Source organism: Ochotona princeps, chromosome 27 (genome assembly GCF_030435755.1).
Source record: "Ochotona princeps isolate mOchPri1 chromosome 27, mOchPri1.hap1, whole genome shotgun sequence".
NCBI lineage: Eukaryota > Metazoa > Chordata > Mammalia > Lagomorpha > Ochotonidae > Ochotona > Ochotona princeps.
In genome coordinates, this window is record NC_080858.1 from 7334308 (window position 1) to 7621917 (window position 287610).

Consider the following 287610-nt stretch of genomic DNA (forward strand, 5'->3'; position numbering starts at 1 on the left):
TAATCTCCAAACACATAGACTCATGGAAGGCTTTATGGTCCCTGCAATAGCACGTACAAAAATGGTGTTGTCAGAAATTGGACTGAAAGCTTTAAGATGGTTCTGTGTGATAGCATGGCTTTCTGGCCCAGAACATTTCACAGAATCTCCCTGCTGCATCTCTTCTTGCTGGGAAGATGGTCCAGGACAATGCCAATTTGGGGGCCTTCCATGATGGGCATGAGGTTGTTGTTCTGTCTTCTCCTCAGTCCCCAGGAGCTCACTTTGAAGTGATGACTCACAGAGAATATTTTGTCAGGCCAACTGGGCCATAAAAATATTAAGTGTGGTTTTAAGCCATAAAGGTTTTTTATTATCTTGCTCACTTCCTGTCATGAAGCATTGCATTAAATTGTATTTGAAAGAGACTAATAACCTGCCTGCCGTTTCACAAGAAATCCATTGTTATAAAGCTTTTAGAAACACTGATCTGAAGGCTGTGCCGAGTGAAACCTTGGAGGTGTTCATGAAACAGTCACTGCACCGAGTGACAGCACGCCAAACACAAGTGCCTCCTGGTGCAGGGTGGGACCTCTGTCCCAGGGGTTTGTATCCAGGAGTTGTCAGACTTCAACCAAACAGCACGGAATTGTTAAGAATGGAACAAATTGCTTGCTTTGGTCTCAGGCCTCTGTAGGACAAGTGACTGTTTTAGCTGGTTGTAACCTAAGGTCGCTAGCCCCTCTCTTCAAGGCCTCTTTGAAAACAAGCGCCTTCTATCTCTTGCAAAGGTACAAGACATACCATCTGCTCATTACTAACTTGGCCAACGTACTTGTTCTTCCCAGAATTCCAGTCATCGCCTTCAGGCTCCCATTATCTGAAAGTAATTTCTAGTCTTCAAAGCAGGGCCGAGGCCCGCACTGTCAGATCCCCTGGAAACAATGAAGTCGAGTCATTTTAGCGACTGCCTCATTCTGTCTTTCCTCAAGATCCAATGTTTCACACTCCCTCCCTCACTTGGCATTCTCTTCTGGAAAATAAGGGAGGATGAGACGATACAGCCTGCATGCCCTAAGACACAGGATGTGCCGTTTGGATTCACTGAATGTCGAGCCTTCCAGATACACTGAAAATGGCCTGCAGCTATTACAATCCCCAGCCCTTAGCTTTGGCAGCCTTTCCTATGTGCTATTTCTATTTGTGCAACAACTACAATGGACTGAAGCAGGCACATTTCATAGACAGGCTTCAGAAATGGGCCTGCTAATGTGTGTATACATTCCCCTCACATTAGGACACCCCCAACTCCTCCAAAAAAAAAAAGTAGTGAAAAGGCCCTCTAGAAGCAGGCAATGCTTCTGAGGTTAATTTTGCTAATAAATTTTCCACACACTAAAACTTCACACTGACTCCACATTATTTACTCAGAAGCACTCTCACACAGACAGCCTGAGAACCAACGGCTTTAGGAAAACATTGAATCTGTACCGATTCCCCTTACAAATATTACTGTAATTTTCCTTTTTCTGGAGAAATCTGACCCGGTCCTATCTGCTTGACATCAGTCTTCTTTGGGGCATGAGAGTTCTGGGAAACATTTGTGCGCCATGCCAGCATCTTGGTTGAGTTGCGCTGACGACTCACAACACTTGGAGACTGGTTGGCCACTGGAGACTGAAGCATGGATGTTATTGTGGATGGGCACATGGCTACAAGGATTACCATTTCATATGCAAAGAGAAGCACTTGGGGAATCACACCCACTGGCTCTTCATTTCAACACTTGATGGCTGACCGCTGAAGCTGTAGACCATGAATCTCTATGCCGTCCTGCCCCACAAATCTGAGATGCTTATCCTGAACCCCTCAAGCAGCTGGAGAAAAAAGAACTAAACTTTTGTCATCCACCGAAAAATGTGTGATTGTCTCAAAAAATTCTTCCCAGAAAGAAGCTAACTGAACTTAAGTAGCGGGTAAAAAGGGGACTTTCTTCCCAGATACAAGTCCTAACTCCAATGGAAAGACTCCAAGCCCAAAACACCCCTATAGAAGCCATTTCAAGCCAGTCCTGCCTAAGATTTCCCAGTGGCAGGTACACCGCCTTCCTCCAGTGTGTACAGCCTGCTCCAGCCAGGCACATTGTAATAAAAAGGGACCTGCCAGGAGCATTGGCTTACCCCAGGGAGAATTCTCCTGAAATACCTAACAAAAAAAAAAAGGGCAACACCAGCCTCTGTTAACCTCTCCAACCCTATAAAATTATCACCTGGGTGGACATCTATTTATTTGTTGGCTCTGCTTGACTTGCCAACATCCCTTCCCCTTTCTTTTGGCTAAGAATGCTCAAGTAACAGACGTGTGATCCCAGTTTGGACAATTGGATTTTCTCTTTGGAAACTGGCTCTTTCGAGAAATGACCAAAGAATAGGAATGAGTTGGGAAGGGATCCTTTCAAAACAGCCCAACGAAGAAACTGCCCATTAGGTTCCTTGGAACTGCTCTGGTGGCTGCCCTTGCTAAGACCTGGATACTTGGTTTATCCTTGGATTTTGTGAGCTTAATTAATTTAACCACAGTTGATTTTGTGTGTGTGTTACAGCAAGGAGTTCTGACCGAATCCACTTCTGAATGCTTCTCTGAATCCCTGGGGTGAAAGGTCACTTGGATCATCACATCATAGATTGCTGGCCAGAAGGCAGAACCGAAGCCTTCGAAAACAGTCTTGAAAACACATCCAGTTCTGAGCTGGAAGAGCCAAGATATTTCCAATTCCTTCTCAAAAGCCATCTCAAACCAAGGAAAATAAGAAGCAGAAACAATACAACCTACACCTAAAGACCATAAAATCACCTATGGCCCTGGATCAAAATAAAGTGAAGGTGGGGATAGGTGGTATGGTGCAACAGATTGGGCCCCAATCACTACATCCTGTATCAGAATGCCAGTTCAAGTCCCTGTTACTTTACTTCTGACCCAGCTTCCTATGAATGTACCCTGGCCAGCAGCAAATGATGGCCAAGGATTTGAGAATCTGTTACCCACAGGGCAGACCTAGCTGGAACTCTGGGCTCCTGGTTTATACATGGCCCAGTCCGGGCTGTCGCTGGAATATGGGATGATAATCTCAGTGTGACTGATTGTTCCTAACTGTGTTAAATAAAACAATCATTTTTAAATGGTAGCAATGAATGAGAGAATTATAAATGACTTTGCTGAGGAGGAAAGCAAACCCCAGACCAGAATGGAGAGGTGCAGAAAGTGGGAGGGGAACAATGTCTTTGAGAAGCCAACCTAAGAAAATTCCAGAGTTTAAGACATTTGTTGGAGTGAAATAAGTCAAACCCAAAAGGACGAATACTACATGTTCTGATATAAGGCAGCCATCACACAAATCATAAGATCAATAATCCTTTTCATACTGTTTTTGCTGCATCCCATGCTTTTGTTGTTTTTGTTTTCATTTTCATTTCTTCCAAATAGTTTCTTTTCCCTTGTCGAATTCATTGCTGGCTCATGGATTGCACAGTGGCATCATTTTACCCAAGAGGCTTTTGTGTTTTCATTTCTTCACCCACGTGTTGATTATTCAATGGCGCATTTTTTGACTCCATGATGCTGTAAATTTTTTGTTTTATCTTCATACTTGTTGACTTTGTTTCACAGCTTCTCATTTAAGGGTGTGCATAGCGATGGCATAATAGAGACTGTAGTATTCAGATGTGAAGATACAATGCAGTATGCATCTCTACTTCCCTATCAAAGATGGACTCCCAATGAAATCATTGAACACATATAGACAATGGGATGCTGGACTGTCGGACATTGTCTGTACCAGCAATGTCACGGCACAAGTAAATAACAGAATGATGGACTTATGACTGCTTATGAAAGACTATACCGTTGTAATAATATGGGGAAAATCAGTCAGGGGGTAGGAATTTGGCAGGGGTGGGGGAATCCCAGACCCTCTGGAATTATACCATAAAATTCAAAATTTAAAAAAGACATCTGTTGGGGATGAGGCCGGTCCTATTCCTCTGCCCGCCAACCTCTTCCATCACCCCATACTTTTCCAGGCTCCAACCAAGTCCCGTCTTTCCTCTCCAGGGAGACACCGGCCGGCCGTGCCACACTGAGAGGCAGGGTGTCTTTCTCAGGGCCCACAGGCAATGCATCCCAGCTCCACCTTCCCCAAAGGTGGGGTACAGGTCGTAGAAGTCAAATACCAATGACTTTGACCATGCAGGCATTTGAAAAGCTTTTCACAAATCCTTTGAAAGATATGGAAAGTCGAAAAACTTAGAAAACTTTACAAATGTGGAAATGCACTCACTGTAACAGCATTTCCAGGAAAAAGAAAAACTTGTACAACAGGAAGCAGGCCACAGTCCAGAGGGAAGCTACTTAATAACTAGTCTCAACTACGGAAGGACCAACTCATTAGCACAGAAACTGAACACTGTATAAGAGCAAGTCACTATAGCACTGACAAATCAAAGGATTGAAACAAAGGTCAATACCAAAAGCCACAGAAGCCAAGCCCATTGCTTCTAAGGACCAAGAGAATGGTACAGATGGGAAACAAGTAAGGCCTGTTATCTCTAACAAATCACTGAGCTTTTTGTTTTTAGCTTATTATCTATTTATAGATAATACATTGATGAAAATAATGAACCATTTTCAATCCACTGGGATTAGCTGAAAGATTAATAACGTGAAACATTGATGAAATTTTATGAGCTAGCAACTGTAAATGGTTAGTCTCCACTGTACCCCAGAGTTCTCTGTTCCCATATTTATAACATTGGAATTGTTAAAAATCTTTGACCATGTTGGACTGATAGGTAGTTTTCTAAACTTTGAATTTTAAGAATTGGGGTTGTGAGTTCTGTGGGAAATAACTATGGCGTTCAAAGCCCTCTTAAAAATTACCATCAGTATTTTTCCAACATAAGCGGGAAGCTATTGATTGTACTGACAAAACAACAATATATCTTGACTTTTGGCTTAACACTAGAGTTTTCACCTTAAATCGCCAGTTCAAATAAAATGTCAGTTCAAATAAAACTGAAATATATCCTAAGGCAAAATCCGTAAAATAAAGCAAGTCCTATAAAATTCATTTTTATATATGTAAAGCGCAAATGTACAATGTCATTTAAAGTAAAATTCTAGGATATTCATAAAAACGAATTCAAGTTTAATTAATACAAGGTTCACATCCTGGCTGCTCCATTTCCCATCCAGCTCTCTGCTTCTGGCCTGAGAAGACAGTAGAGGACTGCCCAAAGCCTTGGGACCCTGCACCTGCTTGGGACATCCAGAAGAAGCTTCTGGCTTCTGGCTTCGGACTGGCTCAACTTCAGCCGCTGTGGCTACTTAGCGAGTAAGCCAATGGATAGAAGATCTTTCTCTCTGTAAATCCGACTTCCCAATACAAAAATAATCATAAATCAATCAATCAGTTTTTTTCAAAATGACGTTTTCAGTCTCCCATTCTTTCTAAGCTCTGCTTCTCAATTTTCCATGTATTTAAATGGTGGAAAATGTGTCCACTAAAGTGTCCACCTGTATCACACTGAAACACCAAATGCAAGCTCTGAGTAGGCTAGCCTAGGAGCAAACAATGTGGACAACGCTCTATTTCAGGGCCACTGTAGGCATCTACTCTCCATCTCTCCTCCTCTCTGCATATCTGCCTTTCCAATAAAAATGAATAAATCTAGAAAAAACAGAAAGGAATCAGTATGCTCCAGGAGTCCCGAGTTTCTGGAGTCAAGCATTGCCACCTACCCTGATGGGCCCCCCAAGAAAGAAGCTGTGTTTGCCTACCATTACCTTGTGGTTGACTTGGCTTTCTGTGATGCTCAGATGGGCATATGAGAGCATGGGGCAGGAGCTCAGAGCTGCGTTTGCTATGAGACAAGCACGGCAGAGGAGAGAAAAAAGGTGATGATAATTTTTGTGAAACAAAACAAAACAAAAAACAAACAAACAAAAAAATCCTTTCCTAGGGCCAGTGCAATTGCTCAATTGGTTAATCCTCTGCTTACAAGTGTCAGCATCCTATAGAGGCACTGGTTCCATGTCCCAGCTGCTCCCTTTGCTGTAATAGCTATGTGGGGAGTGAACCAGTGGCTCAAAGATCTTTCTATCTCTCCTTCTCTGTAAATCTACAGCTCCAATAAAAACAACTCAATCTTTAAAAAGAAAAAAAAAAAAAAAAACCCTTCTCTCCCAGCTAGCTCATGGGTTCTTTCCCTAAGCCCAACATCTTCTCTCTTTTTCATTCTCTTTCTACTTTGTAACTCAACCCATTTCTACTGAGTTAACCTCCACCCCACCTCACACTGGGAAAATTAAACGGTTCACCTTTCACGCGGAGCTGACACAACCCCAAAACTCAGGAGGTCGCCCCCACATGTCCAAACCGGCAACAGAAGTTGCCTTGAACACCAAACCCAACCACACTGAGCAGGAAAGAAAACGAATGCAGAGCAAATGTGTGCCAGGATGAGGAATTAACGGCCTGGCACTCCACCCCTGGAGTCTGGGAGGTTACAAAAGCTGCTCGTGGAGGTGCCCAGCTGCCAGACCGTCTCCGGGCTTTCTTCTTTTATGCACTTAGGCTTTGGCACACAGTGGCAGTGGATTTCTCTTCAAGGAGGGCTGGAAAGCAGGAAATATTTTCTGTGGAGGCTCGGCAGACTAAATACCCAGGACAGCCTAATGAGCCACTTTGCCACACAGAGAGTACTTCTGTGTACCAGCCAGCACAGCAAGTCTCAAAACTGGTCCTGACTTCCACAAGGCCAAAAGTGCTGGCAACAATATTTAGAAATGTCATTCCGGTTTGAACAGCCAATTGTGCACAACAGGCAAGTCCGTGGGGAAGCACACCTCGAGCTGCCTCGGGTTCTGTGTGGCACTAGGCACTCAGCTCCACGGGACCATCATGCGTCACTTGTTCCATACGCACGGTCACATGGCTTGAGTGTGAAACGCTGACATAGCCCAGTGTCGAGTTGGGTCTTAGCTGATGTCACAGTGAGTTCTTATTCTGGAAGTCAACAGAGCATTTTACTAGCTTCTTCCTCGGGGAATAGCTGAGTCCACAGCAATAGGAACAAACTGGACAAGAGAAATCAGAATTGGGGAAGGATGGCAGCCGGCTTGTCCTCACCTGGTGCCGAGCTATCCTATCAGAGCAGAGAAAACCCACAGAAATTTCTTTGTATCAGTTTTCTGGGAAGAAGAAGAAATCCAACATAAACAACTGGGCAGGCGTTCGGTAGCACAGCAGGTGGCCCAGTTCCTTCCATGTCCCCAAGGGTACCAATGGACCCAGAACCCTGGCAAAGAGAGGACATAGGGGTGACCGCAGGATGACCTGGCATCCCACCAGTCAACGGTGGGGCACAGATCCTTTCTCATGGGCTTCTCGGCACGTGACCTATCAACAATGTAACTCACACACCTGAACTTTTCCTAATGCCAGCAAGCCAGCTTCGCCCCATAGCCATTCCACTTCCCACCAGTCCCTTTTTATTTAACTGGGTCCACCACTTTAAAAGAGAAATCAAAGCAAAAGGAAAACTGAGGGGTCCTAAGACCTCAAATTCCTCATTCCTCATCCTCACCAGGTGTTCATGGGAAACTTTTCAGGCTGCACCCCCAAGGTTGCATTTCATTAAGGGGTCTTTCCAGACTACGATTGACACCCCAGGTAGATGTGCCTATGCACCCGGGGATTTGGAGGACACCAGGCTCAGCCAAATGGCCACAGCTGTCCTCCAGCCCACGGTCCAGTGGCCCACCTTGGAGACTGAGCTGTGGCTCCGAGACATAGCCTCCCAAACTCCCCGCTCAGTATCCACACATCACGGCCACCTCGGGCCAGCCACCCAGCGACCTATTCTTGTCCCGGCTCGCGTGCTGTCATGGAGGATCCGCTCCACGACGTGGCAGGTCTGGTGGGGCAGCCAGCAGCCTCGGAGCCTGGAGCCCGGAGCCCAGAGCCGGCCAGCCCTGCACCAGCAACTCCAAGTGCTTTCTCAAGGGGCCTCTGCCAGGCCCGGGAGCCCTTCTTAACCAAGTTTGGCTCCTGCTAGCAACCAGGCTTGTTCAGGGGCACATTAAAAATCAAAATACACACACCGTTTGGAAAGCATAGAAAGTTCCACTCTCACATCTGATGTATTAGAACATTGTTCCATAAAAGTGACCGCAGGGCTCCAAATTCATACTTTCCTACCTCGGGAGATCCGTTGCCACCAGGAATAAACCCGTGAGAGTGTGAGGCCGGCTAGGGTAGTGGGGGGAGGGGGAAAGGGTTGGGTATGAGGAGCCACATTGCAGGCCCCTGGGGCAAGATCAAGGGCCTGGCCTTGGAGCAGCCCGAGCTGAAGCCCAGTGGGCGACTGGCTGCTGTCATCTCCCTACCAGGCTGGGAGCAGACACCAGCCTCGAGTCGGGTGGGACCCACGGTCTCTTCCGAGGGCCCCTTTCATCTGCTTCGTAAACCCCCAGAACGAGCTGGCACAGCTTGTAGCTTTTAATGAAGCGTGGGCTCCTGGCTGGAGCCAAGGGGGCATGGTAGGCCGAGAATAAGCCTCTTTCATAGCCGCAGTGATGGGGAGATGCAAGGCCAGCCTTCTACGGCAAGCCGCCGCCAAAGAACCCAGCGCCTGTTCTGCAATTCCTTTCCTGTTTCCTGTCAGCTCCTTGTGACATGCAGTCTGGCTCGCATCCTCCTTTGTTTACAAACAGATCTGGTGCGGGGGACCTAGAGCAATTTGTGGAGCCCACCCAAGAACGGAGCTGGAGGACATGTGCCCTGGGCACTGGCTGGGTGTTGGCATTTTTGCAAAGCTCACAGCAAACCCAGGGCCTGCCATGCTTTGCATCCATTGCCTCATTTGGTCATGGCTGTGGGAGCAGCCTCCCATTTCACCCTTCACACACGAGGAAGCTCCAGGTCAGAGAATTTGAAGTCCCATCCTGCCCCTTCTCCCATGTCCCCAGGTCAGTGAACAAGAAACTACATGTTTTTCAAAGGAGGAGATGAACTAGCTTGGGCCTGGTAGGAATCCTGACTCGAACACCTCTATGGTCCTGTAACACCTCCATCTCTTTGTCGATCATGCACCATCCAACACCACGGCACGCAGTGTAAACAGTACCATCTAAGTCTGTGTGGCTTAATGTCCCCGTAGAGATGTCAGCGGATGTAGGCTGCTAGGAATCCCTGGCAGCCATCTGAAGTGTCAGCATTGGCAACATCTGGGGAGGAGGCACCTCGGAGAGGGGCATCCTTCTCGGGGTTTCCAGGTCCCTCCCATACTCCAGCCAAGTGACCTCACTAACTCTCTGCATCTCCATTTCCCAGAGGACAATCAAGTGAAAAGCAGATGCTCATTTGGAAAAATGATCTTTCAGATTCTGGTCCTTGCAAGTGGAGGGTATCGTAAGAAAAGACTACAACATGGTTATTGCTCTGAAACAAAGCACTGGAAACTGGAAAGGCACCAGGGGACTCTGAGCAGCGTGCTAGGGAAACATTGCAGGGCCCTGAAGACACTGCTCAGACGGTTCCAGACTTGGGCTGTTTGTGAATACTAAGAAACCATTGGGAAAACAGAAAAAGGAGGAAAAAAAAAAAGAGACCATTAGGGGAAATTTTACCGGAAATCAGAAGGTCATCACAGGAACTTGCAGCCATATGGAGAGAATGTACCCCACAAACTGTGTGATCCTGCTGAGGATATTTCCAGCAGCTGGTAAGGCATCACCTGACTTCTTCTTGTATTATCTAAGACTTCTATGAGTGAGTCAGAAGAATCTAAAATAGTGCGCATGATGGCCTTCAATTCTCAGCCCTTTCAACTGACAAAAAGACTTTTTTTTTTTTCAAGATTTTATTTGTTTACATAGAGGTTAACACCTTCTACCCACTGGTTCATCCAACAAATGGCTATGATGAATGGGCTGGGCCACAAGTCACAAACGATCTGACCTCCCACACAGGTGGCCGTGGCCCAAGCATGTGGGGCATCATCTGCTGCTTCAGCAGCCTAGCAGGAAAGTGGACAGGAAGCAGAGCCATCAGGAAGATAGCATACTAACACAGGATGTTGGTGATCCTTGGATGAATATAAAATTTTGTTCTCAGATGCCAGATTTTAGAGAGGGTTTTTAACTAAATTTCAGAACCAGCACCTTGTAGGAAGGTTATTATGTCTTGGATGAAGGACGTCTGAAGATTTTTTTTTGCCTTTTTTTTTAAGATTTATTTATTTTCATTGGAAAGGCAGATCTACAGAGGAGAGAGAGAGAGAACAAGATCCTCTTTCCACTGGTTACCTTCCCAAGCAGTCACAAAGGTCAGTGTTGAGCCAATCCGAAGCCAGGAGCCAACAGCTTCTTCCAGGTCTCCCACACAGGTGCAGGGTCCCAAGACTTTGGGCCGTCCTCCACTGCTTTCCCAGGTCACAAGCAGGGAGCTGGATGGGAAGTGGGGCCTCTGGGATGTGAACCGGCACCCATATGGGATCCTGGTGAGTGCAAGGTGAGAATTTTAGCCAATAGGCTACCACACTGGGCCCCTGAAGATGTTTTTTTAAATGCTTCTTCCCATTTTTCTTTTCTTGAAAAGCAGACAATCAGAGACTGAGATCAAGGGGGAAAAAACTGAGACCAGGAGCCTAAGAAGTCTATCTGGGTCTCCCACGTGGGTGTGGGACCCAAGTACTTGAGGCGTCAGCTGCTGCCTCCTGGTGAATCCTAAGCAGAGATTAGCCTGGAATTGGGCATACATGTCCCCAAATGGTGTGCCCATTGCGGAGCCAAAAGATGTTCAGGGTTTAAGCCACAGTTTTTTCCAATTAAACAATGAGATTTTCAATTTTAAAGACATTATCCCTCAACAGAAGCCTATAGTTTAAAACAGAGCACTTCTTTCACAGAGTTTTATGCCTTTTTTTTTCTTTTTGGCCTAATGGGATGAACACCGGCAAGATTCACAGAAGACCTCTTACATTTCTTAAAAATACAGAAAGAAACGATTCAAAGGTATTGGGTTCCAAAAATCCTATAGATAAGAAGCAGGTTGGAGACGTTACTCAGCTCTACATACTTGCAAATCACCCTGGACAAAGGGCAACTCCGGGTACAGAATCAAGGTCCTGAAAGCTGAGCCAAGCGTGCTCCTGGGCCTTGCAGCATGCTTCTGGCTTTTGAACAGAAAGATCTGAAGGAGTAGCCCATGTCTGTTCGAGTAGGGACAGGGGAGAAGATAACCTCATGGAGGAGTCTTTAGAGAAACTCTAAACAGCTCAGTGTGTTCAGTGTGTTGAATGTAGCTCATCAGGCCCCAAGGACGGTCGCCTAGGACCCACAGCCATGCACAGGAATGGCACAGTGTACCCAGCAGAAGCTGGCAGAAGTGACGGTCTCTCACTGAGAATTTGTTTTTTAAAATCACTGTGTTTTCTGTCTTGTTCACTCTTGAATCACTTGTTCTGGGGACAACCAACCACCATATGGTGAGCAGCCCCGGGAAAGGGCCCACGTGGTAGAAAGCTGAAGCTTCCAGCAGCCACGCGAAGGAGCTTGAACTCCGCCTCTCTAGCTCAAGTTTTAAAAACAAACAGAAAAACCTGCAGTCCCAAGCAACATCTCGACTAAACACACAAGAGATTTTTGAGTCAAAATCATTCAGCAATGTTGTTCTTGGAACTACTCATCCAAAAGTATGTAAATAATAAACATTTTCTGATTAAACTAGTACTGGTAAATTTTGGGATATTTCATGATGTAGTGATAGATAACAAGTGCAGAAAGCTAATACAAAAAGCTTCTTGAAAGTATTGCATTAAGGTCCAGCATGATAGCCTAGTGGCTAAATCCTCACCTTGTATGTGCTGGGATCCCATATGGGCACTAATTCGTGTCCTGGCTGCTCCACTTACCTTCCAGCTCCCTGCCTGTGGCCTGAGAAAGCAGCCAAGGATGACCCAAGGCCTTGGGACCCTGCACCTGCATGGGAAACCCAAAAGAAGCTGTTGTCTCTTGGCTTCAGACAAGCTCAGCTCTGACCATTGTGGCCTCTTGGAGAGTAAACCAGCAGATGGAAGATCATTGTCTCTCCTTCTATTAATCTGCCTTTCCAATTAAAAAAAAAATTAACAAACAAAAGGGAAAGTGTTGCATTAATGTGGCTTAAATAGCCAAAGCCTGTGTGGTCAGAAATGCATTCCCTACTCCCATGCATCGCATGACAGCATGAGTCTAAAAAATACGTCATCAGGTGATGTCATCATTACAGGAGCATCATGGAGTGAGCTTCCACTAACGAAGGTGGTTAAAACATTACCAGGTGACAATATCTTACAAGATTACTATTACACAGCTCACCGTGGATATAGGAAGCAGTCCATCATCGATCAAAATACCATTATGCCACATATCACGCTATTATCCTAAAATCATTTCCAGTAAGACAAGGAGATTGAGTATTAAGCCCTATTTACTAAAGATTAACCTATGTATATAAACAAACATTTCCCAGAGTTAACTATTGGGGTTTGGGGGACAGGCAGACCTTTGGCCCCCAGGTAAGCTTCCAGCTGGGATTCCTGAACCCCAAATCAGCTTTGGTTTGTTCCCCAACTTCATTTCCTGGTCCCAGCATTCTGCTCATGGACACCTGGCACGCACCAGCTGACAACTCGAGTGGTTGGCTTCCTGCCACCCAAGGGAGAGACCTGGATTACGTTTCCAGATCTCAGCTTTGGCCTGGCCAGGCCCTAGTGGTTGCAGTTATTTGAAGAGAGAACTAGTGATGGTAGATCTCTCTCTCTCCCCACCCCCTTACTGTCTTTCAAATAAATAGTTAAGTTGCCATCTCTGGAGAACAGAGCAGAGACTTAGACCTTAGTCTTCAGGGAGGTAAAAATCACCCATTTTCAATGACGTTCTCAGAATGTTCTCTGAATAAACTCCTACTGATAAACATTTGGTGCCTGTAACTTGGGGCGGGGGGACAGGCAGAGAGCTAGTGTTTATTATTTTGCAAGCTCTCCACCCAGGAGTGGAGGGAGCAACTGGATTTCAACCCACTTGAAATAACCCAAGAAGACACAGGAGTGAGTCAAGAGAGGGGCTGGGCCTTGGGGTTCCCGGAGCCCAAGTGCTGGATCCTGGAGCTCAGGGAAGGGTTTTCAAAGCCCGCACGACAGACAGGGTGGAGGCGGCGACAGGAGACTAGACTGAAAGAGGTCCTGTGAAGACGAATTTCCAGCTTCTGAGGATAAGAGAGGCATCTCCCGGGCGGCGGCGTCTGACTGTGACAAAACAAGCCGGAGCCCACGGCAGCTAAATAAAGCAACAGGAAAGGGAGGCCACCCTTGTCAACAGCCCTCCATCGCAGCAGCTGCTCGGGCAGCACGGTGTGAGCAGCCCTCGGCCCAGAGAAGCGACGAGAACCCGTTGCCGCAGTCCAAACACGTCTCCTTGGGGGTCTAGTGTTTCTGACACCTCCACCCACTCCTCCTTCTTCCGACTGCCCGAGAACCGGCCATCCCCAAACACCAGCGTGTTTCTGAGCCTGTCCACACAGCCACGTAGAAGTCTCTTTCTTCATTCCAGTCCTCCTCGCTGTCTTTTCGTGTGAGCCGAGTGCCAGCATTGGGAGCCAGATGGAAACTAAAGCCCTCTGTTTGTGAGTGAACAGGTACACCACAGGCAGCAAAGTACATGTTCCGCCGCTACCTCCCACACACCCAGACAGTCCCAAACCCACCTGGAAGAAGCTAGCCGGGGGATGATGGCTTCGTTTCTAGGCGGTCCGAGCTTGGTAATATTTACTTAAGGACAACCTTTGCAAAGAGGTCCCATTTCCATATTTAGTGGGGGGACGCTGGTTATTATACAGGAGGTTAACAAACTATTCCATACCTTTGCTAAGTGAAACTAAGCAGGCCAGTCACCATCATATTAATAAGCACTTCCCAGCATGGATTATGCATTGGGGCTTGTGCTGGGTGCATGAGGTCCGAGTAGATGAGCTTATGAGGTGAGGAACTGTGGAAGGCAGTGCTAAGAGCACAAATAACCACCCAGGCAGCAGATGATCCCCGGGCAGGGGGCACGAGGGAGGTGCAGGGAAAGCATCTCACAGCCTTTTATGGACTTAAGATATTTTTCCTACCATATGCATATGTGATTTTGATAATCCGGTAAGATGTGACAAGAAAGTTATTGCATATCAGAAGAAAATAACCAGGGCCAATATTGCGGCATGGTGGTTTAAACAGCTGTCTGATGCTAGCAATTCATATGAGCACCAGTTCAACCCCCAGTGGCTCCACTTCCAACGCAGCTCCCTGCTGGTGTGCACACCTGGACCTCAGCCACCCTTGTTGGAGAGCAGATGGAGTTTCACACCTCGGGCTTCAGCCTGACCCAGGCTCAGCCACTGGGCCATGGGGGATGAAACAGATTAGAGGTGTGTGTGTGTGTCACTCACTGTGACTCTACCTCTTAAATAAATCATTTTCTAAAACAAATCCACTTAATGTCAGGGCTGGCAAGTTGGAAGTATCAGGTTAATCTTCTGCTTGCAGTGTCAGCATCCCATATGGGTGCCAGTTCATGCTCCACCTTCTCTGCTTCTAGCCCAGCTCCGTATTAATGGCCTGAGAAAGCAGCAGAGGATGGCTCAAGTCGTTGGGCCCCTGCACCCTCATGGAAGCCAAAATCAGCTTCCTGCTCCTGGCTTCAGATCAGCTCAGCTTGGGCCACTGCAACCATTTGGGGAGTGAACAAATAGATAGAATCTCTCTAATTCCACCTTTCCAATAAAAATAAATAAATGGGGCCCGGCAGCGTGGCCTAGCGACTAAAATCCTCACCTTGCACGTGCCGGGATCCCATTTGGACGCTGGTTCTAATCCTGGCAGCTCCACTTCCCATCCAGCTCCCTGCTGGTGGCCTGGGAAAGCAGTTGAGGACAGCCCAATGCTTTGGGATCCTGCACTCATGTGGGAGACCTGGAGGAATTTCCTGGCTCCTGGCTCTGGATCGGCACAGCACCGGTCATTGCGTTCACTTAGGGAGTGAACCATCAGACAGAAGATCTTCCTCTCTGTCTCTCCTCCTCTCTGTATATCTGACTTTGTAATGAAAATAAATAAACCTAAAAAATTTTTAAAAATTAAAAAATAAATATTGTTTCATGCTTCCCTGGCAGCTCCTCGCCATTCCCACTAAGGCTATCATTGGAAAAGGGGCTCTGCAGCCACTGACAGGGCACACAGCAGTGACCTGTGACAGCAGCCAAGGGAATGCTATAGGAGGAGGGAACACAGAAGCTGTCGTGCAAACTGGGACACTGCTGAGAATGACGCTGCGCTGGGACGGTGGACGAGGACTCTGCTGACAGGACTAGGATGCGTGATTCAATCGTGCACAACCATGTTCCTTATACTCTGCAGAGACCCCTTCACAGTCACGGCTCCACAAGCCGGCTCCACCCAGAACCGACAATATTTAGAAAAAGAAATGCCGTGTGTGGACTGACCACATAAGACATTCATGCTTATTATTGCCCCCAAACAAAACAGTAACTGTTTACACTCACATCACATTAGGTGTTAGCTCTACAGGTCTAAAGTCTATTAGAGCATACACACTGACTATACACAAATACTTTCTTTTTAACAACATTATTTTTTTAAAGATTTCTTTTTAGTGTAAAGTCAGATATACAGAGAGGAGGAGAAGCAGAGGAAGATCTTCCATCCACTGATTCACTCCCCAAGTGGCCACAATGGCCAGAGCTGAGCCAATCCAAAGCCAGGAGTCAGGAGCTCTTCCAGGTCTCCCACACGGGTGCAGGGTCCCAAGGCTTTGGGCTGTCCTCCACTGCTTTCCCAGACCACAAGCAGGGAGCTGGATAGGAAACGGGGCTACCAGGATTACAACCAGCGTCCATATGGGATCCCCACACATACAAGGCCCGACTCTAGGTGCTAGCCCACCACACTGGGCCCAACAATGTTATTTTTAATTATTACTTGAAAGACACACTTACAGAGATGACAGAGATAGAGACAAGGAGAGAGATCGCCCTTCTACACAATGACCATGGTTGGGCCAGGTTGAATTCAGGACCTTCCTTGGGTCTCCCATGTGGCTGGCAGTGCCCAAGCACTTCTGGCCATCTTCTGCTGCCTTCCCGGGCGGTTTCATCAGGGAGATGGATGGAAGTAGATCAGCTGGGTCTCAAAGCAGCATGTACATGAGACACCAGCATGGCAGGTCACCACTGAACCCCCACTGTGTCCTCATGCCAGTGCCAACACCACTACACAGAACGAAGTGAGTGCCCACATATTAGTGTGGCCTCCTGGAAGCACACACCGCAGAAACTGAGGGAACCTGTGTCAATAAGTAGAGGGACAACCCTGTGCCCACCACTTAAAAGGAACCCTTAGTTCTCTTGTACCTAGTCATTTACATTATCAAAACGCATTTCATTTTCCATCAGTCACAGAGGCAGCCAAAGATGTGCAGTCATTCTTTAAAATGCTCATGTGTAATAAAAGGAGTTTTAAAATCATGCTAGGAGTGCCATGGCCTTGGCCTTGGTCACACAGGTGGCAAACCAGTGGTTCTGCACCCTCCCTGGAGGTTGCCCTGAAGTTAGTCAGCTGCCTCTCCACCTACTGCGATTTCCACTGTTCCCCAAGCGGAGGACCCAATCCAGGGCCCGGCAGCTATTCCTAACTTTCCCCAAGGAAATGCAACTCAGAAGAATGTACATGTTACCTTGGTCACACTGTGAACCCATACACAAACACCACCTCCATCCAAACGAGACTATCAGCAAATAACTGAACTTGACTCAAAACAGAACAAGGCCATTTCTCATCAGGGCAGCCTTGTCTGCCCTGCTCCCGATGACTAAGGGGCCTCAGGAAGTGGCACCATGAATCAGAGAGCCCTGCTTTCCTCTGACTCAAGGTGAAGCTGGGGAATACCGCGCTCCTGCTGGGGCAACACTGGTGGTCAACATGCAGGAACCAGGGAAAAACTTACACCCTCTGCCTCAGCTGTCACCCAGGTCCGTGGTCGCACTCCATGGGCTGCTTTCCATGTATTATTTCCACTCCTTGTAGGAAGTGCTCCAAACTAGCCCATCTTCATGATGAAGAGAGGTGGGTGTTTGGCCTCTTGAGTTAAGACAGCTGTGTCCCATAGTGAGCGCCTAGATTCAATTCATGGTTCCCAGTTCCAACTGCTTCCTGCTGGAGCAGATTCCAGGAGCAAGGTAACAGCGATGGGTCAAGTGAATGGTTGGGTCCCTAAACCCAAAGAGACCCGGATTGAGGTCCCCGGCATTTGCAGGCACTGGGTGGAGTGATGTGAACCATGGATAGGAGCCCTTCATGTATTTGTGTCTTTCTGTCAAATTTAAAATCATTTGGAAGTAAAGATGAAGACACAAAGGCTCAGAGAGCTGGTTAATGTCCCACAGTCAAGTCTGCACCTCTCCAGCCTCTGCCCTGCCCTGGGACCCAGCAAGGAAACATTTAAATGCTTCCCAACACTTGGCAAGCCTCTTAGTCTTCACCGGTACTATGGCTTTTGTCACTTCAATTTAGATAAACCTAGCAGAGATTTTTAGTATTTGTTTTCTTTTCTGCATTCTATTCACAGACTGGGAATGGCGTCTGCAGAGTCACTTCTGAGTACAGCTGTGTCCATGAGAGTAGAGGCTAACTTTCTCCCCTGTACAAACAGGTCTATCATGGACTAATGTCCCTAATCCAGCCTCAAAGCACATGAGGCCCCTATGTTTCTTGGGGCTCCCTGGGCCCCCCGTGGGAATGACAGCCTTTATGACTCACCTGGCCCTGTGCCTACACAGGCTTGGGTTTACCCAGCCCTCTCCACACAAGTGCTTAAGAGCCGCTTTGCTTAGATGCAGCGCTGGCAATTTGGTTTTTTACCACTAGGTGGATGATGCTAGCACTTTGCAAGAGGGTCTTTATAAAGGCTTATGGAAAATGGAATTCAAAGTTGATTTTGGTGCAAAGAAAGAAAAAAGAAAACCTTAAGTCTGTGCATGTAAGAAGTCTTCAAAAGTTCAGGTAAAATATATATTATGAAAGGCTATGCCTGGATTTCACATGTTTTCTGCCAATGTGTACTCCCTTTTTAATTGCAGTTTTCCATGAACTGTCTCAAATCCCTGTGTGTATTAATGTTTTGATAAACAAAGCTCATACAGTTAGCTTTATCAGCTTTAACTGCGGACATGACTCCACTGAAAACTAGGACTTCACTTAAACAGAGTGAAAGAGAAAAAACATGTGGCTAAAATTCATTTACAATACAAAATCCCAGCACACTGTGCTTTTGGTAAAATAGCCTCTTTCTTTAAAGAATAAAAGATAAACTTTTCTAATTTAGAACAAATAAAAGATCAATTCTCCTGACTTAGAACAAAGAGAAACCTTTCCAGGGGCTCTGTGCCTCGCTTCCTGCTATCACTGGGTCTCGGCAGTTTTGCTCTCATTCTTTCCTGACTTCTGAAGCGTCCCGAGCTGCACTGGGGTTGGAAAAGCAACTCCCGCTCCCTGGCTGCAAGAAACCCATGGCCCGTACACTCTGGGACACCCTCACTCCCCAGGTCCTCCTCCTCCACCTGGCAGGCCTGCGTGATGTAAGCTGAGAAGAGGCGGCTCTCGTATTTGCCCCACTCTGTTGGACTAACCCCGCAACCGTCCTCTGCTGATGATAAGTGATTTCTTTCCAAGAAACACCTTCCCATCCAAATCCTGGAACTCTGACTGCCAGAGCCAGCATGAAAGTACAAAGTCAAGGAACACGGTGCTTGAGTAGTACCAGGTATTAAACAGACCAAGAATTTTACATGCGTCGCCTCATTTAAGCTCCAATAGCAAACATTAAAGTTTCTCCACCAAACATCCATAAATAGCTCCAAGTATCTCTGTAAATTGATGACTTCTTCGAGGATTAATTTTATTGATTTGAAAGACTAAGTTACAGAGAGAAAATGTTCCATCTGGTGGTTCACTCCCCCAAATAGCCACAATGGCTGGGGCTGGGCCAGGGCAAAACCCAAGTGCCAGGAGCTTCCTTCAGGTCTCCCCTGTGGGCATAAGGGTCGAAACACTCAAAAACATTCAGCTGCTTTCCCAAGCTCATTGCAAGGACTTGAACCATATGGGATGCTGCCATTACAGGCAGCACATCTACTTGCTACACCACAACCATCAACCCCTGAGTGGTGACTTTGGAAATACAGAAAGTATGACTGGTGCCATAGCATGTAAGGTTAAGCCTCCACCTGCGATGCCATTATTTCATATTGTCACCCATTTGAGTCCTGACTTCTCCACTTCTGACCCAGCTTTCTAAGAGCCTGGGAAAGCAGCCAAGGATGGCTCGAGTTCTTGGGGCCCCTTCACCTACATGAGAAACCAGGCAGAAGCTCCTGGTTTTGGAATGGCCTAGGTCTGCTCATTACAACCATTTGGGGAATGAACCAATAGAGAGAAAATCTGTCGTTCCTCTGTCTGTAACTCTGCATTTCCAATAAAAAGCTAAATAATTCTTTTAAAACATTGTTTTAAAACATGGAGATAGTTCACACAGCTACACGGATCTCACACATACGTCATCAACCACAGTACCTCTTCCCGCTGCTTCCGGCCGCACGCGATGTCTTCTGAGCACCCCTCGGCCAGCCTGAAAAGTCACCTTCCCTCTAGCCTGTCTCTCATTCATTGTGCCACCACCACTGCCAACGTCTCAGGAGTATGGCTCTCCGACCGGCAGCAGGAGCACCAAGGCAGAGTTCTCTGGAAAAGCAAGCCCTCCCCACCTACCAGATCAGAATCTACCTTTTAATGAGACGCAGCTGAAACCTCCACACGTGTGGTTTGAGGCGCCTGCCCTTCCCCACAAAGCTCCTTAAGACGCCGCCACCACGCCTGAGAGCTGCAAGTCAGAAGGGACTTGGCAGGCAGGCAGGGCCAACTTAGCGTTGCCTGGGACATGTCTGGCCGGAGGAAGAGGAGTCCTTGTCTGCAGTGAGCGGTATTCATGGAAATCTATGGGCGGTCATGCTTCTATATGGATCACCTACAACGGGTTCAACATACCAAACCAATATAAAATGCAATCACAATCAATTAGCGTTTATTAGCTGCAGGAGGTCCCCTAGCCAGTTAGTCAAGGGCTGGGCTGGTTGATGAGGCTGTAGCCAATTGAGTTGTCGCCAAAGCCTTGCCTGTATGTTTCTGTTGGTTGGAGTTCACCGAATGTAGTCTGGTGCTAAGAGCCGCTTGATTCAAAAATTGTTTTAATTTTGCTTCATTCCAATAGACTCTGCCCAATGTCATTGCTCTAAGGAATTGTACTTTGAGCCGAATAGTCAAGACAGAGCCATTCCATTGTTCTCAGGAGTAAGTCAATCTCCTTGCCTGTGGCAAAGGAAACCCAGACAGCAAAAACAGAAAAGAAGAAGAAAATATCACCCACTCAGGAACCCACCCCTTCTCAAAGACGCCTTACAAAGTTAGCCAAAGCCTGACATCAGGCTAACTCGTCACTACAGGAAGAAAATGGTGACAATAGGGAGGCCATTGCGTGGCCTTAGTTCCGTGGCATTTGATGCTTTGGTTTGGAAACATGGCAGGTGAGGTGGGCATCACAGACTTGCTCCCCCATCCCGGTTCTGGCTCCTCAACATGCTGCTGGAATATTTGAGAACATTCATGAGGACCGAGGGGGCCCGAAACGCGTTCTTTACATGCCACGAGGCAGCAGGCGTTTTGAGTAGCTGATGAGCTGTGCATTTGTGAAACCCAGACTTGGGAGGAGGAGCTGACTCACAAGAGGAAACAGCTGCTGCCCTGTGACTCCTGCAGAGTGGGGGCAGCAGCCTAGTGCGGGGAGGAGGGCGGGGCTCCAGGGCCTGGAGAGGGTGAGAGGAGGAGTGGCCATCAGGCAGCCATTTCCGGCTCTCCATCCAGGGACAGCCACTCCTGGCCTTGAACACCTCTTTCCAGTAACGTAGCTCTGAAATCCTGATGTTCTATCTTGTAATTTAAAAAAGAGCAAGAATAAAAAGAGATCATGATAGCAATGAGAGTACGTTTTTTGATGTCCTCAAACTTTGTTCATGGAAAGACAAAAATCATAAGATGAGGGACACGCACAACAGGCCTTGGGCTTGCAATATGCCAATCTGTGTGCAAGGTTGGATGCCAAATCAGGTGCTTGAGGTCTCTGCCCAAGAAGTCTTTTGAGAAAGCAAGCTACCTTCCAAATTAGGATTCTCTGTCCATTCCTTCCTGGCTAGACCAGTTTGCCTATCCAGCTGCCTCAAGTGCCTCAAGTGCCCCAAGCACGGTATGTGGTGTCTCATGTGCACGCTGCTTTGAGACCCAGCTGATCTACTTCCATCCATCTCCCTGATGAAACCGCCCGGGAAGGCAGCAGAAGATGGCCAGAAGTGCTTGAGCACTGCCAGCCACATGGGAAACCCAAGGAAGGTCCTGAATTCAACCTGGCCCAACCACGGTCATTGTGTAGAAGGGAGATCTCTCTCCTTGTCTCTATCTCTGTCATCTCTGTAAGTGTGTCTTTCGAGTAATAATTAAAAATAACATTGTTGGGCCCAGTGTGGTGGGCTAGCAGCTGGAGTCGGGCCTTGCATGTGCGGGTATCACATATGGACGCTGGTTGTAATCCTGGTAGCCCCGTTTCCTATCCAGCTCCCTGCTTGTGGTCTGGAAAAGCAGTGGAGGACAGCCCAAAGCCTTGGGACCCTGCACCCGTGTGGGAGACCTGGAAGAGCTCCTGACTCCTGGCTTTGGATTGGCTCAGCTCTGGCCATTGTGGCCACTTGGGGAGTGAATCAGCGGATGGAAGATCTTCCTGTCTCTCTTCCTCTCTATATATCTGACTTTGGAATAAAAATAAATAAATATTAACCAAAAAAGAAAGAAAGGAAATGTCTACCCTCCTTACCCTTTGCCTCTATCCTACACTGCCCTAGTCTAGGTCCTTTCACCTTCGGGAAAACCACTGCCAAGCACACATCTCTGAATAGCAGCCCTTTCCTCAACTGCTTCACGTGACTGTCCATGTAGGGGTCATCGGAGGTCGCCGTCATTCTTGTCTTCCTCCATTTTCCCCTACAGCTCCTCTGTGCAAATCCCCATCAACCCTACCACAGGCCTGCATCCACTCCTGCTCCTGGGTTGGCCCAGGAAGGCTGGCCTCAGTTCTAGTCCCAGGAGTAGAGCACAGAACACAGTAAAGCAACCAGCCGCTACCTCACTCTCCTGGACCCCAACACAGGGTCAGACCAGCGCTCCTGGAGTCACTGCATCTAGGACGAGCCTTGGAAACGCACACAGGTTTCCACAGTGGAGATCTCTTCCCCAGGGGAGGTGAGAGAGGAGCCACGGAGCCCTGAGAGAATTGGCAGCATCCTGAAACCACAACCAGAGCCTACGAAAGCACCAGCAGGGATGTGATCCCAGGATCCCAAGGAGCCTGGCCTTGCCGAGGTCTTGGTGTTGAATGTGCCGCACAGAGAACTGGGCAAGAATCAATTCTGTCGCCAGTCTTGCAGTCTGTGGCATTATGTGGCAAAAGCCCTAAGAAACTCCTAAGCCAACACTAATAAACCAATAGAAGCAACTTCAACAGAAATGACTTTCCCAGCTGACTTTGAAGAAACTGGCTCTACAGTGACCTCTGGGGCCCTGTGTGCTTTGTCCTGCTCCCTGTGCCCGTTTATTAATACGGAGCCACATTTCTAGCCTTCCCTTATCCTCCGACACCACCAAGATCCTGCCTTCCTCCCAGCCCTCACCATGCACCTCCAGCCATGAGCTAACAAGTCTCTCCTGGCGGCCACTACTACTTGTCTCACTTTGGGTCTTAGCTTCCACATCTCCTCCTAGCAAGATTCGTTTACCTATTAGTAACCTCCAGGACATACTCTTCTTTTACTCTATAGGATCCACCTCAATTTACCCTGGATTTCTACAGCAACAGTGTCATAGCTGGCAGCCAACCTTCCGTTCTCCCATCCTTCCAAGCAAAGCTCTTGGAGCTCACCATCGGGCCCCTTCAGGTCTGCTGAGGACAAGGTGTGGGGAAGTACCCGAGAGGCCATCAGACAGATGTGAGCAGCGGAGCTGCCTGCTAGAAAGGTCTGAGGGTGCAGAAGGCGAGAGCCTGGGACAGCAGGAGGGGCTCAGAAGAGGATGGAAAGGGGGCCAGCACTGCAGCACAGCTGCTCTCCAGCTGCCCAGTTTCCGATCCAGCTCCCCGCCACCAAACCTGGGGAAAGCAGCAAAGGATGGGGCAAGCTTGTGGGCCTGCCACTCCAACTGGAAACCTGGGTGGAGTTCCAGGTTCCTGGCTTCAGCCACTGTGACCATCTGGGGAGCAAAGCAGTGGATGGAAGATTCCCCCGCCCTCCCTTTCTTTCTCTGTCATTCTTCCCTTCAAATAAATAAACGAATCCTAAAGAAGAGGAGGAGGCCAGAGAGGTGTGGTCACAATGCATGTGGGGCCACCGGGGTGGACGACAAGGGGCAAGGGTCCCCGAGTGCTGATCTGCATTCCTGCCGCCCCCACCCAACCTCCCAGAATCTCTGCATGAGAGTCCATCGTCAGTGTCCTTCACCGAGGATTTCAGAATGGGAACTGAGGTTCTTTGAGAAAGGAGACTGTGCCACAGAGGTCCTCACCTGCTGCCGATGCATTCCCTTCGGCAGGACAGCACGTTCGCAGCCTCTGGGTCATGTGCCAGGCTGAGTGGCTGCCCTGGTCTCACTGACAGCGAGGGATCCCAGTTGCAGAACATGACCATGACCCAAGTCCCAACTCGACCTCCATCTGACGTCTGGTGCTGTCACTGAACACCAGAATGGGTCCCTTGCAGAGTACACAGGTGCACTGGGGTCATGGTGTGGAGCCCTTACCTACAGCACAGCCCAGCAAGGGCCTTCTTGCTATAGAACAGCATGAGGGAAGGCATTGCGGGGTGAGACAGAGCGAGGGTATGGCAGCTCGGGCCTTGTGTCCTTGTCTTAGGGAGCCCATCATGAAACCCCCCAACTCTCTAATCCAGGCACACACCTCCACCACCACCAAAGCCCCACCTCCAGAGAGCAGCAGCAGCACAGAAATTTGAGCAGTAAGTTTCAAAATGGACACTGGAGGCGACATTCCAAGCATGGTAACATTCTAAGCATGGCAGGCTACTTAGTGACACGTGTACTTGGGGGTCACCATAATGGGAACAGGCACAGGGCGCTGTACGTCACAGGAGGAAAGCCTGCTTGTGGCTCCTCGTGCCTGCTGAGACACCCTCAACAGCTCCAGCCTAAGCCCTGTCTTTCTGCCCTGTGGCATTTGGAGAGCTAAAAGCCCACAGAAACTTGGTGGCCTTCAGGGAGTAGGTCATCATCCACTGCCACCCAGGCACATGAACAGGGAGCTTGCCGGGAGATAGAGGTGGGATTCTATTTCAGGCATGCCGATATGGGATGCTGACCTCCCATATAGCAGTTTAACCCACTGTACCACTACACCCGCCCCTTTAATTTCCACCTTAAGGTGACAGCCCGGAACTTAAAACTGTTTACAGAGTCTATTTGTCTCCATGAGGGAGCCTGAGGAGATTGTTTTGGGGTTCCTAATTTCCAGAGTTGACACAGGAAACTTTTAATTATTACCAATACGTATCATCTTTTAAAGTTATTTTTTTAAATCAACAGTTACAGTCAATGTCTGTTGCTTTAAAAAAAAAAAAGTCCTACTGATGGGTACCTTCCAGGTACTCAGGGGTGACAGAAATGAGCCCAGGTGGGGCACTGAGTGGTCACAGCCTTGGATGCCTGAGCACCAGGTACTGACATGCGCACCTGCTACCAGCAGCACTTACCTTGTCTTTAAGTGTCAAATCACAAAGCTAGCAGTGCAGGACTCACTTACCCTGTCATTGTAGACGTCAGTTATTGAAAGAAAACTCCCTGCAGAGGAGGAGGCTCCGTATCATTTACTGTTCCCCTTTGCAATGGCTGGCTTGGGCAGAAAATGGCACACCTGAAAGGTTATTGGAAGAAGGCTTGGTACCTGCTATGGGTTACAATGTGTCCCCACTCTAAAGCTATATGGGAATTTTCCACACATGGCCTTATATGGGAGCAGAGTTGTGGCACAAGTACATAGGTAACATATCTGGTCATGCTCCAAGCAGGGAGCTGGAACCACACGCCATCAATCCAGCATGACTGTTGTCCTTGAGTGATGGCAGAGGGAAGAGGAGAAACTCAAGCAGAGCACCCTATGGCCGCAAAGCCACAGATCCATGCACTGCAAGCCAATCGCCAGCAAGCCCCCAGATGCTGAGAGGAGCCAAGGGAGGTTCTCCTACGTGTCCCGGGACCACAGCCCTGTCAGCCCCCAGGGCCTCAAGACAGTCTGTCTTTATTGTTGGCAGTATTTTGTGTTGGCAGCCCTTGGCTTTCAAAACAACAACACTTCCATTGCAGAAATGTGTGAAAAACAAAATCAGCAAATACATGCATGCACAGCAGGCTTTTAGAGGAAAACCACCTCCAGCCACACACCAGGTGTAAGACACTGCCTCTTCCTAGATCTCGGGCGTCTGTTCCTGTGCTGACACATGGCACCACCACAAACCCATGTCCCCCAAACTCCTGCTCAGGGATCAGAGTGGTGTGAGCGAAGATGTCTCTACTTTCTAAAGAGGCCAAAGAGACGGGACCACAACCGGTCGTTGGTCACGGACCCAGCACACCTCCAGGCAACAAGAGCCCCTATCTGTCACACCTCTTCCCCTCTAACACCCAAACTCAGGAGTGGGCGTTTGGCAGAGTGGTCTAGAAACTGCTTGGATATCTACATGCCATATCAGAGCAGCTAGGGTCGAGTCCCAGCGCCACTCTGAATTCTGCCTTTCTGTAGAAGTCTGTCTGGGACACAGTGGCTCAAGTACTTGAGACAGCTCTCTTTCTGCCTCTCAAATACCATGAAAATACGTTTTTAAAAATAGGGGTGAGGACGGCTGTGTGGAGCAGCTAATGAACCTTACCTTGGGGAGACCGCATTGCATGTCAGAATGCCTGGCTTTAAGGCCCAGCTACAATTCCGACAGCAGGTGATAGCTCAGGAACTTGGGTCCCTGACACTAACCTGGCAGACTCAGATTGATTTTCCGGCTCCTCCCTTCAACCTGGCTCGGCTTGCTGCTGTGTGAGCATCTGGGGAAGAAACCAGCAGATGGAAGATCTCAATCTCATCTCATCTCTCTCCCCGTCTCTGCTTTTCAAATATGTGAAAATTAATTTTGAAACATCCGCCCCGACACAGGTGGTAAAACAATGAATAAAAACATCTGACCTATCATAGAAGAGAACCACTGTCTCGAACAGGAATGAGCCTAGCTCCACAGAAACATTCCATTGAACAAATACAGTGGGCTTGGGAGAACAGAACTGTCCTAGCCAGGAAGAAACATTCCATGGGAATAGACTCCATAACACTGTGAACTGACCAAGTAGCTGGTACTCACATGATCAGCCTGCTCACCAGCCCTGGCTTTGGGATCCTCCCTACATGGGGCCCACTAAGTCGTTGTATCATCAACCCTGCCTGTTGCAAGAGCTGCCTTAAAGCCACCCCAACCTAGACCCAAACGCCTGCTGTTTGTCCCTCTTCAGTGACAACACCAAGACTGTCCAGATGGTGTGTCCTACACTGCAGGGCACTCAGCCAGCTTGGCTCTGCTTCAGGCCCAGGCTGTTGGCTAACCTTCCAGAACTTCCAGAATCCTTATCCCCGGTGCCTGGGAAGCAGGAGTCCTGTCATCAGAGATGCAATCATTCAGCACGGCTGAGTGGGAGCTACCCCTCTGGCCTCTGGCCCCCACCATGACGGTCCCTCTGAGCTTGGACACTTGCCCAGGGCTGGCTCCATCAGGAAGCCAGAACTTCCTGAAGGGCTAGGTACTTAGGCTGGGCTAAATAGCCAAAGCTGAATGTTAAAGCAGACACATCAAGGTGACAGATGAGACAGGGAGTGTTGTTCTGCGCCGTGCTCATACAAGAAGCAAAGCCACACGCTCACACCATGCTGTGTTTTGGGATTTGGACTACGTCTTTATGAGTGGAAATGGTCCAGCACCTTAGAATTTGCCTGCCACCTTTTTTTTTTTCCACACCTGCAGGCTTTCTATGTTGTAGCCACAACTGGGACCTGGGGGCCTCTGCATGGACACATGGGTATGGATCTTCACCAGAGAGTCCGTGAATTCCTGGTAGGGAGATTTGGTGAACACACTCTCTTTCCAGAAGTTGAGGGTCAAGTAGCTGTGCAGGACTTGGAGATGGCATCGAAGGTGGCCTTGGTTAAGTTGCCCAGGGTGGCGCTGCACTCTTGAGCCCAAAGTGTAGCAGTTGTCAATGGCTTCTTGGGGGACAGGGACTGAGATGCTGCCAGTGCCGCTGGATGCAGGTTTGAGGTGCACCAGCACTGAGCCGCAGCACCCAGTCACCTTTCACGGCACCATTTGGAGCTTACCAATCTTGTTCCCCAGGAGCCTCTACGCACAGACACAATGGTGGCTTCAGCAAGGTATTTTAAGAAAGGCAGATGCGGCAGGGACCTGCCCCAGCAGTTAAGGCACCACTTGGCACACTGTGGCCGCTATCACCGTGCCTGGATTTCCTCCTGGTATTAGCTTCTTGTCAACATAGACCCTGGAAGGCAGCAGGTGATGCTTTAAACACGGGAGTCTCTGCTACCCACATGAAGGACTCCAACTGCATTCTAGTCTCTTGACTTTGGTCTGACCCAGCCCTGGCTGTTGTGGTCCTTTGGGAAATAACCCAGAGAGGAGAAAACCACTCTGTGTGCCAATCTGTCTCATTCCTTGAAATAACAAAATACACAGGCAGGGCAGCTAGGGGGCGCTGCAGGTAGGTCACTGCCTGGCTGCTTGTATCCTGTACCAGCGTGCCTGTCAAATCCCAGCTCAGCTGCTATTGAGCCAGCTTCCTGCTAACACATGGGGGAGGCAGCTGCTGAGGGCTCAAGTACTTGGCTCCCTGCCAGCCACGTGGGAGACTGAGATGGACTTCCAGGCTTTCAGCTTGGACCTGATCCAGCCCTGCCTTGTGTGAGCAGTTGAGAAATAAGCCAGTGCACGGAAGATTTTTCTCTATCTCCTTTCAAATAAATAAAATAAGCAAATAAGCCTTTAAAAAAAAAAAAGAAATAAAAACTGTACACACTTGGAGGTATAAGCTTCCAGCCAGGCTGGTCCACGTGAAGGCCTCCAGCTTTGGTATAGCTAACGTTGGCTGCGCACTGACAGTATCAGGGTACCACTCAGGGTACTTCCCACGATTCTCTCACACTGGGCTTACAACAACAACGTAGAGGGGATGCTATTCTTACATCTCTTTCACAGGTACAGCAATGCATGCCCAGGGAGGTTGCTTAGTTTGACCATGGCTATGCAAGTAGGTATCTCCCCCTCTGGCTTCAGCAGGAAGATTGCAGACGGGGCCTGTGTGTACCTGCTTTGCAGAGCCACAACCTGAGGCTTTCACTCTTCCAACTCCGCCCATCTGCTCCTGCTGCAGAGGGCATCACAGGCACTCCTGTGGTTCCCACAGAGGGAAGGGCCATGCTCAGCGTGCAGGGCGGAGGCAGATGTGGCAGGCCGGGTGACCTCAGGGAGGTGGGCACCGAGCCCCAGAACCCGGGCTTCACCGAGCCTGTGTCTGAAGTGCACGCAGCTACCCAAGCTCGCGCCTGCGCATCACAGGGGTTGTACTGCCGCGGCAACACTGACAGCCTGCAAAACCCAGCCTGGGATGCTTGGGTGCCCTCAAGATATTTTCAGGCTTCCTCACGGAAACTTGGGGAAAGTCAGCAAGCATAGGGAGGCAAGAGACACGGTGGTGGGATCAGACCTCACTCAGATTTAGCAGGACTCCAACACAGCACAGTGCTAACGCAGGCAGCAGGGGTGCACGCGCAGCCCCACCCCTGCAAGGGGCTCTCAGGCCCTGTGCTGCCTTGTTGAATGCCGTGTGGCTTGCCACCCTGTCTCCCTCCCCGGTTCATAAGTGTTGGGGGGCCAGCGCGCCCTGGGGTCACCGCTCCTCACTTCCAGGGGTGTCCCCGAGTTCTCCAGCTATGGCAGAGCACCCAGGCACACAGCTGGTGGCAGAGAACTTTCCAAACGATGACGAGAACCGGTTTAGAACTACTTTATTTGAAGAAGTTTTCTTCGATAGTCCTAGAGCTACACACAGAGTGAACGCTGTTACAGGGAGTGCTTCCTCAGCAGTGAGCGCTCAGGTGAATGTCTACATGTCTCATTTACATGTCGGAGCTGCACTCCAAGACTCAATGCGAAACGTAACTGTATTCATTCTATAGGTTACTCTTGTTTCCCCTACAGTGACTACTTGGTATGAACACAACGGAGATTTGGTTATAAAGTGCCCTACTCTGAAGTCTCCCCAACCCCCCAGGAAAAAAAAGTGCAGCCATTCAAATCACATTATCTTTTTCTCTACCGGTAATAAACCTATGTCAACCATCTGAGAACCCATCAACCAACCCTACAAAAGTCATTTCAGCACCCTACTTGCCCTACAAAATGGCCTGTCTTTCCCATTTACTACTTCCAAAAGGAATGGATAGAAAAAGCTTAGGTCAAGCACGAAGGAGGCTGGTACATTTAGGTGGGTGTGTACTTCACGTTGAGGTCCTACATCAACACAAGAAAATGCAAACAAATGCTCTTCCGAGAAAACTGTCTTGACCATTGTCACACAGGCAAAACCAACCCACGCGGAGTCCATCCTAGCCTGCGCGTGTTCCTGGTCCACGCGGTTCACAGAGGTGTTCTGCCAGCATACCTGCGTCACCCCAGCATCCCGCCCTGGGCCCCTGCTGCAATGGCTGTGCTGCTGGGTACTTCTCAATACATATGGGTGGAGCACACACGACACTACGAAAAGGAGCCAGAAAATCAAAATCCCACAGCGAAACACTGGAATCAGCATGGGACGGCCATATGTGCCGAAACACTGGTTCGCGGCAACCGATGGGAATTCTCGAAGCAAGGCCAGATTGGTTCAGGAGAGGGGGGAAAAAAGGCCACCAGACTGACAGCCGCACCTGTGCCTGACGACAGGAGGTGGCTGGGACACAAGCCCGTGAGCCCTTTGAAGGCGAGAGCTGTGGCTGAGGCACAACCGTCCTGTGTGGGACAGAACCCTGGGGAGTGCTTCTGGCCGCCAGGAAAGGAAACTCAGACAGCTCTCACAGCCACTGTGAGCATCCTTCCCTGCCATCTCCAAGGAGCCACAGCAGACAGGCTCCACAGTGATGCTAGTGAGAGACACTTGTGAGCCTGAGCTGACCTGGATTCTGGGCCCAAATCCTGGCACAGGGAAAAGGGATGCCACCTTCCTTCTGGATGCCATCAGCAAGGTAGGTGGGGCAGGTGTCACCCAGACCCTGTCTGCTCCCAGCTTGCTGCGTGCCTGGTTCACCAGGAAAACCAAGGCTTTTCCACCCAACTGGCCTCTTGGGCCAAATGGGGAAAGTTACACTTCTAAGAGAAAACCTGAAAATGCTGCATCCATAATGCAACTGCTTACTAAGGAGACCAAGCACTTCCTTGATCACTCTCAGACAGAACACAGACCATCTTAGTACAGTTTGATGTGGTACCTAAGGCAATTAAAATAACTTGGGGGTCTTGGCTTTAAAAATAGCAGTTCAGTTCTCTTTGGTTTACGTTCATCTTAAGCTTTCTGTTTGTTTTTTACTACTGTGCATGAGCTTGTCAGTTCTTCACTGTTCCTGTGTAAATAATCAACTCTTGCACATTCATCAGAAACCATTTCAAAGGATGTTTACAGGAGAGGCCTTGGAAAGGAGTGGTACTACCCCCCAGCCAGCCTCCACAGAATAGGAGACTCCAACCGGGGTGGGGGGTTGGGGGCTCCTAGTTGACAAGACAGAACACTCACAGCAGGCAAAGGGGCAGAAAACAGATATGGCCAAAATGTGAAGCATCACCCTGGGGCCAAGAGGAACTGTTCAATGACACATCCCTTTCTGCCACAGGTAGCGTGGTCAGCCAGATGCTGGCAACAACAAAAGAACAGAGCTAGGTTAAAACAGCTTCAAGATGTCAGTGGGGTTGATGTGCACAGCAGGAAAGATGCCATCCTAAAACCCAAGGGCCAGCTTGCACTGCACAACCCACCTGGCCCTAGCACCATTAGGGGCCCAGACTCAATTCCTTGGTGAAGTCTTGTATCCGGCAGAGAGCTATAGTATGCACCCACTGACGCGTGTGTACACACATATTAAATCTCATTTCTGAAAGAGCTTGTGGCTCGGCATAGGCCTTCACTTGGTCCAAGAATCTAGTTGCTGGCATTAACGGACCCAAAGAATGTAATCAGGAAAAGGACTGACTGGTTGACAGAAAAATCGTGTTGCATACAACCTGGTCGTGCGCAAGCTGATTTCCAACTGTCTGCCCAGTACTAACACAACTGGCTAAGGTATTCTGAATATAGACCGTATTAAGCCTTGAGGAGGTTCAGCTCGGGGTAGGTATTTGGCAGGTAAGCTGACACCCACACGCCATGTCCGAGTGCCAGGGTTAGAGACCTAGCTCCGGCTCCCAGCTTCTTGCAAACACGCACCCTGGGAGACAATGGTGAGGGCTCACGCAGCTGGGGTTTCTGCCACCCAGGTCAGAGTCCTACCTAGAGTTCCTGCCTCCTGGCTTTAGCCCAATCCAGTCCCAGCAATTGTGGACACCTGCAGGACGAAGCAGAGATCGGATATACACGTTCACCTATGCGTTCTGTCTCTCCCCTTCTTCTCTGCCTCTAGAAGGAAAAAAAAAAAAAACACTCTACAACAAAAGTTAGAACTACCTAAAATAAATTAGATTTTAATTAACGTATGTAATGAAATAGGTGAGTGGAGATTCAATTCTATTTATAAATTAAAATAAACCTATTGGTTTATACCCAGGAAAATTTCAGTTCATATTTTTTTTAAAGGCTTAGTGTTCGAGCATAAATGGATATGGCTTAGAAACCCTTACCCAGGGATCAGCGTAGACTGCCAAGCAAACTGTATGGTGAAAAGATATGTAGACCTGTATCCTCATCTAAGTTAAAGGTCGGCCTCACTTCTGAATAGAAGTGTTCCTGAAAAGTTGTGCAAATGGCAGTTCTACAACTAGACCCCTGTTTTAGACTGACTGAGGCCACAGCATACAGAAACTTTGGGGCCACCCCTCCCAGGGACAGGGAAAAGAGCTCCCCACCCACCTGTGTGGTGCCGACATCCTGGAGCTGCTGAACACAGGATCCCACTGTGATGGCTTCCTGGCGTCCACTTTCCTAAGGGACCTCCTAGAGCAAGCCTCCCCATGGTCAAAGGACATCCACCTGCTGCTCGTGCGGAAACAGGGTCACCAGCTCCCAGGTTCCCTGATTCCGCTAAAAAGTCTCAGCGAGTGACCGAGGGTATTTTTCATTCACAATATAATCCTCTCCATGTTCCTTAGCAATATGCCAAGGAATGCTGCTCTAGGCCTGGCAGAAGCCTTTACCCACTGCTATGTACAGGCCGAGCTCCGCAAGCACTTAATCCAGTTCAGAAATATCCTCAGCAGCCGTGCCATTCTGTCCAAGACACAGCCTGCCTCTCTGGAAGAAACGTCTTATGCCATTCTCACCTCAGCGCACGAGGGCAAAACACAAATGACAAAGCTCCAATCAATGCAGCCGGATGCAGAGACGAAAGTGTTGTGTTTGGGGTATTAAAAACTAAGCTTGATACATTCCACGTAACGTAATTTTTACAGGTAAAAAAAAATACTGCTTTTCTTACTTGGTGTTGCCATCCCACTGAAACTTTAGACCTGGAGTTTGAGATGGCCACAGAGTGTCAGCCCTTCACACAGCTCCCCCTTGGAACAACACGGAATGCCTGGTGGCCATGACTACGTCTGTTGCCCACTCACCTCTGGGTGGAGCATTCACAATCATAAAAAAAAAAAAAAAAAAAAAACACTGGCAAGCCAGCAGAGGATGGTCCCCCCTGAGTTCTGGGGAGGATTCCAAAGAGGTTCTTGGGCCTATGTGTCTTGAACGGTCGCAGGCAGGTCAACTATCCAAACACGGAACCCTGTTGTAAACACACTAGAAGCACGAGTGGGTGTGAGTGGGGCACAGGGGAGAGGAGGGAGGATGGCAGTGCAATGGGAGGCCCCTCAAGTAAACTGACCAATAGAGAGACCTCTCACTGAAGGGACCGAAGAGATCTCGAGCGAACACAGTGACAGTTTTCAAGTCACCTGCCCACTCACAGCCCTCTCCCTGCCTTTGGTCCTCTAGCCAGCAGACTTGGGGGTCCCACCCTTGAACGACGGGCCCCAGGGGATCGTGTCTGCATGAACGTGTCCTGGTGGACTTGCTCCCATCATTTCAGAATCAATCCTTTAAAAACTCATTGTTTTGGTCTCCATCCCTCATCCCCTCCCGACCCTCCCGCCTATGTGTTTTCAAGTAATTAGTTCAAGGAAGCTTATTTACAGCCGGTACTGAACACGTGTGACCCACACCTCCCCTTTCCAATCAACCTTCCCGGGAGATGGCACCCTGTCACCACCACAACACAATGTCAGCCCTGGTCACGCTTCTGCCTTGTTGGGCAGGTACAGCGAGGAGACCAGCAGGTTGTGGCCAAAGGCTGGGAAGCGCCGGAAGGCTTCCCAGCTGTCGGAGAAGATGTTGTACTTGAGGAAAACCCGGTGTTCCAGGCTGGTGGACAGGGTCACGTCCCTGCTCATGATGTAGATGCCGTCGTTGTGCAGCGCACACGTCAGGTTGAGCCCCGACTTGGACGTGTTCTCCTTGAGGTAGAACCACTGCCGCGTGACGGTGTTGTAGGACTGCACGGTGAGCATGTCCTCGCTCTGGCTGCCCCTGCGGTTGGGGTCCAGCTCGTGCAGGCAGCCCCCCACGATGTAGATGGTCTCCTCCACCGACACCATCTGCTGCTTGCGGATGTGCACGTCGCATGTCTCGAACAGCGTCCAGATGTCGGCCGATGGGCAGTACTGCAGGATGTTCATGTTGCGGTCTGCAATACAGGAGAGAAGCCAGGTGTGTGACACAGGCCCCTGGGCACAGCACTTTAAGCCTCAGCAGGCGCAGCGTGGCCACCAGGCAACGAAGCGATTTCAGAGAACTGGAGGCTGTGGGGTTTGGAGGACACCTGTCAGCGTTCAGCCTCTCCTACCTGCTCCTGGAGTGCATCCCTCCTAGAGATGGTCCTGGCCTAGTGAGGGGGCATGAGTGGCTGGCAACAGATGCAGCCCCATGCCACTGGCAGCTGCATGCCCTGCAGCCATGGGATCAGTGTAAAGACAGTGCCCTCATCAACAGCTGCACAGCCAGTGCCAGTCCAACACGCTCGACCAGCACCAGGGCCCCACATTTAGGGAGGCTGGAGGAAACAACGCTGACACACGTCAGGGGAAATGCGCTCTCACAGCCGCCTAGTCCCAAGCCTGGAGTTCCCATAGAAACTCCAGAGTTCTTCCTTCTGTCCTCCCTGTGGCTTGAGTGGTGGATGGCTCCTGCATGGATAAAAACCAAATGCTACAGGGAGGATGCTCTGATCGGATTTTTAATTACCAGTTGTCTTCTTTAGGCAAAAACACTTGTGGTGCTGGTTCAGGTCTGGGCTGCTCCACTTGCCACCCAGTTCCCTGCTAATGCGCCTGAGAAGCAGCAGAGGAGAGCCCAGAAGCTTGGGTCCCGTAGACCCAGATGGAGTTCCAGGCTCCTGCCTTCCTTCTGGCCCAGTCCCTGTGGTTGCGGTCAGCTGGGGAGTGGATCAGCAGATGGAAGATTGGCTCTCTGTTACTCTGCCTTTCAAACAAATAAATGAAATCTTTTTTAAAAGAGAAAAATGCTTGTAAATTTTGTAATATTTAGTTTTGTTTTTCATATTTGAATTTATTCTCTTTCCTTTCCTCCATGAAAGAATAAATGGGATATTTTAGCTTCAGTGGACAGGAAAAAAAATGCACAGAGTAACAGAAAAAGCATGCTTCTGCTCTGTTGTGGTTTAAATGAACAACCCCACAAATTAGAGGAGGCTGGCTCAGCTTGGAACCGGCACGAGAGCTGCCGGGCGACCACGACGACTCCTCTCTGGCTTCATTCTTCCCCAGCTCTTCCTCCTGCGACAGAAGGAACACACACAGCGGGCAGTGCCCAGAGAGCTGGTCACAACCGGAGTACCTCCTAGGAGGGTACAGGCAGAGCCCATGTCCTGCATGTGCCCCTGGCCGCACACCCGCACCTGTTTCGCAGGCTTCTACCCAAAGCACATCTCTGTAATTTCTCGGGATTCCACGGCTATGGTCATGCTCACACCAGCAGTCAGCCCCGGGGGAATCTGGGTAGCCAGTCCATCACAGCGCCCTTTGCAACCAAGGTAGTAAAGGAGTCGTTCCAGGGAAGCTTCCCCAGATGCAACATCCGGCTTTGTGGGTCTTAATGGTGTCTTCTCTGCTTGTTCATGAGGGCTCAGACAGTGGTTTGAGCCATGGGAACAGTCTTGCAGGGTTTGACACTCACAGCCAGTTCTGATGTTTAACCAACTCACCTTTCTTCCCTTTAGTTACTACAGTCTGCCACTGTGTATAAGTTCACTACTTTAGTGCTGGCAGAGTATCCAATTGGTTCAATAGCTTCCATAGAAATCATAAGCTATGATTTCCCAATTATAAAACTCTCGGGCCCGGCGGCGTGGCCTAGCGGCTAAAGTCCTCACCTTGAAAGCCCCGGGATCCCATATGGGCGCCGGTTCTAATCCCGGCAGCTCCACTTCCCATCCAGCTCCCTGCTTGTGGCCTGGGAAAGCAGTTGAGGACGGCCCAATGCATTGGGACACTGCACCCGCGTGGGAGACCCGGAAGAGGTTCCAGGTTCCCGGCTTCGGATCGGCGTGCATCGGCCCATTGCGGCTCACTTGGGGAGTGAATCATCGGACGGAAGATCTTCCTCTCTGTCTCTCCTCTGTATATATCTGGCTGTAATAAAAATGAATAAATCTTTAAAAAAAAAAAAAAAACTCTCGCCAGCGTAGGAACGCAGGAAGCCAAGGGCACACTGGGAATGAGTATAACGACTTCTTTCTAGAACAAATAAACTAGGGTATGTAGGAAGAACTGAAGCAGAGAGTTCTAGCGCACAAGCCACTGCCCCTGAATCCCTAAAAGGGAGCCCTCAGCCCACAGACACACAGCCCTGCGCCCAGGCCACAGTCATCCCTGCCTGGGATTTGGCACAGGGAATCAACGGAGAAATGACAGTGGGTGGCCCAAGAGAGAATGAGATACCAGGGTGCGGGGTCTCCCCTACAGATTCCTTTAGTACCCCGTTGCCGGAGGGAATGAGCCTGCTGCCCGCCACCCAGCCTCCTGGCCCACAAGAGAAGACAGACGGACAGGGGTTCTGTCTAAGCAGTTCTGATTTATTGGGGAAATTCAGATTCTTCTATAGGGTAAGGGATAGCCTCAGGCCGGGAATTTCGGGAATTCCAGGAGGGGAGAAACTAGGAGCCAATTACTAGGGGCATGACTGCGGAAGCCACTTCCCATAGGCCAGGGTAGGCGAGCGAGATGGCCCTGGTTCATGCCCAGGGCTCTGTCCTTGGCCACCATCTTGCCCGCCAGTGACCTGGACTGTTAGTCTCCATCTTATTGACTTAGTTACCTCTTTGCCCCTGAGCCCCACACCAGGGGAGGCTTGTGAAGCTACATAATACACAAGAAAGGCTTTCCAGGTCACATTTAAGAACATGTGCTCAGCCAGGGTCAAGGAAAAACTAGGAAATCTACCAGCACATATCCTTCAAGTTAAAGAGAGACTTCAACAGGGCCGGGGGAAGTCACAGATGGTGTGATAAAGTCAAAACTCAGCAGAACAGGAAGTCAGGGATGGTGTGATGATGTCAGCACTCAGCAGGATAGGGAGTGAGACAGGATGGTGTGATGACATCAGCACTCAGGACAGGAAGTCAGGGATGGTGTGATGATGTCAGCACTCAGCAGGGACAGGAAGTCAAGGACAATGTGATGACTACAGCACTCAGCAGGACAGGAAGTCGGGGACGTTGTGATGATGTCAGCACTCAGCAGGATAGGAAGTGAGAGACAGGATGGTGTAATGATGTCAGCTCTCAGGACAGGAAGTCAGGGATGGCGTGATGACATCAGCACTCGGGACAGGAAGTCAGGGATGGTGTGATGACGTCAGCACTCAGCAGGGACAAGGGACTTTCAGGTCAACATGATGACTCAGTCACAGGATGCAGCAGATGTCACCCAGTCATCTGGATTCGGGGGTCCATGGGTGAGTGTGCTCTCCTGAGAAAATCCAGAGAGAGAGCCAGCAGGAGCAGGAACCACAGAGGTGTGCAAACAGGCTTGTTACAGCTTGGTCTGAGCACTGTCCCTGTCACCAGAGGCCCAGTGTGAATGCAGAGGGAATGACTGCCACATGTCTTTTCTTCTTTTTTTTTTTTTAAGTGGACATGAACTCAGATGGGGCTCTGAGAATACCCCACGATGATGACAACATGGAGTGACAGAAAGCAGATAGAGGTGGGCACTGGTCTGGGGGTTAAGATGCTGAGATGCCAGTGCCCCCCCCCAGAGAAGCCCCTGCTTCCTACCAGTGCCACCCACGTGGCCAACCTGGACTGAACCCCAGCTCTCAGCTTGGGCCTGGCCCACCCCAATGGCTGTGGGCCACTGGGACATGAAACCAGCAGGTGGGATGCTCTTTCTCTCTCCAGCACAATACTTCCAACACATTCCTCTCTCTCTGGACACATTCCAATTTCAGGGGGATGAAGGGTAGTCCCCCAGATTTCCCCTCCTCTTCTCTGGAACCTGTGACTGGAACCAGGGTTGGAAACAGGGTCTCTACAAACACAAGTTCAAGCTCTTGAGATGAGCTCCCCCCAGTGTTGAGCCCAGGAGACAAAGGAGGACAGACGTGTGCATTGGAGGAGGCCACATGAAGACTGAGGCCAGACCGGCTTTGTCATGCTGGCTGAGGCCAGACAGGGTCCTCCCCTGAGCATCCCCAAGCTGCATGGCCTAGCTGACACCTTGTTTTCTAACTGTGAGTCACCAAAACTGAGTCAACGCATTCTTGTGTTCGTAGGCCATCAAGTTCCTGTTAAGTGTGTGGCAGTCCCAGGAAGGAAGGTAGTGCACAGCCCACCTTCCCTTCCTCCTGTCCCCCCAGGATTCTGTCAAAATTCTCTGCTGGGGCACAGAGTTGTGGCATATGAGGTAAAGACACCAACATCCCGTAAGTTTGTGTTCTAGGGGCTGCACTTCCGATCCACTGCCCTGCTACTGGTCTAGAAAAAGCAGCAGACGATGGACCTGGCAGCATGGCCTAATGGCTAAGGTCCTCGCCTTGAACGCCCCGGGATCCCATACGGGCGCCGGTTCTAATCCCAGCAGCTCCACTTCCCATCCAGCTCCCTGCTTGTGGCCTGGGAAAGCAGTCGAGGACGGCCCAATGCTTTGGGACTCTGCACCTGTTTGGGAGACCTGGAAGAGGTTCCTGGTTCCTGGTTCCTGGCTTCGGATTGGCGCATCAGCCGTTGCGCTCACTTGGGGAGTGAATCATCGACGGAAGATCTTCCTCTCTCTCTGTATCTCCTTCTCTCTGTATATCTGACTTTCCAATAAAAAAAAAAAGATTTATAAAAAAAAGAAATGTAGACATGATTAAAAAAAAAAAAAGCAGTAGACAATGGTCAGAGTGTTTTGGCTTCTTCCATCCATGATAGAAGCTCCTGGTTCCTCTGACTTCAGTCTGGCCCTGGACATTGTGGCCATCTGGGGAATAAATCAGTGGCTGGAAGATCTTTCTTCTGTCTCTCCTTCAATGTATATAACTCTTTTAAATAATAAATAAATCTTTGAAAAAAAATCTTCTGGAGCCAGTGTTATGTCATGACAGGTAAGGCCGCTCCCTGTAATGTCAGCATCCCAGTGCTAGCCTATTGAAGTCTTGGCTGCCCCACTTCATATCCAGCTCCCTTCTCAAGTCCCTGACTCCTGACTTCAGCCTAGTCCAGCCCTGGCCATTGCAGCCATTTGAGGAGTGAACCAGTGAATCGAAAATTCTCTTTCTCTTCTCCTTCTCTCTCTCTGTAACTCTGCCTTTCAAAGACAATAAATAAATCTTTTTTAAAAAATGCTGTCATATACACTGAATAAATCAACCACTCACACAAAGTCTCCGCCACACTGGCTATCAGTAGCACAGAACTATTTGGTGTTTGCTGCATCGACTCACAGCCCTGCGCACTGGGAAGTTCCACCTGTAGCCTCCACCTGGCCACCCATGTGAATGCATCAGCGGACACATGCTGGGCCCTTCACATACCTCGGGTGGTGTAGCCTCCAATGACATAAATCTTGCCCTTACACTCGCACGCAGAGAACTCGGCCAGAGGATTGGGTAAGGGTGCCACAAAATTCCAGGTGTCCTGCTCGGGATTGTAACACTCCACATTAGACACGGCCTGGCCACCCACGGCGTACAGCTTGGAATTCACGGCCACAAGCTTGAAGTTGGACCTGGAAGACAGACACGGACAGCCTGCTCAGCCCTCTGACCCCTGAGAAATGGGATGGCAGCATGAGGGCCAAGAGGGGAGCACTCTGTCAGCCAGACCTATGGAGACGATTAACTGGTCTTTCTCTGAAGCCGTGGACCATTCAGCCAGAGGACAGAAGAACAATGGGGTGATTCTTAAAATGTCACCCTTGTCCCAGGGAGTCCCCAGAAACAGCTCACTCTCTGAAGGTTAGCAGTACAGCAAGCACTAATCGTACACAGCCATAGGCCAAGAAACTAAGAGACATTGCATACACTGAATCCAATTAACACACTGACCATGTATTTACAGACCTATTTTTTGCCATAATTCCCTAAACAATAGAGTAAAACAATTTACACAGTGCTGAGGTTTTTTTTTTAAAGATTTATTTATTTTTATTACAAAGTCAGATATACAGAGAGGAGAGACAGAGAGGAAGATCTTCCGTCTGATGATTTACTCCCCAAATGAGCGCAACGGCCGATGCAGCACCAATCCAAAGCCAGGAGCAAGGAGCCTCTTCCAGGTCTCCCACGCAGGTGCAAGTTCCCAAAGCTTTGGGCCATCCTCAACAGCATTCCCAGGCCACAAGCAGGGAGCTGGATGGGAAGTGGAGCTGCCGGGATTAGAACCGGTGCCCATATGGGATCCCGGGGCGTTCAAGGCGAGGACCTTAGCCACTACGCCATGCCACCAGGTCCAGTGCTGAGTTTTGAAAGTAATGTGTGTTTAAGCAGCTGATTGGCATGCCTGCATACTGTAGCAGAGTGCAGAAAATGGAGTCCCAGCTCTGCTTCCAGTTCAGCTTCCTGCTAATGAGTCTGGGAGGCAATGGAGGATGATCCAAAGGCTTGTGGAAGACCCACATGGAATCCCTGGCTCCTAACTTCCACCTGGCCCAACTCTGGCTGCTGTGAACATCTGGAAAGTGAATCAGTGGATAGAAGATACTGCTCTTCTTCTGTCACTTTGCCATTCAAATGAATAAATATACAGTTTTTAAAAGTAACTTTAGGGCCCAGCAGGCACACAGCCTAGTGCCTCGCCTTGCGTGCACCTGAATCCCATATGGGCATGGGTTCATGTCCCAGCTGCTCCATTTCTCATCCAGCTCCCTGCCTGTGACCTAGGAAAACAGTAGAGCATGGCCCAAAGCCTTGGGATCCTGCACCTGCGTGGGAGACCCAGAAGAAGCTCCTGGCTCAGGGGCAGCTCAGTACCTGCCATTGCAATTACTTGGGAGTGAACCAGCAGATGAAAAATCTTTGTCTCTCCTTCTCTCTGTAAATCTGCCTTTCCAGTAAAAACAAAAAAATCTTAAAAAGAAAAAGTAACCTACAGATAATTACAATTATACAGGAGGATGTACATAAATCATATGCAAATCATGTGCAAATATTATCTCATTGTATAAGGGACTTGAATACCCATGTAATCATGGAGGCTCTGGAACCCATCCCCCAGATACTAACTTTGAGCCCTGTGTCCAGCAAAACATGAAACACTACCCAGAGGCTCTGGACACTTGTCAGGTATACTGAGCAATTGGTTTGCTTCTTTGTGGCACACAGGAACCGACAGGCCTTCTGGGAGCCAGAAAGGGTTGCACTGGAGATGGCGTAGACAGTCGGCTATGCTACAGGCCTCAGCCACAGTTCCCACAGCACTTGAGGCAGTGGGGTGCAGCCACATGAGGAGCCCCAGTCCCAGCCCCAGCTCTGTGGCAAGCAGCCATCGGCCTCACTCCAGCCACGTCACCTCCTCACCTCCACAATGGGGACCACATCCTTGGCAAGGTGACTGGGCACTTAAAACAAACAGTGCACGAGCAGCCATGCAGGGCGGGCTAGGGAGACACCCTAATACACCTCCTCCTTGGCTGTCTAGTGTGGTAAGTACACTAAAGCAGGCCTCCACAGGCCTGGATCTCAAGTCTGAATCTGCCATTCAATTATTTTTGTGACCACTTAACCAGGCTGAGCATCAAATTCCTGAAGAAAAGAAAAAAACACAATGCATCTGAGATCGATGGTGGGTCACACACATAATACAAGTACTGTTGCAACTTCTCAGCATTTTTTAACTGCAAAACAAAGATGTTAGATGCAGTAATTCTAGGGCCGTATCTAATTCCAACACAAGGACAACTTCAAAAATAACAATATTCTAGGAAGAATGGGAGAAGACGCCACAAACAAGAATGCATGTATATAAGGGGGAGATGAAGAAGTGCCAGCAGGCTGGCATTATGGCACAGTGCATTCAGTCATTACCCACAATGCTGGCATCCCATATAAGAGCACAGTTTGAGTCCTGGCTGCTCTATTTCTGATTCAGCGCCCTGCTAGGGCACCTGGGAAGGCAGAAGATGGCCTTCTTTGGCACTTGATGCCCACATGGAAGTCTCAGACAAAGCTCCTGTCTGGCCCAGCAGAGGGAGTGACACAACAAATGGATGATTTCTTTATCACTCTGCCTTTCAGATATAAAATAAATCTTTGAAATGTGGCAGTGAACAAGACACCCATCCTTGACCTAAGAGGTGTTCAGCACACACAGAAATGCATATAAAGCAGGAACTGTATCAGGGCTCTGGTCCCATGTGAGCAGCTCTGGGGACAGACAACCAGGGTTGGGTCAGGTCCATGACACTGAGCCCCAGTTCGCCCCCACGCCCAGCACTGGAGCTAGTATCTTCCTTCCTTATCTTTCTTCTTTCTTTTTCTTCTCCGAGAGTGACTACATAAGAGGAGGCATAGAGAGACCCAAGGTAGCGCACCTGCTCTGTGTCACCCACGACATTACATCACATAACAGAACAACAAGGAGGTCCTCAACGGTCACTGAACAGATGCTGGCACCTTGCCCTTGGACCTCTGGTCCCCGGAACCACAAACCAAATAAACCGGTGCCCTTTACAAATGAGCCAGTGTGTGGTCTTCAGTTACAGCAGCAGCAAACAGCCTGAGACAAGGGGTAACTAACAGTCACCCACTCAAGAGTCAAGACTTTGAGACGTGTTGACAATGTTTGCACCTAAGCCCATTTTTGTTTAGCTTTGTTCTATTTTTCAAGTCACACAGTCTTCACCTAGAGCCCCATACTGTCCTTGACACCCGGGTGGCCATGTAGTTTCCATGCCCACAGACCTCCCTGGTGGCAGTGCCTGGGCTGGGTTGGGCTGTTCAACCCTCCCTGCAGTCAATGGGCCTTAAAATCCAACCATGACGCTCTCTCCATGTGTGCAAATTTGAGGAGCCAGAGGAAATAATGCTGGGGTGTGAGCACCAAACCTCAGCATCCCACAGTTTGTGTTTGCTCCCCAAGGTACACAGATAGTAAATTTCATGAAATCAAAACAATTGCTAGTATTCATCCAGTGTAATCACCAGTCCTGAGCAAACATGGAGGTCCATGAACAGGCAGTCAAAAATAAACAATTCCTGTTTCTCCAGACCCCAACACGCTCAAATTCACTTGAAGGGAAGACAAAAACTGTTGGTCGCTGAATTTAAGTAACTGCTGCTCAAACACTAAAGAGGCCCACACTGTCCCCGGCCATGAGTCCTGGCATGTGCAGGGCAACCGCGGCCCCACCATTTGAGAGCTGGGGGAATCCAGGTGATTATGTACTCTCGGCGTATCTCTGCCTCAGTTTCCCCACCTAGAAGGTGGCGATCAGAGCACGAGGGCTGATGTCATGACTCCTGGGTTAAGTGACAATCTGCAGTGCCGCCATTCCCTGTTAGGAACGCTGGTTCAAGTCCCCAGCTATTCTGCTCCTGAGCCCAGCTCCCTGCTAATGTGCCTAACAGGAAGACAAACCCCTGCCATGCGGGAGACCTGGATGAAGGTCCAAGGTCCTGGCTGTCGTGGTCATCTGGGGAGTGAACTGGTGGCTGAAAGAACTCTCCGACTTTCCCTCTCTGCAACTCTGCCTTTTAAATACACAAGTAAATCTCAAAACAGAAAAGGAGGATAGGGTAGGGGAGCACAGTGACAGCAGGAAAGGAGGACCCTTGGGAAGCAGGTGCTCCCGTGTGCCACAGCCCATGCTCTGCAGCTCATGGAGGCCAGCTTATCATTTGGCAGGGCAGCAGCAGCTGGCCATGGGGTGCTCCACAGCTCCAGCCACAACGTCCCCTCTCATCCAGAAATTCTCACCACCCAGAGCCTCTTTCCAAGCTTCCAAAAACAACTCCTCTGCACTTCCCCTCCTAAACGGTGAATCCCAGCCCCCATTGCTTCCGAAAAATAGCACCTCCACTTGGTTTTCTTGATCTCCATCCCCTAGATCTTGTGTTCAGCAGGTAAAACAGATTTAAAACTTGTCGTGGCTTGATTTACTCCCAGTCAGCAGGGATGCAGACGAAAACTCAGTGCGGCAGTGACTGATCTAACTCACTGGTAAGGAACAGAATGCCCTCTGGGACAGGCGCTGTGGTGCACAGAGCAAGCACCCTAGGGACGCCGCACCCCACACTGCTCAGCTGGGATGGAGTTTCACTCCACTTCTGATCCCACTTCCTGCTAATGCCAAGGGCGGCAGTCTGATGGCTCAAAGACCCAAGTTTCTCCACCCATGTGTGAGACCCAAATGGAGTTCCTGGCTGGCGACTTCAGCCTGGCCCAGCCCGGACAGTCACAGCCATGGGGGGAGTGAACCACCAGATGGAAGATCTTTCTGTCTTCCTCTCTCTCTAGCTCTCTGCCTTTCAAATAAAAATTTTTAAACATAATTAAAAATAATCTCTCTATATTCTTAAGGCTAAGTAACGGGATACGCGCTCCACATCAGGGGGCAGCGAGCAGTTACTACCAGTAGCTCTCTCAGCCATGGGGCGCTCCAACAGGTGACTCAGCTCAACCCTATGAATATGTGGGAAGGGGCTGAGCATCCAATACCTCGGCTTCCCCTTTGGGAAATGGCATCCATCACAGAGAGGTTGTGAGGGGGAAACAGGAAGTGACAACTTAAAGGGGCACAGAGCATGAACTCACTGAGGTGCGACTCAGTGGTTCTCGAGACAGCTCATGTACAATGCCAAGACCCCTTCTTAGCTGTCCAAAGCATTCTGTGTTATCTGCGGACCACCCAGTCAATGGGCCCCCTTTTCCCCCTTGCCTGCCTTCTGCCACTACCCTAGGTACTAACCACCCCCCATTACGACTCCCAACCACCATCACTAGCCTGGAGCTAGAAGGGCAGGGAAAAATGATAGAAAAACAAGTTCTCCAGGACAGTTTTGTGGCACGGCATATTAAGCTACCACCTGCAATGCCAGCAGCCCATATGGGTGCTGGGTCGAGTACCAGCTGTTCCACTTTCAATCCAGCTCTCTGTTAGTGTGTCTGGAAAGGCAGTGGAAAATGACCCAGGTACTTAGGCTGCCTAACCCACATGGAGACACAGATGCAGCTGCAAGCTCCTGTCCTTGGCCTGGCCCAGCCCCAACAGTTGTAGTCATTTGTGGAGTAAACCACAGAGACAGAGGACTCAGCAGCCAGGTCCTTCCAGGGTCACTGGCAACAGTGCTGCAGAAAAGCCAGTAACCTCGCAGACATGGGAGCAGTGTTTGCAGGTTAAAGCCCAGTCACGTTTGCCCCACAGGGCAGTGCTGCAAACCTGGACTGTGTGCCACTTCCTGCCATTTCCAGGCACACATGTGTGACACCAGACGTCTCCTTCCTACTCACTGCCCAGCACCACTTTCTCAAGAAAGCAAAGGGCTTCATGGAACCCTCCAGTCTCACCTGCTGCGGGGAGCGGCCGACCCACACGGATTAGGGGCTTCAAGATGGCGGCTGGGCGAGTGCCAGGAGGCGGGACTTGTTCCCGCCAGTTGGGCAGGCAGGAAGTCACAAGGATAGGCTAATTCTCCCTCGCTGCGATTGCTGGCCTATCAGATAGCGCCCCGTGGACCACGTGCAGAAGTGATTGGTGGAAGAACTATATTTAAGCAGCTCGCTTTCGGCAATAAAGGTCTTTTTGGTTTGTGACATTCTGGTGGCTCTTACGTGGGGAATGGGGGAATACAGAAACGGGAAGAATTGGGAAGAAGGGTGGTGGAAAACGGGAGGAAGGGTGGTGAAGAAGCGGGTAGGAAAGCTTAGACGGGGACAGGAGCAGCGGAGAAGGGGTTTTAAAACGCAGACGCTTTTGCCAGTTTTTCCCGGACCTCCAAGAATATTCCTCGTCATTTTAGTGTCGCTGCAGGGCGGTGACAACCTACTGTGGACGACACCTGCCCACTGCACTGCCCCCACCCATCTTCCAAGTGACAGACAGTCCCCATCTGATCTGGATCGAGGGACTTGCCACATGTTGTGGTATAGCCAAAACCAGCCTATATTAGCCAACGTGCCAAGTTTCTCCTAGCACAGTACCTGTCCCAGGAGCGTCATCTGGAAGCACTCCCGCACTAGTTTCCCCATCAATCTGAATCAGCATCTACATTCTGTGCCCAGGGGGCAGGAGCCACAGAGGGCGGGTGGTGAGGTGTGGGGGAGCCTCAAGAAGCTCAGAGAACACATTACTGTGAAAAAACAAGCCCTGCGTTCCACAACTGGTTGCACCAAATCACCTCAGATTTCAATTCCATTTCCGCACACATCCCTATGTATTTCTGTTTACCTGATAATAACCCACAAGACACTGGGGGCTGCAGGGGTGGGGTGCAGTTAAGGCAGCCCAGTCCAGGAGGAATTCATGCACCTGTTCTGGAGAGAAAAAAAAATTTTTTTTAAGAAGAAAAGGAATCTGCATGAAGACGGCCTGCCTACAAGCCAAAACTTACGGACCCTGTAGATGTCAGTGGGCATCTGCGTTTCACGAGCGCACTGCCCACACACGTTGCGGAGCATGGCACCATGCCTCCATTTGCTGCCTCTGTCTCAGCGGAACCCACCTCCCGGAGCACTGGTGAGGAAGAGGGAATGGGCATCGGGCACAGCGACTTCCCTGGTGCAGAGGAGGGATCTGGTGAAACAACACCCACTGCTGCTTGCCAGCTGCTCTAGCTCGATACAAGCACGCCTCCCAATTGAGTACGTTCATCGAAATGCTAGGCTTTAAAAGCGGAACGGTGCAATCCCACGTTCACTTGGATGACAATCTAAAAATAAATTCTACAATTGTCAAAGCACCCCCACACACACATAATCTAGGTGCCCACTGGTCATGTGGCACACATCATGTTATAAGGGGGGACACGAGAGAGCACTGAACGAGTTCAAGTCCTAAATGGGGAAGGACGTGTTGCGTACTACCTGCCTGCTCCCTCCCGGCTGAGCCACAGCTCCATTAGATTCTGACTAATGGAACTTCCTTCTGCCTAAGTATTGGCATGACAACTAGAACGTCAATCCAAAAAAACGCATGAGTTATAAAGTGATGATGAGTTATAAATAGGGAGGAGCAACCTACCAAACCTCCCAAAGAACCCCAAAATGTTTATTCCAAGCTTCTAGATGGACTTTGAGATGTGCATTTACTGTAAGCAGATCAAAATACCTGGAAGAAAATGACCAATATCATTTGCACCTTTGTATATATTTGCTGCTTGATGCAATAAAACTCATTTTCATTGATGACAACAGGCGAGATTGGGCACAGTCAGGGTGGTATGGCCGTAGACCATTGATGACAACAACAACAAAGGAATTCTGCAAAACACAGGAGAACTCCCTGCACAGGCCAGGCAAGCACCCAAGGCGCTGTGGGAACAGAGTGGGAGCAGGCAGCCCAGCTGAGGGGCAGGAGGGACCACAGACAAGAGAGTTACAGAATTCATTCCCATCTGGGACAGAAAGCTGACTAGCAGTTAAGGCACGAGATTTAGGGGGAGTATGATGGTACTGCAGGTTTAAGCTTCCGCTTGGAACACTAGCGTCCCATACAGGTGCTGTTTCCAGTCCTGGCTGCTACCTCTGATCTAGCTCCCAGCTAATGCACCTACAAAAGCAACAGAAGATGGCCCAAGCTTTGGGTCCCTGCTCCCATGTGGGAGACCCAGAAAAAGTTCTGGACTCCTGGTTTTTGGCCTGTCCCAGAACTGGCCATTGCAACCATTTGAGGAGTAAACCAGCAGATGGAAGACTCGAGATATTCTCTCTCTCTCCTACATTCTCTGTAACCCTCTCCAATAAATTAAAGATCTTTTTTTAAAAAGACAGTAAAGGAGCCGGAGCCATGGCATAGCATGTTAAGCCTCTTCCTGTGGTGCTAGCATCCCACATGGGAGCCAGCTGGGAATCCTAGCTGTTCCACTTTTGATCCAGCTCCCTGTTAATATGTCAAAGTGCCTGTTAATATGTCTGGAAAAGCAGCAAAAGATGGCCCAAGTCCTAGGGTCTCAAGTGGGAGACCCGGAGGAAGCTCTAGGTTCCTGGCTTCAGATCAGTCCAGCTCCGTCCATTGTGACCATCTGGGGAATGAACCAGCAGACAGAAGATCTGTCTCTCCTCTCTGTAAATCAGCATTTCCAAGAAAAATAAAGCTTTAAAAAAAGGATATTAGATGCTCCAACATCAAAGTGCCTGGGTCCCAAATCCAGTTCCGGTGCCCGATTCCAGCTTCTTGGCAATGCAGACCAGAAAGACTGTAGGCCACAGCCCCAAAAACTGGGTTCCTGCCACCCTCGAGGAGTACCTGCCACCCCTGAGGAATACCAGCTTGTGTTCCCAGCTCCAAGACTGCTGCACCTAAGGAACTCTCCTCAAACAGCCATCTCTTCATCTCTTGTGCCTTTCTCTGCCACTCAAATGATTTTTAATGACCAATTAAAATGTATCATAAAAAACATGTTGAAAAAAAAAATCTCTAACTGCAAAATACCTAAATACCTAAGATTAACCCTAACAAAAAACTTAGCAAAATGATATGGAGACAAGGACCACAGTGTGAGCCCTATAACTGAAACGTGGATCGGTGGGTGGGGAGACACTGCATCATAACACCAAGACCCCTTCTCTATATTAGCCTACAAATATCACGTCCTCTCAGCCGAAGTTCCAATGGAACAGGACAAACCGACTGTAAAGCGAACCTAAAGCAGAAAACGTGCACCCCCCGCACCCAACAAAATAGCCAAGAGAATAAAAGCAGAGCCAAGTCGGACAACCAAGCACCTTACAAGACCGCCACAACATAAAAACGTGTCACGATGCAACAACAGGAAGTCCACTAGCTAGGAAACAGGAGAGCGAGTCTGTGAGGACTGAGTCTGCGAATCGCCATGAGAAAGACAGGGACTGGGGAGATATCTGTAAAACGCTGTGACCTCCCATCGTGCATCATGGGACGGTCACTGCTGGATGGAGAAAGCAGCGGCAGAACCTGATACCCAGTAGTTTTATATGCCCAGCTTGCAGGCGCCTTTCTTACGCATGACATAAAACCTGCAAGACAAACAAAACCTGACTACAAACAAAACCAAGCTTCCTCCTCCTCCTCCAGGAACACACGGCACACCTAGAAGAATGTAAGCCTGGTTCTTGCTGTTGCTGGTTGGCGTGTGTTTTTGAAAAGCAGAGAGGCACTTGGCTGCTATCTGCCGGTTCACTGCCCCAAACGCCTGCTGTAGCCAGGACTAGATGGGAAAGCCAGGCTGAAGTCGAAGTTGCAAGCCAAGAGTTCAACCCAGGATTTCCACGTGGGCATCAGGGACCTACCAACTGGCCCTCAGGGAACGGGCTGGGATCCAAAGCACAGCTGGGACTCAAACCCTGCCATTCTCATGTGAGACACAGCCACTCTAACTGGCAGCTTATCTACTAAGCCAAAAACCTCCCCTTTTCACTCAGAGTAAGCTGCCAATATCTTCAAATTAGGGTATTTAGGGGCTGGCATGGTGGTACGGTATGTCAAGCCACTGCTTGAGATGCTGGTAACCCACATCAGAGCACCAGTTCGAGTCCTGATTACTCCACTATTGAGCCAGCTCCCCACAAACGGGCCTGAGAGTAAATCACTGGATGGAAGATCTCTGTTTCTCCTCTCTTTCAAACAAGTAAAAATAAATAAATCATTTTTAAAAATCAGTATCCCTGGGGGGGGGGGGTGGACTGCCAAAGATTTGTGTGCAGAAAAAAAATGTTGTGAAGCAGGCACTGTGGCAGGTGCTCTGAGCTGCCGTTTTGGGTACCCACATCCCACACTGAAGTGCCTGGGTGCCCTGTGTCTGATTCAGTTTTCTGCTAATGCACACCCTGGGAGGCGGCAGAGGATGGCTCCCTGCACCCACACAGAAGGCCAGCAAGGACTTTCTGGTTTCTGGCTCAACAAGCTCTGGCTGTGAATGGTGTCTGGAGACTCTGCCTTTCAAATAAACCATAAATATAAAAAGAAAAAGAGGGTGTTAGAGGAAAACACATCACCCTGCAGTCAAGGAGGGAGTGGGAACACGCCTCTCCACTCCTACGGCCCTTCCCTTTTCTCGGGTTTCTGAGGAGGATGAAGTGTTATTTTGTATCCTCAGGAAAACTGCAGACTTTCCCAAAGAATACCATGTAGTGTGGAGGAAGTCAAGCCAGTGTGGCCCAGACAGTGCTGTGTGGGGAGCGCACAGAGCCCAGCACCTGGGTGCCAAGGACGCCACACACGGCGAGGCCTGCCCTGCAACTCCACATGGCAGGCATGAGAAAGGTGGGGCTGGAAGGCCATGACTCCACCCCTCGACCCTCACTTGTCGATTCCACCCCGGCTCCTTTCTCTGCTTCCCTACCCACCACCACACTCCTCCTGTTTCTCTCTTCAAGTCACCCACGCTCACGGCGGTGGGCATTTAGGGCAGGGAAGGGAGACGGCCGAGGTGACAGAAACACAGTGGTCCCCGTCAGCTCTGTGGAGCCAAAAGAGGGTAAAAAAGATCCAAATCAAACCTCACAGGTGTGTGTGAATATACACAGACTTTTTCTCTTGTCATTATTTCCTACAAAAAATAAAGTATTGTAATAATTTACACCACATTTCCACGGGGCTAGGAATTGCAGGTGAGATAAAGTATTGTTGGGGGCGCCTAGGGTAATGGGACGACACTGTGGGTCACACAGAAGGCTTTTATAAGGGGTTGTAGCTGGTGCAGAATTTGGTATCCGACCCCAGTATCTGGTATCCCGTGGACTGCATGGACTGCATGGAGGCTGGGCTTCAGTTTCACAGGTGACCACTGCTAGGTCCGCTTGGATCGATGGCAACGGGGAAGTGAGAGGCAGAAAAGAATGAGAAACAGACAGTGAACTTTAGTAACTGTCCAGTGACTGTGTTGCCGAGCAGTGCCCCAGTGTGGAAAGCTTCAAAGTCACTAACAATGAAAACAAAACAAGCACCCCAAGTCAGTGCCACTGGCTACTGTCCCACATGTCTTTAGAATCACCATCAGAACCTGAAAACTAAAAAAAGGAAAAATAAAAATCTGTAAAATAAAACTTAAAGAGCAAGAATACAAAAAAAGTTACCCTTCTAGGAAGACACATTTTTTTTTCCACCAGGAGTCAAAATCCTTGCTCAAGAACACCACACCTGCCCTGTGGGCCACCCAGGTTGGCTGGCGGACCTCATGCTGAGGCCTCGCTCTGCCAGAGCCAGGGTCAGCCAGGCCCCCCGAGGGTGCCAACCCTCCCCCACTCCCAGTACACCCCGAGCCAGCAGGAAGGAAGGCGTGGGCCAGGCGCCTACCTCTTCTGGTTCATGGAGGCCACTTGGAGCCACTCGTTGGTGCTGGGGTTGTAGGAATGCGCGGCGGAGATCTCCTGGCTGGTGATCCTATAGCCACCCACGATGAACAGGTAGTTGTCCAGGATGGCCGAGCCGTAGCCCCTGACGTTGACCAGGTCGGGTGGCAGGTTGTTGGCCAGCGGGAACCAACGCTCGGTCATCTCCTCATACCTGAGCATGGACGGAGGCTCCCCCTGGTAGGGGTGCGGTGCCAGGGGCCCGCCCAGGAAGTCCCCCAGGGCCACGAGGACCGGAGTCCCCGTCATGCGGGCCTCCCTTAGCCTCTGCTTGAGGCTGACGTCGCCCGGGGGCGGGGGAGGCGATGCCAGGAGGTGGAACTGGGGCTTGCAGAGCACCTCGTGGAAATGTACGGCCATAAAGCGCAGGCAGGCGTCCTGCAGGTCGGGCAGCCCGTACACCTGTGCCAGGCGGTACAGCTCCAGGCAGTTGGTGAGCCGCACCTGGGACAGCAGCAGCTGCAGGAGGGACGTGACCTGCAGGAAGGAGGCCGCCTCCACCAGCGCGGCCAGTAGGCTCGCCTCGTCCAGGTCCTCCTCGCCATCGCCCGGGCTGCCCTTGTCGCCTCGCGGGCCCAGCTGCCAACCCTCGCGGGCGCCGCCGGCGTTGATGAAGTCGAGCACGAGCCGCAGGCCCGGCGCGCTCAGGCCGCGCAGCTGCTGCACCTCGGGGCCGCCGGCCTCGGGGCGCAGGGCCTCGCGCATGCCGGAGCGGTAGAGCGCGCGGAAGTAGTCGCTCTGCTCGATGAGCTTCCTCTTGCTTACCGGGTAATAGCGGTCCTCCAGGCGGATCTGCACGACCTCCTCGGCCGACATGGCCGGGCCGCCGCCGCCGCCGCCGCCGCCACCGCACGCCGGGTCGCTCCCCGCCAGCTCTGCTCGCTCGCCGGGGCCGCGCGGGGCGCGCCGCGGGAACACGGCCGCGGCGGCGCCCGGCCTCCCCGGGCGGCCCCTCCTCCGGGGCGGCGGCTGCGACGACGGCGACTCGGTCCAGGCTCCCCCCGCCGTGGGGGCGGCCCTGCTTGCGGGGCTCCCTCAGCACCAAAAAAGGCCGGGTCGCCGCGCTCGGGCTCCCCCGGCCGCCGCCGCGTCAGGCGGGGAGGGAATCCCGGCCCGCAGCCCGCAGCCTCCACCCCCGCCTCCCTCGCACTTCCGCCCGCCGGACCCCGCCACGGGCCGCGCTGCCGCGGGTGGACCCGGCGCGTGAGGCGGCCGGGCAGGTGCGGGCCCGGGGCTGCGGCGCCCCGCGGACACGGGGGGAGCCCGGAACGGGCCGCTTTCACCTCAGCGCTGCTCGCCAGGGGCGGGAGAAGCGAGCGTAGCAGGGAAGGACTGACAGAGTTCCGGGATGGGAAAGCCAAAAAGACGCCCAACTAGGGGGTCTCCCCGCCAGGCCCGGGCCGGCGTCGTGTGGCAGAGGCGGCTCCGGCCCTGCCCGCGGCGCCCTGGTGGGCGTGGTCGTCGGGCAGCAGCCATCTTGCCCGGGAAAGGCCTGGCGGGTGGCCCAGGTGGTGCAGGGTGCACTGCTACTGGGTGCACAGCGGCCACCTTTGGGGGCCATCACCCCCTCTCTTAAGGGACCACTCGTGTCAGTGGAGTTGGCCCGCATGCCCCGTGTTTTAGGGTCGGGCTTTCTGACAGCTGTCACCTGCCTGCTTAGATTTGGGTTCCTGGGTCACTGCCAAGGGCTTCAGCAGGCCGAAGATGTGGCCACTTTGGCCCCAAGAGGTGACTCTTCCTACCGCTTCCTTTCTTTTTGCGTCTCCTCTCAGCTGTTGACAGAACCACATAAATTAAGGCCAAATCAAGAAGTATAGGGGGATAGCCATGGCAGTGGAGGCTCCGCCCACCCTAGTGGAAGCAAAAGCGTTGAGAGGAGGGGATGTTTGCTTAACCGCCAAAACGAGAATCCCAGGAGATACTGAGACATGGGAATCTTTGTCCACAGTGCCAACCAGGAAGTAGGCTCTGGACCCTAGGGAGGTACTGTGTAGGACTGCAGGGGGCCAGTGCAGCAGGCCAAGCCCTCTCCTGTGGTGGCTTCTGTCCAACCCTGGGGGCTCAGAACCTAAGCTCTCAGCCTCATTTATCCTTTTTTTTAGAGTTGACAGCAAAGAGGAGGAGCAAGATCTTTGGATCATTAGCTCAATTCTCCAATGCTGGGAAGTTGCCCTGCTGGGGCTGGGAACTTCATCTGGGTATGCTATGGCAAGGGTCCAAGTACCTGAGTCATCACCCTCTTCCTCCACGGGTGTGTACTAGCAGGCAGCTGGACTGGAAGTGGCAATGAGATTGAACCCCATGCCCTCCAGCATGGGATGTAGGCACGTTATGTAGCACCCACTCCCCAGTTGAGGTGTTTAAATTTGTTCTAATGTTGTCCTTTGACGTGGCGAAGGATATGGGACCAGGATTCAGAGGCACAGAAATTTTGTTGACTCTTTTAACAACAAAACTTGCAAACTTTTCCAAGCCAAGATTTGTGAACTGTGTAATACTAACACATTATTATTATATATGTATATATGTATATGTATACACATAATGCTTACAGTTAGCAGAAAATACATATCTGGATTTTTGTTTTTCATCTTCAGATTGGAGTTTTCTTCTTGAATGGCAATTTGTCAGCCCCCCTTCAAACCAAAGACGTCTGGCACGATGCTGGTGATTTACTGTTAGGAAGAGAGGAAGGTTCGGCTCTAGAGAAGAAAGTCATCAGTGAAAGAAGAAATTTGACCTCTGATTACATTTTTGCTTCTTACTTTGTAATTTTAACTGTTTCATAGTAAAGTGCTGGCATTTTCCATTTGCTTTATAATATACCAGGAACAAGGAACTAACATGTAAGAAACACAGAAATAATTCCAGTAGTTTCTTGCCTCCCTGGACACAAGTTAGGACAGCAAGCTGCATCTGTGCTGTGTCCTGCTCAGTTCTTTTCTGGGATCCTGTGTCACCTGACATCCTGACAGAATCCCATGCCACACACACACCTGTCACACCTCCACCCCTTCGGGCAGGGTGCAGGGGGGTAGGTGAGTGAACTGCCTCTTAGGGAAGGGCAGGTGCCAGACACTGCCCTGGGGAGGCTTGTGTTGTGAGGCAGCCCTGCCTTCTAGATGCTTGGGCGTGTGAGTGTGCTGTGCCCAGTGAGCAGCCAGGCCAGATCCTGCGGTCAGCCACGAACACAGGCCCTTAGTCTGCCCTCTTCCTCCAAAGGATTCTTTTGTTTCCCAGCTGTCACAGATAGGCTTCAGAGCGGTGTTTTCTTACCTTTTTAAAACAGAGCAAAGAATCACACTCAGTGAATGATGTGCGTTAGAAGGGCAATTTGAGGGCAGTCACATTGTTGGAGCAAGATCCCCCAAGGGATGGGGAATCTAGGGTGTCTGGCTCTGATCCCGCCAGCCGCCTGGCTCCCAGCGGTGACAGCAAGCTCAGGACCAGGAGTGTCCTAAAGGATAAAGTGTTTCCATAAGTCACACGGTAAGTTTTCTGTTAAACTGGAAATGTAAAAGCAATGGAAACTCCTTACCTAAAATACTATCTCTAGGCTTCAAGAAAATATTGCTTCCACTATCAAAACCACTTGAACCAGACCCTCGGAGCATGCCCCACATTAGGGACCTGGGGTGGGTGGGAGACTCGGTGGGGCTTCTCCCTTAATATTCCCCTTTACCTCAGATACGTGAAGGAAACAATATGGAAATAATAGTCTTACCCACTTTCCTGTAGCCCTTGAACCTTTTTACCTTAATTAACTATGTAAAGATTGTCAAAAATATAATTTAAAAAATGGAAAAAGTTTTTAAAAAAGTTACTAAAAACATATTGCTTCCTATAGTTGGAAAAATAATCAAAGCATATGGGGGTGGGGCAAAAGTCACAGCATAACAAGTAAAGCCACCTCCTATGACAAGCAGCATTCCAAAAGGGCACTGGTTTGAGTCCTGGCTGCTCCACTTCCTATGCAGTTAACGTGCCTGGGAAAGCAGTGAAGATGGCCCAAGTGCTTGGGCTGCTGTACCTACATGGGAGAACCGGAAGGAGCTGCTGCTTTCCAAATGGCGCAGCTACTGCCTCTGCAGCCATTTGGGGGAGCAAAGAGAAAATCTCAATCTTTTCCTCCCACCGCCACCCCAGAACCTCTGTAAACTCTGCTTAAAAAAAAAAAAAAAAAAGAGGAAAAACACATGGGGTGTTTCACGGTGTTTAACAGTTATTTTAATAACTGTTCAATTCAAGCTGAGAATCCTCACACAGACAAAACCTCCACAGAATTTCTGCCACCTGGCTCAGTGTTTTCCAAATAAAGTAAAAGTTCTGGTCTCCAGAATCACCAGAATAAGAGGTTTTTAAGATATGAATCTCATTTCTTTAAAAGCAATTTTAAGGTTTATATGAAAAGGAAGAGGAGAGGTGAGGAAGAGACAGGAGGGGAGATAGATTGAAGAGAGGCAGAGGAGTGATGGGAACCATTCTCTGGTTCACTCCCCAAAGAGCAACCATGGTTATCCCCTGTGTGGTGGCAGGGCACCTGGGCCACCTTCTGCCGCTTCCACAAGTGCACTGGGGCCGGGGGTGAGGGGAGGAGAGTATTAGCAAAGTCTTAGGCTAACAGCACAGTGCTGAATCTCACTTGTTAACTCTCAAGAGCACATCACTGGAAGGAAAGACAGTGTTACCACCCTGTCCCAATGCAAGGGTTCTGTGAATTTGAGCTTTGTAAGTAAATTCCTCCTCCAAGGGCAAGTTGCGAAGCTGTGGCTGATGTCTCCCTCCCCTCTGCTTCCACCTGTCCTTTTCAAAAAAACTTGGACCCAAGAAGTTACCTACTTCCAAACTGAATGCTTACGTCATCACAGCATGAGGTTTGTTGAAAGATGTTTAAGTGTACTTTTATACTGGAACTTGTTAATTCTCTAAAATGAAGTTTTGGGGTGATTCTTTGGCCTAGAGTTTAAGACCTCAATCAGAAAACCACGTGGAGCCCTAGGCTCACTTCCAGCTCCAGCTTCTACCTCCAGCGTCCTGCTAATGTGCACCCTGGGCTGCTCCAGCTGATGACTTCAGTAGGTCTCTGGCCATGAGTTCCTGCCACTCAGGTAGCCGACCTGACTTAATTATGGGCATTTGGGAGGGAACCTGCTTGCCAGGGTAGATGGAGGGGCTGTCAGCTTACCCTCTCTCCCCCCATCAAACAGAGTAAAATATGTAAGACCTTCTTTAGAAATGCACTAAAATAACACTTTGGCATTCATTTGAATATCCTGCGCCAGCAAAGTAGTTAAACAATTGTGGATTGTTTCACTACCCGCGCAGGGCACATGAAAGCTACGAGGAATCGAGTGTCACAGCAGAGAAAGGACAAGCGATGTGACCAGGAGGTCACAGGGTTAGAATGTGGTCTCTCCAGTTTATGCGCCCAGGGCTTGTCCTAACAGGAACAGCAGGAACCCTCGTCACTTTCCATCACTCCTCCACCCTTGACTTTGCCACCAGAACACCCTGCCTCTCGGAGCACACGGGACAATCAAATGAGACTGCTGGCAGGTGAGCCACTGAAATCCGCTTTTTCTAAGAACCTTGCTAGAGTTCGGCTTTATGTTCAGGCTATGCAGGTACTTATGCAAAGGCTAGGAATTAGTATTCAATTTTTGCCCAGAAAAGTAAAAAGTTTAAAGTTATTCAGCCTCAGGTGTCTTCCTCTTCAGTATGATTATTAGTGTTTTATGTTTCTAAAAGTCAAGATATGCAATAAGTAGGCTGCCTGTTGCTAGGAAACAGACCAAGAGATCAAGGTTCAAAGAATACGCACAGTCCGGGTTTCATGAGGTTAACGCAGAAGGCAGGCGAGGAACGGGCCACAGGGGAGATGCTGCCCTGCCTCTGCACCTGACCTGCACAGCTTCAGCTCTCTCACTTGTTTCAAAGTACAGCTCTTGATGCCAAAGTTATCATGAATGCATCAGATACAAAAAAAAAGACATCAGTGTCATTTCATGGGATGCAGAGCCAACGAGCTTCAGAAAAGCAAGAGGCCGCTTTCCCTGCCTGTGCTAACATTCCAGCATCACAAGGGCAGCGATTCCATTGGTAACTGGGAGCTCTGAAGCGTGCCCATGTCTCAGCAACTCCTTGCATTCCAGTCGGATGCTGTGTCTGTCTTCACTCACTTCTCGGGGCTGTCTCCTTTGCAACCTGCAACCCGGATATCAGAAAATGGATTATTCAGCTAACCCTACATGGAGCCGCTTCAGAATTCTCTCCCTTCAAGCAGGCTTCTTGTTCTTGGCTGGCTGACGCACACACTGGTCATTGTGGTGCCTCTGTCTATATTTTGAGCACAGTCCTGTGGCTGGATCTTTAATCTCCTATTAATGAAAACTTGTGACTGTCCCCCAAGAAGTGACCAGGGCCTGTAATAAACGTTTTTGCAATTATTGCCAGCTTAAAATTTCACTTTCCCTTTTTATTGACTTCTTCAGATTTTTATTTAAAAAGAAAATTTGGAAAGAAATCCTAAGGCAGGATAGAAAGTGATTATGAAGGGAGCATGCATACCGGGACTTGAAGCAGAGACGGCTCTGGAGGCCTGCAGTGTCCAGCAAGCTCCTTCAGGAACCAGCCTGGCTTCTGCAGGCCCTTATCTGAGCTCTCTGGCTCTGGGATTGTCTTCCTCAGAAAGACTCCGACTAGGATTTCCAGTCTTTGTGCTGGCTCTGAGGAGGTGCCTGTGACTTCAGTGTCACAGGAACAAGAAAGGCAGAGGATCTGTGCCTGGGAGGTGTCCAGGAACTGGGCCGCGTGGGGCCTTAACCAGGGGGCAGCTGGTGGCCTGGGAGCAGGCTCTCGGGGTGAGCCCCCCTCCCGTGCATGCCCGCCCTTGTCTAGAGCCCCTTCTTTCTCGCTGTCCCCGGCCATCCCCAAGAGATGCACGTGGCCACGGTGGCCGCAGCAGGGCTCCTGCTCCTGGCCGCTGGCGGGGCATGGGGCGCCCTCTGCTCACCCACTGTCTTCTACCGGGACTGCTGGATCCGACGCTTCCCGGGGCTCCTCATCGACCTGGAGGAGTCTCAGAAGCTGGGAGCCCAGTTGCTGCGGTACTACTCCGAGACCACGGGCCAGCGCTGCAGCAGGAGCTGCTGTCTCCACAAAGACGGTGAGTGCACACACGTGCTTGCTCAGGCAGGCTCGTAAGCCTGGCGCACAGAGAGGCCAGGGATGCCGCCGCTGGGAAGGAAGGGGGGACCAGGGAGCCTCTGGGGAATCCTGAGGGGCTGGCAGCAGCAGCCGCGACCCCATGACCCCTTGGTTTTGCTGGATGGCTGGGTGGAAGCTTAACTCAGGATGCATTTGTGATCTCAAGTCCAGGAAGAACCTTACAGTTTGCTTCCTTCCTTCTCCAAGCACCAGGGTTGCAGGTCAGATGTTGAAAATGACCAAGTTTAGGCTCTAGTGAAAGGAATCCAGGTCTACTCGTATTACTGCAGGCAGTTGGGACAAAACATGCCAAAAACCACACACACAAAAGTAAACGTATTTCCAAAGTTTCTCAAAAGCTGACAAGTTTTTTGTCCAAAAGGGTGTGGGTGTAAACATTCTCTATAACTTGGTCAGGATGTACAATTAGGAAAACAGCTCTAAGTTGCAACTGACTAAAGATTTTTTTTTTTTTTACATTTTATTTTCCTCATTTTCCCCTCAAGCTTTTAAAGCTACTTGGAAAGGAACAAAAGGAAGACAGCCCTTAAGTAATTCCCTGGGTTGCTTGATCCATGCTTTGTTTCTGTGGTTGGATAATTGCTCCCGAGCTGCCAAGTCCTCAGTGCCTTCTTGCGGACGGGATTTCCAAGGGGGAAGCTGGAGGGGCAGCTAGGAGACAGCAAACTCTGTGCCAGGAACCTCCACCTCAGCATGGGAAACGCAGGGCCACGGCACGCCTTCAAGGCTTCCGCAGGCACCGACAGGGCAAGGAAGCGAATAAAGGGAACCCCTATGGGTAATAATGGAACTTCTTGTTGCTTCTGATTCCCTGGGGATGCAGAGGCCAGACTGTCCTGGAATTTTCCCAGGGCATCAGGGGCCCAGCCTCTCCAAGCTGTGGCCCCAGCACCTGCAGTGTCCTGTACCTTGCCACGGTCTAGCGGCCCTACAGCTACTGAGTGGGCCACATGCTTCCTGCAGAGGGGCAGGAAGTCCCTCTGGGAGCCAGGGCGGAAACGCACTCAGGAACCCAAGACTCCTTTCAGTCATTCACCTGTGACGGCAGCAACTCCTTCCTCCTGAGAAACCGTCCCCGCTGCACAGGCGACTTTTTGTGGTATTTCATGTCCTTTCCACCTTACAGAAAAGCCCACAGGGAACGTGTGTGTGGGGGAAGCAGTGTTGCGCACTGTCATCCTGGACTTTGTCCTGCTGGGAGAAGACGGGATGCAGAAACAGGAGGATGTCCACAAGTCAGGGGCAGCTGCACCGAGCCACACGTCCCCCACCCCCGGAAGTCCCATGGGGACTGCCTGCCAGCGGCAAGTCTGCAGTAGCTGCAGCACCAGGCGCTGGGGCCTGGCAATCACACAATCGCCCTGTAATCCCACTTTATTAAAAAAAGTTGATGCCTTTGACCAAAGGGCATCTCATATTCCATGATTCCTGTCACACGGCATGCCTCACAGAGGATACTGGGGACTGGCACTGGGCAGATCAGACTCAGGTTGTATTGAAATAACACAAGGAGCCCCATTGCTTAGCAAATGGGAGATAGGGCCTGTTGTGATAGCCTAGCGGCTAAATCCTCACCTTGTACTCCTAGGATCCTATATGCTGGGACTGGTTCATGTCCTGACAGCTCCACTTCCCATCCAGTTTCCTGTTTGCAGCCTGGGAAAGCAGTCAAGGATGGCTCAAAACCCTGGGCCCATGAATCTACAGGAGAGATCTAGAAGCAGCTCCGGGTTTCAGATCAGCTCAGCAACGCCACAGCAGCAGCTTGAGAAGTGAACCAGCAGATGCAAGATCTTTCTGTCTCTCCTTTTCTCTATAAATCTGACTTTCCAATAAGATAAATAAATAATCTTACAAAAAAAAAAGTGGGGAGTGAGTGACATGCCCCCAGCCACTGGACTCCACAGGCTGACCTCCTGGCCTTGTCCTCTCCCTGCCTCCATTTATGGTCCCGTTGGACTTCCTGCAGTTTTTTTGCACATGGGCTGCAGCACACCACAGCTGGGGCCAAGGTCAAATTTAGGCGGCCTCTCTGGTGAACAGTCACGACTCACTACTCGTGACATCCTTCCCAATACTCCCAATTCCTCTGCAATAGCACCTGTTGTTTTTCCCTGGTGATTCCCATGGCATTCCAGGAGGGCACTACTCCTGGAGGAAGGGCCCACGTGGAATGGAAAGAGCCAACGATTACTACAGAAAACCAAGGGGTGCATTCTGGGTCAAGGCACTGTCCACATTCCTAGCAGCAGTACCCGTGGTCTGGACTGTTCCGCGGAAGTCTAAGAATAGCCCAGTGCCCCTGAGGGAAATGCAAGTTACCCAGAGCTCAGCCTACTGCTGGAATCAAGACCACACACAGGGGGCTTGCATGGTGGCGTGGCAAGTGAAGGCGCCAGCCACAGCAGCAGCATTCCGCAGGGGCATCGGTTTGAGTCCCAGCTGTTCCACTTCTAATCTAGCTCCCTGGTGATGGTCTGGGAAAGCAGCAGATGGCCCAAATGCTTGAGTTGTGGCATGCATGTGGGAGCCCAGCAGGAAGCTCCTAGATCCTGGCTTTGGACTGACCCAGGTCCACTGAGGTCATTTAGGGAGTGAACCAGCAGATGGAAGATCTCTATGTCTCTCCTTCTCTTACTCTTTCAAATAATAAACTCAAAAGACCACTTGCCTGCGTCCCTTTCACAGTCTCCTGCAACGTGGCTGTCTTCCACCATGACCCGGTTCATGACAGCGTCAACTGCCTCCACGTCCACTGCCCCACGCTGGAGAGCTGCGTCCTGCAGCCTGCACCTGGTGCCATCCTGTACAACATCACAGGCGGTAAGGCTGACCTACTTCCGGACTGTGGAGAGGGCTGGGTGACTCAAGCATAGACAATGGTGGAGCCTAGAATCTGGCTGGCAACAGCCATGTGTAAGGCCTAGATGTGTCATTTTCCAGGGAACTCAGTCTGGGAAGTTTTGGATACCAGGATCAGAAAGTCTAGGGAAATTCCCGTAAGCTGGGCATGTTCCTCAGGGAAGAGTTCATTCCAGCTGTGAACAAACTGCTGGTGACTGCGCTGAGGTTCGTCTATCCCGGGAACCTTCATAAGCAGACCATGTGGGGGATTTCTACCACAGTGGCTGAGGGTGCCACTGGGAACCCAAGAAAGCAGCTGCTTTGTGATTCATGGAGTCTGCATGCGAGGGCTCTATACAATGATTGGGAACAGGGAGTGGGAGCAGGGAGGGTGCAGCAGCTAACTGCCACCTGGGATGCCCACACCCTGTGAGGGTGCTCCCAAGCCCAGCTTCTGGCCAACACACACCCTGGGAGGCGGCAGTGGTCAGGACCCAGGAGCCACTCACAGGGGAGGGCTGGGCAGAGTTCCCAGCTGCTCCCCTTCCCAGCCAGCTCCGTGCTAATGTGCCTGGGAAAGCAGCAGGAGGCAGCCCAAGCAAGAGTTCCAGACCACTGCAGCCATTTGGGGACTAAGTCAAAGAATGTAAGATTGCTCTCACTTCTCTGTCTCTTGCCCCTCTCTGTAACTCTGCCTGTCACATCAATAAAATGCCTTATCTCAGATGTGCCTAACACGGGCCATAACTGTGTGAAAGTCCTGATGGACACAAAGCCCTCTGTTGCTATGGCTGCACTTGTTTCTAACAGAAAGTATCCTGGAGAGTCAGAATAGACTACAGTAAAGCCAATATGCTTCAGAGCCTTTTGGAAGGACAAGATGCTAGACCCTAAACTTCACTTCGCTAAGGCACAGAGGCAATATCCAAACTGTGCCAAAAGGCTTTCTCTTGGCAACGAAAAACGAAACAGGGCTACACATGCAGCCCAGTGGTTAAGAGGCTCCCATTCCTATTGAATACTTATGCTTGATTCCTCCCACTTTCTGCCAAGGCAGAGCCAGGAAGGCAGAGGTGATGGCTCAAGGACTGGGGTTTCTCCCACCCACGTGCGAGACAAGGCTGGAGTACCTGGCTCCCGGCTTCAGCCTGGCCCTGCCTGGCTGGCTGCTGTGAGCATTCGGCGACTAAACTATTGGAGGAGAGCTCTCTAGGTATCTATCTCTTTCTGTCTCTGCTTCACAAATAAATAAATTCCTTAAAATAAAATACTAAATGGAATGTCGTCTTGTTTCTCTTTCAGCTATCGACCCAGATTTGCTAGTTTTTGGCCAGTCACCACCTACATACCTGCACACGCGATCTTCCCCTAACAGCTGGGACCGACTAAGGATCCTCAAAGCCATGAACGCAGACCAACAGGAGCCCCCCAGGGCCAAGCAGATGACACTGGCAACTGAGACTCCACCATCAACCACACCTTGGGATCTGGCTGTAAACACAAGCAGTACTACTTATTCCAAGGAATTAGCCACAGATTCATGGACACAGTTCACTTCTGTTAGCACCAAGGTCAGCGGGGGGCCACCCAGCAGACAAGATATCGACAACAAGACCATCCCTCCCTCCTTTGGGCCTCCACACACAGCCCCTTCTCACACACCTGTCCCACTCCGCCTCAACAGCAGCAAACAGTCACCGAACAAGACCAAGGGGTCCAACAGCGGGAACCACACGCCCGGCAACGGAGAGGAGACGCCGCAGTGGGGTGCTGTGACTGTCACAACGTGGCGGGTCCCCGTGGCCCTGGGTAGTTCTGCCCTCTTGCTTTGCTGTTGTGCAATCTTCCTGGCATGTGGGTGCTGTCGTAGGCAGCAGGGCCGGTACAGTCCAGGCCAGAGAAAGCCAGGACTCAGGCAAAGTGAAACACATATACACTGAGGGGGAACTCCAAGGTTCCGGCACAAGTGGAGACTCGCAAGGGCATCCAGTTTAGTTTTCTGTAAGACGTGGAGGTTTGGTTAAAAAGTAAATAATCACACGGGATGCCGCCCTCTGCCAATCTCTAAGAACGGCAGATGTTTTATGAACTGGCTGCTTCTCTGTCCTTTTCGACTGCTTTCAGGGTAGTCTGCCTCCACTCGTGTTCTGAGACTCTGCTCCATGACTGTTAGCGGAGCCAGGCTGAGAGCTGCAGCTGTCACCGCTGACGATCCTAACGCCTCCTGGTGAGGTCCACTGTCACTAACCATTATACACATACAGACAGCTCATTACACTGACGGGGAGCAGGAGGCAAAAAAAGGCTCAGGATCTTGTCTAAGTCACAGTTATTCAGTAGTGAACCCAGAACTTAATTCAATGCAAGCACTCTAGTTCAAAGGTCTGTTGTCGGAATCTTCCAAGATTAAGGACCTCTGGTTTGTAATGAGCATGAAAAGAAATAAATACTTAGACAATGCAATATATCATCAGATGTATCTCCTGGTGACGAACATCACTACTATGGCTCTAAGCTTTCTTTCTGAAAGCTAAACTTTCTGATTTATTAAGCTTTCTGCTTAATAACCTTTCTCAACTTCAGTCTACTTCCTTTTCAGAAGCTGCCATGCCCTTCGGTGATGTTGTTCTCTGAGTCTGCTGGAGCTACTGGAGAATAAAGCTCAAGAAATCTGAGCTGACATCCCTCACTCATGCCCTAAGTCTTCCCAGGTATACATGAGCTGTGCCCAGACCTAATCCATTCAAATAGTTTTAAGGCTCAGCGCCTCAAAATGCAGAAAACTCATACTCTAATGATCCCATAATGCAGTCACTTCATCTCATTCCTGAGCTGTGTTAATGTGAGAGCAGACAGTCAAACACAGCTGGTAAGCATGGAGAATAGATGCGGGGAAATCTCACATACATGCGTAGTCCCACTGCTTTAGATGGTCACTTGTCCGGCTGCTTAAGAGACGCTTCTTTTTCTTTCCCCAGGATGGATAATAGCTGCAAAAAGAGATCAACTGTTTCCTCCAATATAAAAGAAACATACAGGATCTATGTTGGTGGAATATTAGCAACAAGTCAAAATCCAATCTAAAAATGTTCCCGGTAGTTACAGTGCCGCTGGAGGCACCACCATTAGGTTCCGCAGGGCCTGGTCTGACTCCTGGCTCTGCTCCTGACGCCAGCCTCTTGTGCATCCCTGTGACGCAGCAGGTGATGGCTGTTACTGTGACCCCGCCACCCGCGTGGGAGACATGGGTTGAGTTCCCAGCTTCTGGACTGGAATAGCCCTTGCTGGCTGTTGTGGGCATTTGTGGAGTCAATCAGCAAATGGAAGATCTGTCCCTTTGCCTTTCAAATAAATAAAACAAACAAACAAAAATGTTAAAGCTTATGTCAGTTTAAGTTACTGACTCATAATAGCAGATATCACAATTTTATCAATATCTATTCTGAACCATTGCGGGGGAGAACCCATGCTGGGTAGGGTTATATTAAGGTTTACATCATCCTAAAATCACATTTACATAAATAAATCAGTAAATCGTCTTTCCAAGTTTTTCCTTATTGCGATTTCTCAGAATTTTACCTTAAGGTTAACAGTTTCAGAGAAATGACCATAATTTCAGGAACACACCTAATTACCTTTGTGGAAAACACTTACTTCTCTTCTTCCTTACCTATTTTAAAAACATATTTTCATGTTTAAAAAGCAAATTTTTATGTCATTGAAAGGCAAAGACAAAGAGATCTCCCATCCACTAGTTCGCTCCCCAAATACACCAACAGCTAGAGCTGGGCCAGCAGTCAGGAACTAGGGTTCCATCCAGGGGCTCCCACATGGGTGGCAGAAACCCAAGCATCACCTGCTATCTCATAGGGTGAACAATCCTGGGAATCTGGAGTCAGATGGGGTAACATGGACTTGAACTCCGGGCATCTCAACTGCCAGACACCAGCCCCACACACCCCTTCAGTCTATCAGACAGACTGAACAGGCGTGGACTGCACCAGCGGCCCATGCCAGAGCCAGGCAAAAAGAAAACAACTGGGACAAGAAACGACCTTCTTACGGAAAGCCAGAGGGACCAAAGAAATTCCGAGTGGAATTCCTAATTTTATTAAGAAGCAATCACTTGGCCAGTAGTCAGGAAACCTTTTCAACATTGTAACTGGACAGATTACTGTGAAATACTAAGCTAGCAAGGAAATATATAAACAAAGAACTAGCGTGTTCCACAGTGAGGAGACGAGACGATCTAGTTTTTCAGTTCTCTGTGTGTCCCAGCAACTTCTGAGTTGCAGATTAATTTTGAAGTCAGAGAAAACTGTTGTTGAAGCAACAGTGTACCCTCGCAGCTTCATTCCAAGGACAAGCACGGCAGCATTCACCGAGTACACACTGGACTGGCAAACAGGTTATACATGGGCCTAGGCAATGACACATGTGCTCCCTGGTCACTAACTACAGCAGCCACGTTACCTGGTGCAGCAGTTGTGTGTTAATCTTATTGCTCTAAGTGTTTGCCATTTGGTGTCGTGTTGGACTTAGCCAACCTGCAAAAGGACATACCCCTCCATAGGACTGCCCACACTCCTTTGGTAAAATGTGGGTGTATTCCCCCAAATCACCTCCCAGGTCGACTCCTGGGAACTCAATGAAAGCTGTTAAGACCAACAACCATGAGTTATTACAGGAAATGATACAGATTAAAATCACCCAACGTAAGCAGCACACAGGTTTGAGGCCAGGAAGGTTCTAGATCCTTGGCTTCTGGTGTCGTCTGCCCGAGGCAGGACCTGCTGCTCCCACAGCGCCTGTGGATCAGTGTGCAGAGTGCTGCCAGCCAAAGAAAAGGCCTAAGCCTCAGCATTCAGATGACTGGGGCTCCACTAAACAGGGACAGGTGAATGACTGGTAACCCAAAGTCCCTATCCTAAATCATCTTAGCTGCCTTTTTGGCATGCCTGGCCCTATTGTCAGCTATTTCAGGGGCTGCCCCGCACACCTACAAACTAAGGCAATCCTCCTGGCATGACATGTTACCTCCCAGAGGCCAGTGCAAAGGCAAGGCCCTCTTTGGGCAACGTCAAACTTTATTACACATTCATATTGGCTCTGCTTTCACTATACCCAGTAATCACACGGGACAGATGACTCTTCAGAGGTTCCTAGGTGATCAATTCTTATCCACACTTCCTTCTTAAGCCTGTTTCCATAACAGTTTTCCTTAACTCTGCAAGTCTCTAACTGTACTGATATTTTAAATGTCTTCAAGTATGCTCTAAACATGATCAGGAAACCAGCTGGGTAGTATTTGGTATAGTAATTAAAGCATGGTTTTGGGGCCCAGTGCATGCGCCAGGATCCCATATGGGTGCCGGTTCTAATCCCGGTGGCCCCACTTCCCACCCAGCTCCCTACTTATGGCCTGGGAAAACAGTCAAGGATGGCCCAAAGCCTTGGGACCCTGCACCCACGTGGCAGACCTGGATGAAGCTCCAAGCTCCTGGCTTCGGACTGGCTCAGCTCCGGCCGTTGCAACTGCTTGGGACTGAAGCAACAGATGGAAGATCTTCCTCTCTGTCTCTCTTCTTCTGTATACCTGACTTTGTAATAAAAATAAATCTTTACAAAAAAATTGCACTTTTATCTATTTTCATTCACTATTCTGTGCTTCTGAAATACAATATAACGCTTCCTCCTTTCTGAACTTAGGCCATACTGGTGTTCTTTATAACCTATTTCCTAGATGGTACCAAGCCACAAATTTGTTTTATACTAATGTCCTAGGCAACTAGAAAAAAAAAAGGGGGGAGAACCAGGTTTCATTTGCATTTTCTAGTTCAGGCAAAACAAACTCCCAATATTTAAAAAAAAATTTTAGGGCAAAAATGACAGAGATCAACAGCCTAAGCTCTTTCACCAGCTGCCTGCTGGGCTGGGCCAGGATGGAGTCCAGAGCCAGGAACTGCATGCAGGACATCCCCTGCTTCCTCAGGAATGTACACGAGGGGGAACTGGATAGGAGGCAGAGCAGCCATGGCCTGACCCGGCACCCAATGTGGATGTGGCATCCCAAGTGGCAAGTGTGCCACAAACTCACCTCTACATCGATTTTAAAGTAATCACCAACAACACCCTTGGAAGTGTCCAAAAATGACTTATAGCTATACGGAATGGCCTTGACCACATCAGAGGTCCTCCTTTCGGCTCGCTGGCCACGATGGGCGGCTCCGCGACACCCAGAGGGATGACTCCGTGACACCCAGAGGGATGACTCCGCGACACCCAGAGGGATGACTCCGTGACACCCAGAGGGATGACTCCGTGACACCCAGAGGGATGACTCCACGACACCCAGAGGGATGACTCCACGACACCCAGAGGGATGACTCCAGGTCATGTGCACTCCTCTGCAAGTTTCAGCACAGCAAGCCAAGCCCTGGAACAGTGGAGCAGCATGCTACACAGAACTCAGTCAACTTCAAATACTCCCAAAACAGAGAAACGGAACAAGCTTTGTGTGAAAACATTCCTGGGCACTTGTTTCCAACCAGAATCGGAGCTTGTAGATGGAAAGGACAGACAGCAGTCCCACGGACAGCAACGATCTGCAAGTCAGGGGACCACGTCCTGGGCCTTGCCCCCAAGCGACCACTAAATGCCACTTGTGGAGAAGCAAATGTGGCTGGCAACAAACCAGTGGTTCCATACTTACACAGGGGCCAGTGTTATGGCACAGAGGTTCAGGTCCCACCTGCGACACGGGTATCCCATGCTAGCACTGCTACAACTTCCCCCTCCCCACTTCTCATCCAGCTCCCTGCTAATGCAGCTGGGGAAGCAGCAGCAGACGGCCCACGTGCTTCAGCCCCTGCCACTCAGGTGGAAAACCTGGATGGGGTTCTGGCTCCTGGCTTCAGGCTGGCCCAGCCCCAGCTGCCGCAGCCACTTGGGGAGTGACACAGTGAACAAAAGATCTCTGTTGCTTCCTCCCTCTCTGTAACGCTGCCTTTCAATAAATACATCTTTAGACCTTCTGATTAGTCTAAACATGCTAGCATATAAATAAGAAAACTTTGGAATAACCATCACATTGTGTATTAGCAAGGAAGGAATAATTTTAACCCTGATGTAAAACAACAGTCTTCTAATATCTTCAATTTTTTATCAAATCACACATTGATGACATGTGCTGTAAAATGAACACATCAAGCAGATTCTTCCACTTGACAATTCACGTCAGGTTTAAGAGTCTCTTCACGGACTCTTTGTACCGGGAAAGGGCCTGCTCACTGTCCCCCTCGTTCTTCAGGCTGGCCACGGAGCGTGCATACGCCTGCACGTCCTCAGTGGCCAGCAGCTCCTCTCCGACGCCCGCACTGCCCTCGGCGGCTCTCATCTGCAAAAGCGTTGCCAGGATATTTTTCTCTGAGGAGCTATTTTTCCATATATACTCTTCCATGTCTGCCTCAGTTTTCTGTTTTTCCCATTCTTCAGTTTTCTGAAAGAAAAGAAAAATGAGTTCTGAATTCTGGGGAGAAAAAAAAACATCCAAAGAGAAAGTTTGTTTGAGAGAAGTATGCAAGGTGGACATTTGGCACAATGATGAAGTGGCAGCCCATGACGCCCACATCCCGCGACACTGAACCTGATGAGCATCCCAGCCACTCCTGCCTCCAGAACAGCTTCCTGCTCAGGCCCCTCCTGGGGAACAGCAGGGGCGACCTTTCTGCCTGGCAGACAGAGTTCTAAGTTCCTGGCTTTGGACTTAACTAGCTGTGGTTGCTGCAGACATTTGGGGAGTGCAACTGATCAATAGGTAGAAGAGTTCTCTCTCTTTGTCTCTGATTTTCAAAGAAAATGAACACAACAGGGGTGGAATGCAGTAGCACAGTGGCTAAAGTCCTCACCTTGCATGCACTGGGATCCTATATGGACATCGGCTCTAATCCCAGCAGTCCTGCTTCCCATCCAACTCCCTGCTCTAGATTTTGTACATCAGCAATATCCTTCTACTGAGATCCAGATAGAAATTTTCTGAGTTTCAGTGCTATGTGCTCCACATAACCACAATTACTTTCTTCTCGATGCTACTGAGCAGTAACTTCCAACCATGTGTTACAGGGCCAAGAGCAGCACACCGTTGGACATTGAGTGCTAGAAGCCAGTACTGGACTAGACCAGGAGGTAACATCCATGTCAAGTAGGAATTCCATACTGGTGAAGGAAAAAAGACAATTTCAATTCAGTAACAACTCTGCTGCAGTAGCTCTGTAAATTCCCAAGGCTCATCTGCATTTACTGTTTTGAGCATCCTCACCAATGATTTTGTTTAAAAGGTACCAAGAGCCTTTGAAAACAGGCATTCTTCAATTCTACCTACTTAGGACAGCAAGGATGTCTTATCCTGGCATCAAAGTAACTAGTACTGAAAAAACCAAAGCTCCATGCACAAATCCAGATTACAGCTTGCCTGGATTTATGTCATGGAAGCATGGACAGAATCCAGTAAGTCAACTTTCACTGAATTTATTTATCGCTGTCAATCTCCTTCAGGGCAAATTCATTTTATAGGCTGCTGGCAAAACAAGAACCTCAAAACGAGTTGGCTTTTATTGTTCGTTATTAGCTCTTTATGCAGCAGCCCCAGAGATGTAGTTAATTCAGTCATGCTGCTGATTCAAAAAGGAACTTAATTAGCTTAAGCCAAAGGCATGGCTACAATAAATAGACTGGAAACACATTAACAGCTACTAGGAGGTTGCTCCTGAAGCCAGGAACTAGAAATTCCAGATGAATTATGACAATGACAACAACTCAAAAGAGCTAATAGGTGCTTTCACTCTTTATACTGAGCTTGAAATAAAGTCATGTTTCCCCTTCACCTATCTCTTGTCTTAAAACTGTTTTAATTGCTAATACAATGAAAATCCTGTGGGGGGCTATTTTCATAGCACATCAGGTTAAGCTGCTGCTTTTGACACTGTCATCCCGTACTGCAGTGCTGGGCCCAGTCCTGGATTTTTGCCTCCCTGCTGACGCACCTGGGAAGGCAGAAGACGGCCCTTGGGTTCCTGTCACCTGCGTGGGAGATGTGGATACAGCCCCAGGCTCTTGGCCTCACCCATTCAAACTTAGCTGCTGTAGCCACTTGGAGAGTGAGCAAGTGGATGAAGAGCAGAGGATGAGGGCGAGGCAGGGAGGGGAATGGAGAAGATGAGGGAAACGCTACCAACAGGGTGGACAACTGCTGTATGAGCACACAGAATCGCGGTGTCCTGAAGCTGGAAGGATGGTCCAAAGGCAAGAGCTGTCACTGTCACTCCACAGACAGGCTGCTACGCCTGTCTCCACACTCAGTGGAAGGGATGACACGCTGTCTCACAGCCAGTCAGCCACCACGCCTCAGCTGAGAGAGGTCGCACCACCTCTTCACCTCAGTGTGCTCTAAGGCACAGAAAAGCAATCTGTCCTTCAAACATTTTCAGTAATCTTTGTGTGTTCAAATACCCAAGACAAAATGCTATATGGAGATGCCTTGGCTGGGCACAACCTACAAAAATGTAATTTGAATGCATACTGGAAAATTTTTTGAAAAACATTTAAAATTTTGAGTTACCTAAGCATAGGTCACAATGCTAATGCTCCTGTACAGCACAGAGCGACAGAGCACATACTCAGGAAGCCAGGCCATGCCTGCTTGCCACAGCACAGAACTAACCACTACAACTGACCTGAACCATACCAGTCAAATGTTCACACAAAAGGCTATGTGTTAATTAAAATTTTAATAAGCATTTAATAAGCATTCCTACAAACATTTAGAACTTTGTTCTGTGGTTTATTTACAAATCAGAAATTCTCAAGTCACACATATAATGATTTTATTCTTCCTAAGCAGAAAAAAATGAAGTCAAACAAATTAAAAAAGGCAAAAAACCAAACCAAAACAAAAGCAACTAAGCTCCAAAGTTTCCAGCCAATATGAAAAGCTATGAATTTTAAGGTATGCTGGACATGTAAGTCCAGAGATGAACCGAGTAACCTATTTTAAATCTTCACCTTTCACCTCTGTATTCAAGCCCTTACTTCCCTTACTTAGTGCTGTTCCCAAATCATTCAACTTAGAACTTTACACACAGATATTTTGGAAGGTTAACATGATCTAAACCACAATGACGAAACCATTAAACATGCACCTGCCCTTACTTACCCAAGACTCATGGTATAGAACCGTCAGTAGATACATCGCATAGTCATAATTCTGTCTCTTCAAAGGACACCTTTGAAGAGAATAGAGAAATTAAAATTCTAAAAACTCAGTATACAGAATTTGCAAAATTACATAGACACGTTTCTCAATTATTTTTCTGCTTTTGAAAAATTCTCTTAGAAAAAGAACAATTCAGATGTTTCATTACTCAGTATTTTTACGTTACTTTTCTTTATTAAAGTATTTCTTTGCTTTTATCAATAATCTGTATATTACAACAACTTTATGCTATTTTTAATGACTATCCATCTAAATTCTCTTCACCATAGTAGTGCTAAGAACCTATTTGACAATAAGAATATACCCTCTGTGTCTGTGCGGGGACCTAACGAGTTTAGATGGGGGCCTACATGTCAGCACTGTTTCTCGCCTGGGCTGAGTTCTTGAACACTGAGCTAATCCACACAGTGCTGTACTGCTGCTGGTGTACTGAAGATGGAATAACCTAATTCAAACATCTACACACCTATGAGATGGCATGTTAATCTTTTAGAGCAATAAAACAGAGATGACAACAGAGTGGTTACCAACACACACACACACACACACACACACACACTACCTGGGAGAAAACGACATTAACAGATATTTAAAAAGCTTCAAAGGATAACATATATTCTAACACTGATTTTTCAGCTGCACAAACTAAAACCTCAACATGGAACATACATTTTCTAGTAACAGGGAAGGATTAAGACAGTACATTGGAATTCCATGCTGGGAAAGCCTGGTTCCTAAGCTGCCCCACGCCTACCCTGCAGACTCCCTTGTGTGCCACGTTCCTCTTCCCACAGATGGTATCTTGAAGTAAGACTCAGTTAATGCCCAGATTTGCAAATGCTCTGACACTGGAAAAGGCAGGCTGACGGGACACCTGAACACTCATTTTTCTCAAGTTGTTTTTTCCCCTTTAAAAAAAGTCTTGGGCCCGGCGGCGTGGCCTAGTGGCTAAAGTCCTCGCCTTGAACACCCCGGGATCTCATATGGGCGCCGGTTCTAATCCCGGCAGCTCCACTTCCCATCCAGCTCCCTGCTTGTGGCCTGGGAAAGCAGTCGAGGATGGCCCAATGCTTTGGGACCCTGTACCCACGTGGGAGACCTGGAAAAAGTTCCTGTTTCCTGACTTCGAATTGGCGTGCACCAGCCGTTGCGCTCACTTGGGGAGCAAATCATCGGAGGGAAGATCTTCCTCTCTGTCTCTCTTCCTCTGTGTATATCTGACTTTGTAATAAAATAATCTTTTAAAAAAAAAGTCTTGTGTGTTGACACAACTCAGAAACAACCACAGTGTAATTCTAGAGGAAAAATAACCATCTAGTGAAAATGTATCAGTAACTTTTCTTGGCATCAAATGAAAATAATTCATCAATTCATCTATAATAATTTAAAAACTGATTTTAGAATCATCTACTTAGGTTCTGAAATTCTGTTTACAAAAGAATCCTAACAAATTGCCCCATATATAACCTAACGATTTCATTTTGAACTTGGAAGATTTTTTACATGCTTCGACTCTATAGAAGCTGAGTTAAAGGCAGACTAAGTCTATGTTATAGAATGAGATGGTTTTCCATGCCAGTAGTGCACCCGCAAACGTGAGCAGCTCTCACACTCACTAGGCCTTCCCTAAGCACAACCCCAAAGGGTGACACGCAACAGGAGGACGAAGACCCTGTGTGTGTGTCATGACAGGCGGCAGAGTGGATGAACGGCAAAGATTAACCTGATTTTGGGGGAAAAGGCTAACACTACAAAGAAAACTGTGCTGAGCCTCGCGCGTGCGTGCGGAGCCCAACTGCAGATCCAAGCAAAGGCTGGCTCTTAAGGAATGCACGCATTCTGAACTGGAAGGAGGAGAGCAGAAAAGGCCACATGACTAATTTTAAGCTTCATTTCCTGTCTTGTTATGAAGACAATCAAATCTTAAGGTTACTGTTCACACTAAAAAACCACTAAAGTCATCAGCAAAACTTCTGTGGGGGAAATTTCAAGGTTCTTTTCTTTTTCTGCTGGGTGTTGCCCATTCCCGACTGACTGTGGCTGAGCTCACATTAAACATGGGACTATTTAATGTGGCACTTGACTCAGGACTGCACTGGGTCCCTTCTGATGCTGCTTAAGTTACTGTTTATCTTGTGACACAAGCAAAGAGGTTAGTTTCAGGCTCCTAGCGGGCAGTCAGCAACACACCCATAATCACTATCATCTAACAGACCTTCAGGGGTACTCCCGTCACTCAGTGTGGAACTGTGACTGTTCTGTAAGCACAGTGTATCCTAATATGTATTGTAATTTCTGGTATATTAAACTGAAGGGCTGGGGGACAGAACAAAATGTTGCTGTGATTTCAAATCACAAAGCCAATCAAGAGAACGAAGCATAGGCCAGGGCAGTGGCTGAGCAGCTAATCCTGTACCTGCTGTGCCAATATCCCATATGGACACTGGCACATGTCCCAACTGCTCCAATTCCAATCCAGCTCTGTTTGTGGCCTGGAAAAGCAGCAGACGATGGCCCAAGTCCCTGAGACCCTGCACCCACGGGAGAGACCTGGATAAAACTCCTGGCTCGAAGCTGTGGATCACTTCAGCTTTGGCCATGTGGGAGCGTGAACTAGCGGACAGAAGATCTCTCTGTAAATCTACCTTTCAAATAAAAACAAATCCTCTCTATATGCATAAAGAACACAACAAATGCTGGCTGCTCCAAGGATAGTAAAAACACAAACCTGACAAGCTCTAACACAGCAGGTTGGCACAGAACAGGTAACTTCTTTGAAGAAGCCACCAGCAGACTAGAAGACAGTAAAGCTGCTCGCTCTGTACCTGTCTGTCCTGATGGTGAGCACATCGGTGGTCGGGCAGTACCGTTCTCCCACAAGTTTAATCAATTTCTTCTTTGCATGGTCATCTAAATTCAAACTGGAGAGCTTAACCTTAAATAACAACATTTGGGGAAAAAAAATTACTTCATGTAATTTAATGAAATAAAACAGCTGTGTTATTTACATGAACTATAAACCCGCTAGAAAGCAAGCTTTCCTAGCTCTGTTCTGTAGTTAGTGGCTGGCACGCACGCTGATCTTACTCATGGGCAAACAGCGGAGGGAAGAGACGGAGCTCTGAAGGTGGAGCACTGGCAGCTTCCCTGAAGCCGGAAGGACAGGTCTGTGCACAGAGTGAAATCGGGGTGCTGAGGAGTAGCACGAACAGAATTCCACCCCGTTTGTGTCCCGGCTGCTCCACTTCCCTTCCAGCTCCCTGTTTATGAAATGGGAAGGCAGCCTGGGAACTTTGAACCCACATGGGAGACTCGCAAGAAGCTCCTGGCTCCTGGCTTTGGATCGGCTCAGCTCCAGCTGTTGTGGCCACTGGGGGAGTGAACCAGCTGATGGTTCTCTGCAAAATCTCAAAATTTCATATGCCTTTCCAATAAAAATAAATAAATCTTAAAAAAAAGACACTGACTATAAATAAATAAAATGAGCCGATAATGTTTATTTATTCATAGAAAAATTATGGACAATTTCATAATTTTAAGCTTTTGTTATCTTCCAAATTTTCTATGATAAACACATGTTTTTTAAGCACAAATATACCATGTATTTCTACACAATGTTTTGTAGTATTTCTTAATTTTAAAAATTTCTGAGGGCAGGCATTCACCATAGCACTTAACGCTGCTGCTTGGGTCTCCCTCACCCCATACTGCAGTGGGTGCTTTGAGCTTCAGCCACCCCGCTTCCCATGCAGCTTCCTGCCGCCGTGCTGTGTATCCTGGCGCCAGTGGATGATGACACATTTTGGGGTCCCTGCCACCCACATGCAAGACAGACTGAGCTCCTGGCTCCTGGCTTAACCCTGGCTACTGCAGGCATTTGGGGGAAGGAACCAGAGGATAAAATTACTGTCTTTTTCTAAGCACATGAAAAACTAGATTAAAAAGAAAAAAGAAAATCGCCTCTTACCCTCAAGGTTACTGTGCGTGCCTTGGGGTTGCGAATGGACGGTCCTGATGAGACATACGTAGCTGTGTCTACTTCGATTGGAAAATGCTTCTCACACTTCTCATCAGTGTCGAGTGCAGTTGGCCACTCGGTGCAGAACTCTGATTTTTTAAAAAAAAATCTCAATTATGGTTTCACAAATAAACTGAATTGTAACCCATGCACCAGATAACACCAAATGACTGAGCTCTCACAGGACACACGCATCAAAGGGAAGAGCAGGTTCTGCCCCAGAGCTTGTATGAGCATCCTTCAATCCTTTTCTCAAATAGGTGCTCCTATCTATGGAATCCAATTAGGGGGATGCTTTGGGTATTTCCGGGGTGGTGGGAAGCATGGCTTTCAGTGGAAAGAGAATGTGACAGGCACAGTGCAGCTTTGCACACACCCAGTTCCTTTCCAGCCAAGGCGAGCAGTTCACAGTGCCCCGACACTAACGCACTCCCAGATGAAGGTTTCTAAACAGCAGCTGAGAGGAGCTGAAAGCATCTCTGGAAAAGCTATTTGCAGAAAACTGAAATGTGGTTAACTATGCTTCAGAACCCGAGCTGAACAGAGCTGTAATTCATCTTTTAATATGCTTTTATTTTTTAAATTAACTTTATTTTTTATAAAGATTACACAGTTGATCAGGATGGGAGGGAACAAGGTTTAAGGAAAACTGGGAACTCATTATTTCCAGTTTTGCTATTTCTTCTTCTTGTTTCTGGGGGAAGGGGAAAGACAAAGGCGGAAGCCACACATGACTTTCCAAACGTCCCAGTACCCAGAGATGATGAAAATATTTTTAAGTCACTGACATGTTTGTGCTCAAGTTCATTAATCAACCAAGTTACTCATGTTATTTTCATTGCTCTCTTTAATGTACTACTTACATCAATTATAATCCTGTACTTCCATCTCAAATTTACAGCTAATATCAGACCTTTGGGTAAATGTTTTCTGAAATGTTATTTAATAGCTTTCATTTGATATTGCTACTGAGAGTAGCAAATATGATAAATCCCATGGCCACTGCCTCGTTACTTGCACTGCCAGTAAAAACTCTCCTGTGATACTGCTCTCTAGCTTAATCTATCAAAGATTTAGATATAAAATTGAACATCCCCTTGGATGTTCTTATTTTTCATTGGAAAGACAGAATTACAGAGAAGGGGAGACAGAGAAAGATCTTCTATCCACTGGTTCACCACCCAAGTGGCTGCAATGGCCAGAGCTGAGGCAATCCAAAGCCAGGAGCCAGGAGCTTCTTCCAGGTGTCCTACACAGCTGCTGGGTTCTAAGGTTTTACGCTGTCCTCTACTGTTTTCTCAGGCCACAAGCAGGGATTTAAAAGGGAAGTGGAGCAGCTGGGACACGAACTGACATCCATATGGGATTCTGGCACTTGCAAGACGAAGATTTAGCTATTCACCCATCGCGCCTGATCCCAGGGCCGCCTGGATTAGAACCGTTGTCCCCATGGGATCCCGGCGCATGCAAGGAGAGGACTTAAACCACTACGCTATCATGCCGAGCCCCCAGAGCCTTAATTCTAACAGGTACACAAGGTAAGACCCCTCTACCCTTAGGAGGATTCTCATAGTAACTACTTTAGTGACTTTCTTCTTTTCTTTCTTTTTCTTTTAAAGTATTTATCTGAAAGAAAGAGTTACACAGAGAGAGGAACAGTTTGATTGTCCATCCTCTGATTCATTCTGCAAGTGGTCACAATGACTAGAGCTGGGCCAGGTCAAACTGAGGAGCCAGGAGCTTCATCCTGTTTCCCATGGGGTAGCACGAACCCAAACACTTGGGCCATCTCCTGCTGTTTTCCCAGGTACATAAGCAGGGGCCAGACTGGAGGCAGAACAGCCAAGCCTTGAACTGGCACCCACGTGGTATGCTGTCAGGGCAGGCGGCAGACTTACCTATTATGCCACACTGCCAACCCCTCTGTGTGACCTCTATATGCCAATGGGGCTAACAGGCAGGAGGAATGGCCACAGCCTACCATTCGGACACAAGACAGCTTCCTGAGGAGGTGGGTCAATCTCTGAGACCTCAGTCAAAGCCCAAGTTCCCACCACCACGAAGATGGTTCTTTGCGTATTTCCACAGCATACAGGATTGTGTTCAGCCCCTACTGAAGCGAGAAAAAAACCTTAAAGGACAAGCACTAATGCCCTGTCCCCACAGGTCTAAGCAGCTGAGCTCCAGCAAGTCAATGCAGATGGATTCCAGCATGGGATCAAACAGGCCCACCAGGCTGCCCACCATGGCAACCTCACACTTGAGTCAGCAGCACAGAACAGCTCAAAGCATGGGTCTCCAAGGGTTAAACCCGCTAGGCCACAGGGATCCAGGCTTCCTCCAGAGACACAGGCCACAGGAGAGCCTGGCTGCAGCTCAAGCTCGTATAGGAGCAGTCCAGGCTGACAATCTAAAGGAGAGCGCAAGCCGCTTTGCCAAAACCCTCCCCCAGATGGACAACTTCCCTGTGCTGGGGGGCTACATCGCTCGAAGCTGCAAAGACTCCCTGATACCTAGGACTAAATAAATACACGTGTGCAAATGAAGAACAACCCATACCACTCCCTACACACCCTGGTTAAAAGCCCAATCCTAAATTACTTCGAAGGAATAAGAACACTGTGTAAATAAAAAAATTTTAGCATTAAAAGAAGAAAGTAACTGAGTGGAAATTTATTCCCAGAGTGATTTCTACAGAAGAGGATCAGACCAGGCACCTTGTAAGACAGACTCGCTCGGGGAGTCATATGGGCTCTTGGGTTTGCACTCCATTTTTCAACCGTGAATAAGTCATTTCAATCACCAGATAATAATTACAGTTCTTAAATTAAATTACCTAAATTACATGTCTAAAAAACTCAGCTGGCGGGAAAATGCATAATAGACTCCTATTACCTTTACTTATCTGATAGGTGAGGCAAAGACTAGACTTTAAGAGACCTTGGTTTTTATTTCACTTCTGACACTGATTATTAAAGTTTTGGTAAATTACCTAACTTTCCTGCATTTCAGTTTTTCCATTTGCAAGTGAGATAAAATGTCTGAGCTGACCTACTTTGGAAGAAAACTGAGAAGAGACATTTGAAAAGCCTTTGAGTTACGTGGAAGATGCAACCTAAACCCAGAGCTTGGCAGACTGTAAAGGCCTAACTAAGGAAAGACTCAACAGTCCCTGTAAGCACTGGAGAGCACAGCTCTGCCCTCCTGGTGGGCTGTGCAAGGGCCTTGCATCGGGAACCAGGATGTCACGTAGAAATGCCTCATTAAAATGGTCAGTTTCATGATTATGAACACACACAGAAGGTGAATCTAAACACATGTTTCACATGAAAAATATTTCCAAAGGAGAGAAACTGACAAGAGCGTACAAACACATTTATTTGCTAGTTTTCTAAATGATCAAAAGGTGACCCATCGTTTGTGTAAAATGGGGCACAAATCTGGAATGATGATCAATTTCAGTTCAATTCTAGGCCCCGATAAACACAGAAACACAATCTTTAGGATCAGGAAAGTATTCTCATCTGTCAACACAGGGCTACATATATGAAATTAATTCTTCTCCCTCGTTTCAAATGAGATAATTACTCCCAAGTTTCAGATCTTTTTATATCCTCTTCACCTTTTTGAGTGGAAAGGACTCCCAAAAGCTCAGGTGTAAAGATTACGTCACAGTGCTGTCTGTCCTGCAACATAACAGGACCGGACTACCTGTGGAGTGTTTCCAGGCTTCTTTCTTTCTTCCTTTTCATTTTTATTTTTTCCTCTTAACAACTATTAAGCAGAAAGAATTAGAGAGAGAAGGGGAGGGAGGGAGGAAAGCAGAAAGAGACAGAGTGAGCAAGCCATCTACTCCCTGGTGTCCCCACCAGGCCAGGCTGCATCTCCTCTGCGGGTGACAGAGACCCAAGTATTCACGTCTCCACCTGCTGTTTCCCAGAGTGCACCAGGAGCACAGCGAGATCCCACTCAGGAACTCTCTATTGTGGAACACAGGTGACTCAAAAGGCAGTGAAACCAATGTGCCAAAAACAATAGAAAAACCGACGTAACTAACTCACACTTTCCCCTACATCTTCATTCATGTGATCTCTTCTATTTGAAAGGCAGGGCTACAGGAGAAACAGAGATCCATCACGGCTAGAGGAGCCGATCCAAGACCAGAGCCAGGAGCTTCCTCCGTGCCTCCCATGTGGGTACAGGAGCCCAAAGACTTAGGTCAGCCTCAGCTGCTTTTCCAGATGATAAGCAAGGAGCTGGATCAGAAGCAGAGCAGCAGAGATGGATCAGCACCTATCTGGAATGCTGGCGCTACAGGCGGAGGATTTGCATGCAATGCCACCACGCTAGCCCTTTCATTACGTGCCTTCTATAGTTCAACAGCAGCTGCGAGCGAGGACTGCGATTTCTACTTTCATAGTGACAATTGCTTCTAAAGGAGTCTCACACACACAGATGCGACAGCTAACAAGTCACTGAAAAAACTTTGAAATGTCTTCTTTAAAAAAAAAAAAACAAAACTAAAGTGGGCACCGTGGTGCAGGAGGTTAGGCCCACGTGGCACACTGTGTCCACACGGGAGGATTCAGGATCAGCTCAGCCTCCTGCTAACAGGCACCATGGCGGAAGCAGCTGCCAGCTTAGCGCCTGGCATCCTGTCACCCCCTCAAAGCCCCAGGCCCAGTGCCTGGAGCCTTGTTTAGTTTGGCCCAGCTGTTACAGACACTTTTTGGTGAATCAAAGGATACAGAATCTGTCACACTGCCCTTCAAATAAAAATGATCGACTTTGTTACAAGAGAAAAAAGCTAACGGTTACTCAGAATGTAAGGCTGTGTATCAGACTTCATATTCTTATGTTGAAAGGCAATACAAAGTTCATGTAAGAAAACAGTCACATACCTTTAAGAACTTCACAGTGCTTTTTAATCGCTACAGGAGTCAAATGCAGAAAATTGGGGATCTAGAACAGAAAAATGTACCGGGTGAATTAAATATCAAGAAAAAAAAAGAATAAAATTCGACATTTTTTTTTAAACCAAACTTTCTGTCACAGATGTGATCAACCCCAGGTACTATCCTGCTTAAAATCCAGATTCAGTGCCAAACACTAAGTGAGGATGACACCCCAACCCGTCTTCAGACGGCCTAAGTCCATCACCTTACAAGGATCTCACAAGGACAATCACGGTGAAAACACCCTTCCCGTGGCCAGTCTACAGATGTCCAAACGAACATTCCCAGTAAAACCGCTTGCGAGACGCGGGCACTGCTCTAAGCTCTCGTGCGTAGACCAGTGCTCAGCTTATTCACCAACACTGGCGGCAGATGGCATGCATGAACCAAACACATTTGCATGTGTGTTAAAACTGACACGATCGCCAGCACTATTACAAATCCACTGGCCTTAGTCCAACACCATCGTTTCAGATTAAGTTCCATTTCATTTGAAGAAATGTGTTTTCCTCCATGTTTGCTTCTTCCATCTTTTGAAATGCTCTCATTTCCAAATGTCATCTACCTGTCTCCAGCAGCAGAGTATACTTCATTGTTTCTGTTTTTAAACTTAATCTTTCAGCAAATTTTTATTTTTGAAAATGTATTCATCCTTATTTTACTTAAAATGCAGAGAGAGAGAGAGAGAAAGGAAACAAAGTTTGAGAGTGACAAAGAGATGGATCTTGCATCTGCTGGCTCAATCCCCATGTGCTCACAACTGCAGCAGCTGCGTCGGGTCAAAGCCAGGAGCCAGGGACTCCATCCAGGTTTCCCCACGGGCAGTGGGACTCGGAGAAGTGGAGCGCTCACCCGCTGCCTTCCAGGCTGTGCATCAGCAGGAATGCCCTCTCCGGTCCGGAGAGCCAGGATACACAGCACACACCCCGTGTGGGAGATGCACGTGCCAGCAACACTACTGAGAAACTGCCACTCTGCTTCTCAAGAACTCTTACCTAGCAAAAAACCAACTTCCCACTGTATGATAATTTCCATTACACATAAAAGGAAACCATATAAGATATGCAGTTCCAGATTAAACATCTATATTTTCTTTAAAAAGCCTACAGGTCATAAAGTCATTGTAGATGCTATTAAATGAAGCATTCATTATGACCTATTCTGCTTTTAGAAACAAATAAGTTCGGGCTTGGCAGCGTGGCCTCGTGGCTAAGGTCCTCGCCTTGATCCCATATGGCCGCTGGTTCTAATCCCGGCAGCTGCACTTCCTCTCTATCTCTCCTCCTCTCAGTATATCTGACTTTGTAATAAAAATAAAATAAATCTTTAAAAAAAAAAAAAAAAAGAAACAAATAAGTTCAAGTCAGTGGACCATACCTAGGATAGTAAACAATGGTTTACCTTTCTAAAAAAGAAGCTTCACAATTCATTTACAGTTTACACCTCTCAGTTCTCAATGTAAGGTTATTTCCCCTGGAAAAACTTAACATAAAAAAGATACAACAGAAAAGGCCAGGAGGTAAGTCAAAGGATTGCTAATTACATTTCTTCCGCAGGTTCTTTAACAGGGAGCTGGACTGGAAGTAGAGCAGCCGGGACATGAACTGGTCGGGATGCCAACACTGCAGGTGGTGGCTAACCTCAGGGCACCCCAACATTGCCCCTTAACCCTGAGGATGAACTCTTTCTTGTTTGTTGGTTGGTTCTCACCATGGTTAATCAAGATACAACTCGCATTATCCCCTGGAAAAAATTTTGGATTACAATAAGACTGCTCGTGACACTCAGGGAAAAGGCGGGTGTGGGCAGGGCTCCCACAGGCACTCACTGAGGTCTGGGTCTGGGCCAGCACCCTGCTTACCTTGAGCAGTTCCAGATTTCCCTCCTTTGCCATGGGCACACCCTTTTTCACAGGGTAACCCATCCGAACAGGAAGAGGGACCACGGATGGTTTAAAAGGTGCTGCAACTGGGTAAACACTGGGCCAGTCCTGGTCAACTGCCATTTTCTCGGTCCTAGGAGGCAGCGCCTAAGAAACACACAACCGTTTAAATATAAACATATTCTTTAATTTCAAAAGAAAAAGTTGCAGTTATGAGAAACAAAAGTAGAATTGTAATTTCCGTGAAGTATACCTCCCACAAAGCTGCTGCAGTTGCAGCACACCAGCCTACCCAAGTATCTGCACAGTTCCCCAAAACTCTGGCACCATCACATCCTCTCACTACAATGTCTCTGCTTAATCAGACTTTCGGCAACATTTTTTTTTTTTACATTTTGTTGGTGCACAGATGAGTTAATAGCATGCTTTAGAACTATTTAAAATTTCTTTGGTGAAAAATGGTACATGATCGAGGATTTAAAAACTTAAAAATAAGGAATAAGCAAAATAAAAAATCAAGATCATAGAAATAAGTAAATTCAGGCTGCAGACTCAGTAAACACAAAAGCAGAACTAGTATCTGCTAAGCCCACAGAAAACTCAGACAATTACGTCGGCATACCTATTATACTGCATCATATGAAGTAGAAGACGGCTAAGGTGGAAAAATCTAGCAATGTCCTTCTAAGCAATATCAAATGCATAGTACTTAAAGGTAAGCAGGTAGTATTTCTGTGAAAATCACCTCTAAATGACCGTAACTTGGTCGCATTCAATGGCCAACTAGCATGTCCTTGTTACCACTCCACGCTCATCAGCTGATCTTACGATCTGCATTCCTCTATAAACACGCCCATAAGGCACCTTGAGATGAATGTAACACCACAGACTGCATGACTGTAACAGACATCATCAAGAACAGCTCCGTCAGGTTTAAACACCTGTCTCCTGGAAGTATGCAAGTAAGCCTCTTCAAGAGGTTCTACGCAGTCAACATAACCTGAGGAGTCTCCCAGGACACCCCTGACGCCCACTAAGGAAGATCCAGCTCACGTTACAACTTCTGAATCCTCACAGACTTTCTTTACCTTTCTTCTGTGAGCCCTCTCACTTCTGGGTGTTCTTTCTGTTGTTCCTGAAAAAAAACAGTAACAGAATTTCATTAACACAGACTTTCAACACCAATCAGGATCCCATAATTCAAATGCATTTCGTGAGCATGAAACAATAACACTTTCTGTACATTGAGACACAAAAAATCTGCACAAAGTCAAAAATAGTTAAAAGGTTGGTACTACAGCCCAGTCAGTTAAGCCACCGCTTGTAATACCAACACCCCTGCAGAGCCGGCTGCAGTCCTAGTGGAACCCAGCTCCCTGCTAAAGCACCTGTGAAAGCAGCAAGGGACGACCCAGGTGTGTGGGCCCCAGCACCCACATGGGCGACCTGGATGGAGTGCCCAGCTCCTGGCTTTGGCCTGGGCCAGATCTGACTGTCGCTGCCATCTGGGGGTAGACTTGTGGATGGAAGATGCCATACCCTTCTCTATTCCTGTTCTCAAATGGAAAAAAAATAAAGTTCAGAAAATTCCATACCTAAACACATAGTTTACTATATTTGCTGCTACAGCAAACTCATCATCTAAGAAAAATTTTCATACAATATTATCTTATTTGAGGGCCCAGCATGGTGGCCTAATGGCTAAAGTCCTTGCCTTGAACATGCCAGGATCCCATATGGGCGCCGGTTCTAATCCCAGCAACCCCGCTTCCCATTCAGCTCCCTGCTTGTGGCCTGGGAAAGCAGTCAAGGACGGCCCAAAGTCTTGGGATCTTGCACCTGCGTGGGACACCCATCCAGGTTCCCGGCTCCGGATGGGCTCAGCTCCAGCCATTGCAGTCACTTGGGGAGTAAATCATCAGACAGAACATCTTGCCTGTCTCTCCTCCTCTTTATATATATTTGACTTTGCAATGAAAATAAATTTTTAAAAAATCCATCTTATTTGAAAGGCAGAGATACATAGAGAAGGAGAGAAACAGAAAGAGAAGAGATCTTCCATCTGCTAGTACACTCCTCAAACAGCCATAATGGCTGGAGCTTAGCCAATCTGAAGCAAAGCAGCCTGGAGCTGCTTTTGGGTCTTCCATATGGATGCAGGGCCCAAGGACCTGAACCATCTTCCATTGCTTTCCCAGGCCATGAGTAGGGAACTGGAGCAGAAGTGGAGCAGCCAGGACTCTAACCAGCACCCACATGGGATGCCAGTGCCACAGGCGGAAGCTTAGAGTACTATGCTATGGTGCAGGCCCGTAAAGAAATTTTCTGAAAAATCTCATTTATTTATTTGAAAAGCAGAGTGATTGACCTTCCTCTTGTCAACTCTCCAAATGACAACTGATGGGGCTGAGTCAGATTAAAGCGAGAAGCCTGGACCTCGACCTGGGGCTCCAACACGGATGGCATGGGCCTCCACCGGGGTCATCTACCACTGCTTTTCCAGGCACATCAACAGGGAGCTAGACAGGAAGTAGAGCAGTTTGGACTTGAACCTGCACTAATATGCAATACCGGCATTGCAGGCAGCTGTTGAACCTGCTATGCCTTGATGCCACCCTGTAAAGAAATATTTTCAATAGAATGTTAAAGTTCAGGAGAAGGCACAGTGGCACAATGGGTTAAACTGCTGCTTGCAGCATATGCATACCTTATGGGAATACCTGGTTCCAACCTTGACTACTCCATTTCCAATCCAGCTTCCTGCTAATACACTTGATAGCACACAGTGGCTCAAGTACCTGGGCTCATGCTACCCACAGGGAGACTGAATGAAGTTTCTGGATCCTGAATTTGGCCTGGCCCAGCCCCAGCTATTGTGGGTATTCAGAGAATTTAACAAAGGACAAAAGAGATGTTTCTCTCGCCTTTCCAAATAAATAAAGCTAAGGTTCATAACAAAATAGACTCATTTTTCTCAAGTTAAAATATCTAGTTAGATATATATTTTGAATTTTTAAAGATAATTGGTTGTGAAATGTTTTAATTATAAATACATCTGTTCTTATAGGAATTATTCTTTCTTCCTCCCCTGAAAAAAAACCTCTTCTGTTTTTCCTTCTCTGGTGTACATTAGAACTGCCGGTGTTTGCACCAATAAGAAAAATCACAGCTACTTCTAACAAGTCACATGACTAATGAAAAGTGTACATACCTTTTAAAATATTACCTCATGCCTTTCCCAATACTTTTAAATACTAAAATAACAACTATAAGGATGGAGCACTTTCACATACAAAAACTGTATTAAATACATCTCATCTCATATTTTAAAAAGAAATTTGAAATTCAGGGTATCACAGAGACAGACACACCTTTCCACCCACTGGTACTTCCCAGAAGGCCCCAAGAGTCAGCACTCACCAGGTGAAAGCCATGAGCTTCTTCCTGGGTGGCAGGGACTCAAAGGCTTGAGCCATTTTACACTGCTGTCCAGGCCACCGCAGGGAGCTGGAGGGGGGAGTGGAGCAGCTAGGGTTGCCAAGCTACACTGCAACACCAGCGCTTCGGCATCTCCTTTTAATTTTAGTCACTGAAACAAATATATTAGCCTTACTTGGAGGGCACTTTCTGTCAGGAAACTAGGGAGGAGCAAGGGGCTAAGCCGACGTCAGACTTGGTGTCCTGTCCAGTCCTGCCACCGTTTCCAAGGAAGGCTCCACAGCTGGCGAGCTTGCCCAGACCCGGCCTGCAGCCTTCTCAGGACTTGCTATGCTCTCTGCCTGGAATATACTCCCCATGCCATCTGCCTCGCTCCTGTCTCTCCTTCCATTCCTTCCTCTGACAAGTCCCTGTGCACACCACAGAGCTCATTCATCTACAATGAGCGATGCTGAATGTGGGAGACCAGGACCCAGTCGATCCTTGCTCTCCCACAATGCAGCCTGTCGCACAAGACATCCTTCTGACAGGTCACTTCCACCAACAACGGAACACGGAGAGCAGGGAAATGAACCTAGCCTGTGTGCTGGTGTGTAACGGTGCACTTCAAGTGTCAACTTGCCTCCACTACGGGATGCCCAAAGAGTTGGGAACATGTCTGGGTGCTGTGGGAGGTGTCTCCAGAGAAGACTGGCAAGGGAGAGGATGGACAAGCCGGATGGGCACCATCCCCGAGGTCTGGGACCGTGACAAAACACAAAGCCGGAGGACAGGGGATGGGCGCTCTTTGCCCTGGCGCTGGGGCCCCCTCTCCCGCCTTGGACGTCAGAACTCTGGCTTCTGCAGCCCCTGGACCCAGCACTGTGCCTCGAGCTTGCAGATGGCCCACCTGATGAGGCTGACTCTAACAGAGGGAAATCCTCCAGGGGAGAGAAAATAAACCTCAAGTTTACTCACACCTGCAGGGAGAGCAAAGAGGGGAGCCGCAGAGATGGGGAGGGGAGAAAAGCTTCGAGTGCAAGAGAACACAGAAAATCAGAGGAAATAAACAGATTCAACACGGCTGAAATTTAACAGTAGAAGAAACAACTGGGGGGGAGGGGGAGGCAATTAACAAACTTGTCAGCCACCGTGCGAGCCCGGCAGAGCGCAGGCTGTGTTTTCGTCCAGTCCGCCTGACCCCTGTGAATGGAAGTACGCCGCATCCAGTTGTGCGGGACAAAAACCCAAAGCGGAGGCCTGAGACTTGTGCTCGGCCCCCGTCAAATCCACGGGCCAGCCCCGTCAGGTGCACCTCAAAGCACGCCCTTATCCAACCACACTGCCTAGACCTCCTTATCCCACCGGATCCCTACAACAGCCTCGACATGGGTCCCTGGCTTCCAGCTCCCTCACAATGGATGACCTTCCTGCTCAAAGCCTCCCGGGCGAGTCTAAACCCACAGAACAGAACGAATGCAGACCCTTGGGGACCCCGTGCCGCCACTTTCCCTTCTCCTCACTCCCCCGTCCCTCCGTCCACGCGGGCACCGCACGCCATACATCCGCCACCCTGGCCGGCCACCTTAGCCCCCCGTCCGCTGCGTGGGAGTCTCCCCACGGGCGGCCGCACGCCTCTCTTTCGTGTTCAGGAAAAGAAAAAAAAAAAAAAAACCTGGCCGAAGAGAGAGACCCGCGGGAGCGCAGGGCACCGGGCAGGGGAGCGCCGAGGTCACCCCGCACGCGCGCTTCTCCCGCTCGCCGGGTCAGCCCCAAAGCCCCGGACGCGGCGCGGCAGGCACTCACGCGGACTAGGTTCCGCAGCAGGAGCGGTCGGCGACACGGCTGTGGAGAAGGCGCGCAGAACCTGGGCCCGCAGGTGCAGGCTGGCCCGCCACGCTAGCGCGGCGGCCGCCATGGCTGCGAGGACGGCACGCCGCAAGGGACACACGCCGCCCGGCGTGAGGGCGCGGGCCCGGGCCGCACTGCGCGTGCGCGCGCCCCTGGCCCCGCCCCTTAGGGTGGAGCGACAGGAAGCGCTCGGGCGTGGGAGCCGGAAGGAGCCCAGATGTTTGGGGTTAGCTATCAGGTCTCCGAAGACGTTGTGTAAAGAGAGCGACGACAACATGAACTTAGCCAGTGCAAAACAGATCGGCGCTAAGGGGCGAGAGGCGGTACCCGTGACGATTAGAAAGACGCTCAAGTTTTAAAACCTCCGCGTTTTAGGGGCTGTATGGAGACTGGTGTGTGTTTGGTACAGGACTGAGATGCACACGTACTGGCAACAGTCGCCGTCCGTTGGTTCTGCTGGCGGCACAAACATCCCGTTATTCCTACAAAATAGAACACAGTAAAACACTACCCAGTCACGTTGCTCTCAAGCACCGCCCCTTTCCCGGGACCTCCCTTCGGCATCCTTTACCCTCTAACCTCTAGCTCACGCCTTTCCTTAATGGCGCCCTTAATGTATGTAGCATTGATGATCCCCCTTTCCCCCCCCCATCATCATTACCGGTCAGAGAAAGAATACTCTGAGGCAGTACTTCACTTACATGTTCATGAAGGTGGGACAGCAGAAGCTGAGGGCCAGGAACCCTCCAGGTCTGTTGTGTGCGCTACAGGGTCCCGAGTATTGGTGCATCACCACTGCCTCTCAGGGGTGTATTAATTAGTAGGCTGCTGGAGTCAGAGTTGCGAACTGAACCCGGAAACTCAGCGTGGGACACGGCGGCATCCTTACCAGTGTCTTGGCTGCCAGGCCAGATACCTGCTACCTACCTTCATGTGCTCTAAATACACATTTTAATGTACGCATAGAATGTTCATCTGCCACCATTAACATAGCATGAATTGACATTTACACTTTTTAAAAAAAGATTTATTTGAAAGAGTTCTTCCATCCAATGATTAACGACCCAAGTAACTGAAAAGGCTAGGGCTGGGCCAGATATAAGCCATGAGCCAGGAGCTTCTTCCAAGTCTCCCACATGGGTGCGGGGACCCAAGTACTTGGGACACCTGCTGCTCTCAAACCGCTGCCTGTGTGAGATGCTGGCACTGCAGGCAGCAGCTCAACTTGTTAGGACACAGTATGGAGCTGGCATTTGCACCTTGAAGCCTTGAATTCACCCAGATCGCAGAAGCTGAGCTTGAGTGGTGCTGTCAGAGACCTTGCCAGCAGGGAGAAGCAACGGGCTTCTCAACCAACAGGTCGTTTTTACAGTGTGCTTCTGATGCACAGATAAGCATCGTATACGAATCCCCCATTTTCTTAACTGCAGTGCAGTGGGAAGTGGGGATCACAGCAGCCCTCTTTCTCCCCTTCCCCCAGGACTGCTATGTTTTGGAGACTGGGCTAGACATCCCTTAAGGGACCATGTGTGAAAGGCTTGGTCCCCAGGGTGGCAGTACTGGGAGGCACTAGAACTGTTGGGGGATGGGGGCCTGGTGAGAGGTGCTTGGATCTCTGGGTATGCTGTCAGAGAGAGTGCTCATGGGAAGGTGGGTACAGAAGCTGAAGAGGGCTCTCTGCAATTACACACGCGCCTCTCGGATCCTGTGAATCCTGTGAGGTAGCCCAGAATGCACTGGGATTACTGTACGTCTTCATGTCATGTGACAGACAGCAGGCCTGCACGGTAGCCCTTGTCATCTCCTGTTTCCAGAAACTCAGGACACAGGAAGGTTCTGGAAGAAATCAAATGCTGCCCTCAGAAAAGCTTAGTGCATGAGCATGGGCACCTACCAAGGCCAGCTTTGAGGGGCTCACAGAGGCTGGCACACAACCATCAAGCTGATGGAGTCAGGGGAGGACCAGACGGGCAGAAGCCATCCAGGTGAAGATGGTGCAATGGGGAGAGAGCAGGGTGCTAATTCCTGACCCCTCCCTCTGATCTGGTCCTCTCCATGGGGTGTTCTGACTGCAAGCCAGGTGGCAGGGGAGCAGGAATAAGTAGAGAAGGGAGCAGGGTGTGGGGCGGAGGGTGAGGGAGCGGTGAAGGAGGGAGGGTGAGGGAGGGCTTGAAGGGACAAGGTGATGTGAGGCTCACTCAGGAGCCCTGACTTGGGAGTGGAATCCCAAGTGGAGTGAAACCTGTCCTGTAACCCCGCCACCCCATCACTGAACCCTACTCACCTCCCTCCACCAGCAGGGACAACACAGCTCACACTTCAGAGTTCGCCCTCTCACCATTTCCAAGAAGGACACCGTGTTCGTTTGTTTTTCCCCCAAAATCAGACTCTAAACATGACTTTATTATTCTCTCTTTCCACTTTATTACTGAGTAACTGAATGAAGGGTTAAATTAGAAATCTCCTAAAACACAGCCAGTGCCTTTCTCCCCATTAACCGTGACATGAATAAATTTTGGCCCAGATAATCATGGTCAATCATTAGAAAAAAAAAAACTCATACCAGAACTGCACCCACCAATGAGCTTGCTTATTGAAATACAATGTCTGCTTTTTAAAAAGTTATTTATTCTTATTGGAAAAGCAGATTTACAGAGAAGAGACAGAGAAAGATCTTCCATCCTCTGGTTCATTCCTCAAATGTCTGTAATGGCTGCAGCTGAGCTAATCTGGAGCCAGGAACTTCTTCTGGATCTCCCACACAGCTGCTGGGTTCCAAGGTTTGGGGCTGTCCTCTACTGCTTTCCCAGGCCACAAGCAGGGAGGAGGGAGCTGGATGGAGTGTGGAGCAGGTGAGACAAGAACCTGCACCCATGTGAGATGCTGGTGCTTGAAGGTAGAGGATTAGCCAATTGAGCCATCTCACTGGCCCCAGCGTTAGTTTCTTTCCCTTTGCCAGGCCACACTCACGCAGTTCATAGGATGCTAATGTAAGCCTGGCCTACCTCCCTCAGCCCGTTGTTCTTACTCAGACAGTTCCCAAGCAGCTCTCTGATGGAGACACGCTTTTCTGTGTCAAGGACAAATCGGGCCACTGCCTCCTGTCCTGGCAGATGGCTCCTGGCCATATCACTTGTGACGCTGTCCAGGATGACCCCTCTGATGTCTCGTGGCTTCCCGGGCACACCGAAGATAATGAAGAGACCCAGACAATCCTCCCCTATCAATCTGCAGAACTCGTCCAGCTTCTCTAACCGACTTCTCTTCCCGGAGGGTTCCTCCAGCCTTGGCCCTGGGCTGGGGAGGTCGTGGAGTGTGGGTTCCACGAGAGGAAGAGCAGCCATCTGCAGTGTCTGCACGGCCAGCTGAAGCTTCACCTGCTTATCGGAGCCCCAGAAGGTCCAGACCCAGTCGGCCCCGAACAGCAAGGCCTGGTGCTTGGTCATCTTGGTGGTGGTTAGCCACTCCTCCACTCCGTTCTCCTGGCAGAAGGTGATGAAGTGGATTAAGAAGATCTCATTGAGGGTCTCGGCAGCTGGGCGGAGTTTACTCACGGGATATTCAAAGCCCAGGTACTCCTCCAGTTTCCGGGCTGCGTGGACCATGGCTCCGCTGACCACCTCACACACACGGACAGCCTCCTTGCCGTCCTTCAAGGCCAGCTGTTGTGAGGTTTTCTGCCCCATTCTGTCTGCACCTGATCGATATGACCAGGTTTTACATGGAAGTCACATTGTTAATATGCTCTCAGTCTGCTAACTCTACAGCTGACTCAGTGCAGTTAAGCTTATATATATATCTGACTCCACAAACACACACGGCCGCCCTGTTTGCCCACTGGGTGTGTCGCAGTCTCACATTTTCCTCCTTGTCTACTGAGATGGAGATAACAACTTGGAGCACAAAACACCTGTTCCTGCCCAGGTTATAGTCACTTGACTCATCTTCCAAAAGATACTTCCTCTTTCCAAAGTTAGTTAAAGTTACAACCAGGAGAACCATCTACCTCTTCCTACAAATAGTCTGCTTAAGAACTTCTTTGTGTGGACACATTCTGAACCTCACTCAAGCCTACAGGCATTCAAACTTTCAGACAGATTTGCTTATTGTTTTCCATATCAGAAACAAAAGTTCATTTGTCATCCTGGACCGAAGATGGAATAACAACAGCAAAAAATACAAGGCAATTATCAGCTGACTTTATTTCCTTTCACATGGCAACATCATCAGTGTGTAATATTTTGTAAATAAAATATATCATCAAAAATCTTTTGAACTTACTACACATCATCAGTTATGTTGTATTGTCCTGAACAATGAATATTTGGCATTTGTAACAGTCTCCTGGTATTTTCAGCCAGGTTCTGATAAAAAGGGAGCTTTTTAAACAGTGACATATATTCACAGCCAAGAAAAACCCAAAAGACAACAAGGGTCTAATATTAATACATTGGAATGGCAGAACTCAAAGGAGACGACTGAGTATCTGGTCATTCTGGTTATGTATAAATACAGTCAGTATTACAGGTTCCCTGCCCAACAGCTTGGTTACTTGCTGACAGTTTATAAGACCACAGCTCATCAACATAATTACTAAGCAAAGTCCCTTGGCATACACCAGACTGCTCACCTCCACTCCATTTGCTGGAATCCTGCCTTTCCTGGGCTTGGCTGCCAATCAGTAATTGTGTAGCACTGAGTGAAAAACAGAAGATTCTTCTGAATACTCCTAAAAATACAAAAGAAATGGAGTCATAGTGTTCGCGCAGCTTTCACACGTCCATGTGTCTTGGTGTCACGGAAGAACACCAACTACATCTTATCTGCACCAGACAGCCAACAGAGAACCATCCTGGCTGCCTCAAGAGTTCTGGAACTCTGATCCAAACAAGCTGACAAAGAGCTAGCTTGTTCAAAAATCCCCATTTGCTGATCACCCAGGAAATGTACAAGCAACGTGTGTAGGCTGATGCCAGTACTGTGATGCGCTGAACAAAGAAGGGAAATTAAAAGCTTAACACTGTCAAAGTTTTTGCTTTGCTTTTGGTTTGTTTAAAAATTATGTCTACAAACCTTGCCTGGCAGGGGGAAGAGTGACCCTGAAGGCATCCCAGCTAATAGGACATCAAATCCCATGACCATCCTCATCAGGAGCTAAGGGGATCCCAGGTCCAGCATGATGACCTTCAGCTGTCCCATGCCATCCTGCTGAGCCAACGGAGGGCTATTTTACATACACGCATTTAGGTATACAAAATACTTTTTATACATGCATCTCTATAAAAATATGCTATATACAAGCATTTAACCTGATGAATCAATTTGGTTAAAATCCAGTCATCGAAGAAGATGGAGTACTGGGATGCTTCTGGAACCAGCTGGAATATGAACATTTTGATGACTAATTTTTTGTTTTTTAAAAATGTGATCTTACTACCCATCTTCCTTATGTCACAAAATAAAACTTCTATCTATGTACTGTATATATATATATATATATTATACACACATATATTTAGAAAAATATATAAAAACAAGTAGGATGACAAGAGGCAAGTGGAGCTGTGGCTGGCATCTGGGGAGGCACACCGACTGCTTCGAGACAATCTACAGAGGAGACTGAAAGCGTGGCGGCGTGCCATTCACACATGTGACCGCATCGAGGCCTGATGTGACCTCAGCAATCCCATGCTAGTCACTGCCTCATGGCTCCTCCATCCCAGGCATGTGAACGGATGCAGACATCATGGCAAAATATGCAGTGTAAATCCAACGCCTTAAATAGAACATATCACAGGTTTTTACATTAAATAGACAAAAAACAATCCGAGCCTCATTCACCAGCGTCCCCTTGTGCAGTAACGTCATGACAACTGCGGGGCCTCTGCTTTTCATTTCTGCTCTCTGAGGGGCCAAAGTTGGACTGAATGGACACACGCAATCCACTGCCAGTTGTGCATGCCAAGGGTGCTGGAGGAATGCGGAGGGAGAAGGACCAAGGGCTCCTAATGTACAGCCCTGCGCCCGGGTCAGACATTGGAGTCTTCGTCCGTGATGCTGGTGCTGGGGGAGCAGGTGGCGAAGTCTTTAAACATGTCGTCTTCCTTGAGCATGTGCTGTAAAACACGCAGACGGGGAATCACCGAGAAGGGCCAGCAGCTCAGAGCTGCACATCCCACCCCACGCCCCAGGTGCACAGGCAGTCCTGTGGCCTTATCTGAATGACCCTGGCCGTTCACCTCACAGACTTACTGTCAGGTTGTTGATGCCCTCGGAGAACACGCCTATTTGCCTCACCGTCCCTTCTGAATCTTCCATCTGGAAGGGAAGTACGGGGAAATGAACTCACGTCTAAGAGGAAACAAGGGCCAATGGCGTTGATGCGGTAGCCGCAGCAGAGCACATGCACCAACAGCCCTTTCTCGGTGACCACAAAGCGAAGGGGACACCAAGGCGAAAGGGGTGTACCGGCACAGCTGGCCTCAGGACTCATGGTGGTATCAAAGGGTTACGGAGTATGGATGGCCATCTGTCCAGGCCTGAACTTTTCAAAAATTTTATTCATCTGAGAGGCAGAGAGAGAGGGACAGACAGAGACTAAGAGAGAACTCATTTGCTGGTTCACTCCCCAGCAGCCACCACTGGCGCAGGGACTGGGCCAGACTGAATCAGTCTGAGAGTCAGAAAGGCCGTGTCTCCCACCCAGGTGACAGGAACCCGATGAAGCTGACGACTTAGGCCATGCCTACTGCTCTCCTGAGTCTGTATGTATGGGGAGATGGAATCAAGAGGTTGAATGTGGGGACTAGGATGTGGGACATGAGTGTCTCAACGGGCGTCTTTAACCTGTAGGCCAAACACTTGCCCAGATGTTTTGCTTTAATGTTTACATTTCCTTGACACAGAGCAGGGACATCATGGGCTACTGACTTGAACAGCACAGGCTTGGAGCCAGCCTGACGGGTAAGAGGCCATAGGCAAGTTACCTATCCTCACACCTGGCCGGCTTATCTTTAAAATGAGGATAACACCACCAGTGCCATGAGGACTCACTCGACGGTTGCCGGAATGCGGTAAGCAGTCTCAGTGTTGGTTACTGCTATTGCATTCTCTTGACTTTTAGACGTCCTGCATCAGCGCATGTGCTACGTGGCGGACTGTGCAGCACCAGGAGCCAGGAGGCGTTCGTACACCGTGCCCAGGGCTAGCTCACCTGCTCTAACCGGTCCAGGTCATCCTCGTCATACAGGCGCATGTCCAGACCAGGCTTGAATCCTTTCTTAGATGTACTCCCCGACACCTGTCCCAGCTCCATGGGACAAACATACTCTTCCCCTTCTTCCTGTTTCTTCTTTCTCAGATTCCCAAAATTGCTGAAGGTCAATTTCTTTGGCTTTAAAAGAAAATCAAACAAAAACAAAAATCTGGATATTTGAGAGAACTCGCAGGACAAAATACCAATGACGATGAGTTGTTGATACAAGAAAAGTGATGTGAGAAGAAGACAGGCAGAGGGGGTACAGCACAAACAGAAAAAAAGCTGGCACATGCATGGGGTCTTTAAAAAGTTCGCAGAACATATGAAGTATGAGAAAGATACAGATTTCAAACGTTTTCTGCACTTGGATAATTTCATTTTTCTAGGGGGCTTTCTGAAGTCCCCTGCTGTTTCTCGTTAAAGCGACTTTGTGGCACCTGCAGGAGGGCTGACGTCAGCAGCATTTAAAAGAAGAAGTAGCCCTCTGAGTTGGAGGTGACCCACAAGTCCAGATGCATGAGAAACAGCCCTTCCTGGCTGTTCTATCTGGAGTCATCTCTACAGGTTCTACTCCTGACACTTGAGGCTGGTCAGAAACGAGCCAGCGCTGCTGCACCTGCCCAGAGAGGCACCATAGTGCCTTAGTTTGCTCATGTAAAAAAACAAAAAACCAGGATGATTGGGAACCAAGCCCTGGGCTCGCTACATTGGAAACATGTCAATGGCAGAAGCCAGCATCAAGCTCCTTTGCTGTTGCTAACGCCAGTCAAGCCAACCTCTTGAGCAGAAACCCTCCCAGATGAATTCTCTTACCGATGCCTAGACCTTTAACCCTCACACCACAGAACACAGAATCCCCCAGGCTAACAGTCACAACCAAAGCCTCTACTTCGGGCAGCCATGGAACAGGACAAACCAGAACCACCTTCACTTTGGCCGTGGCTGTGAGGAGGACATAATCAGGCAGCTCCATGGCATCTCGCTTCTGGCGCTGGGCCTCGGCGCCAATCAGGAGGTTGAAGTGAGTGGCCAGATGCCTCCGCAGCAAAGTCTTGTTCGGTGGGATGTTCAGTAACTGAGCCATTGTCTCCACATTGAAACGCGGCTCCAGCACCTGCAGGAGGAGTCAGACGCGATGGAGCCACACGTGCACTGTGCTCTGTCGTTCACCAAGCTCTGTCACCAAGGTTCTCTCCAATGACTACCCCTCTCCCCAAACCCCTACACCCCGACAGACAGATGGGACGTGACGTTGATTCATGTGAGTGAGCAAGCAAGTGACAGGGCTCGTTTGGAAATGCAAACTGCTGCCCATAACACATCAGGGGAGCTCTCTCTCTGGAGCTCCTTAGGCAGTACCAGCATGCACAGTCTATACCTGTCTGGGGGTTTTGCAATGTGATCACAAGACGCACTGTGGCTAGACAGTGTTCAATACCAAAGAGAAGTGGGTTTGAAGCCCATCTCGAGTGATGGCTAGACCGGAAGTACTCTGAAAGATTCACTCGAAACAACACAGCAGAGTTGGGTTAAATGATGCTAGAGTTGTGACAAACACACAGCATTTCTCTGAAATACACTTGGGACCAGAAGGGTTTCAGATTTCGGATGATTTTAAACTTCGGAATATTTGCAAATACATAATGAGCTGTTTGGATGTGGGTCCCAAGGCTAAGCATGAAATTCGATGCTTCACAGACACCTCCTACACCTTACATGAAGGTGCAGTATTTCTCATGCCATCCATGTTTGGACTGTGACCTGTCCCGTGAAGGTCAGGCATGGAATGTTCCCCTGACACTGTCACATCAGCTCTTACAGAGCTGCGCATTCTGCAGCATTCTGACTTTCAGATCAGGGACCCGGAATACCCTACTCCTGACACTAAGGAAACGAGGGGTCAGCAGTAAAGCATAAACAGGGTTTTACCATGAGCCCGCCGTGGACGCCGCTGCCTCTGAGATTGGGGGCATACTCGGCCAAGTCCACAGAGCGCAGCCACTCCATCACTCGATGGTTGGTCCACTGCTGAACCTCGGAGGGAGTGATGCTGCTCTGTGGGGACAAAGAGCCACCAGCTTCAGCCACCTGTAGGAGTCTCACTAGGAAACCTGCAAGCTCTACAACACCTGCCCCCGAGAGCAGTTACTCGACATCCCGCTGAATGTGCCAAGAAGGGAACAAGTGCTTGCCAATCCAAACTCTCAGTCTTTTACATTGATTACTCTCTCTCACACACAAACACACACCCCTTGGAGAAAGTCCCATCTACTGATTTGCTCTCTGCAACAGCGGGAGCTGACACCCTGACACCAGGTGCCAGTAACTCGATCTGGTACTCCCTCGTGGGCAGCAGGGATCTAAGGACTTAAGCTGCTGTTTACTGCTGTGTCGCAGGGTGCACACTGGCAGGGAGCTGGAGGCAGGTCTCCACCCCAGGTACTCTGACACGTGTGCAGGACTCTCGACACCCGTATCTCAACCACCAGGCCAAGCGCCTGCTCCCTACTTTTCTTTTAAGGAGTTTGTGCCAGAGTTCCTAGCTTCCTTATGCACTAAGGAAATGTTGCTTTAAGAGAGGGAGTCTTCATGGTGATGGTCTCGTGGTGTGGATTAAGGAGGCAGGGAAACACCACACACACACACACACACACCAGGGAAACACCACACACAAACACACACACACACACCAGGAAAACATTGCATACAGACACACACACACACCAGGGAAACTTCGCACACAGATACACACACACACACACACACACACACACACACACACACACACCAGGGAAACACCACACAGATACAAAAGAAGGAAGCAAAACTGAAAAACTACTTGGGTTTCAGGGCCATAGTGGTGGCCATCAAGGGCTCAGGAGTGAATGAGCTGGATCTGAGTCCCCCAGAACCCCTCGGCCTGCATTCAGTCTTGCCCACACAGCCGGACACAGGCCCATGTGCAAAGCGCATGCTCAGACACCTCCCTGTGGTGAGGGGCTGGGAGAGACGCTACCTCATCAGAGGGCCGCCTCCGCAGGCAGTTGGGCTCAAAGTTGTTGAGGCGCAGGACCTGGATGGCCCTTTTGATGCTGAGGTGGTGGAGCACGCTCACGACCTTCAGCGACAGCAAGTCGTCCTGTGGGAAAGAGCAAAGTGAGGCGCTGACTGTGCCCTCCAGCAGTGGGAGCCCCGCCAACCCCAGAACCACCCTTCCTGCTCTGAACCAACAGCTTCCCGGGGCTCAGATCAATTCCTGTTTCCATCATGCTGCATTGCGCTGGGGCATTGCTCAGGTTCACTTGTTACGTTTGTCTCCTCAAGTGTGAGAACTGTCTGCAGACAAAGCAGGCACTGGAGCACAATTCAAGGCACGGCCCCAAGTCCCTTTCACAGCACATGGCTCAGAGCCAACCGAGTTCCTCCAAGATCAGAGTGTGGCTTTGCTAAGGCAGCCCAATGGAGATGGAGGGTAACTCAGAATGCTTTTGCTATACTGTGCTCTGGCCTGACAACTGCTCTAGCCCCAGATGATCCCGCGTCTCGGCTACCCAATGTCAACCAGCACGAAGGTTTTGGTGAAAGTGAGAGTGACAAGTCACAAGTTATCAACTTTTCACACTGATCAACCCTTGCGAGGAAACTCTCCTAGGTGCCGACAGACCAAACCAATGAATTCAGAGGCAGGTCGGGGGGGCGGGGGGCAGGGGAAAGATAAGCGTCCTTGTCTACTTCCAAACACACCCAGAACATCAACAAGAAAGACGCACACCTCAGGCATGCCTTGTTGATAACACGCTTCTTAATCTACTATAGAAATGTTTGTTCAATCTGATAAATCTTCAAGGCTATTAGTTAAATAAAAATCATTGCCTGGTAATTTTCTAGGTTAATTTCTTAAAAGTAATACCTTATAAGAAGTTTAAAAATACATGTAACCGGGGCCTGGCGGCATGGCCTAGCGGCTAAAGTCCTCACCTTCAACGCCCCGGGATCCCATATGGGCGCCAGTTCTAATCCCGGCAGCTCCACTTCCCATCCAGCTCCCTGCTTGTGGCCTGGGAAAGCAGTCGAGGACGGCCCAATGCATTGGGACCCTGCACCCGCGTGGGAGACCCAGACGAGGTTCCTGGTTCCCGGCATCGGATCGGCGCGCACCGGCCCGTTGTGGCTCACTTGGGGAGTGAAACATCGGATGGAAGATCTTCCTCTCTGTCTCTCCTCCTCTGTATATCCAGCTTTCCAATAAATAAATAAATAAATAAATGTAACCATTTCAGAAATCTATTCCAAACACTTCACTGCATCTTTTTATCTATGAGGTGGTGGTTCTTGTTTTTAAGAAACCTGAGTGTATAATGATTGCAATGTAAACAGAATGCTAACCTTTGGGGAAATCTTTATATTTTGAAGATTTTTTTAAAAGGAGGGATTCTTTTACCATAGACTTAAGTCAAAACAACCTTTGTTTCGAAGCTTTTAAGCTTTCAGATTCTTAAAAAAATTGCTTTAAAAAGTGTTAGGTGTGTGGAAAAGATGCCAAAATAATACACTGTCCTAAGTATACCTTTTGCCCAACTTCTATATCTTAAATAGCCATGGTGCACTCATCAAAACCAAGCAATCTGTGTAGATAATAACGCAATTAACTAAAGTACAGACTTCATCATTAATTCTTCCACTAAAGTCCTTTGTCTGTCCCAGGATCAAATCTTCGAAGCCACAGTAAAAATAGATTTTTTTTTTCCCTTGGAATGTCTAGGGTCAATTTTCCCAAGGTAAGTTATTCCCTTTTTTGATCATATAAACTGTCTGTGTGCTTCCTGTAATGTTAAGCCTGAATTTGCTCACACTTGGAGGGAAACACACTCCCAGTTAGATAAGCAGGCAAATATTTACTGAATGTGTTCCATACGGAACAGTGAGCTATTATAAGCATTCCAACACTCTCTCTTATAAGCATTCTGAAAATAGCTTGGGTTCAAAACACTCTTCGTTTCTGCTACTTTCTAACTGTGGAAACATGGTTATCTAATCTTTCAATTCCTTTGTTTCCTTGTCTACAAATGGAGAACTGACTGACAAGGGTAAGAGTTGAGTATTAACATGAGGAGAATGCTCAAAGGCACACCGGGCACAATGTCATCTACCACATGTCCTGGGATCATCCACACAGGCTTATAGCATGTGCCCACCAAGAGAGGGACCCTGGTCCAATGCCAAGAGAAGCAAACAAACCTCAGAGCTGAGTTTCAGAGTTCTCCCTCCTCTTGTGAAGCTCATGTCAATGTATTTAATTTAACTTGCTTATTTGAGAGACAGATAGAGAAAGGGAGAGTCCCCATTTGCTGGTTCACTCTTCAAAGGCCCATAGTGCTTGGGGAGGGGGGAAGGGTGAACCCAGTAGCCAGGAGCCAGGAGCCTCATCCAGGACTCTTAAGCAGGCAGTAGCAAACCAGTCACTTGAACCACTATCATTGCTTTCCAGGATCTGAATGTACAGAAAGCTGGAATCGGGAACTGAAGCTGGGGATCGAATTCACGCACTCTGAGACGAGGCTATATCAGCCGTAAGTTCAAATGTCCGCACTTCCCAATTTCTCTGATGTTGAGAAATGCCTACATAACTTAGATGGTCCAAACTTTCCACATATTTCAAGGAGATACCCATGGTGGTTTGGTGCTTAGCCTAGCTCACAAGAGGCTTTTTAAACAAAAGTATCTTAAGGGGAGAAGAATGTATAACAAGGTTGTTCTGAGATCCATCACTCTCACTGCTGTTGAGCAGGGAACAGCCCTTCTAGCCATTGGCTGTGAAGTCAGAGGGAGAATTCTGCTGAACGGTCCTTGCATATGAGAATGCATAACCCACAGCTGCCAGGGCTTCCAAGCCCCACCTTCCACTTTAAAATATGTTTATTGAGCTGTCATTCACACTTAAAATTCACCCAGGGTGGACACTCCAATGTTTACATTTCTGAATAAACAGGACATCCACTTTCTGGCTAGCTCAGTGTAAATAAGCCTACCCGGGCACTTGAGAGCATCCCAAGGCTGTTGCAAACCCTGGCAACTTCAACTTCACAGGAAGTGCACCTGTCACCTCCTCAAAGGCGACTTCCACTAGAAGTCACGGTGAAAACATTCTAGTTAGCTTACTCCCCTAAACCCCAGAGCAAATCACTTACAATGGTCATATAATGTAGCATCCGGCCATCCACCAGCCCTTCATCAAACTGGGTCTTGTACTGGGGCAGGCCAATATCGTCCAGCCATCCTGAAGGAGAGTAAGCAGTGTTCACAAGGCCAAGGAATGAACACCTGTTCTGGTGGGCAGAGAGAAAGCAGCAGGACTTATGTTTTTTAACAGTGTAAACCTCTCTTACTCGTGACCCAGATGAAGTCCAGCTTGCCATGATTGGTCTCTTCCTCAGATCCCAGAGCTTGCAAGGCCAGCTGTAGTTTCTTTCGGTGAAGGGAATGCTTGATTCCGAGTTCCTGGGACAACAAACAGAAGAACCGACTTTACAGTTCCATCCTCACAGGTTGGATACCACCATCAAAGGATTCTGATTCCAGCATCAGAGACCCAATTCTACATGAAGTTAGAAGAGTGATTTGTTGCAATGTTGCTGAACAAATGGCCCCTAGGAAGCCAAGACCACCACTAACAGTTCAGGGATGTGGGAGACATTCCCTGGTGATTCATTTTCTTTGTGAGGCAGATATTGAGGCACCCCAGTGATGATTTCACTCTTAACTTTGTGCAAAGTGCTAACTGGGAAAAATGTGTTACATGTGAACATAAAATGTAGGACCCATCTTTTTATCTCTTTGCACAGAAGAACTGCACATGGAGAAGATAAAGCCACAGAATGATTTTAAAGAGATACAAGTTTAAGGTTATTGGGACTGAATCATTCTTTTTCATTTTAATGCCCCACAGCTTAAGGGCCCCCTAAGGAAGCATCAAGGCCAGGTCCTTCTTTGGAAGCTCGCAGGATGAAACAAGCAGGAAGCAGTCAGAAACACAGACTTTCTCAAAAGCTCTTGCTGGCTCCACCCACACCACTTTCTGTAATACAGAACAACCCTATGTTCACATTTGCTTCCCCAGCTTGTCTGTAAACAACACAGGGAAGTGATCACCTTTTCTAGATCTTGTTGAGAGGCTTGCAAAAGTGTTTGGCCAGAGGCGATCCAGTGCTTGCCAGAATTCAGGTAGGACCCCAGGCCCTGTTCCACGAGCCAGTTGCAAACTTGCTCCTTGGTCCATTTGGCAAACGGCATATCCAAGTCGCTGCAGGAAAGCAAACAGCCACACAAAGAGAGATTGAAAGCCAAGCCGTGGCTTATCATCAGTTTCGAACAAGTGCACGCTTGGTCAGTACATAAGGAAATTCCCTGGCGACACAGCTTCCTGGTTAATGCCTACTCGGGCGGCAGAAAGTGACACGGGAGTTGAAAAGTACCCTAAGACCACTTGCTTTGTGTCTCATGAAGCCACAGAACATTCGACATGCTTTCACAAGAACGTGCTCCACAGACCACGCAGCTCAACCAGCATGAGCCACTGCACCAGTTTCAGGCAGTGCTGTCAGAAGGCTGGGTACCCACCCGGAAACTGTTCACACTAAAAGAAGTGTAATCCTAACTTTAGCGGAAGTACGGTTTCTTTCCGGATGGCAAGAGAGCAGACAAGGAGATGTCACCACTGAGCACAAGGAAAAAAAAAAAAAAAAAGAAGACACCCAGGCAGAATTTCTGTCTTATTCTGTTGATACACAAAATAGTGCTGCTGTTTGGAAACAAATGTAAAGATATAGATGACTCTAAAAATGGCAAAACAAAGTCCTTCCCTGTGTACAAAGAAGACAGATGGCAAACGATACTACTGGTACCTAAGAGTTTGCTCCTGAGCCTTGACCAAAACAGCATTCTGCCCATGTGGGAGGGACTATGTTTAAAAGCCTTCCAGTCCAACCTACAAGATTCAGCACCAACGCCCTGGACCCTGCCTGTTCACCCTGGCCTTTTCTGTTTGCACATTGGCGCAGAAGTTTCAGATCTCTCCAAACCCTAATAATGAGTGTGGCAAATTTTTAGAGCACTAACAGACCAAATGTTACATCCCCTTGATAAACCCAAGAATCCCTATAGGACTTGTCTTTATGCGCCTTCAGTAGTTCTTATTATTGCCAGTAGTTCTTAATGCACATAAATTGATTTAATCCACCCTACCACCTTTTCGGATGGGTACTAATTATTATTACTTTTTTTAACATTTATTTTATTTTCCACTGGAAAGTCAGATATACAGTGAGGAGGAAGACAGAAAGGAAGATCCTCCACCCGTTGATTCACTCCCCAAGCAGCTGCAACGGCCAGAGCTGAGCCGACCGAAGCCAGGAGCCTCTTCTAGGTCTCTCACGCAGGTGCAGGGTCCCAAGGCCTTCAGCTGTCCTCGACTGCCTTTCCAGGCCATAAGCAGGGAGCTGGATGGGAAGCAGGGCTTCAGGGATTAGAACCTATCCCCATATGGGATTCCGATGCATGCAAGGCGAGGACTTTAGCAGCTAGGCTATTACGCCAGGCCCATTTGGATGGATACTAATTATGTGCATGGTGATGATGATTCTGATGATAAAAAAACCAACGCAGGGAACACGGAAGTCAGTGCTTGCGGTCACCCAGCTGGTGGAGAGTAGTAAGGCCAGAAATTAAGTCCAAGGAGTTTGATTCTAGAAGCTACTCTTAATCACTATGGAAACCCATCTTTCAAGGTTCTGCTGTCTTGGACATTTAATATAATGACTACCTCCCAAGAAACTGTTCAACCAATCTGGACAATAAGTAGCTGGACTCTATGCTTGGTATATGTTTGCAATGAAAGAATCTTGATTGAATTTGAACTGTAATACTGCATCAAGGTGGAGGAATCCACCGGGGGGAGGGGAGGGGGAGGAAGGGGGGGATACCCAGAGCCTATGAAACTGTCACATAATGCAAAATAATTAACAATAAAAAAAATATATATATAATGACTACGTAAAATTCAAGTTCCCAAAGCATTGCTGACTTATTTATTTATTTATTTATTTATTTTTATCGGAAAGGCAAATTTACAGAGAAAGGAGAGACAGAAAGACCTTTTAGTCTGCTGTTTTCACTCTCCAAGTAGCTGCAGTGGGCAGAGCTAAGTTGATCCAAAGCCAGGAGCCTCTTCTGGATCTCTCACATGGGTGCAGGATCCCAAGGTTTTGGGCCACCCTCGAATGCTTTCCCAGGCCACAAGCAGGGAGCCGGATGGGAAGTGGAGCAACTGGGACACAAATCAGCACCTATATATGATATCCCAGCAGTTGCAAGGCAAGGATTTAACCACTAGGCCACCACACCCGGGATGTAGCTGACATTTCTGCCTTGACTCCTTACTTGGCACACACAGCCCACACCTTCTGTGTATGTCTTGGTTCAAAAATTGGCTAGTTTTATCACTCTAGCAAATAATAGACCTTTCCATTAGACACAGAAACAAGCAATGCTTTTGATTGTGCAACCCAGGGACAGTGCAGCTGAGCATTCCTTATTCTAAATTTTTGCGTGCACATAATGAGATGCCTTGGGGCTGAATCCTAGGTGTAGGTATGCCATCTAGTTCTGTTTCATACACACTTTTGACAGGAAGTCTTAACAATATTTTTAGTGTTCCTGCATTTAGACTTCAACCTGTCACATGAGCTCAGGTGTGAGATTTTGTTTTCTCTTCCATTTGTAGTTTCATAATGATGGGTAAAAGTTTTTAGATTTTTAAACTAGGGCTTCTAGCGCTTTTCCCAGCATGGCAGATATTCACAAGGATTCAACACAAAATCACTTCACGGCCTTTGGCTAAGTTCAGGTGTGTGAGCATGCAACACAAGAGCCCGTTCATTTGGCTTCTTACCTGTTAGACTGTCCCAAATCTCGAGACCAACCCAGTCGGGGCCCTGCTGTTGCCCTGGTTCCCCCTCTTTTGAATTCAGGCTCGCACATGTCATCTGGGTTGAATGTAGTGGACTGACTTCTTCTAAGTCTGAAGAAGACACAACAAACGTTGCTGCGTATTAGACACAAGGGGGCCTTGGACTTGTTAATGGCAGCATTGTTAATTGGCACACACATCTTAGAAGTCTAAGTAGATATCTAGGATATGTCTTGATGGAAACGGTGACAGAAGGCAAACAGTGAATGAACCCAAACAACAATCTTGCTCCCATGAGAGAGACAGCAGAGCCCTACAATTTTGCACTCACACTCAGCCAGTGCGCCACCCATGCCTACCAGGAGCAATATGTAAGACAAGGCACACCCCACCCTCTCACTTGTACTTACTTGCCAAAGAGCTTCATGATACCTCTGGATTTCTTTTTGGAATCTGGAGACGGGGGAGACAGCTGGAAGGGACCCTGGGAATCTTTTGGCCGAGAAGCCATCCCAGCCAGATCCAGGTGCTCCGCTGCCTCTTTCTCTGTTTCAGCTATTCCAAGAACAGAATAAAGACTTGATGAATCGTGAAGTAGGGAAGAAACATGACTAGACGTCAACCTTCTCAGTTTTCACCACTTAATCTTCTGCTGCTGCTGGTCTATAAGCAGGTGTGCTAGAAAGAGCTACCTGTACACGTTAAAACAGGGAACACACATGTGTTCCACTCTACAGTCAACACCATTGAGTGCAAAGCTAATTAACTCAAAAGTGGAATCCTTTGGAGACTAAACACATGTGGCGGTGCTGCCATGTTCTTTCCTTGAGCAATGTGAATTCATAATGAAGTTAGTCTCCATCCTGCCGTAGTAGCCTGTCTCAAGCTTCAAAATCACCACCTTTGCACATCTTGCCTGTCACTGTGCCTGCCCCTCTTGCCTGGGGCAGGCTTGCTTCTCCTCCTCTACTCTACAATCCTGCTCCAGGTTCCAGGGAAGGATCTCCTGCCAGCGCAGCCAGAGATAGCTTTGCTCATTTCTAAGTAGCTGCCACCTAAGCCTCTGGATAAACTCTCTCTCTCTCTCTCTCTCTCTCTCTCTCTCTCTCTCTCTCTCCCTGTTCCTCCACCCCACCATCCAGCTTCAATGTCTTCCAGTACCCACTGCCAATTGAGCACATCCAGAGCCTCTTGGATTCCACAAATCCACTCAACTTTCCTCAGTCTTCTCTGCCTCACTTTTTCTATTTGATATTCAATTAATTTTTAACCAAATTATCTGTCACCCAAGTTCAAACCCTATGTCATTTTCTTCCTATTCCTTCCTCTCCTGTGACATTTATAACAAATCAGTCACCTAATTCTAGCAAGCCTTCAACTAAGGAAGTCCTTCCAACTTACTGTGGCCTTAGTACTGAGAGAACACTGCATTGGGTGGGCCTACGTTTTTGTGAACTACGTTCTTTTAGCCCTCCCAGCTGTCCCTCTGTGGAGCAGGACGGCCGCTGTTCTCCTGCATGTGAGGTTTTAGACTGTCTATCAAGGAGAGTCCAAGTTGCACAGACATCACAGAACAGTGCTGCGGCAGGACACACATGTGGCAGGGGCTGCCTTTCACTACAAAGCAGAGCTGTGGCTGATCAGAGGTTATGGTAAGCAGCGCAGGCCTCCTGACACTGGCAACACACTTCTGAGAAAGTGACAGGAAGAATCTGGTTCAGTGGCCCGGACAGATCAGTGCATCCGTGTAGCCAGTGCTCGGTCTAGATGCTTGCTACTAATAAAGAGAGTAGCTGCCCTTGTTGGGCCATGTGGGCAGCTCTGTTGGCATCTGTATGAGGAAGCAGCACCTGTTGCGAAGAACCTAATAGGATCTTTCCATCTCACACCACCACCAGGATGGGCACAGCTGTTCCTGAGAGTCAGGCTTCGTCGTCCTCATTCGGAAAGCGCTGTATGTTTTTCTCTTTCAATTTTGAGGGTTTTTCTCCCCCTTATTGTATCTTTCCTTACAAAGAGGAAAACTGAGCTGTCTCCTGTCTCACGCAGACCTCTGTCCTTCCTGGGGGTGACTGCTACCTCTAAAGCAGTGACAGATCAGGAAAGTGCTCCCCTAACAGAATGTCTGAAAAAATTATCATTTTCGGAGCCAGCACCATGGCTCAACTGGCCACTCCTCTGGCTGCAAGAACTGGTACTCCATAGGTGCTGGTTCAAGTTCTGGCTGCTTCACTTCTTATCCAGCTCCCTTCTTATGGCCTGGGAAAGCAGCAGGGTGGATGGGCCAAGTCCTTAGGCCCCTGCACCCATGTGGGAGATTTGAAAGAAGCTCCTGGCTTCAGATAGGCTTAGCTGTGCTGTTTGGCCATTTGGGGAGTGAATCAGTGGATATAAGATCTTTCTCTCTGTCTCTTCTTCTCTCTGTAAATCCGCCTTTCCAACAAAAATAAATACATCTTTTTTTTAAAAAAAATGATCATCTTCCGTGTCTCCTGACAGCCTCTCTGTTTTGGCAGAAAACACTTCTTTCTGGAGCTAAGGGGAGTGCTGGGCAGCCAGTGGGTGATGCTGTGCATGCCCTGTGGGTGTCTCAGCACATTCCTGCAGCATCCATGCACTCCTGCCCTGTGCCCCGAGGGATGCTGTTGCTCCCAGGGCCGCTCCCAGACATGGCTGTGGATCATTAGCACTGGGTACAGTAGCATTCAGGCCTAGAAGTACAGGCTCTTTGGCCTCCCTGGTAGCAGCAGGTATAAGCATTGCTCTGGGACAAAGAGCTTTGTGGGTTGTTTTTTGTTTTTGTGATTGCTGCTGGCTGGCTCACTTGTCTAAGAGATTGCAGATGGCAAGAGCAATGGTTAGAATGTTCTGACAGCACAGCGCTGGCGAAGGCTGGCATGCAGGGGTACGATACCTAAGGTGGGTGCACTGGCACTTCGTTTACGATCTTCAGATATCCCAACAACGCACACAATCACACGGAGCCCCAGGGAGAGAACACAGGGGTGACAGAAGGGATACCAGTCAGACTCCCAGCAAGGACGCACAGGGCAGGAAGAGCAGGGTGGCACCTGCCCCTGAGGTTCCACACAGATTCCATTGGAACTGCCCCACGCAGTTACCTACCCACCACTGAAGGACCTGCAGGGATGCCAGGGAGCAGTATGGTTTTGAGGCTTTCCGTCAATTTCAGAGAGCGAGAGAGAGAGAAGGTTGTGGGCCTGAGAATCTTCATATCAATAAATCCCATCTAAGGACCTTTTCTGCTCACCCCGCCCTCCTACAGCCTTGACCTTTTCAGCAGAGAAAGTAATGGAAACCGGCAGGGGAGGGGGGAGGACAGCCTCATCTCTCCTTGCAGAAGCAAAGGTGCTGCGACCACACTTACCCAAGTTGGGCGCGCTTGCTGTCCTCTTGCTGCTTTTGATCTTGAAGAATCCCCGGCCGAAGGACGCCCTGGCTTTGCGGGTCCCAAAGGGGTTATCGTCTGTGGGGGCCTCGGGGCGCGGAGCCTTGGGTGGCAGGCTCCCCAGCGTGTTGCTCTGTCCTGGAAGCTTGTCCTGAGAAAAGGGGCGACAAGGGCAGAAGCTGGCATGGCGGTGTGGTGACGGGGGTGTGGGCGGAATCAGGACAGGCTAAGCTGCCTTCTACGGGCTCAGTCAGTCATGAATTTACTTAACATAAAGACTACACTGACACACTGACCACCGACACCAGATGAGGGTCCAGTTCAAAAGGGCAGTCTGCCAGTTATGTCAGAAACAACAGCAATGAGAACAACCTGCTCCCCATCCATTTGAAGTCTGTGTGCTTTAGGCTGTCAATATTTAAGACAAGTGAAAGTCTTGGGTTTAAACCGTATTTGCCGTGTGCTGCCAAGGACAGGTATCACGTGACGATAACACACTGCTCACTTTCTAATCCTCACGTCACAGCTCTGGCAACAAGAGTTTATACTCAAATAACTACATCACACAGACGCTGATACAATCGATGCAGGCCCAAGCTTCCACAGGAGCAATACAGCGAGATCTGATGCAAGCTATATTCTCTTTAGAGGATGACAGAGTGACACGATCAGGCCTGAACCATTTTTGAGCTGTTTAGCTAACTGAACTGGCAACGGCAGCACCTGAGCTGTTGTGTAGTTGTTTGTTCGTTTACTAAGAGGCTTCTCTAATTTCTCTTGCCCTTTCTGGTTCGTTCTGAAGTGGAGAGAAAGGAGAGGAGATACAGGTGCACAAGCTGGTTATCTTATTCTACTTCTCTATGATTTTTGTAACTAAATTTTCATATGGCACAACCTAGTGGTATCACAACGTATGCCACAGTCCTGGTGACAGAGCCTTCACCATTTACGGACTGACAACACAACAAAAGGACGTTGACAGCCGCTGTCACTGCTGGCTGCGCCTCTCCTGTTCCAGCCACACAGGACTGAGGCACAAAGGGTCAGGATCATGAGACTACCTGCAAGAGCAACCCGTCCACCCTGACTGGCGCCACTGCAAGGTCATGCTGGACAACCAGCTAATGCCTTTAGAACATGTAACATTTTGCTTTAGGTGCATCAATCCACAGCCGGTGGGCTCAGAGGGCTTCCCTGTGCAGCCTCAGCAAGCCCAGCTAAGGCCACCGAGAACCTCAAGCAGTTATGACTGTGAGCTCCCGGTTGGTTTCGTGCTGCAGAAACTTGTTGGGGTCAGCTCCACACAACACGGAACTTCCTCCCTTGCCCTGAGCCATTGGCATTTCAGCACAGTCACCGTGCTGTGCCACCACGGTCCCCTTGGAGCACCTCAACATTTCCAGCACCGTCAGGGAAAACCCCTTCCACTGCAGCGGTTCCTCCCCATTCTCCTCCCACCACTGGCAGCCAGAAGTTTCCCTCTGCATACTCCTAGCCATGGAACTGCCTCCCAGGCCAGCTTGGTATCTGGCATCTTTCATTCAGCATGATACTTTTGAGGTTCTGACAGCTTTAGTCTACTGGAGACATTTAGGTAGTTTACAGGTCATGGATGTTGCACGCATTTTTACGTTGTTATTGGGTTACCTCTGAAGGCTTCGAAAGTGACTCTTTTTCCTGTAAGAAACAATACACAAGGTTATTACATATTCAGAATTTGTCATATACCCTTCAAGAAATTAAAAATTATATACCTATTTTGAAGCTATTCAACTTTAGTTTCACTTATGCCTTAGACATTTTTATTAAAGCCCCTGTTTGGGGTTTCATGATCGGCTTTTTACCCTTCACATTGAGACTTCTTGGTACTCATCCCTGTGCTGTCTAATAGTTTTCTGTGAAAGCAATCATAAAAGTCTTCAGAAGAGTTTTAGGTGCAAAATAGGCAAAGATGAAACTATCCCAAAATATTTTCTTCTCAGAGTAGAAGAAAAGCAGTGATCTAAAACAAAAACAAAACAAAACAAAACAAAACAGTAACAACAACAAAAACCACCCAAACCTACCCCATCCATCATCTCTTTCTTCAGATTGCCCAGGCTGCTGGATTTTTGCAGACTTGAAATTCTAAAAATAACAATAAAGAATACTTAGGATTAATCGAAAGTGGCTCCAGTGCCGCCGCTCCCCAGGGGACCATCTTGGAAAAAAAGCTACAACTGCGTGTGGACTGAATCCGCGTAATAAAAGGGAATCTGGAGTGGGGCAGTCACTTATGTGCTTAACTAAATTATAACACTGAGTTCTTTGAAAAGCAGTGGTGGTTAAGTGTCCTGCCAAGAATGCTAAATGTCAGAAACGCTGGAAAAACACTTAGCACCATCCTTGTGATGTTAATATTTGAAAATACACCAGGCTTTTCCCTGGACTGCGGCGTATCCTCCACGTGTACACCCACACGTGGGGACGCTGAGGAGCCAGGTACTGTGTATCGCTAGCTCCTCCCATAAAAATAAAGATAATGCAAGTTTTACTTTACAGTTCACAGAAGCTGCTTTGCGACAGTTTCTGCTGTTTGGCAAAGCATTTCGTCATAAATATGGAGCAAAGGAAAATAGAGCGAGTGCAGTTGCTGTTCACAATCTCACAGGGATGGCAGAGAGTGCCATAAACATTGGGGCACTTCCTCTTTCACACCATTAGTGTTCCATGATATAAAGCTGTTCTTGCTCAAAAAGTGAAGGCAGGGATGTGTGATCAGGTTAATGAAAGAGAAAGGGACAAGAGACACAAAGCGCCAAGTTTGCTCTAAGAACTGGAATAATATACAAACAAGCTTTCCTGTATATATATAGTCCCAGAGGTGTAGACCTAATAAAGTCAAAGGTGAACAGTGCGAAAAAATTCATCTTTAAGTACTGTTCTGAAAACAGACTGTTTAAATCTAATCCAGGTTATGGCTTGCATAAACATAGATATTAGGTCAGTATACTAAATTTAAAAGTGAAAAAAAAAATCATTTCTGCTTTTTCCCCCCTCCACCCCAATGTGTGTCTGCTATTCTTTTTCTGCTGGACTCACAGAAGTGAGTCAGTGTGAAAATGAATTAGAAGCACAGTACCTCAGAGGGAAACAGAGCTGCAAGCTCCCAGCCTCAGCTAAAGGCACAGGGTATTTCTGTCCGAACACCCAGTCCTTAAGCTATGTCTGTGTAACCCAGTGACCTCACGGCTCCCATGACCCTGGGGCTTTGTGTGTTTGTGTGTCACTGTGCCTCTTCTTCCTCAAGTTTCAATCAGGCTCAGTACAACAGAACTTACAAAAGACCGTCACACAGCTGAGTGTCCACAGCGTGGCCGGAGATTATCTTCCCATCACTGGCAGGCAGAAAAAAAGACATTAACCTTGTGAATGAAAGATTGTTATCTATTCTAAGGGAACAGAAGTGACAAAAGACAAAGTTTGTGCAAAGGAGACTATTTCTGATTTCTGGTTTATTCTCTCATGTTTGATTTGGCCCAGGGAAGATTAATTTGGGAAAATGGTCACCAGAATCTCTTAGTGAATGGAGAAACCACTGTAACCCTCTCCAAACTCCTCCTAGCCATCCCCGTAGAGCTTTAGGGCCCACGGCGACCATCAGCTGGCCCACCTACGACCTCGCACAGGAGATCCAGGGTTCTGAGAATCTCCAACGTGATGCCCTCCCACCAGTCCAACCCATAACTGATGTACTTCTCTTCAAAGGAAGCTTCTAGCTGGGAAGGCAGCTTGCTCTTCTCAGAAGTCTCCAAGCCCATGGGTGCTGGCAATGATGGGACTGCAACTTGCAAGGTGCTGATGTGAAACTGTAACATAATTAAGAAAACACAAAAAAACACAAATATAATTAAGAAAATCACAAATCAATGAATCCAACCACAGAGATGCATGACATGAATAAGATGATCAAATGAGCTCTTGACCAAAATCTCATATACCTTGTTTAGAATAATATTCTTTGTTAATAAAATTGCTTCAGAATATAAACACCTACATAAAAGAAACACAAATTGTAGAAAACAAGAAGATAGGGAGATAGCTGTTAAAGAAGACACTGAGGGCCTGGTACAGTATTCTAGTGGCTAAAGTCCTTGCTTTGCACATGCTAAGATTCCATACGGGGGCCAGTTCATACCCCAGCTGCCCCGCTTCCCATCCAGCTCCCTGCTTGTGGTCTGGGAAAGCAGTTAAGGATGGCCCAAAGCCTTGGGATCCTGCACCTGCGTGGGAGACCTGGAAGAAACTCCTGACTCCTCGCGCCTGGGGAGTGAATCATCGGACAGAAGATTTTCCTCTCTGCCTCTCCTCCTTCGCTCTCTATATCTGACTTTCCAGTTAAAAAAAAAAAAAAAAGAGAGACACTGAATATATTAAGTAAATTAATAATAATAAATTTTAACGACTCAAAGCCCTGGCTGGAATCTCGGCTCTCACACACGGCTTGGCAACCTTCACCTGAGCTACCTCCCCAGACACCTGCTTTTGCCTCAGTGAAACATGCAGTGTGCAGTTTCCAAGGCTGCGATGATTTGGCTCGAGACAAGGGTCACGTGCTCTTCACTTTACCTCCCACATTAGCATCAAAGGGAGCACTGGTCAAGCCTGTTCATCCCTAATGGTTAATTATATGTGAACTAGTCCAAAGGCTCTGAAGAATGCAACTGATCAAGGAGTAAATAAAACTGACTACAATTTTGCTTAATAACAATTCTACCAGCAAAATAGGAAGCATGTTTTTCCAAAGAAATGTTTTGTGTATCTAAAGGATGGAATCTGTGGACAAATTTTTTTAAAGATGTGATTTTATGTATTTATTCTTTTTAAAATTATTATTACATGAGTGGTAGAGAGAGATCAGGAGAGTGAGAAAGTTCCTACTCACTGGTTTGTTTCCTGGATGTCCTATAATACCCAGCACTGGATCATGAGGGAGCTGGGAGCCTGAAACCCAATCAAGACCTCTCACGTGGTTAGCAGCACCCCAAGGACTTGAGCCACCCCCAGGCACCTCCCAGAATCTGCGTGAGCAGGAAGCTGGAATTGGGAGGGGAGCTGGGACTGGAATCCAGGCAGCTCCAACAAGCAATATGGCTTTTTCACTCCCTGTAAGTCCATTCTAAGTTTGTGAAAGAATTTTAATAGGCTGGTTTTCAATCATTTCTGAGAACTATAAACTGTGGATCAAATAATGAACTGACAAAAACATTTTAAAATATTAACCTTAAAATATCCAGTAAGGGAACGAACAACACTGGCCTTTAAGGACTCTGCATGTCAAATCAGCGATGGTTCCTTACTTCTCTAAGTTGGCCAGGGAACACCAGTGCACACAGCTGGCTCTGAAAAGCCCCCAGGCTTCCTAAATCCTCCCACTGCCCCCACCCCCTGGCAGATGATCGGCTCCGAGAGAAATGTGCTGTACGCAGCACAGCTCAGCTGCTTAAGTAAGCAGTAAACTCCACTCCATGATGTCTGTTCAGTTACTGAGTACTGGGCTCAGCCTCTGACCCTATGAAAGGTTGCAAATGTTCATATTTTTATAAAATGGAAGATTATTGAAACTGTAAAGTATTTTTTTGTAATTTGGATCTTGATGCTTAATCCTGGGAAAGTTATTTAGCCATCATCCCAGTTTCCTAAAGTTCAAATATCTGCTCGAATTCCTAATCGTGGAGAAAAAACAACTACACCAACAGACTGAACCATTTTCTTGACTTCTTTCTTAAATTTTAAAGCTTTAACTACAACCTCAAATAATCCTCCTGGCTATTCTTAGAAAGGGTGGCCGAACATCCTTAATCTTCATCAGACCATTTTTGTTCCAAATTAAAACCCTGACATTAAACTACAGTTAAGGACTGGGCATTGTGCCTAGCCATTACAGTGTTGGTTAGGATGCCCATGTCTACACTGGAGTACCTGAGTCTGACTCCCACCCCTGGCCCTGGTCCCTGGCTCCTGGCCGCTGGCTCCCGGCTCCAATGCAGACCCTGGAAAGCAGCAGTGATGGCTTAAAAAGTGGGGTTCTTCCCACCCAGGTAGGAAATCTGGAATGGGTGGCCATCTCCCACCTTTAGTCCTGGCTTGGCCCCAACTACTGGGAGTGAACCAGCACTTGGGTGCTCTCAAAAACAACACTGCTGAAATGCACATTACAATGACATGTTTAAGGGTTTTGTGGTGAGCTGGGTGGGATATGCAACGATAGCACCCTGTCTATAAACTCAACACTTCATGAGCTGCCAAATGTAGTGTTCCTTTCCAGTATTCATTCAACATTTGGGGGAAGGGGCGGGGGTGGGGGCAGGAGTTCGGTGTGGTGGCTCAACAAGTTAACCCTTGGCCTTGCAATGCCGACATCCCATATAGGCACTGGTTCGTGTCCCAGCTGCTCTACTTCCCATCCAGATCCTTACTTATGGCTTGGGGAAGCAGTGGAGCATGACCCAAACCCTTATGACCCTGCACCCACATGGCAGACCTGGAAGAAGCTCCTGGTTCTGGATCTGCTCAGCTCCAGCTACTGTGGCCACTGGGGAGTGAACCAGTGGATGGAAGATTTTGTCTTTCCTTCTCTCTGTAAACTTGCCTTTCAAATAAAAATAAATAAATGTTTTTTAAAAACTGAACACTTAGGGGACTTCTCCCTTGAAAATAAGTCTTGCTTCTTAAGTAATTCCTCGATGTGTAACAAAGTTTCGCCTTCTCCTACTCTCAAGTGAGACATGTTAATTGCTTTCTACTTTAGTTCATCTTCATTCAACTGAAATTTCATTTTCTCCCATAATGATTAGCAACAGACGGGAAAAGTGAAACTGCTGCTGGGTTTCTGCTCACCACCTAGGATAAAATATGATCCAGGAAGTGGTTGAAGGAGGCCACGTTTCCAAACAGAAAGGACCTAAGCTATTGGATAGAACTACTTCCCACTCCAAGCCTCTCCAGACAGTAGATGATGCTCAGCTGCAGACATGGGTCCAGGACAAGGACTCAGTACTAGGGGGTGTCAAGCAAACAGACATAGGTGAGCCTGAGGGATCCTCTAGCGGGACCTCAGCCAGAGTGCACGTCAGGTAAAACAAGGGATGTAAGAGCACCTGGCTCCCCAACCCCACACACTCATTTAAGCCTCCAACATTCAGTGAGCAGATGAATCATGACGAAGGCTTCGTCCATGCTGACAGACCGGGTGGGGCTGGGGGAGGCCTCAGAAGTGATCACTCTGGGTTACATGGTGAGGGTGGGGGTGTAAATCAGGACAGCTTTGTCAGGAGGAACCTCAGCCAGGGCACAGGTGCAGCATGTTCCCTCACCTCTCTCTGCTTCCTTGTTCCACAGGAAGCCCCTTCCCATACCCTCCATCATCACCAGCCTAACAGGACCACTTGATCCTAAACTGAGAATCTCCCACCTGTGAGCCGCAAGAGGCCTTTTCCTTTCCAACAGGCTCCTCTGAGGCCTCGAGGACAAGCATGAGGAGCTGGCTGATTCAATCGGGACGTCCTGTCCTGTAGTGGCCTCAAAAGTAAGGAAAAGCTCACCATGAAGATAGCTGTGGACATGTATGGATCTAACAGAGTGGGTTCCCAGTGGATTCGGAGGACATCCCAAATGATGAAAATGTTAGAAAACGAGTAAGACTCTAAGAGTCACATAGGCAGTAGAGAACGGCTTTGGATTTCCATGGGGAGCAGAGGTGACTTGGAAGGGAAATCCAGGAGGCCGAGGGGGCCAAATGCCACGTGCCTGCTGGATTGGGGAATCATTATGGATCAGGGACAGCCGCATGCCTCCCAACATCCTCCTGGGAGTGAGTGTCTACAAAGCTGTATTACATCTGTCCCACCAATGCTGAAGGCTGGGTGTAGGGGCAGGTAAGCTCCTGGTTCTTGAGCTCTAACAGATGCGACTAAAGAAACCACAGCAGAGGAATGGACCCTGAGGGGTTCTCCTCTATGTCCATCGGATCTGAATGATGAGACTCTGGGTGGAGGCCCAGTGGAATCAGCCTCCGGAGAAGGGTTACTAGCTCTATCCAGGCCTCCCACATAAGCGGCAGGGGCCTAAGATTTTAAGCCATCTTCTGCTGCTTTTCGAGGTGCATTAGCATGAAGCTGGATTGGAAACAGCAGCTGGGATTCAAACTGGTGCTCTGATATGGGACGCCTGTGTTGCAAGTGTTGGCTTAGCCTGCTGTGCCACAATGACAGCCCTGGATATCAGGTGTTGTAGCCAGAGTGGCTTCAAACATGTCTACAGAAATTCATTCCACCCAGGGGTTCCTGCACTATTGTCACCTGTCCCAGGCTCCATGTTGCCTCTTCATAAATCTGGGTGACCTATAACTACATAGGCAAAGGGATGCTTGGTGACTTCAAGGTCAGGTCATAAAAGTTGGTGGTGCTGATTTGCGGGGTTCTCTTGGGACAGTCACCCTTAGGACCCAGGCAGTCTACTGCGAGGAAATCAAGCAGTCACATGTTCTAGGCATGGCTTATGTTCAGGTCTTGGCAAACATGAATGTGCGTGCATAGCCTTCAGATGACTCATGCCCCCCGCAGCCTCCATACGATTCCAACTGACACCAAGTGGAGCAAAGAGGAGCCGTTCCTGCGGAGCCATGCTCAAGCTGCAGATTCATCAGGAAGATTTACACGCTATCATTCAAGCCACAAAGCTTAAGGATAGTGGATCCTGGTGCCTCTGTGATGCAAAGTTAAAGACTATTCCTTTCCAGTTGCTTTTTCTAAGGCTAAGAAAGTTTTATTCATTTGTCTTTCAGTGTCACCAGCAGAGGCAACTGAAGTCCATTTATTTATATAATCTCACTTCATCCCTGCTTTATTTACTCCCTACTTACCCTTAAATAAGTAGATTTCAATCTCACATTAAAGATGATCTCTGTCTCTTAGGGATTAAATGTTTCTCCAGAATTTTAAAAGCAATTTTGACAACTACCCAAGGTACTTATAAAAGAGAGGGGTTGGAAACCCACACATTAAAAAAAGAGAAAGAAAGAAAACGATAAAGACCAATAGGACACAGGAATGTCCATAGCAACCCAAGTTGGCAACAAACCAAGAAAAGGAGCCTGTGTCCTTTTGGCTTTAGCTTTCAATGACATCAACGTGAAGAAAGCATTAAGAGTCCATAATTACCTCGTCTGGGACACTTGTGTTAAACAGCTCGCGACTGGGAGAGCCCACTGCAGGGGTAGGCGATGAGCTTTTTTCCACATCATTGAAGCCCTGAGCGTCCAGCAGTGTGGAGATGGAGCTGGAGTGGAGCAGGTCGTCGTAGTCAGTGTCTTTGACTGGAAGACAGAGCCAAAGGAGGAGCAGGATCCCATTTATACTAAACACTGACAAGTATCCAGTCCCCAAGACCCTCTGGCATCGCCTAAACACAGCAGTCCCGGGGCTTGGGAAGCAGCAGCTGGAGTGTGGAAGGCCCAAGGTTTGTTGGGACCTGCTAAGCACCCAACCAGGGCACTTGCAGAGCAAGCTGTATTCGATTCAAGCATGGCCTTGTCAGAGGGCAAGGAGGGGACTTTAGCTTATTCCATTGCCCTCCCTTGGATTTGCGTTAGAATTTTGGGTTTTATGAATTTTAGCCTGAAAGTAATTGCGTTGAGGAATGGCTGCCACAAAAAATTCATCCAGAATAGCAACACAATCATCATTGAAATATCACAGCTATGCTCTGGAAAAATCACAGGGAGGAATACATATATAACAGGCGACTTCTGATATCTCTAGATAACCCTTTTATTTACTTCTTAAGTTTTATTTAATTATCTGAGAGTAACAGCAAAAGAGAGAAGAAAAGGTAAGAGAGTGCCACTCTTACCTGCTGATTCACTCCCCAAAATCCCATGGCACTCAGGGGTGGACCAGGTGGGAGCTGGGAGCCAGGAATACCATCTGGGCTCCCCCCCTGGGTGGCAGGGACCAGATACCTGAGCCATCATCTGCCATTTCCCGGGGCTCACCTTAGCAGCAAGTGGGAGCAAGTGCCAGAAGAGCAGAGACTCGGCCCCATACAGAAATCCTAAGCAGCATTCCAGCTGTTAGGCCAAATGCCCACCTCATCTCCTGCTATTTTAAAGCAGAAAGGACAACCTGAGAGGAAAAAGCAACCAGACCCCCAGGGAGTAGCACCCTGAGAATGTCTGTACACCTCTAGATATAAAAAGGAGTAACTGGCAGGCCGCCCAAGGCTGGGTACCTATTTGTTTATTTTAAATAGTCCTCTAAATGATGCACTAAACAACAGTGCATCTCAGGACTAAATGCCAAGTCACATATTGTTTAATGAGCTTAGTCAGACCACAGCTTCATAATTTCTGTTTTGGTCAAGTTTCATTAGAATTTAAATGCCACGGGGACTGGTGCTGTGGCATAGTGGGTGAAGCCATCAACTCCCCACAGCTGCTCCACTTGTGGTCCAGCTTCCTGCTGCAGGCCTGGGAAAGCAGCAGCAGATGACCCACACACTCCTGCACGGTCGAGCTCCTGGCCCTGTCATTCCAGACACCTGAGGAATGAACCGGCGGAGGGAAGATCTATGTGTCTATCTCCCCATCTTTCTCTTTAACTCTACCTTTCAAATAAGTAACTAGATCTTAAAGGAAACGCTGTCAGGCAAAGGTGACTGAATGTATTGATTTTGTGTAACTATAAAAATTAACCACCCCACAGTGTGCAACAGTCTTTCAAAGGCAAACTCTGGTTGGCATGAGAAATGCCGGGTGATAAGAACTGCCAAGTCAGCGCGCTGATGAGCAGAGGTTCACTGGCATACTCTGGTACTCCAACATTTAATAACACACCCGACTCTGTGCACAAACGGATGCAGAGTTTTCCACCCAAAGCCTGCTTTCCCTTCTGTGTGAACTCATCAAAATTATAATTACAGAATCTGAGTGTTGAATGAGTGCCCTGGAAAACACTTGTTTATTCCTACAGGTTATCGTCGGAGCAAACTATGCTCCGGGAACAAATAGAGCCCTTTTCAAAGCTTTGGTGTTTCTGCAGGCTCTTCGAGTTTTTTTGTTTTGTTTTTTTTTTTTTTTCACATTTGCACATGGCCAGTAGGTAAACCTGCAGATAAAATAACACTAAACACAACCAAATGCACTGCTCACTTTCCTGAGGTTAACCTTACAGGGCTTACTGCTCAAAACCAAACCTCTCACCACCCCACTATTCCTGGTGGCAAATGGAAACAGCATCTGCCTCTTCTTGGTCTGATCCTCGACACGCTGGTACGGCAGCTGAATTCCCAACTGGCTTCTCTGCAGCAGTGTGGGAGCAGCTGGTGCTATTTCCTGTGGGCCCTACACCCACTCTCTGGACCATTCTCTGCCCCCATGGTCCGTTTGTTACCCAGAGCTTCAGAACAGCATTCTGTTGATGAACAAGCTTCCTAATCTGGGAAAATGGATGCGATCCCTGGAATAAACTACTGTCAAAACCCAAGCCACTGAAAAATCAACTGAAGTTGAGAAACCTTGACAGCTACACCCTACCTTGCTTACCTTGGGCCAGTCCCACCGGGTCCTGCATTTTCTTGTACCTGTTCAGGCACTGCCGCAGGTCTTCTATTTTCCGATCCTAGGAATGAAATAAGTGACCATCTTTAGTCTCATGATTGTAAGGCAGCAAAGGCAACTGTAACACAAAGAATGAGCAGACACGAATTATTTACATTACTCAAAGAATACTTCTAAACTTTAGTAACACGGGTAGAATCTAGAGTGTTTTTCCTACGTAACATCAGACATGGAAACAAGTACCTCTACACTTAGAGCTCCTAGCCATCAGCTGCCATCTTTAAAAAAAAAAAAAAAAAAAAACAAGGTAATAAGATACAAATTAAAAAAAAAAAAAAGCAGAAAAGTCAGCTTTCATTACTCTCAGGTCCGGCTGATGCTGTGTCTAGCAGGCCCTGCACCTGCTGTCTTCATCAGCTACTACTCATCCCTGCTTGGTTTTTGCCTTCCTAGAACACTGCATCGAACTGTCTGGATGGCTCATGGGCAATCTCCTCCTCAGCTCTGCGGTACTCGGCTCACCCTGGCTTTCCCTCTACTTCTATTTGTGTCCACCTTTCCCTTCTGTTTGGATTTCGTCTGATATTCGATTTCCATGATGCCTGTTCTTCCAGCCTGCCTGGCACCTATCTCATCTTCGACCCTCTTCTCTTTCTGCATTCCCTCCACGTGCCACATGAAGGTAGCCTCCTGACCGTCTCCCCGCCCCTCAACTCCTACACCAAGCCTGGGCATGGTGGCAAGACTTGGGTTGACTTTGGAGAGATGAATGTGTGCTGATCTATGAGAAACAAGCAGTGTGGTCTCAGAGTAAGGTGTGGTTTGTCACAGAAAATGGTTAGCTCACCAACTTCAGCTTAGTCCCCACCCACCTACAACCCCCTACTCCTAAAGCTCATAGGGTACTCCTCATTCAGATCTGGAATTAATTCTACATCAATCCTAACATTTAGATACACAGCCCAATGACCAGGAAGAAATCTTTCATACATGAAAGAAGGTCCACATGACTGAAGAGGTCTAAAATTACAGTCACTATTTCCAATGCTGTATAAAGTGGTGACTTAATCACGTCCTTGTCCAAAACCCATGGACTGAGGACCCCCTAGATCGTGACCCTGGCATGCAAGGTCACCTACCACCTTGACCCAGCTCTGCATCAGTCTTGTTCACCTTCCCCCACCTGCCTCTCACGCTTCACCACGTTCCCAGCATGCACTGAGCTGTTTTGAGACTGGCTGTTGTGATATACTTTGGTCATGGGTGCTGCCCGTCTAGCCTTCATTTGCAATGACGCACCACCTCTTGCTCTGCCTAGAATGTTCTTAGATAAGTTCTCTCAGGTGCCTTGGGGAGCCTCCAAGGAACTTAGGTTGTTCTTGGCACTCCAGCAGCCATGTGAGCAGCTGGGGCGCTCTCACTCACCATCCGGGAGTTACGTTAGTTGTTGCTGTTTTTCAGGGGAGAGAAATTAAAATGAATTTCAGTGATTAAAATCATTAAAACTGTTTAGCAGGCTTCCTTATTTCTTTATGTTCAAAAACGAGAAAGGAAGGCAGAAAGAGGTTTCTTTCTGGTGGGTGTGAGGCTAAGGCAAGGAGCTGATTTCCCCGAAATAACACAGATGAAAGGCAAAACCACAGCAGGAGCCGGAGGAGCCTGCAGGGAGGCAGGAGAGAAACTGAGAGAGAAAAGCAGAAAGCCACACTCTGTGGCTTAACTTCTTCACAATCGCTCTTGTCCTGGGAGGAGTTTCCTTTATCTCTTCGCTAAGACACATGCAGGGGCAGCAGTTCTGAGTCCAAGAGTCCCTCACTACTGGACACATGGGAGGTCGGAGAAGCCAAGGAAAGCGCACCCCTGGGCAGGGGAAGCTTTGGGGTATGAGAAGGGCATCCACAGGGCAGAGAGAACCCCTGGAGTCCACAGCCTCAGGCCAAGGGAGCTACATCAGCCTGGGCCGATGCGTCATTTCCTGGTGCCTACACCCACTGTCTGCCATGTGAGGACAGCAGCAGAGGTCATGAGCACACCACAGGCCTAAGACACAGAACCGACCTGCTGGTCTCAGATTTTCTAAATTGAGAGACGGGACGATATTCTTAATGGAGCCATGGCTGCTGGTTCCCCTCCCTGTGCACCTGGTCTTTGGGGACAATGTCACGGCTGAGGATGGCACTGCCAGGATGGAGAGAGGGCGTTTGCCAATCAGTGCCAGTGATACCGGGGGCATGATCTTTCAAAGCGAGGCAGCTTAAGAAATTGCTTGGTTGTGATGAAAATGGGGCAGCAACCACATTAGATCATCAAATGCCATTTATATACCTTCTCTTCGTTCGCGGCCATCAGGGACTCCATAGCCTTCTTCATTTTCTGAACTTCGATATCTAGAAACCACACAACATCACATTAGCACGTAACCACCTCCATGGTTACCACGGACAATGACCAGAAGGTATGCGCTCTTCTCATGGAGATGCTTTCATGTAAAGATGCTAATGCACATCTGATACCCAGACTCAGTTTTGGGGGGCAATGTAGAAGACATACATCTGTTATTCTAGAAAGGAAGGTATGTGGGTGCCCACACCTCTCCCTCCCAAGCACAGCAGCATTGAAAAGAGGATGCTGGAGACGAACTCTGAGTGTCGTCATCACGCAACCACGGAGTTTCCAGGAAGAGAAGCCTTGGAAGCAGTGGGTGAAGGTGACGGACGGTTGACGTTATGACAAAAGCGGGGAAATGATGCTCAGCCATGGCCGAGGGAGGCAGCAATGTACGAGCCTGGAGCGCGTGACGTTTATGTAACTCATGCTAGGCAGTGGGCATGGGTGCCATTCAGGGGCTCGTGAGGGCTTTGCTTCATCCATAAACTTCATTTCCAACACGATCAGAAAGCAGGCCTCAAGCTACCAACGCCACGCTGGCTGACTCTCATTTCCCTCAACACTTGATATTCAATTGCAAAAGGATGTTATTTTAATTAAAAAAATAAAATATTTTAAAGAGGAAAAAAAATGACTCCAAAGCAAAGTCATAAATTCCAAATACTAAAACACAACTTAGCATGATTTTTATGATTCCTAGAGCTTTATGGCATAACTGCTACATTTTTAATGAAGATATATTCTATAGGAGTGGCCTTCTTTTTGGAAGACAAACTTACTGGACTTAGTCATTTATTATCAGGAGGAAAAGAGCCCAAGAAGGATTTATCTTTCCGTTGCAAGGAACGATCAGGCTCCAATCAGCAGTCTGGTTACCAGCCGTGGCAACACCAAGGGGCTGTGTTAGCAGCACTTCTACAGAAGGTCTCATCAACGCAAGGGCGCCGTGAGATACTGGCAAGCAAACTTGGAAACCATCTCTCAACTCTGGCGAAATCTTAAAAACAGCAGCGTTCCACGAGATGACAAGAATCATTTTTCTCCTCCGGGGTCCTAGCACTCTGATCACAGGGAGAACATCTTTGGAACTCTACTACCCCACGTACCCTCTTGTATCTCGCAGGGAAAAGAGGACTGGGTCAGGCAAAAATGTGCCCCCAAAACAACAAAACAAAACAAACAAATTTCCACTCCCTTGCCGACTCCTGGTTTTTCACCCGCTGAGGAAATGGAGGGCTTACTGATGAAGCAACTTTGTGCCACTGGCCAGAGAATGGTTTAAAACACATGCAAAGAATAGTCCGGGTGGGACTTGAGGGGATGGAAAGACTGATGGGAATACACTAAAAACCTTACTTTTTTCCTTGAGCTTCTTTTTAAAATTTTCATCTGTGCAGGAAAACCCATCGAATGGGAAGTTAGCAAACATACAATCGCAAATGTTATTGTAAAAGCACTATCATTTCACTTCCTTGTATCAAAAAAAAAAAAAAAAAAAGGATCCTAATTTGTAAAAACTGAATCCTAAGCATTACTTAGTGTCTTCCAGAACAAGACTCCTATGGGTAGTAGAGAAGGCAGCACAGAAAGCCCCAACCTGAGTCATCACCTCTTTCACTCATCCTGCCTGAACCCTAGGTTTTTGCATTATTAAAATTATGCTGATGGAGTGCCAGTGTTTTGCACATTGTACCCAAAAAAGCTAATTTTGCTCTGTCACAGTCAACACACAAAATGTGGCCAGAACACCTGGACTCACATCCAACTCATCGCTCAAGTTCAGCAGTGCTGCCCCGGTCTATCCTGTCAGGTGAGATGCCCCCCCCCGGAGATGCAGTCAGTTCCTGCTATGCCAATGTCAGATTGTCACAAAGGTTCGGAATACTGGCTCTCACTTCTTGCATTTGTGTGGTTGTGCCCTGACAATAAGCAGTTCACAGACAAGTTCCCATCCTCACATCAAAAAAGTTAGACCTATTTCTGAATGTCCTTTAGTGACACATGATTCTACATATGCTGACGGGTTTAGGGGAGGCTTCATTCTGTTTCTAAACCCCTTTGTGCTCTCTCATCTCCAGCTCAAAGGAGAGCCATGCTGAGACACAGGTGGACAGTGTCCTTCGATCCTTTGGCACCTCCTTGTATTGCAACTGGACAGACACACTTCCAAGATGCAGCCCAGACCCGGTGCAGTGCCTGGAGAGTTCCGTGGGGCCCTGGCCTACCTGGCCTGCTTGATGCTACCATTGTCCAGCCCCATCCATTTCCTCCTTGAGTGTGGGAGATTTTCCCAAGACAAGGTGACGGATGCCAGCTACGTTCTTACCTCTGTCTAGAATCTCAACTCCTTCTCCTTTCATCTTGCAAACCAATTTTTCTTGTAGCCTTTTGACTTCGGACTCCTTCTCCTCCAGTTGTTCTTGTAAAGACGCCAGCTCCTCCTACAAACAACAACGTCATTTAAAAGTAGATTAAGATCAAAAGGCAATGCTAGGCACGGGGAAGAATATGTTAGCTCTTTAAATCAATATTGAAATTGAAACAAACGAAACAGAAATCTACAAGAATTTAGACACCAACACCAGAAATTCGACAGTGGCAATGGTAAGCAGGAAGGCAGATTGTGAATTATGTCCAACTGAGAATAATTGTGCTATAATTCCAAGATTCTCTGTGAGTAGATTAAAAAACATTCTATACTACCATTAGGGCTGGGATGACCCTAACGTTCCAAGTTTAAAAATGCATCCAGGTCAATCAACAAAGACAATCGAATTAAAGACTTGGTGTCATAAAAGCAAAATAAAATACAAACTGAACAAGACATTGGAGAAATTTTCTTGGCATCTTGGAGGGCACACCTGATCCACAGATAAGCACAGAGCTTAAGCAGACATCAAGGCAGCCAGTCACAGCCGACTCGTGTGGCCAAGGGACTCACCCTTTGACTAAGTAAAAGCACGGGGTCGCCTACAACAATGGGGGAAACCCACTGAGAAGTGCAGAAAGCCACTTTTCATTAACAACAGGGCTGCGAACGATTCCATGTCCATGGTCCTACTCACTGATATTTTCATTTCTAGGTTTGGTTTGGTAAGAATTCCTGCTAGCCAATTTCGGATTGGCAGGTGGCACTGCACACAGACAGTGCCCATGCAGTTCACTGGGGTACCTCTAAGCTGGAGGTAATACCTTCAGGATCTCTAAAGCTGTGACATTTAGACCTAGGGGAGAACGGAGATCGCCAATGAGCCAAAGTTAGCCTTGGAGTTCTGACTTGGGGCAGCAGTGGATGCCCCACCCAAGGAATTTCCAAAAGGGCTGTCCTCCACTACGTGGTGGCTCCTAAGCAGCAGGTTCTATTCCTCCCATCCCAGGCTAACTGATGCACCTGACGGAGGAAAATGGCCCCTCTTGCTGACATGCAGCAAAACTGCTTCAGAGGTGAACCTGCCCGATCACCAGTGGTCTTCCAAAAGTTCACAGAACACACTGGTTAGAAAACTAGGCCTGAGTTTCCAAAAGGAAAATGCCTTTGCTCTCAAACTTAGGTGATTCTCCTTTCCACAAACTTTTGAAAAATCCTCCTAATGTTACCAGGTTTGGGCTTTAGAGAGTATGAGATTTTGACTCATTTCAATTATGATTTTTTTTCACTCATTGTTTCATGCGTGTCTGAAAACAATACTGGGGAATCACACGGCTTCTTCCGCCAGCAGCAGATGGCTTTGCAGTAAACGGGTGGGACACACACACACACACACACAGGATGAATACACACACCACAAGCACACCACCACGGCAAGACGACACAAGCCACGAGGCGACAGGCCACGGCGCCCAGCCCCGGGGGTACCACACCTTCAGGGACTCCCAGTTTTGCTCCATCCGCTGCTTTTCATACTGCATCTGACCCATTCTGATTTTCATGCTAGAAAGTTTGGCCATTAAAGACTGGTAGAGAGACAGAGGAGTGAAAGAAAACTAGAGGCAGAAAAAGACAAGCTAAGTAACCGAGAACACAGCATCAGTTTCAAAAGGAGGTGAGCTAACTGAGTGAAGCGACAGGTTCTGTCTGGACCTTGGTTTGGATTCACAAGGGGGAGTGCTTAATTTCAACCAGGTTTCCAGCTTGGGGGAAACCTTCATGCATGCACCTGCAAAATCACTTCTTTACCATATCTGATGTAGAAGGGGCATGTCTATGGCCGGTCCCAGATAAACGGCAGAGCCACCGGGGCACTAGGTTTTTACTGGTGAAACACTTACTTTGGTACACTTGAGCTTCTTTTCATACTGAAGTCTTTCATTGTCCATTTCACTGATTTTTAACCTCAAATCGTTGATTTCCTGCACTAGCCCCTGTTTGGAAGGGAACAAGAAAATACATTAGGGAAGTGTACACACAGTTATTTACCCCAAATGAGGGGCCTGGGCGCCAACAGAAAAGCAGAGCGGGTTAAGGGGCCTGTTTGCAAGGCTGGATCCCATATGGAGAACCTGCCACGCCTCCCAGACGGCTCCCTGCTAACGCACCTGCTGGCCTTTGTGCTACAGCCCCAGCCGCTCACGGGCAAAATTAGGATGACGCCCTGGCTGTTGTGGCCACCCATGAAATGAGCCAGAAGACGGAAGAGATTCCTTTCTGTGTGTGTGTGTGTGTGTGTGTGTGTGTGTGTGAGTGTGTGTTTCTCCACCTCTGTCACTCTGCCTTTTAAATAATACATATATTTTTACATGTGTGTGTAAAGAGCAGCTTAGAAACTTCAGAATTCCACAGCCCTAGGATTACAGTTACATTTATCAGAGCAGACAAATGAAAATAAATTAACAAAAGGGGCTGCAAAATTCCACGGAACATGGAATTAAAAGTTTACTTGGTGGCAAACAAAACAAAACAAAACAAACAGAAAAAAAAACCTTGAAATCTATGCACACTTTTCCTATCATCTGGACTTCAATGAACTCTTAAGAAGTCTTCTCATAAATCTTTAGGAACCAAACCATTTCATTAAGGATTGCTGTAAATTCACAATCTCTCCACCGTAGCAAGATGAAGCTATATAACTGAAATATGAGAATGTTGATGAAGAAGAATAGCTAACTCCTTCCTACCATTTTTCAGGTATTTCTAGACTCAGTATGACAATATGGAATCCATTTTACAAACACAATATACAAGTTTCCTCCAGCAAAACCGTTCGCCTTGAGGTACTTTTCCACTGATTTGTGGCTATTTGCAAACTTATATTTTCTTTCTTCCTTTTCTAACAAGAACAAAAAAAAAAGTCAAGATTGATCATCAACTCAACCTGGCAGAATGGAATAAAATCTTTAAACCTTTTAAACCAAGGGTCTCCAACTGGAACCCAGATACGGGCCCTGGCAAGACACTTGTGACAACAACAAGTCACAAATTTAAACTCCACAGAGCGGAATCAGAGGGAAAGACACGACAACGCTACCGGAAATAAAACTTTGTGAACATGGGTAGCTCAAAACTCCAGAGCGTAAAGATTCAAGTTGCAGAGGCTCGCAAAAGGAAAGCTGCAGTGAAACGCACTTCCCAGAGAAGCCCACGGGCATTTAAATCACCATCTCTTGAAAGACAGGAGATACAGCTATCTGCCATGGTTGCATAATTTTTAATATTCCTATAAAGCTTTAGTGCAAGGAGATGCTTTCTCCTCTACTGAATGAGACCAACAACAACTTGACGATCTAAAAACCCTTGCTTGGCGAGTTCAGAGTCCAAGTTCAAACGAGAGCTGCCCCTCGCACTTCTCTGAGTTAACCGTGTTTCCGAGTCCCTGGTGGTCTTCCTGTATCAGCACGTACTTTCCTGTTTCTCACTGTTATCAGTTGCGCAGTGTTTTACCTCTTGTTTTGGAAACACTGTTGACTTGCAAAGGGGAAGAGATATTTAGAGAAAAATGCAATTTTCATAAACTGGGTTGGTTTTCCTATTTAAGAAAACTACCCCAAATCTCTTCTGTCACAATGTTTTTTAACCAGGGATTTCCAACCTGGATGAAGTCAAATATTCCCATGAGAGCTCATGTTGGAAATTTTGGAAGTAGTGCCTTAACGAGAAGAAAATTTAATGGAATTTAATTTCTTATCAGAAGCTCAGTCTCTTTGAAAAGGAAAAATTCCTCTTCCAGGCAACCACCAGCAACTTCGGCGCTGGTATCTGTGTCCGTACCGGAAGGGGGCACTGTGGGACAGTACTAACCACCTCCTGTCCGTGGACCCTACTGAACGGACCTTCCAAGCTTTCCTCCTCATTCCTTCCCATCCCAGCAAGTCCTCAGAAATCAGCTTCCCCCAAAAATCTGAAGTTCTAGGACAAAGTTAAATGATGTTAAATGCAAGCAAGCAGTCAGGAAAACATTTTCTTGTTTATTTTTGGATGGGTGCCAAACTATTGTTCTGTATTTTTTTACTTAATATTCTATTTATTCACTTTTATTAATATTTTTAATTTACATTAAAGTACCTCAGGGCTCTATTTCACAAAGAATTCAGAAATAGGGGCCAGCACCCACATGGGAGACCCTGGGAGAAGCTCCAGGCTCCTGACTTTGGACCAATCCAGCCCACCATTACAGCCAGTCAGAGGAGAAACCAGCAGATGAAAGCTCCTGCTCAAAAGAGTTCAGCAAATAAAAAGACCACAGAAACTAGGCAAGAACTGCAAACAATAATCAAATCAGAAGCTCTTTAACTTCACTTGCATACAAGTAAATTTGAAGTCATAAAAATCAGGGCCTGGCACAGTAGCCTAGCACAGGCAAGGATCTCATATGGGTGCTGGTTCTAACCCCGGTGGCCCTGTTTCCCATCCAGCTCCCTGCTTGTGGCCTGGGAAAGCAGTCGAGGATGGCCCAAAGCCTTGGGACCCTGCACCCGCGTGGGAGACCCGGAAGAGGTTCCTGGTCCCGGCATCGGATTGGCACGTACCAGCCCGTTGCGGCTCACTTGGGGAGTGAAACATCGGATGGAAGATCTTCCTCTCTGTCTCTCCTCCTCTCTGCATATTTGACTTTCCAATAAAAATAAAAATAAATCTTTAAAAAGAAGTTATAAAATCATTAAAACAATTTTATATAGTTCTAGTCACGTTGCTTCACAAACATTTAAAGCACAGTTTGAAGAAAAAAAAAAAAACACTGTTCTTACAGTTAAAATGAAATAGCCAGGACAAAATTTAATTCTATTAAACAAACAACAACAACAACAATAGGGAACATGATCCTATTCAGTTTTAATTCTAAGAAGATTTTAATTATCGTCGTATGTCACAAAGTTCCCATTCTCTCAGACCACAGGCCTATCGCACTCTACTGATGGGGCTGAACGGTTATGACACAATCAGCAGGCCTGGGGGGCACTGCTGGCTTGATGCCCAGCTCACTTGGCCTAGGATGGCATGAGCGACACAGGTGAATATTAAAGAAAAAAGTCTGAGACGAAATGCTGGCATGCTCCAGGATGTTCCCCCTGCCCCCACATCACCACGCATCTACTTGAACAGCTTCAAATGTTTGGTGAGCACCTGCAGCCCTGCAGCTGTGCAGGGAAGATGGGCTCTACACGGAGTCAAGCGCAGGCAGTGTCCTCGTGGTCCCTGCCCTGTGGTCCACGGGTGGACTGAGCTCTGTCAGGGTCCCCAGAGGAGGGACAGAAAGAGAGAAATCATGAAACTATGGGGCTGGGCTTCTACAGAAAAAACAAAAGCGAGAATTTCAAAGACACCTCGGTAGCTTTCTGAGTCCTGTTTTAAGAGCCCTGGTGTCAGATTAAAAACATGTCTCTTCAGGTGACAGATAAAGCGCAGGCAGGTGTGCAATAGCGGAGCGGGGTGTGGGTGTTTGCCACTGCGGGTAAGAGCCTGCTTGGGAGGACTGAATCCCGTGTCATAGAGCCTGGGTTCAAGGCCCAACTCTGAGAATGTGTGTGTGTGTGTGTGTGTGTGAGAGAGAGAGAGAGAGAGAGAGAGAGAGAGAGAGAGAGAGAGAGAGAGACGGCGCCACTTACTTCTGTGTCTCTGAACCTGTCTTCATAATCCAGCCTGTCCTTCTCCACCGCCGTGAGTTTCAGCTTCAGGTTAGAAATCTCTGCCATCAGGTCCAGCTTCTGGGTTTCGAGAGCAGTCCTGCTCAGGAGCTCCTGTGAGGGCGGAGGGGCGTCGGACATGCGTCACCAGCAGCAGCTCGTGTGTGGCTGCAGTCACAACACAGCGACCCTCACGCAGAGGACGCAGTGAAGAACAGCCTCCAGGACACGCACTTCAACAGGACTAGGAGCAGGACTGTCAGCCCGTGAGCAGAAGGAACGCCTGCGCACACATCACGCACACGCTCACGGACACGCTCCCGGCACACTTTGGGAGCCAGGCAAGCACCAGGAAAAAAACCAAAACGAGCTTCAGGGCACACGCAACACTAGAACTTGTGTATGTGTGAGCAGATCCTGCAACCTTAGGTCTGTGCTGCCTGCGGTGCCAGCTTACGGGAGTCACAAAGCCGACTGCTGCGTCGGAGTGAACGCTGGGCCAGGGACGCCTGCGGGGCGGCCTCCGGACCCACCTGCTGCAGCATCTCCTCGGTGGCGTTCAGCTTCTCTCTGTGCTCCTCCAGGCAGAACTCCAAGTCTCGAATCTTCTCGCCCTGAGCCTCCACCTGGTCTGTTAACACACTCACCTGCACGCAGAGTGAGAGAAGGCAGTGAGAGGATGTCTCCCCGCCCCAGACCGGCTGTGCACATCCTGGTTGTGCCCCAGGCCTCATCACTCCCCCACTGGGCACCCTTGGCACTTATTCTATTACTGGCTGGCTGCCATGGTAGGGTAGTCTGTGAGTACAACCCGGAGAAATGGGATGTCTAAAGATCACTTGCCTGAAGAACGAGAGACTCTTTATCGTTTTCCAAGCGTGTCAGCCTTTCCTGATACACGTCTCCATTGCCAGGGAGGTGTCCATTGGTCTGAAAGAGCAAACGAGCTGGGTGAGGCGGACCCGCTGCAGAACCAGTGTAAGTCAAGCTGCATCCGTCTTTAATCCAAGAACCTGAATGCATTGCAGTGTCGCTGTCATTCCCGGAAAGCACAGGAGCACAGCCTGGCTCCCATCAGCTCCGAAGAGGTGGTGAGCCAGGCACACCCAGCAGCTGGTCAGGCTTTCGCTAAGCTCACCTCCGTCTTCGCTGTGCGGATCTCAGGACCCAAAAGGAACAGTGCCTAGTGATGGTCCTTGTTCACAGCCAACACATTGCGCACAGGAAGCTTCAGCGTGTGGCATCGGGGCCAACATCAGTCTCCAGTGCCACAAGGCTGGTGGCAGATGGTGGCCATGACCTCTGATGCATTCCCATTCCCATCACCTCCCCTGCCAAGTTTCACATTGAGGACCACAAATGCCCAACATTGGGTGGGAAGCAGCATGAGTCCCTTTTAGCCTATGCTTCCTTCTGCCCACTCAAGCCTCCAAGGTACTGATCAATCTTGAGAGCTTGGACTCTCTGAAATCTCTCTTTCCTCCAAAGCTTAAACACTTAGTCCTTAGGGACTCCTCCTGGGAGCACTGCCCAGCCATGCTTATCACCGCCTGTCTTGAACTCACCCGTGCCTTGTTCTGTTTGTGCAGTGTTCTCTTCCGCCCCCTGGGCACAACCGTAGACTAGCATTACCCTGGAACCCCACTGCACACATGGCATGGCAGCTCCCTCTTTGCCATCCACCTCCCGCCTCCCTTGTATAAGTCATAGAAACATACACGCACAGGACAAATACCCAGGGAAGGACACACTGAGAAAGGAAGTAGCTCCCCCCTCTCCCCGCTCAGCTACCATATAGGCAACCATGAAAGCATGTCGGAGAGGACTCGGAGGGCCAAGTGTTCAGTGTAGCCGTAACAAGGCCCATGTCCTCTCTTCGGCCAGATTGAAGTCCTGGCTCTGCTTCTCATCCAGCTTCCTGCTGATGCACACCCAGGGACACTGGAGGTGGTGGCTCCACTGCTTGTGCCCCAGCTACCCGCTTGGGAAACCCACATGGAGTTTCCTGTTCTTGATTTTTTTGCCCAACTCTTACTGTTGCAAGTGTCTGGGAAGTAAATATGTGGATGAAGCATCTGTTTTCTGTCTCTCTCCATCATTTCCTTCTCTTTCTTTCTCTCTCCCTCGTTTCAAATAAAATGAAAATAAATTTTAAAATATTAAAAGAAAGGCAGGCGTTGTGGCTTAGAGGGTAAAAGTGCCGCCTGCAATGTTGGCATCCCATATGGACAGAAATTCCCATTCTGCGTGTTCCACCTCGTCTCCCCTGCCAATGGCATGGGGCAAGCAGTACAAGATGAGAAGATGGCCCAGTCGTTTGGGCCCATGCCAACCACGTGAGAGACCTGGATGAAGCTCATCCCAGAAGTGAGCTAGCAGATGGACGATCTCTCTCTCTCCCTCATCTCTCTCTCTCTTCCTTTACGCTTCATTCTCTATATATAACGGTTTGCAATAAACGAACAAATTTTTCTTAAAAAGAAAAAAAGTTAAAAAAATGTAGAGAAAGCAGAAAACAAAACAATGTCATTTTGTAACACAGTAATATATGTGATATGTTTCTCAAGATCCCATTTAAATAGTTCAGAACAACATACGATGCGATCAGAAAGGAATTTCCTGATTCTGCACTCAAAGACAACAGAAGTAAGAGTCAGCTGGAATCCACAATGGCTTAATAGGCTGGCCGAGGTTCAACTGGAAAGAGCAGACACCACCTTCAGGCTGGAAGCCAGAGACAGGGCCGCCTCATCCTTCCTGCCAGGGACCCCACCTGGTGCGATACCTGCTGCTTTCCCAGGATTGACTGGAATCCCTGGTCTAACTTCCCACTCACTTCAGTTTCCCTGGTCATTTCTGAGATTTACAAATATCACAAGCTGGGCAGGAAAAACAACAGCAATCAAAAAAAACAACAAAACACAGGGCTTCAATGCAAAGGGAAATCTGAAGGTGCCTTTCCTAAAAGCTCAGATACACCTGATATAGTTCCCAAGGGGCTCAGAAGTTATACCAGTAAACATGCAATGCACCTTTCAAGTGGGAAAATGGCTGGCATGGGCTGTCAGGCACACCGGCACAATACCTACAGCAACATTCTTGCACAAGGATGTTTGGCTGTACAATGTGCTAATAAGCTCCCCGGGAGCAAAAAGCTTTCATTTCTCTCCCAGGTCCAAACACAGACCTGAATTCCATCATTACAGTTCCACTGATATTTGTAAATAAGTATATTAACGTGGAGTATCCTTTCACATTTGTGACACTCCCCAGAATGCACGTGTTCACCATCTATTGAGACTAGGCCTTTCACTGGGGTGCCCACAGAAAGGGCAGCTCTGCCTTTTCATTCAGTTTGGAGAAGGACCTGCAAAGAGGCCACCTGGCCAGTGAACTTGAGATCGGAAGCTACGCCTTAGCTCCAACACCAGAATGGAAATGATTGCCATTCGCCACTAGGTGGCGCCTCACACCAACCATGCCAGCAATCTAGACAGTTCCCTACCCACACATGCTAAAAGATCATCCTGCCTGGGGTCCTCTCATTTCTGAAGAAACTTTTACAACATGCAAGGTTCTGCCCCTTACAGGGCCACCCGTTAGGCTGTCGGTCACTGTAGGTCGTTTGGGCACAATCTGGGGCCAGACCAACTGAGCGGGCAGGGTTGGGAGACCTACCCATACTCACAGTCAGATAAGGACAACACCTTCCCAAACAGCGCCCCTATGGCCTGCCAGGCTTCCTGAAGCAGCTCAGCCCGGGAGGGTCAACACGCATGTTCTCTCTCATCTGTGAAAGCTGAGGCAGGAACAGAGGTCTCCAACAGTGGGGAAGAGTGGGGAGAGGGAAGGCGCAGAGAGACAGCGGGAAACGGGCACCATAGCCAGGAGGGACCAGTTGTAGAGTTCGACAGCATAGACGGATAAAGAAAATCAGCAGCAATGTAGCCAGGTGTTCTTTCCAATTAGCCAGATGAGCCCCAGCACACGGAAAGACAAATGTCTGAAATGCTGCTTCAATCATGATACATTTTGTCATTTATCAAACTGGCACCCAGAAGCACCCACAAATGTTATGTGCCCATTTTTTAAAAAATTATCTTTAAGTCAAAAGGGGGCAAACCTGTTGCCCCATCATTTCCCGTCCCCTCACTGGTTCTAATCAGCCATTCCCAGGATCCAGAGGTTGGAATAAGCAGTAGCCGGTCCTCAGCCTGGCGGGCATGACAGCCGGACACCCACCAAGTGGCTCTGCAGCCAGTCGATGAGTGTCTCCGCAGTGGAGTCTGGGATCTGGCACCGCAGGCCCTCCTTCTCCTCCGTCTCCATCACCTCCAACAAGCCGCGCAGGTCCTCCACCAGGTGCAGCGCTCGCAAGCTCCCCATGAATGGGGACGTGGGGGACTGACAGTCAAAGAGACCATTGGAATACTCCAGAGCCTTCGAACCTGGGGCGGGAAGACGGGGTGAGATCTAGTTGCTTTAAGGTCTTATTTTTATTTCTTTGCAATTCAGCGTTACAGAGGGAAAGAAACAGACAGTGAGGTCTTCCACCTGCTGGTGCACTCCCCAGATGGTCACAATGACTAGAGTTGGGCCAGGTTGAAGCCAGGAGCCAGAGGGCTTCTTCTGGCTCTCCCATGAGGGTGCAAGGTTCCAAGGACTTAAACAAGAAGCTGGATTGAAAGTGCAGCAGCCGGGGCAAGAATCGGCACCATATGGGATGCTGGTGCTGCCAATGGCAGGTTTGCCCATGGTGTCACACTGCCAACCCCTGAGCAAGAGGATGTATGGTAAAAAAAAAAAAAAAAAAAGTATCCCAGAGGTTGTAAACTGATGCAGCCATGGCGAGAACAATCAGGACAAAGAAGGGAGAACACTACCGATGGCCCAGCTCCCACAGAGAGGTCAGGGCCGCGGTAAAGGTAAATGGTGACAGCCTTTGGCGTGTGGTTGGTCTGGCAGTTGGCAGGAGAGTTCAGGTTCAGAGACCACACGTCACCGAAGTCCCCGAAAAGGAGTTACGTGCTGAGCTGGAAATGGCACAGCACGGGCTCGTTCACTCAGCAGAGCTGACGCCATAACGTTTACCACATGGCACATGCCGCGGTCCCTCAGAGTCTAGGCCACAAACCATGACATCGGAATTGTTGGAGATGCAGGATTGAGTTTTGTTTTAATCCTTGGCTAAAAACACCTAGGATGGAACTGGAAGTTTTCAGATTTTTTTTTTTTAAAAATGAAGTTTGAGAATAAATCTGGCGGGGAAGAACAACAGAGAAAAAGGCATCTGAACCCACAGAGAGCCTAAAGGCACCACAGGGAGAGTGGATGGAAGGAAGAAAGCGGACAGCCAGGGAGTGCCGCAGTGGACCCCGCCCCCACCCCACCTCAGAGGGCACCTCGGAGGGCACGGGGTACCTGCTATGATGCCATCCATTTGCTCCAGGGCCGCGGCCAACATGTCGCTGGCGTCACTCATCATCTTCCTGGGTGTCGAGGGCAAACCGCAGCCAAGATCTGAAACGAAAAACAGATGGCGGTGTCCTTACATCTTGTCAGTGATGCAAGGTGCTGAGAGGGTTTGCTAATTCGGCCGCAAACTGTAACTCTTCAACACAGAGGATGTCACACGTGCTGGAGCTGCTGGAATGGGATCTTCCGCAAGCTGAAGCATACCGCATGTTGGATCGGAACTAACAAAATCAGGCTCAGCTCTAGGTGTTTAGAATTCAGGAAAATGTTTTCTAAGCTATACTTTATTTTTTAAAGGTATTTAAGGGCCTGGCGCAATAGCCTAGAGCTAAGGTCCTCGAAGGCCTTGCACACACACACGCCAGGATCCCATATGGGCACTGGTTCTAATCTCGGCAGTCCCACTTCCCATCCAGCTCCCTGCTTGTGGCCTGGGAAGGCAGTTGAGGACGGCCCAAAGCCTTGGAACCCTGCACCTGCATGGGAGACCTGGAGGAGGCGCCTGGCTCCTGGCTTTGAATGGGTTCAACTCCGGCCGTTGTGGCAGCTTGGGGAGTAAACCAACAGATGGAAGATCTTCCTTTCTGTCTCTCCTCCTCTCTGTATATCCAACTTTCCAATAAAAATAAAATAAATCTTTTTTTTAAAGGTATTTAATTGAGACAGAGAGAAAGAAATCTCCCAGCAGCTGACTCACCCCTCAAATGCCAGCCACAGGGCTGGGCCAGAACCAAAGCCAGGATCTGGGAGCTCCTGCCGGGTCTCCCAGGTACATAGCAGGGATCTAAGTACTCAAGCTATCTCTGTTACATCCAGGAGCTTCATCAGCAGGAAGCTGGAGTCGGGAGCAGGACCAGGCACAGGGACTCAGGAGCAGGACCAGGCACGCGGACTCAGGGGCAGGACCAGGCACGCGGACTCAGGGGCAGGACAGACACGCGGACTCAGGGGCAGGACCAGGCACATGGACTCAGGGGCAGGACAGACACACGGACTCCGGGGCAGGACCAGGCACGAGGACTCAGGGGCAGGACAGACACGCAGACTCAGGGGCAGGACCAGGCACGAGGACTCAGGGGCAGGACCAAGCACGAGGACTCGGGGGCAGAACCAGGCACGAGGACTCAGGGGCAGGACCAGGCATGTGGAGTCAGGAACAGGACCAGGCATGCAGATATGGGACAGATTATCTGTATCATTTCTGACTTCCATCATCCGGAGCTTCAGCCTCAAGGAAGGCTGGGGAAGCCTGCTGAGGGCCACGGAGGGTGCTGGGTGGCCAACACCTTCTCCCAGTTCAGCCCCACCCAATCTCTGATCTCTTAAATTTGCTTTTCTGGCCCCCTCTCTCTCTCTGAGGGCTCACTAACATATACTTGAGTCAGGTTTCAGAATCAACCCTCATGTAACATTAACTGGATAGTCAGTCCTCTTTATAAAGAGGCATGGTACTTGCACATAAACTGTGCAATCTTCCTGCACACTTTAAATCCTCTCTAGATTACCACGATACTCAACTCCAAGTACTTGCTACATAAATGGTTCTTACAGGGGACATCATGGCGGTGCAGCCCATTCAGCGGCAGCGGCAACACTGGCACTCCACCTCACAGTGCCAGTTCTAGTCTCAGCTGCATCGTGTCTGACCCGACTTCCTGCTAATGTGCCTGGGAAACCAGAAGATGACTCAGGTGCTTGGTCACCTGCCACCCACATGAGATACCAAATGGGATTCTGAGCTCCTGGCTGCAGCCTGGCCCAGCCACAGCTGTCGTGGAAGTCTGGGGAGTGACCCAGCAGAGGGAAGCTCTCTCCCTGCCACTCCGCCTTCCAAAAGAATGAATCGAGTTCTTACGTTCTGTTGTTTAGGAGAACAGTGTACCTTCTCTATGGACACAACTCTCTCCTTGTGTCTCTCACCTGCGCTTTGTTCAGTTTGCCTTGTGCAAACATACAAGCATGTGCGCACACACACACTCACCTACTGCTCTTCCACACTGCAGCAACAGCATCACAGAGAGAACTACCAGGAAGCAGTCCTGGCAGATGTACATCAGTTACCCATAAGCCCTAATCATGATGACGATAACCCTAATAAAATGAATCAGCTCAATTTCATTTTATAAATAAGGATAAAAGATGTCTGATAGTTGCTTGGACACACAGCAAGTAAATACAGCAAACACCCGTTTTCTTTTTTTTTTTTTTTTAACTCAGGTCTACCTGACCTCCTCTCTAAGAGTGAATTTCTGTGTATCAAAACTATGCCTGCAAGAAAAATGGGCTATGTGGTGGTACAGTGCGTTAATCCTCCACACGGTGGCACTGGTGTCCCTACGGGCATGGAATCATGCCCTGGTTGCTCCACTTTCGACCCAGCTCTTTGCTTATGGGTGGGAAAGCAGCAAGGACAGCCCACGTGCTAGGACCCCTGCACTCACACGGGAGATCTGGAAGAGGTTCCTGGTTCCCAGCTCTGGCCGTTGTGGCCATCTGGGGAGTAAACCAGCAGATGGAAGAAGTTCTCTTATTTTCTCTCTCCTCTCTCGGTAAAATCTGCCTTTCAAATAAAACCAAAAAAAAGTAAAAATTGGTTCTGAACAGGGAGACGTCGAGATGATGTGATTTTTCAACAGTAATGCATAGATGTTTCAGGCAGACCTTCCCGGCAGGCCTGGACGAGGCGTCATCCCACATAGCCGACCCTGTGATGGGGCAAACACCTGGTGCCAACGGCAGCTGTCGCACAGGAACCTTTGCTCCCCGTTTCCAAGCAGCCAGTATGTGCACCCCGTTTTATTTCCGCCAATCCACTTAGAGCCCTGGCAGTGGCTTCCTGGACAACTTTTCTGCTATGCGTTCATCCTGGTAAGTGCCACAGAGAGGGCTGCAAGGAGCTACGAGGGAAAACACTTCAAAACACAGGAGGGCCACACTCGGGTTTCGCAGTTTGGCTAAAAAGACTTTAGAACTTTATTCACGTTGGAAGATACAACGTACCGCTACCATTTCATGTGGAAACTCTACTGTGCAGAAATATTCCAGACATGTCTTCACCATCACACTAAAACTGAGGAGTGACCAAGCTAAGTCATCGACCTAAAAAGTTTCCTCTCCACTCAGTGCATGGTTCAGAGAGCTGGGGCACATATTTCACAATCACACCTCAATTTGGAAAACTCAAAATGAGAAAACTGAGGACACAGGGGGTTAAGCGGAAAAGTGTGCAGGCCCCAAATGTCATGATCAAGTGGATGGCATTCTCTTTGGTCTCAAAAGCATGAAAGATCGGCCACAGTGGCTCAGCAGGCTAATGCTCCACCTTCAAGCGCCAGCATCCCATGTGGGTGCCAGCTAAACTTCCCATTCTGCTCCCTGCTTGTGGCCTGGGAAAGCAGCATAGGATGGCTCAAGTCCTCGGGATCCTGTACCCGCATGGCAGACCTGGAAGAAAGCTTCAGATCAGTTCAGCTCTTGTCTCTGTAGCTATGTGGGGAGTGAACCAGCAGATGAAGGTCATTCTGTTCTCCTTTTCTCAACGTTTTCCATGCACCATTCCAATCCACTTTCTACCAACTCTCTGAAATCCTCTCCCACACGTTCTTATACATGGTAAGCACGGGACATGGTGATAATAACACACACAAACAGCTTCAAATCAAGATATGCTACTAGAAAGAGGAATGCCTGATCATGAAAACAGTTAATAGGGAACACCAGCAAACAGAAATGTCTCTGCAAACAGCAACTCATCCTCAGAATCTACGAGGTAAAACCTAATGAATCTATTCTGATCAGGATTGGAACTGGATCAGTGTGATCAGTTGACAGGACTGGATATAAGCCTACTGTCCTCCCCTTTTCGCTCCGCGTGGCCACGCCACCATTTCTCCTTTTCAGACAGGTAAGGAAGATCCCAGTAACGCACAAGACATCAGCAACACTATCAACCATCCTGACATAATTGAATTTACACAGCAAAACACACAACAGCAAGATACACATTACTTTATAATGTCCATATGTTACATTTACCAGGACAAGTCATGGATGTGAAGCCACAAAATAAGTCTCAATAAACTTCAGGTGGATTTTTAAAGAAATACACGTGAGAGTAAGAACTACAAACAGAAGTGGTGGGGTACTAAGAAGAGAAGGTCCATATTTATTAACATTTTGCCTTGTCCCTGGCTTGAGCTATTTTAGATGCAGCTTAATTTAGACAGCATGTGCGTTGATAAAGCTAAGTTAATTTTCAGGGTGTGGTTGAAGTATTTTTAAAAAATGGAAAGGCTAAATATAAAGGCTTTAGGAAATTCATGCTGTCAAACATTTTCTTACAGACCCTCAATGTACTTCCCAAGAGGAAGACTTCCTGGGGTCCCTGACACAGCTAATGAATAGAAATGGGGGACTGTTCTAACACAATGGATTACTGTTTCACCAAATGACACATGCAGCATTATGGCAAGCAGCAGCAGCCACAAACAGGGGATCGGTTACTGTTTGGGTCTCTTGCACACGACACTGAAGAAGAAGCAACCAAGAAACGACTGATGGGGACCCTGGGGACTCCGCTCAGTATCTTGCCTGTGGTACTGGCCACGGCAGTATGTGCTTTTGTCGAAATCCATCAGACTAACTGATCGCCTTCCAAACTTGAGAAGCACTGAAATGCCGACGTCAATCCCATGTAAGCTCTTTAACTAGGAAAAAGCTATTAGTGTCTGGCTACATGTTCAAAGCATAACATTTACCCAAAAACTGCTTAATCGTAAATTACTGGCAAACATATGTATGGAAAAAGATAAGTTTAGAGGCCAGCACTGTGGTGTAGTGGGTTAAGCCACCAAAGTGCCAGCATCCAATATGTGTGGCAGTGCAAGTCCTGGTAGCTCCAATTCTGACTCGGCTCCCTGAAAACATGCCTGGGGAAGTAGGAAGACAGCCCAGGGGTTTGGATCCTGGCACCCATGTAAGAGACCCAGAAGGAGCTTTGAGCTCTTGGCTTCAACTTGACTTGCAGTCAGCCATTTGGGGAGTGAACCAGGAGAAGGAAGACCTTTCTCTCTGTCTCTCCCTCTCTCCGCAACTTTGCCTTTCAAATAAATAAAATGATTTTTTTAGAAAGCTTTTTTTGGGGCACAGAATCATTTGAAATCTATGTGTATTTTTGCATAACATGCATTTTCCATTAATTTTTAAAAATCTTTTATGAATGGCTTTCAATTTCATGCACAAAAATAGGCCACCTCTTAATTCCACTTCCCGCGAACGTCTGAAGTAGCCATGTATTGCAAACTTGCTTGGGACCTATTTAAAGCAGTTCTGAAGGAAGGGAAATATCATGGAAAGTTCCAGCAATGGGTGTGGTGGCTCAAGGTCTGGCAGCAAATCACTGCTTTTTGCAGAGCTGCTGATGAGTGGAGGTTTTAGGTCAGGCAAGCCACCGGTCTTTGAGCGAAGAAGAAAAGAAAGTCTTGAAGGAGATCAGCAAGTATGTTTTAAACCTGAGTTAAAAATAGCATTGGTCATCTCTGGATTTGAAAATGAACTTCAGACATCTCACCCAAGACAGAATCAACACACTGAGATTAAGGAAGATACTTGAAAGACGGATTTCCCTAGAGGCAAGGGAGAATGCTCACGCACAGTCCACTGGGCTGCCGGGGATGCTCCGTTACCCGTGGTCATTACAAGAGACAGAATGTATTTGCAGACTTGTCACCAGGTTAACAAATCAGCTCAGTGCTTTCCAATGTGTACGCCAATGCAATCTTAGAACAGATACATAACTGTCCTAAAGACATGCCCAGCGTGGGGACCAGGACGGTCAGGGAGGGGTGGGGGTCCACACTGGCTGGGAGGTGTAGGGACAGCAGCTACATCCAGGGGAGCTGGTTAGCAATGCCATCCCTGGGACCACACCCCAGATCCATGGGATGCCAAACCCCAGGGGCAGGGGCCAGTGAGCTGTGCTTTTGCAAATCCTCCAGGGGATTACAAGAGGCCCTCAAACACTGTGCTAACATAATTCTAAGGTTAGAAACAGTCATTGCCTATTTGAGACAAAGACACACATGTAGGGGGAGCTCCCACCCCGCAATTCCTCTCCCAAATACGTGCAATGGCTACAGCTGGGCCAGGCCAAAGCCAGGAGCTGGGAACCACAATCCCAAAGCCCCACGTGGGAGACAGACTCAACCACCTAGCCTGGCACTTCTGCGTATCAGCAGGAAGGTGGAAAGAGGCGTCAGAGCCAAGAACAAGAGCCAGGACCTCCGGTGCGAGATGGGGCATCCCAAATGACAATTTCGCCTGTTTGCCTCCATGGTACAAAAAGAATTTTCGGATCCTCTGCAAAGCTGTTTCCTAACACACATTTTCTCAGGAACGTTGTAAAGAATCCTCACATGCCTGATTACAAAATATATACACATACTTTTGCACAAAAAAAATAATTTCGGCTGTTGTTCCAGAGATTTTTTTTTTTTTTTTTTTTGGCACAGTTCCTGCAAGAGAACAGCCTTTTCTCCTTGGGACAACATGTCTGGTCCAGATGAGGCAGAAATGGCTTCCAAGGAAAATAAAGGCAGCATTCCACTCCCTACGCCTCCGTCTCTTACCTGCGATCCAAAAACAGGCCCGAGGCACAACGCAGGTTTTCACTTGAGAAATCTCTCCCTCTGAAGCTCAAGCACTAGGCCCCTAGGTCAGCAGACGCCTGCAGAGGCCGATGCCCAGCTCGTCTCCCTTGCTGGCTGGCTGCACTGCCCTGGCCATAGCTCCCCGCTCCACAAGCTCAGACTCTGCACCTCCAAACGCTCTTACGTCCCCCAGAAAATTCACAATCTCTTGAGAAGGGCAAAATCGTCAGAAATGAAGATTGGAGACAGGGCAAATATTCAAAACAGAAAAGACTAGAAATGTGAGAAATTTTTTTTAATGTTATAAGGTTTTTCATTGGTCAAAATGGGACGTCAAGTCTAATATGGATGATACCATTGGAAATAAGAGCACACAGTCATGGATGGGTCATTGTGGGATTGTTTTAGCACTTAGAGATTTATTTACGCATTGATTTGAGAGGGCGAGGAAAGGAAGGATAGAGCTTCCCAATCCATAATTCGAGATCCAGAGGCCCACAATGGCTGCACCCAGAGCTGGGAGCGCAATCCAGGGCTGCGAAGTGGCTGGCAGGGACCCAGTTTCTCAAGTCATCACCATTACTGACCAGGGTCTCCACTGACTCTCTTACATACACACATATATACATACATGCATAGTTGTTTATTTATTTAGAAATATATTGACTGAAAGCCTGCCACGATGCGCTGGCAATCTGGAGTTAATTTTTTGTTGAATTCTACAAGGAGAATCAATCCAGGATGGAGAAAGGAGAACCAAGAGGCAAATGATCCCTTTGCCGGAGATGGTTCAGGCAGCTGTGGTCCACAGCACACACTAGACAGGCATGCTGGGAGCAGGTGCAGACACCAAGGAGACTGGAAACCGCAGCCACGGCTGAGGGCAGCAGAGAGGCAACTCAGTGGGAAGGAAATCCCGCCAACTGGGAAGTGAGGCCCTGGTCCGCTCTCTCCAAGCACTATAAAAGGATCAAAATAGTTCAGTAGCCAAAGGGGGAGGCTGTTAGCACTGATGACCACGATGTCCAGCTGAGAACCAGTGACAGAAGATCCATCCCTGGTGGCATACAGTGAATGTCAGTTGCATATTCGTGTCAACTGCTTGCATGCCCTACACCACATCACAGCAACAAAAGGGGAGTTCTGATCTACTGTGACACAGCTAGAGTAACAAAACCTATTCATCCTGTGTTAGAATGGATGCCACTGCGAGGGCAAGACACACTCTCCACCTTGTTAACTATGGAGATTAGAAAAGGCTCATGGTGGGTCCAGCACAGTAGCCTAGAAGCTAAAGTCCTCGCCTTGCATGTGCCAGAATCCCATACAGGTGCCTGTTCCAATACTGGCAGCCCCACTTCCCACCCAGCTCCCTGCTTGTGGCCTGGGAAAGCAGTCAAGGACAGCCCAGAGCCTTGGGACCCTGCACCCGTGTGGGAGACCCAGAAGAGCTTCTGGCTCCTGGCTTTGGATGGGCTCAGCTCCAGCTGTTGCAGCCACTTAGGGAGTGAATCAATGGATGGAAGATCTTCCTCTCTGTCTCTCTTCCTCTCTGTATATCTGACTTCCCAATAAAATATATATATATATATATATTTTTTAAAGGCTCATGGAAACACTGTGCGGTTAGAGAGGAGGGAATCACTCAGCAGGGACACAGCACGATTTGAGTCGCTCACGTTTCACAGGTGAATGCGCTCGTTGCAACGCTGGAGAAGGAGTTTCACGGAAGGAGCACACGGCAGACAGCCCAGGCCACAAGTGGGCAAACCAGCCTCCGGCCCCCACTTGCTCCTGAGGAATTCCACTGCAATGAGAGCGGGTGTCTTTCTCACTCATGGGCCAGTCAAAGCCAGGACTGGAGCTGGGCGGATGTGCTCACATCCCCTGGCTCCTTGTAAAACAGCTTTCCAGTCCTGGCCTCGAGCCAATCCCAAGACCGTCCCAGTGATCACACTCCCTGCTCTAGCTCACGCAATGATTGAATCTTTCTTTACTGAGGATCTGATTTATACCAAGCATTACTTTCAGAGACGAGCGTACGGCAAAAAAGAAAAATGCACAAGTATCTGAGGAAAAGAAAAAAATAATAGAAGTGGTTTCTCTAATAAGACATACATTCTAATGGCAAAAGACTCTGTAACAACAACACACGATAGTTGAGAAATGTTTGAGACAGTTGGGAACCCAACTGGAGAGGCTGTGTGTTCAATTCCAGCTTCCTGCTGATGTGGGAGGCAGCAGGTGCCGGCCCAGGTGCTCGGGTCCCACCCAGGGGACCCAAACGGAATCCCTCACTCTTAGCTTCAGCTTGGCCCAGCACTGGCTGCTGCATGTCACTGGCAGGTGAGAGAGCCAGGAGGGAAAGTGCTCACTTCAAAAACAAGGCAAGGATTAAGGCACTCAGGGTTGATGTTCTGTTCAGCCAACCAGACAGAACGTCTCAGCACCATTCCTGCCTTCCATCGGTGTCTCTGCGTGGACTGTCACAGGGTGAAAAGCTTCCTTCCCCCCAACAAGCCGCTCAGCTAGCCCTTAATGTCACTGGGCCAAGCTGAGCTGTGCTGGTCTCACTGGAAACGCCCACTGCCTACCATTACCCAAGAACGCTTCCTTTCGTCATGAGGCCCCTCCCTGCTGCCTTTCCCCTGTTCTTTAGAGACGCCTGGGAAATATTCCCCTTCCTGCTCCTGGCCACTCCTAACCTCAACAGCCTGCTGCAGATGGTACCTCCCCCAGAACTTCAAAGCCCATCCTGCAGACCCCTCCCTCCTCCAGCTTGGCTCCCAAGGCACACTCAGCTGCCTGTGTTGTTCACTTACTTGTTCACTGCCCCAAATGACTGTCAGTGGCCATGACGGACCAGCTAAAGCTACGAGGAGTCAAGAACTCAATCCCATGTAGGCAGCAAGAACCCAACGATCTGAACCATCACCACTGCTTCCCAGGGTCTGAGTTAACGGGAAGCAGAAGGCCAGAGATGGAACCCAGGCACTCTGACATGGAATATGGGGCTCTTCACAAGATGAGCCAAACACCTGCCTCACCGCTCTGATTCTTGTGTGCAACCCAACCTTTCAATTACCTTCCTATTTCTGCAGCATTATTCAAACCTCTGCCTCCTTCCGGCCAACCAGGAACAATGTTAGAAAACCCACAGACCTAAGAGTTCTGGCCAAAACCAAAAACCTCCCAAACATTCCCTGCCACCCTTAAGTTACATATCTAGTTTATTCACAACTAAACCTTCAAAATGAATAGCTCCCACCTCTTCCTGCTCCATAGCCCACTCTGATCTAGAGCTGTTAATAATAATAATAATAATAATAATAATAATAATAATAATGATGATGATGTCACCGTCATCACCTGAAGGAGTCACAAGACCCAAAAATGTAGCAGAGAAGGAGTTTGAACAAAAACAGAGGAACAAACTCAATATTCATCTAAGTGCTTGTGACACTGAAATTCCGAACATCTGGGTGGAAAAAAAGCACAGAAAAAAATACCACATAAAAAAAAATATCTTCCCTTGGGAGCGAGGTTCAAATACCAGCAGTTCCACTTCCACTGCAGCTCCCCACTTATGCACTTGGGGAAGTATCAGCAGATGGCCCACGTACTTGGGCCCCTGACATCTATGTGGGAGACCAGGAGGGAGCTCCGGGAGCCTGGTCTCAGCCTGGCCAACCCAAGATGCTGTGACCTTCTCAGGGAAGATCCAGCAGGTGGGAGATCTTGCTTTTGTTCTCTCTGATTCTGCCTTCCAAATAAATAAATCTTTAAAAAAATGACCTGTTCACTGGGGAATGAACCAAATCAAGATGGGCTTCTCAGACAGTTAACTTACACAGAATGAGTAGAAATGAGGAATTGGTTAACTTGTAGTGAATACCGCTAATACCATTTATTCTTCCTTTGAGTTTGGATGGAATTTTCCAATTTATTCAAGTTTAATAAGTAAGCAGCAACTGTCACTGTGGAGTTGTTAAAAAATAATTCAAAAAATACTTATTTCAAAGGGATCTTGGGGAATCTGATTATATAACCATTCTCTTTTGAAGTGAAACCAGTTATAGCTCAGTTAAAAAAAAATACAATAGAATCCCTCCCTGCCAACAAGGGAAAGGTGGATCGCATCCCAGGTTGTGTGTTTGGCTCCCTACACTGTTGAAATGTGCACCTGCCAGAGAATGAGCATTACATTCCATAGACACCCCTGCTCTTTGCATCCATACAAGCAGATGACTGTCCCGTCCCATCAGTGGCCTATGTGTCTGGCAGCAAAATAAGAATGTGGCTCTCTCGAAGTGAAGTGGAACCGGGTATAAACCCCAGGAAGGCCATGTGCGCAGAAGAGCTGAGGCTGTACCTGGCTGTTCAGGAGCATTCCAGGGTTTGTTTTTTGTTTGTTTGTTGTTTGTTTTTTAGCTTTCAGAAAGTCCCCATATGCAGCCAGCACAGAGAATGTTCCAAGGGCAGACAAACTGACTTCGGAAGAGCAAAGCATTCATTCATTCTATCTGATGTGCTTGAGGAGGAGCGGCATAACACAGGTCGCACCTCAGTGCGCAGGTGCCTAGGACAGTATCTCCCATTACATCAACAAACGGCAGTCTTGGGGCAAGTCTCAAAGTAGAAAAGGGACATGCAACTACGACAGAAGCCAAGAAGCAGCAGAGAGGCAGGGGTCTGGGTAGATGCTCTCCTACCAGTGGGGGAGGGCCCAGGGAAAAATAAGAAAAATAAGAAGGCCTGAGGCCCAGTATCACTGCAGGCAGCCTTGCTTAGCATCCCGCCGAGCTGCCGCACAAGGCAGCTGCAGGCTGTTGGGATAAACCTGCACGGTGGATCACGGTGCTCAGGGACACTGTGGACGAGATGAGGATGGTGGCACCCAGACCGGGGTCCCGTGAGCAGCACTGCAGACAGCAGGCCGCATCTCATGTCCTCGGAACGCAGGAGGTGTTACACAGGGCTCGGCCTGCTGATCTCCTGCTGGTTCTCTCTCACCTAACACTTCTGGCTTTGTGACTCAGCAACCCAGCATGGCCAACATTGCAACGCTGATGGGTCCGGTATTGGGGGGACTTCAGCCCACGTACAGGGTGCCCCCCACTGCAATAACTGAGAAAAGATTCCCAATCACATGAGAGCTCCAGCACAGCTAGAGTTCTAAGACTAATGGGTACCCAGGCTCACCCGGGGGTCATCTGGACGGCTGCACCAAATTCGCAGGGTGACATCCTCAGGGCCCACGCCTTATCATGTGATCCCTGTAGGACAGGGGGCCTTGACAGAAAATCATGTTCAGTGGAGGCCACAGACGTGAACCCTAACCCAGCACCATTGGTGTCCTTGTACAGGGAAAGTCAGAGCAGAAGCGCACACAGAAGAAAGATGACATAGACAGAAGAGAAAGAGGGCCACCGGCAAGCCAAGGGGTGGAGCCTGGACCAATGGAACCCTGCCAACACTTCAAGCATCCAGACCTTTCCACAGTGCAACTGGCCTAAAACACCCAGTTGATGCTCTAGATAGACAACCACCCATCTGCTGGCCGTGATATATTTCTGATGACATTCAAACAACTTGTTTGGCCCAGGGACAAACATGAACACTAACTCAGATACAGCATCTAACAGACATTCACAAAGCAGCCACCTGCTCCCTGGTTCAAGTTCTGCCCCTTAGAGATCAGGCATTGTGTATTCGAGTTTAGAACTACGGAGGTGCTGGCTGTGGGTGGCTGCTCTTCCTATTCTACTACCCAACCCCCCAACCCCTCACAAAATATAAGTACCTGTGTACACATAGAAAAAAAAACCCAACCATCCAACACAGAGCTTAAAAACAAGGCAACTAAGACACCTGCATCCATCTCCAGCTGCCTGCTAATGTGGACCCTGACAGGCAATGGTGCTGGCTCTAGTTACTAGGTTCATGCCACCCACGTGGGAGAGCTGGCCTGAGCTCCCAGCGTTGGCCTGGTCCACTGCCATTCAAGCTCCATCACGGGCTTTTGAAGAGCAAACCTACAGGCAGGGGCTCTGCCTCTCTCCACGTCTCCACCTCTCCATCAATCAGTCCATAATCTTTATTAAGCTAAAGCAGCTCCCAAATCAAAGAGAAGATCAAAAGCGAGCTCTTGGTCCCGTTTCTTCAGGCAGGGCTATACCCTAGGATCCTGGCACAGGGCATGTAGAAAGGCGCTGCACACATCAAAGCCGCCTACTGACGGGTGAAAGCTTCTGTGCCAACAGCGAAACTGCTTAATCAAATGTGCGACTTGCATTTTCACAGACTGACTCATGTCTGCTAAGAACTAGGTCTCCTCCTACCTCTTCAGCTGCTGCCAGGTCGCAGACACTTCCAGCCATTTCCACAAGAGCCAGCATGTCAGAGGAAGGAATGCTGTGCCTCTTGGACAAGTCAGAGGCCCTCTTCCCCAGGGACAAAAACCACAGCAGTAGGATGCCCTGAGCGCTTGTTCCAAACCCAGGCCAGCAGCACAAGACATCCTGGATGGCAAACCACATGTCACCTTCAGCCCCTGAGCAAGCGGACACTACCACGCAGGCTGCTAAGACCCACCGCCAACGACACCTATGTCATGCCGAACCACTGGGCCTCCGGGGAGTTTCATAAGTCACCACTGCTTTTTTGTAAATGACCAAATGATCCAGGTCACCATTCGGGCTGTGTAGGTTACAGTCTGCACTGTTGCTGGCCCTAGGTGAGGAGACATGAGAACAAACCCTTGCTGAGCGCCAAAACCTCAAACCAGTGTGGGATTTGAAGAGACTCTCAATGGACGGGAGCTGTTCTTTCTCAGTACCTGCTTTCCAAACAGCAACCAAGGGGGCCATCTGTCAGCTATCACATCATCTGAATGTGTCACAGCCTGGGGACACTGCCCCTCAGATATGGGTCTAGGAAAGACCTCAGTGGAAGGCAGTGGTGTAAACTGTTTGTTCAGACAGTGAGACAGTCAATGGGAGGGGTGGCTCCCACTGAGGCTGCAGCTGGGTCACCTAGGGCTCTCAAAGGCCATTTGGGTAATCCTGCAAGCAGGGATGTGGTCCTCAGGGCAGAGACCTCCACAAAGCAGGGCTGAGATGCTTTCTAGAACATGTTGATACTACAGTTTAACATGCCCAAGGCAGCATCATGGTGCAGCAGGTTAAACAAGCACCTGTGACGTTGGTGTCCTGTCGGAGTGTCTGTTCGAGTTCCAACTGTTCCACTGCCGATCCAGCTGCCTAGTACATCTGAGAAGACAGGGAAAGATGGGAGTCTGCCAAAGCCCAGCAAGAGCATAGCGGCCATTTGGGGGACAAACCAGTGGGTGGAAGATTCCCTTTCTGTTTATGTCACTCCACCTTTCAAAGAAACAAAATAAATCTTAAGAAAAACAAAAAGTGCTTTATTTTTTTAAAAAGTAAAGCTTGGGGAGGAGCACAATGGCTCAACTGGCTAATCATCCGATTGCAAGCGCCCACATCCCATATGGGAATTGGTTTGTGCCCCAGCTGCTCCACTTGTGACCCAGGTTCCTGCTTAGAGCATGGGAAAGCAGTGGAGATGGCCCAAGCCTTTGGGACTCTGCACCCAGTCCTGGCTTTGGATCGACTCAGCTCCATCTGTTGCAGTCATTTTACGAGTGAACCAGGAGATGGAAGATCTTTGTTTCTCCTTCTTTCTGCAAATCTGCCTTTCCAATAAAAGTAAATGAAACAAACAAACAAAAAAAGTCAAGATGTGCAGTTCTGACCAAGGATTTAGAAGCACGGTGGCTACACGTTGCAGATGATACTTGGCGGTCTCATGTTATCGTCCATGGCCACATTCCTGTCCGCGGCCCCCCACATTAAACATGGAATTTTAGACGAAAAAAGAAACCATCATAACAGCACTTACAGGGAAAACAACGTGATGTGTAATGAGTTCCTAGAAACTTTTCTAGCTTTAGTTCTGAGAATGATGGTTACTCCTCCCCAAAACCCTCTCCTACCAACTGGACAATGATCACCACCCCTCTCTACACGCCAAAGATGCCCTCAAACAGGGTCATTGTCAAAAGAGCTACTACCAAACACTCGCTGTGAGGCAGAAGGGAACCGACCAACAAATGATTTTTCAATCCTGCTCCAAGGGAAGTAGCCACAAACAAAAGGGAAAATGACAAGCTCCTTCCCCAAATTAGCACCAAGGCTTTGTCCAAACAATCCGTGCTGATCTTTATCTTGGCAAACACAAGCACAGCCTTTTTTGAAAATTGCAATGATTAAATTTTCATGAGTCCTTTCTAAACTAAGATGTATTACAGAAACACACAGAAGTGCATGCATGAGTGCACACACATACCCTTGAGCACTCCCACATACACACTCACACACTCCCACATATACTCACACACAGCATTCTTACCCACCCACACCCCCACACACACTCACCCACTCCAACATACACTCACAGTCAACCCCCTCTCCTCCCCCACACACTCCCACAATCCACTCCCACACATACATTCACACTCACATAACACTCTCTCACCCACCCACACCCACATGCCCACATGCACCCTGAAGCCCAGGAAAATTACCAGCCTTGGGTGGTTCAATTGCAAGCTCTTAATTTTTATTGCTGGAATTTGATGATGGAATTACTAAATTCCATTCCTGAGATTCACTTTCTCTTTTTATAAAACATCTATTTGAAAGGCAGAGAGAGACAAGCACACAGAGGCTATCTCGTACCTACTGATTCATTCCCCCAAATGCCTACAACAGCTGGGGCAGAGCCATGTCAGAGCCGGGAGACGGGAACTCGTTTTTGGTTTCCCAAATGGATGGTAGGGACCCAAGAACTTGGGCAGTTATTTTTCACTCTATAAGGTCTTTCAAATTCCTGCCTACATTTTTATTTTCTAGTATTTTCCTTAACTGGGTCCTGAGTGGGGAGGCCACCACAAATGCATTCTGGGTAACTCACTGTCTTCCAAGAAATGAGAGGAGAGGCTCCCAGTTGAATGGTGACTATTGTACACACACACACAAACACACACACACACACACACACACACACACACAGCACCACCCACTGATCATTTGGGATCCTCCTCTGGCCTTCTGGTCCTTATCCTCAGGCAGGTGCAGAGGAAGCTTTATGGGTGCTAAGAATAACTAGACAGAGATAGAAAGCAGCACATTGGTAAATCGCTTCAAGGTGGGGGCAGGGAGGACAGGGGCAGGTCTTGGCCTTCAGGGCTGCCACTGGGACTCGGGGTAGATGATGTGGCTAGGGATACGGAGACTCTCGTCTTGCACCAGCCCAGGTACTACTCTTTCTCCTCAGTTCCCTTTGCATGAAACCAAATTCTTGACATCCCCCCTCTTTCTATGCACATTTGATTTCTTCTGAATGCTTGTTTGTTTTCATTCACTGGAAATACAGAGAAGAAGCTGAGATGAGATCTTCCATAGGTGGATTCACTCTCTCAATGTCTGGAAACGGCCGGACCGGGACAGGCCAAGCCCAGGATCTCAGCTCCCATGTGTGTGGCATGGATTCCAGGAGCTGAGTCATCACCTGACACCTCCCAGGTGCACGAACAAGCAGCTAGGTGCAAAAGCGGCAGCAGACCTCAATCCCAGGCCTTCCACTGTGGACAGCAGACATCCCTGAGGGCGGCTTACCCTGTTACACACCCATCCCTCAGGTCCACTCTTCACTCACTCTTGGTACAGTGCACATACCTTTCTGATTTTCCACAATGCAGGAAAAATTTTTCAGGTCACCCTTCCTCTTTTCCCTGTTGAGGCTGGTTTGGGAGCTTGATGCTGGTCTGCCTGCTTCTGAGACCCTGGGGTCCCAGGCGCTGGGTCCAGAGCATCAGCCCTATCACTTCCTGCCTCGGCGCCTTTCCTGGACAGTCCACCGGAGGACCGGAACAAAGCTCTCCTTGAGGCAGTACACTTCCCTTGGGTTCATGGCTCTGTGTTTCCTCAAAAGTCTGCATCATGTCCCCTCAGACATCTTTCCAGCAGGGCCACAGTCTCCCCAGTGCACAATGGTGCCAATGACAGGATAGCTTTGGCCTCACGCGACTCTTACCAACAGCTCTAGCGAGACTTCCAGTAAGCGGAAGCTCAGCTCCTCAAGCCTCTGCTGAGCCCCAGGAGGATCCTGTTCTGGCATCCCCACACAGCAGGGTGCACACCCTGGATGCGGGGTGCATACCCTGACTGCAGGACGCACACCCCAATTGCAGCATGCACACCCCAACTGCAGAATGCATACTCCCAACTGCAGGGTGCACACCTCCGACTGTAGGGTGCACACCCCCAACTGCAGGAGGTATACCCCTAATGCAGGGTGCACTGCAAGGGGAAAAGTTTGCTGGCCACCAAACACATTAGGACAGGATGCCTGACCACCAGGCACAACTACCCAACAGTGGGTGGGGTTGGCAGATTACACACTGTGCTGGCACATGTAGACATCACAGAGAATAAGGCAGTCCACCTTGGGATGGTGCTGGCTCTGCACAAGTATGATGATCACATAAGTATGATCATTAAATGCACATATACTACACACACACATTTTTTTGGCCTATAATCATGGTTGGAAAAAGTCCACATCTGTGGGACATGGTGCTGATTCAACTGGCTAATTCTCTACCTCCAAGTGCTGGGATCCTATATGGGCACTGCTTCATGCCCCCTGGTTGCTCCGCTTCCCATCCAGCTCCCTGCTTATGGCATGGGAAAGCAGTAGAGCACGGTCCAAGTCCTTGGGACCATATACCCGCACGGGAAACCCAGAAGAAGCTCCTGGCTGCTGGTTTTGGATCAGCTCGCCTCCAGCTATTACAATCATTTTGGAATGAACCAGAGGATAGAAGATCTTTCTCTGTCTCTCCTTGCCTCTGTAAATCTGACTTTCTGATAAAAATAAATAAATCTTAAAAAAAAAAACTATGTCGTTGACTGGATATGAGCTGTACTACTGTAACAATATGTAGGAATTCAATATGGTGGGAGGGCTTTTTGGAGGAGTTGAGGGAATCCCAGAGCCTATGAAACTGTCATAAAACAACAACAACAACAAAAAAGTCTATGTCTGAAAATTTTAGAATCAGATAAAAACATCATCCCCTTAGGAGTACTGCCACTGATAGACAAAGCAAGGAATTGGCCTCCTCAATTACAGAAAAAAACCTAAGTCGTTGACCAAGCATCCTGTAGCGATTATCTCCAACTCTGTGAGCTCTGTATTTCACAGATCTGAAGTCAAGGCAGGCTAAAAACAAATCCATAGGAATGGGCATACAACCTGCTGGTTAGCACATCAAAATTCTGCATCAGGGTCCTGGGGTAGGAACCCATGTGGGAGACCCAGGCTGGCTGGCTGGCTGGTTCCCAGCTTCAGCCCAGCCCAGCTCTGGCTGCTGTAGGCTTCTCGGTGTGAACTGGAGGACAGGGGCTCTCTGTTTCTGCCTTCCCTTCCTCCTCTCATGTAAATCAACAGACAATACAAACCACTGGATTTATGACTGCCTAGAAGCAGTAGGCTGCAGGGCATGGACCTTGGTAAACATTCAAGTGGTAGGCATAAGGTTGTTAGACTAATTTTTTTTAAAAGATTTATGTATTTTAAAGGCAGAGTTGCAGAGATAGAGGAGAGAGAGCGAGAGAGAGAGAGAGAGCGCTTCATCTGTTGGATCATTATTCAAGGGTTGTAGAAGGCAGGGTTGTGCAAGATTAAAGCCAGGAGCCTAGAACCCCACTCAGTTCTCCCACCTGGCATACTTTCCTTACCAGCTGCATTACCCAGAAGCTGGAGGGGGTTGGCAAGGTAGCCAGGACTCAAAATGGTGCTTGTGTGGACTATCAGCATCTCAGGCAGCATTTTAATGTGCTGTGCCACAATACCAGCTGCCGAACTAAAAACACCAACTCAAGATGGGTCAAAGATTCGAACTTTAAGACCTGAGAGTATGACGCTGCTGGAAGAAAAAGTAGAGGAAACACTCCAAGACAGTGGTGTTGGAATGACTTCTTAGGGAAGATCCTGGCAGTCCCACTGCTCCCATCCCAACTCCTCTCATTCACTTCTCAACCCTGTGCAGTTTGGCTCCCTGTCCTACGAATCTACTGAGTCCTTTCTCATTCAACACAACTAATCATGTTCATGCTGTCCAGACAACGTAAATTTTGTTCAAAAACTGTCAAGTATTTGCCAGGAAGATACGGGAATACCAACCACCATGCATAGGCTGAGAAACACCAAGCACCTTAACAGTGGACTGCACTCATTCATTCATTGCCTTACTGACCTCAGAGACATCATTGCACAATTCCCCTCTTCTGCACCATCTTCCCCAAAACGTACCTCTTTTCACCTAGCTAACTCCTAGTCATCCATCAACACTCAGGTTGGAAGGCATTTCCCCTAGGTCTTTCCTGGTACCTCACCCGCACCCCAGCCCTGGAGGCAAAGTATCTTTCGTTCTCCCATGCATTAGCTCTGTTGCACCAACCAGTATGTCCGACTTTTGTCCATCTCATCAAACAGGCTCCATGTTTCCCATTGACAGAAACATCTGAGCTACCTACTTTAACAGGCTGAAGTACCCACTCCCACATTCACCCTGTTCTCAAGAGGGATCCTCTTGAGCCCTGCATGTGTGGCTACAGAACATTCAGGAAAGAAAGGGATGGATCTTTTGGTTTTCTAGCCTTTTCCTTCTCTTACCATATGGCGTAACTTGGGTCCTTGCATTGCCATGGTAACCAACAGTCTTGGAACACAGGCTTATGGCAGTTGGACATCTAGCCACTGAACTGCAGCAGAAGGACCTGTGGTCTGCTTCAGGAGTGGGCAACGCTTCCTCTACGTGGGCAGCCATCAGAGCAGGGCGCGACAGTCTTTGTGTACAGACGTGTGCTGTACCTGTGCGTGTTGTACACGCGTGCATGGTGTGTGTTCTTCCATCCTCACTGGCTTCTGGGGCATCCCAGGAAAAGCTGCGCTAAAGAATGCCAGCAGGTAACTGGAAGATGGGGATGGGAATGGCTACAACCTTTCTGGAGAGCAACGCGGTGCCAGCTGCCATGAGATTTTAATATACTGTGATCTTTGGTTTTTTTAATCCCAACTACAGGAAAATAACCAGAGACACGGCCAGAGATCTAAGCACGGGAGCTTTACTGCACATTCACACCCACAGATCATTAATAAGCATCAGTGATCTTAACCATATAATGGTCACTGATAGGTAACCATCAAGGAGTCATGGATAAGAGAGAAAATTCATAAATTTCATAATGAGGAAAATGTTTCATATGAGAAAGTAAGTTTAAACTTACACAGTAGCCATACATATGTTTATTGCACGCTATGGTATAAAAATTTAATAATCAGAGTTTCCACTGATGTGACATCTATGTATGGAAGGGTGTGGGAACATACCTAGATACATACTTCATGTATAAAGTAAGAAAAGGGACTGTACGGAAATCCATCCATCTCCCTGAGGGCTCTCACTTCCACTGGGCGGTGGAATCACGGGCAAGCCCTTCCATCAAGCCACTTCTCTGCATTTTCCTAATTTTGAACACATTCAGCCTTTTCTTCTGCAGCACACGCTCCTCCAACTGTAGTAACACCAATAAAGGGAAGAATCGGGTGGAGATGCCCAGGACAGAGGGTTCTTCTACAAGGAAGTGATTTTTTTTTTTAAGATTTGTTGTTGTTGGAAAGTCAGATTTACAGAGGAGAGACACAGAGAAAGATCTTCTGTCCACAGCTGAGCTGATCCAAAGCCAGAAGCCCGGAACTTCTTCCAGGTCTCCCACGTGGGTGCAGGGTCCCGAGGCTTTGGGCCGTCCTCGACTGCTTTCCAAGGCCACAAACGGGGAACTGGTTAGGAAGTGGAGCAACAGGGATATGAACCAGCGCCCACATGGGATCCCAATGCATGCAAGGCCACTAGGCTACCACATCGGGCTCAGGAAGTAAATTTTTAAAGACAGAGGAATACTTTTTTCTGCTCTTCATCAAAGACAGTAAAAACAGGATGAAATTCAATGTGGGGAACGCCGAATAGAAAATAGAGTGTATGGTGACAGTGATTAAGTGCCGTGCCTCTCCACCCCCGTACCCATTTTTTTGATTTGTTTCTCTGAAGCTTTCTGAGTCAAGGGAATCCTGTGACTTCAGTCCTTGAACTCCATGGCGTACTCCCAGCCCATCAGTGACTACAGTGACGCAGAAGACGACGTCTCAGAATCCAAGTCCAACATGAGCCTCTCTACAGGGTACTTCCCTTGTGAGGACGACTGCTACTCAGGGAGCACCTCCTGCACGGACACGTCTTCCGTGGGTTCTTCCGTGCACCTGCTGCCTCCCATTCAGGGGACGTGGCAGACGGAAAGCACCAGGAGACGCATGCTGAGACGAGACCAAGTCCCCGACAACCCTGAGCAGTTCTGCAAGCTGAGCATTGCTACGGCCTGGGACATGGATGTGGACTCTGACCCTGAAGACAAAACAGACTGGGTTCTAAGTGGTGAGCAGCAGTGGACAGACCAGTGTCCAGTAGAGAGTACAAAACGGACTCTCAGCAAACTGGGGGATCTCATGCAAAAGCTGGAGAAGCTCCTGGAAAATAGTAAAGACGATGAAGATAAGGACTCGGTATTCCCCGCGCCTACTGAGGAGGAAGATTCCCAGGGGTCCAGCGCCTCCCCACACCTGGCTCGAGTCAGTCCTCAGGAACACAACTCCAGCCAAGACTGGCCCAGACTCAAAGGATCAGAAGAGAAAGATGCCACTCGATCCCCAGAGAGTTCTCTAAGGCTTAAGGAAGATGAACTTGCTCAGGTGAGAATGGAGATGTCCCCTCAGGGAGATTAAGGGACAGGTATAGCATGGAACAGGTGCACTGTGTGCAGCCTTCTTATTGGTGGTGGGGAAAGGATGGGCCCCTTGGGTGCCTGACATAACAAGAGGGTGTGTTAAGAGCAAACCAAGGATTCAGGGTGCAGCTGGAGAGACAATACTGAGGATTACAGAGTGACAGAGGAGGGAGAAGGACAGGACCAGACGAAAGGGCTAACAAATCATACCAAAACAGAATTCTGTGTTCAAGCGTTGATGAGTATTATCACCATTCATTTGCAGTGAGTTGTTCTGGGAAAAGGATTTGAGTTTCATACATGACTAAGTCCTGACGCCACTGCTGTCACAAGTGTGCCTAACCGATTCATCTTTTGCCTCCCAAGCAGAGGGAGGCCCAGGTGACCGACAGCCGAAGGACAAGCCTCTCACTGGAGCAGCCAGAGATGGAGGGCACGCCCCGCGGTGCCCACACCTTCTTCTGCCTGCACTTCGGGAGGATCTTCCACTGGCTGAGGCAGCAGCTCTTCACCCCTCTGCTGAGGCGAGACCAGCCCGCCAAGGTCGCTGGGAGCCCCCAGCAGAAGGCACCGAGGAAAAGACACTGCTGTAGAAGCAAGCGAATCCAACCTCAAGACTTCCTCGAAGAAGGCCCCTGCGCACCCCTCGACGTTCTGTCAGCTCCTGTTGTACAAGCTCCATAGGTCCGCTTGCCCCGGTAAGCAGAAGGGATGCTCCTGTTCTCACATCTCTCAGAACCGCTCCGTCCTGGCTCCAGCTCAAGGGGTGTGCACTGTCCAGAGGGCTAACAAGTACTCTTGAGTAATTACAGGTAGCATTACGCTTCTTCAGCTGGAGATATTCAAAAATTCTCTCTCCCCTCCCCTCTTCTTCCCATATTTCACCCAAGTTTATCTCCTTTCACTGTTCTCTTTTATCCCCTTTTCAGAATGCAGTGCATTTTGTCCGATTCCCATGATGGTGTGATTTTAGTTGAACTTCCTCAGAACGCAGCAAGTAGGAGTAGGCATTGAGAGGCTAAGTAAGCTCATTTCCACGGCTGGTGTTTCGGGAATTTCCCGTCAACAGCTCCGATGGTCCTAGGGGACCACACTGGTGCTAGCACACATTGGCTGGTTCTAGCATGCTCTGGCACATTGGCTGCAATGAGTGGCCCACTTAGGAGGAATGAGAGGGTTGGGGATGCTACTTAAGCACTCGAAGCCTCATTCATAAACTGCGACAATCACCCCACCCCTGGGGCCGCTGTGAGAAATGAACAGTCCAGATCGCTGCCCTTGCTATCAGCCATTCTCCTGAGGTTTGCGCCCACGAGACTCGACTCCCAGGACGTCCACAAGGGAGAATCTGAGTCAGTTTGCAATGAAACAGTTTTCTCAGCAGAAGCAATGCATTCAGCACAAAGTAAGGTTTTGGGCTGATGTTGACCTAACCAGGTGCCTTTCCCAACCCATTCCACTGTGTTCTCGGAATTCCTCCAGAACTGTCATCAGCTTTTCCCATGTTCGCCTTGACATTCCCTACGATGGACAGCAACCTGCTCCCTCCCCCTCCCCCGCACCACTGTCACCTCCACCTACAGGCTGATTCACCGCCCTCCTCCCCTCCCCCAGCTTTCACTACCATCCAAGTTCACAGGGAAAAGCATGTGCTTCCATAGTCTCCAATTCCTTCCATAGTCTCCAATTCCTTCCTTCCCTCAATTTCCATGTGCTTATTAACCCCTTCATCTCTTCCTAGCCACCTTCCACAAATACTTAGCACAGAGGAGCACAAGATAACTTCTTAGCTTCCCCCCCAAAAGAATAATCTTTGAACTCAAGTGGTTTCTTATTGAAGAGCAAAAACTATATGAACACACAGTTATAAAGGGTCTTGTGCAATAAGAGTTTGTCAAAGGTAGACAATGGAGTTAAAAGAACAAGCGGGTTGGGAAGCTGGGGTTGTGGCATAGAGGGTTAAGCTGCCACCTGACATGCCTGCATCCCATGTGGGTACCAGTTCAAGAACTGCCTGTTACACTTCCAATGTAGCTCCCTACTAATGTGCCTAGGAAAGCCACCGAAGACAGCATACATCTTTGGGCCCCGCTACCCATGTGGAAAACCCAGAAGCTGCTCCTGGCTTCCTAGCTTTGGACTGGCCATTTACAGCCATTTCAAGAGTGAAACATTTTTCTCTCTCTCTGCTCCCCTCTCTCCTTCCCTATCACTCTCCTGTGTAATCTTGCCTTTCAAACAAATCTTAAAAATTAATAACAAATAAGCAAAGAGCAGGCACTCGGCATAGTGGCGCAGATGCTGGTTAACATGCACACATCCTATAACGGAGTGGCTGGGTTCTCTTTCCAGCACCAGCTTCTGACCTCAGCTTCCTGCTAAGGAAGACCCTGGGAGGAAGTCCGTGATGACTCCTGTCATCATGCTGCTGCCACCCACATGGGAGACCTTCACTGAGTCCCTGGCTTCCAGCTTCAGCCTGTCCTGCACTGGACATTCTGCACACCTGGGGAGCATGCTTTCTCCCTCTGCCTATCAGTGGCGCTGCTCTGAAGCTATTCGCTGCTTGTTAAACTACAATCGGGTTCTAGGGTGGGCAGAATAGGCTAAGCCACAGCCTTGACACTGCCTGCCATCCAGTATGAGCACTGGGTCCTGTTCTGGCTATATCAATCCAGCTGTCTGCTAGCCTATCTAGGTAAAGCAGCAGACAATGGCCAATGCCACTCATGTGGGAAACCCCAACGGAGCTTCAAGGAAAACAGGTCCTCTGCTATCAGAGGTGGGGCTTCAGGAGACTCACTGAGGGCCAACCAAAAGTACTCACTTAAATAGCAGCTTTCGTGTAACCTCTCATACAACTGCTGTAACTGCCAGACACACATCCAGCTCATTAAGCATCAAATGTTGGGATATATTGTGTCATTTCCCAGTGAGTTCTTCAACCACAAGGTCCATCAAGCCCAGCTGCTTGAACTTGCTAGAGATCAACTGAATGATCCATATTCTAGGAGCCAAACCAAGATTGTAATAGACGCCGAAACACGGTGTGAGAACTTATCAGGTAAATGCAGCGGTACTCACAGCTGCCTCCACACACTGAACAGGAGGCCGCTGTAGTAAATGCATTCTAGACCATTTGTGCCATGCCAACTTCTTGTTCAGCAGAACCCCAATGAGAGAAGAGAAAAAGTGTGTAATTGCACCATGCGAACCAGAGGCTAAATCTTTTTGCTCAGGCTTAAAGAACAGATTGTAAATGCAGGACTCAGGATGGATTAGCCAAGTCTAGCTAATACAGTGTTGAAAACACCCATATCGAACAATGCAAAGAGTCAGGAGGCAAGTGATGATGAACTCTCAGAGCGGTGAGATTCTTGCTTCAATATTAAAAAAGAGCTCTGTTTACTTAGAAAGGACAGTTAATAGCTTCAAATACAGAAGTCTTCTCTTTCTGAGATGTGAGGGAGAGGACCTAGCATGCAGGATGATCGCTAATTTCAAGATGGGTGAGTGGGTGTCATGTTGCACTGGCTGGACTCAATCTTTCCCCTAACATCTACTCCCTAATATCCCAACAAACAGAACAATGCTCTGCTTTCAGCCTTGAAATAAGATCCTCATCAGATAATACTCACTGAGTGAACCACTCACCAGTAGAGTGGGTACAAAGCCTTCAGATGAATTCCCCAAATGATTATTAGCCTAGATCACAAATTCTCCCTCCTACTAAACAATTTCCACTTCATCCCACCTTTCAAAGGAGTCCCTTGGCTTTAACACCCATTTGTTTTCAATATAGTATGCTTTATAAAGCACTACTTCCCTAGCATTTTCAAATGGAAGGATCAACATATCTGTGTAGATTGTGCTGTTGAAAGGAACTTTATCTCAAGACTAGAGAATTCTTTCAGTCCAGAAGAAAATCAGAGCGGCTAAATAACTTAGTTTTTTTTTTTCCTCACCTGTGTTAATAAAGAGTTAGCATTTTAAGCGCAAATTTCTAAAATAAAGAGCTTTCTTTCTTACTCACTTGCTCGTTCTCAAAGAACCTGCCAGCAAATCCACTTACAAAATGAGAAGCAAATTCTTCATACATCTTTCGGGCTAACATATATTTGGATGGTTGTGTTCCCTTTTCACTTTCATTGCTCCTCCTCTCATTTGTCTTTGGGGCTGAAATTTTTCTCCAAGCATGGGATGGGATGAAAGAAGAGTATTTCTTCAGTGAAACAACTTCAGAAATTCAGTTAGCACCACCTTGCTAACCACCACCATCATAGTTGATCCACAGAACGCTGGAAAAGGGATGTCCAACTACTGATTGCCAGGGCCCAAGGCACGTACACAATTTCCAAGAATCACCCCACCTGCTAGCTCTCCAGAGGATTCAGTACCGTCACCACAACAAGGTGTGCGAACAACTTCTTAGGCAAGTGACTAAATTCGGCCTGGCTAACATCACCCACTTCGGCAGAGAGTGGTTAGTTCCTATACTTGCTGGTGACATTTAATCTAAACTGACTCACATGAGAGCCAATGCCATGATGAGTCTAGGATGTAGGACGCCGCCCCCTAATAGACTGCCTTAGACTTTACACAGGTTAAAGTCAGGAAAACAAAAAAGGCAGGGAGATGGCGTGGTTCATAAGGGAGACTTAAGAACCATGTGGATGACAGTTGTTCAAGGTTTTTGACAAAATCCTTCATCTCATCCACGAAGCAAAACAAACTACAGTAAAAGGACGCTGTTGTAGCAGATGCAGAAGGTCCTAAGTCTGAATATTGGCGGAATATACAAGGATACTTTATAAATGCTGTGGGAATGGAATTAAAAGATGCTTATTTTGATGGAAGAAAAGTCAATATCCTCAATAGTTCTATATATTCATTTTTGTGAATTTTTAAAGACCTCTCCTATGCAAAGATTTCAATTGGTTTTGCATGTTGATAAATTTACTTTTTAAACTTATTTTCCACAAACTTAGATATGGTTATGGGTAAGAATGTTCTTAGCTAGCAGGGAATTTAAGGTAAAATATTTAAAAGGAAAGTATTATGATATCTGCAACTTCCAGATGGACTGGTAAGACAAAGAGGATCAAAAGTAAAATCAGGAAAATTATTTGGAGAAGCTCCAATAATGGGGGAATCCGCATCATATTTGTTACACTATGTGCCTCTAATATCCAAGACCCATATTTAAAATAGAACATCTACTCTAAACAAAGCTTTGATAGTAACTTTACTTTCATCCATAGCTACTCACGCAACCAAGAGCCAGGCTTTGGATTCCTAATCAACTGCAAAAAAATGTTCAATCCATGAGTTAGTAAATATTCCCCTTCAAGTTCTAAGTTTTAAAATGCAAATTGGACCTGCTGAAAACAGACTATCAGAGGCACTGCTCCACAATGTGTAAGATTTCTAGTATCTGGCTTCTGTTGATACTAAAAAAATCTCCTTCCCTTCCCAAATGGGAGCCAGGTCCCCTGCCTGCTCCCAAGGCCACTGTCACAAGCACAGGCCTGAATATTTCATATGCACCTGCTGAATAATTGTACATTTTTTTGTTTTCATAACTCAGAGACTAATAATTCCTGTAAATTCATTTCTTATTCCTAAAGAGTTATCTCTTTACTTGACATAGAAAGAGGGAGACGAAAGAGATCTTTCATCTGCTGGTTCACTCCCCAAATGGCCTCAACAGGTAGGGCTGGGCCAGGTGGGAGTCAGGTGCCAGGATATCAAGCCAAGCCTCTCACATGAAAGGAGGGGATCTAACTACTGCATACTCCTCTGCCTTGCAGGGTTTGCACTAGCAGGAAGCCAGAATCGGAAGAAGAGCTGGGACTGCAATCTAGGTACTCCATGTAGGATGTGTGTATCCCACACAGCATCTTAATCACCACATCACATGCTCTCCCAACACAGTTCTTAAATAAGACTTCCTGGTTTAAAATCCCAGGCCTGCACTTCCTGGAGAAGCCACTTAGCCTCTCTGGACTTTGTGTTTTTCATCTACCCATCGCACCCACCCCAGAGAGTAAGAGTGAGGAGTGAGTAGCGGCACCGGTTCGTAGCACAGACCTCTCTGCTGGTGGCGGCTCTCACACAATCCCTGCATTTTTAGCACAGAATATAGCTCAAGGAGACCCCACAACAGGATCCCGATATCTGACATTACCCCACCCTCACTCCTCTCACCTAGACCACTGAGGGTCCTGCTCCAAGGGTTCCTGCCCCCAGGCTCTTGCTAATCCTGTGCCTTCCCCTCGGAGCAGTCCTAACCTTGCTTCTGTCTGCTCTGTTCCACACCACATTCTAACGCACCCTCCAAAGCACGGGTGCAAAGCAAGCTCCTTTGCAGAAAGGGTCTCGTGCTCGTTTGTGCCCATCCAGCACTACATCCCCTCACGTGCAGAGAGCATACGTTTTATCCCCAGGTGTGTCATAAACGTGCACTGCTGGGGTTTCCTGCCATACTCACTGGGATTACTTTGCATATTTCACACTTTGTAGCTGGGAAGCTGCCCACCTGCCTGGAATCCCCTCATTGCTCCTGAGGTTGGCATTCTCTGTCCTGCTAACATCACTGGCAGTTCTGCAAAGATGAACTTGCTCTGTTGGCTCCCAAGAGAAAGGAGGGGATGGGATCATGAGGCTAAGAGGTGCCCAGGCAGAGGCTGTGGGACTTCCTGCAGGGGTTGCCCCTGGCCTCAGTGACGGTGTTTCCCACAAGGCACTTGCACTCCTATTCTTCCCTGCTTGATGGCTATGTTTTAACTGTCCCAAACCCTTGGGACATCCGACCTGGGTGAAAGGCCTCAAAAGCATACCAACACAGGTCTTGAAGAACTCAGAATACCACTTTTCTAAGGAAAGTACACATTCTGTTCGATCATTACTTGAGCAAGACTTCCAAGGTTTTAGGAGAACACCTTGGAATCACATTTTGTCAGCCCCTGCAAGAAGGAGGTCACTTCTGGAGGGTGGTATTCTGGAAGCTTCTCCGCTCCAGGAGAACGAGCAGTGGGAATGCAGAACCCCGTCCTGCACCTTCTGATGCCCCTGAAGGTGGAGAGGACACTTCTATGTGGAACCAAACAGTCATGCGGGGCTGCTGAAAAGCTCCCCAGCAAGCTAAGGGGCCAAGGCCATGAGGGAGAACCAAGTGCATCAGAAACCAAAGGTCTGGAAGCTTAGATCCAAATAAAAATAGCACGAAATGCCTGGAACAGCCCAGAAAGACATTGGATGACCTTTCCCTCAAGCATCTCGTTACATCACAGTATCAAATGGCCTAGCATCCAAAAGCCAGGCACATTGTGAGAACTACTAAGGTAAAGCAATAAAGCAAATCACACAACTCACCCAAGCCGAGCTGATGGCGCAAGTGAAAGGACAAAAGAAAAAAAAGATGGTTACTGTCCTTGGGGGACTGCGCTGGGCAGGCACAGAAACCAGGGCTGCTTGAATCGGAAAGCAGCTACGGTTTCTTAGACGCAGCTCATAATAGGGTGGGTCTGGGGACTGTGTGGGTAAATCTTGCATGGGCAAGAGGCTACAAATCCTCATCTGCCTAGCTGACATCTCCCCGTGGCAAAAAGCCTCTGAGGGCTGGCTACAACAGACTGGGCGGCCTCAGTGCACAGCCTTGGGGCCCAGCCTCATCTCTGCAATTCTGATGTACGCAGCCTTGATCTTCTGCTAAGGACATCCTGACATTATGCCCCCCACTTCTCCACGCCCAGCAGGGAGCTTCCCATCACAGGAAAACGCAGATGCACAAAGGACAGTCAAAATTCCCTTAGATTCGCATCTCATTTCTTAAAAAAAAAAAAAAAAATTGTTGGAATTAAACACCTGTGAGCCATCTTAGTTGCTAAGGCCTCCTCGTTAAATTTATAAATACCTGGTGGTGAGGGGAAAGCTCACTCGTCCAGTGACAGCACCAGCTCCGACAAGCAAGCACGCACACACATACACAGATGACAGATTCAGTTACCGGCTCAATGTGTACAACCCTTCTCCCCTAATCCAGTCATGCTCCAGCAACCGGTCTCTTACAGAAAACAAGAAAGTCAGAGTCGCTGATTGACTGCCAGCTTAGTGAGAGGTGAGAAGACACAAAAGCGACTGAGATTTAAAAGACGACCGTGGCTTTGGCAAGGTATTCTGAGCAAGTAGCTGGCAACAGAGCCTCTGTCTTCACCCACATCCACACACACATAGAAGCTGCCAGAAGGAAGTGCCCAGACGACCTAACCCAAGCTCTACTGGATTACTAAAGATAAACCTTGACATTTGGTAACAGCGGGAGAGGGAAACAAAACCCAAAGGAAAAATGTGGCGAGTGACAGATAGAAATGAAGTCATTTACATCTTAACTCGATTTACAAGCCAATTAGGCACACAATTAACACATGTGACACATAGTCAGGTAAGTCAGCCACGCCCAGGCAGTACTGTCAGGCTTTTATAGGATCGACTGCCTAAAATAAACAGTAACATGCACTGGCACTTAACAGTATTGAAGTGATACAGACGGCGAGGAGGATGGGAAGAGAGGAGGCGACCTACGGCTTGCTTGCAAACTACTACACTGCAGGGCGCAGTGAGCACACCATTAATTGCGTAACCCCACAGGCTTGCTGGCCCTAATGAAGTTGAGGCAGAGGCGAAAGCAGACATGAGCCCCACCTCATCCTTGGGCCTGCGTCCAGTCAGCCTACAAAGAGGGCTAACCAGCCAGCTTGTGCCACAGTCCCCGGGGGACTGAACAACACGGGAGGAGGGAGGGCGGGGAGGGCGGTGTCTGTACTCTCTGCAAGTGAGCAGTCACTTAGTCTTCCCAGGGCTGAAAACAGACTCAGTTTGCACAATTCAGTTTCTTTTAATTTCTTCCTGTAGGACTGATCCTGCTAACATAGCATGGGTACTCCCGGGAATGAGGACACAGGTCAGTATTGAAAAGGAATTATTAAAGGATGACACGGTTGGGCCCGGCAGTGTGGCCTAGCGGCTAAAAGTTCTCGCCTTGAAAGCCCCGGGATCCCATATGGGCGCCGGTTTTAATCCCGGCAGCTCCACTTCCCATCCAGCTCCCTGCTTGTGGCCTGGGAAAGCAGTCGAGGACGGCCCAGTGCATTGGGACACTGCACCCGCGTGGGAGACCTGGAAGAGGTTCCTGGTTCCCGGCTTCGGATCGGCACGCATCGGCCCGTTGCGGCTCACTTGGGGAGTGAATCATCGGACGGAAGATCTTCCTCTCTGTCTCTCCTCCTCTGCGTATATCTGGCTGTAATAAAATGAATAAATCTTTAAAAAAAAAAAGATGACACTGTTGAACACTTAGTTATTTTCATTTCATTTGAGGGGTGGAAGGAGAGAGGAGAGAGACTTACCTGTGCAGGTTCACTCGCCCACTGCCAGCAGCAGCTAGGGATGGGCCAGGCGGAAGCCCCGGAGCCAGGAATTCCATCAAGGTTTTCCCCATGGGTAAGCAGGGACTGACACTGAGTCACAGAGATACAGCATCAGCCAGAAATGGTGGAGCCAGGATTTGAACTAGGCACATCCCAAATAAAGACTGCAGGTCCCAAACACCTGCAGCCACTACTTACTTATTTTATTTATGCTAATTCAAACACTAATTTTTTTCTTGTGCAGATACTTTCCAGTTCAATGTACGCCACCACAAAAAACTGAAAGTGCAGGGGTTTTTTCCCCTTCACATTCTTTTTAAAAATTATTTTTACTTCTGAAAATTTTTACATAGTTGATCAGGGTGACTAGGGTCAAGGGCTACAGGAAGGTGGGTGAGATCGGCATTCCCACATTCTCTTTTTTTCCTACCTGTATCTGGAGAAGGGGGAGACAGGCAGAGAAGCCACACCCAGCCTCAGCACCCTGGGATGGACGGCAGCCACAGCCACCTGAGACCACCCCAAAGGCCCTGATGTGGGGCATGATCTGAGGGTCCTGCTCATGAGGTTTCCAGATCCTTTCAAATTCTAATGCAAACCAAAAGAACACCAGCAAGTCCTTCAAGGTTTCTCTGTGGGTCCATTTAGTGCTGCTTTTTTAAAAAGATTTATTTTTTTTAAGATTTATTTATTTTTATTGGAAAGTCAGTTATTCAGACAGAAGGAGACAGAGAGGAAGATCTTTCATCCGATGGTCCACTCCCCAAGTGGCCACAACGGTTGGAGCTGAGCCAATCCGAAGCCAGAAGCCAGGAGCTTCTTTCGGTTTCCCACGCCGGTGCAGGGTCCCAAAGCTTTGGGCCATCCTCAAATGCTTTCCCAGGCCACAAGCAGGGAGCTAGATGGGAAGCGGGGTCGCCGGGATTAAAACCAGCACCTATATGGGATCCCGGCACGTTCAAAGCGAGGACTTTAGGTGCCAGGCTGCAGCGCCAGGCTCACATTTAATGTTACCTTTTAAAGACTGGGTTTTTAAAGGACATTTTTTTAAAATGACAGTTACAGAGACAGAAATCTTCCATCCACTGGTTCACACTCCTAACGCAAAAGCTGAGACTGGGCCAGGCTAAAGTCAGGAGCCTGGAACTCCATTCAGGTCTCCACTTGGGTGGCAGAGACCCGAGCAGTTGATCCCTTTTCTACTGCTGTCCCAGGCGCATTAGCAGGCAGCTGCGTTGGAACTGGAGCAGTTGGGACTAGAATGGAGATTCCTGTGGGATGATGGCAATCCCAAATTGTATTTGAGATATTCCCCACTGGGCTTATAATGTGGAGAATGTAAACAAAAATCTAAAGCCCCGTGAAGCTTCCACAACCCAACAACTCTGTAGACTTCTGCACAATGTCTTCAATATCTATTCGCACAACTTAGAAGCATACACACACAGTAATGAACACTTCAATGTGCAGTAGTGCCAAGTAAAAATCGCATGAAAGTGAATCTATATGTACCCAACACTGTATTCATTCAGTCACAACACTCTACTCATTTGGAACTTTATCTGCTATGAGCAGTGACAGTTTTGTGAACATACGTCGCATTCTTTGACCACTTCTTGGGCAGGCATTTGGCCTGAGAACTAAGACACCTGCATCTCAGAGCAGAGTGCATGGGTTCGAGCCCTAGCTCTGTTGCCAGCTGCAGCTTCCTGCTAATGTGCATCCTGGGAATCAGCAGGTGATGCTGTGAGAGCTCCTAGCTCCCAACTTTGGTTACTCCAAGCCCTGGGAACCAACAAATGGGAGTGGTCTGTCTCTCCATCTCAAGCAAATAAACACAACTAAACACACAATTCTTCCAATGATTGCTTTTCAGATTACTAGACGACCCTTTGCATACATTGCATCTCAATGATGGGGAAAATCAAGGCTCGTGTGCACCAGAAGCCCCCAGAGCTGGTCCAGAGCACCAACAGGTGGAGAGGGATCACGGATTACAGCCACTGGAACACACCCTACAAGGGTGGCCGTGACTTTCTGAGCCTCTCTCAGGACACCTGAATAAACTAGGACACTTGTTTGCAGAATGCCTGGCCAGAGTTCAGAACATTATGTAGAAGATGACTGCTTTCTGTTGTGCAAAGTGATACGACTTTCCCACTAAGCTCAGCAACTCTGGTCACAAACAAATCACATCCACCAGCTCTGCCAACCACAAGCGGCATCCCTGACTCACCCTGCCAAGGGATATGCCAAGGACTTATGAACAAATGTTTCCCTTCTTCCCTCCTCTGAGTTTCAATGTAAGGTGAGGCAAATAGAAAAATATTTTTGTTAGTGTTCACCACACTTGAGAAAACACAAACATTAAGCCACTAAGCCTCATGGTTTTAAAACATAATGACTCTCACGATGTATTAGTGACAAACAGGTAATGTCAGTTACAAGAATGAGAGAAACAGGGCCTGGTGTGATAGCTCCATGTCTAAATTCTCGCCTTGCATGCTCTGGGCACCAGTTTGGGTCCTGGCTGCTCCACTACCCTTCCAGCTCCCTGCTTGTAGCCTGGGAAAGCAGTAGACAAAGGACTAAAGCCTTGGGACCTTATACCCACATGGGAGACTGGGAAGAAGCTCCTGGCTTCGAATGAGCTAAGCTCCGGCCACTGCGGCCACTTGGGGAGTGAACTAGCAGACAGAAGATCTTTCTCTATCTCCTTCTCTCCATAAATCTACCTTTCCAATAAAATAAATCTTAAAAAAATGAGAGAAATAATAACAATTGACTTTTAGTTGCTAAATGACACTGTGTCCAGAAGCACATTGCCAACCCCATTGCAGAAGACAGTCACAGAAAACTTAGAAGGCATCTCATGAGTGGGCATATTAATATCCCCATTTCACAGATGAGGGAGCTGAACCAAGACGCCACGGGCCAGAAAGGCATTAGAGCTGTAATCCAAATGTAGAATATTCTCCCAGCAAAGCCCAGCAGCCTTCTTATCACAATTATCTGGAAACAAATTTTTCCAGGTTTGGTAATTTAGCTTACTACATGAATTCTTGTCTCGAGATTCATACTTGAGGGACTGGTTTTGCAAAGAGTTCTTGAAAGAAGAGTTAGACATATGATGAATGGCTTGAGCAGATACTCAGAGCTCCTTTGGAATTCCAGCCTGCTTCATCCAGCCAGCGTTGATCCCTCTACTCGTCTCTTGTAACTCATGTGGTCTCCGGCAGCCGGGCTGCCACTTCTCCAGGCCCTGGGCGGAGCTGGCAAGCAGACCTGACAGTTCCTTAAGGGGCCCACATGCAGCTCTCCTCTGGATCCATTTTCTCTCCCCCACTGTAGTCTCTCCCTGTATTTTGCAACCAAAACTCTCCCCTGGGGACAGGCGTTGGACATGGAGATTGAGACCCCACTAACAATGTCTGCATCCTGTCCCAGAGTGCCCCAGCTTAGCCTCTCATCCAACTTCCTCATGATGCACCTCCCCGGGGAAGCAAGCAGGCGATGGGTCAATTACCTCCTGCCACTCATCTGGGAGACCTTGACTGAGGTCTGGGTGCCTGGCCTAGCCCCACAGTTATACACATTTGAAGAAATGAACCCGCAGATGGACAACCCATCTGTTCATTTCTGTCTTTCCAATACATACAATGAATGAAAGGAGAACAACAACAAATACACCCGTTCTACAGAGGGATTCCATCTGGTCCTGCCCCCAGAGTTCGATACAAGAGCGCTCTCCTGTCCAGGGGAAGAGTGAGCACGCGGGTGTTGCACCGGTGTCACGCAAACCGCACCGCCACCTCCAGTCAGCTTCTCTATTTTCCAAGAAGCTCACTGTAATTCAACATGACTCCCTGGGCTACTGAATCTAAACAACCAAGCAGCCCTTCAACAAACAAAAGCAAACATCAGCAGTCAACAGCTACTAAGACATCCACAGGGCACCACAAGTGGTACGTACAAATGGGACACCAGTGGAAGGAATAGCAGCTGTGGGAGACACACAGAGTATCATTCATACTACAAGAGTGAAAAAAAAAAAGTCACATGGAACAGTACCTGTGAATTTCACGATTAGCATTGACAAAATAAGCCAGACAGAAAGGAATATAGATTGTATGATCCTACTTGAATCTGAAGAAGAGGCAGAACCAATGAAACACTACCAAGTTGGGACTTGGGTTATGCCTGGGACCACCTGATGCTGCTAATTTTCTGATAATTGAGGTGCTGGTGACACAGTCCATCCAGCCATCCACACTCACAGTGCACACCTTCCTGTATGTCAGGACACTTCCACAGTGAACTGATCCAAAGAGCGCCCTGAACACAGCCCGCCTATTCATTCTCCTTGGTTAGCCTAGGAGCTGAAGTACCACACAGTGGAACTCACGGTAAGGGCTGGAACTGAACATCCAACCTTTGGGATCTTTTGGAAGAGGTTTCTGCAAGTAGCTTCTTCATTTAGAAGGATTGGAATCACAGCACTAAGAACGTGACCCAGAAGGAACCAGCTGCCTTCTGACGATCCTGCTAGGACAAGTATTCAACAGCCTTTAAGGTTTGGCTAGCACGCAACATGGGCTGTGCCAAGTTCACCAGCCACATGACCAGCAGCCCACCTCCTTTCCTCTCTCTGGCCTCAGCCTCCTTTAGCACACTGATCTTGTTCCTACTTTGCCACAAGATCATGGAAACAATAGCACAGCAGCGTCTGGCACATGGCAAACATTCAGAACACTGAAACACATTCCTCACATGCTTGCCGGAAGCTCAAGAAATTGTAGACATGACTTAGCAGGAGGAATGGGGAAACTGCCATCCATTAGTCCGAGCTTCCTGGCTCACTCACGGGTGAGCAGGTGCTTCTCAGCGATGGCCAGGAGGGCCTGAAGCGTTCCTTGGAGCGAAGAGCCACAAAGCACCCAGGGCAGCAAGCAGGCCAGGCTGAGCATTCCTCCTCGGTGTCACCCAAAGACTTGCCCACTGGCTGCTATGACGTGCCCATGGTCTTCAGTCATCTGCATGAGTCACGTAACCCCAGGACTCAAAAAGTGGCTTAAGTGGGGACACGTCATAAATCCTCACACGTACTAATGGGTAGATCGACTCTACTGAGGTATCTTTAGGACTAAGCAAACACACACACACCCGTTGAATAGCCAGCAGGCCTCAAGGATGTCAGAAGGGAATGGGGTCAGGGGTGAGACTACTTACATTTAAAAACACAGCAGCTTAAATACGGATTTTCAGCTCTTCAAACTTTAAATGCACTCAGCAAACTGATATGTATGGATTCTTTCGCACTGAAAAGAAACATAAAAATGACAGATTAAAAATATTTTCAAATTATAGCATACCAGAAAATAAAAAAGCCAAGCTCTATATGGTCAATTACTGTAAAAGCAAAGTAAATCAAATAATAGAACAGAAGAATAATCAAAAACAAGTGAATCTATACTAGAAGATTTCAAAAAGCTCCTGGAAATGGAATTAAAAGAAAAATTGTATTCTGGGGTTGAAATCCATGAATGAATACAAGGAGTCTTCACGGAGTTCAGGCCAGGACTTCCTCCCACGTCCCCTGCCTAGACAATCTCGTAGTACTGGGGGGCTGACTGTGCTCCCCAGCCTTCACCAAGAATCCTCATACCACAAAGCACCCAGCACACACCAGGCACTCTCGGACCACTGAATGAGTAAATGAATTAACTATGGCGTAAAATATATTTTTAAAAAATTTATTCCATTTTTATTAGAAAATCAGATTTAAAGAAAGAAGGAGAGACAGAAAGATCTTCCATCATCTCCCCAAGTGGCCGCAATGGCCAGAGCTGAGCCCATCTGAGTCCACAAACAGGGAGCTGAATGGGAGGTGGAGTAGCTGGGACTCAAACCTGCACCCACATGGGATCCCAGCACATGCAAGGTGAGGACTTAAGCTAGCAGGAAACCCCTGCAAGTAATTCATCCCTTTTCTGTCCAAAAGCAATAGTATATTTGCAACAGGTATGTAGAAACAGCAGGTAAAACATAATACACTATTTTAAAAACTTGTATGTCTTTGGAATGACTGACACTGAGGAAGAACTCCCCTCCAACCTATATGGGCACACTACTTTACCATGCTACGATAATAAAATCCATTTGGGTAGGAAGAATTCAACACAGAGAAAGTTCCCTCGGAAGTGCTCACTCTTCAACAACTCCTGACCACCTCCATCAAGAGGAGAAGCCTGGTGTCTCCAGGGCGAAAGCCAGAGACGTCGCTACACGTGTCCTTCAGGTGGGCACCTGCCAGGGCCAGCCAGGTGGCAAAGTCAGGACACAAGAGGAACTGCTTCCTTCCTCTACATGCTACGAAGTGAAACTCTACAGGACCAGCTCCAAGGTGGTAAATAACTTTCTGGATAGTCTTCCTACAGAATCCTTCCCTCCCGCCTCCTGCCACTTCTTTCTTCCTTTCAAAGAGTGTCAAAAGAGGTGGGTATTTAACACTGCAATGAAGTGCACTACTGACAACAGAATGGCAGGCATGAATGGGGGTGCAGAAGGTCCTGGAGGAACTTTCCCACACCCCTCAAAGCACGCCAGGCAAGCACTGGTTTATGCTGCTGCTTCTACAGCCAGCTGCACAGTCCACATACCCCCAACACACACACACACACACACACACACACACACACACACTCCATCCAACACACTGAAGCCATTAGTGACACATGTCTTCGCACCAGGGTGTAACCCAAAAGCCAACAGGGATGTCAGTAAACAGTTTTCAAAGGGAACTTCTAGGAACCCCATCCTATAAGGGCTTCTGAGGACAGAAGCACGATCAACGGCCACTTTTCTCTCCTTTGCTCTTTGACCTGGAGAAGCAGATCCCTGTGCTGCTAGGAGAAGGTTTGAAACAATCAATGCAACCAAATGATAATCCTCTTAAAAGCTGGTATGAAAAAAGAATCCCAATCATCGAACCACTAACAGGATCTTTAAGGGAGTGGAGGTTCCCTGCTCCACACCTTCATCCCTGCCCTGGAACATGAACAGAATGAAGGAAACCTACAGTTCCTCCAGAGCTGAACCATCAGTGAGGGGTGAGATGAGGGTGAGGCGGGCCCGCAGACGGCCCAGAGCTGTTGCTACAGTTTGTAAATCATTTGCCAACACCATGAAGCCTGATTTACCAATGCACTTGTGTTGCAAGGCCACTGCGCCTTTAAGAGGGATTAACGAAGGTATCTTCGACTGTGGTAGGTCTCACAGGCGTGAGATTAGATTCCACAAGAGCAGACTGTTACAGAACAGCAGCCTGCTGCCCTCATATTTCCTCTCATACAACAGGATACATCTCGGGCCTGGCACAAGGCTCCATCAGCTAAATCTTCCTCCTTCAAGTATCAGAATCCCATATGGGCACCAGTTTGTATCCCAGCAGCTCCACTTCCCATTCAGCTCCCCGCCTGTGGCCTGGGAAAACAGTCAAGGACAGCCCAGAGCCTTGGGACCCTGTGTGGGAGACCCAAAAGAAGCTCCTGGCTCCTGGCTTTGGATGGGCTCAGCTCCGGCTGTTGCAATCACTTGGGAAGTGAATGGAAGATTTTTTTTTTCTCTGTAAAATCTGCCTTTCCAATAAAAATAAATAAAAATCAAAACAATCGGATACTTCTCCTTTTTTCTCATATACACTTCTATGCGATACCACCCACCACTAGCCCATCACCATGTGGGCACCACACTCTTATATCTGCAAGACTGTGAGTCAAAACCAGCTTCCTTTCCTTATTAGTTATTGTGTTACATCAACTGAAGACAGAGGGGAAGGTGAGAAGTTGGGGAGGAGAGGGTTTGATACACAGGGTGCTCCAGCAGGACACAAGAAGAAGACACAGCCGGTGTGAGTCAGTCATGTCCCAGACCCTGCCTCAGTATATCCTCATCAGCCTCTCTCCTGGATGTGGGCCTGGGCTCTCAGAGACCAACAAGAAAGGAGAAAACTTTGGGCGAGAGCTTAAAAAGACAACAAAATAGACTTAGGCTCTGTAACACTGAATTCAAAATAGCACGCAAAAGGCAAACAGGTCAACAGCATGGAGTAGGAAGCTGGTGTGGTGGCTCAGCAAGCCAATCCTCTGCCTGCTGCACCAGGTCCCATATGGGTGCCAGCTTGAGCCCTGGCTGCCCCACTTCAGATCCAGCTCCCTGCTTCTGGCATGGCAAGGCAGCAGAACTCCTTGAGCCCCTGGGTCCACTTGGGAGACCTGGAAGAAGCTCCTCGCTCCCAGCTTCAAATCAGTTCAGCTCTGGCCATTAGGGCCATTTGGAGAGTGAACTGGTGGACAGAAAATTCTCTGTCTCTCCTTCTCTCTTTGTAAATCTGCCTTTCAAATTAAAATAAATAGCTCTAAAAAAATTACTTGGCTCCAGTAAGCAGCCTATGTAAGCAAACTTCCCTATCCCTTCCCCCACCCCGTGGAGCTGCAGAGCTTTTAAGGAGAGAAGGAGAGAGAGGGAGGTGAAAGGGAGCTAGAGAGAGAAAGTATACCTGAACTCCCTCTAGAGGAATCTGCATGAGGCTGAGGCCCTGGCTCAACTCAGAACTCTGAATGAACACGAACCATGTGCTTTCTGAGTCTTCATCAGAGGTCTCCTTGGGTGAAACAAAGCAAGTTCTTTGCTACTCAGTTTTGATCGACTGCAAGGGTCTTTAGTCATTTCCTCACAATCAGAGCTTAGCTATAAACACAGACCATCCAAGCACCGCTGATAAGCTCTGTCTAACAACCAGAACACAACACTAAACTGAAAAGCAAGCCATGCAAAGCCCAAACATAGGCAGGCAGCATTCCTGGAAGAAACCCCCTAGTGTAACGACAAGCATGATCACAACCAGCTTCAAATCTGACTCCCAAACCATGGCCGAACTGAGAGCGTAGAAGAAAAAATAACAGCTGAGAGTTGTGTTCATCTAGCGAAACCAACTCTTAGCATCCTGCCTACTTACAGTGTCAAATTCCAAGAAAACCCTATTTCTCTAGATTTCTTTGAGGTAGAAAACACGTTTGTCACAAGTGCTGATTTTCTAAATCCCTTTGCTGTTGGAAAGGAGCATCGTCACAGATCACCATGTTAGAATCATTATGCAGTGAAGCGACTGTGTATTCTAATAACGCATGCTTCGTGCTTTACAGCTAGATGAAAACCAGAGCCTTCCTTCAATCAGCTCAGCGTCTGGAGCACCAGTCTACAAGCAAGCTCAGTAAGGTTGCCACCTGTCTCCCAAATAAAATGCTACCAAGCACACGGCCATGCCCTCCCTTCATACACGACCAAAGGGCTCGTTCTGCAGGACACCAGGGCCGACCTGAACAGCACCAGTCCCAGTCCATTCTCAGGCAAGAGCCGATCTGTGAACACTGCAAACGCAGAAACTCGTCCTAGTCTTACTTCTGAGTGAACATCGACAGAAATTTTGAAAAGAAGTGTTTCCTGTGATCTGGCAAGGAGGGTTCGGTCCAGACACAACCATCGTCACGTGTCCAGGAAAAACTCCCTTAGCTGAATCATTCCACCACTTCCTGAAATTCTCTGGGATTTGGGGAGGAAATGTTTTATCGACATGTCATCCTTGTTCTCTGGTACTGAAAAACAGGTTGATACGGCTCCAGATAAACACGCGGGAAATGTATCATTAAAACACCTGTCGTCAATTCATGTGCAGCCAGAGATGCCCTTAGTCATTCTTACGTTTCTAAAATGCATTTGTTTTCTTTATTTGAAAGGCAAAGAGATAAAGACATTGAGAACATTCTTCCATCCATTGACTCACCTCCACAAACGCTTGCAACAGCCAAGGCTTGGGCAGGCTGCAGTTGGGAGTCAGGAACTCCACCAGGGTCCCCGCAAGGGTAAGAGAAAGCCAGCTACCTGAGCCATCACGAGCTGCCTCCCTGAAAGCTGCACTTGGCTGTGGAGTCAGGACCTGAACTCAAGCATTCCAATAAGGGATGCTGGCAAGACAAGGGTGTCTCAAAATGTCTTTTTTTTTTTTTCAAAGATTTATTTTATTTTTATCACAAAGTCAGATATATAGAGAGGAGGAAAGACAGAGAGGAAGATCTTCATCTGTTGATTCACTCCCCAAGTGGCTGCAATGGCCGAAGCTGCGCCAATCCAAAGCCAGGAGCCAGGAACTTCCTGTGGGTCTCCCATGTGGGTGCAGAGTCCCAAGGCTTTGGACCGTCCTCAACTGCTTTCCCAGGCCACAAAGAGGAGCTGGATGGGAAGTGGGGCTGCCAGGATAAGAACCGATGCCCATATGGGATCCTGGAGCATTCAAGATGAGGACTTTAGCCGCTAGGCCACGCCACCGGGCCCCTCAAAATGTCTTTTAATCAGGCTGGTTTTGAACTGTGATCTGTGAAAAACAGAACTAACCTAGTTCACCTTGGTACAAAAGAAAACCCTGAAACCATACATTTTTATAATGAGCGTTTTTCATTTTTCATATTTGGAGACTCCCAGGCCATATTCATGCTGTATCCTTCACGAAAGATGCTATCTGACCTTCTGCCAGCATCACATGGGGTACACGGGGCAAATCTCTGTGTTAAATATTGTGTTGTGTAATCTGTAGTTTCTGCCTATAGGATTATCCCTTATAACCCAGCAGAGGAAACAGGCTGCAAACTCATATTGTATCCTGACTCCTTTTGGGTGGAACACGGATTGTAATTAAGAGCGTTCTGACTGATTGGTGCCTAGCCCTCTGTTGCCAGTTCTCAAGTCATGCAGAGACCAAAAAGCCTTTTCATTCTCTGTCCCTGTGTGCTCTTCCTCCTCCCTCGTGGGCAACAGGATTTACTGTTTCTACCACCCACTGATTTAACTATATAGTCACACATTGATTTTTCACTGTTTAAATATTCCAAAAACACCTCTTGCTTTCACCATAAGATTTTGCAACCATATAACAGACATTTTCAAACGAAAAGACTGTATTTTCAATTTCTAACTCACAGGCGAGAAGCGAGCTGTATACAGCAAGCTAAGCCGCCTCCTGGGACGCTCACTGCCCATGTTGGAGCGCCAGTTTAAGTCCTGGCTACTCAGCTTCCCATCCAGCTCTCTGCTGATGCTCCTGGGATGCAACATATGCCAGCTTAAGTACTGGAGTTTCTGCCACTTAACATGTGTTCCTGCTTCCTGGTCTCAGACTAACCAAACCCAATTTCTGCAGCCATTAGGGAAGTAAATCATTGGGTTGAAAATCTCTCCCCACCCCCATCCCATCACTTTTGCCTTTCAAATAAAAAAAAAATGCTAAAATACTTTTAAAAATTCCTTCAATTCAGAATTCCGGATAAGCAGTGTGCTTAGCGGAGAAGTACATTTCTATCTTTTTATTTACTTGAAAGGCCGAGAGACAGGGAAAGGGTAATCTCGTCCTCTGGACTGGTTCGGTTCCCCCAGAGTCTGCAACAGCTCAGGTGGGGTCAACGAAAGCTGGCAGCCAGAGTTCAGTCCAGGTCCACCACAAGGAGCAGAGACCCAACTGCTTGAGCCATCATTGGCTACTTCCCAGAGTGCGTATTGGCAAGAAGCTGGAATTGGGAGTGGAGCTGGGATTTGATCGCTGTCTTTCAGATATGGGCTACGGACAACTGAAGTGGCATCACACAAAATGCCCATCTCTGAGAAACACACGTAAGTCATCAGCTTGGGCTGCGTGGCTAGTTAACTTGGGGCCAATCAACAGTCATGTGGATCCCAACACAGCTCTTTTTCCCCCTACCCAGTGATCCTTATGAGCAAACATAAAAGGTATTTCTTTATGGGAATGGTCCAAAAGAGGCCAGTGGCCAGGGCTAGTGCTGGGAGTGAAGTGGCACAAGAGGAGAGGCGGCCTTCAGCCACAAAATAAGTAGACATGGAAGAGGGGAAGAAATCACACGGATGCTGTAGTGAATGTGCAGACTCCAATGGCATGAAGCTTTGGGCTTGTTCCTGTCAGCACTGGGTTTTCTGTGCTGGAAATATGAGCTAGACAAATCACGCCATCACCCCATGTCCCCAGGTACTCTGTGTGAACGCACTTCTTACACCAGCATCACCAGAGGCCACCTCCCTCGAGGCTCCAAGACCTTAGTGTGTGGCACATCCACTGACATTGCCTCCAACAAGGCCCATATGTTCTGAAATGAGCATTTAGCTTCGCAGTCATATTTGTAGCATTTTGTAAGGGCTTGCTGGCTTTCCTTGCCAGTACTGGCAAATCAGCTTTCATTTTCCATAACAAGATTCCAATTCCAAGATTCTGAGCAGTCTGGGAATTCAAAAGTTACTATTCTTTGAATGCTTCTGGCTGAAGTGATTAAAATCTGCCACAAAGTTATATATGGAAATAAACATACGCATAGCTGAGTGCTGCGTGGAATAGTGTGTTGGAGCCTGGGAAGTGGAAGGGAGAGAACATGGTTTAGCTTCCCAGCTTAACAATGTTTCCTTGTGGCAAATGCTTTAAAACATTATGGTCCCAAGGGCAGAATTTGCATAACAACCCATTAAAAATATCATGTGGCACACAATTTATATAATAATGTATTGGAATTTAAATGACAATAACAGTACATTTGGGACATAAGCTTTACACTTCACGTCCCCATCAGAGCTGATTACAGTCAGTTATTATGACTTCAGAGAGAAAAAGACTATCATTGGTAAGAAGTATGTTCTATCACTCCTACAAACCTAGAAGAAACAACTGCATTACCCTCCGAAACACTGGCACTCAAACCCAAGCAACCTGGCCAAATTTAGCACTTTCACCACAGCCTTGCCTATAGTGTTAGCACAAATAACACCCCAAAACGATGAAGTCCAACCACTCTTCTCCCACCAGCGTCCTGAGCTAATGTGAAATCTGCAGTGAGTGCCAGAACGAAAACAATGACTTGAGCCCACTGGCATATGTCCATCGTGCCAGCAGAGCTCCATGAAGCAGCCTAGCCAGTGAGGTCATCACAGATCCACAATGTGAGCCGGCCCGTTAGGAGCTCCACGGGTGCCAACCTAACAAGATTCAGCAGGCCTCTTTGTCGGCCAAGAAACATCTCTGCATCATGTGTGCAAGTTCACTGAGTCCCCTCCTAGGAACTAAGCTACTCACAGATGCAATGGTATAGACGGATGGGTTTCGAGGTAGGGTATTCAGCACAGAAGCCACGTGGACATTCAACATCTCAGGACACCTGCACCCCACATCTGACAGCCCACATTTGAGTTCCAGCTCTGCTCCCCATTCTAGCTTCCTGTTAAGGTGCACCCTGGGGAGGTAGCAGGTAAGGGCTGAAGGACTGAGGTCCCTGCCACCACCACAGGAGACCTGGCTGTCAGCTTCAGCCTGGCCCAGCCCAGGTGTTGCAGGCCACTTGGGAAAATAAAACAGCAGATGTGAGCTCTTGGTCTGTCTGCCTTTCAAATAAATAAAACAATAATAATAAATAAAATACTTATTGTTAAGGTACCATTTTAGAATATGGAAGTACCCAAGAGTTATATGAGAATCCAGGCATTTCTCTGCCCAAGAGCGCTGCGACCTAGTTACCTGGTGTTGAAATCCTTTCTGCTCCAGGCTGGTGCAGCGGCCTGTTGGGCTAAGCCTTCATCTGTGGCATCGGCATCCCATATGAGGGCCAGTTCATGTCCCAGCTATTCAAGTTCTAATCCAGCTCTCTGCTTATGGCCTGGGAAAGCTGCAGAGGACGGCTCAAATCCTTAGGACCCTGCACCCGCGTGGGAGATCCAGAGGAGGATCCTGGCTTCTGGTTTCGGGTTGGGTAGGCTAAGCTCCAGCTGTTGCGACCACTTAGAGAGTGTCTTTCCTTGTGTGTGTGTGTGTGTGTGTGTGTGTGAACTCTGCCTTTTAAATAAAAAGAAATAAATCTTAAAATTTTTGAAAGGCAGATTTACAGAGAGAAGGAGACAGATCTTCCATCTGCTTGTTCACTCCTGGAAGCCAGGAGCTCTTCGGATCACTGCACACAACTGCTCCTCTTTCTGCCATCCCTCCCCCTCTCACCACAGTAAGGGCCAAACTGGTAAATGCAATTGCTTATTGAGGATACATTTTTAATTGGTGATGCTTATCAAAAGTTCTAAAAACGTTAACTGCGTTTAACGCAGGACTCCACATGAATAAACCGTAAGGTAAATAATTGGACAAACCAGAAGACATGGATAATTTTCCCAAACCAATACTGTTTATAACGAGAAAAAATGGAAACCATCTAAATGGCTAACAGGAAGCATCCGAGGTACATCCACTGGTCAGGATCTTAAGGGGGGGCAAGGTTACAGAGTGGTGACTAATGATACAAAGCTCAGCTGGACAGTCAAGAGTTACTGTTGGGTCTCTCACTGGTAAAATACACACATGCGGGCCTGGCGCAGTAGCCTAGCAACTAAAGTCCTAACTGGGATCCTATATGGGTACCAGTTCTAACAACGGCAACCCCACTTCCCATCCAGCTCCCTGCTTGTAGCCTGGGAAAGCAGGCGAGGATGGCTCAAAGCCTCAGGACCTTGCACCCGTGTGGGAGACCCAGAAGAGGCCCCAGGGTCCTGGCTTCAGATTGGTGCAGCTCCAGCCGTTGCAGTCGCTTGGAGAGTGAATCAACAGATGAAGATCGTCCTCTCTGTCTCTTCTTCTCTCTGTAAATCTGACTTTCCAATAAAAATAAATAGATCTTAAAAAAAATACGCTCATACACATCTACACACGCACTTTCTACTCTCGGACACTTTCAACTTCCTCTTCATTACAGATCCCACAGTAGCCCAGCACCACAGGACACACCCTGGTCTCAGAGCTGGCGGTCTTCCGAGACCTGCCACCCATGCCCACACGCCAACAATGGGCCTCCGTGTGCCATAATTCATATAAGTGCGATTCTAGTTTCCTTTTTTGCTTATCTGTATTTTTCTGTTAATTACACTCATTAGTATTATTTGAGAGACAGGCGTGCAGGCAGGTAAAGATAGAGGGTGAGACCTACCATCTGCGGGTTCCCTCCCCTGCACATGGGCAGTGGGACTCCAGTGGCCTGAGCCATTATTCCCAACCACAGGGACTGCATTAGCAGGAAGCTCACACCGGGAGCAGAGCGGGCATCACATCCAGGTGCTGTAGTGTGAGATGCAGGCATCCCAACTATTTCACTGAGCTACCATGCCCATGATTAACTTGGAGGTGAAAACAACAGGACTTGAACTAGCTGTGGCTTCAGGGATGGGCACACATCTGCAGAAGCAGGTGGGGAAGGGGGCGAGGTGGGCAGACATCCGGATAGCGGGGCAGCAGAAAGAGAAGCAGAGTGGCCGACTCACAGGCATGGTCAACCGTGACAGCCATTGCCCTCATGCGCAAGATTTGACCAGATCTTTTGAAGCAAAGACAGAAAAATCAAATTTATCAGAACAGCATTTGTGGCACCTTCTCTCAGCCCTGAAGCTCAGTGGGCACTGCTAACACAGGTGGTTTCTGGACGGGGATTAGGGCTCCCATAGTGGGGGGCGTCCATCTCCTTCCACCTGGATGGACTGGGAGGTGCTGCAACACTTACTGGCATTTAACCAAATCAATTCCCACAAAATGCAGAAGGCAGTAACATGAGCTTGGATGGGAGCATGGCATAAGGATTAAGAATCACCTGCCACATTCACATCCCATATGGGAGTGCTTTGGCCTGGCCCAGCGACAGCTACTGGGGCAACAGGAAGTGAACCAGCAGACAGAAGACACTTGTCTGTTCTGTTCTTTGCTCCTTCTCACTCCACAATTTTTTTTTTTAGTTTCTGAATAATTAAACTTACAAGCTGAACTGAAAATGCCCATGTCAACAAAAGAAGAAACATTTCAATAAGGGAAAGTCACATGACTTTCACCACAACAGTCAGTTGAACAAAACACAAAGCCGGACAAGCCGAACACACAAAGAACATTTTGGGAACCAAGAGTATTTATTAGTGGCTTTTTGTACCGCTAATGAACCCACTTTCTGTTCATAATGCTACTTCTGAACAGAAACCACGCCCGCTCTATGATATCTTCCATATTTCATAAAGAGCTAGTAGAAACTCTTCCTTGAATGCAAGCACAGAGCTAACTGTGGCATTTAAGTGCGAGACAAAGATGCTCTTCTTTGACGAGTGCCTAGCATGTGCCAAGCCTGGTAGTGAGCACAGAAAAACTGCTACACTGCTGGGCTTCAGCAAAGAGGGGAGAGTCAATAGTCTTATGTTTTCACTATGAATAAAACAAAGGTCCTCTTTAAAACATTCACTCAGTACCTACCTCAGGGCTACATGCTGAAGAGAGTTTCAAAAAAACCTAATAAGGTACAATTTCTTTCTGCGGAAAAAAGCGTACAGTCTAACAGAAGGGCTCTGCATGTCATCTCATGGAATAAAATGACAGCTGTCACATTAGATGGTCAGACACGTGTGGACAAGAGCAGGTGGCAAATGTAACTTAGAGGCAAGGGCAGTTATGAGTAGCTCCTTTGAGGAGCTATGAGTTCAAGTTCAGTCAAGTTGTAGAATTCCAACAGGTACAGCAAGAAATGGAAGAAGAGAATTCCAGGTAAAGGAAAGAGGAGCATGAAGTTGACAATCTTTGAGGTTTTCTGAGCCAGGGAGTGGGCTGGCCAGAGATGGGCCTCTGTGGAGGAACAGGGTCTGGGAGAGAATGGGCAGACGGGGGCCACCTGTATGCTAAAGGAGAAGACAGGGCCCTCAAAGCAAGGCCGGATCAGCCAGATGCTGGATGGGGGGAAAAACACCACCTGGTGAAGGAAATCATGGGAGAACTGAGGATGGCTCCAAAACATGGACAGAGTGGTGCCATGCACAGAAAGGGCAGTCAGCGTGGGAGCAGGGTGACAGGGTGAGCCCCACTCCAGCTGGATGGCAGAGTGACACTCAGAGAGGAGAGCCAGGTGTGTCCCATCACGCGACCTGCAGAATCAGCAAGTCACCCACGGAAGGAAAGGCAGCAAACATGGCTCCCCTGCATGGTGAGTCCACCACCAAAGAACAGAGAAGATGGAGAACCCGGCAACACTGCCAAGGCTTCTGACTAAAGAGGGCAGTGCTGCTTGTCTAGGCAAAGGGACGACCTGAAGGCCTCATGCCAATGAAGGCTGGTGGACAGGAGACAGCTGGCACTGCAGATGGGAAAGTGACCCTGCAGACCAAATGGTGACAATGAGAACAGAGGAGGGGCTCGGAGCAAACACAGCCAGGCTTGAGAAGTGCGAATGTCGGGGGCTGCTACCAGAGCTCCTTGCCAGCTCCCACGGCGTCTCCTATGTGACTAAGCAAGGGGAAGGTTCCACCTGCCCAACCAGAATCTGCACTTTACTCCTGCAAACAAATGTGGCCACCCGGGACCCAAACAGGGAGGGCAACCAAGGCCGGCACTCTGCAGTCCACAGCTGTCCCTAGCTGAACCTCTTTGTTCAGTTATTTCCAGGGCCTCTTGCAGCAACTGAATTTATGACTTCTGACCTAAACCTCTTCAGTTAAATAAAGAGCTGACATCACCCTTAGAGAGTAAAGGGCTGTAGACTGGGACTTGAAAGTCATGAAAAAAAGAAATATTGTAAGAGCCATTGAGGGAAATGAACCAGCAAGTCAACAGTCTGTTGGATTTCATAGAAAACAGTGGTGACTCAACGTTTAGCCTGGCCATGGCCCGGGAGTGCCCAGGGCAGGGGCTGCTGGCAGAGGTCACAAGGCAGTCACAGAAGGAGACAAGAAATGAGGGACTTCACGTCCTGCTGGGAACCTCACTGGGAAGCCAGCAGCCAGCTTTGATGGCTAATGCAAGGAGCTGGTGGCCTGTGAGGAGGCAGTGTGGGTACCAGGAAGACAAAGCAGAGATGAGGAGAAGCAGAGAGGGAGGAGGGTCTGCAGGCAGGAAAGAAGAGAAGTTTCTCCTTGGACTGTTCCTGGCAGGAACTTGAAAATCTATATCAGAACCTTAAATGAAAGACAGACATCAAAGGCCATGTGGAAGCCCGGACTGGGGGAGAAGAATGGACTCGGGGAGAAGAGAGCTGGACTGGGGGAGAAGAGAGAGCTGGCCTAATCAGCTTGGCAGGGAGAAGCCAGAGCTGTGCACAGGATTCTTGCTCATCTCCCTGCTGTGCAACTTCTTGAAATCAATTAGACTTTCTCTCTAAAAAAAGAAAGGGAAAACAAGTCCAGACTCAGTGAGCTGCCGTGAAGAAGCGGACTCTGCGAAACGGCTCCCTGTGTGTGTTGAAGGAGACTGTTTTTGAACTACACACTTGACTTCTTGTCCAATGTCCTTAAATACGATTTGGAAGGTTAGAAACTTCACTCATTCTTCTCCGAGTGCTGTGCTTATCAGCCTGAGTTCTGCAGAAGCCATCCAAAGTTCAAAGTTTGGTAAGTTGTCAACACTACACACATCAAATACGTGTGCAAGGGAAGAAACCTAGCATCTGTGACCAGCTTGTCCGTGGCTGCTAAGCAGTGGGAGTGCCCCCGGAAGTCCCTCAGTTTTGTACAGCTGAGGGCACATGGGCACACATGCACAGGCACACACACACACACACACACACACACACACACACACCCAGGACAAAGAAGAACCCTGTGAAATTATTATCCCTTGCCAGTCTGGACAGAATGCCCGGCATCAGCCCAGCCTACTCAGCAACTGCAGGCAACTGGGAACCAAACAGTCAGATGTGATCTCTTTAAGTTGTCTGTTTCATGTGTCTCTAAATAAAGAAAAAAAGCTTTTGTTTCCAGTACTAAAAAAAAAAAAAAAAAAAAGACAAGACACAATACAAAGGTTTTTCAAAAACCTTGTGGAAAATAAAACCAACTGATAAGTGTATTCTGGTGTAAAACCATTAGTGAAATCTACACATGGTTTTACATAATACATGCTTCCTATGAACTTTCATATTGTTAAGGTGTGGGAAACCAAAAAAAAAAAAAAAAAACAACAGTGTAAGAATTTTCCTTTTCCTGAAAGAGAAAAGTGCCCCTGGCCTCAAATTTACAAGGCTCAAAGATCCTGTTCTGGGACTGGCACTGTAGCACAGTAGGTAAACTCACCACCTGCAGGGTCAGCATCCCAAAGGAACTATGGGTGTGCACTCTGATTGGTCCACTTTTGATCCATCTCCCTGCTAATAAGCCTGACAAAGCACTAGATGATGGCCCAAGTCCTTGGGCACCTGTACCCACTGGGGGACCCGGAAAAAACTCCTGGCTCATGTTTATTCCCCATTTAGGGGAATAATCCAGAAGATGAAGTGAGACCTCTCTTTATCTTTATTTCTCTCTAACTCTGCCTTTCAAATATGTATTTATATATTTATAGGCACAGCAACTTGAGCTGCCATCTGCAAAACTAGCCTCCCATATTAACACCAGTTCCAATCCCAGCTGCTCCACTTCTGATCCAGCTCCCTGCTGATGTGCCTGGGAAAGCCGTGGAAGATGGTCAGTGCTTGGGCCCCTGCACCCACACTAGAGATCTCTGAAGAGGCTTCTGGCTGTTGGGTTAAGACTGGTCCAGCTGCAGTCCTGGGAGCCACTGAGTGAATGAAGCAATAGATGTTAGAGCTCCTTCTGTCTCTTTTTCTCTGCAATTCTGCCTTCCAAATAAAAATAAATTTTTTAAATTGCAATCTAACATTTCCATGTGTAATCATGCACTAGCACTGTTTTTCTAAAAGTTTATTTCAATAAAACCTGCAAATGATTCCGCTAAGTACATATCATTAACCATCATCATAATCAAGAAAACGTTAGCTCAGAAGTTAGGAAGCCTGCACAAGAACTTACAAGCACTAGCTCCCATCTTTTCTAAAAGCTCATTTCCTTTAATAGTTCTGAACATGTGACATAATTATGACTTCTCAAAAGAGTCCGCAGTGAGATGGCACCGAGGAAGGCTGCTGTCTAAAGTGGAGGCAGGTAAAAACACAACCAGAAAAGCAAAACTCCCTGGTGCGCTACAGTAGACGCAAAGACCCAAGGAAAACCAAAGCCAGCCCACATCCGAAAGACAAACCTGTTTGTCACCAGACCATGAAGGTCCAATGAGATTCCAGTAACTGTGACAAACAGGAGGGGAAATAATCTGTTATCCAAAGCCTGAATGTTAAAAGTTACAGAAAGTGGGGCCCAGGCTGTGGCCTAGTGGCTAAGTCCTCACCTTGTACATGCCAGGATCCCACATGGGCACCAATTTGTGTCCTAGCTGTTCTACCTCCCATCCTTGTTTGTTCCTTGTTTGTGGCCTAGGAAAGCAGTGGAGGACAGCCCAAAGCCCTGGGACCCTGCACCCATGTGAGAAACCTGGAAGAAGCTCCTGGTTCCTGACTTCAGATCAGCTTAGCTCCCGTCATTGTGGCCACGAGAGGAGTGAACCAGCAGGCAGATCTTTCTCTCAGTATCTCCTCTCTATAAATCTGCCTTTCCAAGAAAAACAAATAAATCTTAAAAAGTAAAATGTTACAAAGAGGGGCTGGTACCATGGTGCCGGCATCCCACTTGGGAACTAGTTTGAGTCACAGTTTCTCCACTTCTGATCCACACATCCCTGCTGATGGCCTGGGAAAGCAGAGAAGGATGGCCCAAGCCCTTGGAACCTTGTACTCATTTGAGAGACTGAGAAGCCGCTCTAGGTTCCTGCCTTCAATCCAGCCTAGCTCTGGCTGTTGTGGCCATCTGGGAAGTGAACCACTGGATGGAAGATCTCTCTCCCTCTGTCTTTCTTCTTGCTCTGTAACTCTGTCTTCCAAATAAAAATAAATCTTTTTTTAAAAAAGTTACAAAACAACCACACAATGTAATCCTAGTTCTACCATAATGCTAAGCAGGCTACAACACACCAGGTATATATATTGTACTCTCGTGCATACGTGTGCAGGCACATGAACACGTGCGTATTCTCGTACACTTTCATTTCTATCTTTTATTTAACAGATATTTATGGGGCATCTCCTCTGAGCTGGACATCGGTCCTGTTGCTGGGCATACAGCAATAAACAAAACAAAGTTCCTGCCCAGAAACAGCCAATAAGTAAACAAAATGCAAGAGCCAGCAAAGGTATCCTGGAGAGGATGCAGCGGTGGGGGGAGGGTGTGCAGAGCAGCGGAGGGTGGCACCCTGCAGCTGCAGGTGGGGGTACAGTCCAAACGCCAATGCCCAGGGGCTTCTCACGGTTCTGGAGGAACAGAGGGGAGGCAGCTGGGATGCAGCAGCGCTGGCAAAGTGGGGAATGGTGCAGGGAGGGAGCTCAGAGAAGCTGGGAATCAGCAATGACACAGCATGGCTGGAGGGTGGTGTTGTGATGCAGGTATAAGGTATGATGGCGGCATCTCCTATCAGGGAACTGGTTCAAGTCCTGGCTGTTCCGCTTGCAATCCGGCTTCCTGCTAATGTACTTGGAAAGGCCTTGGAAGATAGCCCAGGAACTTGGGCCCCAGCTACCCACATGGGAAACCCAGATGGAATCCTATGTCCCTGATTTAAGTTAAGTTCCCTGGTTGCTGCAGCCATTTGAGGAGAAAAGCAATAGATGGAGGATTTCTCCCTTTCTCTCCTTTTTCTATCATTCTGCCTTTCAAATAAATAAACAAGTCTTTAAGAGAGAGAGAAATGATGTAGAGATTTAACAAATGCAAACAGCAGTTTTCCTGGAACTCCTTCAGAGGCGGCCAGGAGCTCCTTCTTCAGGCCGCTTCCACTCCATGGAGTGGACCATAAACAACTTACATAAGGGAGCTGCATGACCAGGAAAAACACATCAGGCCCAGAGAAGCACTTGAAGGAGTAAAACTCCGGGCTTCCCTAAATTGGAAGGCAACTTGCTCTCCTGGCCTCCCCAGCCACTGTCTATGAAATCAGGCATCACGGACCTCTGTCCTTCCCATTTAGTGAACTACTCGCCTATGAGCAAACTCAGCTATGCCTTTCATCTGTTTGCCAGCTTAATTCAGGGTCCTAACAGCACAGAGGGGAACATGTTCCTCCTCAACACACCAAACAGAGCAGCAGTCATCTTCCAGGACTGCCCGATAGTGAACCCTTTTCCCAACCTTAATCACTGCCACGAAGCACAGGCTCTGTGCAAAGGATGTCAAGTTAGCTCTCCAACACAGCGAAGCTCCCAAGGGGACGGCTGGTCAAGTCCACAAGGATGAACCTCTGGGCCAAGAAGGCTGTATCTTTTCTCCAAATTTTTATTACTTTATTTAAAAAGCAGAGCGAGAGAGAGAGAATGTGACAGACACAGAGAGATTCCGTCTATCCGTTCACTCCTCAGATGCCTGCAACAACTTGACCAGGTCAAAGCCAAGAGCCCAAAACTCTGACAGGTGCGCGTCAGGGACCCAAGACCGCAAGCCACCACCTGCTGCCTCCGGGGTGCACATTAGCAGGAAACTGGAACTCTGTGCTAGGCACTCCAGTGTGGGACAGAGGCTTGCCTAGCAGCAGCCTTAGCGCTATGTCCAATGCCTGTCCTGCGAGGACTACGCTTACAGCCTGACTCTGCGTCCTTTCAAACCACCCAAGACCTTTCAGTCTCACTGTATTCATCAGAGCGAGGGAGGGAAGATGGTGCTGTGGCACAGCAGGCTATGTCACCAGATGAAACAGCTGTACTCCATTCAAGTCTTGGTTCAAGTCCTAGTTGCGTGACTTGGGATCCTAGGAGATCTCTGAATGTTGGGGCCATTTGGGAAATGAACTAGTAGATGCAAGCTCTTTGTCTTTCTCTGTAACTCTTTCAAATAAATCTACTTAATTAAAAAAAGAGTAAGAACACTCCCCTCACCTGATAGCTTAATGTAAGTCCAGCACCTACTTTCATTGGGATCTATTTGGTTTCGTCTACACACACAGATCCTGACAGGTCTTCTGTTGGGTAAAGTGTATTATTTCTTTGAAAGGCAGACAGAAAGAAAGAAAGAGATCAATGTTCCAGGTACTGGTTCAATCCCCAAACACACCTAACAGCCTGGCTGGGCAAGGTCAAAGCTAAGAAGCCAAAATTCCATCCAGGTCTCCCACGTGGCTGGCAGAGACCCGAATGCTTAAACCATCAACTGCTGTCTCATTAGCAGGCACTTTAGCAGGAAGAGACCAGAAGTGGAGGCAGGAATGGAACCCAGGCCCTCTGAAAAGTGATGTAAGTGTGTCCAAGTAGTATCTGAACAGCTGCACTGGGGGGGACTGCTCCTCTCATTGTAGCTTAAGTGACAATTATTACAGAGTTTTGTTTTCCCCCAGCAGGAGGAATAAACAACTTTACCAACTCAGTTCCCTCTAGAGAATGTCCACTTAGCCGGAGTACATTTATTTTTCATGTAGGGAAATAGCAGGGTTTGGGGCTACATGGGGGCTATGTACGTGCATCGAAAATTTCACCATTTAATTTTTGTGTCTGGGAGAAGAGGAGCTTATAATTATGCCGTGAGGTACAGCTATAATCAGGCTTTCAAATACCATAAGTATCCCTCTGATTCAAATGTTGAGATAACAGCTCTGGTGCTGCGTTTCTGGGTTAACCTGGCTTTTCTCCCCACCCCGCCCCCGCTCCTTGGACCACTGCATTCCCCAAATCTCAGAAACACAGAGCATCTAGTATTTTGTACTGATTAAACTTGTTGCTGATTAAGAATCACTGTTACAGGAAAAGCATCATATGCAATGGGTTAAACGCCACCTGCACCTCCAAAATCATGGCGCGGGTTCAAATCCAAGCTGCTTTGCTTCCAATCCAGCTCATTGCTAATGAGCCTCAGAGTCCAAGTATTTGGGTCTGTGCCACACATGCGGCAGATCTGGAGGGAGCTTCCGGCTACTGGCTTCAGCCTGGCCCAGCCTTCACTGCTGCAGACAGTTGGAGAATGAACAAGCACATGGGAAGCTCTCTGTGTACCTCTGTCCCTACCCCCACCACTCTCTTTCAATACATAATTAAATCTTTAAAAACATGTTATGACTATAAGTTATGCCCAGAAAAATAGGTTAATGACAAGTTTAGATAAGAGAGTTTAACTCCATCATTTCCAGCGATGCTAACGAGAATTTGCAGTAACACAACTTCCTAACTGGACTGTACAGTGCCCTGTAACAAGCTCTTTGGGGCTCTTCTTGGAAAAGATCAACAAACATATAAAATCCATAATTTACTCAAGTATAAGCATTATAAACATTTATAGGGGCAGGGGCGTGGTGGTGAGGGGGTAGAGGGAGGGATGCATATATTAAAACTGTTATCCCCAAGTCCCCATAAATAAAATATTTCTTGACCTACATAGATAATTGTGTGTATGATACCCTAAATAATATATACACAATATATTATATAATTTGTCCTATATAATATGTAATATCCTATAAATATACTGTGTAATTACACAGTCCTACTTGGCCGCTTTGTTCTCACTCTGGGAGGAGAAAGACAAAATGAAAATAAGAATTTCAAATTCTTGGTCCTATGAGATAACTTCTGGAACCAGCCTTGTTCATTTCAAACCAAAGGTTCCAAGTGCCAAACAATTTTAGGAACACCCAGGTGGTCTTTGGGGGAAAGAAAAATGTAGGAGAAACAAAAACACATGGGCATGCTCCTAAACCATCTGAAAACAATAAAAAGCCTAATAATCTTATGTCAAAACATTCAAGATGAACCTTTCATGCAAACATAGTTATTGCAAAATCTCATGAACGAAGTACACTGTATCACTCAAAATGCCAAAGTCACATGGAGTAGAGGCAGTCCATGCTGAAAAAAGAACTCACTCCAGGAAATAAAGGAATGAGACTTCAAGCAAAACACAATCCTTTTAACAACAGTTTTTCTTGGGTCCAGTGCGGTAGCCTAGCACCTAAAGTCTTCGCCTTGAACGCGCCTGGATCCCATATAGGCACCCTGCTTCTCATCCAGCTCCCTGCTTGTGGCCTGGGAAAGTAGTTGAGGATGGCCCAAAACCATGGGACCCTGCACCTGCGTAGGAGACCTGGAAGAGGCTCCTGGCTCCTGGCTATGGATTAGCTCAGCTCTGGCCATTGCAGCCTCTTGGGGAGGGAATCAGCAGACAGGATACCTTCCTCTCTGTCTCTCCTCCCCTGTATATCTGACTTTGCAATTAAAAAAATTAAAAACAAACAAACAAAAAAGTTTTTTTCGGTTCCCAGGCTTATCGGAAAGCAAAATTAGAGAATCTACTTAGAACTTGGGAAGGCAGACAGAGTTTTGCTGAGTCCTTGCAAGTATAACAAGTCAGCTCACACTCTAGTAAGTCCAGGTTTGTCTCCCATAAATTTCCATCACTTGTTTCACTTAGCTCTTACGGACAACAGGTGATGCGCCTGCTGTGCTGCCAACGACACACACCTACAGGAATACTAGGAAGACTGCACAGCACAGTCCCCAACTGGGCTACACTGCGCCCTGCACTCACTCTCCCACGTCCACTCTGCAGAGAAACACACGGATACAAACAGCAGGAAGTTTATACTGCAAAGACATGGAGGGTTCCCTTGTGGTGGCACCTGCAGAGACACCTGTCAATATCTACGAGGGCATTTCAAAACACTCATGGAAAAAACAGGATCCAAAGATAAGCCTGTCTTGACACACACACACAAACACACACACACACAAACTTGAGAAATCCATGATTAGCATTTTCACGCCATTCATTTTCCATCCATCTTTCAAAGCTCTCGCACACACCAAGTGAGAAACGGCACACGTGAACATTTCCAACGACTGATTCTAAAGTAAGCTGAACACATTCTCACTGTAGTCCAACGACCTTCCTGGTGGACGATGGTCCTTTCCACTTCTTCCTTGAGCTCTATAGCACAGCCAGCCACTAAGCCTTTGACTCCACCGCACACTCAAAAAACCGCATTAAAGAAAAATTTCCCATTATTCCCTTTCCTGATATTAAAATATTATTTCCAAGATATTGCTGCTAAAATGCTGATGCAAAAGAAAAAAAAAAAGCTTGCATGGGGAGAGATTATTTTGTCCTTTATTCAGTAAAAAAAATCAGGCTAGATTCCTAAACCAAGATTCTTTCCCTCCTAACTACACCAGAAGCCACCGACAAAAATGGTGCACGTAAGAGGACTCCATGCAATTTCAGATTCTAAATTACACAAATTCCAAGCCACTTACTCATATCAGAAAGTCCTTTTCAAGAACTGAGGTTGGGGGTGAGGTCCTTGGGTGAGGAGGAGGAGGAGATCAGAAGAGCAGCCTGCCTAGGAAAGAATTCAAGTAGCATAAGAGACTGGATGATGCGTTGGTGGCTCTCTGAGTCCTTGCTTCCACCTGCTCTCTCCGAACCCAGGCTGGGACGTGGGGTTTGTGTTTGGCCAAAGTAGCTGGCGAGAAGAAAACAACGCAAATCCAGGCAGCCATCAAACACAGGGAAATGTCCTCTTCCCTTGGTAAGTGACAACAATCCTAACTCCATTGTGATGCCTAATTCCTAGAAATCTAACCTCTCAACCAAACCTCTGCCAAAAACTATGATCACTTGCAAGGCAAGGGAAGTCCACAAAGAACTTGGAGTTCTTCAATGGCTTCCTGGGCTTCCATGATTGGTTTGTCTGACTCTTGAAACTGGTTTTTCACTCCATGATAGCAGATGCTAGCCTCAGCACAGCAGAACATGGCTCAAGATTCAACTCATGCAGTATTTTTTCTTTTCCAGTGCTTACACAATTCATCAGCAGACAGAGGTAGCTCTGATACTGTTAGAAGTGTTACAGTCAGACAAGTAGAAAATCAGAATCCAACCCTAGGGGTGGCCACCATGGCAGTGGGTCAAGCCAATAAACGCTGGTTCAAGTTTTGGGTCCACCTTACTTTCAATCCAGCTTCCTGCTAATATACAGCAGAGACCATAGATGATCCTTAAGAGATTGGGCCCTGCCACCTACATGGAAGACCTGGGTGGAGTTCTTGGTTCCTGGCTTCACCCTGGCCCAGCTACAGCGTTTGTGGACATTTGGGCATTGAACCTGTGGTTCAAGAGCTCTCTTTCTCCCTGCTCCAACTACCACTTCATCTCCCCCCCAAAATAATAATGATAATAACAACAATAATAATAATAATGGAACAGTGGAGCTTTAATTCTGTTGACCTTAAATTCTGTGTGTCAACCACCACTGGTAACTCAAAACCCCAAGAAAATTCTCTACTGCTACAGTAATAAATGCACTGAGAAAGTATCTTTAGTCAATGGATTAATTGCTAACTACAAAATTATTCCATTCTCATTTCTCATAATTCAGCTTAAACTTCACAATTTACATTTAAACAGGGCATCCAAGTTTAACATTAACAAATGCCTTTTTCCCCCTGAAACACAGCCTCTTTCAACCATAAGGTTATAATTTTATGTACATTATAAAATTACATAAATTTACATAGCTATGAAACTGCTTAAAGTGTAAAATTTTATGTAAAAAAAAAAACTATTTTGTGTGAAATGGTGCCCAACTTGCTTAAATGAGAACAAATATGCTTGCCATCAGGATCAAGAGAATTAACACAAAATGGGGCATTTTCCACCCCCTCCCCCAAAAAAACATTTCTTAGGAGTCAATGAAAACAAGCTTGCTAAGAGACACATGAATTCCATTCTAGAGGGCCTGTCTCTGCAAGTTTGTGTCACAACCAATGACTGTTACTCCTCAGAGAAAGTGGACAAGGCAGGTCAAAAAATCTCTCGCCGTCAAGTGTGATTCATGATTTCCTCAAAGAAAAGCCCTATTTCTGCCAGGAAGAGGAACATGAGACTTGGCATTCACATCAGGAGAAAAACGTCACTTTTTTTGTATATTCCAATCAGTGTAATCTGTCCACTCAGTAAAACAGCAAGGTCAAGAATAAGGCCACCGCATAGTCCTGACTGATTACAGAACACACAGGAAAGTTACACTGGGCCATTTCCAAAGGCTTCCCAGCTCCCCATGGACACAGCGGGCCATGGCCATGGGACCCCTCCCCCTTACTCTCCCTTGGATACAGAACCAGGGGTGTTGCCTGCTTCACAGACTCCCACAAGTCTGGTGTGGACAGGGGAGCCGGAGCCAACAGCTAAGGCTCCAAGCCCCGCAACGCTGGGAGGCATCTCCGGAAAGCCAGCTGTGCTGATTCCGGGAAGGGCCTGCCTTCCCAACTCGCCCCGCCCCTGTCCCTGTTGCTGTCCTAGGAAATCAGAGGACTGTCCTAGGAAATCAGAAACCCCATCCTTCCTTGGGGCCTGGCAGCACGACATTCCGACATTCCGTAATGACAGCCCTGTCTCCCTCCCTCAGCTCACAAGGCCTCGCCTTCCAGGTCTCTGGCCAGCACTATCTCTGCATCTGCTAATATCCCTCCTAAAATGGGGAGTTTGGGGTGCAGATCCCAGATGCATCCAGATGCAGTGTCTTCCTGGGTAGCACAGAAGAAACATTCTCTCCCCAGAGGCGACCTCGCCCCATGTCAAATCTGCCAAATGGGTTACCTTGAATCTAAGGAACACAGTTTCATCTCGTTTCAACAGTAGCAACCTCACAATGCTGAATCAGCAACCTCATGTTTTTATCAAACCAGATCCACCCTTGGGTTTAGAGCACTCGTTTACATTTTCATTTTGGCTTATTTATTTGAGAGTGGGGGTGGGGGTTGCGTTGTAGGGAAAGCTCCTATCAGTTGCTTCCCTCCCCGGAATGCCTGTAACTGTTAGGGCCAAAGCCAGGAGCCAGGAACCCTGCCCAGGTCTCCCACATGGGTGGCAGGAACCCAAACACCTGAGCCATCGCTGCTGCCTGCCAGCCTCTGCCTTGGCAAGAAGCTGGAGTCGGGAAGCCTGCAGCAGCCATCAAAGCGAAGGGCGGTGAGGTAGGCATTCTAACCTATGTCTTCATCACAGGACGTCACCTGCTCCTGTCTTTGATTTTTTAAAAAAATATTTTATTTTTATTTTTTTATTGGAAAGCCAGATATACAGAGAGGAGGAGAGACAGAGATGAAGATCTTCTGTCTGTTGATTCACTCCCCAAGAGGCCGCAACGGATGGAGCTGAGATGATCAGAATCCAGGAGCTAGGAGCTTCTTCTGGGTCTCCTGTGCGGGTGCAGGGTCCCAAGGCCCTGGGCTGTCCTAGACTGCCTTTCCAGACCACAAGCAGGGAGCTGGTTGGGAAACATGCCCCCTGGGATTAGAGCCGGCGCCCATATGAGACCCCTGAACGAGCAAGGTGAGGACTTTAGCCGCTAGGCTCCAGTCCTAGAGCCTCCTCGGTTTCTTTTAATATGTTCATTCCTACCATAACAGTATTATCAGGGGCTGGCACTTGACACAGCAGTGGGGCCACCCCTTGGGACACTCAGGAACCACAATGGGGTGCCTACTGGGAGTCCTGGCCTCACTTCTGGTGCCAGCTTCCTGCTAAGGGGCACCCTTGGAGGCAGAGATGGTGACAACCCAAGGACTCAGGGTCTCTGCCACCTCCTTGAAACACCCAGATGGAATCCTTGGCTTCTGACTCCAGGCTGTCAGCAGTGACTAGGAGACAGGTATCTGTCTCTCAAAAAAATAAATAGAGAAATACATTTTAAAATTATCTATTTCAAAAACTACATGTAACAAAGTGTTATCCAGATTGCATTGGGGATTGTGGCAGTCATGGGTCATCTTCCCCCGCGTTGCTTCAAACACAACTCCCAGTCACAGATGAAAACACGGGGTAAGAACCATGTGGCAAGGACTTCCAAGTTCCCAGTCACTTCCTCCTACAGTGCATCGTCTTCCCAAGGATAAATGAACACCTTCAGAAAGCAGTTAAAAGGCATATCTTCCAGCCTGAGAAACCTGTCCAACAAACAGCTGCAGATCAGGAAAGAACCACTGTACCTTTCTACTGGAGTGAGTGAACCTGCCCTCATTCCCAGGCCTGCTGTCCCTGCTCCAGCCTGTTCTTAGCCCCAGGGCTTAGCAGGAATTGCACCGACATGGCCAGCCCACGTATACGTGTAGCCAGTTGGAAACCATTTGCCATAGTATCTGAGAACGCTTGAAAGCATTGGTGGAAAAAATTGGAATTAAAAGATTAGTTTACTTTGGAGCGAAAAATGTTGAAACCCATGCAAACGCAAGTTAACAAAATGTGTATTCATAGAAACCTATGCACAAAGTCCAAATGTCCTGGTACCAGCATAAGCTGATCTGTTAATTCCATTTTCTCACCAGTGTTCTGAAGAACTGTGGCACATCTGGGCACTCGCTGTTACCCAAACCGGTGATGTTAAGAGGCCAACGGTATCAAATGGTATTATGTGGAAATCCTGGCATTCCCCTAAGATGCATTTTTCTGCCCTGCTGAGTGCTGTGATTCAAAAGGTTTACCCAACCCATGGGGCAAAAACTGCTTATGCACAGTCTCTTCAACCATTTTCAGACAATCTACGTAATTCAGAAAGCATTTTGGTTCTTTTGTTTGCAAGATGAGGGAGGGAAAGTAAGAAAATCCAAAGAATTCCTAGAACAGAGCCACGACCAGCACAACCTTCATCTGCCTGTTTTGAACACAGAACACTAAAAAATCTCCTATTGTGTGGAGGATTGCTAAGGTGATGTGAATAGCGCCCCCTACAGCTGTGCAGAGAGAATCCCTGAGCATAACACCCAAAACCATCTATCTCTTAGCAGTCTCATTGTTACCCACAGAGATAAACCTTGTAGACAGGAATTGCTTCTGAAATCCAATGCCTGACAGGGATGCCCCTGTAACTTCAAGGCCATAGAAAGAGAACACCTCAGGCGCCACAGGCTTCTCCCACATATGTCACACAATACATGGGTCCTCGCCATAGGAAAAGCATCACTGGGCATGCTGAGCTTCTGTAGGTCAGCTCCCAACTGGTACACAGCCTATCCCGGGAGGCATCCAAAGCCTGGGGCCTCCAATGGCTGCAGAGCGGCATGGGCCGCCTCCTGGCAGAGCCCGCTGTGGCCGGAAGCAAAGCAGGTGCCTAGGAGACCAACGCACTGCAGAGCCCCACCGCCTATAACCCCAGTGATGGTGGAGGGCACAGGAAGCCTGGCAGCTTCTCTCTCCAGATCACACCTCCTCTGTCCCTGACCCCAGGCAGTGGCCAGAGTCTCCAGCAAGCAGTCAAGTTAAGTGACAAAGATTCTTTGCTTGCCCAAGGGGAAGGTCCCTTCTTGTAGGCCCAGCAGTGCCCTTTCTTATAAAACCCATTTTTAGGAAAAAAAAAAACACACAACCTGCTGATCCAGTTTAGCAAACACCCTCCCCCCATACACCCAACAGTTGATAACACTTGAGGTCTGGTTGGTCATCGGCCATCACCCTCTGGTCTTCAGCCCTTCCTGTCTTCAGCAAGAATCCTGCAAAGTCAGTTTAACCAGAATTCTACGGCGGTCCTCCTCTTAGTAACTTTCCATCTGCCACCTTCCACCCCTCTCCTGCACCATAACGTCTGCCTGCCTGGCTGCCTTCAGGGTTAAGCCCAATCCTCATTGCAAAAGCCACAGCCACATTCCCTACACCTATAACAAGGATCCGATGAAGTCCTTCGTACTGCACCTGTGGGTGAACACATCCCTGAATTTTTCTAAACATTAACACACATCCAGAGTAACTGAACGAGCTACCTTCAGAGTTACCACACAGCCTTGAACCACAAAGAAAGTACAGCTTTCATCCCTGGAGATGCATAGCTTTGGTATTCCAAAGGGGCTTCCTCAGCTGCTCCTGGCCCCTCGACCCACCCTCAGACAGAGCTCCCTGCAGCTGGGTCTCTCTCACAAAACCAGAACAGCTGTTCTTTGTCCCATGCCAGTGTCAGTGCTGCTGAAGGCGGCACCGGGGTTGACTTGGGCAGAAAAGCACTGCCACCCCAAACCTATGGCAGCTCAACACTCTTCATGAATGGTAAGTGCCTCCATTCAAAAGATGTGGCCCAGAGATGCCCAAGATGCTTTCCCTGTGAAACACAATCACAGGCTGTCAGAATTCTACTTCAGCTCATTAGCAATACAACACAGAGACTGACAAACTCAACATGAAGCGTAACGCAGATGAACCAGTGGCGGGGAGAAAAAGCTGTGTTGGCCTCAGTAAGAAACATTCACATCAAAAGAATGTCAGAGCTTGAGACGTTTGGGAACATGTCATCCACTGTCCTTACGTTTAGCTTTTAATTTATTCACCTGAGAGAGAGGCAAATGAGAGAGACAGAGAGAGATAAAGTAAGACAGAAAAGAGTGTGTGGGCTCTCTCATCTACTGATTCACTCCCCAAATGACTCCAAGGGCCAGTGCTGGGCCAGGGCCAGGAACTAAAAACTCAACCCAGGTCTCCCACATGGGTGACAGCAACCCAACCACTTCTGCCATCACTTACTGCCTCTCAGGGCTTGCAGTATCATGAACCTAGAATGAAGAGCAGGATCCAAACCCAGGCACCATGACGTGGGACACATGCGCCTTAGCCTGCTGTTTAATTATTTTGAGGTTTAAGGAGGCCTGAGACAACATGTGTTCACTCCTTGGCAGTCATTTCCTGTATTGGGGAGAAGCAGGAGCCTCCAGGTTTGCTCAGAGGAGGTGGAAGCAGTAGAGGACAGATGGAAGAGGGAAAGGCCCATTCCCTTTCCTTCAACCTCTGAATGATGGGCTTTACGATGATGGCACAGCTTCTCTGGCACCATGATACTGCCACAGAACCATCTTGGTACCCAAGATACCATCAGGTGCATTATTTCCATCTACACAGCTGACAGGAAGGTAGCTGTCATCATTTCTCCCATGAGGTCGCCAGCAGATTTTGTACCAGAAACCCTGGAGGACCAAAGGTAGTGATACAGTCCAAGGGTGCAGGCCAAGTTAGTGTTGGCCTAGGTAGTGATGGCCTCCCAAACTGTCCTTTGCACAGAAGGGAGAAATCGAGGCACAGTGAGAGAGATGGACAGATAGCCAAATCCCACGTTAGTTGATTCCTCCCAAATGCCCGCAACAAGAGCTAGGAATGCAAACCCAGGTTTTCCAATGTGGGTGACTGGGACTCAACTAACTCAAGCTGTTGCCTGCTACCTCCCCAGGATCTGCAGTTATGGGAAGATGGAGTTGACAGGGAAGCCAGGACCTGATCCAGGCGCTGAGACATGGGATGCAGGTATGCCCATTAGTGCCATAACCAGCAGGCCAAATGCCTACCTCTGTTTGGTTTCTGAACTAAAGAGTAGGAGCCTAATTTCTGATTCCACCAAGCCCATCATGGTAAACAGATTTTTAAGGTCTTCCACGAACTGCATTAATTACAGAGCCCAAGGTAGGAGTGTAGATGCAGGCAAAAGCCACAAGAGCTCCCAAGTTCACTAGTCAGAGACACCCTTCTCCCATTGCTTCTGTTCTGGGCCAGGACCAAATGCCCCAGCATCCCCCACATCCGGTCTTGCAACCCACTCAGCCAGGGGCAAACAGAGCCACTGCCTCCTCCACTTCCCCACACACTGAAAATGCAGGAGACCTGCGCCAATGGTTGCCAACATGACTTAATCTGCAGTTGAGAAAGAGATTCTGCATGACTTTGGCCTTGCTGACTCAGCCCACTTCCACCACAAACCATGCCAGATGGCTTCCGACATTCACCGCATGCAACCGGCTTCTGGAAATGCCAGAAAACAGATTCACTCGCACTGCCTTATCCCTTGGCAATAGAACTTCTAAACCATCATCTTCAGCCAGATAGAATTACTGTCAGCTGAGATGGAACTCACCCAGAGCAGTATGTGCCTGTGTCTGCCCTCTACCCACCTCACGTCTTATGGAAGATTCTGGGCTGCACAGTTTGTATGCCTTGCTTGGTCACATGCCTGTGGTGGGGGTGACCTTTGCGCCCCCACCCACCCAGTGCTATATCCCAGAGGCTATTGCACACACGTACACACATGGTTAAATTCTGAACAGCGAGGGCCAGCATTGTGCGGCAGTGGATAAATCCACCTCCTGCAATGCCTGCATTGCACATGGGGGCCGGTTTGTGTCCCAGAGGCTCCACTTCCTATCCAGCTTCCAGTTAATGCACTTAGCAGAAGCAGCAGAAGATGGCCCAAGAATCTGGGCTCTGCATCCACATGGGAGACTCATGAAGTTTCTGGATCCTGGCTTCAGGCTGGTCCAGACTTAGCCGCTGGGGCCAATCAAGGAATGAAGCAGCAACTGAAAGATCTTTCCATTTTTCTCTCTCTGACTTTCAAATAAATAAACAAAACTTTTTAAAATAAATAAATTAAATTCCAAACAAGTCATAATTTGTGCTTAAGGAAAATCAATCAGTTATGAGTCATTAATTTAACAAACAGAAAAGCTAGGCCCTGCTACACCATAATAAGATCCTGTTACCCAGGTATCTCATTAATTTCCAAGAAGCTGGGAGTGTTTAACAATTAACAATAGGGTTAGGATCTCGTCCTTTAATTTTTGCTAAGGGACCAGCCCTAAATCTAATTTTGCAGAAAATTGGGATTTAGCATACGGGAGCCTGAACACCTCCTAGTCTTGGCTTCTTTTGTATAGGGTTCGAGTCTTTGGGGCAGTGCAGGGGACTCTGCACTGCTTCCACTGGACCCCTTGCAGGGTCAGAGCACCCTCACAGCCTGTTGAGGGCTCACAGGAGGGCCATGAACCAGGTCACAGTGACACCCTTGAAGGAGTGGCCAGGAGGCAACAACCTAGCCTGCTCAGGAAGGCCTGCAAAAGGCCCAGTCCATCGTCTCCATGGACGGCAATTAAAAGACCAACTGAGCTCAGGAGGTCCACAAGGGAGTGTCTGGGGCCTCCTCTGCAAGTACACTGGCTGATCAGCTTTCTCTTTGCCCAGCTCTGCCTCTCCTTCCTTCCAGCTGCATCTCCCAGGCGCTTGGTAACCTTGCAGCATCCAGCAACTGGTTTCAGGGCATGCAAGCTCAGCTAGGGGAAGTTCTCTAAGCCCTGAGTTCTGGTAAAGGGTACTGAGGGGGTCCTAGGCTCCTGCAGAGGTCCCACAAAAGCACTCCATTTAAAAACTACCATGTTTTAGTGATCAGTGCAAAGCATATACTGAGCACCAATGTGAGTCGCTAGACAGGGAAAGAAGTGGAAGAAAGAATTGGGGGGGGGGTGGACTGGAGGTTCACAACCTAGGATGGAAGGACCCAGCCAGGCTGGTGATATCCATGTCACACAACATCGGCAGATGTCACCAAAGCCAGGGATGTCGGAGCTGGATTTCCTTTAAAATAAAAACTACCTGAAAGGTGGAATTTTAGACAGAGAGAGAAAAACACATCTTCCATCTGCTGGTTGACTCCCCAAGATGCGCACTTGGAATGATGTGAAATGATACCTTCAACCTCCCTCTCAATGATGACTTCACAGGATTCACTGCATCCTGAACAAGGCAGGTTGCAGGTGGCCCCTGCCTCACCCAGGAGGCAGTACCAACTTTCAGAAAACTCCAGGGAATGCCCTAAAGACTTGGCAGGTGCCAGCCCAGCGGGAGCATGATGATGGAATTCAAGCTGTCGCATCAAAGAAAAAGCTGTGTCTACTTCCTAAGATTTAGGATGTTAATCTCCACACTAGTTTAAAAAACGAAGATAAATAACATCACCCACGTGAAACTCTGCCTAAAAGTCCACTATTTGTGGGGGGGATGCTGTTTAGCCTAGTGGTTAAGATGCCAAAGAAGAAGTCCTGACTCATATGAGAGGGCTTGGATTCCATACCCAGCCCTGGATCCTAACACAAACCCTGCGACTCCGGGAGTGATGGTGACTCAAGTAACGGGGTCCCCATGTGGGATACCAGGATTGGACACTGCTCCCCATGTGGGATACCAGGATTGGACTCCTGGCTGCTGCCTCTGCTGTGGACACTCGGGGATTAAATCAGCGGATGGGAGTTCTCTTTCTTTACCTCTCAAATATGTAAAGAAATCTCTTAAACATTCATGCTACTGTATCATACTTAACAGCAAGTTACACATGACCTCATTTGGCCCTAAAGGCTGGGATTTTTTTAAGATTTATTAATTTATTTGAAAGACAGTGAGATGGAGAAGACAGAGATCTCCCATTAGCTCCTTCCCCAAATCCCCACCGACGACAGGGGCTAAAGCCAGAAGCCAGAAACTCTATGGTGATCTCCGATGCAGGTGGCAGGAACTCAAGTACTCAGGCCACCATCTACTGCCTCCCGAGTACACTGGCAGGAAGCTGGATCAGAAACAGAGCAGCCCAGACTCAAACCAGAGCTCTGAAATGGGATGTGGGCATCCCAAGCAGCAGCTTAAAATGCTACACCATGACGCCCATTCCTGATTTTATCACATTAGTTTCCTAACTGGTTAAGCAGCTTGATCAGGATCTCAAAGCCAGTCATGTGGTGTCAGACTTCCAGATTTTTGGTAAGTGTTCTTACTTACAAAACGTTGCCTATTTGCAGTTTGTGTGTGTGTGTGTATGTGTGTCCCCTACCAACTACTATTTCACAGGAATAAGGACTATCAATAGCATAAAGTCCAGAAGCAAATTACAAATCACATGTAAAAATCTCTCCCTCTCCCTTCTTCTCTCCTCTTTCACTGCAGGCTGTCCAGACCCTCTGTGGATGCAGACACACTACAGCTTCCATGTACAGCTGACAAGAGTCTGGAGGAGTGAGGGTCTGGGACATGCAACATCTCTAGCTTGTCTGCCTCCTGTCAGTCACACACACCACAGAGGGGGAGGAAATCCCAGCCATTCTGCCGGATCCCAGCCACAGGCACTGCTCCCGGAGCAGCCTTCTGTCCCTACTCAGCAGGTGCTGCCTACACTTGAGGCACATGGAGGCTAAGACTCTTGCCAACTCAGAGTTCAGCTTCTGCAAGCACAGGCACCGGGGCTGAAGGATCACGCAGGGATGTGGGGTGCCACATTTTCAGGAACACAGGCCAGCCTATTTCCACCTCAGGTGGAGGCCGGCCAGCTGTGGCAGTGCTAATGAGAGCTAATTACTTCAATGACTCCCTGCCCACCAGGCAGCAGCAAGAAGAGCCTGGGAAAGCTTACTGCCTTCTCACAGGTGCTCGCCAGCACAGAGAGAGCCGGGGCCAACACGGATGAAGGTGATGGGACAGGGCTGCCAGCCTGGAATGTCCTCTCAGAACCCAAAGTGTGCTCCTCCATGCCTGGTAGCCATCAACACAGGCTTACTTGGCACCAATTTGCCTCATCCATGTTCTCCCCACCTCGGCTCGTAAATGTTCACTTGGACTGAAAGTTTAAAAAACATCAGGCAACCATCAGGAAATTTTAGAAAAATGATTTCCCACCAACTATTAGGGCTGGCTGTGACAGGGGCCAGAATTGTGGTAAAGTGGTTAGACAACCAGTTGTGATGCCGGCATCTGACCGCACAGCATCAGTGTGAGTCCCACCTGCTCTGCTTCCAATACAGCTCCCTGCTAATTCACCTCAGAGGGCAGCAGATGATGGCCCAAGCCCTTGGTCTCAAGCACCCATGTGGGAGACCCAGACAGAGTTCCTGGCTCCAGGCCAAGCCCTGGCTGTTGCAGTGAGTTGGAGAGTGAAGCAACAGACAGATCTCTTTCTCTGTATCTCTCTGTGTCTCTATCTTGTCTCTCCCTCTCTCCGATGTTCTGCCTTTCAAATAAATGAATCTTTAAAAATCATTCAACAGGGCTGGCATTAACCGACAGGTTAAGCTTCTGCCTGGCCCAAGCACTGGGGCCCCTGCACTCACGTGGGAGACCAGGAGGAATCGCCAGGTTCCTGGCTTCAGCCTGTGCAACCCCAGCCACTGCAGCCATTTGAGCAGTGAACCAGAGGGATGAAGACCTCTCCCTCTCTTTTTTGCTCTCTCTGTAACTCTGTCTTTCAAGTAAATAAAAAATACACCTTTTAAAAAGTCAATCAACAAAAAAATAAACTGGGTATGGCATTTTACACTGTTGTGCACTAGGTTTGTGGTTGTCACGAGGTTTGGCCAACAAGTCACTCACTTTCATCCTTGAACTCTGGACAGGGAAGGGAACTTAGAACCCACATAAACTTCACGTCATCACTGATACTTAATTAAATCCCTGTCTTAAGTGCAGGATATGCATAAATATGACATGAATGACATAAAAATTACTTATGAATGTATACAAATTATACACAGATTTTCCCATCACCATGTCTCCATTCCTACCAAAGAGAATAAACATGGAAAAACCACTGGACAACAGACTTAACATTCTTGCAACAGAAGTAGAATGTCAGCGTTAGGCCACGAAAGCTCCATTCACATTATCACAACTTGCCCTATCCACCAATGCAGAACAGACTACTTGTTGAAAAGGCAACCACTGCTCCAGGGATGGAAAAGCCACAGGGTCCAAGACAGCTGTAAAAAAACAAAAAAGGCATCAACCTTCAGCTGCCTGGGGGAAAGGCTGCACTGGATTACAGTTCTTCTAAGTTACAACCTTTCTAGCCCAGTCCCCTGAAATGGAAAAGCACGAAAAATATAAACAACAAGACTACTCTCAGGTGGAGCTTTATTTATTTATTTTAGAGGTAGAGAGAGCATCCGCTTGCTGTTCATTCCTCAAAAGTCCACAGCAGCAGCAGTAGCTGGGCCAAGCCTGGAGCAGGGAGCCAGGAACTCAATCTGCTCTCCCTCACTGATAGCAGGAGTCTGGAGGCAGAGAGGGGAGCCCAGCCTAGGACATGGCGTGCTAGGTCATGCTAGGACAAAGGCTTGCCTCTGAAAATCTTGAGGCAGACACAACTTAATAGGAGTTCTTTCTAGGAAGCTCAATCAAATCAACCTAAATCTCAACAACATGAAAAATGAAAGTCAACTTAGCACCTTTTCTCCCCAGTGTCATCTGGGAATTTTGCCCTTTTTCGTGCAATTTTCTCCTACATTTTTTTTTTTAAAGAGCTGCTCTATGACCTGAACATTTACAAAGCCCAGACAAGTAACAACCCAAAGAATGATGCCCAAAATCCCAACTACGTGTGAAGGAACGAGCTGGGGTTTTTGAGACAGGCACGTGGAACAAACATGCTTTGCTGTAACTACGTGCAATCCTGAGCAGGGAGTTTTATTCATCTATCTTAGAGAAGCAAGTGACAAAACACAACTCTATTCCTTAGGAAAATAAGGTTGGGTAGAGAAAGGCTCCTGAGATTTAAATGTATGTAATCTTAGCTAAAATTGCATAAGTCTGAGGCTTATTAGTTATTCCAAAACTTATAAATAAAAAAGAACAGTGTGTTGTTCTTGACTAGGAGTCTATTGCTACTGAGCTCCTAGGCTGAGGGAGCCAAGTGCTGTATCATTAGGCATCTTAGCTACATGAAGATGACCTCAACTGGTCTTGCAAATATTCCTACCAACGAAAACAGGCTAGCATCCATTTTACCAGAAGGAAAGCCAGGGTTCAGGCTGAGTAAGGGGCAGTCACAGGGCTAAGGTGCTATAAGACTCTAGTCAAGCGATGTCTATCTGATTCCGAGCCCCAAGAAATGCAGGTTCCAGCTGGACCTTCACCTACGGGTGCCACCAAGAAATCACAGCAGGGGCAGTGTTTGCCAAGTACAGCAACTCTGCCATAGCGTCAGAAGCTCTGGGTTTTATGGAGGCTTCGATGGAGTGGTGATTTCCTGCCAAGTGGTGGAGATGTAGAGGCGAGAGGCATCTATAAAAGCCCAAGCAAGAGGCCTCACACATCAGCGAGTGTTTGGCGGTCAGAGTCCCTCCTCCAGCTCTGGTGAGTATAGCTGGTGAGCTCCCTGGAGCAGGGTGCAGCGTGGGGAGCCTGCTATGATTGAGCAACCGAGCCTAGAGCCTCAAAGAGGAGTGGGTGGGATATGGCCACCACCTGCTCACTCCACTTTCTCATGGACCAAGCAAACAGAAATTACATATGTGGTGGTACAGGACACATCTGTGCCAGATGTGTATCAACAAGCTGCTGGCCCCAGGAACTCAGCCTGTTAAGGGTCCTCTGTAGCTGCCTCCCACCATCTCTCTCACCCTCGCACCCTCTCTCCCAGGGGCCACTAATAAACTCGCTTCTACCCTAGGAGAAAGGAAAGCAAAACAAAAGCCACAAACAAGCCTTGGCCCAGTAAGATTCACCTTTTCTCACCAACTTCCCCTACACACACACACACACACACACACACACACACACACAGGTTCCTCCGTGGTACACAGGGAGCACCCATAGGCACTTCTTGACTGCTAACCCACATTGAGAAATTCTAACAAGCAGGCAAATTGAAACCATGGGCGCAGAGAAGACTGACTTCCGGGAACAGAAAGGATGAATTTCAGGATAGACAGAAGAAGGCAGAAAAGAAAATCAGCAGATTAAAAGACACAGTATTTCACATCACAGCAGTTTGGTTTGATGGCTGGCTGTGGTTCCCAACTCCCAAATTCCTGCTCATGGAAACCCTAGAAGGCAACAGCGACTCAAACACTTGAGTTCCTGCCATCCAGGTGGGAAGCTCCCAGCTTTAGCTCCAGCCAGTCCTGGCTATTGTGAGAATCTGGGGAATAAATTCTGTCTATCTCGCTCTCAAATTTTTTAAATTAAAAAGTTTTAAGTTAAGTCTCTATATCATCAAAAGTTCAAAGACAATCCAAATTGTAGAAATCATCAAAAAAAAAAAAGTTAGGTGAAAATATCTGCAACAACTGTCATGGTAAATGAAATCTATCAGCTAATATTTTATAACAAATAAAAAAGACAGTAATTCCCAATTAATAAGCTTAGCAGAGTACATACAAAAGTAGAAAACAAAATTTCAACATGATGGACTTCATCAATATCAAATATATAAAACAGGAAACAAACAGAAGCAGTGGGAGGAGTGGGTGGGATATGGCCACTACCTGCTCACTCCACTTTCGCATGGACCAAGCAAATAGAAATTACATATGTGGCGGTACGGGCCACATTTTCTCCAGAAAATTAGGAAACATTGCTAAAATGAGAAAAATCACTCTGATGATGGAAGCAAAACCAGCAGAAATTATTTTGACAAATGACAGCAACCCCAGTCCAGGGCACCTACCCAGCCTCAGCAACAATCCTGGCATCCACCCAGCCCTAGCCCAGCTCCAGTCCCAGCCCCAGTCCCAATCCTGGCATCCACCCAGCCCTAGCCCAGCTCCAGTCCCAGCCCCAGTTCCAATCCTGGCATCCACCCAGCCCTAGCCCAGCTCCAGTCCCAGCCCCAATCCCAATCCTGGCATCTACCCTGCCCTAGCCCAGCTCCAGTCCCAGCCCCAGTCCCAATCCTGGCATCTACCCTGCCCTAGCCCAGCCCCGTCCCAGCCCCAGCCCCAGCCCCAATCCAGGCATCTATAGCCCAAAACAGGCCCTGTGTGGTCTGTTTCAGCTGCTCTACAGAAAAGCTGAGAGAATAATCTGAAATTCTGAAAATGTCCACTGCTCAGATGTTCCCCAAAATCTAAAGCAATCTATCTGTTGTCCACAGGAATAAGTAAATCACGATCTATCCATGGAGGGAATATTTCACAGACCTTAGAAATATCTAAAGATATTCCAGTAGTATGAGGAAGTGCAAATCAAACAACGTTAACTTGGGAAAAAAAAAAAAAAAAGAGGAACACAAAATTATACTCACATTCTCCAAATATTTCAACTTTGGAAAACATGGATGAATAGGAAATAAACAGAAGGAAGCACCAGCTGGTGACTTTCTCAAAACTGTGCCTTTGATAAACTTTATCATACTAAATCTTTGGTAAGGTGGATTAATTTCATAATTACAAAAAAGCTGAAGTGTAAATCCACAATAAACAATAGATGGAAACCAACAACTTCCCACCTACTCTCTGGGACACCAAAGGCTACATGACAGGCAGACAGGCAAGGCAGCCAAGGAGGGCAAAGGGCTTTGTTTTATAGTTAAGACTGGAAAAACATGATTTTTCTGGACGTGAAAACAAACGCTTTTCAGGTTCCATGCATCCCTTAACCCAAGCCCTCCCCACCAGATGATTCCAACTGCACACCCAAAACTACCACCACTGATTCTACCAGGCAAGCCAGGAGGAAGTTGACTAGGTACGCCCTAAAAACTAATCATTGTTTTTATAACTCTGATACTTTTCTGATAACTCATGTTAGTACACAGTGTACTGTAAACAACCATCTCCTGTGAGACTATTTTTAAAGCTTATTCAAAATGCAGAGTGACAGAGAGAGAGATCTTCCATCTGCTGCCTCACTCCCCAGATGGCTATAATAGCCAGAGCTGGTCCAGGCCACAGCCAGGAGCCAGCAACTCCATCCAGCTCTCCCACACAGGTGGCAAAACCCAAGGACCTGGACCATCATTTGCTGCTTCCCAGGTGCATCAGCAGGAGGCTGGATCAGCAGTGGCACTACTGGGACTTGAACTGGCACTCTGACGTGAGATGTCAGTGTCACCGTCATTAACCTGCTACAACACAATGCCAGCTCCAGAGGGCACTTCTAAACCAGAGAGCGTGAGATCCTTGTTAAAGCCTCCCATGAACAAGAGTCACACAGGTTGCTAAAAACTGAGCACTGTAGTTACTGTTATATTAATGGGTTCTGATAGCAAAAGTATCCTATGGTCTTCAACCAGTATACAACCTAGGTGAAAAGGTAAAACAGGACAGACAAAGAGAAGCCTTAGGAGAGGACCCTCGGTTCTCTCATCTGGAAAATGAAGATCATGCTAGTGCTGCCCTCATAAGCAACTGAGATGGTGCCTGCAAGTTCCTACAGCAAAACACAATGTCAAAGAAGACAACGAGATACCAAGGATGTGCCCTAAGTCACAAGCAATGGAAAAATCACAGCGCTTCTAAGCCACCGGGTTGACAGACCAGCTCAATCTCACCACCCATTGGGGCACTGAGCATTGAAAACCCCAAATCATGACTGCCTCATTCCTGCAAAATGCTGAGTGACCTGGCCAGGGAAAGGCCAGCTTGGAGAAAAGCGTCAACCCAGATGAGGTTACAAGTGTCGAGAGGTGGCAACGGCCAGGTGAAGCCTCAGACAGGACTCTCCCCACTAAGGAGCCAGGGATGCTGGGAGGCATACACTCCATTTAGGTTAGGGACACAGTGATGCATTTCTCAGACCATAGCGCCAGCAGTCACATTGCTCCCAAAGCAGCCCAGACACCTCACTGCCCGTCCACTCATCACTCATGCTATGAAATCAGTCTCTAATCTCCTCTCTTTCACATTGTAATGGGGCACCAGCCACTGATGGCACTTAATTCACAACGGAGTTTCTGCACCCCGCCCTTCCCACACCCCCTAGCTCCATTCAGGTTAACGGAAGGCACAAAAGGTGCACCCTGCCCCTCCTGCCTTCCGCACCATTCACAACAACTGACAGTGTGGAAATTACTTGGAGGTTCCGCGCACCTAGTCTCCTGTTGTGTTACCTTAGCTTAGCTAACTACAGAAAAACTTTGGTAACTCCCAGCCTGCCTGAAACTGTTTGTACTGCATGGCTCTCAATCTGATTGGAGGATGAGAGCTTAAAGACCCCTGACTTTTGCTGCTCTGTGTAGTAGCTCCTGGAATGTAGCGGGAGCTGCTGTTGTCAAGCCTGGACAATAAAGACTCCTCCTAACATCCTACACTTGGGTCCGGTGTGATCTCTCTCACACTCCATAACAATATCCAAATGGCAGCAGGTGAACTTCAGGAACAGAAATCTCCAAACCAAGGGTGAGCTAAGCCATCTTAAATACTGCACAGGCCGCCCCCAAACTCACTCCCTGTAGTCCCCATCTGCTGGAAGGCACAGTTCCAGAAGGTCCCAGAAAGCTCTGGAAGAAAGAGGAGAGCAACCGCAGAGGCCCAGCAGATAGCTCTTAGCACCTGTGCCAGTGAGGGCAGGGACACAGGCTAATGCAGGGGCAGAGAAAATGCAGGGACTGACATTGTGGCGTAACAAGCTAAGCAAAAGCATCCCATGTAGGAGAGGTGGCTCACATCCCAGCTCCTCTGATTCTGATCCAGCTTCCTGCTAATGTGCCTGGGAGGCAGCTGTGAACCATGGGTGGAAGATCTCTCTCTCTTCTCTGCTTTTCAGATAAATACATAAATCCTTTTTTAACAATTGTGGGAAATTTGAGCAATTCTGCAAGAAATGTCAACACTCTTGTATTTGTACTTGGAACTGGCACTACACAATATAAAATGAACAGTAAGCTTTATACTAATAATTTTTAAATAATTTTTAAAATTTAAATCACATCATAATCCTAATATTTAACTTCTCTTCACTTGGAATGATATGACACTCAGGAGGGGGAAAGAAAGAAGCTTTGTATTGAGTCCCTGTTACAGAATTTATTTTCCTGCTTTTTGAATAAGGGACCACACATTTTATATTGCACTGGGCTGCACAAATTGTTAGCTGACACTGCTAAGAACCATTGACCTCAAGACTGATACGTTAAAATGTGCCACACAGACTGGAACAAGCCCTTACTCAACGCACCCCCAACAAGTCCATTAATGCATTGATGGGGGCAGCACCGAGTTTTAGCACAGCAGCCTCTCTTACCTGCAGGGCTTCATATCAAGACCCCTCAATGGGTGCCCAAAACTGCAGATGGGGGTGAACCCTCAGTTTCTCTTCTGAAGTTTTCCCCTATCTAAAACTACTTGTGATAACGTTCTGGAACGATGTGAATGTTTGCTGCTCATGTCTTCTGCCCACAAACTTTTCGCATCGTGCGTAAGCATTTAGTGTTCAGTGGCTAGGACTTTTACTGCGTGGGGTGCCACAGCAGCCCTAGCATGAATGCCTCTTCCTTTCCTCACTATTTGGCCAAAGACTGCTTCTATCAAAGAGCTCTACAAACTCAGCACACAATGTTTTCCTTTACAGGTCCAGTCCAGAATTTTTACCTTTCCACTTCAAGGAAGACCTCGACAGCCCCTCTTTGGCATAATCCAACCAGCAGTATCAATTCTCATACTCTGAGGCCACTATTCAGTAAAACAGAGATACTTGCGCCCAAACACTGTGATACCAAAACACTGTCTGATCACTGAGTCAGCTATCAAGCAATGAATGCGTGTGTGGCATACACAGCATGAGTACACTGGATCAGGAATGGGATGGAGCAGAACCACATTAAACAACACACAACATAAAGCAAATCAACTGTTTATTTCTGGACTGTTCAGAAATAAACAACTGGATTGCTCAGACCGCACTTGGCCCTGGGAACTGAAAATAGTGGAAAGCAAAGTGGAGGAGGACAAGGGAGCACTCCCCACCCCACACTCTCAAAGACTAAAAGCTACTGCCATCCCGAGCCCCTCATGTCACTAGCACAGCGGAGCTGCAGAAGTCACAGCACAACACCTTGGCAGCTACTGTCCCAGGAATACCTAGAGGAGCACTTAGCACAAAGGTCTGTCTGGCCCACACCTCCATCCATCCTGTGAAGCACTTTTTGGGGCCTGGGGAACCCCAGGCTGCTCAGCACTCACGCTGCCCCCACCAAGCTGATCTGGGAACCGTGAAATCCTCTTGTGTAAAAACTTCTTCAAACACAGCCGTATTTTCCTTTGCCTAGCTCCATTCTCCCTGTTACTTACTGATTTACTATATAGGAGGGTTTTTTGGGGGGTTGGAGGCTGCCGACCACTTTCTACTTCAGTAAATGAACTTCCTGCCTGGAAGCACATGCTCACACTGCATTGTTTAGACAGACATTTGTCATTCTTTCACGTTTTGCCTCTGTGTCACCGAATCCTCCAAGGACCAGAGCTTTGGAGGCTGAAGGACTTGTCTGTGCCTTTTCCTCTCTCCACTTCCTACCCGGCTGAACACAAAATGAAGGCTGCCCATCCTTCCTTCATCTCACAGTAAGAGGGGTTTCAAGATGAACCAGCCACCTTCCTCCTGAGTCCTTCTGGCTCTGAGTCCTTCTCAATCTTGAACCCTTCTCTGTTCCTCAAAGCCAGGCAATGGGGACACGCTTCTCCCTGAACAATCTTTTGTGTGCCATCATCAGCGGAGAGGAGCAGCTCCTCTCCCCTGTCCTTGCCATCAGCTCCTTGTGGTACCGAGAGTGCTTCCTTGGCCAGCGCCACCCACTGCTCTGCCAGTTCCTGCTCTGTCTCCTTAAGGACCTGCTCTGGCCTGACCATTGTTAAATTTTAAAGTCAGGGGTTCGCTCTGAGCCTGTGTGCCTGCTTCTCCCCAGGTATCCACACACTGTGTTAGGGGAGCTCATCCAGTCTCACCTGTGATGTCAACAACCCCAGGGAGGTGACCCACCAGTCTGGGATTTCTGAATTCTTGCTTATCTCCTCCTGTGGATAACGCTGACTCACACTTCTCAATGGTCAAAGATGACCCGTGCCAGAGGCAGGACCAGGAAATGTCCGAAGACATGGTCCCTGGGGCTATCCCTGCCTGACGTAAAACCTGAATCGCACACACACAGGCTGTGTGACTAAGGGGAAGTCGCTCAGTATCTCTGAGATTCCACATCTATAGTTTGATAATCACCTGAAATAGAAGATGCAAGAGTTTGGTGTGGAACAAGTTACTTCTACATACGTTAATGGCTGTTGCTGTTATTCTCCTGAAGGTCTGCCAAGACAGGAACTACTGCTGCGCTTTCACAAGGAAAACGGCAAGTAGATTATAGGAGCCTGTGATGGAAATCTCAAGCTCCAGATGCCCAAATCTGAACTCATCCCATTTCCCACTAAATTTCCACCTGGGAAATACAAGTGGGCAACAAAAATATATGAAAACTGCTAAGAATCAGGGCAGCAGGAAAATGAAAGCTGAAAACACAATGATGTATTATTTCACTCCAGTTAGAGGGACTATTACCACAAAGACAAAAAACAACAAATGCTGGTGAGGATGTGGGGCAAAGGCAACCCTCCGGACAGTATTAGTGGGAAAGGAAATTAGCACGATGATGGAGACCAATAGGAAGCTCCCTTAAAAACTAAAATTAGAGCTGCTATGCAACCCAGTCATCCCACTTCAGAGTGTATATGGCAAGGAAATAAAATCAACATACGAAAAAAATACCTGCACTTGTTGAGGACGGCCCAATGCATTGGGACACTGCACCCGCGTGGGAGACCCGGAAGAGGTTCCTGGTCCCGGCATCGGATTGGTGCGTACCGGCCCCGTTGCGGCTCACTTGGGGAGTGAATCATCGGATGGAAGATCTTCCTCTCTGTCTCTCCTCCTCTCTGTATATCCGGCTTTCCAATAACAATAAAATCTTTAAAAAAAAAAATACCTGCACTCCCACAGTCATGGCAGCACTATGCACAATGGCAAAGACCAAGCTAGTGCCCATCAACAAAGGAACAGATGAGGAAAATGTGAAATGAATATACAATGGAACACAGTTCAGCCAAAATAAAAAACGCGACTTCTTAAAATCTGCAGCAAAGTGGACGGAAAGGGGAACCCGTATGTGAAGGCAAACAGGCCAGCAGGGCAAACACAGCATGCTCTCTTAGGCACATGGATGTTTAAAAAAAGTCAACCTGAACTTCAAAGCGATGAGTGCAGGCCGTAAGAGGGAGGTGGAGGAGAGAGAACACCGCTGGGTAATGAGATCCAGGACAGCAAATTCAAGTGTTGCAGAACACAGTGTGGTGACAATGACTCACAACAAAATATCACATATTACAGGGGACTGCGAAGATTTAGAAGAGCCCAAAGACTCCAAACACAAGAAAATCAGAAATGCTAATTCACTGATCTGACCTATTTATGTCATATTCGTGCGCTGCAGTGTCACGCTGCACACCACAAAAATACATACGGCTAACGTGTCAATCAAAAAAATTCCCAACTTTGTCATGGATATGCTTCTTGAACTAAGGGTGCTCTGTCTCCGTGACCATTTACATCCCTAATAGACATTCAAGAAACTATTACTAGTCACCAACAGATTTAGTAGATCTCATAACCTTTTTTACTTAAAAAAAAAAAAACTCATTTTAAAACATACTCATGCCACTCTCCTTAAACTCCTCTAAGATGCAGCCCCTTATACCAATCTCTACAACACTGATCTGCCTTCTTTCTCTGAATTTAAGCCCACCATAGTTTATATTTCCCTCCAAATCCAAGGCTGCGTGTTCATCTCCTGCTACTAACTCCCTCAAAATCTAGTCTCTACCCTACAAGAACCATTCAAATCCCACCCCCTCCAGAGAGACCCCCACAAACCCCATATGAGTTTCTCTATGCTCTAGCTCACAGCATTATGGTCCCGCATTGACCTGCCAAAGCCCTAACTGATGTGTACAAATGTAATACAGTTTGGAGAAGGTGTTTGGTGATAATGGTTGAGACATCCCTTAGGATGCTCACATCCTCTGCCTGAGTACTTGGGTCTGGGTCCCAGTTCCACCTTGATCCAGCTTCCTGCTAGAACCAGACACTCCAAAAAGGGATGTGGGCAAACCAAGTGTGACTTAACCATTGCACTAAACACCCACCCCTCTATTACCAATTTCTAATGACTTTCATTCCTTGATTTAAAAAAAAAGTCAGGGTTCAAGTTGAGGATCTGTGTGGCTCCAAAACCTGTTTTTCTCCTGCAGAATACTTTCCATTCACATAGCAAAAACTGAACTAAACTTTTTTTTTTCCTGAAAATTAGAATCTGCTAAGATCACATTGTGCTGCAAGTACCAGACTCAGCTTCTGTGGCTTAACCAAATAGAGCTGTTGTTCTTCTCATAGGAAGTCAGGAGTCGGACAGATGAAGTTGGCTACAACAGTCCCATAACCAACAGCAGCTTCCTCCTAACTGCCCACCTTACCACTCTCCACCCTCACAGTTCTTGTCTCTGGTCGCAGATGCTTGCTCAAGCAGAACATACCATCCAAGACAGTGCACAAATGGCCTAGTGGTTCAGGTGGCCGCATCACAGCAGTGTGCCTGGGGTGGGTACCCAGCTCCAGCCTCCGACTCCAGCTTCCCACTAATGAGGACCTTGTGAGGCAAGAGTGCAGGCTCTAGGGGCTGCATTCCTGCCATTCCTAGATTTCCTTCCAGGTTCCCGGTTTGTGCCCTGACCAGCCCCAGATGCTCCAAGTATCTAAGCAGTTAAACCAGCAGATGGAAGTCCTTTGTCTGTTTGTCTGTCTCTGGCTCTCAGCTAAATAAATAACAACAAAAGAGAAAAATAGCATCCAGGGAGGAAAATAAGGAAGCACAGAGAACAAAGGGCCTTATGGACAGGTGCAGACAGGCTGTCCCTTATAATGAAGTGGATGGGATAGGGCATCCAGTTCCTGGGCCTGGATAGCATCACTCAGACACTTCCACCATTGAGGGCATTCTGGGCAATCAGTCACTGCTCAGTGACCATGGAGTGAATTACATACCTGGGCTCCACTGTAGGACAGAGGGGAGGAAGAATTGGTTGGGCATCCAGCCATATCTATCACACAGGGGAATGTGACATACCCAGACATCCCAGACCACCAAATAATGCAGGGGACAAACAGCCAATAGAGGATCGCAACTCTCGACTGTGTTTGGAAGTTCTCTCGACTGTGCATGCTCACACCATGCAGGAAGACAGCAGACTGTGGGAGTGACAGATGCACCCGAGCCACTGATCTGCAGAGGTTGTTCAAGTCCCATCCCTCACCCACAGGGTCTGGGAGGACTCACAGTTCCATCCAGACGGTTCCTCTGATGGTCACTGCTTCCCAGAGCGGACTTGGCCCTCGAGGCCTGCCCTCTAGCCTCTTGCATCATTCAGAAGAGAAAGAATGTGTTCAAATTCCAGCTCAGCCCAAAGCAAGCTCTCCCCCCAGAGTGCTGTTCTAAGCAGCAGGATCTCTAGAAAAAGGTGAACAGTATTTATGCTCCTGCAGCCACTCTTGTCAACTTAGTCACTAGACTAAGAAAGTAGACCATGCAGTCAACCTCACTTTCTCTTTCTTCCAGGTAAAGACAACTCAGCAAACTTTCCTCAGGGGGAAAAAAAAAAACCTCAACACTGGGACAGGCAGGTGTTTGGCGCAGCAGGTAAGAGGCTGTTCGAGACTCCCATGTGGCCTATTCGCAAATGCCTGGTCAGGTCCTGCCTCTGCTTCCCATTCTAGCTTCTTGCCAGTGTGCACCCTGGGAGGCAGCAGATGCTGCCTTGGCCATCGGGGTCCCTGTCAGACAAGAAGAGACCTGGACTGTGTTCAGAGCGCCTAGCTTTGGCCTGGCCCCGCCCCAGCTGTCGTGGCCCTGTGGGAAGGGAACCCACAGATGGAGATCTCTCTGATTCTAAAATAAACTAGGCATTTGGTGCAGCAGTTGAGACTTTGCCCAGGATGCCCTCATTCCCTGTGGGTTCGGATCCCGCTTCCATCCCTGATCCCAGCTTCCTGCTGCTGTGCATCACGGCAGGCAGCTGCTGATGTCTCAGGTACTGGCACCCCTGCCCCCCCAGGAGAACAGAATGGCGTGTCCTCTCTTGGCTTTGGACACAGCAGGTATTCGGAAAGTGAACCAGCAGATGGGCTCTTTATCTTTTTGAACCCCTGCCTTTGAGTACAATGGAAATCAATAAGTCAAAAACTTTCTTAATAATTCCAAATGCCACTGTGGCAGGACTGCATTTATGCAAAAGGCTATGGATAGAAAGAGGGTGACAATGGGCCAGCAGAAATGCAGAAGAAGCAAACATGGGGTGGGGAAGTACAACTCTTTGTCCTTGCTGGGACAGACTTAACCCACTTGCCAACCAGCCTATTCAATTCTTCCCAAGGACCACCCGATGTGCCTAACGCTGGGCCCACTTGGTTTCAAAGAGACTTTTGAAAACAGCACCGCTGGTTCTTTCATCAGGTGAGATGAGCTTCCCTGCATGCAGAGACACACACACACCAGGGAGGGGCAGGCTTACCCTCCTGAACATGGGCTTGCTTCTACGGCAAACGCTTCATTTCCCTGAATTAAAGAAGAAGTGAAAACACCCAGACTCACTCTGGAGTCCGGAGCGTGTCCGCAAAATCTCTGGCCAGCCCAAACTAGTCTACAACCTTCTTCCTACATAACCCATAGTTGAGACACACACCTCGGCCAGGAAGACAGGCACCCAGTACAATCTGAGTTTGTATGATTCCTGCAGTCATGGATGTTTTTGGGTGGACCACTGGGTAAAAACTGCCCAACGCTCTTTCTATTTTGAACTTGTTATTCTTGCCAAGAAATACAAGGATGGGTGTGTGGGCCACTCAGAAGTTGAGTCACAGCAAGGACCCAGAGACCCAAAACCAAGTCCAGTCACCAAACCCAGCTCTGATGACACACCCGCCTGGCCCACGCACAGTGCAAAGCCCTATTACCAAAACAGAAACACTCATGAGGGCTACAGACAGGGACACATTTCACAGCCCGCCCCGCCCCCCAACTCCCTCAAAGTAGCTAGCCACAATAATCATTATATTTCAAATGAACAGTATAAAGGCCATACAGGAATATTTGTATTTTGTAGGGCAGGTTAATTCAGTTCAGTTCTTTCAAGCCACCAGCTCTACTTAATAAAGCAACAATTTTTGAGGTGGTTTTATATGTGACAAAAGCTGCAGGGTTTGTCACTAAAAGATTGTGACATGCACTGTAATGAATTTGGGAAGCACACGTCTTAAGATTCTACCAATGGGGCCCGGCGGCGTGGCCTAGCGGCTAAAGTCCTCGCCTTGAAAGCCCCGGGATCCCATATGGGTGCCGGTTCTAATCCCGGCAGCTCCACTTCCCATCCAGCTCCCTGCTTGTGGCCTGGGAAAGCAGTCGAGGACGGCCCAATGCATTGGGACCCTGCACCCGCGTGGGAGACCCGGAAGAGGTTCCAGGTTCCTGGCTTCGGATCGGCGCGCATCAGCCCGTTGCGGCTCACTTGGGGAGTGAATCATCGGACGGAAGATCTTCCTCTCTGTCTCTCCTCTGTATATATCTGGCTGTAATAAAATGAATAAATCTTTAAAAAAAAAAATAAAAATAAAAAAAAAAGATTCTACCAATGTGGGCAACAGTACAAGCCCAGAGCAGTTTTTGTCCAGTGTCAGATTGGGAACAGTCTGATGGCTGACTCAGTAGTGAAGTGATCAAACTACAGTGCTGGCCAGCGGACGAACACTTTGTCCCTTCCATGCTCGAACAGCACCAAGCATCCAAAAGTGACAATAGCTGTTAACTGTCTGGATGCTCTTCTTTAAACTCATCTGTTTGGTCACAACTCAAAAGACAAAAAGTAATAATAATGACTCCCAGGGAGCTTTCGCAAGTGGCTGCTCAAGTGCGACTTTTCTTCCACCTAATTTCAGAACCAACATGACTTTCTAGGGAAACATGAAAATAAAACCATCACGCTCCTACTCCCCATGTGCTCACTGTAAGCCATGCTTCTTTCATAAAGAGTTACACCTGGGGTGAGTATTTGGCATAGGGGTTAAGATGCCAACCGGGACACCAAATCATGAATCCACGGGCCTGGGTTTGAGTCCAGGCAACTGCAAATTCTCACCCAAGGAGGCAGGGGTGAGGGCCCATCTACTGGGATACTGTCACGCACATGGGAGACCTGGACTGAATTCTCAGCTCCTTAGCTTCAGCCTGGCCCAGCCCTGTCTGCTCCAGGTATCTGAGAAAAGAAGCAGCAGATGGATGCTCTGTCTCTGCTTCTCAGAAAGAAAAAGGAAGACACAGACCCAAGCATGAAAGGATCCACACTCATGACTTCACTCTCCACAGTTTTGGATCTGGCCACAACATGTAATCCTATCACGAGAAGACGGAAGTAGGAGACTTTGCAGGGGGGCAGGTTGAAAATGGCACTGCTCTTTCTGGTCAGGTGCTTCTGTTGCTCGGGCACCTCGACTCTTGGCTGACCCAGGACAGGTAATCCCTTGAGCATGGTCCCTGAGTACTGCTTAGGAGATATAGCAATGTTATTTCTGGTTTGTGTACTACCAGGAGTTCCAGGAGAGGTGAGGCCTAGCAGTCATGGAATGTGGGCAGAGAAGCCAGGGAAAGGTGAATGTCTGCAGCTTTGGAAGTGTGTCCAGGTTATTCGTTGCATGTCTATTAAGATAACGTATGTTGTTAGGGAAGCTGGGACACCGTTGAGGGTAATGACCATTTGTTCCTCTTGGGGTTATATTTGGTTGCATTATAGTTGGTTGGATTGCCATATGGACCTGTGATTTGTTATTTCTAGTGTGCTCTATTATTACCAAGCTTGGTTAATAAAGACTCCTTAATAAACCTTAAAAAAAGAAAGAAAGAAAAGAAAATGATACTGCTTGGGATACAGGCACTTTGAAGGAAAAAGGACAACTCAAAAAGCTGATTTCCCAAATGAACTTACGGGAACACAAACCCCTCAGGACTCTAAAGACAGGTTGTTGAAGAACTCAGCCCCCCCAGTCACTGTGTGGAAAAGGAACTTGCTTTCATTTACTTGAGGCTGGGATGTTGGGTGACAAGAAGGCAACACGTGCAATGAACCCATCCTCAAGAACCTTGTTTCCCGGGCCCGGCGGCGTGGCCTAGCGGCTAAAGTCCTCGCCTTGAAAGCCCCGGGATCCCATATGGGTGCCGGTTCTAATCCCGGCAGCTCCACTTCCCATCCAGCTCCCTGCTTGTGGCCTGGGAAAGCAGTTGAAGACGGCCCAATGCATTGGGACTCTGCACCCGCGTGGGAGACCTGGAAGAGGTTCCAGGTTCCAGGCTTCGGATCGGCGCGCACCGGCCCGTTGCGGCTCAGTTGGGGAGTGAGTCATCGGACGGAAGATCTTCCTCTCTGTCTCTCCTCCTCTCTGTATATCTGGCTGTAATAAAATAAATAAATCTTTAAAAAAGAAAAAGAAAAAAGAACCTTGTTTCCCAAATATGTCTGTGGTACCCCCTGGAAGTTGAACATGAGAGCTCTTTAACAACAGGGTGGCCTGAATGTCCACTAAGGCCAGACGGTCCTCGTGTAAAAAGCATGGGGATGGGTTTTCAAAAAGTTCGTGCCAATGTGCCACTATCAACACCAAGTGGATTTCATTTTTTTTTATTTAATATTTTCTGTATGAAAGGAAGGTTATCTCTTCCATTTTCCACAAACTTTTTCAAGTGTCTTCATACTGATTGCGACTGGAAGGGCTGCTGTGGAAAAGGAATTTAACCATAGCTGGATCCCATCTTCCCCATCATGCAAACACCACTCACATGTGGACCTTTGAAGGGACCATGTCAGTACCCCACACAGTTCAAATTCAGCAGGGAACAGCACTGAACTCAAACTGGGAAAGGAAGAATCTGAACTTGGCCCTTAAGAGAGCACCTCCTTCACCTGACCCGTTTTTGCAGCTCTGTCTTTTGGGGTCAGACTGTAGTGTGGGCACGCAAACAGTTCACACATACAAACACACCTCTTTCCCACTGAAAACGTGCCCTGGGAAATACACAATCCTTTATGTATTGAGCCATCAACCATTCCTGTGTAAAGGTCCACCACACAAGGCAAAAAGCAAAACAAATAAACAACAACAAAAAAAAACCACACTCTGATCTTCCCAGGAAGGCACTTGCTCCCTTTTCAAAAAATCTTGCAAATCTTTACCCATGCTGGGCTATTCAGTTCTTTTTTTTCTTTCAAACATGGAAGAACAATACAGACCCAGGTGTTCCAGAAAGTACAGCCAAACAAAACACTTTTTTCTAGCCTGGCAACCCAGTGTCCCAGAACATCAAAGAGAGAGCCCCTGCCACATTTCCTGACTCCCTGGCTTCTTCCATCGCCCCCCTCCATCCCTCACCCCTCCCCTCAGCTCCTGGAAATACCCTTTGCCTGCAGGGCCCCGGGAGGTGCCTCTGACTCACAACGAGGTCCATTCTCATTTCCTGCAAGACCTGGCCACAGAGGGATCCCACTGCTGGGGGAACCTCCAGAAAAAGACGGGGAGGAGTGGAGGAGGATTTGATTCAGCTCACATGTCTTTCTTCCTGGCTCCTAGAAACCAGGCTTCTGTATGTGCACCCCATCCCTCCAAAATCACTCACCCCCACTGACTACCTTGGACACAACCTCTGCCAAGCGGGGAAAAAAAAAATCTGGAAACAGGAAATAAACAGTCCTCACCAGGACATTCTCCCACGGCTCAAACTCATCTCTTTGCTGGTGACAGCCAACCGCTTTCCCTCAACATCAAACTTGGACTTTAACCCAAATGCGGGATCTGTCCTTGCTCGGCTCACTCCCAGCAGCTCTCACTGAAAGCCAGGGTTTGTTTTGGTCCCCACACTCTAGAGTCCGTATGCCACACCTTCCACCATCTTCCCTTGGCAAAGCTTCCTTCTGCACACACACACACACACACACACACACACACACACTCTTGGAAACAACCACCAGGGTGGGGACAGGAAGCAGAGCTGAGGACCCCCCAACCCCCTCCCAGCCCCTCAGGTCCCGGCTGGCCACGGACCAGGGCTTGGAGTTCTGGAAGCGTGTCCCCAGCAGACCACTGCTCCCAGAGCAGGTCGCTCCCTACAAGTCCGTATGTGACATGAACCCCTAAAAGCAACCTTGCCATTAAGATAGAACAGGCCACACGAGGTCTAAAACCAAAAACAACCAAACCAAAAAAACCCTCCTTCTTCAGGAGGATCATTTTTCAGTCAGCGACTCAGCAACTTTTTGCGTTTTTAAATACACCCACTCACCCGACTCACCCCAAACACGTAGGGCTCTGATGGGGGAGCTCTGGCATCCCCGAGGAACCGAGGTGTGGGGAATGGGTGTCTGAGGGCACAGACTGGACCCCGACACCTCCAATCCCGGGGTGGTGGGGCTTTCCACAAGGAAGCCACATGGGAGCCACAGAAGTTCAGCTTCAACCTGCCCTCTCCCCTAGAACACACCCCAAAAGTGCCAGCGCCCCCCCACTGCACCCGCCCCCCAAGGAAACGAGGGAGGGGTGCGGGGAGGGTGGAGTAGAAATGAGTTCGGAAGGAAAACCCGCCCGAGGAGGAGGAGTGGCGACTCAACACCCAGGGGCAGACACACACACACACACACACACACACACACACACAACGGTGCCACCTCCCCAGTCCCAAGCCGTAACGATCGCCCTCACCTGGGCGTGAGTTCTTCAAGTTCCACTTCACTTCCACTCGGGAGACTCAAGGTTCCGGTGTCCGGGACGGCCGAAGGCTGGCGGAACGCGAGTCCTTCGGTCCCTCGGCCCAGCGAGTCCTTCCGTCCGCCCTACACCATGTCAGGAATCCGGGCAGGCACCGAGCTGGGAGCTGACATCACTCCCAGTCCCAGGTACCTCCCCCTCCCACTGCCGCGGCCCCGCCCCCGGCGGCCGCCAGCCAACGAGCGCTCTCGGGGGGCGGGTCGGCGCGCCTGCGCCCCCGCTGATTGGGCGCCACAACCGTCACTCCTAGCAGTCCCACTAATTTTATACATTCCTTGCCCAGCGAGACTGGGCTGGAAGTGGGTGTAGATGGAAGGGAAAAAAAAAAAAAAAGACTACGAAGGCTTCCCCCATCCCGAGAGCGCCTTTCCTCAGGGACGAAGCAGGCTGATCGTGCAGTCGGCTTTCTTTGACGCGCTCGGACGCGAGCCAGCCCCCCGACCCCTTTGGCGGGACACACAATCGCGCCGTGTCTCGGGCAAGTGTGCGCCCGGCGGCGCGTGGGGCCGAAAATGGCCAGTTGCAAGTCCTGGCCGAGGAGGGCGTGGCGGGCTCCCGGGACGGCTGGCTGCTTGCTTTGCCTCGGGGGTAGCAGGGATTTGCAACACCACGGGTGCGTGTCCAGCGGTGGCCGGGGGGGATAGAGCTGCTGTGGGCGCTCGTTGTCCACTGCGTGGTGCAGATCACGCCCCGCCGGCTTCCCCCAGACAAATGAAACTGGATCTCAGGGAGGGGAGAGACAGTGCGGTTTGTTGGCCTTTTCCTCCGAGGGGCCTTGTCAGGCAAGACTGTTGAAATCCAGGGGGGGCGTGGGGGAGTGGGTGGAGGGGTGGGAGCTAGGGAGAAGCCCCGCGATGGAGGCCCTGCAGGCCACAAGAGAATAATTACCGTGGGACAGAAGCCAATTGTCAGCGACTGCACTATCAATTAAGAATTAACCAGCATTTACTCCTGACCGGGGCTGTCCCATCAAATCCCCGGGGTGCACACAACAGGAGTGGCTTGGTGTATCTGAGACGTGGATAGCATATTAGCTATCATCTGCCAGAAATGCAACAGATTAATTACTGTGATGGATGTTATTGGGTTTGGATCAATGACATGCACCTGTCATCGTCCTGCATTCCCCCCCCCAAAAAAAAATCTCTCAAGGGGGCTCACGTCTGGAAGCCGAGCCATTAGCTTGATGTCAGCCTCAGGAATCAAGGGCTGGCGTTATCTGGAACATTACTCCGGGTGATCAGAAACTGCGGTGGACACTCGGGTTTGTTCGTCCTCCCTAACCCCACAAGGCCACAGCCACACACACTCCCAGACCCCAGGAGCCTGCCCTCACATTCCCATAGTGTCATCCATCCTACCTCCCCCCCCATGTCTAAGTCATTGTCCAACCCCATTTTCCCCAGCCATGAAGCCATCTCACTCCCCACTGGTGCTCAGTTTTGCCATCCGTATGCACCCCCTCGACGCCAGCTACCATTCTCCCCAGCCATCCCAGGCTGCCCCTTTATGTTCTCCCTCCCCCAGCATTCCACCGAATCTCCCACTTCACCCCTGGGAGGCCTGGGCATCCCAGTCACACAGCTCTATCCAGCTTCTTACCTTTTGGCCTAACTGCAATCCCCACTGGGCTGTAAGTGGACTTCCACCCTTCTCCCAAAGCCTAATTACACACACATCCTTGCCTTCTGGCCAGACTCCGTTACCATGTGGCTCAAGCCCTTTGCCCAGCCCAGTCACTTCCTTGCCGGGCAACCTGGAGGAAGTCACTCAAACACCCACCTGGAACCTCAATTATCTTCCCTCTTAAAATGGGGCTGAAAACACTTGTGTCAAGGTTGTACCCAAGATTGCTGGCGTGGTACAGACACCTGTGCAGGTCAACACATATCCTGTCTTCCCCAGGCTCTGAAGGACAACTCCCCCTGCTTAAAACCACAATTTCAACTTTTCTGCTTCAGCCTTAGACCCACTCGCCCACCATTCATTCAGCAGCCCTGATCCGGCCACCTCCCTGCCCCCAGGGATACGCCTGCCTGCCTTGCAACCCAGATGTCTTCCTCACACAGGCCTGGAGGCCACCAGCCAGTCCTCTAGTCCTGGTTAGAGGCAGACAGGCTGGCTGCCTGCACTGGGGTCAGGGTTTTGCCTGACTGTAGCCAGCCAAGCTCCAGAAAATGGGAATGGGAATGTCACCCCCCCTTCCCCAGGGACAGGGGGGGACAGCACAACAGAACAACAGGAAGTCGCCTCCCACCCCCCTCAGCAGCTGGAGAGATAACAGCTGCTACTAGAGTACAGGAAACAAAGGACTCCAGAAGAAAACTGAAAGCAGGCCAGGTCCGAACAGTCCTGCGCAGGCAGGCCGGGGGTTCCAGGGGAAGCGAGAGGGGAGCTCTCCCCCTCCTGGTAGCCAGAGCAATCTTGTGCTCTGCTCCACAGCTGTACTTGTGACACAGACACACCCTTGAGAACACCGGCCCGCGGATATCCAGGGGAGCTACAGCAGAATGAGGACACAGGCGTTAGGCAGAAACAAGACAACGTGGCTGGGCCGGGCCGAGCCCAAGAGCTCACCCTCTCGTCCTGGCTCCAGCTGGCCTCGTGAGGATGCTCCCGGGCTGCGGATGACAGTCGGCTGATCCTGGCTGTGGTCAACTCTACCCTTGGACATCTATGAATGGTGCAGACGATGGCCACTGTTGGAGGGCAACACTGGGAAAACAATAGAAAATGCGAAAGAATGCAAAGGACCTACTGGAGGCCAGAAGCCCCTCGGCAGAGTCGCTGACGGGGATCCCAGGTGAAACTCAGCTCTTAGCATCCAGGAACACCAGTGCTGCCGGGGAACCCACCATGGTGGAAGCTATGCTTCCTGTGACGGCACCTGCTGCTGCTCTGACTTTTCACCCAGACCTCTGTTTTGTGTCTCACTGGATCTTCTCAGGAATCCTGGAAGGCGAGTATTGCCAGCGCTGTTTTTCATATACGGCATCCCAAGCTTGGCAAAGCTTCCTAAGCAGATTCCTGCAGAAGACAAACCGGAGACGAAAACCAAGGCCTGCTGGACTCTGAAGCCAGTGTTTCTGTGTCTAACGCGTTATCTCTGCTTTGCATTCTTCCAGTTCTTGACTGACAGAGACCAGACGGATCCAATCACCGGACCCGTCAAGTTCATGTCAGTTGCCCCTCTGGTCTTTGCACACTGCTGGAAGCAGCCCACTGAAGCACAGTCCTGACCCACCCTGACCTCCCACAAAACACTTGAAAGGGGACAGTGTGGTGGCTTAGCAAGCTAATACTCTACCATGCACAGGCATCCCATATGGGTGCTGGTTTGAGTCTCAGCTTCTCCATCTTTGCCTCAATCTTGGGAAAGCAGAGGAGGATGGTTCAAGTCCTTGGGCTCTGCTCCTATGTGGAAGACCCAGAAGCAGCTTCTGGCTTCAGATCAGCTCAGTTCTGGCCATTGCTGCCATTTGCTGAATCACTCAATAGATAGAATATTCTTTCTCTCCTCTCTGTAAATCTGCCTCTCAGATAAAAACAAATAAATCTTTGAAAAAAATACAGAACAACAACAACAAAAACCACTTGAACAACTTCCTCTTCACCAAGGGAAAAAAAATCCAAAATCTCTTGATGGGCATCATTGGGTCTTCCCTTCCTGGCACCCAGTTGATCTTCTTGTACCCCCATGCTCCTTCCTACAGCCACACTGTGCCAGCTGAATCACTCTGCACCTGTATTGAATAATGACATCCAGTCATGAAGGATTTTTAGGCTAAAATCCATCGCACTGGGTTGTTGCAAGAAGCTCATGAGATGCCATGTGCAAAGCACCAGGGCACATTGCCTGACTCACTGCACAAGAAAGTTTGTTTTTCTTGTGATATAAAACAGTTACGCTATTATTTTCATAGATGATTTAGTTCCTTTGCTGGCTTGCCTTGCTGATAGTCTTTGATGGCACAATGCTAATTTGTTTCATCATTATATCTTCTACAAAAGTTTATGGCCATGTTTTGTCTTCATAGGCATTCAACAAAAATGGTGGGACTGACTCTGTAAGGAGGGACTCTGAGGACTAACCCCCACCATCCTGGACTCAGTGTCACCTTGAATGCCTGCTTAGCCAATACTGCCTCACATCTCCTAGGTCTCTGTCCCCTTGAATACCTGGTTACCCAGCACTACCGTAAAACCTCCTAGATCACAACCCGCTTAAGGCCCACTAGCCTAATTAAGCTTAGTGACCCTCAAGCTTAAACTGTGCACTCCACCAACCCCCTGAGGCGTGTATCCCTGGTACCCACTTACTGCTGCACCTGTCAATCCCTGACCTCGCACTCCCCACACCCACCTTGAGGCTATAAAGATGCTTCTTCCCCTATATTTTTTCTCTCTCTTTATGCTGTCTCTGCTCTTCTGTCTCGCTCTCCTTTCCTCCTGCTCTCTTATCCTGCTCTTCCCCTCATCCTCTGCTCTTCTCTCACTTCCTCCCTGCCCCACGCTACCTCCCTCGCTGAAATAAAGGCCTCTCATGTGGCTCACTTGCTGAGTCTGACGTCTTGGGTTTGTAGAAAAAGCTAACAGACTGAAAAAATGAATGCTGTATTTTGCTTTAAGCTCAACACCTGTGAAGGGCCAGGCCTTGAGAAGTCCGGTTACTCGGCATGAAGGATCTGCTGCCTCCACATGTTCTCATCCTACATCCCAAACTCAGAGGGGACTAAACGAAGAGTGAACATCTCACTTTATCTGAATGACCCAGGTCAGCTTTGGAATTCCTTCTCAAGGGTAACACTGCTTATTCCATTTGCTTTAAGCATTGGCCTTGGTGGTGAACCCATCACTGCTTTAATATCCTTCAGGGAAACACGAAGCCACTACTCAGCTGTCCCCACTAACATCACCCGTGAATCCAGTCCTAGTCCTGCCCATGGGGACAACACAGAGATCCACAGCACATCTTGCTCCAACTGGAGAGGCTTGTTTTAATCACTTTTTCCATATAACCCAATTACACTCATTACTCTCCAGTCACCCATCAGCTAGATCAAGCACCATGCAACTTACCCATTTTGCTAGTCCAAGCTGAAAAAAAAGTTAATTAAAATAAGCATGACTGCTTTCTCATGATCTTTGATTAAAGTACAATTACAGGAGAAATTAAACAAATTAAATTCCCTCAGACAATTAGCCCCATGACAAACTTACTTAATTGAATTTCCTAAAAAGGATACCTGAGTTCTGAATCCTGGGAGAAGCCTTCAAAATGGAGAAGTGGTACTTTTTACTTTTTAAAAGCATTTATTTATTTGAAAGTCATAGTTACAGGAAAAGAGAGAGAGAGACAGAGAGAGAGATCTTACATGTGCTGGTTCACTCCCCACATGGCTGTAATGGTCAGCTTCATCCAAGGCTCCCCCTGTGGGTAGTAGGACACCAAACACTTGGGCCATCTTCCACTGCTTTTCCCAGGCCAATAGCAGGGAGCTGGATTGGAATGGAGCAGCTGAGGGCACAAACCAGTGCACATATGGGACGCCAGCCCTGTAGACGGTGGCTTTTACCAGCCTGCCCCTAGCTCTTTCAATCTATAACAGCAAAGCCTGTTTTCCATGTGATACAGGTGATCTGGGGGTGTCCATCCACGCAGTCCACACTGTTCTTCAGGGTGTCAGGCCTCTCTTGGGGTGGCAGGCCACCACTATGCTCCCTATCAGTAGGTACTGGGCACACACCCCTTCAGGTTCCCAGAAATGTACTCAGTCCAAGCAGCCCATTACTCATAACCACAAACTCCCCTTGACTTTCACCTGCCACAGTGCTAAGGCAGGCTCATGTTGCAAATAATATATCATGGTTCACTACTAATCAAAATGAATCCCCCTTGACTTTGCTGTGCCCCCCATTCCTTGGTCTGGTGCCACTGTGATTCCAGGCTGAACCATTCATTCCTCCCCACTCACCTTTTCTTCTACAGAATCATTAACTGTTTCTTTGGACAGTCTCTCCTAATCTTTGACAAAAATTCTTCCACTTAACTAGCATTCACATTTTAAAATGGCATGTTAAATTCTAATCCAGAAACTCTGTCCAGAGAGACGAAGAGGATGGAGTTTCAGCAAAAAGCAGATGGAAGAGGGGACGGGATGACTGCTTGATATCAACACTTGCATGGCAAGTATCAACTCTCCTGGCAAGTTGAAAGAAGCTGCTGATAACTGAGTCTTCAGGCTATCTCACAAGTCCTGCACAAAGTCATTTCTCTGGCACTTTCCCAGGCTCCAGATTTCATCTTTTGCAAAGCTTTGCTACTGCAGCCTTTGAACTGCCCCGCGATTAGTACTGCGGTTGGCTACACCAGCCAGGATATTAACAAAGACGAAGTGTCCCAATTACCACTTCAGCTTGTTTGGCTTTTCAATGCTTTCACCTTCTTGACTCTCACTTCATCTTTCATAGCTTCTGACCCTGTCCTGCTGAATTCTAAATTAAGGACAAGGCAATGGCCAAAGAATTACCTTTTGCATTGCAAGATGCCATTTCTGGACAAAGATCCTCACCCATTCATGCACAAAAGGAAGTGTAAGAAATAGCACCTCTTCACTGGCAAAATTAAATAAAGGATGTGCCCTGACCTATAAGAACTGGCATCACTTGACATTTCTGCATCTATAAATGGGATGGAGTTCAAGTGGAAGAAGAGAGGTGGCTGTGCGTATAATAATCGGGCAGCCCCGGACAGTCACAACATCCTTTTGACACACTCGGACCTGCTTCCCTGTACACAGGATGGTCCCTCTCTGTCACCCTGAGACTCTTACCATCTCGGATGGCAGGGAGTGTGCCATACAAGCCCACTGGAACCAACACTAGCCTGATTAAAAACACTAACTGGCCCGGTCAAATCTCTCAAGATACAGAGTTTGATACAGAAAACAAGAAAATAAAGCAGAGGCTTGAGATAGTAGAAGCATGAGGTATAGAACACAATTCAGAAACAGAGGCAGTTACTAACGTCCCGCACAAAGCAAAAATGGGTGGGTGCTGAGCCTCGCCTAGGAAAGCAAGGACCCATGGGGGCAGCTGACGGCAGCTGCGGCAGTAAATGGCAACATTACAGCTATGACAACGATGACTGTGTGCCAACACAGACCAACTTCTGTGTACAGGGGCTGCCATGCATGCGTTGACTAGATCTGACTCCATGTCACTGACGCAGGGACTAATGCAGAGCTGGAGTGACTTATTCAAGGTCAAACCTGTAAGGCGTAGCATTAGTCAAAGTCAGCTTGGCATGACAGCCTGTGCAGCGGGAGATTGTGTTGTGAGAATGGCTTACTGTGGAATCCGGAACCAGTGCTCGTGAGGCACAGTGGCTTCCCATACTTCCCCCACTCTGTCTTGTTCCTCAAGTGTGTCACGTTTGTCACCTGCAGTAATCTGAGTACCCTCGAATGCCTCAAGCCTCAAAGAGCTTACCTGATGCGGTGACTATTTTTTTTTAAAAAACTGATTTACTTATTTCAAATACAGACAGAGAGAAAAGGAGAAACAGAGATCTTCTATCTCCTGGTCCATCTCCTAAATGGCCACAGCAGCCACATCTGGCCCAGAATTAGGAATGCTATTCTGGTCTCTCCCTGGGTTACAGGGGCCTAAGTACCTGGGCCATCTTCTGTCATCCCAGGCACATTACCAGGAATGCCAGATCAGAAGCAGAGTAGCCAGGACTCAAACAGGTACTCTGACAAGAGATGCCAGCGAAGTCGGAGTGCCAGCTGAGGCTTAACCTGCTGCAATGCAACACCCACCCTGACACAGTGACTTAAACAGAGCATCTTACTTCCCATGGAACAAGTGCACTGGAGAACGTATTTTCATCCTGAAACAAAGTGGAAGTTCTAAAAGAAGGGTTTAGCAACCACGTGCCTCTAAATCGCATTCCTTGGTGACACTCCTTTGGATCAACTCAGTCTTTCTGAGTGGTATATTTTGCCACACACAGAGGGACTTTCAGAATGTGTTCATTTACAACATGTAATTATCACTGCCTATTAATTAAGTGTCATTATATTAATTGCACAGCCCTGTTGGACCTCATTCCTTCCCCTAACTAGAAGAAAGAGGCATGATTAAGGATGCTGTGAACCAAGGCGTAAAGGAAAGAAGCTTGAATCTTGCTTCACCTGTTTACTGCCTTTCACGGCAGCAAGATCTCTTAGAATGTTGAAGGAGCTTGGAGTTATACTAATTACAAATAAGAACAAAGTCAAGGCATATCTGACTACGATCTTGTTTTACTGGGAAAAAAGTCTTAACCCCATTTGCGGTGAGTACATGTATAATAAGGAAAGCACCACTCTCTCCTGGAACCCATGTATGAGTCAGGGACTCTATCCTCACACTAAGAAGAGAGTGGCTCCCTAGACTCAGTCCTTGTCAGAAGTGACTGAATCCGAAGAATTTACAAAGAATCAATAGGATTTGTTCTGTTCACTATTCTATGAAAAAAACATTGAAATACCAGAAGACTTAGAACCCCACACTTACGCTTAACAGTATTTCCACTGGATGTTAGGGTTTGAAAAAACACTACCGCTGGAAATGTCATTCTAATCCTTCCAAACCACTGGCTTCTACACTGATCCCTGTGACAACAAGTATGTCAAAGGAAATCACCATCCCTGTGCAAAATGCCACTCAAAATCTCCGGGCTGTCTTACCTCCTGATGAGGAGTCATCCCACAAGGATCCACTCTATCTGTCCTGTCCTATTTCAGACATCAGGGTTGTGCTCACTTGCCTTCAAAAGCTTCATTTATTTATAGAAGAGTCATATGTGTGGAAATAACAACACTTTTGTCAGAAAGTCAGGCAACAACCAACCAGCTCTGGGCTCCAAATGCCAGTCATTGGAGTCTACTTCCTGAGAGGAGGAAAAAGAAATTTCCTTGCACCACAGCAGAGGCCTTGACTCTGAATAAGCAAATCAACCAATCGTCACTGCTCATTGAAACAGAATCTCCCGGAGCTGACATATCCATGCTCCATCCGCCACCCATTCCCACTGGCTGAAGGCTCATTCACCTCAAGAGGAGAAGAAAAGTGATTCTTTCTTATGCTCCTGGGACTCGGCCTGAGCAGGATGATGAATGGTATACTTCGGACACCCTTGATGGTTCCCCTTTCACATTCTTTTTTTTTTTTTTTTTTTAAAGATTTATTCGTTTTATTACAGCCAGATATACACAGAGGAGGAGAGACAGAGAGGAAGATCTTCCGTCCGATGATTCACTCCCCAAGTGAGCCACAACGGGCCGGTGCGCGCCGATCCGATGCCGGGAACCAGGAACCTCTTCCAGGTCTCCCACGCGGGTGCAGGGTCCCAATGCATTGGGCCGTCCTCTCCTGCTTTCCCAGGCCACAAGCAGGGAGCTGGATGGGAAGTGGAGCTGCCGGGATTAGAACCGGCGCCCGGACTTTAGCCGCTAGGCCACGGCCGCCGGGCCCCCTTTCACATTCTTTAAGAGCTTATCCCGTCAGCTTGTCCTGATGGAATCTTTCTAGATACCCACAAAGTAGGTGCCAGAATGATCACCACTTTCTAGATGAGGAAACCGAGGCAGGCCTGCAAGTAGAGCTGGTTTCATGGGTGGGTAATGCATGTGGTGGCAGAGAGGTTTAAGGGGATTCTGCTGTTGCCACCTTGAAATTCTTACTGCTGTTATTTATGTGTTTGTTTATTTGAGAGGCAGACACAGAATTCTCGCCTGCTGGTTTATCTACCAACCACGAATGGCCTAGGCCAGGACTGAGTGGAAGCTTGGAGCCAGAATCTCAATACAAGTCTTCCAGATGGGTAATAGCAATCCAACTTTCTGAACCATCCCAGATGCTGCCCAGGGTCTGCCTTAACGGGCAGCTGGAATCCGAATCCAGCGCGTAAAGCCCTGTATTCTGACAGGGAATTGAACGGCCTTACTGGTGAGGCCAAATGCTTGCCCTGATTCGAAATAATGTCACACATTAGCAAGTGGTCACACATTTTCATTTTTTCCACTGGGCCTACAAATGATTCATTTTTCCTGTCCTGGAAAAGTAAGTACTTTCCCCAAGGCCCCGTATTCATTCGCCAAGACAGCCATCACAAGGTCCACAGATCGGCTGGCTTCAACAATGGAAATCTCATTCCTCACAGTTCTGCAGGCTGGAGTTCAAGGTCCAAAGGTGTCGACAGAGCGGGTGTCTTTTGGGACTCCTCTTTGTGTTTTGCAGGTGGCTTCAAGGTCTTCAGGATTATGGTCCTCTCTAATGATTTCATTTTAATTTCAAAGACTGGCCAGTGCAGAGGCATTCTGGGGTTAGGACTATGCATGCATCTAAATTTGGAAGGGACCCCCATCCATCTGGAGCAGTCCCCTCCGCTCCCTGCCTACCAGCCAGGAACTGGAAAGACCACTAAGAATGTTGCCCGCCATGGGTTCTCTAGACAATCCTCGTGGGACAGTCCAGGAGCAGCCTTCTTATCATCAGAGGGAGAAGCAGAGACAGCGCGAGGTCAGTACTTGCCTTTGAGAACAAAAGGGCAATACAGGAAATGTATTAGCGCATGATAGCAGTGGTTTGAAATCTCAGCTCAAGGCACTGAGTCTACTGTAGGTCCGGTGTTGCCTTTCACATCCCACACAGGCACAGGGACGTGGCTCTCAGCAAAGACTGTCCCTCTGCAATTATAGTTTCTTGGGCCGTCTGACTTTGGTAGATTTCAAAATAGCACAGTAGACTCTGTTTCCAGCCAGGGGAAAAAAAAAAAAAAAGCCATCCTCCCTGTTTTACTCCCAAGTCATACAAAGGCACCTCTGTGGAAGGAGCCCAGAGCACCACAGCCCACACTGTTTATCTCAAGCCTCACTGGCTCCAAGCTGCGAGCTACGAGCAGGCAAAAGTCTGTTTCTGAGATAACCAGGGGAATAAGATAACTCATTAAAATGATAAAACGGGAAACCCGTTTCCGGTTTGCACACATATAGTGGTTTTGATCCAGGCCCTGGGCATGTGAGAACACCAAGGCCTTGGGGTGGGGATGGGATTTATGCTTTGCCAGAGGGCCTTGATGGTGGCAACTGAGCAGGGCAAACACTTCATATCCTCGGGCTCACTGGTACAATGGACAGGAAAGGGAATAGATCAAGGACCCTGGTCCCTGCTCGGGCTCTGTCACTAAGCTTAGGCAAATTATGTTTCACCAGGCCTTGGTTTCTTGGCTGGAAGGTTTCTGGTCCCATTTCCACTCCTCAAGTTCATTACTGCAGCTGGGGAGAGGGGAGTGGTCTTTGCCCAAAAGAGAGCAAGCCATATATAATTTTTTTTCATTTAAATCCAGTTCCATTTTTTAAAAAATATTTTACACATTACAATTGAAAATCTGTCTTGGGGCCTAGCGTGGTAGCCTAGTGACTAAATCCTCCCCTTGAATGTACTGGGATCCATATGTGTGCTGGTTGGAGTCCCGGCTGCTCCACTTTCCATCCAGCTCCCTGCTTGTGGCCTGGGAAAGCAGTCGAGGACGGCCCAAAGCCTTGGGACCCTGCACCCACGGGGGAGACCTGGATGAAGCTATTGGCTCCTAACTTCAGATGGAATCAGATTGGTTCTGGCCTTTGCACTTCCCACTTGGGGAGTGAACAAGCATACAGAAGATCTTTTTCTGTCTCTTCATCTCTCTGTAAATCTTAAAAAAAAAAAAAAAAAAGAACCTGCCTTTATGACTAATGCTATCATAACCCCCATGGCCAAAGAGACAGACAGATCTCACACACCTCCCGGGCCGACACTGCAGGAGGATCCCACATCACGTGGGTCAGCCATCCTCTCGCCAAAAGGCATGGTCTAAATCTAATCACAAGGAAACAGAGAACAAGCCAAAATGAAGGGATATTCTGTGAGACAACTAACCTACTCTTACAAAGGGCATGAAAGACACAGAACAGCCCAGGAGCCTGTCCAGATCAAAGGACATCACACAGACACCAAAAGACATTGAACACATTATCCTTGCATATACATCTTCTAGAAAAGAATTCCCCTAAAGGGCAGAATTATAATAACTAACATTAGAAGAGGTAACAGATTGAACTAACATATCAACATTAAATTCTCTAAACTGTATTCTATTAATCATTCAAAATATTCTTGTTCTTGGCATAGACATCCAAATAAAAAGAAAAGGGAATACTAACTGCAGACTATCAACTGATTCAAACAAATAGAAAAGTAAATAAAACCGATACAGGGGATCAATTAAATATTGTTGATCTGGGTTTATCAGAGATCCCTACTCTATGGAGAACATTCTGCTACATTTGAGATTATTTTGAAAGCATCACTCCTTCATCGTATAAAGTTGTCTGAAGCAAGTAAATCCTACACAAGGCCCCAGCAAAACAGACAGCTGCTTGTTTTCTGTGCATCCTCAGTGCTTGAGAGGAAAAGGGCTCCTTGGCAACGAGTGGGCAGAGGGGAGTGTTGGCTCCCAGGGTCGGGACAGTGGGAAGGTGGTACACCTGTTTCAGTCACTGATACATTGGGCCTGTAATCTAATCTCACAGAGTTCCCAAGGCAGGGTCTGCTTGGAAGCTTCTGGGAAAGGCCTTGCCTTGCTCTGTTCTGCTGGATCTTGAATTGTGTAGTAACACTCGGAGCAGTGTGGCCAGCTTGAAGCCACGCGGGTAAAGGGATTAGAAGCCCTGGCAGCACCAGCTGCTTCACCAGCCGACCCTGGCACCCTCATTGCAGCTTCTTTGATGGAGGAGATCATCAAAGCCCTAATGTTTAAAGCTAGACTTATTTAGGGATTCGGCTGTAGCTGAAAACCATCTCAACTACTGACTCTCAGAGAACAAGACAGAGCTCGTGCTTGCTTTGCTTGTTTATCAACACCCACAGTAGAAGCTCTTCCAGGAAGTCATGGGACCAAGCCTGACGTTTGAACACGTGGCCATCTCCCCAGCCAAAGTTACAGGGCACACGCGTTTCCATATTGGGACAAACCACACAAGCCCAGATCACTCTCTGGTACTGAGAGGGCCCGAGATCTGAATGTTAGAATCTGCCTTCTAGAAGGGGACTCTGGGGACGCAGGAAAGGATACGGCCCTGGAATAGCTTACATATGGGAGGGGTGAAGACTTCCATACTGGCCATTCATATCTTATGTCAATGACTTTCTGCCAATATGCCTTCTGGGAATAAGGGTCAACAGCTGACATAGTGCCAGGCAATCTTACGGGTGGTTTCTGAAGGCCATAACCCTGATGAAAGTTACACCTTATTATGAATTCACTGCTGCATTCACAAATATTGTTTGAGTATTTACCATCATCTAAGTAATGTATAATATGCTAAGTATACAGAGCTCAATATGGCATTGTTCCTGCTCTCAAACAATTTACAAACCAGTTTTGGAAAGCTATGTGTTACCTGAAAAACAAAAACAAAAACCCACAAGTGTTTCCACTGGACAAACTGAGATTCAAGTCTAAATGTGCCATAGAATTGGCCTCTGTCTGTACTTGCTTTAATTACCTTTCGCACAAAATGAGGATGGGGACACCACGGTGATAGTTCAGCCACCTCCTGTAACGCCAGCATCTCATAAGGGTGCTGGTTTGAGGCTCTGCTGCTCCACTTCCCATTCAACTCCCTGCTAATGCACCTAGGAAAGCAGAAGAAGATGGCTCATGTGCCTGGGCGCCTGCCCTTTACTTGAGACATCCAGGTGATATTCTAGGCTCCTGGCCTGAGTCTGGCCTAGCCCTGGCTGCTGCAGCCATTTGCAGAATAAGCCAACAGATGGAAGATCTGTCTCTCTGTAAATCTGCCTTTCAAATAAATGAAATAAATCTTGAAAAATGATCATGTCATTGTTCAAACACACACAAACACACACATCCAAAAATTACAATAGTGACAATACTTGGTTTAAAAATTAACTGTAAGCACTACATAATAAAATGTATGTGTAGTGTTTAACACCATGCATGGTGCAGAGTGACCACCCAACAAACAGTGTGACTGCTGCTAGCAACTGTGTATTATTGCTGTTGTATGTATTGTATAGTTTATCTTGATGTTATTATTATTGTCACTTACATCTGTGCTCTTACTATGCTGAGGAGGATAAAATTTTGCTGCAGACAATCTGTTCTAATGCAAAGGGTACCTTAATCTGCAAAAACGCCGGCAGAGGGCCATTGCTATGGATACATTCATAGTCTGGGAGCTCACAAGAGCTCATGCTTCTCTGTTCCTTGATGCTTTTCTGAAGCACTTAACGTAACTACAAAGGATCTTCAATGAATTCACAGAAAAAAAAAACTATACATGAATGTCTCAATTTTTTTTGCATCAAAATAAACTTATCTTTTAATTCCAGTGGCCCACAAGCTTTTTGAAGTTCCCTAGTCCAAGGAAGTGATAGTGTCAGGCTGTGAATATCGCTGATGTGGCAGGACAATTCTCCTTGCCAAGCAGCCACAATCTCACCTGGCCACAGGTAGGAATGCACCTCCACAAATGCCAATCAAGCAGACCCACTTTCTGTGAACCTGTTTCATCATTCCACAACATGTCTGAGGGAAGCTAGCTGCTAGAGGAAAGGCTCGGTGGTTGGGGGGGGAGGCGTCTCATGGTTTTGGAGGGTCACAGGCCTCCACCAGAGCCTTGGGTCACATGGGTGGCAGGAACCCAATCACTTGAGCCATTCCCACTGTTTCCCGGTATGAGTAGCAGCAGGAAGCATCTGTGGTCATTTAGTCTGCTATGAGATGTTGGTGTCCCCACCGGATCCTACACTCCAGGCACAATACCTGCCCAATTCCTGGTTGCTATCCTGAAGGTGGAATAGTTAAAACACACAACACAGACATTTGATAATGCTATGGTGCAATCGCTGAAGACAGAACTCCCTTAGCAAGCAGGCAGGGCTCGTTCTCTGCCAAGGCCCAACTAGTGCATTTAATCTGTACTTGATAGTGCTTCCACCAACACTTACACTTGCCTCCACTAACTTCAAGGTAGAGGCCCACAGAAAGAATTTCAGATTCCTCTGAATCCAATCCAGAAAATAAAATCCCTCAACCTAGTTGTAAAGCAAGTTACACACACACACACACACAGAGGGGTGCTTTTAAAGCGCTGTAGAAAAAAAAATAGAATGAAAAGTTTTGCTATTTTAAAAAGTGTGAAATCAATTTTTCATCATGAGTATATTCCATTAGTTTTTTTTAAAGATTTATTATTATCGGAAAGCCGGATATACAGAGAGGAGGAGAGACAGAGAGGAAAATCCTCCATCCGATGTTTCATTCCCCAAGTGAGCCTCAACAGGCCGGTGTGCGCCAATCCGATGCCAGGAACCAGGAACCTCTTCCAGGTCTCCCACGCGGGTGCAGAGTCCCAAAGCTTTGGGCCGTCCTCAACTGCTTTCCCAGGCCACAAGTAGGGAGCTGGATGGGAAGTGGAGCTGCCGGGATTAGAACCGGCGCCCATATGGGATCCCGGCGCGTTCAAGGAGAGGACCTTAGCCGCTAGGCCACGCCGCTGGGCCCTCCATTAATTTTTTAAAGTCTTTTTTTTTAATGTATGTGTGTGCATATCTGTAAAACATGGTCTTGAAAGAATACCCCGAAGGGCACACATTGTGGCAGCATGGGTTAAGCTGTCACTTGGGATGGCTGGGCTCAAGTCCTGATTTCTCTGCTTCTGGCCCAACGTTCTGCTTACTCATATCCTGGGAGGCAGAAGACAGTGGCTCACGTACCTGGTCACTGCCATATGTGGGAAACTCAGATGGAGTTCAAGGTTCCTGGCTGTGTAGGTATTTGGGGAGTGAATCTTAGGATAGAAAATTTCTCTGTTACTTTGTCTTTTAAAATAACTTAAATTCTAAAATCAACCCACATTGAACTTTGTAGTTGTCTGATACATCCTGCCCCCAACTTCTTAGTTCCTCTGCTCAGATCAGAATGATCCCCCACATCTGTTGGTCACAGGCCCAGGGACTCCAATTTGAAGATCCACAATTCAAGGTGAACATTGTTATTGTGGGCGGAGTTCCACCTCTCGGTGAATTTAATTTTGCGTGGGACCTGTGTCAGAATTCTCTAGAGATACATAACCAACAGGAAAGGTAGGCAGGCAAGTAGTCAGTGATAGATAGCAGACAGAAAGAGGTTATTACGAGGAGTTGAATCACTCAGTACAGGGGTAATGTCTGGGAACTCCCACAACCTGCTGTTCGCAAACTGGATGCTCAGAAAAGCTGGTGGTCAGAGTGCAGTCCAAGCTCAAAGGTCTGAGTTCCACCATGGGAGCCAACGCTGCAAACTCAGCTCGAGTCTGTGGAGCTCAGCTCTGGGAGCACCAAGGACAGATGGCCCAGCTCAAGCAGGCAGGACACACACAGCCCTCCTCTGCCCTTGCGGGACATCGCCCACCTGCCTTGGTGAGGACAGAGCTTCTGTACTTACTCTAGTGATTCCAATTTAGATCTCTTCCACCACCACTCCCACAGATACGCCAGAAATGATGTTGGACCAGCTTTCTGGGCATCCCCCAGTCCAGCCACAATGGACTCAAAAATTCTCACACAACAAGCAGCTAATGAATCCTGGACATCTTAGAACATCTTCACCCATCACTGCCATTGTCTTTAGCCTAACCTGGATATGCCCTTCTTAAAAATGCTATCACAACTGGAAAAGCCACTTGTTACACAAAGAATTTGTTTCTTTCTTTTTTTTTTTAATAGAAAGTCAGAGTTAGAGAGGAGGAGAGACAGAGAGATCTTCCATCTCCCCAGGTGGCTGCAATGGCAGGAGCTGAGCTGATCTGAAGCCAGGAGCTTCTTCCTGGTCTCCCATGTGGGAGCAGGGTCCCAAGGCTTTGGGCCATCCTTGATTGCTATCCCAGGCCACAAGCAGGGAGCTGGATGGGAAGTGAAGCAGCCAGGACACAAACTGGTGCCCATATGGATCCCAGCGGCTGCCAGGCATGGATTTTAGCCACTAGGTTACCATGCCTGAGCCCTTGTTTTACTCGTTTTAACCCTTTTTCAGGCCAAAGTCTCCAGTAGATCAGCTCTTTTCCTCCAAGACTTTCAGACAGCAGAAAAAGAGAAAAAGAAAAGCCAAGACTGACTTAAGATTTGCGGCTCACTCATATTGACTTCAAGATTCATTACAATAGGAAGCATATTCACATTCATTTCTTTCTAACAGGTCAGACTCGAAGTTCTTTGTCAATGTAATTTCACATGTGCTGAAAACAGGGTTCATGGTGATAATAATACCCTACACCCTATTAAATCTATGGGCCTTTAATCTACATCAGGAAGAAGGTATTATCTCCCTCAACTTCTATATCTATCCATAAAGCTGTAATTCACATCTCACGCTTCCCATTCTTAGCACCAACCAGAGCAAGCCAACTCTGTACCCTCAGTCACAGTGGGCACCTCTCTCTGGCATCCACCTGCACCTACCCCAGGGTAAGCAGCCTCCATCAGGGCAATCCTGAAGCCTTCCCTCTGTTCTACTATCAAGTTCTGCCACTCTTGTGCTTGCCTTCGAGTCTCTGCCAGGATGCAAGTGACCGTGGCTGACTTCCATACTACAGGAGGTTCTGATTCAGTAAACCTTGGTTCATTCTCATTTGGCTGGTCTTGGTTTCCACTGGTGTCTGGGGCCAAGTTCGCTGGAAAATGCACACGCTTCCTGCAGAAAGCTTGTGGGATGGACAGCTGTGAAGGAGATGACAGGGCCAGAGTTGGGAAGATGGAGACATGGGGCTGTGACACAACTGTACTAGGAAACATAGTTGATTCCCACATAGAGCCCTGAGGATGGACTGGCTCTTCAGAAGCAAACAAAAACAAAGACCACAAAACCCCCTGTTCTTACCAGGAAGGCAGGTTAGCAGCAGAGAAGGGGAATTTCATGTGAGGCAACTCTCTGCAGCCAAGAGCAAGTTCAAGGTGGGGGTCTTAGTTTGGAACCCCAGCAGCTTACATGCCCAGCAAATGGGGGGATGACAGCTGGGAGCCCTCGTCACAGAGAGACACGACCCCACCGAATGCTCAACTAGTGGCAGGTCATGACTTTCACCCAATTCTGAACCCAAGTTCAAAGCTCTTCTCACTTGTTGCAGCACTCATTGTTTGTCCTCCTAGCCCCAAGCTGAGACCATATTTGAACAGCAATTCAGACATTTTTGGCAGATGATTCAGAGCAGTTGGTGCAACTGAATATGGTATGAAAACCTCTGAAATAAGATTCAACACAAGCAAACCAAAGCAGTGAACAAGACTGCCACACGTGGACATTCATACCTCCCCCAAATCACACAACTTTACTAAGTGTTTTCCTCATTCTGTAGATGGAGCAACGTGACTCCCAGTCTGGGATGCTGACAACTTGGAAACCGTTTGATGTGAAAATGATATCATTTCCACTTAACAGATTTTCTCCCGGAGAAAATGCTTCTATCAGAGTTAAAACCCACATAAAACACAGCACGGGCTTAGAAGACTATCATTCTTTAAAACAATCTGATTCTTTCTTACTACATACTAGGTTGTATGATTACTCTAAGAGTTGTAGCTTTGAGCAATACTTCTGTTTTGCTTCTACCAGTAAATCAGCTAGTAGTTTATCTAGAAACTTACCACAAATACCATGTGCTATGGGTCTGAGTAGTCACTTCATTTGTAAACAGGACCAATACTGTGCATTTTCTTACCTGACAGCATGTTCTCTCAGTATCACAAGACCTTTTAAACACACCACTGGTCCCAAAGCTACTTCCCTTTCTGTATCCAAGAAATTCCTCACACTCCCGCTCCTTCACCCAACCTCACAACCATCTCTTGGTTAACACTGTGTGGCTCTTAGCTAATTAGTAATCATGTTGAGCTTTTCCCTTAGCACAGCATGACAGCTTTCAAACTTACAGTCATACAAACTGTGAGAATGTATTAAAATAGAAAATATTAGAGAATCATTCCAGAGCTAAAGAATCAAAAATGTTTGGCTAGACACAACACCCAATCTCTCCTTTTGGAGTTTTGCTATGTATCACGGCATTGGAACCACTCCCAAGAAAGCTGCACATTTCTAGCACATGGTGCCATTCTCCAGCTCTAAGGCAGGAGGATTAAAGTCATGCGCAGGCTCCATTCCCAGATAAGGCTGTATACCTAATTGCAATTATGGAAGGGGAAATAGGTTGATTCTCCCAACACTGGTCTAATTCGTATGATAAGATCCGCTGGAAGAATAACAATATAAATGCAAACAACAGAGACAGGTCTAAATAAAAACTGTTGGAGATGAATCGGCAAGGACCAGTGACTGCAGGAACATGAAACTGAATGTCACTGGAAAGGCTGAAGATTATTTCAAGGGTGTGAGAAGATACAGGGCATTAGAAAAATGGCTACAGTAAGTGACTGAACAAATATTGAATCTAGCACTGGGTAAGGTGACAAGCTCCTGGCTTCAGATTGGCTCAGCTCTGGCCATTGTGGCCACTTGGGGAGTGAACCAGCTGATGGAAGATCTTTCTGTATTTCCTTTTCTCTGTAAAACCTACCTTCCCAATAAAAATAATTAGTAATTAAAAATAATAAGCGTCTACCTCCTCCCAAGGAGGCCCCCATTCAGTCTAAATTAGACTGGATACAGCAAAGAATTCTGAGCTTTCAGGTTTTTTGAGATGGGGGAAAACTCAGCTTGGGACTCCTTGATGTCCCCGGTGCTGGGCGTTTGAAGGATCCGTGTTCCGTATGTGTGGAATTTTTTTCTCAAGATGTCAGGGTAAGTTTTAACGGAAAAGCTAAACCTGTCCAATGAACAACCCACCAGTAAAGTCCTTTATGAAACACGGTAGGGTGCTTATGGGAGAAGCAGGCAGGATTTTATTGAGAAGGTCGGTGGGGGGAGCAGCTGCTTCGTCTCTTCTCAGGAGGGTAACAGGTCTTCCACCTCCAGGTTCAAGAAGGGTGTGATGACTTCCCGCAGCTCCCATAACGTGTGTCGCCCCAGCACCATAGGGAGCACTCTCTCGAAGATAAACGTAGCGTCAAAAAGCAGTATGTAACACAAAATCCCAGTGAAGGCGAAGACATAGAACATGATGAAAATCTGCAGCGCCCACTTCCTGCAGGGGAGAAAGCCTGGGTGTCAGGGAAACCCGGGGATGGCATTCCTGCCTTCTCCACCCGGGTTGATCCACAGTCTTTTAGCTCTTGAACGCATCCTGGCCACCGCCAGGGCCGGCCCTGGGGTTCTAAGATATGATAACCATGAAGCAAGGTTTGAAATGCTCTTCCTCCCTTCTGGCAGCTCATTCTACTCTCTAGCTTCATGGCGCACGAGGTGTATCATGCCTCTTTGAGGGCAAATACAGGTGCAAGCATTTCATTTTCTTTTGGACACAAAATATAATGTGATAAATGGAATCAACTGCTCTCTGTCACCAGCTTCTGCCTGGCACCAGGCGTTCCTCTCTAAGGCAATACCATGTTTTCCAAATCCTTGAGCACTCCTTCTGGACTTCATTTGGGATGTATTAAAAAGAAAAAAAACCTCACATAAATTCTTGCTTTACTGTTGCTCTCTAATTATAAATGCATCTGTGATTAGGGAGCAAAACTGGAAAATCCAGAAAAACCAGAAGATGCAAAGAAATGCTGCAGATAATCCAACTAGCTGGAGATGATTACCACCCACCACACACTTCAGAAGCCAAAACGCAGAGCAGGGTGACAGGTGGGCGGATCTCTCCTGTGACCTCCCTGGGATCTCCAGGCGTGAGCCAGGCTGGTGGCGTGTGATCTCAACCAGTCATCCCCTATCACATACAGGATTGCTTTTCCTTCATATGCACATTCAAGAGCCAATATTGTTCCCTCTCCACTACCCCATGTAATTGAAAAGCAAGTGACAGAGACCACGCATCTGCCAGTGCACTCCCTCACTGTGCACTGAAGCTGCATACCAGCCGGAAGCCGGACTGGGAAAATATCTTTTAAAATAAAGATTTCTTTCATTTTTTTATTTAAAATACAGAGTTGTTGAGAAAAGGAGAGAGAGAGAGAGAGAGAGAGAGAGAGATATCTTCCACTCTCTGGGTCACTTCCCAAGTAGCCGCAACAATTGGAGCTGGGTCAATTTGAGGCCAGGATCCAGGAGTTTCTTCTGGGTCTCCCATGTGAGTGCAGGGGCACAAGGATCCAAGCCATCCTCTAATGCTGCCTTCCCAGGTCATAAGCAGGGAGCTAGACCAGAAATGGAGCAGTTGGATACAAACAGGGACCACACGGGATGTCCACATCACAGGCAGATGCTTAGTGTACTATGTTGGTCCCAGAAAAACATCTAGTGATACTTCAAAGCCATTGATTTTTTAAATTTATAAATAAATTGATTTAGTGTTAAAAAATCAAAATACCTATTATTAAGCAAATAAATGATGTACAACATTGGTTTTAAAGGTTCAGACAGGGTTTGACTCCCAGTTTTGCTCCAGTTCCAGGCTCCCAGAATGCACACACTGGGGGGGCGGCAGGTGGTGGCAGAAGTACTTGGATTTCTGTATCCTGGTGAGTTCCAGGCTCCTGGCTTCAATGTGGCCCTGTCCCAGATGCCACAGGCACGTGAGTACCGACCCGGCAGATGATAGAACTCTGTCTCTGAGCCTTTCAAATTACTACAGTTTTTAAAGGTACAAACTGGGTTTTTAGAAAACCTTGCACAGCTGCTAAACTAGAATTATACAATAAAATCACCAAATCACATACTCAGAACTGCCCCCAAAAATCACAATATCACATACACAGAACCCCAAATCAGTGTCGTTAATAGTTTCAGCTTGTCCTTTATAAAGGATAAAACTATGCTTTTAAGTTTCGGATACTTATTAGTTTTCAAATCTTGTTATGCATAAAATCTTGAATCTTTTCCCAAACTCGTATATCACTGCGGTTGGTACACAGGGGTTGCCTGTAAAAGGACATGAAAGATCAGGGCATAGCATGATGAGGAGGTCACTTTGTGAAGCTAAAAGGTGCAAACACCGATGTGTGAGGTTCTTTGAAATGTTAGTGCCCAAGTAGGCTGGGCTGGAGCTCAGAGCCTCAGTTAGGACACGCTGACAGGAGCGGCAGATGCCGGCTCAGCTGCACGGCACCGGCACCGTAGTGCCAGCACAGCAGGACAGCTGCCTCATTCGGGTTGACTTTTGAGATAGGAGTCCACAGACCCTAACATTCGCCCTTTAAAGTACATAACTCATTGGCCTGCAGCTTAGTCACACGAGGTCCAAGCATCCCTGCTTGTGCAAGCCTAAGACATCACCATCCAACGTGGAACACGGTTTCCACAAGCAGCCGCTCTCTTCCCGTTCCCCACCACCCACAGGCCAGACATCCATCCACCTGCTTCCCATGACTTTTCTCGTTTTGAGCATCTCTGACACAGACTCACATGCTCTGTGGTCTGCTGGCTGGCTTCTCCCACTTAGTGGACCGCTGGCTAAGACTACTGCACAGGGGTCAGTAACTCACTCTTGTTTTGCAGTTGAATACCTGTTTATCACAAGGATGTAGCATACCTCATTCAGCCACTATCAGTGGCCATTCATCTGGCTAGTCCTCCCTGGCTATTACGCCATACAGGATGTTGTGAGCTCTGTGTCTTCAATCCCTTTGGGTACAAACCCAGGGGAAAGACTGCTGGGTGATGGGGTAAGAACGAACAGTCTCCCAAAGTATCTGCTTTGAGTGCCACCCCTGCTCCAGATACTGTCCAATACTCACCACTGCCAGGGTTAACTTTCTTTTATATTATGATAACCATATTAATGTACATATAGTAGAATCTGATTATGGTTCATTGTGGGGTTTTAAAATTTTATTGTAAAGATTTATTTATTTAGGGCCCGGTACAGTAGCCTAGCAGCTAAAGCCCTTGCCTTACATGCGCCAGGATCCCATCTTGGTGCCAGTTTGTATCCTGCCAGCCCCATTTCCCATCCAGCTCCCTGCTTGTGGCCTGGAAAAGCAATCGAGGACAGCCCAAATTGGGACCCTGCACCCGTATGGAAGACTCGGAAGCTACTGGCTCCTGGCTTTGGATTGGCTCAGCTCTGGTGGTTGTAGCCACTTGGGGAGTGAATCATCGGAAAGAAGATCTTTCTCTGTCTCTCCTTTCTGTATATCTGACTTTCAATAAAAATAAATCTTTAAAAACAAAAAGATATATTTATTTATTTCACAGGCAGAATGACATTCCATCTGCCGACTAACTCCCTAACATGGGCAACAGCCAGCGAGGGCTAGGCTGGGTTGAAAGAATTCCACTCTGGTCTCACACATGAATGGGAAGGGCTCAACCACTTGGGCCATCTTCAGTTGCCTTCCGAGGCGCATCATCAGGGAGCTGAACTGGAAGTGGAGCAGCCAGGACTCAAACCAGAGCACAGATGTGGAACGTTTTCTAAATGTTTTTATTTTTTTATTTATTGAAAACCAGAGAACTAGAAATAAAGGCAGAGGCAGACAGCAAGCTCCCGTCCACTGGCTCACTCCCTAAATGCCCACAATAGCCAGGACTGGGTCAGACAGAACCAGGAACTCACTTCCATTCTCCTGCTACTTGGCAGGGGACCCAACCACTTAAGTCAAAACTGCTGCCCCAGGGGCTGCTGCATGGAGGGTCAGGTTAATCCTCTGCCTGCAAGGCTGGCAGCCCAAATGGGAGTTGGTGGAGTCCTGGCTGCCCCTTTTGATCCAGCTCCTTGTGGATGGGTTGGAAAAGCAGTAGAGGACGGGCTTAAGTGCTTGCGAACCTGCACCATGTGAGAGACCTGGAAGAAGCTCCTGGCTTCAGAACGACCCAGGCTCCAGCCACTGTGGATATCTGGAGAGTGAATCAGCAGAGAGGAGACCTCTCTCTCTCTTCTTTTTGTAACCTTGCCTTTCAAATAAAAATAAATAAATTTTAAAAACAAACACATGAAAAAAAAATAGCCTGCTGCCTGCCAGGGTGTGTATTAGCAAGCTGGGATCCAGAGGAGTTCCAGGCTCCTGGCTTCAGTTTAACTCAGCCCAGCTGTTATGGACAATCGGGAGTGATCAACAAACAGGATCTCTCTCTCTCTCCCCCATTCTTTCCATAACTTTAACTTGCAAAACTTTTTCTTAAATCCTCCATCTAGGGGCCGGTGTTGTATGTATAACAGGTTAATCTGCCATCTGGTGTCTCGTACGGGTACCAGTTAGAGTCCCAGCTGTACCACTTTGGATCTAGGTTCCTGCTAATGTGCCTGGGAAGCAGCGGAGGGTCTTCCAGTCCTTGGGACCCTGCACCTGCATGAGAGACCTGAAAGAAGCTCCTGGCTTCAATCTATCCCAGCTCTAGCAACTGTGTCCCTTTAGGGAGTGGACCAGCAGGTGAAGATCTTTCTATCTCTCTCCTCTTTCTCTGTAGCTTTTAGAAATAACTCTTTAATCTCAATTTGTATAATTCTGGAGAAAACAGTTTGATTGTAATAGTCCTTCCACCTCTAATTGTATGGAACATAAAGGTTCCTGAAGCTTTCACCCCACCGTTTTGCCTCACTTATTTATCCACTGAACATTTCCCGCAACGAGACGAAAATAAGATTCTTGCCCAATGCAGAGTCAGGAGGAAAAACAATCGTGTGCAAGACGTGGGGTGCACGCACTTTTAACACAACAACAAAAAGCAGCTGATTCCCAGCCTCAAAAAAGGCTTGGCAAGGAGGAGCTGAGAACTCTAACCCAGGCTGGTGACTGGAAAGAAAGAGGCAGAAGTGTGCCCCTGGAGGAAGGCACTCCCAGGGGGTGGGCATGATGCTACGGCCTCTGGGATTCAGAGTTTGCCTCATGTGTATATCCAATACCATGGAGAGAGCCGCTCTGCCAGCAGACCCTTCTCACACTGGCCTTGCAGCTATGCGCCCTTTTAGATCCCAGGGTTTAAGAATTACATGGATGAGAGATAGAACACAAAGCTACTCCCCCAGAGCAATAAGAACAATATCTGTGTATTATCTGTGTATCGTATCTTTCCCATCTTACCTTAGCCCACGCCCCGCTCCCGACTCACCATGCTGTGACTGGCGGAGGAGTGGACCGCACCGCGGCAGCAGGCAGAGCCTCTGGGACCTGGGGCTCGCTTTCTTCTACAGTCATTTCTCCCGAGCTCTCCGAGTCCGTTTTCTCCTCCTGGAGCTGGTGGTACATCCCCAGCCTACTGTTGAGCAGGGTCATGTCCTTACAGAAGTTCTGAGAAAAAAGGGCAACCAACTATCTTGCTTTATAAAAAAGACTCAGAATGTCTCCCAGGCTTCCTGTAGCCAAGACGAGAGCGCATCCTCCTGGACCACCTCAGCATCCAAGGGACGGATCATGCCCCAATCTTGGGAAGGCATCTCTTTGGTCTCCCACCCTTCGTGGGAGACTGGCATGTTCACACCATATTGCACCAAAGCAATGGACCCAAACCCAGCGCAACCTTTAATGACTGGGGCATCCTCATGGGGAGAGACGCTGTCCCTGAATTACCTATATGAATCTATCTACTCAGTGACTTCCAGGACACCACGGTCACAAAAACCAGAAAAGGAAACTGAGATCTATGACCAGTGCCTGCATAGGAGTTGGGGACAGGCAAACATGTGCACAGACACAGAGAGAAACTTCAGAGGGTTCACAGCATGAAATGAAAGGATGAGTTGGTCTGGGTGCATTAAAGGGGCTAAAACTTACGAAAGTGGCATATTAGGAAAGGACTTAGAAAATGTTTGCAGGAAGTCATCTTTTCCTTCTCGTTTGGCGTCACCAGTGTTTTGAAGCATCCTTATACATTAGCTATTCCAGAGTAAGATACACTCCAAAGAGAACAAGGTGGTGGAACAGAGTGCACTGAGGTCCAGTGAGGGACACATCTACTGTGGACAGCTGGAGGAGCTGGCAGCTCTTAGCAGGTGACAGGCTGATGGTCGCTCTCATTCACCCAATCATATACAGGGCAACGTCTGTGAATGTGGGGAGGAATTCAGAAATGGTGCCCCTTTCCCTGCCCCCCCCCAAGGCATGGTTAGGAGAGATCTAGAACAAATGACACGTGGGCGGCAGCTGCAAGAATGCGTAAGGCATAGTCAAGGAGGGTGAGAGCTGGGTGGAGGCAGGAAAGCAAAGGAGACAGTTGGCTGAGGTGAGTGGACTCCTGAGGTCCCTGGCTGGCCGCAGCGAGCGGAGAAGCAGGCTGGCATGTGGCACACCTTCAGATGTCAGGGAAAGCATCAGCCCTGTATCTAGACAGAAATCATCTGGTTTTATCATCGTTTGAGGTTGTGTAACTGGGCACTCTTACCTCTATTCCCCCAGTGAGTTTCTCTTTTAAGTCATGAGCTTCATGGCAAGCGTCTCCCTGAAAAGACAGTCACAGCGCAGGGTGTGATGGCAACCGTGAGCTTCTGGTTGATACAACCAAGCCACACTCCTTTCTGACACCACTCAGAAGCTGGTCCTGCTGAGACTTACAGTCACTCAGCACTGCCCTTCTGTGAGAGCACAGCCAGAACACAGCCACAACAGCCCATCGCAAGAGAGAGAGCTGCAAGGCGAGCAGGACGGCTTTCACTGCTGTGGGTGTGCGGGAGCACGGTACCAAAACCTCTTAGAAAAGGGAAATTCACAAGTTCTCTTGCTGAGAAATTTCTGAAATCCATGTGTATGAGAGAAAATGTGTTAAGAAAAACTAAGAATAGATACCAATTTTTTCACCAAAATGAACTGATGTTTTCACTCTATTTAGCCATGAATTTTTTGAAGTACTTTCACACATTTACAAAATAGCTCACTGTAAATCATCTTTCTCTTTATTCACTCCTTTAAAAACTCCTATTAAGACATAAACTGGAGAAACACAGCAGGCTCTGAGAAAACAAAAACGTATTTCCTCTAAATATTTAAAACTTTATAATTCAGGGCCTGGCATGGTAGTGTAGTGCCTAAATCCTTGCCTAGCATCTGCTGGGATCCCATACGGGCACCAGTTCTAATCCTGGCAGCCCCACTTCCCATCCATTCTCTGCTTGTGGCCTGGGAAAGCAGTTGAGGATGGCCCAAAGCCTTGGGACCCTGCACTCACAGGGGTGGCCTAGAAGAAGCTCCTGGCTTCAGATGGGCACAACTCATTGAGGCCAATTGGGGAGTGAATCAGGAGAGGGAAGATCTTTCTGTTTCTCCTTTTCTCGGTAAATCTGCCTTTCCAATAAAAATAAATACATATTATGGGCCCGGCGGTGTGGCCTAGCGGCTAAAAATAAATACATATTTTAAAAATTGTAACTTATAAACAAAACTTGTCCTACTAATTGAACATCCAAGCTCTCTGGCTTAGCAAAAGTAACTGCCCACCAAAAAATGGTCTGCTTTTTCCCCATCTCCTATAGTTGGTCAGGTTGGGCTACAGGTGGCTTCAGTCTGTTAGCCAGAAGCTAAAGTCAGAGGCTGGAGCCAGGACCCCAGGCTGTCTACAGGTAACTTGATGTGTGATTCGGGAATCCCAAACAGGGTCTCCACTTCTCGCCAAATGCCTTTCTGAAGGTTTTGAAGGACAAGACTGGTTCCTTTTACTGGGACACATGGACACGTCACTTCATCACGTCATCCTGATTCTCACTTTTCTGACAATGAATGGGAAGACTAACTGGCAACTTCTCTCCCATGTCTACCCTTCTGAGGGCATCCTGCACTCTCCGACAGCCTTCAAACCTGAGGTTCTTAAAGAACCGTATTTCCTCCTTACCCATTTTATCATTACCTGGGCAAATTTCTTATCCATTTCTTCCAACTGTTTTCTAATTTCAGTGATCTTTGCCTGTAATACGAAGGAGAGTAAAAATGAATGATGTGTTAAAAGAAATGATTTTTAGGGGAGGCAAACACGTGAAGTTTGCCTAGAAACTGGTTTCTGCTCTTATTTTTCTGGATGCTGATCTCCAAAACCAACAGCAAATTGGTCAGCATCAATGGCCATTGTCAATACTGTGCCGGCTGGCCACAGTGCACTGTATCTTCAACTGGCTTATGGGTGAATTGGGGAGCACAGACTCTACACCCATTATTCTATCAAGCTGATTCATCTATAACCCCCAAATTGTGTGGCTTCCTTATTTAGAAAGAGTTGACTCACATTGTATCAGTGTCTCGGTGTACTGAACCAGTACAACTTTATATGGTACCTGTCCAAGACCAGTCAAAGCTGAGAATACACCTACATATCCACAGGGAGATTGTAGAAGACTTCGCAGTCTTCTCTGTGAACCCCCAAGCTCCACTAGGGGCTCAGCATCACCCAAAGTCCTGTCTACAGGCTGTTTCAACCGCCTTCTGCCTGCTTTTGTTGTTTTTTCAGGAGAGTCTTTATCACTATGTACTGGGAACTCAACCATGCACTCTGGCGCCAGCTTTGTGTTGAGTTCTGAAGCTTCAGTCTTCTCCAGCCTGGCAATGCCGCCACCCCAGACTTGGGAAGTCTTCTTCTGGTGTACAGCTGGAGGCACAGAGCCCCAGGGAGCCGGGTCAGGCTTCTTTTCACTTAGCGCGTGCGTTTGAGATTCGTCCATGTGGCTGGCTGAGTCAGAGGTTTGTTCCCTCTGAGGTCCAGCAGCACTCTGTGCACGAGCTGCAGTTCAGCCCCTCACCCAAGGGTGCCATGTGGACTGTTGCTGGCTTTTAGGTTCGCTCCAGTTTTTGTTTGCTCATGACCACGGGTTTCCAGTGCAGAGTTCCAGCATGCAGGTACAGAGGCTGTGCCCCCATCTCATGGGAGGCTTGCTGGGATGCCCCACCCTTTGACCTCAGGCTCCCCGCCCGGCCCAGCCTGGTCCACCCACCCCAACCTGGACTGTGTACAGCTGACCTGGAAGCACATTTTCTAAAGCAGATATTGTTTGGGCCTTTACTTCTTCCCTCATGCATAGCTTGTAATTCCCAAAGCCTCAGGATAGTAAAAATAAACACATAAATAAATAACCTCTTTTCAACTGGCACAAGATGGTACTGACCTCAAAATGTGTGATCCAATCTTGCTTCAAAGTAAACTGTCTCTGGGCTGATAAATTTGTGCTATGCTACAGATGACTTTTAAAATGTATAAGGTCTAAAAAAATATTATCTTCCCACATCAAAATAGATACTTTTCTCCCTTTACTACTTTCAAAATCCTTTTAATTCAAACTCCTAGGTTTGGGTTGAGGCAAAGACTGCCAATTTCAATGAAAAGAATAACTAGAAAGAGATGTTTTTCTGGTATTGTTGACTCACTGTCAAAGGCCATATAATAGAGTTTAAAAAAAAAATCAGCAGGAGTCTGAAGTCCAATTCACCCCAAAGTTGATCCCTGTACTAGGTGGCTTTTCACCACTCCCAACACTGAAGGCAGGCCAGCTGTGAAGAAACGGGGTCACCTGTGGCCCACAACCTCACAGGCTCAGCCTCTGGTGACATCGCAGGATGGTACCTGCACAGGGAGGGAGTGCAGAGGAAACAGCACGCGGGGAGTCAGGAGGCAGGCAGCCTGGCTGGGCCCAGCCCAGCCTTTACAACCAGCCTCTCACACCCCCATCCCAGGGACCTCCCCCGAGGTGCCCCCTTTGTTGCTGAGGACTGGCCTGTCATCATCCTCTTTGTTCCAGGAAGCCTTTCACTCTGGGATTTACAGCAAGATCTGGAGCCGGATCCTGTCCAAATGTCGGCAACCACTCTCTTTGAGCTCAGACACTCTACATGTCTATCAAAAAAAAAAAAAAAAAAAAAAAAAAAAAGGAAAATTAAACCATCTGCTAGTGTCTTCTGAATAAATTTTCCTCTGAAAAGAGATTCCAGGAAATGCCAACAGTTGAAATGGCAGCAGAAGTGCGGGCAGACATGGGAGCCAGCACGAGAGCTCTCCCCGAAGGAGCTGGAGACAAGCCTGGCAGACCTCCTGCATTCTAAGGATTCAATCCACGCCGAGCGCTTACTCTCTGGATGTTCTCTCTGCACTGTGAGGTGCAGAGACACAAAGATTAAGAAAACAACTTTTCAAGATGAAAAACTTGTCATGTTTGTGGTACCAAGTTTCTAGGAAAACTAGGAACATCTAGGCCTTTTGTGTTATCACAGATGATTAACGGTGGGTGCCGGGAGATGAAATGGCCGCATGATCGTGACCAATTGTGAGAGAGCTCCCGCTGGGCCTTGCTTGCTGTGACTGCCTCCCAAGTGGCACAAATCTGTACCCCCACCCCCCACGACTCGCCGACTGCCCTCCCGCAGCCTCTGGCTCACCTCGATGTTAGCCCCCTGGTCGGGGTCAAAGTCCTGGTCCTCCATCTTCTCAGTCTGACCCTCCAGGAACTTCACCTCCTTTAATAAACTGCAAACAGGTCAAGGGTTGGACTAAGTTCTGCAGATTAAGGAAAGCCACCCAGGGCAAGGGGTTGGGGGCAGCAGTTAAGCTGCTGTATTCCAGATCTGACGGCTTGGGTTCAAGTCCTAGCTCCTGCTAATGTGCATGCTGAGAGGCAGCAGGGGACAGCTGCTACGCTGGGGTCCCTGACACCCACATGGGAGCCCTGAACTGCGTTTCAGGCTCCAGTCTTCTAACCTGGCGCAGTCCTGGCTGTTGAGGGAGCCAGTGGATGGCAGTTACCTTGTCTCTCCTTATGTGTATGAGTGTACGGATATACATGTCTACCTTTCAAATACAATGAAAATAAATACGAATCTTTTACAAAGAGAAAGCACCAAGAAGAGGAGATACATTTGATTTTGATCTTCCATAGATCAAACGCTGAGGGTGGTGTTATGGCACAGCCGGTTAAGCTACCACCACTGGTGATACTCACAACCCATATGGGAGTGCCAGTCTGAGCCCGGCTGCTCTGCTTCTGAGCCAACTTCCTGCTAACAGCTTGTGAACGTGACAGGTGATGGTCCAATGGCTTGGGCCTTAGTGGGAGACTCAGGTAAGGTCCATGGCTCCTGGTCCCTGCACTGAGCCTGGTCCCAACCTCACTTTTGAGGCCATTTGGGAAGTGAACCGGCAGATGAATGAGATGAATGCTGGCTCTCCACTTCTCTCCTTCGCTCCCTCAAGTCCTGCCTTTCAAATAAATAAGTTTGTTGTAACAAAATCAGATGCTGTTCCTACAGAAAAAGAACAGCTAAGCCTACTGGGATGAGAAGTTTTAGGTAAAAGTCAAGAAATTAAAAAAGCTTATCCAGGTGCACATGGAGGATACGGCAGTACATTGGAACCTGCAGAGGACCCCTGGTACCACGACAGAGGACAGAACAAATTGATCAACCACCTCAGCCAAGTGTTGGCAGTGAAAATCTGGGCAAATGGAGACTCTAAGATGGAGTATGTCAACCAGTGGATTGTGGAGAGATTTCATCATGCTTAGAATGGTGAGATTAGTAGCAATTCAGAACTGTTGAGCTATCAAAACCACTTGAGCAGTGCCCTCGAAGCATGCCCCACATTGGGCAGCCTGGGATGGTTGGGAGGGTGGGTGTGGCATCTCCCCTTATCTACTCCCTTCCCCCACATACAGGAAGGAAAAAAGAGAACGTGGAAACAATGGTCTTATCCACTTTTCTGTAGCCCTTGATCCTTTGCACCCTAATCAACTATGTAAAGATGATTAAAATAAAATAGTATCAAAAAAAAGAAAGTAAAAAAGCACACTATGTAACCTTCTAATATTAAAGACATACAACATGAAGCCTAACTGGACACAGAAGCTGAACATTAAAATAATTAAAATGGGAATTTGCTGGTAGGCATGAGTCACACGGGTCAAGGCAGTTTTCTACCTGCATCTGATATCAGAGTACCTTATTTGAGTCCTAGCATCTCCGGTTCCATTTCCAGCTTGCTGCTAATGCACACCCTGGGAGGCAGCAAATGACGGCTCAAGCACATGGATTCCTGGCACCCCTGTGGGAGACTTGGCTGGAGTCCCTGGCTCCTGGCTTCGGCCTGGCCCAGACCCAGCTATTGCAGGCATTTAGGGAATCCATCAGTGGAAAGATCTCTCACTCCTTTCTCTGTCTCCTCCTCCTTCTCTGACTTAAAAAAAAAAAGTTAAAATATTATGAAATGAGTGCTAAAAAATACGAAAGTGCCTGAAACCTAGGACTATGAGGAGCCCTAAAACTTGCCACCATATACACAATCTGTAAGAGGGAAAAAAATGATAATTGAATGTCATCTAAATTAAGTATATTTGTGCAGCCAAAGACTGGGCAAAATGAAAACTGACAATACATGTGCCAACGGGAGTGAAGAAATGGTGTCTCTTACACGTTGGCTATGGGAACGCAGCACGTGACAGTCACTCTGGAAAATCATTTGGCAGTTCTTTGTCAGAACTAAAAATGGAGCCTCCATATGACACATCAGCTTCACTGTTGTGCAATTATCTCAGAGACGCAAAGCCTTTTGTCACATAATAATGAAGGGATATGTATTCAAAGCAGCTTTATTCACAATAGCCCCCAAACAAGAAGTTATACATTTTTCTTCTAGCAAATGTCCAGGCTGTGGAATATTACTCAGCAAGGATAAGCCGGGAGCGACCGAGCCATGCAGAAATTTGGATGTACCTCAAGGAAATAATGCTAGGTAAAAAAAAAATGAAAAAGTCTGAAAAAGGGCATCTGACATAATTCCATCTATGCAAAATTCGTGAAAACACATTATTGTAAAGGCATAGCAAATCTGTGGCAAGAATTTAGGCCAGTGGTTAAGGTGCCTGGGTCCAGGCCTGGCATGATAGTCTATGGCTAAATCCTCACCTTGCACGTGCCTGGATCCCATATGGGCACCAGGCCATGTCCCAGATGCTCTGCTTTCCATCCAGATCCCTATTTGTGGCCTGGAAAAGCAGTCATGGACAGCCCAAAAGCCTTGGGACCCTCCACCCATGTGGGAGACCTGGAAGAAGCTCCTGGTTCCTAGTTTCAGATTGGCTCAGCTCTGGCCATTGAGGCCACTTGGGGAGTAAGCCAGCAGGTAGAAGGTCTTTTTCTCTGCATCTCCTTCTCTCTGTAGATCTGACTTTCTGATAAAATAAATAAATCTTTTTATTTTTTTAAGATTTATTCATCTTACTACAGCCAGAAATACACAGAGGAGGAGAGACAGAGAGGAAGATCCTCCGTCCGATGATTCACTCCCCAAGTGAGCCGCAACGGGCCGATGCGCGCCAATCCGAAGCCGGGAACCTGGAACCTCTTCCAGGTCTCCCACACGGGTGCAGGGTCCCAAAGCTTGTGCCGTCCTCAACTGCTTTCCCAGGCCACAAGCAGGGAGCTGGATGGGAAGTGGAGCTGCCGGGATTAGAACCGGCGCCCATATGGGATCCCGGGGCTTTCAAGGCAAGGACTTTAGCCGCTAGGCCACGCCGCCGGGCCCAAAATAAATAAATCTTAAAAAGCAACAACAACAACAACAAATTGTGATCTGTTAGGAAAAAGAGTGATACATGAGGAATTATGAAAATTAAGAACATCGCCTTTCCAACAATATTAAAGAAAAGCCACAAGCTCAGAGAAATACTTGCAAACCACATGAGAAATAACCAGTTTTTTTTTTAAATCAAGATTATAGAGGAATTTGCAAAACTCAACAATAAATAAACCAGCCACCCAATTTTGTAAATGGGCAAAATATGTAAACAGGCATTTCACCCAAGGAGATACACAGACCACAAACAGGCACAGGAAAGATGCTCATTAGTAGCTACACACAAAGCAGAAAGCACAGCGAGGTATCATCACACACCTATTAGAAGGCCTACAGTTAAAGAGGAGGAGGAAGGGAGGGGAAGGGGCTGGGAGGAGGAGCAGCAGCGGTGCTGGTAAGCATTCAGAAACAAAGTCTCCCACACCTGCCAGCAAGAAGGTCAAAGGGCACAGCCACTCTGAAATCATCTGGCAGATTCTTATCAACACAGTTACCACACAGCTCAGAGTTCTCAGTTCATAGTTGTTCATCCAAGGAAAAGAAAAATATTTGTTCATTACAAACAACCCATTCAAGGATGTTTACGGCATCTTTCTTCGTAAAGTCAGAATGCTCTACGTCTGGTGAAAAAATGAAAAAGTAGAATGATGATGAAACAGGACACTATCCTCCAAAAAAAAGGAAAACTGCAGACACCATAACGAGGATGAGTCTGACACATTGTTCCCGGTCAAAGAAAGACTGGCTGCTGAGTCACCACAGTGTTTGAAGATTTGGAAAAAGCAAAATGAGAGGGGCAGAGCAGCTCAGTGGTCACTGGTGGTCTGGCCTGAGGACCCTATGCAAAGGGGCAGGTGGATCTCTGTGGGTGAGAATGCCCCACAGCTTCACTGGCTACACTAGGTTGACACCAGGAGCCTGGAACTCCATCCAGCTCTCATCCAAGCACTTGAGCCTTCTTCCTCTGCCTTCTAAGCCAGCGAGGTGCATCAGAAGTGGACTAGCTGGAAACTGAACTGGGGCTCATATGTATATCAATTATATTTGATTTTAAAAACTGAATTCTAATACGTATGGTCTGAATGAATTAGCTCACAGAATCCCTTTACAAAGAACATCACTGATGCTTTGGAAGGGAAAGAGGCCCACATGGGAGAGAGCAGCCAGGACGTAAATGCTGGGGAGAGGGTTGGAGAAAACAGAAAGGCAATGTTCCATGCACTGCAGAGAGGACAGCCAAAAGGGTAGCCTTCTGGGAGGAAAGTTCTGGAACATGGCAGGGAAGAGCAGATGGCCTGAGCTGTTCCTAAGAATAGCATCTGTTTCTGAATTGTTCAGGCCTGTGTAATTAACAAATGTGGAGTTTTAGGGAATCACCACCATAAGCCAAAGAGGTAGGTGGTGGCTGTACTAGTCTGCAAGAGAGTGAAGTCAAGGCTTTTACAAATGCCAATGCATTTAGCCAAGGAACAGAAGTCGGAGTTCAAATCAGGGCACCTTAGACCCCAGAGCCCATTCTCTTTATCCCAAAGACTTTGTCCTTTTTTATTTCCATTTATATTCAGAGACTGGCAAATACACTTTACACTTTTCCCCAGATCATGATGGGCTCCTGTGGACAACACTGAATGACCCTCAAGGATCCCAGGGACCTGAGCACTTTCCTTCGAGGACTATGAAAGCAGTTTCAACAGGAGAGAGAGAATAAAGATGTGGGTGATTTTGATCTAAGCTTTGAGATTTTGCAACACTGATTTCTAGTCAGTAAAATTTCATGCTTTTTATTCCAAAGACCTTAAACATCTTTAAGTCAGAATTTAGGCTTTACACTGTTCCTGCTAGGACAGGAGGTGAACTGAGTAGGGTTGGCACAAGGACCCCCTGGTATGCGCAAAATCTGGCATTGGGAGGGGTTCTGATGGAGGAGCCTGGGCAACTCCTCTGGCAGGACACAGTCCCTGCAGGTTAGCGCAAGAAGCATGATAGGAACCAGCCCAGAATAGGACATGGAAACTTTCCCACTGGCACACATTTGGCATGGGTCAGGGGCAGACCAGGCTGAATCAGTTCATGTCATCCACTGGCAAATCCGATCACCAGAACAGAGTGTGGGTTGAGCCGGGTTTGGTCGCGACAAAACCAGTACACATTATGGAATGCCAGGGCGTGGTTGCCTGTACTGGATTTGACAGCAGCACCCAACCAGCACACGTGAGATCCAGGAAGGGAGGGACAGAGCTGGCAAGGGGATTAAGGGGCTGGTCCCCTCGCCGGACAGCTACTCCCACTGGAGAGCGTGGGCTGGGATGGGGACAGACCAGACTAAGCAAGGCTGCAACACCTGTGTGCTGCATGTGGACTAGATCAGGGAAAAGCCAGGCTGGGCTGATTATTCCTGTGAGTGCAAACATAAATTAGATTGGGTGAAGGATGTTTGGGCTTAGCCGCAGCATCAGCTGGCACTGGGGGCTAATTCTGTCAAGTCAAACCACAGAACCACCTAAAGAGTGCATAAACCGGGACTAAGAGAGACCTGGGAGGGAAAAAGTGGGTTCCCCCTTCTTGGGTCACTACTCCCGCGGGAGGGCATGAAAACTAGGACGGGGGCTGGGGTGGCTAGACAGAGAGGCACTCAACAACATCCGTGAGGGCTGGATGCTAGAGTTGGTTAGATGGAACTAAGCTTTAATACCCAGTGACAAGTACAAGAGCCCAATGGGATGGGGGACAGACTGGTCTACTGCTACACATACTGGCAAACCAGGGTAGGGGGCGGGCCTGGTGGGGGTTTTTGTGGGTCACCCCGACTAGGCTGCAGCTCCCACTGGTTGATGTAAGGGCCGAACCAGACTGGACTGCAACACCCATTGGTTCCAGTGCAACTCGGGACTGAAAACAGAACCAACCCAGCAATTGAAACCACCAGCTGATCGTGGTGATGGACTGTACCGGGCCCTGTGCTTGCTAGAACATACAAGAATCTAGTCTGGGAATACCTCAAAGTTTCTTTGGAGATCTCCCCAATAGAACTGCTGGACTCAGAACTCTAACCAAGAAAAGACAGAAGACAAAACAGGTCAATCATTCATCTCAGCGGTATGTTGTTGGCAGCGAAATATGGGGCAAACGGAGACTTCATGATGGACCATATCAATCAGTGGACGACCTCATCGAGTGAAACTGGCAGCGATTCATAACTGGAGAACTATTAAAACCACTTGAGCAAATATCTCAGAGCATGCCCCACATCCAGGACTTGGGGTGGGCAGGAAACCGGGTGGGGCTTCTCCCTCAATATCCCCCTTTACCTCAGATACATGATGGAAACAATATGGACATAATAGTATTACCCACTTCCCTATACCCCCGAACCTTTTTTTAACCGTAATTAACTATGTAAATATTGTCAACAACAATACAATAAAATAAATTTTAAAAAAATAAATAAAATTAATTTTAAATATAAATGCAATAGGGCCAGGCGCGATAGCATAGTAAAAAAAAAAAAGAATTTAGGCTTTACAAAATTAAATTTATCTGAATGGCGGAAAGAAAAGGAAGGAGAGAGACAGGGAGAGAGAGATCTATCTTCTGGTTCATTCCTGGTTGAAGTCAACAGCGTGAAATACAATCGATGTCTCTCATGTGAGTACTACGGACCCAAACATTTGAGCCAACCCTTGCTGCCTCCCAGGGTGCATGCGAGCAAACAGCTGGATTCAGAAGCAGGGTACTTGATGGGGGCATCCCAAACAGCATTTAAACTGCTGTGCCAAGTGCCTACCCTTACCCAAAGTTCTGGAAGCCACAAAACATCCCAGTACCTTCCAACCACCCCCAACATCAACAGTCACCTCTTCACAGTGCTCTCTGTGATGCTGGTTATCTGTAGGATACTGTTCATCTTCTCCATCCAGTCAACGTGATCAGCTCCGAGTTCTTTCACTTGCAGGCTCATCTTTGCGTTCCAGTAGTTCAGCTGCCGGAACATGTTCTCCCGGCTCCTGCAGAGGTGTCACTGTGATCATTTGAAGGTAAGAACCATGGGACACCTCACCCAGTGAATGCCATGGTGGTCTGCTCATTCGTGCCCAACACAAGATGGGTCAGTGGGCAGTCAGATCTCAAGAAAAGAAGCTTAGGCACTTGAGATTCATTTTTATAGGCTTTTAAAGCATTATTCTTGGAGCCAATGCAAAGGCTCAAACGGATAACTTCCATCTGCAAGCACCGGCAGCCCACAGAGGCACTCTGTCTGGTGCAGCTATCTGGGGGGCAAACCAATGGAAAGAAGATGTTTCTCTCTGTCTATCCTTCCCTCTGTAAAAATAAAATAAAAATAAACCTGAAACAAAGTATTGTGATTATTTTTCTTGGAAAGGTAGATTTACAGACAGAAGGATAGACAGAAAGAGCCTCCATCCATGGTTCACTCCCCATGTGGCTGCAACAGCCAGTGCTGTGCTGATTCGGAGCCAGGTGTTTCTCCCAGGTCTCCCAAGTGGGTACAGGGTCTCAAGGCCTTGGAGCACCCTCCTCTGCTTTCCCAGGCCACAAGCAGGGAGCTAGATGGGAAGTGGAGCAGGCAGGACACAAACCAATGTCCATATGGGATTCCAGTACATGCAAGATGAGGATTTAGCTACTAGGCTATTGTGCCAGGCCCACAAAGCATTACTCGACACTTAGTTAAAAAGAAAAAGAGAGAGAGTTATAGGTTTACTTCCCCTACACATGGTATAAATGATACATATTGCCTCAGGATATTAGGGTAGGAAAGATACAATGAGGGCATTTCCCAAGATTCATGGTCAAAGGGAATTGAAAGACATATTTATTTGATGCAAAACATTTCCAGAAATTCCTGCAGTGTTTTTCATAGCATACATACATAGAACCAATTATGTCTGGATTTCAAGTTTTTTCACACCAAAATCAACTTTTAGTTCCATTTTCCACAATTTTGTTTTTTTTTTTTTAAGATTTATTTTATTTTTATTACAAAGTCAGATATACTGAGAGGAGGAGAGATACAGAGGAAGTGGAGCTGCCGGGATTAGAACCAGCGGCCATATGGGATCAAGGCGAGGACCTTAGCCACTAGGCCACGCCGCCGAGCCCCACAACTTTGTTTTGCATCAGGGAAAGGGTCACAGGACTTAGCAGTATCCTTCTAGTGATAATGATAATCATTTTTACATCTGGAAGATTATCTGAGCATGCTGAGACACCTATCGCTTCCAGCCACTACCTGTCTGCAAAGGGAGTCTCACTGCTCTGCCTCTATCCACAGACACATCCCCAGGCTGCCTTCCTGCGGGAATGAGTAGGTCGTTACCCACACACGTGTGTGCTTTGTGTTTCAACACGTGTAAGAATGCTGAGGCTAACAGTCTTCACTCTCTGCCACGTTTCCACCTTCCCTCCTCAAAACATCACCTCTTGCACCTGTATAGGCTTACAGTTCTGGAATGTTCTCCGAAAGCTGCAAAGATGTGGATGTGCGAGGGTCCTCAGGGGCGAGGTCTACTTCCTGCTCATCCGGTCCCCTCTGTGGCGGCTGCTCAGGCTCAGGCTCAGTCCTCAGCTCTGCCATGCCCTGAGAAGGACAACGGAGGAAGCAGAGCAGAATGGATGAGATACTCCACTCACCTGGCCAAACTCCTGCTCTGGAGGCAAGCACCTCACTCTGAGGCTGGCACCAGCTGCTGCCATGAGGCATGCTTTTTCTGTCCTGGCCCGAAAGGCTGGGGCAGGGACACTGGGCCCAGTGTCCACCTGCAGGGCTCTGTTTGGTGCTCATGAGGTACAGAATCCCACCCAACCATGAACTCTGAATTCTATGACTGTTCTAAAAAATGGTCCATGTTATGAGGGATAAAAAGGTGGTGAGACTCTATTAGGAGGCTAGAGAAATAGATCAATTAAATGTATTGAATATGTCTTGTTTGGATGCTGGTTTTAGAAAAACACAGTTCTGAAAGATCTCTTGGGGAACAACTGAGATACTCACCTTACTAAGAGCACTCAGGACATTAGGTCATTTCATGAACTGACTGCTGGGGCTGGCACTGTGGCCTAAGAGATAAATGGCTGCAAGGCCAACATCCCACACAGTTGCCAGTTCGTCTCTCAGCCACTTCATTTCTGATCCAGCTGCCTCCCAATGGCCTGGGAAAAGCAGCAGAGGACGGCGCACATGTTTGGGCCCCTGCACTCACAAGGGACATCTGGAACAAGTTCTGGGCTCCTGACTTGGTTTTGGCAGAGTCCCACTCAGTAAGTACATTTGGACAGGGAACCAGCGGATGGCAGCTCTCTTTCCCTCTTCCTGTCTGCCCTTCTAATGCTGCCTTTCAAGTAAATAAATCTTAAAGAGAGAGAGGGACAAAGAGACAGAGAGACAGAGAGACAGAGAGATAGACAGAAATCTCTCTCGCCCCTCTCAAAATAAAGCTGTTTAAAGAAATTACTGTTAATCTTCTATGTGCTGTTCTGGTATTTTGTACATGCAGAACAAAGTGTTCTTAGAAATGATTGCTGAAGGGAACAGAGATGAAGTGGCTAAAGTCTCCGGCCTACTTTTTAGTGTCTTGGGTCATTTCATCTTCGTATAAGCAGAAAGATAAAGCAAATGTGACCTATGCTAACCACTTTTAAACCAGCACGCAGGAATGTGGCTGCTTATGGTAGAGTTCTCCTAAGTTCTCTTTTCATTTATGTTTATTCAAATCAAAGACTTGGGAAGTTTATATCTCTGTTTCTTTTTTCTTTGCTTTAAAAGAAAAGCGTTCAAAGCCTTTTCTGGTATTTTTAGTCCTTTCTGCTATTTTCTAAGCCTGTAACACCAACAATCATTTTTCTTCTAACACTTTAGTAAATAGCCCTGAGAAATATTTCTGTTCTCTGAAGACGTTTGATCTGGAATTTTTGTGCTTCAGAAAAACTATTTTTAAACTGAAGGAGAGAAGTTTGGAGGAAGGAGAACAGCTCAGTCTCTTCCGGGAATGCTGTATAAACTACTGGCCAAGTCAACATGACTATCAAACCCTCACCCAACTCACCCAAACTGCCCTCACGTGCCTGGCTACTTTCCATTCTCATGGCAGTCTAGGGCTGAATAAAGGTTGGTATTGAAACCTCCCCCTCCAAGCCTTTTACACTTTGTGACCTGCCCTGGGTCTAGCGGGATCAAGGCCTCCGCCCGGTGGGCCTGTGTCACAGTGCTAGGACCCTGTGTATGTGACCTTCCGGAAGGAGTCTCTGCATGTAATGAAGTGAGCATCTTGGACTACCCGGATGGGTCCTAACACCAGGGACTAAATCATCTAATTGAGAGACAGCAGAGAAGAGAAAGCTGGCTGAGGACAGGACTGGAGTTAGGACACCTGAGCCAGAGATGGGAGCAGGAGTATTCTCCTACAGAGACCAAATGAAGGGCCAGCCTTCCTGCCTTCCTGGATCAGGCCCTGCAGCCCCGCCTGAGGGAGGAGGAAGTCCACAGCTCTTTTGCCACATGTGAGGTGCGGAGCTCCTCTTTTCGCCCACATGGCCATCCAAGGGTTCCTCTTACCCGTGTTTCCGTGCTCCCCGCAGGAAGGGCGTCCATTGGAGGATTTTCAGAGAACTCGTTGTCCTTCTCCTCCGATCTGCCCAAGGACTGGTCCGTTTGGATCGTTTCCTTCAGTGAACTGCAAGCCACACAAAGCAATCAGAGGCTGTTGTGACGCATTCCATCCCTCTTCTTTAAGGGGGCAATGAGACAAGGACACAGATGGACAGAGTTCTTTCATCCGTTGACTCACTTCCAAGATGTGCTCACTTGCCAAGGTTGGGTTGGGCAGAAGCCAGCAGCTGGGAACTCATGTGGCTCTCCCATGTTGGGGCAAGAACCCAACCATTGCAGCTATCACCTGCTGCCTCCCATGTGTGCGGTAGGAGAAAGCATTCAATACTCCCTGGAATGTTCCTCCACTCCATCAAAACCTCATCGGTTCTGTCCCAGGGGCCCCAGGAAGTCTCCAGACATACTGGTCCCAGGAGCCCAACCCTACCTTACCTCAGTGCACTTTCAGTCTTATCCTGCTGCTGGAGAAAGCACTCATTCTTGTCAAACAGCAGCTGTTCCTTCACGTCTGTCTGCCTCCACGGAGACATCTCGCTCTTCAGATTTATAGGCAAGACAGCCATCTTGTAAGGAATTTGCTAGCATTCACTCTGCTCAGACCCAGCTAAGTTCTTCCCCAGGAGGTTAGGTCTGAACTCCTTCTCTGAAAGGACTGATTATTCTAACGGACTCTAGAGTAAGCTCTAGGATTTCTGAGTTGGACATAGGAAGGTCTAGTGTGTGGCTGTCCCCAAGGACACACCTCACACTCCGAAGCTGTCAGGTGCGCTCGCGATCCCTGAACGGGAAGATCAGACAGGAACACATGATAGTCAGCAGAGGTAGACGGCAGTGTGGAAACCTTCCTTTTTAAAACTTCTTACTGATTATATAATACAATGAACACTGTGAATAATGGGGGAAAATGGAAGAAGAAAATAATTAGTCCTCTAGGAAATGACCAGAGATAACTTACAGAAAAATCCAGACTTAACCATGGTCAATCTTTTCCTATGTTTGTTTCTAAATCTGATATCTGTTTTACTCTTTGCCCACCTTTGACAATTACGCTATCTCTAGTTGTTCAGGCCCACACATCATAATGAATATGCTTGTGTATTAATTTTCAGGGCAGCGCAAATGACAATGGATACTCCCTTAGGAATTACAGGTTCAATGTGTATACAGTACAGTTTTTAAATACTTAAGAAAATATTTTTTAAATGGTTCAGTCAAGGTTCAACCAATACATAGATCAGCACTAGCATGTATGAATGGCAAACCCTCGTTCTAGGCAGGTAAGCAAATGTTAGCTAGAGAGCAGGGAAGTGGGTTGTTAGAGTCATTGAGAAATAAGGAAAAAATGAAAGGGAAACAGGAAAGAAGGTCTGCCTTCTGAGTGGTGACACCTGGCGGGGAACTTCCAACTTCAGTTTCTTCCACTTCGCCTGGCCTTGTTGTCTCTCCCTGAACACAGCACCTAGGTCTCTGCAGGGCCTCAGAGGTCCTTCCACGAGGAAAGACAGACACAGCCAGTTAAGCTAGTGCTTGGGGAAGCCAGCACTGCAAAGCCAAGAGCCGATGTTTGAGTCCTGTCTTCATTTCTGATCCAACTGCCTGCTAATGTACACTCTGGAAGGCAAAAATGGCATGGTGGCTCAAGGACCCCTGCCACCCACGTGGGCCACCTAGGTTCCTGGCTTTGGCCTGGTCTGGCTAGAGTGGGCATTACGGGAGCGAGCCAGGGGATACAAGAGCTCTATGTGTTTTTGTCACTCTGCCCTTCAAATGAATGAAAATCAAGTACATAAACATTTTAAGCCTACCGTCAAAGGAATGGAGTGAGGGTATGTTTTGCAGCCACAGCTTATGAGGAACACTGGGTTCCCCCACGACCCTTTGCATTTCACCTGACAAGGCTCCATTCAGATGCCTCACCCCCTTTGAATGGGCTTTACCACACTCCCAGCTGAGCTAGAACCTCAGACCCCGTCGCTCCAATCCTTCCCCTCTCCTCCCTGGTGCCTGTTGGGCCAATGGGTGAGCTGCTCCTCACCAACTGCCTACCTTTGCTGTCCCAAATGAGTTCATTTTCTTTAAGATCACAAAATTCCAAGACGAGTTACATCACAATCAGGCAATGACAGCTAACACTTACTGTGGCTGCTCTCATGCTAGATGCTGACTGTGTTTACATATGAGTTCCCTGATTTAATTTTTTTACCACCTGTACCACCTGTTCCACCACGTACAGTGCTGTACATGGCCAACTCTTCATGCTGGGTCCTCACTGCTAACTCAAAAAGATTTCTCTGCATCCCTTGTTTACTACAAAACATGCGGGCCCTAGCATTTGATTTCCATTCTGTTTGTTCCCTTGCCCACTTAGCTGCTGGCTCCTACCCCTGACCACAGAGGCCCCTGGGTCTTCTCTCCTGTACCAAGCAACTCTTTTGAAGCCTCTTGTCCACTCAGAGTAGCTGTACGGTTTCTTACTCTGTCCCAGTTTCTTCCACCTTGGACAAAGTACAGTCCATTCTCCTCTCTAAGGCCCCCTCTGCTTTGTTCCCAAGCCTCAACTTGTCAATTCCCTTTGTGATTCTAAAACTGAGTTTTTAGTGCACCTGCCGGCACTCCATTCACAGCAGACCAGATCTTCCCAGGAACAGACATGTCAATCTGTCTCTCACACCTTCAAGCTCTTTTACTGTACTGGTCTTGGGCAATTCTTCACTGTCTATGTGAGCCACCATCTCACGTCCTTCCTTCTCCTGAGAAGCTGAGACTAGTCACCACTGCGACCATGCATTACATGTTTGCATTCTAGCTGCCAACAGTGTGTGTCTTAGCCTACTTTGTGTCGCTGTAGAACAAGATGTGGGGCTGGGCAGTGTGTAAAGAAAGGAGCTTTCCTCAACTCACCTGTCTGCAGGTTCAAGGGTCTTGGGGACGAGCATTTTGGCACAGAGGGTACAGTCATTTCCTGCAGTGCTGACATCCCACATGGGTGCCAGTTTGGGTCCCGGCTGTCCCATTTCCAATATGGCTCCCTGCTAATGAGCCTGGGAAGATCTTTCTGTATTTCCTTCTTTCCTCCTCTGTAGATCTGTTTTCCAATGAAAATAAATACATATTTTAAAAGCTTATTTCTTTTACTATTATTTTATGATACATTTCCATACGCTCTAGGATTTCCCTTACCTTCTCTCAAATCTCATTGCCATGCATTTCCCCTTTATTATTACAATGGTGTAGTACTTCATAAGCAGTCATAAGTTCACCATCCTGCTCTTTATGTGTCCTGACATTGTAGTACAGAAAATGGCAGAGTCCAGCACCCGATTGTCAAGATCTATTCACCAGTTTCATTGGGAGTCCATCTTTGATTTGGAAGTAGAGATGCATACAGCATTGTATTCTCACATCTTATATGAAAAGCCATAAAACAAAATCAACAATAGAAAGAAAAACAGAAAATTTACAACAACATGAAGTTAAATATCATGCTGCTGAATAATCAATGTGTTGCTGAAGAAATGAAAATAAATAAAAAGCCTTCTGAGGCAAACTGTGTGGCTTATGGCCTATGATGCTGCTGCATGACCTATGAGTCAGTAAAGAAATTAATTAAAAAAACAACTTTTTTAAAGAAATGAAAATAAACATGGAATAAAGCATTCAGCAAAAATAAAATAAAATAAAAACATCAAAACCCATGAGATGTAGCAAAACCAGTACTGAAAGCACTACTGATCTTGTGTTTTGCATGAGGGTCGCCTTACATCAGAGAGATGTTTAAAACAGATGCTGCTTAGGTCGAGTGCATTCCCTATCGGCGTCCCTGGGTCCTGGTCCCACTTGCAGCCCCCAGTTCCTGCTTCCTGTCAAGGCCGACTCGGAGGAGCGGGCAGCAGTGCAGCCAGTTGAGACTGTGCCACCAACATGAGAAATGGGATTGTGCCCTGAGCTACCTGCTCTGGCCCCGGCCCAGCCCCAGCCACGGTGGCATATAAGCAATACACCAGTGCATGGAGCGCTTCATCTCTTTCTGCCTCTCAAGTAAATTAAAAACAAAAACAAAACTCCAACATGAAAACCAAGAGTGATGTCCTAGCGGAGACTACAGAAGTTACTGGAGAGCAGGGAGAACGAGGAAGAGCAGGGAGAGGCATTTCTACAGCTCCACAGATGTCCAGGAGTCGAACATCACCCTTTATGAGGCGGTAACAGCAGCCTCCTCTCTACTATTAAATATTCATCAGTGGCTTACGGAATCTAGGGCATTTCACGCAGGAAGGCATGGGATGCAGGGATGCCCAGCAGTATTCACTGCAGCTTAGAGAGACACAAATAACAATGACAGTGAGCACCTGTTGACTGCAAACGACCATCACACAGAAAGGCTATGGGTTTCCAAGAAAGGATGCTTGAGGGGGCACAGTAGTATTCTAAATACTCCAGTCTGTCTGAATTTCAAATGAAGTCTGCAAGGCTCTCTGGTGGCCTTGTGAGCAGGACAGAGAAGTGGAACCTCGGAGACAACAAAAACAGAGTGGACACACAGCTGGTGACACCATCACAACCTACAAAACTAATACTGCTCAGTCACTGTTCCAGAACATGTCAGGCCATGTCCTACTGTGTTCTTGGCTCGGCCACTTGGCCTCCTGACTGTGCCTCAGTTCTGACCACTGTACCTCCAGGAAAGCCTCTGTTTGACTTGATTTGCTCTGCTCCGTGTTCCTGGATCCTGCGTCTCTGCAAAGTCAAGGTCCTTCTGTCTTATGACCTCATGCCAGTTGTCTTCCTTAGGGAAAGAAATAGGTGAACTTGAACTGTTTCTGGTACATACAATAGAAGTTTAGATAGAGAGAGAGATAGTTAAATCCATAGCGATGACAGGTAAGTGACTAGGTGGTAGATGATACAGATGACTGATACGTAAACATGATAGAGAGGTAAAAACACAGATGGCTATGGTCGATCGGTAGATACAGATCACAGACAAGACAGATGATAGAAGGATAGGGAATTAAGAAATATTGTAGCCTATCTCAGGTTATCCAGGAATCAGGAGAATAAAGAGGCTTAGTGGTAAGCAACAGCTACAAGCTAAAAGATGAGGAATCCGGCTTGGGGGTCAGGAGCCGACAGGCTGCGGGGCAGACTGAGAAGATTGCCACCATCAAAAACTGGCTTTGGAGCAATGACTGCCTGCTGGAGACATCCCCAGTTCAGCAGAGATGGCCAGGTCCTAGTTTCACTACTCTGCTCCATCGCCAGCCGGGGCTGGCCCAAGTATAAAGTGACCTCGGGGTGTAAGCTAAAAGAGGGTGGGAGGGAACAAGGGTCAGCCTCTGTCACCCTCTGTCAGGGCGTGCAGTGACCCCGCTGCAGAAGGGGCACCCAGGTGGGAGGCTGCCCAGTCCCGCTACCAACCCACTATCCAAATGGAGAAAGGCAGGGAATTCACTTAGCAGTGGCAGGTGTCAGAACTGCACGCAAGCACAACTGGTGACAGGAAACTGCGAGAGGCTGAGTACAAAGCAGGTACTGCCGGAGCGCAATGCTCCTCGCATTGGGAAACCGACGCCTGCACCTGGGAACGCACAGCAGTAGTGACAGGTACGCGACACCTATTGAATCTTTGCTCAGAAGAAATACTTTCCAATTTAAGAAAAAACAATAAGTGATCACAGATTCTTCATGGGTTGTTATGTAAAATGTCTGAAATATTAACAGGTAAAATTCTTCTAGTGTTTGTTAAGCACTAACCACTACTTAACCACCTTGCACAGGTCAGTTAATTCTCAGGAACAGCCTCCGCACAGTGCTAAGAGCTCCTTCTCACAGACTAGGAATGGGAAACAATTCATTTTAGGTTGAATGTTAAGACGATTTGTTACAGATTTAAGCTATTTAGCTCTTCTATCCACCCCATGAGGACCCTGAGCTCTGTGGCTCAGGGCTTGGGTGCATAGAATAAAAAAAAAAAAAAAAAAAAAACCTGTATCTCCTGCTTCCTTTTCAACTGCAGGAGATTAAATCCTGAGCAGTACACAAAAAGAGCCAGGCAGGACCTTTGTTCCTTCCTCCCCCTTTCTGGTGGGGATGCAGCTGTGATGGCTGGAGCCACTACTCAGTGCAACGAGGATGTGGCTCAGACCTCAGAGTAACCACTAGGTGCTAGAGAAAAGTCCACTGTCCCAACCCAACTCAGGAATGCTTGCAGGTGAGACTTAAACCACAATTAGGAGTTTCTATCACTAAATAAACAATACAGAGTATTAAATTTAACTACCTACAAACATCATTTAAACATTAAAAAACTTTTTATTACTCATAAGTTAATTTGACAGATTCTTTTTTTAAAAAAATATTTATTTATTTATAGTGGCAGTTATAGCAAGAGAGGGAGAGACACAGAGAGCACGTGTCCACCTGCCAGCTCACTCCCCAGATGGCCATCACAGCCAGGGCGTGACCAGCCTTCAGCGAGGAACCAGAGGTTTCTTCAGTCTGCCATACGAATGCTGGGGCACAAGCACCAAGGCTGTCCTCGGCTGCTTTCTCAGCCTATGAGCAGGGAGCCGGACTGGAACCAGAACATCTCAGACACACACCAGTGCCCATGCAGGATGCTGGCACTGCAGGGGGGCAGCTTTACCTGACCTGCTGCGACACCAGCAGCGAGTTCAAACATCTCTAAGAACTGCGCCTATGCCTACAAGAGTTTTATTCATGCTTCTAAGTCAGTCCTTCAGGCATATAAAGTGAAAGAAAGGCATTCTAAATTTATGGCTTTAAATATTTTCAGGAAATTTCATTAACCCATTGGTAAATGGAGCTAATTTTTGTATTTAGTCATTAATTCTCAGTTACTAATCAAAGAAAGTGTGACGTTTCATGTATTTTTAATGAAAGGCACTCATTACTAAAACATTCACATGCTCAAGTTGAACTTAGTTAATAATTTTTTAAAATTATCATTTAAATCCTCTGCACATTAACTCAAATATAAGCAATGCAATTAGTCTTTCCCGCACATAAAATCTCTTCTCAGACATTTAACAATTCAGTTGGTAAAATGTAACAAGAATGAGTCACTGTGAAAGCCCAAAGCGAAGCAGTTAGGGGAAGAAAGCCTAATTTTCCTGCTGGTGAAAAAAAAAAACAAAGAAGAAGAACAAAACGAGAGTAGGCACCAGTGTGGTGGTGCAGTGAGTTAAGCCGCAGCCTATTACAAGCCATCCCAGGTGAATGCCAGTGTGAGCCCCGCTGCTCCGCTTCTGATTCAGCCCTCTGCAAATGCACCTGGGACCGCAGGACAGCCCGGGCACTTGGGAGCGTATGTGGGAGACCCAGAAAACAGCTTCTGGCTTCTGTCTTGGGCCTGGTCCAGCCACACTCACTGGGACATTTGGGGAGTGAGCCAGCAGATGGACGATTTCTCTCTCTTCCTCTCTCTGTAACTGTGGCTTTAATAGAATTTTTTTTTTTCAAGAAGTGGGATGTGGATCTCACGTTCTTCCTCTTTCAACTGTGGGCTGAGCATGGTCTCTGTGCTGGGAACCTGGGGTAGTATTAACAGACAGCCACTGCAGGTGCCAGCATTTGAACCTCTTTGCTTTTCTTATTTACCAGTTTATTGATACACTGAGAGGAGGGGGAGTGAATTTTCCATGGTTGGTTTACTCCACAAATACCTGCAATATCCAGGGTTGAGCCAGGCCAAAGCCTGGAGCTAGAACTCAGTGCACATGTCCCACAGGGGTGGCAGGGACCAAGTGCTTTAAGCTTCACCTGCTGCCTCCAAGGGTGATGAAGAGCCTGCCTCACACACAGTCTCTCTGGTACAGCGTGTGGGCATGCCAAGAGGGTCTTCACCTCTACATACTCACCCACCCCATCTTCTTTTCTTTATAGAGCATTCAGTTGTAAATATTTCATGATTATAGCCACAGAAAACTGGAAAACTACTATGTTCGTAAATCAATGCATACTTTGATATTTGCACTTGTTTGATTAAGTGGACTATTAAATACTAGGAATCTTCTGTTGCGATTGATAAATAGATGCTGCTTGGGGCCATGCACCTGTACACCTGGCATTTCTTCCCTGCTATGCCAACTAATGCCCTTGCCTGGGATGGCATTCGGTCCTCAGAACCCAGCTCTGACCTCAAACAGGTAATGCATTCCAACTGCCTGATCCATAACCCGCTGGTTAAAAGTTTCTTCAGTACCCACAGGGCAGGTCCAGGCCACAACCCACATATCCTGCAAGGGCAACGAAATTCGAAGAGATCCATGTGAAAATCTTAGTATCTGCACGTCACTCATGCACATCATTCCACTGTTTTAAAAGTTCATTTCTTTGAAAGGCAAAATGGGAGAGAGAGAGAGAGAGAGAGAGAGAGAAGGAAGCAGGGTAGGTGGGGAGGAGAAATATACTGCCATCCACTGGTTCACTCTGCAGATGCTTGCAACAATGTGGACTAGGCCAGGCTAAAGTCGGGAGGCTAGAACTCCATTGCAGTTTCCCGTGTGGGTGGCTGGGACCTGAGCACTTTAGCCATCGCCTCTGTCTCCTGGGCTGCATTAGCAGGAAGCTGCATGAGACGGAGGGGAACGAAGCAGGGACTTGAATGTAGGCACTGTGAAATGGGAAGCAGGCACCCCAAGTGGGGGCTTCACCGCGGCGCCTGCAATGCCCGCCTCCTCTCACAGACTGTCAGTCATCTCTTGATCACTTTGTACTACCTAATACAATACAAGCACTGTGGAAATAGTAAACGCCATATTATTTAGGGAATAATGACAGGAAGAAAACGTCTGAATATGCTCCGTAGCGGATGCAATTTTAAATAATTGCTTTGGATCCAGTTGGTTGAACTCACATTTGCAGAAACCACAGGTATGGAAGGCCACGGTATTTTGAACAGAATCCCTGGGAATAATGCAAAAGTTTGGCAATAGTAACTGACTTAAGAGAATTATGGAGACAGAAGGCCACAGGCTATTAAAACTGATGATCTGAAGATATGGTTAGAATATATTGTGAAGGTCAGCAAGCAGCTGACAACACAGTATTTCCAATATAATCCCACTGAAGACACATGAACTTGTGCTTATTTGTGGAAATCAAGAATTCAACAATGGCTACATTCTGGGTTGGCCTTGGAGTTGGCCATTTGTTGTGCTCTTACTGACATTTTTCAACTATTTTCACAATGAGCTTTGACAATGTTCATGGTCAGGGAAAAGGTTTAAAAATAAACAAAACCAAAAGTTACTGCACTAGGAAGAGCTGACCTTTCCTTTTGATTCCTGCCATCGGGGCCAGGCTGGCTCCATGCAGCTCCCCTGGGACAGAGCCAAGGGACAAGTCAGGAAGCTCCAGAATCGTCTCTGAGAGGGCAGCCAGGGGTGGTGGGCGGGAGAGGCCAAGAGGCCCACCGCCCAGGCGCCTCTGGCTCTTCCTACTCGCTTTGGGGCAGACTGCTCACTTCAGGGAGGCCCACAGATGCGAGGGGAAGGCCAGGGTGAGCCTTCCTGTTTTTTCATGTCTGAGCACACAGGGACTGGTTTTCAGGGCACATACAAAAGAGAATGCTCCATTTTGAGGTTCAGGTTTGCAGAGCTGAGCACAGAGGGACTGTAAAAACACTCAGAATTCGCTGCCTCAGGATAGGGCACAGCTTTTATCTCCGCAGGCACTACTGAGAACTGTCTTTTCATAACATTCAGTCCCCGAACAACAGGCTCACACCCAAACCAGCTGAAGAATCCTGACTGCCTCTGGCTCCCATGGAATGCTCTGTCCCAGCCAACCAGCTGCTGGGGGAGGATCCAATGAAGACACAGGAGGGAGGCTCAGCTCCACAGTCCCACCTGCCTGAAAACTAGGAGCCAGCCAGCCTGGAGGTCTGGTTCTCTTTGGACATGGATACAGTGGCTGCAGATGCTAGGAGACCCGGGGAGCAGGTGCTGTGGGCTCGGAGATTGCAGGCTCCCAACAGAACTCCATCCAGAACCATGAAAGGTCTGGGACGGCTTTTATAGCCGTGGGCCTAGGAAGAAGCCCTTTGGTTCCCAGAGTTGGGGGTCGTTTCTGGGGTGTGAGCACAGCTGTGCTCTGTCACTTTCTCCTCTCTTGGCGGCAACCCTCCTGCTCAAGTCTCATTCCTCTCACTGATTCGGGAACAGATCCTTATAAAATTCTCCATTTCCCCAGGGCAGATATCTTGCTAGCTTTGATTTCTTAAATGCGACTGAACTTAACATATGTAATTCCTGCTAGCTCACAAATGCTCTCTGCCCAGAGACCAGTCCTAGGGAACTTCAGCAAAGAGGAAGGAAAGAATCCTATTATGGACCTGCCATGGGAAGACAGGCCAAGAATATGGGGACACGGACATGGCTATCAAGATTATACAACCGGGCCTCATCTCATGAGTCACAGATTTCAAATTCACCACTTGGCCAGCTCACTGTCATACATTTGTAACCCTTAAATAAGCACCCTCGTGCCTCTGAGATAATACTGAGACCCAGGCAGGGTGGCCTGAGTCAACCCAGGCACATTCTCAACTGAGGTTAAGCAAGGCTATGTTCCGTCGCCTGCTGTAACTAGGTGACCTCCCAAGGTCTGGTTCACAGTCCGGTGTTTTTGGTTGGTGATTTCACTGCTAAGTGACCTTCATGTGTAGCCCTGAGGAGCCTGCTGGTGTTCCTAGGCCCATTAAGGTCGAGCTGCACATTAGGGAGAAAATACGTGTATTAGATGAGCTTGGGTTGGGTGTAAGTTACGGTGGTGTTGGCTTTGAACTCAAAGTTAGGGAATCCAGGATGTAACAAGGTGTCTTCACAGAAAAACACAGGGAGCTTATGTGTTGATGACTGGATGCAAACATAAACCAGCGGAACCCAACCACGCATGTCCATTAGAACAAAGGCTTCGTATTTGCTAATTCGGTGTCTGCTCAAAGAGCTTAACTACCGTGAGTAACAGTGACTGATTGTACTTTGAAAATTCTGGATGTAGAGCAACAGCAAATACAGATGACCATTTTTACTATTAAGTGACAAATAGGCTTTCATCTTTGTACTACTTACATGAGAAGCATGGACGGAGAGCTTCAGCTTGGCAATTTTTGGAAACTTAATAAAAATCTGAAATTCCTTGTACTCTGTGAATGCTTTACAAATATCCTCAAATTTCTCTTCCCTGTGAGGACCTCTGCAGTGCTTGCTGTATGATGCCAACACTAAAAGGATGAAAATCCACCACTTCAAAAGAGCTCATCTGGTTAACCTGAATAGTCACCTATAATTTTACTATCTTACTTCCTAAGACAGGTGGTTCTGCCTGAAATACAGTTGCCAAGCAGCTCCTGGGACAGCCCTTAGCCAGTGAGCACTATTCCTAACATGCCCTAGGTAGGGGGGAATCCTGTTGGGGCTCTGACCGAGGGGTGAAATGCTGCCCTTTCCGTGAGGGCTTGGGGTCAGGCACCTGCTCTTGCCAACCTGCCAGTCTTGAAGGATGTGTACGCAAGGGCCCTGGAGGCAAAAGCTGATGTTAATTCAAACATGTATTTGGCATTGCTGGCATTGAAGTAGCAGTGCTGGGATTAGGGGGGATTGAATTCTAACCAGCCAGGTACGAAGTCACATGGCACGAAATCAAGTTCCTAAGTTGATGACTAGCCGGTAGACTCTTAGAGATATAGGCACCAAGAGATACGCAGACGGGTCAGCTAATGTGTACCACCCAGACCAGCCTGTCTGGGAGGGGTGCAGAAACAAATGAGACTCTTGCCTTGGACCCAACATAAGGACGCTAAGGCCTGAATCAGGAAAGGACGGTCAACAGCTCTAAGGAGGATGTGGTTAGGTGACCAAATAAAGACCTTGAGGCTGTGGGAAAATCACCCTCACTGACCTCTCTCCTGAGAGGACCAGGGTGGGGCCCTGGACAAACGCCGGGCTTCTGTAAGTGGCCCTTGAATTCACCTCTCATGCACTGATAAGAGAAGACCGAGAGGAGGCTACTGCGGTTGGAGTGGGGTCACGAGCTAACACTGGCCAGGGTAAGGAGGAGAAGGGGCAGCCAGGGACGGGCAGCAGAGCCAGCTGCTGTGCTCTGGGAAAAATTCTGTCTGAGGCACAGTGAGACGCGTGAGACGTGGGGATCCTAGAACCCAAGCCCAAGAATGCAGTTCATCTCTTTCTCTTGGCTCTGCAATAGTGGGGAAGACTGGCTCTGCAAGAGTCTGTTGCTCCTCTGTAGGACAACCAGAAACACCCAGCCAGAGGCATGAATTACAAGGTACAAAGAGCCTGGTGCAGTGGCCTAGCGACTAAATTCCTCACCTTGCACGAGCCGGGATCTAATATGGGTGCCAGTTCTAATACCAGTAGCCCTACTTCCCATCCAGCTCCCTGCTGGTGGCCTGGGAAACCAGTCGAGGACAGCCCAAAGCCTTGGGACCCTGCACCCATGTGGGAGACCTGAAAGAAGTTCCTGGCTCCTGGCTTTGGATTGGCGCAGCTCTGGCCAATGCGGTCACTTGGGGAGTGAATCATCAGATGGAAGATCTTCCTCTCTGTCTCTCCTCGTCTCTGTATATCTGACTTTGCAATAAAAATAAATAAATCTTTGAAAATAAAGTACAAAGAAGGAAACAGACATGTTGCTGCTGATGCCACACTTGTTTCCCTCAAGTGTTTCTGCTTCCTCACCCCTTCACGTAAGCATATGTGAACTAATTTCATACAATTCCAAGTGTTAAATTTAACTCGATCTAAGGCACAACTGGTTTTAAATTCAGTGTGTTCCATGTGGGAAGAGTCTCCAAGAAGGAAACAGCTGGAGGAGCCTCAGTGCTCCCAAGTCAATCCTTTAACCCGAGTCCTCCCACAGCCGTTTGTGTTATGATTCACCTTGGCTTTAATAACTCACTTTTTGCAGAGAAGGTTTTTAAAAGCAAGAAGCTCATTTTAATCTATGATTTTTCTCAGAAGCATGTTGCAAGTAATGAATCACTTTGTCCCTTTCACAGATAAAGATCACTGAAACATGAAATGTTTATTCAATTGTTGTGTGTGTGGAGACCAGAACACAGCATTTGGCTCAGGGATGGTAGTTGAAAGGGACATTTATATGACCTTACTTCTGATCCTCAACTTCTGATTATGGAAGTGGAGTCCACAGGGGGTGGGGAGGTGTGACAGTAACTGGGTCCAGGGTCAGTTCACCGAACCATTCAAAGCTCACAAGTGACCACGACCAGGGGTGGCCTTAACTCTCTACACTGGGCTATCACATTGTTCACAACAAACACTGTCCTTCTTGCCCCTGCCTTCTCTCCCTCCTGTTTCAAAGCTCCTCTTTCCTTCAAATCTTTTGGTTCTGGTGTTGACAATGTCACTCTTTTGTCAGTATCTGCTCAACCATCAGTTGAGGTGCAGGAAGGCAAGATCAAGGGACTTCGAATCAGGTGGCTAGGGGACGAGGTGGGAGGACTTTTCTAAATGTAAATTCTAACCTCAAGCTAGAAAAATCTGCTGATTTGATCGCCACATTAGATCACATTGTATAAATCGGAGAGATGATTTAAAAAAAAATTAAATCTCAGCCATCCAGAGCCTTTCATGGGTCCTAAAAGAGCACTTCTAGTAGCCCAAGTTTGAGCTTTGTTACTCTGAGGCAAAGCAGAGAAAAACACTCATTCCAGGTGAATTTCTCACTTTTACTTGTTTTGGTTTTTATGCAGCAATGCGGAGGAACAGGCAGAAAAACGGCATTATTCAAGGATGGCCACCCTTTTTGTATCAGCTGCTACATGTGCAGACAAATGCATCTTTGTTGAGTGAATGACGTGGCTGATCAGATGCGCAGAGTTGCGGGAAAGGAACCGATCAGGTCCCTGGTTTGCAATACTGAGTGACTCGGGTACCCTTCAGGACAGTGAGGGACACTGCAGGGACAACACACTGGGGAGGAAGGGCTACGTACTGAACTACATTCCGGACATGTTGAGGCTATGGTCTCTCTGGACCACACAAACAGACATGTCCTACAGGACGCGGGGGGAGAAGAGACTGACAGTCATCGGCAAATAGGTGATGGTGAAACTGTAGCCTGGGGAAAAAGGCCTTAGGAGACATCATGTAGCGCTGTGCTTAAGACAGCGCTTGGGACACATGCAGCCTATGTGGGAGTGTCTGAATTCAAATCCCACCTCGGCTCCCAGCGTCAGCTTCCTACTAACATGCAGCCTGGAAGGCAGCAGGTAGTGGCTCAAATACCTGGGCCTCTGCCACCCATGTAGGAGGCCCCTGGCCTTGGCCTGGCCCAGGCCCAGGTGGTATTATCTGAGGAGTGAATCAAGAAATGAACGATTTGCCTCTGTTTCTCTGTCTCCCTTTCAGCCTTCCAAGTAAATCAAATAAATAAAAACAGAAGACAGGAAGGAAGTCTAGGCTGATGAAATTTCAACATTCAAATGTCTTCAGGTTTAGACAAAAACCACAAGTGGGAAAATCACACAAGCTGAAAGAGGACGATTCAAGAGAGGGAAGAATGGGCTGGCAGAGCGACTGCTACCAAGCTGTGGATGCGCAGATGACAAGGGGTCACAGTGAGCTCTTCGAGATCACCGGTGGATGGTGGACGACTGGGAGGCACAAAGCACAGCAGAGAAGTGAAAGCAGGAAGCCCGGGAGCTGTAGGCATTTTACAAAATCAAAACCTGAAGAGGAGGGCAGAAGCCAAATGGAGTGGGTTCAAATGCCCAAGGAAAACAGGGGTTGTAAACCCAAGGGGTGGGTGGGCAGAAGCAGTTGAGGGGACGAGCAGAGCCTGGTCCACCTGACCAGGAAGGAAGCAGACACGTGCAAGGCTGCAGGTCGCCTGCAGCTTTGCTGGAAGGACACGAAGGAGTGGTGGCAGGGTTGGGTGCTTAGAAGCTTTTCCCTTCAATAAAATCAAACATTTTTTATGAAAAGCCATTTCAAAGATAAGCTGCTACTTCTTTTTAGTTGAAGTAGGTGTGGGCAAAAAAAAAAACTGTAAAAGTCTGCGTGAAAAGAAGTTGATTGGGATTTGCATTCACATTGGGTCACCTGGAGACATCCAACTGAAACCCTCCAAAGGATGACTCCTGGCCATGACCTACAAGCTCCAACTCGGTCCTTCTCAAAGAAGCCTTTGCCCTAATTCAGAATGGCCCTGGAGTGCCTGGCTGGGGAAGCTGGGTTTCCTTGCTGTGAGGGGAGACGGGGAGACTGCAGGAGCAGCCTGGGAAGCAGTAGCTGTGCCTGTAGCCACCCAACCAGCCGGATGCTGGGCGCCAGGTGCCACCCCCAAGCAGGCCAGCACCTACAGACACTGGAGGGACATCCCTCGGGCCCCTGGCGCACAGGTGCCCAGGGTTTGAGGTGGAGCCCACTGCCTCGACCTCCTTACATACATCTGGACTGTTTTCCTAGCTGAAGAACAGAAATGATACTTTCTCCTTAAGCGGCCACAGATAATACTAACCAACTTCCTTGGTTATTTATAGCCCAACCATCTAAGCTTGGTGATAAAAAGAGAACGTATCTTTTAAAATTGTTTTTGTTTTCCTGAGGATGCTGGCAAATTTTCTTTTCTGTGTGTCCTAAAAATACACCGACAATTTCTGTTCTGTCTTGCTGGGCAGGGAGAGCCACTCTTTCATTGCTCATTAGATATTATATTTAGAAAAGTGGCCCTGTAATCTGCTCCTCAAATGTGGGGAAACTCTTTCATTATCAAGGTCACGGAGGCTGAGAGGCCGGCCTCAGGGAGCCCAGCTGAGAAGCACCAACGCGTATCAGACACACAGCGACGTGGGCAAGCGCCCTCAAATCTTAGCACTCAGAATGACCTCGAGGACCCTACAGAAACACTGTTGGATCCCAAGCCCAGAGTTTCCAGGGGGCCTGGGGTAGAGCCCAGGAATTCACAATCCTGACAAGTTCCCAGAAGCTGCTGATGTTGCCAGGCCCAAGGCTACAGGCTGAGACCACTGCAGCTTTTTACGTTTAAGATTTATTTATATGAAATGTAGAATGATAGAGAGGGAGGCACAGAGGGATGTTCCATCTGCTGGTTCACGCCCCGAATGTTCCCAACAACCAGTGCTGGACCAGGCCAAAACCAGGAGCCAAGAATTTTATCGGGGGTCTCTTTAGATTTGTGACATGAGCCCAAATAACTGAGCCATTGCCTGCTGCCTCCCCGTGCAGGAGCAGAGAGCAGGATTAGAATCCAAGGTGGAACTCACACCGCGGCACCACAAGGCCTGTGTTCACAGAGGATTTTTAGGACTCTTCTTATGTGTAGGAAACAGGCTTTCTAGGCTTCAGCCTGCCGCAGCACAGCAGCGAGTAGGAGAAAGGCCAGATTCAGCTCCTTTCACAGGTATTCCTGTGACCACTCTGAGCCGGAGCGAGTCTGCGTATCTGCACACTGAAAGTCATCAGTATGTTTTCTAACCGCTTGGTTTCTTTTCTACGAGGTCTTGAAAAAGACCAACCTAATACTAAGCGTTCACCACAATCCTATCCACATGAATACATAGAAGTCTGGAAGTGGAAGGTTCTAGGGAGTTAGCTTGACAGCCCTGATCTCTCATTTGCATACCCCCGCCCCCCGCAGATGGGTGGAGCTTGCTGCCTGGCTGGTTAAGTCGCTGCCTGGCAGGTTAAGTCGCTGCCTGGACACTGCATTCCGCACCAGCACTGAGATCCGGCCACAATGAGTTTCTGACTCAGCTCCCTCAGTACGCAGCTGGAGGAATGGGATAGCCCAGTGGTTGGGTCCCTGCCACACATGTGCTCAGTGGATTGTGGTCTCCTGGACTCAGCCTGATCCTTGCGTGCATTTGGGGAACGGACCAGCGGATGGAGGATCTGTCTTTCTAGGTTTTTCTCTCTGTCACTCTGCTTTTCAAATAAATGAACCAATTCTTTCAAAACTCCATACAGAAAGCCTATTAATAATGGCAGTACTGTTTCTATAGTTAACTTCAATCTAATAACTGATTTAAAATAATCACTAATCGTTAGGTAGTATTGCAGAATTTCCTTTTTCTTTCTATTTTGAAAATCATCATTCGGATTGTACAATATTGTTCTGTCATTAAATATTATTGCTTTTTAAACTTTTAAAAATTAAGCACTTTTGCGGACACCAAATTCCGCAAGCTAGATAGGATGCAGAATAGACTGAAGTGGACAAGCGCTGCCTCGGGTATTCAGACAATGAACCATCATGGCTAAAGTTAGCATTCCTCAGAGATCTGACAGCAGTGTTACAACCGATCTCTCAATGGGAAGTATCAGAGTCTTGTTTCAATAACGCTATCTCCTCCAATCTAACTTCAGAGCGTTTAAACAGGAACAATGAGGCCAAATTAGATTAGGAAATGACTGCTTAGCCAACAAGCAATTTCACCGATTACTAACTAACACACCCTTGCACATGGCATGCTCAGGGCATTCTGCTGCAGCTCACAGGATTTGAGAATTGTTCCCGAGGACATGGGAACATCGCCATCAGTTTCCTCACCCTGGTGGATCGCAAGTGGCTGTCCAGAGCGCTCGGGTGTGGGGTTCTGATAAAGCAGTGTGGCACGTGATGAGCCAGGCCTGCCAAGGTATGGGAAGACCATGGCTCTTATACATACACCTGGCACTGACACCCCCCACCCTCAGTGGTGTTCCAGGCTTAGGCAAGCACAAGAAAAGTGGCGAGGAATTGTGATGACCATGGTTCAGACTTTAAAGGCTAGATTTCCTCTGTATTCCTTACAGCTTCAACGATTCAAGACGATGCGGCTTATAGCACCGGGTAGATTGTTTCAAGTATAAACATATTGGAACTAGATTTCTATATATAGCCAAAGCTCAGGAGACTGTTACACACAGAGGACCTATTCCAGAAAGCTTTTAGTTGTCACACAGTGTATGCAATGCATTGATTTAAATGATCTACAGGTAGTCGGGTCAATACTTTAAAAGGAAATGCTGAAGTCAGAAAAAAAAAACACCACTATCCCCTAGTATATTGTGTAAACGTATGAAAATATATTGTGCGCCATTGCATCACGCAATGGAAGGGCCATGTGAAACTCTCATGGCGTGGAACTGATGTCAGCTTGGTTCATGTAAAAGCACAGTCAGACTCACGGGACGCTAAGCCCCTTCTCTCCCCACCCCTTGTGCCACCACTGCTGCTACCTCCTCCCAAAACAGGCCCCAGAGTACATCAAGAGGACACTTGCTGCAGAGTTCGGACCAGGGACGGCTGTGACCCAACGGTGTGGAAAGAAACGCAGACTTCTCCATCGTATCACTCAGGCCGCACCACAGACCTCAGCTAAAACGCTACATGACAACTTCAAACGCAGGTGTGTATCTATTAGATCTGGAGGTGGAGGAATTTTTCCCTGTACGAAAAAAAAAAAAAAAAAAGGCAAACAAAGAAGGAAGGGGAGACTGCCATATTTAATCACATAAAAATTAACTCAAAAGAATGTTGCATAAAATTTTCTTTACAGCCCTTGAGCAGGGCTGATCTGGCAAATACACTTGGAGACATTCAGAGGGGCAGAGCAAACATCTGTATACGATGTCATTGATTTATTATACGGGCTCAGCGTGATAGCCTAGTAGCTAAAGTACTCGCCTTGCACGCCCTGGGATCCCACATGGGTGCCGGTTCATGTACTGGCTGCCCTGCTTCCCATCCAGCTCCCTGCTTGTGGCCTGGGAAAGCAGTCAAGGATGGCCCAAAGCCTTGGGACCCTGCACTCATGTGGGAGACCCAGAAGAAGCTCCTGGCTCCTGGCTTCAGATCAGCCGTTGAGACCACTTCGGGACACTGAAAATCTTCTCCTGGGCATTTTGGAATACAAATACAAGCTGTATGATATTTCAGCCAACCACTCAGCACATACACAAAGATGGTTCCTGAAAGTTGTTGCCAAGCTGAAAACTTCCTATCACCTAATGACATACATGACAACACACTCATTACTCACACCGATTGTGGCGATGCTGGGCTAAACAATCCTACCGCACCGCCAGGCCTAGGAAGGTACGGTACACAGTACTTGATGATAAACTGCTCTTACTGGTCCTACTGATCTGTGCACCTACTATCCTGTACTTGTTAGCAGTATTTCATTTACATACATGTATGTATATGTATGTCACATATACATATACATGCATATATGTATATATTTAGGAATTTTTGTTTATTTGAAATGCAAAGTTATAAAGGGAGAGGGGGAAGGAGGGCAGGAAGAAAGTAGAGAGGTAGAGAGAGAGAATCTCCCATCCTTCCATCCACTGGTTCATTCCCCAAATGGCTGTAGCAGTCAGGCTGAAGCCAGAAGCTTCTTCTGGGTCTCCCCACAAGGGTGACAGATGCCCACGCATCTTTGTTAACTCTAGTCACCCCGCTGTGCACTAGTGAGACCAGAACTTACTCCCTGTATCTGACAGCAGGTGTTCCCAAGGCTGATGTGGTACCCTGGGCTTAACCATCACTTGTGACAACAGGATCCAGTAATAGAGTACCCGTTCACGCTCTGCTTCCAATGTGCAGCTCCCTCCTAGTGCATCTCAGAGGAGACCAAAAGAAAGCCCTGCTACTTGGGCCCTGCTGTAGTTCCTGACTCCTGCACCGAAACATCGTTAGCTTTTAATGGTATTTTCCGACGAACACTCTGAAGCGGGCCTCGTCCCTGGAAAGCACTGAGTAGCAGGTGCTGTGGCTGCTGCTCCTCAGTCTTCCCGCAGAACCGTGGTCTCCAAGGAACAGGGGATCCTGCAGACAGCATGGCCCAGGGTGATTGCCCACGTGGAAACAAGCAGGGTCATTCACTAGGTCTTTCTTTAAAGATGCCTTGCAGACATACCTTAGGCAGCCAAGTACTTGCCTAAGCACTGTCACAGGCTTCCCCTCCCCCCGTTTCTCCCCTCTAATTATTGACTACATACACTTCCTATGGGATAGGAACTTCTATTCACTCCCCAAGTAGCCACAGAATCAGGGCAGGGCAGGGCTAGGCCAGGCCGGAGCCAGGAGCCTGGAACTCCATCTGGGTCTCCCACATGGGTGGCAGGGACCCAATCTCATTCGTAGGGAGCAGCCAAAGCCATATGTGAGTGTGGCAAGCAGCCACTTAACCCTCCGACCAACGACAGTGGCCAGAGGATTTTTAATTCTGACCCGAGTTCAGTGTTTGGAAGCTGGAAGTTCCTCTTAGACTGCTTACACATGAGCAAGGACCTGGTTCCAGGCACTTCAGAAATGAACAATGAAGCTGCTGACGACACTAAAGCCCCTCCCTGGTTCAGCGTCACACCACGATGGCACACACAGCTGTAAGGACGGCCACAGCCGCCAAGCACCAGATGATGCGCTCCGCACGCACACACCCTGCCTGCATCCTCACCAACCACTGCGAGGTGTTGGGGTGGTCAGAATTTGCTGATTTAATCTTGAAAGGCAACATTTGAGAAAGAGTTCCCTTCCATCTGCTGATTTACTCCCCTAACAGCTGCAACAGCTGGGCTGGGCCTGGTGAAAATCAGGGGCTAGGAGCTTTCCTGGTCTCCCACACATCTGCAGGGATCCAAGGACTTGACCACTGCTTTGTGGCACATGAACAGGGAGCTAGATCGGAAGCAGAGCGGCCAGGATTCGAAACAGAGCCCACATGGGGTAAAGACGCTGCAGTAGGCTTAATGTGCCAGTGTGCCAGCCCTACTCATTCAGCTTTAAAATTGTTCAGTATTTTTTATTTGCACACGCATACAAGCGCGCGCTAGAGAGAGATGGGGCAGGTGGAGAAAGAGACCAGCCTTCCAAATACTGCTTAATTCCCCCAATTGCCCCAAACAGCCAGGCTGAACGCAGCCAAAGCCAGGAGCTCAGGACTCGCTCGGAGGTTCCCACATGGGAGTACAAGGCTTCCACTTCAGCCTCCAGCTGCTGCCTCCCAGGAAGCTGGAAGCAGCCGGGACTCCAGCCCGTGCCTTCCAGCACAGACTGCAGGCACCCGGAGCAGCACCCTGCCACTGTGCCAAAGGCACATCCCGAGGTCAGCGTGTCCCTGTCCATTTCGCAAACAGCTCAAGCCTGCAGCCCAACTCGGACTTGTCTCCTATCCTCCCGGCTCACAGATCCGCTTGGCTGCTGCATGTCTCTTGCATGAACTCAACATAACTCTTGGGCTCTGCAGCCGTTTCTCCTGAGAAACTCTCGCCTCCTTTAACTGCATTGCAGCCCACAGACCCAAGCCAGAAGCCTGAGTTCTTCCACACCGCTTCTGCTCCAGCAGCCTGCAAACTCCCACCAGACCTCACTTCCTGCAGGCCTGCCTCCGGAAGCGGGTCTCTTCTCTCTGCACTCCCAGCCCTGGCTCTTCTAGCTGCTACCATTACAACCGTTGGCCCTGCCTATGCTCCTTCATGGGCAACAGTAAAGGGAGGGAGAGTGCACCATGTTAAGAGATCCCCTTGTGGTTCATGGAATTCCATCAGAGCCTGCTCGCCCCAGCTCAACTCAGCATTGGGGCCAGGGATCAAAAGCCCGGCCAGCCTGCCTGCAGCTGCCTGCTGGCCACAGAGCAGTGAAGCTGGGCCCAGCAAGTCTAAAAACCCCGTCAGCAGTCATGTCGGTGCGTAGCGTTAGCATACAGACAGGCTGTCTTGCTACCAAGATTGCTGACATGAGCATGTGCGCTTGGAGCTTCTGAGTGTCACTAGGGACACGGGGCACAGCCGGGCGGGGTGGGAGTGGGGGTGGGAGGATGCGGTAAGGCCAGCTCAGAAGAAAGCAAAGATAAGAAATGGAGAGACAATAACGAAGACATCGAGACATCATGCCAGCAGAACAAGCTTCCACAGGGTCAAACCGCTGCAATTCTGCAGTTCTTGCAGTAGCAAGCACACCTTGATGAACACACTGGAACAGTCCCACGGCAGCAGCTCAACATACCCCTATGTCCCATGGTTGGATGGCACCACGCTGCTCCCCGAACCCATGCTTCCACAATGGAAAGCAGGCAAGGACACTTCCTAAGGGCTCGTGGGGGAGGGAGTTCATTAAGTTTTTTAAAACAAGTAATTATAAAATAGAATTTAACTTCAATGAGCAATTATCGGTATTTACCACAAGATTTTAAAAGTATCCGTACACTAACAATAGCCAGTGAAGTGGATAAACTCAAAAGTGTGTAGAAGACCAATCTCAGCACACACACACTTCTCCTGCTTAGGTACATCCAGAAAACATGTGGCGGGATGGACAGGGTTGCCAAGGTGAGTTAGCTGTGAAGGGTACCAGCTGGCAAGTTCCCTGAGCCCATGTTCTCACATGAGAGGAGTTCTCCCCGACCTCCCCCGCAGGATAACGTCTCATCAAACACCCACAGCGAAGATGAGACATGGACAGAGAATCAGATGGCAGACACACAGGACTCACAGACACCATGGGCCTTGGAAAAAATCATCTATTAGAGAAGGAAAAGCGACACCTAGTGGCCGTTCAGTGGTTTTTCTTTCTGTCTTCCTAACGGTGAAGTTAGCACTTCAACGGCAGAAGTTAGCATGGCGCACCAGTCTCCTCTTCTCAAACCTCTGAAGTGAAAAAAGAGCGGACCCCGTGGGCTGAAAGCAGGGCTTTCTGTTTCATAAACCCACAGCCCAGACCCTACAGGGGATCCTCAAAGCCCATGACACTCAACCTGGCTTTT

General features: G+C 48.1%; 7 protein-coding genes across 23 annotated transcripts; 2 read left to right on the forward strand and 5 right to left on the reverse strand.

Moving 5' to 3' along the window:
- Window positions 1-32827: 32827 nt before the first annotated feature.
- KLHL42 (kelch like family member 42) lies at window positions 32828-52838 on the reverse strand. Of its 2 annotated transcripts, none has more exons than XM_058655975.1 (3): window positions 52336-52838; window positions 39621-39814; window positions 32828-34272 (listed from the first exon to the last, which is right to left on the reverse strand). In XM_058655975.1, exon 3 carries the CDS (start codon window positions 34262-34264, stop codon window positions 33821-33823), a length of 444 nt encoding a protein of 147 aa, XP_058511958.1. In that variant the 5' UTR covers window positions 34265-34272; window positions 39621-39814; window positions 52336-52838; the 3' UTR covers window positions 32828-33820. The 2 variants fall into 2 exon arrangements, with proteins under 2 accessions (XP_058511958.1, XP_004592695.2); XM_004592638.2 differs by having other exon boundaries at window positions 51515-52520.
- A 5078-nt stretch (window positions 52839-57916) lies between these two features.
- On the forward strand, window positions 57917-63581 carry MANSC4 (MANSC domain containing 4). The gene is made up of 3 exons (XM_004592677.2): window positions 57917-58735; window positions 61486-61620; window positions 62944-63581. The coding sequence occupies exons 1-3, from the start codon at window positions 58507-58509 to the stop codon at window positions 63579-63581; spliced, it is 1002 nt and encodes a 333-aa protein (XP_004592734.1). The 5' UTR covers window positions 57917-58506.
- A 5189-nt stretch (window positions 63582-68770) lies between these two features.
- MRPS35 (mitochondrial ribosomal protein S35) lies at window positions 68771-88145 on the reverse strand. Its single transcript, XM_058656018.1, has 8 exons — window positions 87996-88145; window positions 83855-83892; window positions 82746-82913; window positions 80831-80891; window positions 75879-76018; window positions 74737-74846; window positions 71852-71921; window positions 68771-69139 (listed from the first exon to the last, which is right to left on the reverse strand). Exons 1-8 carry the CDS (start codon window positions 88099-88101, stop codon window positions 68873-68875), a joined length of 960 nt encoding a protein of 319 aa, XP_058512001.1. The 5' UTR covers window positions 88102-88145; the 3' UTR covers window positions 68771-68872.
- Window positions 88146-90645: 2500 nt separating this feature from the next.
- On the reverse strand, window positions 90646-92174 carry REP15 (RAB15 effector protein). The gene has a single exon (XM_004592637.2). It carries the CDS (start codon window positions 91718-91720, stop codon window positions 91010-91012), a length of 711 nt encoding a protein of 236 aa, XP_004592694.2. The 5' UTR covers window positions 91721-92174; the 3' UTR covers window positions 90646-91009.
- Window positions 92175-93818: 1644 nt separating this feature from the next.
- Window positions 93819-223699, reverse strand: PPFIBP1 (PPFIA binding protein 1). Of its 9 annotated transcripts, XM_058655728.1 has the most exons (31): window positions 223513-223699; window positions 172414-172502; window positions 136129-136227; window positions 134950-135155; window positions 131551-131637; window positions 131241-131354; window positions 130690-130821; window positions 126919-127011; window positions 126511-126603; window positions 124976-125090; window positions 124006-124038; window positions 122587-122648; window positions 120247-120322; window positions 117866-118020; window positions 112401-112513; window positions 111986-112042; window positions 110732-110792; window positions 110313-110342; window positions 108645-108816; window positions 108171-108203; window positions 105667-105811; window positions 105239-105367; window positions 102442-102592; window positions 101679-101790; window positions 101481-101569; window positions 98309-98431; window positions 97222-97347; window positions 96218-96406; window positions 95248-95427; window positions 94287-94352; window positions 93819-94150 (listed from the first exon to the last, which is right to left on the reverse strand). In XM_058655728.1, the coding sequence occupies exons 3-31, from the start codon at window positions 136190-136192 to the stop codon at window positions 94064-94066; spliced, it is 3093 nt and encodes a 1030-aa protein (XP_058511711.1). In that variant the 5' UTR covers window positions 136193-136227; window positions 172414-172502; window positions 223513-223699; the 3' UTR covers window positions 93819-94063. The 9 variants fall into 9 exon arrangements, with proteins under 9 accessions (XP_058511711.1, XP_058511716.1, XP_058511714.1 ...); XM_058655733.1 differs by lacking the exon at window positions 126511-126603; XM_058655731.1 differs by lacking the exon at window positions 124006-124038.
- On the forward strand, window positions 155694-158737 carry C27H12orf71 (chromosome 27 C12orf71 homolog). Of its 3 annotated transcripts, XM_058655738.1 has the most exons (4): window positions 155694-155885; window positions 156001-156189; window positions 157027-157721; window positions 158123-158737. In XM_058655738.1, the coding sequence occupies exons 3-4, from the start codon at window positions 157071-157073 to the stop codon at window positions 158438-158440; spliced, it is 969 nt and encodes a 322-aa protein (XP_058511721.1). In that variant the 5' UTR covers window positions 155694-155885; window positions 156001-156189; window positions 157027-157070; the 3' UTR covers window positions 158441-158737. The 3 variants fall into 3 exon arrangements, with proteins under 3 accessions (XP_058511721.1, XP_058511720.1, XP_058511722.1); XM_058655737.1 differs by lacking the exon at window positions 156001-156189; XM_058655739.1 differs by lacking the exon at window positions 156001-156189 and having other exon boundaries at window positions 158126-158737.
- Window positions 223700-243550: 19851 nt separating the features above from the next.
- On the reverse strand, window positions 243551-267865 carry SMCO2 (single-pass membrane protein with coiled-coil domains 2). 6 transcript variants are annotated; one of them, XM_058655939.1, is made up of 9 exons: window positions 265260-265378; window positions 264774-264891; window positions 262663-262799; window positions 261055-261204; window positions 254014-254101; window positions 251504-251560; window positions 250049-250105; window positions 248780-248979; window positions 243551-243806 (listed from the first exon to the last, which is right to left on the reverse strand). In XM_058655939.1, the coding sequence occupies exons 1-9, from the start codon at window positions 265355-265357 to the stop codon at window positions 243608-243610; spliced, it is 1104 nt and encodes a 367-aa protein (XP_058511922.1). In that variant the 5' UTR covers window positions 265358-265378; the 3' UTR covers window positions 243551-243607. The 6 variants fall into 6 exon arrangements, with proteins under 6 accessions (XP_058511922.1, XP_058511921.1, XP_058511923.1 ...); XM_058655938.1 differs by lacking the exon at window positions 265260-265378 and adding an exon at window positions 267729-267865 and having other exon boundaries at window positions 243552-243806; XM_058655940.1 differs by lacking the exon at window positions 265260-265378 and adding an exon at window positions 267729-267860 and having other exon boundaries at window positions 243554-243806; window positions 248780-248958.
- Window positions 267866-287610: the final 19745 nt, after the last annotated feature.

Bases quoted from the DNA above. Each gene is read 5' to 3' on its own strand.
- MRPS35 (XM_058656018.1), bottom strand. From the start codon at position 88,101: ATGGCGGCCGCCGCGCTAGCGTGGCGGGCCAGCCTGCACCTGCGGGCC. The intron at 83,893-87,995 runs GTCCGCGTGAGT...CAGGAACAACAG, and splicing joins CGCTCCTGCTGCGGAACCTA to AAAGAACACCCAGAAGTGAG. The intron at 71,922-74,736 runs GTACAGAGCGAG...TTCTCTTCAAAG, and splicing joins CTCACCATCAGGACAGACAG to GTGTCCTTTGAAGAGACAGA.
- SMCO2 (XM_058655938.1), bottom strand. From the start codon at position 267,841: ATGGGACAGCCGGGACCCAAACTGGCACCCATGTGGGATGTCAGCACT. The intron at 264,892-267,728 runs GTGAGTTGAGGA...TGTGGCTTGCAG, and splicing joins ACCCTTGAACCTGCAGACAG to TTCACTGAAGGAAACGATCC. The intron at 261,205-262,662 runs GTAAGCCTATAC...ACACCTCTGCAG, and splicing joins TCGGAGAACATTCCAGAACT to GAGCCGGGAGAACATGTTCC.
- PPFIBP1 (XM_058655728.1), bottom strand. From the start codon at position 136,192: ATGATGAGTGACGCCAGCGACATGTTGGCCGCGGCCCTGGAGCAAATG. The intron at 126,604-126,918 runs GTAAGTGTTTCA...TCTCTCTACCAG, and splicing joins AGAAGCTCAAGTGTACCAAA to TCTTTAATGGCCAAACTTTC. The intron at 110,343-110,731 runs GTAGGTTTGGGT...TGTTTCTTACAG, and splicing joins AGAAAGAGATGATGGATGGG to GAAAAAGAGTCACTTTCGAA.
- KLHL42 (XM_004592638.2), bottom strand. From the start codon at position 52,386: ATGTCGGCCGAGGAGGTCGTGCAGATCCGCCTGGAGGACCGCTATTAC. The intron at 39,815-51,514 runs GTAGGCGCCTGG...TCTGTCTTCCAG, and splicing joins GCCTCCATGAACCAGAAGAG to GTCCAACTTCAAGCTTGTGG. The intron at 34,273-39,620 runs GTATGTGAAGGG...CCTGTATTGCAG, and splicing joins TGGAGGCTACACCACCCGAG to ACCGCAACATGAACATCCTG.
- MANSC4 (XM_004592677.2), top strand. From the start codon at position 58,507: ATGCACGTGGCCACGGTGGCCGCAGCAGGGCTCCTGCTCCTGGCCGCT. The intron at 58,736-61,485 runs GTGAGTGCACAC...TCCCTTTCACAG, and splicing joins CTGCTGTCTCCACAAAGACG to TCTCCTGCAACGTGGCTGTC. The intron at 61,621-62,943 runs GTAAGGCTGACC...TTTCTCTTTCAG, and splicing joins CCTGTACAACATCACAGGCG to CTATCGACCCAGATTTGCTA.
- C27H12orf71 (XM_058655738.1), top strand. From the start codon at position 157,071: ATGGCGTACTCCCAGCCCATCAGTGACTACAGTGACGCAGAAGACGAC. The intron at 157,722-158,122 runs GTGAGAATGGAG...TTGCCTCCCAAG, and splicing joins AGGAAGATGAACTTGCTCAG to CAGAGGGAGGCCCAGGTGAC.
- REP15 (XM_004592637.2), bottom strand. From the start codon at position 91,720: ATGGGGCAGAAAACCTCACAACAGCTGGCCTTGAAGGACGGCAAGGAG.